The 272,181-nt window shown below is 47.0% G+C and overlaps 3 protein-coding genes across 9 annotated transcripts; 1 reads left to right on the forward strand and 2 right to left on the reverse strand.

The window, feature by feature from the left end:
* Positions 1–60,326: 60,326 nt before the first annotated feature.
* N4BP1 (NEDD4 binding protein 1) lies at positions 60,327–104,214 on the forward strand. Of its 2 annotated transcripts, none has more exons than XM_038753611.1 (7): positions 60,327–60,657; positions 80,414–82,134; positions 96,200–96,330; positions 96,933–97,029; positions 99,179–99,286; positions 101,156–101,263; positions 103,079–104,214. In XM_038753611.1, exons 1-7 carry the CDS (start codon positions 60,430–60,432, stop codon positions 103,440–103,442), a joined length of 2,757 nt encoding a protein of 918 aa, XP_038609539.1. In that variant the 5' UTR covers positions 60,327–60,429; the 3' UTR covers positions 103,443–104,214. The 2 variants fall into 2 exon arrangements, with proteins under 2 accessions (XP_038609539.1, XP_038609540.1); XM_038753612.1 differs by lacking the exon at positions 60,327–60,657 and adding an exon at positions 62,670–62,688.
* A 12,061-nt stretch (positions 104,215–116,275) lies between these two features.
* Positions 116,276–149,523, reverse strand: ST14 (ST14 transmembrane serine protease matriptase). 3 transcript variants are annotated; one of them, XM_038753942.1, is made up of 19 exons: positions 149,386–149,523; positions 126,019–126,178; positions 124,526–124,653; positions 124,022–124,092; positions 123,442–123,599; positions 123,072–123,107; positions 122,619–122,859; positions 122,351–122,490; positions 122,060–122,157; positions 121,643–121,752; positions 121,096–121,226; positions 120,598–120,702; positions 119,806–119,916; positions 119,397–119,513; positions 118,983–119,102; positions 118,683–118,875; positions 117,194–117,468; positions 116,815–116,951; positions 116,276–116,566 (listed from the first exon to the last, which is right to left on the reverse strand). In XM_038753942.1, exons 1-19 carry the CDS (start codon positions 149,482–149,484, stop codon positions 116,405–116,407), a joined length of 2,592 nt encoding a protein of 863 aa, XP_038609870.1. In that variant the 5' UTR covers positions 149,485–149,523; the 3' UTR covers positions 116,276–116,404. The 3 variants fall into 3 exon arrangements, with proteins under 3 accessions (XP_038609870.1, XP_038609869.1, XP_038609871.1); XM_038753941.1 differs by having other exon boundaries at positions 118,983–119,105; XM_038753943.1 differs by lacking the exon at positions 149,386–149,523 and having other exon boundaries at positions 118,983–119,105; positions 126,099–126,155.
* Positions 149,524–160,137: 10,614 nt separating this feature from the next.
* On the reverse strand, positions 160,138–243,570 carry APLP2 (amyloid beta precursor like protein 2). Of its 4 annotated transcripts, XM_038754588.1 has the most exons (18): positions 243,457–243,570; positions 196,330–196,503; positions 195,299–195,428; positions 188,549–188,661; positions 186,389–186,609; positions 185,568–185,779; positions 183,220–183,387; positions 179,673–179,803; positions 178,063–178,137; positions 176,080–176,238; positions 175,245–175,373; positions 170,715–170,814; positions 170,134–170,307; positions 168,917–168,952; positions 165,281–165,363; positions 164,034–164,108; positions 163,514–163,669; positions 160,138–161,650 (listed from the first exon to the last, which is right to left on the reverse strand). In XM_038754588.1, the coding sequence occupies exons 1-18, from the start codon at positions 243,550–243,552 to the stop codon at positions 161,549–161,551; spliced, it is 2,334 nt and encodes a 777-aa protein (XP_038610516.1). In that variant the 5' UTR covers positions 243,553–243,570; the 3' UTR covers positions 160,138–161,548. The 4 variants fall into 4 exon arrangements, with proteins under 4 accessions (XP_038610516.1, XP_038610518.1, XP_038610517.1 ...); XM_038754590.1 differs by lacking the exon at positions 183,220–183,387; XM_038754589.1 differs by lacking the exon at positions 168,917–168,952 and having other exon boundaries at positions 243,457–243,569.
* Between the last annotated feature and the right edge of the window lie 28,611 nt (positions 243,571–272,181).

The following is a 272,181-nucleotide window of genomic DNA, read 5'->3' on the forward strand; positions in this document are numbered from 1 at the left end:
TCAATGACGATTGTTCATGGAGTGAAATAAAGTGCCATAAAGCAGTTCTAAAATACAAAGACACTAAAATTTTAAGAGGGGCATAAAGCCTGTTTACTGGAGCCTATAAAAAAACCTGCTGAATAGAGAGTTTGGGGAGGGTGTGTATTGAGCTTTGTTTTGGTTTTTAATAAATAAAAGCTCCCTTCACCAATAGACCCCAGTCATTCAGTTAAGGTTTTCATCTGACGACAACAACCTGGAAATCCTAATGATGAAAGCTACTTGCTGAGTCTGAGTTTTCTTGGCTGGAATTTTATGTCAGCCTGACAGCTATGTAAAATGGAGTCCAAATGCACGCACACACACACACACACACCCAACTCTCAAAGGATTCTCAGCACTGTCTAATGGTAATAATGCTGCATCAATTACCCCAACAGTAAACTTTCAATGCTTTCTCTTGTAATTCCTGAGGAACATTTTCTTACCTAAGCTAAAGTCTCCTCACAGAGATGAGGTTTCTCTCCAGTCACTCTGCTTCAGAGGACTTGTTTTTGTTTCTTAGAAATCCGGGGAAGAAGTCACTTTAGAAATAGCAAGTTCACCTTACAGTATTCCTTTACGCTGTGGTATTTGTTTAGTGCTTTCTATGTCTCAGGCACTGTACTAGTTGTGGGGGTAGATAAAAATTAATCAGATTGGACACAGTCCCTGTCCCACAGGGGGCTCACAGTCTTAATCCCCATTTTATGGATGAGGTAGCTGAGGCCCAGAGAAGTGAAATGAGTGGTCCAAGGTCACAAAGCAGACAAGTGAAGGAGCTGGGATTAGAGCTCAGGTATTTCTGGCTCCCAGGTTCCAAGTACAAGCGGCTTCACCATCATCATCACCAGTGATATTTATTGAGCGCTTACTGGGTGCAGAGCTCTGCACTAAGTGCTTGGGAGAGTACAATACAAAAGAGTTGGTTGAAATATTCTCTGCTCACAGCGAGTTTATAGTCTAAAAGGGGAGATAGACAATAATATTACTAAATAATTTATAATATAGAATTTGTAGATCTGTACTTAAGTGCTGTCAAGGGGAAGTGCTGTAGGGGAAAGTAGATCTGGGTCCTGGAAAAGTGGGGCAGGAGAGGATTTCCAGGAGAGGGATGTGAGAAACAGAGTTAGGGAGCTCTGTAGGGATTTGGAATGGAGCCAGTACAAGTTAACCTCACTATTCTTTTGCTTGAGAGAATAAGGCTAGGAATCCCAGCATGAGAGCAGAATTCCCTGTATTCTGAGGTGATGTGGTCACCACAACTTATCACCTGCAGTTCCCTCTTCCCTGGGAACAAATATTCTCCTAAATCAGCCAAAGAGGAATCCAGAAGAGGCCTGAATTCATTCAATCATATTTATTGAGTGCTTACTGTGTGCAGAGCACTGTACTAAGCGCTTGGGAAGTACTCATCCCATCCAACCTAGAAGCAAAATCATCCAGAGAGGAGACCCGCCTCCAATTCTATCCTTCTATTGTGAGTAATAAACTCATTTCATTTACAGAACTTCATTCCATCCCTATGACAAAATGTACCTCAAGAACCTCAATAAATCCAAAGTTGCTACCAATTTGGGGGATGAAATTTAAAATCCAACTCACGCTTAAAATGTCATGACAACTTTTTTCAATACCTGGTCATTTAAAATTAGACCAGACAAAGCTTTTGAACAGGTCTGAGGGACAAACAGTGAGCTAACTCTGTGGGGATGGATTAAGTGCCTCTATCAGCCTTTTCTCTCTTTAATTCTTTTGATTCTCTGATTGCAGAATCCTTCTGGAAGCAAGGCTGTTATTAAGTTAAGAATCAGGTGGTTTTGAGGCAGTTTTGTCTGGTTCACGGAAAAGTCTGCACAGTGAGATGGCACGTTGGAATTGTCAGGAGAACTATAAATAAAAGCCACTTTCGCCTCTATTAAGAGGGCCACACATAGCTGTGAATCATGCACCTCGAAGTAAACCAGACCCTACGGTGACATGCCAGCTAAGTGCAGTGTAGTTCCTCAGTACTCCAAGTGAAATCTCTATATTGTAAAAATGCCAGCATGCCAGCCCATTGGAAACAGAAGGAACTTGGTATTTTAATCCATCCACCTGTTAAGAAATACAAAGCATTTGAATTTGAATCAAAGAATACTCACTAAGCATACAATTGGCCAAAGATAAATGTCCCCTGCTCTTTAGGAAATTAACAATCAAATACATGGATGGATTACTATTATTATCATTATTATTGCTGTTATTGTTGGCTGGGTATTTATTAGCTCTGTACATAGTGCTGAGTGATGCATTAACAGCACTGGGGTAGATTTAAGATAATCAGATAAGACAGAGTCCCTGTCCCAAATGAGAATCACAATCTAAAAGGGAGGAAGAACAGGTCTCATCTTATTTTACAGATGAGGAAACCAAGACTGTAAGCTCTTCGTGGGCAGGGAAAGTATCTAACAACTCTGTTGTATTGTATTCTCCCAAGTGCTGTAGAGAATAATACTTGGTCATGCAAACCTAATACTGACCCTTAGCCCTTGTGTACTTTTATTCCTGTCCTCAACACTTTATGGTATTTGTTATCATTATTATTATTATTATTATTGCCAATAATAATAATTGTGGTAGTCGTTAAACTGCTTACTATGTGCCAGGCACTGTACTAAGAACTGGGTGAATAAAAGCAAATCATGTTGATTACAGTCCCTGTCCCATATGGGACTCACAGACTTTATCCCCATTTTTTTCAGATGAGGTAACAGGCACAGAGAAGTGAAGTGACTTGCCCAAGGTGGCACAGGAGGAAGTGTGTGTGCTCAGTATATAGCATTGATTGACTGATCACCCAGGTTCACTAGAGCAGGCCAGGGATAGAGCTGGGATCAGACCAGGTTCCCGATTCCCAACCCCACCGCCTTCCTTCAAGATCATTCTCCCTTATATCAAGCATTGCCTACCATAAAATCAGCTCAGAACCTGATGATTGAACCAGTAAAAGCCACTTTTATTAGCCATAACATAATTGTATTATGTTTAACTGTGTGTGTGTGTGTGTGTGTGTGTGTGTATACACGCATGTGTTTTTAAGCATAGCCATGACAGCAAAAATACAATTCAGTACCAGCTGGTAATATTCGTGGGCTAGGAGGGAAACAGTCAAATAATGAGAAGACTGAGTTGCAACTAAACTTAAGCAGTTCAAAGGGAGAAACAAAGGAGCTTTGGGCTTTCTTGGCGAAAGCATCTGACATCTGATGAGTTCCAGGCTCTGGAATTTTAATTTTCCAGGCAGAGCATACAAATCTCTCAGCACAAGGACTCAATCTCATTTATTGAGTGTTTTCTCTATGCAGAGCACTGTACTAAATGCTTGGGAGAGTACAACAGAGTTATTAAGATAAAGAAGGATTGCTTTCTCTGACACCACCCCCATCTGATTCTGCAAGAATCTTGTCTTGGAAATGACCCCTAGAAGTGGCTCAAGGCCACTATGAGAATTGAAATGTCTGTTGCGACTCAAAGCAAAAATACCCAGATCACAGGAAGGGAGGTTGAGGTGCTGCAGACTACAAGTTCCTTGAAGGCAGAGATCAGATCCACCAACTTTATTAAATTGTACTCTCCTTAGCATGTAGTACAGTGCTCTGCACACAGTAAGTGTTTAAGACATATCACTGATTGATTGCAGGTCCTGACCAGCTTCTCTATGCAGTAAGTATATACTTTGATCAGTATATTCTTCAGAACTTTCTTCACAAGGTGCAGAATAAGATTTCATTTCTACCTCTCTCAAAGAACCTCTTCCACACACAGGGAATTAGAGACAGATTAACAGATCAATTAATAATGGAAAGGGCATGGGGCTGGGAGCCAGTGGACTTGGGTTTTCATCCCTGCTCTGCCGCTTTTCTGCTTTGCAACCTTGGGCAAGTCACTTCACTTCTCTGTGCCTCAGTTACCTCATCTGTAAAAAATGGGGATTAAGACTGTTAGTCCTAGCAACCATCACAGTCTTCCTGAGGTTTTTTAGAGGCACCAATGGTGCCAATGGTGAGGAGTCTGATGTGGAGGTGGACGGGCAACGACTGGAGTTTTTGGAGGAGTGGGGTAGCACTTTCTGAACGTTTTTGTAGAAAGATGATCCGGACAGCAGAGTGAAGTATGGACAGGTGTGGGGAGAGACAGGAAGCTGGGAGGTCAGCAAGGAGGCTGATAAGTGTCCAGGTGGAATAGGATGAGTGATTCTAATAATGTGGTAGCAGTTTGGATGGAGAGGAAAGGGTGAATTTTATTATTATTATTAATAATAATAATAATAATAATAATGGCATTTGTTAAGCATTTACTATGTGCAAAGCACTGTTCTAAGTGCTGGGGGGATACAAGGTGATCAGGTTGCCCCACGGGGGGCTCACAGTCAATCCCCATTTTCCAGATGAGGTAACTGAGGCTCAGAGAAGTTAAGTGACTTGCCCAAGGTCACACAGCAGACATGTGGCAGTCGGGATTCAAACCCATGACCTCTGAATCCCAAGCCCGGGCTCTTTCCACTGAGTCACGCTGCTTCCTATGTGCCAGGCATTTATTCATTCATTCAATCGTATTTATTGAGCACTTACTGTGTGCAGATCACTGTACTAAGTGCTTGGGAAGTCCAAGTTGGCAACATAGAGAGACGGTCCCTACCCAACAGCGGGCTCACAGTCTAGAAGGGGAGACGGACAACAAAACAAGACATTTTAACAAAATAAAATAGAATATGCACAAATAAAATAAAAGAATAGAGTAATAAATATGTACAAACATATACAGGTGCTGTGGGAGGTCATTCATTCAATCGTATTTATTGAGTGCTTACTGTGTGCAGAGCACTGTACTAAGTGCTTGGGAAGTCCAAGTTGTCAACATAGAGAGACCGTCCCTACCCAACAGCAGGCTCACAGTCCAGAAGGGGGAGACGGACAACAAAGCAAGACATATTAACAAAATAACATAAGTAGAATGAATACGTACAAGTAAAATAGAGTAATACCAAGTGCTTAGTACAGTGCTCTGCACACAGTAAGAGCTCAATAAATACGATTGATTGATTAATAAAAATGTACAAACATACATACAGGTGCTGTGGGAGGTCATTCATTCATTCAATCATATTTATTCAGCACTTACTGTGTGCAGAGCACTGTACTAAGCATTTGGGAAGTCCAAGTTGGCAACAGATAGAGACAGTCTCTACCTAACAGCGGGCTCACAGTCTAAAAGGGGGAGACAGACAACAAAACATATTAAAGTACAATAGAATAAATATGTACAAGTAAAATAGAGTAATAAATCTGTACAAACATATATACAGGCGCTGTGGGGAGGGGAAGGAGGTAAGGCGGGGAGGGGGAGAGGAAGGAGGGGGCTCAGTGTGGGAAGGCCTCCTGGAGGAGGTGAGCTCTCAGTAGGGCTTTGAAGGGAGGAAGAGAGCTAGCTTGGTGGATGTACGGAAGGAGGGCATTCTGGGCCGGGGAATAGTAATGATAATAATAATGACAATGATAACGATAATTACCTCCAGAGTGTAGCTCTGGCTCATGGCCCGGTAGCTGTCCCAGGCCTGGGCCCGCGCCGCCCCGTCCATTTTGAGGCGGCCGCACAGCTCGTCAAACCGCTGCCGCGTCTGAAGGGGCAGCGGCGTGTGGGCCGCCCCTCCGCCCCCGTCCTCTTCCTCCTCCTCCTCTTCTTCCTCATCGTTGTCCTCCTCCTCCTCCTGGTCCTCGTCGTCCTCCCTGGAGGGCTGCGGGGGCGGCTGGTCGGGCCCGGCCGGCATGGCGCTCAGCTCCCCGGCCCCTGCTCTGCCTCAGGCAACGGGCCTCAGCGGGCCGGAGCCATTTGCCACTGTACTAAGCGCTGGGGTAGATACAAGCAAATGGAGTTGGGCACAGTCCCTCTCCCCTGTGGGGCTTCCAGTCTCAATCCCCATTTTAAAGGTGAGGTCACTGAGGCCCGGAGACATAAAGTGACTTGCCCAAGGTCACAGCAGAGAAGGGGCAGAGTCGGGATTACAGCCCATGGTCTTCTGACCCCCCCAGGCCTGGGCTCTGGCCACTATGCCAGGCCGCTCATCAAATACCATTGCTGATGATGATGGCTCATTGACCTTAGTGATATTATGAAAGGGACCGACAGGATTTAGCCATGGATTGAATGAGAGAGAGGAGTCAAGGATAATGCCAAGGTTACAGGCTTGTGAGACAGGAAGGATGGTGGTGCCATCTACAGTAATGGGAATGGCACTTTCTGAAGCCAGTACTCTAGGAAGAAGTCCTCAGACACTGAATATTCAGTGAAATACATCTCTTATGCACAAGCCTGGGGTCCACTGTGGGAGAAAGCCACTTCCTGCAGGATTCGGGGAAAGACCCAATTCAGGCTGATGCTGGCCGAACTCCAAAACCCGTGCAGTGCCAATGTGCCAATTGCCCAACCAGCTTGATGGAACACCTCTTCCTTCTTGGGAAGACTAATCAGGGGATTTGAGTTCTAACCTCAACTCTGCCATTTCCCTGCTGTGTGACCTTGAGCAAGTCACTTAACTTCTCTGTCCCTCAGTTTCCTCTTCTCTAAAATGGGGATTAAATATCTGTTCTCCCTCTCCCTTATACTGTGTGGCAAGTCACTTAACTTCTCTGTTTCTCAGTTACTTCATCTGTAAAATGGGAATGGAAACTGTGAGACCAATGTGGGACAGGGACTAAGGCCAGCCCAATTACCTTGTATCTACACCAGCATTTAGTACAGAGCCTGACACATAGTAAACTCTTAACAAATACTAAAATAATAATAATAACTATTATTATTATTATGTAAACCCTGAGTGGGACAGAGACTGTATCTGATGTGACTATCTTGAAACTTCCTAAGTGCTTAATACAGTACTCAGCACATAATAAGTGCTTAAATAGTACCACAGTCCCCAAGTGGAACAGGAACTGTGTCCAGACCAATTATCTTGTACCTACCCCAGTGCCTAGTATAGTACTTGGCACATGGTAAGCACTTACCAAATACCACAATAAAAAGAACACACTCAAAGAGTTTAGAAAATCCTGGATCATAGGATCATCAAACCACTGAGCTGAAAGGGAACTCAGAGTGTCAGAAAAATGTAATTTCAGTTTGTGAGGATTGTATAACCCTGGACTTTGGGCCAAATTACATCCTTCCAAGTTTCATGGGTGTGTGTGTGGGGGGGGGGGGGGGGGGTGACAGCTACTTAGTCAATAAACTAGCTGTGGGCAGGGAATGTGTCTATTATATTGTCCTATTATACTCTTCCAGGTTCTTATTTCAGTGCTGTACAATCATGCTTAATACACACTATTGATTGATTGCTTGATTGATGTTAAGTTAGATCACACCTGGAGACAGAGCTAGACATGCTTACTATGTGCCAGGCACTGTACTAAGCACTGGGGTAGATACAAGCTAATCAGGTTGGACACAGTCTATGTCCCACATGAGGCTCACAGTCTTATTCCCCATTTTTCAGATAAGGTAACTGGAGCACAGAGAAGTTAAGTGTCTTGCCCAAAGTCACGCAGCAGACCAGTGGGAGAGCCAGGATTAGAACCTAGATCCTTCTGACTCCCAGGAATGGGCTGTATCCACTAGGCCATGCTGCATCTCTTCACTGCTTCTGGGACGGTGACTCGCTCATGAATACCCCTCCCAAAGAGAGATGGGAGAGCAGCAGGTTCAGATATAAAACTTGTTCTCCAAGGGTAAAGTGAGGAAAAGACACAGGGAGTGGGCTCAAGGATGTGGATCGTTCCAGGGAGGAAGGATTTCATCCAGGAGAATGGCCAGGAAGACCTGCCAGCATGGCATACCAAAGAGGATGGGCTGGGGGAAGTACAAAGATTTCTGGGAAAGTTACCTGGGGCTAACTTAAGGGAGAAGTGGTTTAAAACTAGAATCTGTTTGTTGCCTAATTAAGCATGGAAATGTCAAGTTTCTTTTATTATTCAAAATACCAGTTTGAATTCCCACTCAATGTCTAGAGGGCCTGAGTGAATTGACTTGAGTCAACTCTGGGCCTGGAAAAACAGGGTGGCTCCGGGGAGGTGAAGAATAGATTCTTGAGCTCCAATGACCTGCCTCAGGATAACATCAAGGATTGCCCTTCTAGCAAGCCAAGGAATGGGGCAGTCTCTTGGAGGGTTAATTTTTGGGATGACCTGAATGTGAGCCTTAAAAATAACCTGACATCTTAACACTCATCCAAGGAAACTTCCCAGTTAATTCTAGTCAGAAGAGGGACTAGAGAAGTCCCCCAGGAGTACCCAGGAGTGAACCACCCTTCCAGAAACTTCTAATTTTCTCCTCATGTCTCCAGGCACGGGTTAGCCTAATAGGGGCATCCCAGATGGGCCATTTCTCTCATGCCCATACTATCTAATGCCTCCAGTGAGTAATTACTACTCAACCAAGCACTGCTAATTGGGGTTGGAACTACTGATGCTGGTGAGAAGGGGGAAGACAATACTCTGAGTGGAGAGTGTTATTACCTCTAGAAACCAGTTATTTTCCTCTTATCTTTTAAGACAGCTTCGCTCACAATAGAGTCAATCAATCGTATTTATTGAGCACTTACTGTGTGCAGAGCACTGTACTAAGCACTTGGGAAGTACAAGTTGGCAGCATATAGAGACAGTCCCTACCCAACAGTGGGCTCACAGTCTAGAAGGGGGAAAACAGAGAACAAAACAAAATGTTAACAAAATAAAATAAATAGAATATGTACAAGTAAAATAAATAGAGTAATAAATACATAAAAACATACATATATACAGGTGCTGTGGGGAAGGGAAGGAGGTAAGGCGGCGGGTATGGAAAGGGGGAGGAGGGGGAGAGGAAAGAGGGGGCTCAGTCTGGGAAGGCCTCCCGGAGGAGGTGAGCTCTCAGTAGGGTCTTTAAGGGAGGAAGAGAGCTAGCTTGGCAGATGTATGGAGGGAGGGCATTCCAGGCCAGGGGGATGACGTGGGCCAGGGGTCGATGGCGGGACAGGTGAGAACGAAGCACAGTGAGGAGATGAGCGGCAGAGGAGCGGAGGTGTGGGCTGGGCTGTAGAAGGAGAAAAGGAAGGTGAGGTAGGAAGGGGCGAGGTGATGGAGAGCCTTGAAGCCGAGGGTGAGGAATTTCTGCCTGATGCATAGGTTGATTGGTAGCCTCTGGAGATTTTTGAGGAGGGGAGTAACATGCCCAGAGTGTTTCTGGACAAAGACAATCCAGGCAGCAGTGTGAAGTATGGATTCTAGAAGGGAGAGACAGGAGGATGGGAGATCGGAGAGAAGGCTGATACAGTAGTCCAGACGGTATAGGATGAGAGCTTGAATGAGCAGGGTAGTGGTTTGGATGGAGATGAAAGGGCGGATCTTGGCAATGTTGCAGAGGTGAGACTGGCAGGTTTTGGTGATGGCTTGGATGTGAGGGGTGAATGAGAGAGCGGAGTCGAGGATGACACCAAGGTTGCGGGCTTGTGAGATGGGAAGGATGATAGTGCCATCAACAGTGATGGGAAAGTCAGGGAGAGGGCAGGGTTTGGGAGGGAAGACAAGGAGTTCAGTCTTAGACATGTTGAGTTTTAGGTTGCGGGCTTACATCCAGACGGAGATGTCCTGAAGGCAGGAGGAGATGCAAGCCTGGAGGGAGGGAGAGAGAGCAGGGGCACAGATGTAGATTTGGGTGTCATCAGCATAGACATGACAGTTCTAAGTACTTGGGAGAGTACACTACAACAGAGTTTGTAGAGTTCTGAACTTAGTGTGTGCAAAGCACTGTGCTAAGCACTTTAGAGAGTGCAATATAACAGCGTTGGTAGACATGTTCTCTGTCCAGAAGAAGCTTACAGGCAGACCTAAGCCCTCTGAAATAGGAAGATAGAGAAAGAGAGAGATAGAGAATAGGCATTTTCTCTCTATTTTTCTCCCTGCCCACAACAAGCTTCAAGTCTAGAGGGGGAGACAGACATTAATAGAAATAAATAAATTATGGATCTGTACATAAATGCTGTGAGGCTGAGTGGGGTGAATATCAAATGATCAAAAGGGTTCAGATCCAAGTACACAGACGATGCGGAAGGGAGAGGAAGTCGAGGAAAGAGGGCTTAATCGGGAAGAATTGTGTTCCATTCCCCTCTCATTGGGGAATCAGGCATCTAAAAGCTCTTCCCCGTGATTAGAGCTGAAATTCAAAGGACACGGGTGCTAACAAGGCATGAGCATGCTGCTTGTGTTACCACATTATCTCGTCCACCTCGATAAATCACTGTCTCCTTGACAAATGGCTTTGTGGTGAGATTGGCTAGTCACTCTGGAAAACACTTGTAGAGGAGGAAGTTCAAAACAAAATCGGGTAGAATAGCTCCTCCACATGCTAATGGGAAAAGAAGCCCAGCCGCTGCGGGAAAAACACTCTCCACACTGAGTTCACTGTGATAGGCTAGAAAACAAATGAGATCATGTCTAAAAAGGGCTTAGAAAACTTCAGTGGACCTGAAACACTCTGTTGGCACATATTTAACTCCTTTCTTTTATATGTTGTAAGGGTAAACGTTTACCAGCCCTCAGACGTTTTTAACCAGTCTGCTCCTTCCGTCTCCAGGTAAATAAATGAATGGAATTAGCAATCCTTTTCTCCTCCTGGAACAAATCTTGCCCTTTTTTAAAATAATAGTATTTATTAAAACATTTACTCTATGCTAAGCATTGGAACTGATAGATATGATAATCAAATACCGTGCCAACCAATCAATAACATTTATTGAACACAGTTTGTGCAGAGCACTGTGCTAAGCGCTTGAAAGAGTGCAATAAAACAGAGTTGGTAGACATGTTCCCTGCCCATAAGAAGTTTGCAGGAAGTCCTAAACCCTATGAAATAGGAAAAGAGAGAGACAGAGAGCAGGCATTTTCTCCGTTTTTCATATATACAGAAGCAGCATGACCTAGTGGATAGAGCATGGACCTGGGAGTCAGAAGGACTGGGTTCTAATCCAGACTCCACCAATTGTCTCTTGTGTGACCTTGGGAAAGTCACTTAAATTCTCTATGCCTCAGTTCTCTCACCTGTAAAATGGGGATCAAGACTCTGAGCCCCAAATAGGACAGGGACTGTGTGTAACCTGGTTTGCTTGTATCCACCCCAGAGCTTAGTACAGTGCCTAAATTAACTGTAGGGTCACACAGCAGGCCAGGGGCAGAAGTGGGAGTAGAACCCAGGTCTTCTGACTTCCAGTTCCATGCACTTTCAGCTATGCCCCATCATCTCTCTTGGCCACGTAACTAGACAAGTGGGAGAGTGCCTATGTGCCAGGCTGCCTTCATTATTAAATGAGAGTTTTCTTGTGGGTTTCTAAAAGAGACATCAAGACCTACAGAGAGAAGAACACTTGCTAGGACAGGCCAGTTTGAGAGGGGAACAGTAGTTGTTCATATTTCACAGATATTTCACTGGCTGTGCTGAGGCAGCACAATTCAAATTCCAGGCCATAAAGATCGTAATGTTGCCACTAAAATTTCAGCATCCTATTTTCAAGTTGGGTAGCCGCCGTGCAGGCCGAACTCATTACGACAAGCGGCGTTACAAGCCTGAAGTACAGATGGGACAGGGAACCAGCTGGCATCTTGAGGGCTCCATGTCCTTCCTCTGCCCATCAGGCAGACAGTCCGTCCGTCCCCCCCCCGACAAGGTTCCCCCTTGGGGAATCCCTCTGCTTCTTCCTAATCAGGACCGGTCTGTGAAGTGGGAGATTTAACCCTGTCTCCTTCGGGAAAATGAGACCTTCTGGAAAACAGCAGGAGCCAAAGGATTTACTGAGGCTCAGGGGACCAGAACTGAAAAACAGGCTTAAATTCCCACCCTATTCCAGCTGAGTGCAAGGGAATTGAATGGATTCTTGCATCCCTCTTCCAGCTGCCCCAGTTCAGCGTGATTCCCTCTCTACCTGTACCTGTTTCTGCTGCCAGAATCCCACAACCCCTTAGGCAAACCCTCAAGAATCAGGGGAGACATTCTCCAGAATTCCCAATTAAGTTTGTTACTCTGAGAAAGAAGATTGGGACATAGCCTGAAACTGCTCTGACTTTCTCTCAGCTGAGTTAGGAACAATGCCCAGAACCCATTTTTCTAATGGTAGTTGTTAAGCCCTTGCTAGGTGCCAAGCCCTGTACTAAACACTAGGGTAGATACATGCTAATCAGGTTGGACCCAATACATGTCCCACATGCATCTCACAGTCTTACTCCCCATTTTACAGATGAGGTAACTGGGGCACAGAGAAATGACTTGCCCAAGATTACACAGTAGGCAAGTGCTAGAGCTGGGATTTGAGCCCAGTTTCTTCTGACTTCCAGGCCTATGCTCTATCCACTAGGCTATGCTGCTTCCCCCCCCCGCGCCCCCCCCCCCCCAACCTCCCCAAAGGGGAGGGCAGGGGATTGAGGAGATGTGGGATGCTGGTTAAATAGGGATGGAAGTTCTGTGACTTCAAGAAAACAATTTCAGACTCCCAAGGGACATAGCTCTTCTCCTTGCCCAATAGTGAGCCTTCTGCACAAGCAGTGATTAGGAGTTTGGGGAACTTGTTATAAAGGTTTCAAAAGCATCAGTTTTCCCAACTATGTACTCCCAAACTTGCCCTTTGTGTCTTTCTGTAAATCTGAGAATTGCTGAATAGTATTGCATGCTTCAAGTCCAGCCCTAACCTAAGGAATTTACAATTGGTTCGATGAGGAAATGAGGATTTTTTTTTTGACCTTGGTAGAAATGATTTATTAAAGAGCAGCAGCTTTGGAAAATGTGTACATTAAAAGTGACAGGCTTTAAAGAAACACTGACTGTACAAGGAGTAAATGTAAATCAGATAGGACTCTGGAAGGGAAATCACAGCTACAAATTATATGCTTGATACCACGGTGTCTGAAATACGTTAAGACACACTATATAACAGGTGTCTTAGGAAATGAAAAGATGCATGTGGCACATAAAAGATAATCATTTTTCAATTTGTAGCAATACAAACTCTCTTCTTTTTGACTTACAATTCCCCGTCAGAGAGGTTATAGATGATATTGACTTGATACATGTATGAGAATTCCCTTTTACAAATCATTTACTTTCTCATGACTTCTACCTCTATTGGACTTCCCAAGTACTTAGCACAGTGCTCTTCACACAGTAAGCCCTCAGTAACAGAGAAACAGCATGGGCTAGTGAATAGAGCACAGACCTGGGACTCAGAAGGACATGGACTCTAATCCTAACTCTGCCACTTGTCTGCTGCTTGAACTTGGGCAAGTCACTTCACTTCTCTGGGCTTCAGTTACCTCATCTGTAAAATTGGTATTAAAAGTGTGAGCCCCACGTTGGACAGGGGCTGAGTTCAATCTGACTAGCTTGTATTTACCCCAGCACTTAGTACAGTGCCTGGCACATAGAGCTTAACAAATATTATAAAAAGGGACATATTGAGTCTCAATGCCCAGGACATTTTCCCTACGATTTTCTGTTCTGAACCTTGTCTGTAATGGACAGGAATAGGTAGTAGGGCCTTCAAATTGTGCAGATTTGATTCACACCTTGGCAAAATCTGCCTCTACAAATCTTGGTTTATTCTGCCTCTCCTTCCCTCTCTTCTCCATCCCATCCAGCCTATAAATCTAATCCCTCAAAAACATTTGACTTGTTTTGTTTGTTTACCTCCTCCTCCTTCTGCTCGAGAATTTTGCTTTCCCTCTTCACTGGCCATCAAGGATCAAACTGTCCTCTCACAGGACAGTCAGATAGAGTGTATCTTCTAGGGATCCCATTAAGAAAGAAATGAAGAAAAGAATCGCAAGAGTTATTGCTTAGAGAGCAGGTCTTTTTAAAAAGTAATTTATTAGGAGGCTACTGGAAAGATTAATCCTAAAACAGAATCAAAATGTTAGAAAGGTTAAACAAAATGTCCAAGCCCAGAAAATATTACTACCTCTTAAGTGTATGAATCAAGGATTTCATTTTCAAGTGATTTCTCTTCTCATCTTTACTGTGGGGCATAAAGATAGATGCACTGTGGGGAGTGTCTTCATCACCACCTCTCCTCATCCCATGGGTGTAGGAGGCATGAGGGTTCAGGGGCTTCCCTGACATGGTCAGTGTGGCCTAGTGGATCATCTGCTGTGTGATTTCAGGAAAGTCATTTAACTTCTCTGGGCCTCAATTATCTCATCTGTAAAAAGGGGATTAAGAGTGTGAGAATCATGTGGAAGAGGTACTGTGTCCAACTTGATTAACTTGCATCTAATTTCAGTGCTTAGAACAGTGCTTGGCACACAGTAAGCCCTTAAGAAGTACCATTATCTGTATTGTTATTATTATCATCATCATTATTATTACAGGACTCCGTGCTTTTGAGAAGCAGTGTTGCTTAATGGAAAGGACACCAGACTGGTAGTCAGAGGACCTAGGTTCTAATTCCGCCTCCACCACTTGTCTGCTGTGTGACCTAGGGCAAGTCACTTCACTTCTCGGTGCTTCAGTTACCTCATCTGTAAAATAGGGAGTAAGACTGTGAACCCCACGTGGGACAGGGAATGTATCCAACTTTATTATCTTGTACCTATCCCGGTGGGTAGTACAGTGCCTGTCACATAATAAGTGCTTAATAAATGCCATAATTACTATCATCATCAGTGGTATTTACTGAGTGTTTACTGTGTTCACAGCACTGTACTAAGCACTTGGGAGAGTACAATAAACACTACTCCTTCTCCTGCTCCTTACAATAATAATATGGTGTTTGTTAAGTGCTTACTGTGTGCCAAGCACTGTTCTAAGTACTGAAGTAGATATAAGGCCATCAGGTTGTCTCTCATGGATCTCACAGTCTTCATCCTCATTTTACAGATGAGGTAACTGAGGCCCAGTGAAGTGAACTGCGCAAAGTCACACAGCAGACAAGTGGCAGAGCCAGGATTAGAACCCATGACCTCTGACTCCCAAACCCGGGATCTTGCCACTAAGCCTATCCTGACTGCTCCTTCCTGCCACTAGACCCTCCCCGACAAGAGGGCACTAGAGGAGCAGTTGCTGCTCTCCTACCCAACAAGAATCTCTCCAGGGGTTCTGGGACAGGAGCCATGAAAGGGGCCTCTGTCTGACCCCAGCCAAGCTCTCTCCCTGCTGCCTCCATGACAGTCTGTGAGCAGCAGTTTTCCTGGCATGCTCCAGGAGAAAAGAGCAGCCACTGGACAGGAACCACGAAAGGGGTCTCTGTCAGATCCCAGCTAAGCTCTCCCCCCTCACCTGCTCTCCTCCCCTACCTCCATGGCAGTTTGTGAGCAGCATTTTCAGCATGCTTCTCTACTTGACCTTTGTGCAACTGGCCTGACTTCTTGATCTTTTGTCCCTAAGATGAGCACAATTTCTCTGGGAGCAAATTACTCACCTTTGTGAGTGAAAATCAGCTCTCTTAAAGCATCTTTTAAGATAGAGAAGCATTGATTAATTAACATTTATTGAGCTCCCTGTTCTATGGTGCCTACTGTTGACAGTAAAGAGTACCAGACACCCATTTGCCGGCCTTGTAATGTAACAAAAACTATATAAGTTATGGTGTCTAAGGACACACACGAGACGGTTCTTTGTGGAAGTTCACAGAACCTAGATAATTGTTGAACTTGTCACCAGGTGGCCCCTGACTCCTCCATTAATAATAATAATAATAATAATAATAATAATAATAATAATAATAATAATAACAACAATAGTATTTGTTAAGCACTTACTACATGTCAAGCACAGCTCTAAGAACTGTGGTAGACACAAGTTCATTCATTCAATCATATTTAATGAGCAATTACAGTGTACAGAGCTCTGTACTATGCACTTGGAAAGTACAATTCAACAATAGAGACAATCCCTGCCCACAACAGGCTTACAGTCTAGAAAGTTAAACAGGAGGGATGAACTTGGATCTATGAACTTTAGGCATTTGATATTCACCCCACCCTCAAACCCAAAGTACTTATATGCAGATCTTTAAATTATAAAGTATAAATTATTTATTTATATTAATACCTGTCTCCCTCTCTAGACTGTAAGTTCATCGTGGGTAGGGAACTTGTCAGCCAACTCTGTGGTATTGTGTTCTCCCAAATGATTAGTACAGTATTCTGCACATACTAAGCACTCAATAGATACCACTGATGATGATGATGCAGTCCCTGTCCCACAGGGGACTCACAGTTTAAGGAGTAGGGAGAACATTGCTCCAGAGTTGCAGCAGAACAACAAAGTGCTTAGTGCAGTGCTCTGCACACAATAAGCGCTCAATAAATACGATTGAATGAACAGTTGAAAATTGAATGATCTGGTTCAAAATGAAATGAATGGCCACCCTTCATTTCCCCAATTCCTTTCCCTCTCATCCCAGGTGCCCAGCACTGTTCTAAAATGGCTTCCTACCCATGGATGTTATAGTAGACAGCCTGAAGATGCCAGGATTAGCATTAGATTTCTGCCACTAAGTCTCCAGAATCCCCAGAAACTTCATAATTTTTAAAGCCTTTAAAACTCAGAAACTCACAATAAAGAAGTATCACAGCTCAGAGACAAATAAAGAAACCCACAGTTTGAATTTCGGCCCCAGCTAATTCCTGGCCTCCAAAAGACATCTTCTCCCAAGTTTAAGAGATGGCTTTCAAACTTCATTATTCATTTAAAAATTGACTATTTTCATTTACAAGAAGGTTGGCCATGTCTAAGACTAGACATCTGTGGACAATATAGGAATGAAAGGAATGTAAATGTGCTAATATGATATAGTAGACCCATGAAAAAGAGATATTCTTTCACTGGGGCAGTCATAGTGGGGAAATTTTTAAACATAAAAATTAACTTCTGTACTACATCTGTGCCCAAACTTTGGCATTTATCTGGGACTATTATTAGACAATCAGGTAATGATCATGATTTATCATGCTCACAGAATGAAATCTGAGTGCAATCCACCCATCAGTCTTCTGGTGTTTGTTCTCCCTTCCGTAGCTGGAGCTTTTCTAGAAAGGGGTCCATGATTTGAGAGATTCAGTTCAACCACCACTAAGGTCACCTAAGGTCAAGACAGCCACCCGCTGTTCAAAGCTGCAAAACAATCATTCGAGAAGCAGCGTCCACATAGCGGAAGGATGGCAGGCCTGGGAGTCAGAGGACCAGAGGTCTAATCTGGGCTCTGCCAAATGCTTGATATATGACCTTGGGCAGGTCACTTAATTTCTCTGTGCCTTAGTTTCCTCAACTGTAAAATGGGGATTAAATACCCAATCTCCCTTCTACTTAGACTGTGAGACCTACATAGGACAGGGACTGTGTCTAACCCAATTAACTTTTATCAATCCCAGAGTTTAGAATGGTGTTTGTCACTTGGTAAACACTTAGCAAACATAATAATAATGATAAATGCTATTTATTGAGCCCTTACTCTGTGTGGAACATTGTACTAAGCATTTGAGACAGTACAATACAATAGAGTGTGGAGACACAAAGCAAATCAATATAAGTATTGAACACCCACTGTATGCAAAGCACTGTACTAAGCATTTGGGGGAATAGAGAAGCAATGTGGCTCAGTGGAAAGAGCGTGGGTTTTGGAGTCAGAAGTCATGGGTTCTAATCCCAGCTCCGCCACTTGTCAGCTGTGTGACTTTGGGCAAGTCACTTAACTTCTCTGTGCCTCAGTTACCTCATCTGGAAAATGGGGATTAAGATTGTGAGCCCCATGTGGGACAACCTGATTACCTTGTATCTCCTCCAGCACTTATAACAGTGCTTGGCACATAGTTAGCACTTAAATACCAAAATTATTATTACTATTACAATAAAGTGACAGGACACTGTCCCTGTCCCCAGAGTGTTTTCAACCTAGTGGTGGAGACAGACATAACACTGCAGATAAGAGAAACAAGAGAATAAAAAGATGGATATGAACTCTATCATATTGTACTCTCCCAAGTCCTTAGTACAGTGCTCTGCCTACTGTAAGTGCTCAGTACATACCACTGATTAACTGACAAGTGGTGGCTTAAGTGGTAGAGAGAAGCATCACACTTAACTTCTCTGTGCCTCAGTTACCTCATCTGTAAAATGGGGGTTAAGACTGAGCCCCGAGTGGGACAACCTGATCACCTTGTATCCCCCCCTCAGGGCTTAGAACATTGTTTTGCACATAGTAAGCCCTTAACAAATATCATTATTATTATTATTATTACACCCTAGTGGATAGAGCATGGGCAAGGGAGTCAGAAGGTTGTGGGTTCTAATTCCCGCTCTGCCACTTGACTGCTGTGTGATCTTGGGCAAGTCACTTTGCTTCTCTGGGTCTCAGTTCCTTTGTCTCTAAAATGAGGATTGAGACTGTGAGCCCCATGTGAGACAGGAACCATGCCCAACCCGATTACCTTGACTCTATCCCAGTGTTCAGAACAGTGTTTGACATATAGTAAGTGCCTAACAAACACTATCATCATTATAGAGATGCCAAGGCAGCAGGGGGGAATGGAGGTAGGGAGGTGCCAGGAGAGGTGGCGCTCAGTATAGTGCTTAGGGCACCATAAGTGCTCAATAAAGACCATTGGTTGATAGGTGTCCAGGAGAAGGCCAACCCAGGAAACCCTGTGGGAGGAGAGGCAGAAGGGGGAGAGAGAGACCCAGGTCCAGGGAAGCCGACTCTACCAATGCCCAAGGGCTGGCTTCAGATGGTAACCAGGTGTATCTGTTATTTTATTTACTTGTATTGATGTCTGTCTCCCCCTCCCTAGACTGTAAGCTCGTTGTGGGCAGGCAATGTCACTGTTTATTGTTGTATTGTACTTTCCCAAGTGCTTATTACAGTGCTCTGCACACAGTAAACGCTCAATAAACAAGATGGAATGAATGAATGTGGCAGCAGCCTCAGAGCTTATGGTGCTAAGAAAGGGCAACTTCTATTGCAAATTAAAAAGAAACCGACCTCCCTCTCCTGAAGCAGTGACAGAAACAGGGTTCAGAGACACCTGGGAGGGATGATGATGATGGTATTTGTTAAGCAGTTACTATGTGCCAAGCACTGTTCTAAGAGCTGGGAAAAAGCAACACCTCTGGATCCGTGACCTTTGAGCACTTGATAATAATAATAATAATAATAATAATAATAATAATATTTATTAAGTGCTTACTATGTGCAAAGCACTGTTCTAAGTGCTGGGGAGGTTACAAGGTGATCAGGTTGTCCCATGGCGGGCTCACAGTCTTAATTCCCATTTTACAGATGAGGTAACTGAGGCACAGAGAATAATAATAATGGCATTTATTAATCGCTTACTATGTGCAAAGCACTGTTCTAAGCACTGGGGAGGTTACAAGGTGATCAGGTTGCCCCACGGGGGGCTCACAGTCTTCATCCTATTACAGATGAGGTAGCTGAGGCACAGAGAAGTTCAGTGACTTGACCAAAGTCACACAGCTGAAAGTTTGTGGAGGCGGGGTATGAACCCATGACCTCTAACTCCAAAGCCCGTGCTCTTTCCACTAAGCCATGCTGCAGTCTCCCCACCCTCCACCCCACAGCACTTATGTGCATATAGTTAAATTAGATAGTATAAATCATGTATTTATATTAATGACTGTCCTCCCCCTCTAGAATGTAAGCTCATTATGGGCAGGGAACACTCTGCCAACTCTGTTGTAGCGAACTCTCCCAAGCGCTTAGCACAGTGCTGTGCTCATAGTAAGTGCTCAGTTTATACCATCGACTGAGCGATGCTGGGATAAGGTAGAAATGCTTTAGATTGGGGGAATTAAGGCGAACCTTGTTCCATATGGCATTACTAAGTCAGCCTGTATGCCCAGCCTACATCTCTGCCACACCTCCTGTGTGCCCCCCAATCTGTCCCTCTCCACCAGCCCTTTTGCCCCCAGCCTCTGTAGAGGGTTGGAGGGATTCAGTTGCACACATGTTGTAGGCTGACATCACAAAAAAGTCTCATAACCAACCAGCACCCTCGCCGTGTGGATACAGCAGCAAGCCTGGGCCAGGTGAGAAATGGGTAAGATGCAAGACTTATCTGTTGATTTTAATAAATGTAAATTAATTCTCTTACTTGTCAAACTGCTATCAAAACTCCAGTGAAATGTGCAACCTTTTGCGGGGGGGGGGGGGGGGGGTAAAGGAGAGAAGGAGAAAGACTAAGGGGAGAGGAAAAAAATGCCAGAGACAGATTCCTTTGATTTGAAATGAAAACAAACAACTATAAGAAAAGGGGGGAAGGGGGGGAGCTTTCATTATTTTGAAGACCTTGGCATTCTTACAGATACAGTCATGAATTAATCATTAAAATCCTGAAACGTGGAATAAATCACGCAGTTTTCAATGCCAACACACTATAAAGGAGGCCATGAATGGTTATTAAGATACAGTACTTGAAGACGTTCGTTTGTGGGATCTCTTTTTCCTTGGGACTCAAGCGACTAAAACGTGCGTGCGACAAGCCAGCTCCTGTGATCCGGCAGGCCAGAAGCTGTTGGCAAACCCAGCGTTCACCAAGTGTCTCCACATATTAGAGGTATTTAATACCTATTAATGGAAAGGCTAGATGGTTAGAGAGCCACAGGATCAAGCAGGTGTCCTGCAGCTTTTAAATTATTAGCACTAATTAGGCAAATCAAAAGGAAGAAAAAAAAGAAGACTGGGGAACATATTAGAAATAAGGCAAAGGTGCAGCTACCTGAGTAGTCTTGTCAAGATTAAGTTTCCAAACAACCAATTAGTGGAAAAGGGACCTTTCAGCACAGGGAAGTCACATGTGAGAGTGGGGATGGCTTCATTACAGTGGCTTCCTAATTAAAACGTAAAGGGTGCTGATTGTCGCATAATGAAATAACGTGACACGAGGCATTGACTGGCTTTCTCCGGCCTTCCAGTCCTCCCATCATTAAAGCCTTCGATGGTGCATAAATGAGCCCTCTGACTGCAAAAGTGCAGAGCCACGTCCTGTCAGAATCCTCAGCAACCCACGGTCATTACAAAGCTAATACCCTCCAAAGGAGCTGTTATAGACAAAATGTTAAGGGTTCCTTCCTTCAACCCCCCCCCCCCCCACACACACACACACACACTAAATGACTCTGACTTCCTTTATATCCATTTTTCCTACTAATTAGTCTGCAATGAAAGAAAAAAGGCTAGCAAGGCTAATTAATGTCCAACCACTGTCATCTAAATATAAAGTTACAGAAGGAAAGGTGGTCTCCAGTGGATAGCCATAAAGCCTTTGGTCAGGGTTTAAGCTCTTTTCCTGAGAATTCCATGGTTTGTTCGTTAACCCACAGTTTTTAAGAGAAATAAACAGTTTGTTTTATGTGGCTGGATCAGTCTGGAGGTGTTTTTTGGGGTGCTTTTCCCTCTCTTTCTCTCTCTCTCTCTCTCTCTCACACACACACACACACACACACACACACACACACACACTCTTCTGTCTTTTCCACTCACTCCCTCCTTCCCTCCCTCTTAGCTGAATATTTCTCTGCCCTCCTTGGGTTCTGAATGTAAGGAAGGATCCATACACTTTTTTTTGGTGCCTGGGATGAAGAGGACTCTTCTTGTTTAAAAGGAATGTCCTCCAAACCAGAGTTGAGTATGCTTGGATTGTTTTTGCTGCAAGACTTCAGCTGTGTCCTTAAAGAACCTCAAGTTATGGGAAAATTGTGTTAGAGTAATTATTGATTCAGTGGGAATTCATGGATTATGGGGTAAATGGTTCAAAGCTTCCACCATGATTGACATTTGTCAATACAATTTCCTCTATCATTGATATGTGAAATATATGTTGAAATGAGAATCAATGTGGCCTAGTGGAAAGAGCACTGGCCTGGGAGTGGAAAGAGCACTGGCCTGCGTGTGAGAAGACCTAGATTCTAATCCCAGCTCTGCCACTTGTCTGGTTTACAACCTAAGGTCAATCACTTGATTTTTCTGTTCCACAGTTTTCTCAGATGGGAATTAAATTAGGCCTACCTCGTCTGTGAGCCCCATGTCAGACAGGGACCATGTCCAATCTGGTTATTTTGCAACTACCTCAGTTCTTAGACCAATGCTTGGCACACAGCAAGCCCTTAAATACCATAATTATTACATGTGAAGAATCCAATAAGGCTAAGGAGCATAGGAGTATCACTTACCGACTGACGTCACATGTATGTGCACACCATTTCTCCCTACACCAAATCTACCTGTGCCATCTTGTGGATAGAGTTATACCGAGAATAGACTCCATGTGGTGAGATGAGCTTCCTTAACTCTTCCCTCAAATTATATCACAGTTGTTTAAGGAAAAACTCATGTTATAGCCGAAATGACTGCATCTCTAATACCCCAGCACACTTTTTGAAAACCTCCTACACAAAAGCCTCTTGATGTAGCTTTATTTTTTTTTGCATAAAGGATTTTAATGGACCTATTGATTCTCAGTCCAACCTTAACTTGGGTAGTCAGGTGATGGTGGTAAGATTTCTCAGTACTATTGGTCCTAGGAACCATTGCTGATTGAGGAATGAGGAAACCAAGGCACAGAGAAGTTAAGTGTCTCACCCAAGGTCACACAGCAGAGAAGTGATGAAGCTGGGATTAGAACCCACTCCTCTAAATCCCAGGCCCAGGTTCTTTCCATTAGGCCACGGTGCTTCCCTAGTAATAATAATAGTGATGGCATTTATTAAGTGCTTACTATGTGCAAAGCAATGTTCTAAGCGCCGGGGCATTTACAAGGTGATCAGATCCCACATGGGGCTCACAGTCTTCATCCCCATTTTACAGATGAGGTAACTGAGGCTCAGAGAAGTTAAGTGACTTGCCCAAAGTCACACAGCTGACAAGTGGTGGAGCTGGGATTTGAACCCATGACCTCTGACTCCAAGGCCCAGGCTCTTTCCACTGAGCCACGCTGCTAGTAGTCAGAGTATGCATTAAGTTACTTACTATGTGCAGGGCACTGTATTAAATGCTTGGAAAGAATACATAAGGGTGAATTAGACATGTTTATCCAGTTCTCCACTATTGCAGGGTTGCATTCTTGCAGAACCCTGCGTTAAGGAAAACTTGCATTGTGGTACTAAGCCTGTATCCGATATGATGCATATGCACACTACTGTTTCTTTGGACCAAGTTGGTGCAAAGTAACCATTCATTCATTCAATCGCGTTTATTGAGCACTTACTGTGTGCAGAGCACTGTAAGTGCTTGGGAAGTACAAGTTGGCAACATATAGAGACGGTCCCTACCCAACAGCAGGCTCACAGTCTAGAAGGGGGAGACAGACAGCAAAACAAGACATATTAACAAAATAAAATAAATAAAATAAATATGTATAAATAGAGTAATAAATACGTACAAACATATATACAGGTGCTGTGGGGAGGGGAAGGAGGTAAGGCGGGGGGATGGGGAGGGGGAGGAGGGGGAGAGAAAGGAGGAGGCTCAGTCTGGGAAGGCCTCCTGGAGCTCTCAGTAGGGCTTTGAAGGGAGGAGAGCCCAGTACCACAGCCATAGCAGGGGCATCTGCCCTCGGGCATCGGGCACCTTTTTTGAGTTCTGGGTTCTTTGTTTACGGCACCTGTTCAATGTTTCCTGTGTGTCAGGCTCTCCACTAAGCAGAAGGATAGATACAAGCTTCTCGGACTGTATCCAACCTGATTATCTTGTAGCTCCCCCTGAGCTTAGAACAGTGCTTGACACCTACTATTATTATTAGATCATGTCCCACATGGGACTCCCAATCTTAATCCCCTTTTACGGATGAGGTAACTGAAGCACAGAGAAGTGAATCACTTTACCCATGGTCACACAGCAGACAAGTGGTTGGTTTGGGATTAGAATACAGGCCCTTCTAACTCCCAAGCCCATGCACTACCCACTAAGCCATGCTGCTTCTCATGGATGGAGGGGACAGTGTCCCAACCCTCTTATTAGAGAAACAGCGTGGCTTAGTAGTAACAGCCCAGGCTTGGGAATCAGAGGTTGTGGGTTCTAACCCCAGCTCTGCCACCTATCAGCTGTGTGACTTTGGGCAAGTCACTTCTCTGTGCCTCAGTGACCTCACCTGTAAAATGGGGGTGAGCTCCACGTGGGACCACTTGATTACCTTGTCTCTACCCTAGTGCTTAGAACGGTGCTTGACCCATAGTAAGCGCTTCACAAATGCCATTATTATTATTATTATTATTATTATTATTATTATTACAGAGAGTGGGGCAGACAGACCAACATTCAGACACACAGAGGTGTAGACAAACCGACAAACAGACAGTGAGCATGCATCACCTGACACTCAGCCCACATGCCCCATTCGTCCATCAGCAAGGCGTCCTCTGTCCCAGCCCTTCAGGCCTTTAGACCCGAGGTCCAGCAGTCACTCCCAAACCAGGCCAGACTTTCCCCAAGACCTAGGCTATCTATCTGTCCCCAAAACTTTCCCCCAACCAACCCGCATGTGCCCCCCAAACCCCAACCAGCAAGGGCAGTTCTAAGCCCCTCCCTCCTCAGACCCTCCCTCCATCCCCAAACCAACAAAAATCATCAGAACTCCCAAGACAATCATCCCCCCACACTCCCTCCCCAGTTTCCCAAATCCTCCCCCACCCTGGACAATGTACAACATATACACATCATTGGCAATATCACAACCCATTCCCTTGCCCCCCAACATGTGTTTTTAAATCATTTCACAAACCCTGAATCAACCCCAAACCACCCACCCCTAATAGCCCTCTCCAACCTTCATTATCATCATCAATGCTATAGTCATCAGCAATCCCCACAATTTCAGTCCCACACCCACCCTAAAAAAAGGGCTGGGAGGATGTAGTTGAAACAGCCAGAGCCCCCCTCCTTACCTGGACCCACAGCGGGCCATGCTCTGTCTCCTATCCTCTTGTAAACTAAGGCAGGCCCGAATCAGGAGCCTTATATAGGGCAGGGAAAAGCCCAGCAGACACTGGGGCCATAAAGGGCCAGTGCCTCCACATCTCATTTAGAAGCACCTGGGTTGATTAGGGCTGCTCGTATCCACCCTAGTGTCTAGTACAGTGCTTGGCACATAGTAAGCACTTAACAAATACCATAATAATTATTACTATTATTATTATTCTCTGTTCCTCAATTACCTCATCTGTAAAATGGGGATTGAGACTGTGAGCCCCAGGTGGGAGATGGATTGTATCCAACTTGATTAGCTTGTATCTATCCCAGGGCTTAGTACAGTTCCTGGCACACAATAAACAAATAATGAGTGCTATTAAAAAAAATAAAGATTATGATCTTGGGCAGGAAGCCCCTTGGTGTGGGAATCTCCCTGGATGGAAGTTGTTTTCCAAAGAGGTTGGTGGGTCTCTGCTTCCTCCCCATACACATTTCCTTCTCCCCTGATCTGACTGTGGGAAAACACTGGACTCCAATGACATTGAGCTGGTGAATTAAACTTTGTGTTTTGTCTCTCACTTTCCCTTTGGTGGAAGGTGCTGGCGGGACAGAGGCACATCAGCTATGGCCACTCAGACTCTTGGCATGCCTCTCCCATGATCCTTGGCTCCATCAGGTTGGAAGCTCAGCCCTCCCAACCCTCCTCAGTCTCTCCCTGCTCTCTGTTTTCCTTCAAGAATGTCCCAGGTTTCATCTCATCCGCAGCTGTCTCGGTCTCTGCACTGATCTTTCGATGTCATATTTTTAGCCTGTTAAGTTTAATGCCTCTGAGCTTGGGAAAATCTCAGGCAAAGGTCTCTTATTGCTGCTTTGTGGGGGAATTTTCATCCTCTCGAGGGAAATGTCATTTGGATCCATCCGATCTGGCTCCCCTTTATGGCACTATTTAGGGGTGACCTGGCTCAGGTGTGGAGCCACCCCCAAAGGGTTTGGTTAATGCTTCTTGTCATCCCTTCCAGGGTAGGAGATACAAGTGGCCTGGGACACGGCTACTAGGGGACATCATAGGAAGGGGAGCGGCTCATGCCCAACCCACTCTCTGGCCCTTACTGTTCCGACAACAAAAGAAGAGCTGGAAATGGTCCTCAGTGGGAGATAAGGGGAGCCCCAGCTCCCCAAGCCTCCTCCCACCAATGTCCGTTATAGGTGGAATATATTGAGTGCTTCCTCTATACTGAGCACTGGTACTGAATGCTAACTGACCTGTCCCTCAGTTTAGTGAATATTCCTTTGCTTCGCTTTGCCTCAGATTCCTCACCTGAGAAATGGAACAGTAATACTAACTACAGAAGGCTCTGCTCCATTAATGTTCTTTGGCCCCCTTGAAGAAGCAGGGTTGCCTAGTGATAAAAGCACAGGCCTGGGAGTCAGAGGACGTGGGTACTAATCCCAACTCTGCTGTTTGCCTGCTGTGTGACCTTGGGCAAGTTACTTCACTTCTCTGTGCCTCAGTTACCTCATCTGTTAAATGGGGGTTAAGACTGTGAACCCCAGGTGGGACAACCTGATTACCATGTACCTACTCCAGCACTTGGTACAGTGCTTAGCACATAGTAAGTGCTTAATAAATATCATAGTTATTATTGTTATTACTAGAGAATAGAAGCTAGAGCTAAGAAACTCAATCCAGTTAATTCTCAATTAGCCAGACTAATGGAGAGAAGGTCCCTGGTAATAATAATGATGGCATTTGTTAAGCGCCTATTATGTGCCAAGCACTGTTCTAAGCACTGGGGGAATGCAAGGTAATCAGATTGTCCCACGTGAGGCTCACAGTCTTAATCCCCATTTTACAGATGAGGTAACTGAGGCACAGAGGAGTTCACTGACTTGCCCAAAGTCACACAGCAGACAAGGGGTGGAACCGGAATTAGAACCCATGACCTCTGACTCCCAAGCCTGTTCTCTTTCCACTGAACCACGCTGCTCCAACAGACAAATGGCAGAGTTGGGATTAAAACCCATGACCTTCTGACTCCCAGGCCTGTGCTCTATCCACTAGACCATGCTGCTTCCCTACATGGTAATGCATAATTACAGATAGTACAAAAGAAGGAAAGTAGATTTGGCCTTAGCTAAAAAAGGGAGGAGGATCTGCAATGATTCACCCCTCCCTCCGCCCCACAGGACTTTTGTACATATCTGTAATTTATTTATACCAATATCTGTTTTCCCCTCTAGACTGTAAGCTCATTATGGGCAAAGCTGTTCTCCCAACCCTTACTTTGTACACTCCCAAGTGCTTAGTGCAGTGCTCTGCACACAGTAGGTGCTCAATAAATATGATTGATCAATTGCTTGCAGATGCCACACCTGCAAGAAGGCAGTTGACATCTGATGAGACTTAAAAGATCTTTTGTGGAGAATCCACCAAGTGGATATACCATTTACAGGTAATCAAGAGTTGGCTGCCAGGGTCTTTTGCATACCTGCTGGGGTGGATACAGGATAATCAGGTTGGACACAGTCCATGTCCCACATGGGGCTCTCAGTTTTAATCCCCATTTTACAGATGAGGTGATCGAGGAACAGAGAAGTGAAGTAACTTGTCCAAGGTCACACAGCAGGCAAGTGGTGGAGCCGGGGTTAGAACCTAGGTCCTCTGATTCCCAGGGCCCGTGCTCTTTCCACTGTCCCTCTCCTTCTGAGCACAGCCCTGACGCCCAGTGCAGGCAAACTGGAGGAAAGTCCCCAAGCTCACATTTACTAGAAATCTTGTTTTATTTGAATAGAGTCCCAGATGTATCCTGGGATCCTGACTCGATAATGCAATCATTTCCTTCACACCAATTCCAAGTCTTCAAAGTTGAAAGACAAATCAAAGGGAATTTGGTAATGTCATGTAGGATGTGGGGAACTGTGCTCAAAACCTCAGGGGTTTGGGGCTCCTTAAGCAATGACTTTGTCTGAAAAGCATGGCAGAACTGAGCAAGATGGAGTACAAAGCATCAGGGCTAATTCTTTAAGCATGGTAAACCAGAGGGGCCCACATGTCCTCCATCTGGGGTATCTTATTTATGTTATGGATTTAGATGACAACTTTCATGCTGAATGTATACAGTTATCATCGTCATTCATTTCATCTTTCAGGCATATTTATTAAGCACCTGCAGAGATTAATGTTCTAGGTGTGTGGAAGAGTTCAGTAAAAGAAGGAACAACCTTTCCTGCCCCTGGGGAACTTACAATCTAGTAAGCAAGGTAGGCAGACAGACCTGGGCAGGCAGACAAATCGGTAAGCAGCATGGCATACTGTAAGAGCCTGGACCTGGGAGTCAGAAGGTCATGGGTTCTAATCCTGGCTCCGCCACTTGTCTGCTGTGTCACCTAGTCACTATTACTTCTCTGAGCCTCAGTTACCTCATCTGTAAAATGGGAATTGACACTGTGAGCCCCATGTGGGACAGGGACTGTGTGCAACCCAATTTGCTTGTATCACCCCAGTGCTTAGTACAGTGCCTGGCACATACTAGGTGCTTAACAAATACCACAGTTATTATTATTATATCGAAATTGGAATCCTGTCAATACTATACATTAACTAATTGGCTGTCCTGACTGGGGTTCATTGCCCTGTTTTGGAGACTGTGAAACTGAGGTATTGATTAAACAGCCTGCAGCTCTCTGGCAAACCTATTGCCGAAATAAAGCCCAGGTTTTTCAATCTCTAGTTCTCTTCTAAACACACACACACACACACACACACACACACACACACACACACACACACACACCCCACACCCCCCACACCCCCCACACCCCCACTCCCCCACCCTCATTGGCATTCTTGAATTCATACAAATAAAAAGAAATAATTATGACTATGTAGCATTATAATTCCACTTGAATATCAAACAAGCCATTTCACCCTTCCTTAGTGCAGGGATCTCATGTGGCTGCAATGAACATTCCTCTCTTTCCCCTCTCTTTCCAGTGGTTACCTAAAGGTAGACTGGAGTCCTTGGAAGGAAGCTGAGAGGAAGGCCTGTTGGCAGGGTAAGATGTAAGATGTCGCTCAGCCAAGTGTCCTCTGCCTAGCAGTCCTGGGGACTCTGGCAAAAGACCTGACTTATTCATTCATTCATTCAATCATATTTATTAAGCACTTACTGTGTGCAGAGCACTATACTGAGCACTTGGGTAAGTACAAAACAACAATAAACAGTGACAATCCCTGCCCACAACAAGCTCACACTCTGGGGGGAGGGGGGAGGCAGGCACCAATACAAATAAACAGGCATTGATACAAATAAATAAAATTATAGATATACACATAAGTGCTGTGAGGCTGGGGGAGGGGTGGGGCGAGAGCAAAGGGGGCAAGTCAAGGTGATGCAGAAGGGATTGGGAGATGAGGAAAAGTGGGGCTTCTTGGCTCCACTTAAAAAATGTTATGGAGGAAGAGAAAATTCCTTCCCTAAGTAAGAAGAAGGATACAGGAGAAACCCAGTCTTTCTCAGACTCTACCTTCCCCCTCCCCAAATAACAAGGAAATCCCGTATTGGGGGAGGGCGGGGGGGGAGGGGCGGGGAGGGAACTTTCCTCCACCTCAAACAGAAACTTCTTACTCTTGTTTTCCCCAAGACTTCTCCATCTTAGATATTGGCTCTCCTCAATGAATGAATGAGTCAATCAGTAGTATTCATTGAGCACTTACTGTGGACACAGCACCGTACTAAGTGCTTAGGAGAGTATAATACAGTAGTTCACTCATTACTCAGTAGTTCACTCTCTTCTCTCCTCCCAAGGTCATCTTCAAACTGGGATTGGTTTTCCCCATTGACAAACTCTCCTAACCCTCCCCACTACAAAAACAAACCTTTCCCAATTACTTCCCAAATCCCAAATCACACCAACCCACCAGCTTCTCATAAAACTATAGGTTTATACCCAGATTCTGTGTGTATGTACACAGGATATGGATAACCAATCAAACACTTAATTATCTATTCAGCTCTCTCCTGGTACTACCTGTTATATTCTTGTTTGTCCTGCTACCTCTGTTTGTAAACAAACAGACAAATGGATGTCTGTTCATTTTCCCTGTTAGATGCAAGCCCCTTCCTCACCCTGAGATGGGGCTGAGTCTTTCGCTTTGGGCAAATGCTCCCAGACACTTAGTACAGTGCTCTGAACACAGTGGGTGCTCAATAAATGCCATGGATTGGTTGAAAAAAGCCCTCAAAGTGGAGCAATCCAGGAGATGCTCTGCACACAGTAAGCACTCAATAAATAGGATTGAATGAATGAATGAATGAGTCCCTGCTATTCTTGGCTGCTGGGAAGAAATGAAGCCAAGAACTAGAGTGGAAGGAGGATGTGGGAAGGAGGAACGGTAAAATTATCTTCAGGGTATTTCCTGAGACTGAAGAAGGAAATCAGTACATAATCCTGGGGTTCCCAGGCCCCATCATGGTCATTCTTAGGAATGGCAAACTGCTCTTCTCGACTCCTTGCCAACTTCAGGGAGCTGAGGCTGAGCTAAAGAGGGCTTTGAAAGTGTGGGAAAGGGACAAGGACAATATTCACTATTGATCCCATCAGGTTGACCCCTCAAGATGGAGCTCTTTCTTTGCCAGTAGAAATTTGATAGTCCAAGGGTAGGGTTGGAAGGCATTCTGCTCAGTCCTGTATTTTCTTTGTGAAATCAGCCAATCCATCAGTGATATTGTTTGAGCACTCCCTATGTACAGAGCACTGTACTAAGCACTAGGAAGACTATGGTACAGCTGGTAGACATGATCTCTGCCTTCAAAGAGCTCACAGTCTAATTTCTTCTTTCTAATTTTACTTGTACATTTCTATCCTACTTATTTTATTTTGTTGGTATGTTTGGTTCTGTTCTCTGTCTCCCCCTTTTAGACTGTGAGCCCACTGTTGGGTAGGGACTGTCTCTATGTGATGCCAATTTGTACTTCCCAAGCGCTTAGTACAGTGCTCTGCACATAGTAAGCGCTCAATAAATACGATTGATTGATTGATTGATTGATTTCTCCTCTGCTAAACTATAAACACCTTGAGGGCAGGGATCATGTCTATTAACTCCCTTGTACACTTCAAAGCACTTAGTACAGTATCTTGCAAACAGTAAGAGCTCAATAAATAGCATTGAATGCTCTGCACACCACAAGCACTCAAAAAATACTAAGGATTGATTGATGGAAAGTAAGTAAGTGAAGCAGCATGGCTTAGTAGGGAAGCAGCAAGGCCTAGTGGCTAGAGCACAGGCCTGGGAGTCAGAAGCACTGGAGTTCTAATCCTGGCTCCTCCACTTGACTTTGTCGTGTGACCTTGGGTAAGTCACTTAACGTCTCTGTGCCTCAGTTACCTCATCTGTAAAGTGGGGATTAAGACTGTGAGCTCCATTTGGGACATGAGCTGTGTCCAAACTGATTACTTCGTACAGTGCCTGGCACACAGTAAGAACTTAACAGATACCAAAAAAAAGTATGACTTTTCAACTCATATGACAGACAGGAAGTGAAATTTCTTTCGTCCTGGTCATAAAAGTGCAGTGAGAGACTTTGGGGGCCTGTGAGATTGGGAATCTTGCCTCTCCCTCCAGGAATCCCTCAATGAACGATATTTATTGAGCACTTTCTCTGTATAGAGCACTACTAAGTGCTTAGGAAAGTCCAAAAGAGTAAATCTTCATGATCTCTGCCCTGGATACTTGGAATTGTTAAACCTAGAGGATCCTAGTGAGAGAGGAACTCCTGTTACCAACAAATGGGCAATCTGTTGCAACACGTCACTGACAGGTTGGAAATCAGAAGCCATTCACAGGTTACTGCTGGGAAAGCCCATTGAACCCCCTTTAGAGGACAAAATCGAAGAAAGCAGCATAGACTTGTGGCTACAGCACGGGCCTGGGAGTCAGAAGGATCTGGATCCTAATCCCGGCTCTGCTCTGTGTCTGCAATGTGATCTTAGGCAAAGTTCCTTCACTTCTCTGGATCTCAGTTACCTCATCTGTAAAATGGGGATGAAGACCACGTCATGTGGAACAGGGACTGGGTCCAACCCGATTAGCTTGTGTCTACCCCAGTGCCTAGTACAGTAACTGGTAAATAATAAGTGCTTATCAAATACGATAAACAAAAGAAAAGGAAAAAGAAAAAGAGTTGCCTGAATGAGCTCTGTCTTTCACTGGATTCCAGAAATAGCCACCTCCTTTAGAGTATGATGGTTTGGAGCTTCACAGATCTCATGTCAGGGCCTGTCAAGAGCTGTATACAACCCCTATTGACCAGGAGATAATAAATCCCCACAGGCAAAAGCAGGACCAGATCCCCCTTCTCCCCCACCAGGAGAGCCAGGCATTATTGCAGGCCAAAGGAAACAGCCCTAATAACAAAAGAATGTTACCTTGGAGGAAACAGCTGCTGAGCTCTCAACAGCTGCAGGTGCTGTGACCCATTGTATGACTAATAATAATTCAGGCACACGGCCCAATCCCATGGCCAACAGTCCAGGGGCATTAAAACCTGGCATCTCTTAAACAGGAAAGGCCTGGGATGTTGGAAGTTCAGACACGATGACACTGGTGTGGCATTTTGAGCTTTGGGGGAAGGAAAACCTCTCTTAATGCCATGTCTCGTTATTAGTCCATCACAAAGACATAGCTTGTTGTCATGTGTAACTGGGAGGCTATCAAAGAGTTATTATGTGTACACTAAATCAAATCCATCTAGGTTTAAAAACAAAAAGGCCAAATTGCTTACACCAAATCGTGAACTCCGGAATCGTGCTTTTGCTGGCATATTCAGTGATGGCTCTGTCGATAGCTGAGGATACATGGCTGGGAAATAACCAATGTTCTTTGCTTTAAAGGTTGAAATCACTCCTTTTCTCTCTAGGGATCTGGGTCCTGAAGTCCCACTATCGGCAGTGTGCACTGAAGTCAAAGCAGTCGATCAGAAAAATTAGCTGAAATGATAAATAATAATAGTAATTGTGATTTGTTAAGTGCTTACTGTGTGCAAGCACTGGGGTAGATCCAGATAATTCTGTCAGACACAGTCTGCCTCACATAATGATAATAATAAAATTATGGTATTTGTTAAGTGCTTACTATGTGTCCAGCACTGAACTAAGCACGGGGTAGATACAAGCAAATTGGGTTGGACACAGTCCCTGTCCCATGTGGTGCTTACAGTCTCCATCCCCATTTTACAGATGAGGTAACAGAGGCCCAGAGAAGTGAAGCAACTTGTCCGAGGTCACAGAGCAGACAAGTGGATGAGCCGGAATTAGAACTCATGACCTTCCGATTCCCAGGCCCGTGCTCTATCCACTGTGCCCAGCTGCTTTTCTTGTATGAAGTGGGGTAGGTATTGAATCCCCATTTTACAGTTGAGGAAACTGAGGCACAGATAAGCAAAGTGCCTCTCCCAGGATCACACAGCAGGTATGTGGCAAATCTGGAATTAGAACCCAGGCCCTCTAGCTCACAGGCCTATGCTTTTTCCACTAGGCCACACTACTTCCCTCTAATCTGTCAGCTCACAGCTCTCCCCATCTGCACTTGTCTAATGCTGTCAAGTTGTCTCCGATCTGGAGTGATATCAGGGTCATAGCTCTCCCAGAATGGCCCACCTCCATCTGCAATCGTTCTGATAGTGTATCCAGAGAGTTTTCCTGGTAAAAATATGGAAATGGTTTACCACCACCTCTTTCCGTGAAGTAAACTTGATTTTCCACCCTCAACACTCTCTCTTGCCACTGCTGTCCAGCACAGGTAAGTTCTGACTTGTAGCAGGCTGCCTTCCATTTGCTAGCCGCTACCCAAGCTAGGAACAGAATGGACAGGGCTCTGCCTGACTCTCCCTCCCGCAGTCGAGACTGGTAGAATATCGGAAACTCTCCAGGTGCGACCCTGAGAGGAGCCTCCTCTGCACAACCCTCCTAAAAACCCACATTCTCCAGGAAGCCATCCCTGATTAATTCACCATACGCAAGTTATCAATCAATCAACCGGTCAATAGTATTTATTGAGTGCTTACTGTGTGCAGAACATTGCACCACGCACTTGGGAGAGCACAATACAACAGAGTTGGTAGATACATTTCCTGCCCATAAGGAGCTTAGAGACAAAAGGGAGTGAGAGAATTCTTTGCACAGCAAGGAGACTAAATAAAGAGGCCCCCATTAATGATTTTGCTGGCTTTCCCCCACCAGTCCACTTTAGCTACACCCACACTGTCTTGACCCGATGTTTTTTTTTTAGAACGTCACTGTCCAACTGGGGGATGCAGTTGTGCCGTAGAGAGAGAAGGGAGGATTGGGAGGGCTGACACACTTATTATCAGGGACATCCATGGGCCCAGCTAGTACAGGTTGCTTTCTTTAGGCTAGATCTTTGTGGGGGAACTCAGATTTTCAAAAGACATCGATATTTTCCTCCATGAGTAAAAATAAAGATATCAGCTAGATCGATCCCTAGATAGGTATTTCAACAAAAACTCAGTCCATGTTTCCCTACTAAAGATCCTCCAGTAGAATTACTCTCCCACCTTCACAGCTTTACTGAAGGCATATCTCCTCCAAGAGGGCTTCCCTGACTGAACTCTCATTTCTTCTTCTCCCACTCTCTTCTGCATTACCCTAATTTGCTCCCTTTATTCACCCCTCCCTCTGCCTCAAAGTGCTTATGTCCACATCCATAATTCATTGATTTATAATGTCTGCCTCTCCCTCCAGGCTGTAGGTTCGTTGTGGGCAGGGAATGTGGTCTACAACTCTGCGGTATTGTACTCTCCTTAGTGCTTAGTACACTGCTCTGCATGCAGTAAGCACTCAATAAATATGACTGATTGAATGATTGATGAATACATAGATGGACAAACGGGTTTAAGTAGACAGAAAGATATTCACTTTAAGGAGCAACTCCCTAGGAGTATTTATTTGGCAGCAATTGGATCTGCTGCAAAATTAGAAATCAGACATACTTCAGGAAACTAAAAACTTCCCATATAATAGTAATAGTGGTATTTGTTAAGCACTTACTACATGCCAAGTACTGTACTAAGAGCTGGGCAGAGACAAGATAATCAGGACCCACATGGTGGTCACAGTCTAAATAGGAGGGAGCGGATTTAATTCCCATTTTACAGATGAGGAAACTGAGGCCCAGAGAAGGGAATTGACTCCCCCAAGGTCAAAAAGCTGACAAGTAAAGAAGCCGGAATTAGTACCAGATCCCCTGACTCCCAGGCCCAAGCTCTTTCCACTAGGCTATGCTGCTTCCCAGAAGACTGGAAGACCCAAGCCTCAGAAAACTTAAAAAAAAAAGAGGAGGAAAACAAAGAAGTAGGAATAAAGGTGCGTTGCAAAGGCAGGACCCCGGGAGGTAAACGTTCAGGGCTAACAATGAGCAAAGACAATGACTCATTTTTAACTGTAACAGTTCTTTGGAATAGGACGCTTTCCTGATTACTTGTGCAGAAATAACCATGTTATAATCAACACAGCCATTGACTGAACACCTCACATGAGGTCTTATTCTGGACTGCCATCGCTTTCACAAGGTTTTCATCATTGTTTTAATCCCTTTGAAATAAGTTGAGAAAAAAATACTGGAATTTGATTTGTCAACGGAACTTGATAACCATTCTTAGTGAAATTGCCCTTCACAGGGTACAGGCAGCAGCTAAAAACTATGAAAACAAAAGGTGGTAGGAATTTTATTGTTTGCTAATAAAGATAAGGTGAAAGAATTGTGTAACAAAATAAGGACATGAGCTCTGTGCTTTGTACCTATCCGCACATCACTAATATCAAGTGTTCTCTTGTCTCAATTTATCCTAAACAGAACAGAGGTTAACGGCACTTTACCAGAGAGACTCAAAATGATAAATTGCTTCTTATTGTGCAAAGCCAAAGGTTAAACTTATTATTGCTCACCACGGGCCAACCTTAACCTTGGGATTAATGCCATAAACAAAAAGAAAATCCAGTTAGTGCAGAGAATGAACTGGGGTAATGTCTCTGAAGAATTACAAAAGTGAAATGATGACCCCTACTGTTCTAAAAAAAAAATATATATATATATATATATATACATACATACATACATACATATATTTTAACTAAGGAGCTTGGGCCAGGGAAGGGAGAAAGGAAAATGGGCATAAAAGAACATAAAATTTCAAAGAAATCTGTGCTCCTTAGTATGACATGTGTTGAGATAATTATGGTATGTGTTAAGTGTTAGCTATGTGTCAAGCACTGCTCTAAACATTCCTATAAGCACTGCTCTAAACACTGGGGTAGGTACACATTCAACAGTGCTCTGCACACAGTAAGCACTCAATAAATACGACTGAATGAATCAGGGCAGTCCCTGTCCCTGTCTCTCAGGGGCTCATGGTCTAAATAGGAGGGAAAACATACCAAATCCTCATTTTACAATTGAGGAAACTGAGGCACAGAGAAATTAAGTGACTTGCCCAAGATCACACAGCAGGCAATATAGTAATAATAATCGCGGTATTTGTTAAGTGCTTACTATGTGCCAGGCACTGTACTAAGCGCTCGGGTAGATACAAGCTAGTCGGGCTGGATGCAGACCCTGTCAATCAATCAATCAATCAATCGTATTTATTGAACACTTACTGTGTGCACAGCACTGTACTAAGCGCTTGGGAAGTACAAGTTGGCAACATATACAGTCCCTACCCAACAGTGGGCTCACAGTCTAGAAGGGGGAGACAGAGAACAAAACCAAACATATTAACAAAATAAAATAAATAGAATAGATATGTACAAGTAAAATAAATAAATAAATAGAGTAATAAATATGTACAAACATATATACATATATACAGGTGTTGTGGGGAAGGGAAGGAGGTAAGACGGGGGGATGGAGAGGGGGACGAGGGGGAGAGGAAGGAAAAAGAGAGAAGGATTCAGTCAGGGACAGCTTCTTGGAGGAGACGTGCCTTCAATGAGGTTTTGAAGTGGGGGAGAGCAATTATCCGTCAGATATGAGAAGGAAGGACGTTCCAGGCCAGAGGTAAGATGTGGGTGAGAGGTCGGCAGTGAGGTAGAGGAGATCAAGGTACAGTGAGAAGGTTAGCGTTAGAGGAACGAAGTGGGCGGGCTGGGTTGTAGTAGGAGAGTAGCAAGGTGAGGTAGGAGGGGGCAAGGTGAGTAAGTGCTTTAAATGAGCCTCTGGCCCATTTGGCAGGGATGATTTGGCTTTAACCTCTGGGCAGCAGCTGAGAGGCATTGGTGCATGGCTGACTTTGTACTCAGAGCCATGAATTCTCATGACAGGAAAATGCTCAGCACGTCACTTATTCCTATTTAGTGCAGGCGAGTCCTATTTAGTGCTCAGGTTGTTTGGAATTCTGATCTGCAAAGTGCTCAGGTGTGGTTCATCATTCATTCATTCAATAGTATTTACTGAGCACTTACTGTGTGCAGAGTACTGTACTAAGCGCTTGGAAAGTACAATTCAGTAATAGAGACAATCCCTGCCCAAACCAGGCTTACAGTCTAGAAGGGGGAAGACAGACATCAAAACAAGTAAACAGGCATCAATATAAATAGAATTATACATATGTACATAATTGGTTGCAACTGGAATCATTTTCAGATTCAGTGAACACTGAATCACATCACCCTCTAGGACAGATAGGAAAGTACAGGTGGGCAGGAGAAGCAGCATGGCCTAATGGATAGAGCACGAACCTGGGAGTCAGAAGGTCATGGGTTCTAATTCCGGTATCTTCCACTTACCTACTGTGTGACCTTGGGCAAGTCACTTAACTTCTCTGTGCCTCGGTTCCCTCATGGCACAGGCACCTATTAAAAATGCTGCATTTGCTCGTTTCCGTTGATCAAAACTGGTGCAATGCACGATTTTCTTTCTTGATAAACTGAATGATTTTAGCTTCTTTAGCTTACAGCAATATCTGTATACCATTGCCAAGTTCAGAGGTCCAAAACCTGCATAAAAATTTTCATGCACCAGCTCCTCATCGGTGCAGAAGTAATGGGTATTTACGGTGCTTTTGGGTTTATTCCTCAGCGTGGCAAAATGCAAACGATCTTTGAGGAGGTCGGACGCCCCGACGAGGTCTTCGCCGCTGCCGTGTTGTGGGTGTCGGGGGTGGGCCCCGGCTCCCGCCGCGGATCGCTGGTGGGGGGGCGGCCCGGACGGCTCAGCGCCTCCTCCTCCTCCTCCTCTCCCCCCATTTTACAGATGAGGGAACTGAGGCAAAGAGAAGTGAAGTGACTGCCTGAGGCCACACCGCAGACAAGTGGCAAAGCCAGGATTAGAAGCCAGGTCCTTCTGACTCTGAGGCCCGTGCTCTATCAACTAGACTACGTTGCATGACAGAGCAGGGATTAGAACCCAGATTCTCTGACTCTCAGGCCCATTGTCTTTCCAGGCATTTAGTAGAGTGCTCTGCACACAACAACTATCATTGACTGATTTCCGCTAGGCCACACTGCCTCTTGGGGTATGTTAATCAATCAGTCATATTTATTGACAGCTTACTGTGTGCAGAGCACTGTACTAGGTGCTTGGGAGAGTACGTAAATGGAGTTGGTAAACACATTCTCTGCCCACACTGAACTCACAGTCTAGACAGGGAGACAGACATTAACATCAATAAATAAATTATGGATATGTCCGTACGTACTGTGGGGCTGAAGAAGGTTTTACCATGTTCAAGAGAAAGAACTGCTCCAGAAATGAAATAGCAAGGAACTGGAGTTTTGTGTAGGAAGGGAGTTTTGAGTTTCAGCTAAATTCTGATTTAAAGCAGACCATGCCGGAGAGCTGTGGGACATTCTCCGAGGGGGAAGTAGCATGGCTTAGTCGGTTGAGCACAGGCCTGGGAGTCGGGAGGTCCTGGGTTCTAATCCCAGCTCTGCCACTTACCTGCTGTGTGACCTTGGGCAAGTGATCTCACTTCTCTGTACCTCAGTTACCTCATCTATAAATTGAGGATGAAGACTGTGAGCCCAATGTGGGACAGGCACTGTGTCCAACCCAATTACCATGTATCTACTCCAGTGCTTAGTACAGTGCCTGGTACATAGTAAGCACTTAAAAAAATACCACTATTGCTATTATTATTACTATTACTAATAATAATAATCAGACTGTTCCTCAATCCCAGCTCCCTGGATACCCTGGTAATGAACAGTGGCCTGTACATTAGGGTAGCCTCTATTTCTCCAGACAGAATGTCCCACAACATCTTGGAGGCCTCCATCTAGTCCTCAGCTTAGCTGCTTCAGTCTGATCTCGGGCCCTCTAGGGGTCATGAATTTCTCAGTGGGCAGGTGGGAGAGAAGGGTATCCTCCTCTAGTATCCTCCTCCTCTAGGCCTCCAGGAGGCCTTCCCAGACTGAGCCCCTTCTTTCCTCTCCCCCTCGTCCCCCTCTCCATCCCCCCGTCTTACCTCCTTCCCTTCCCCACAGCACCTGTATATATGTATATATGGTTGTACATATTTATTACTCTATTTATTTATTCATTTATTTATTTTACTTGTACATTTCTATCCTACTTATTTTATTTTGTTGGTATGTTTGGTTCTGTTCTCTGTCTCCCCCTTTTAGACTGTGAGCCCACTGTTGGGTAGGGACTGTCTCTATGTGATGCCAATTTGTACTTCCCAAGCGCTTAGTACAGTGCTCTGCACATAGTAAGCGCTCAATAAATACGATTGATTGATTGATTGATAGTATCTTTCAGCAGAAGGGAAAGTACAGCTGGTGTTTGGTGATTGAGATGTAAGCCTTGATAAAATACAAGTCTGGAACATACCTGAGGCAGGTTTGTGGCTGGTGGACATACAATCAACCCTAACTACCCCCAGGGATCACTTGAGCGAAGCATTTACAATTTTCCATTAAGAATAGCTTCTGAAGTGACTGGAAACAAAAACAATACAAACAAAAAAATAAGACATCCCTGTTAGCGGATTAGGGAAAGCAAGCCATGGCAATGATGAGTTAATAATATAATAATAATGGTATTTGTTAAGCGCTTACTATGTGCAAAGCACTGTTCTAAGCGCTGGATCACATTTAGTGATATTTACCAGTTCTCTTTTGCTTTGAAATATATACCGGTGATGTCTGTAGAAATAATAATTATGGTATTTGTTAAACACTGATCTAAGTGCTGGGGTAGTTACAAGTTCCTATGGTCAGATGCAATCCCTGTCCCACATGAGGTTTACAATCTAGGTAGAGGGAGAACAGGTATTGAATCCTCATTATATAGCTGAGGAAACTGAGGCATGCAGAAATTAAGTGACGTGCCCATGGTCACACGGCAGGCAACTGGCAGAGCTAGGATTTTGCCTTTCCGTCGTTGACCCCCAGCCCCCGTCCTCCCCCTAGCCTGGAATGCCAACCTCCGCACATCCACCAAGCTAGCTCTCTTCCTCCCTTCAAAGCCCTACTGAGAGCTCACCTCCTCCAGGAGGCCTTCCCAGACTGAGCCCCCCTTTTCCTCTCCTCCTCCCCATCCCCCCCGCCCTATCTCCTTCCCCTCCCTGTATATATGTTTGTACAGATTTATTACTCTATTTTACTTGTACATATTTACTATTCTATTTATTTTGTTAATGCTGTGCATTTAAAATTCCATCATTATTATTTAGCTTTAATTCTATTTATTCTGACAACTTGACACCTGTCCACATGTTTTGTTTTGTTGTCTATCTCCCCCTTCTAGACTGTGAGCCTGTTGTTGGGTAAGGACCGTGTCTATCTGTTGCCAACTTGTACTTCCCAAGCGCTTAGTACAGTGCTCTGCACACAGTAAGCACTCAATAAATACGATTGATTGAATGAATGAATGATTAGAACACCTGACCTCTGAATCCTAGGCCTGTGCTCTTTCCACTAGGCCAGGCTGCTTCTCAGTGGCTCAAGTGGGAGAACAAGCTGTGGCAGAGGGAAGCTGCTAAGCCTGCCCAGCCCGCCACCTGAAGTCACCAGCCACCAGACCCACAATCCTCTAGCACTCAAGGCTTCCGAACGGCTTTAGAAATAAACTGCTCCTTAACTCCACTGTTTACTTGGCGGAACTGAGGAATGGAAAGGCGAAGAGTTTTAACCTACTGGAGTCCTTGACCTGCTTCTCCCACAGGCCCCTTAGAAGGAGTGGAGGTGTGGCCAAGTGGAAAGAGCCCGGCACTGGGGATCAGAGGTCCTGAGTTCTAATCCCAGCTCCGTCACTTGTCGGTTGTGCGACCTTGGGCAAGTCATTTCACTTCTCTATGCCTCAATCACCTCAGCCCTATGTGGGACATGGACTGTGTCCAACCTTGTGTCCACCCTGAGGCTTAGAACAGTGCATGGCACACAGTAGAGCCCGTTGTTGGGTGGGGACCATCTCTATATGTTGCCAATTTGTACTTCCCAAGTGCTTAGTACAGTGCTCTGCACACAGTAAGCTCTTAATAAATATGATTGATTGAATGAATGAATGAATGAACAAATACCACAAATTATATATACATATGTGGTTTGCACAGAGTAAGTGTTTAATAAATACCCCAGTTCTTATTGCTGGAGCATTTCCCAAGTGCCGGAGAGTGTACTAAGCCAGTGGGGAAATATCTCAGAAGCAAAACACATGTTCCCTGCCCACAAGGAAATCCCAACCTAATTGACAGGGCGAGGGAAGGAAGAGACGACAAAGAAACCAAAATGATTTGCTGACAGTGGAAGCAGGGGGATGGATGAGGATCAGATAGTCAGAAGAGCAGAAATGTCAGGGTGAAATATCAGAATAAATAAATGAATAAACAGCTGAGGGTACCCATAGTCATAAATACAGAGGGTGGATAGTGTTGGGTTGATACTTTGGTTACATATTCAATGTGTCACCAAATTCTGTTGGTTCTACCTTCACAGCATCGCTAAAATCCGTCCTTTCCTCTCCATCCAAATTGCTACCATGCTGATACAAGCACTTATTCCATCCGTCCTTAACTACTGCATCAGTCTCCTTGCTGACCTCCCTGCCTCCTGTCTCTCTCAACTCCAATCCATACTACTTCACTCTGCTGCACAGATCATTTATCAACAAAAACGTTAAGTTCATGTGTCCCTATTTCTCAAGAACCTCCAATGGTCACCCATCTACCTCCGCATCAAACAGAAACTCCTCACCGCCGGCTTGAAAACAATCAGGTCGCCCCATCCTACCTCACCTAACTAATCTACTTCACTCCAGTCCACACACCCTGCTTCTCTACTGCCAGCTTACTCACTCTGCCCCGATCTCAACCATCTCACCACTGAGCCATTCCCACATCCTCCCCCTAGCCTGAAACTCCCTCTCACTCCGTATATACCAGATCACTGCTCACTCTACCCTCAAAGCATTATTAAGGTCACATCTTCTCCAAGAGACCTTTCCCAATGAAGCCCTCTTTTCCCTTGCCTGTTCTCCCTTCCGTGTCACCTATGCACTTGAATCTTTGTGACCTTTGGCCATTTCCCACCCCCAACCCCACAACACTGAATTACATATCTTTAAATTACTTAATATAAATTATTTATTCATATTCATGTCTGTCTCCCCCCATAGACTGTGAGTTCATTATATGCAGGGAACACGTCTGTTGGCTTTGTTGTATTGTAGTCTCCCAAGAGCTCAATACAGTGCTCTGCATATTGTAAATGCTCAGTAAATACCACTGATGGATAGAAACAGGAGAAAACTCTATGCCAGTTACAGTGGCATTGGTCATAGGGGCCGAGGAAGAGGGGTTCGCTCACCTTCCAGGGGAGTAAAAACTTACCCGAGGTCTACCTTGGAGGGCATCTGGTAAAAGGAGTCTTTTACATTGACACAGACATTATCTGGGGCCCTTTCCATGCCTCCTAACGGCCAAGGCTGAAATGGAATTGGTTTATTGTGGAGGGGAGTAGATGGAGTTTTTACCTTTGTGAAAAGCAAGACCAAACACAAAGACATTCTACTTCTATAAATATGCTTCTCTAAATGTTAAAGGGTTCGAGCAATTTCCAGAGGTCCCTGCCTTGAAAGAACCCTCAGCTGATATTTAATTGAACAGCTTTGGCTTTGAGAAGTGAAGAAAAACCACAATGTAGGAAGTGTAAATGCTTCTTTGGTTTTATGTCAAAAGGGAGGCTTTTAGTTAAAATAATAGAAAAAGAGTTTTCCGTTATTAAACTGAGTAAAACGTACATTGTAGCTCGGCTGAGGGAAACAGGCTATTGGATTTTTTTTAAAAAGTTCTCAGAGGAAAACATTCTTCTTTTTAAACCTTTAGAAGAAATTCTCAGCCACTACTGAAGTGGCTTTTAGTTTGAAATATCACTGGAAATGTCTTTCCCTTTACTGCCATCCCAAACTGGAAACTAAATACAATTTAATTGCAGCATGTTTAGTGCTTAAAGTTTGGCTTCTTACACTATACCCGGTGGGGTTTCTCCAAGACATTTGAACATATATGTTTGGGTTCACTTTTATTTACACATTGAAAGCACGGGTATGTTTTATACAAATCACCACGACTCTGAAAAATATCCCTATGTGATCATTTTATCCTTTCGTTTTCAACAGTACTTTAATAAAAGTGTCTGTACATTTGACTCATGTCCCATAGAGAAACAAGTAGTTACGACTTTTTTGTTACTCTCATTCTCTATTACTCTATTGGTGGTGAATATCCTATAGACTGTAAGCTCGTTGTGGGCAGGGAACGTGTCTACAAACTCTGTTGTATTATTTAATACACTTAGTATTAGTACAGTGCTCTGCACACAGTAAGTGCTCAATAAATACTATTGATAGAAAGTTTGTCCCTAACAGCACAACCCTGGCCAGTCCGGGAAAAAAACATTCAATGGATACTATCTACTGAGCACCTATTGTGTGCAGAACATTGAACTAAGTGCTTGAGAGAGCACAATCGAAGAAAATTGGGGAGAGAAACCGGGAAACCCTGCTACAACAAAACTTGGAGGGATAAGGAAGCTGATTAAGAGAAATAACTGTAGCACTGGCAGAGAGAACCCAGAGCTTTTGAAGCCTAGAAGGATGGGGGAAAGAGATGTGTTAAGGCAAGAAACCACTGACCCCTCCATCCCCCCAAAAAAACTTTTCTGTAAATCTTTTGTAGGTTTCAGGGAGTTCATAAATATGAGCCTGATTTTCCCAGTGTCTAAATAATAACTATTGTTATTATAGTCTTTGTTAAGCATTTACTATGTGTCAAGCACTGTTCTAAGTGCAGAGGTAAACACAAGTCAATCAGGTCAGACAGTCGCCATCCCCCATGGGACTCATATTCTAAGTAGGAGGGAGAACAGGTATTGAATCCCCATTTTACCGTTGAGGAAACTGAGGCACAGAGAAGTTAGGTGACTTTCTCGTGGTCACACAGCAAGCAAGGCAGACCCAGGATTAGAACCCAGGTCCTCTGACTCCCGGGCTTTTTCCACCTGTGAAAGTTTCCCCCAGCTGCCAAGGCATGAAGGCTCACATTACCCAAATGTCTCACCTCCTGCTGCTGAATGGGATTAATGACAGAAAATTATGTCCATGACCCGTAATCCTCCATGTCTCCCCAGCCATCTTAACACTACCTGAACCTTACCTTTCCCCAGATCAATCAATCGATCATTGATTCCGTATCGACTGGATGCAAGGCACAGGACTATGTACTCAGTGTTAATAGACTTGATCCCTACCCTCGAGGAGTTTGCTCTGCCTCCTCTAGCCCAACAAGGTGGGTCCAACCATACACCATTTCAATCTGAACCATAGAAAAGGAAATCTTGCAGCACGTAGGAAAAACTGGGCCAAAATGGGCAGACATGACCATACTGCCTTCTCAACCTGAAGCATAGAAAAGGAAGCCCTTCAACGTGTAGAAAAAATGGGGGGAAAATAGGAAGATGTGACCTTAACGCCAGTGTCTGCTGAAGTCCAGGGCATGGGAAATGGTAAAGCATGTAGATCTCCTGGCATTCCTGTAGAAATCCAGAACCATGGAGATGTCCAAAGGCTCAGATGTCTTCACGAGAAATGAGAATTTGTGCTCGTGAAAGAGAGAGAAGGTCTGACCTAATGGAGAAGCAGCATGGCCTAGTGGAAAGAGCACAGGCCTGGGAGTCAGAGAACCTGGGTTCTAATCCTGGCTCTGCCACCTGCCTGCTGGGTGGCTTCAGGCAAAGCACTTAACTTTCTATGCCTCAGTTCCCTCATCTGCAAAATGGGGATTCAATACCTGTTCTCCCTCCTACTTAAACTGTGAACCCCACATGGAATTCATTATCTAATACCTACCCCAACCCTTAGTAGAGTGCTTAGTGCTTGCACACAGTAAGCACTTAACAAATACCACAATTATCATTACTATTGTTATTATTATCAAACCACCAGTACTCTAATCAATGCCTCCACACAAGTTCTCAATCAATCAATCAATGGTATTTCATGAGCACTTATGGTCCTAAGGTTTCATGACTGGACTAAGACTCTTCCATCCTTTACGATGGGAGACTTCACCATCACCAGCATCATCATCATCACTACCACTGCCACCATCAGCGTGACATGTTGAAAAATATCCCCCAGTCTAATGAACAGGTTCCCCTAGAAAATCCACCTTCATTAGTCAATGAAAGAATGTTAATTTGGTCCTTCACTTGGGCCTGCTCTCTCCACTCTAGAACAAACACTCGCTTACTCTAGAGATTCTCAAAACTCAGCCTTGAAATGCTTGTGAATGACAGCATCATATTTCAGAGCTGATGGCTCTTATTTCTCATAAACTCCAGGTGAGAAAAAAATGCAGATCATTAACCCTCTGGCACTACATCCCTGGTAAGGCAGTCTCCTTTATCTGGCAGTGTTACTGCAATGAGCCAAAGTGGGTGTCTCTTCATAACAGATATCATGCAGCAGCTTGGCTTGAGGGATTGGTGAATACTTGGGCTAAATCTGGAATTGCTTTGCCAAACATATGATAGAACTGTCTTACATAGTGAAAACCCCTTTATTCTGATTCTAGGTGAAACTGGAATATTTTACACTGAAGCTCACAGATCAAATGGGGTAGAGAACTTAAAAATAAAACTCATAATCTTACAGCTAAATATTTACATTATAGAGATTTTCTCTTTTGGAACACATCCCAGCTTTACTAATAGCCTCTGCCAGTACACCTGCAGCTTTTGTAACTAATTAAAGAACTCCAGAAAACATATTCAAAATGTCTCAGCAAACAGATGCACAATCCATTAATTAAACAAGCTGAAGCAATCACCAGGTCTGTAATTGGAAAATGTTCTTCTTGCCTCCATTTTAAAGAAATCATACGTATTTGCAAACACCTTTTGATAGCTTTTCAAATGAGAATGGCCGAGATTAAGCGGGTCTAGTTTCCTCCAGCAAATCAGCCAGATGTTTCGTACATGGTTTTTTTTTTCCATCTCTGGTCAAATCACCCCATATTCCTTTTGGGGGACCACCTGTATCATCTTCTAACTTTATCCCCTAAAATGTTGTGCACAGGAGAGGAAGTGATAAGCAGTGTGGCCTAGTGGATAAAGCATGGCCTGGGAGTTAGAGGACCTGGGATCTGATCCTGGCTCTACCAGTTGCCTGCTGCAAAACCTTGAGCAAGTCACTTAACTCCTCTGTACCTTAGTTTCCTCAATTGCTAAATGGGGATTCAATTCCTGATCACCCTCTACTTGGACTGTGAACCCTATAAGGGGCAGGGACTGTGTCTGATCTGCTTGTATTGTATTTACTCTAGCATTTAAAACAGTGCTTGACACATAGTAAGTGCCTAACAAATATCATTAAAAAAGTGCTTAACCAAACGTTAATCTTAAGTGAATGTAACTTTTAGTTTGCAGGTTTAATTACTTCTTCGTGGCCCCAGGAGTCACATGAGTCCATATTAAAAATAAAATTGTATTTGACTAGATCACACAGTGATGGTTCTCCTTTTAAACTTGGAACTTTAACATTTATAGATTTGGAGTTGTAAGGGGCTATTTGTCCATGTTCAGAAACAAGTTTCTTTATGAATTGGTTTGTTCAGCTTTCCTCCAGAGAGTTTTTCTCCTCATATTCCAGTGGTCAAATCCCTTAGCTTCACAAAGATCTCCTTTCTGCCACTCCTCGAATAAGGCCGCCATCTAGGCCAAAGCCAAACAAAAGTTCTCAGAGAAGGAAAGTCCAACAGCATCCCAAAGGTCCAGGTTTGCTCCTTCTTGTCTTTCCAAGGGTTCAGAATCCCCTGCCTCTGTGCACACACTCAGCTGCCCAATTAGGCAAGAGATAGCTTTAGCCTCCAGGGGTACCAATTTGAGAAAGAGGAGGGGGCTGTCAGGGTGGCCAAAGGGACTCTTCAGGACAATGCAACCTGAGTGACCGTCCCTCCGGCCCTGGGGTTGAAACAGACCTGGTCGCCCTGCAACAAAATGACCAAAATATTCCCTGACTGTCCTCCAGCCTCTCTCTTTCTTCCCACTAAATGTTCCCTGCTAAAATGGTCTTTTCACTTTAAACTTCCCTCCTTTAAATCCCCTACAATATCCTTTATGTAAATGATTCCTCTCCTTTGGTTTCCAATCAAAGAGGACCCGAAAACTGAACACCAAACTGGGATAGAAGAGAACCACTGTGTCTCTCTCTCTCTCTCTCTCTCTCTCTCTCTCTCTCTCTCTCTCTCTCTCTCTCGTTTGTGGGGCTGGAAGAGGGAGGCACTGGAGGCCAAGGAGGTGAGAAGCATCAAAGGAAACTGTGAGCCCCAGGAGGGACAGAGACTGTGTCCAACCTGATTTGCTCATAGTCAGCCCAGCGCATAGTACAGTGCCTGGAACATAGTAAGCACTGAACAAATACCATAATTATTATTAAAAGAGAAAAAGGAGAGAATATCTAGAAAAAGGTAGCAAGGAACCAGAGGAGAAATGGAAAGGGGAGAGGAGAAAGTGAACAGTAAAAGGAAAAGAGACAGGGGAAAGGGAAAAGGGTGAACTCCTCTAGAACACAGGACTGGGAGTCAAAAGACCTGGATTCTGATCCTGGCTCTACCATTTGCTTGTTGTGTGGCCATGGGTGAGTCACCTAACTTCTCTGGGCCTCTGTTTCCTCCCCTGTAACATGGGGATTAGAATACCTTGTTTTCTCTCTCTCTCTCAGACCGTGAGCCCCAACTGGCACAGGGACTGTGTCCTCCAATCTGATTATGCTGCATCTACCCCAGTGCTTGGCACATAGTAAGAACTTTACAAATACCACAGTTACTATTGTTGTTCTTACTATAAATCATGGCATGACTATTCCAGCAAGATGTCTCAAGAGAAGGCTTACATTTTAATTCTGATTAGTGGACTGGACCGAGGGCAAGAAGTATATGAGGGAAAGCTGCTTTGCAATATTGATCAAGACATGATTAACTTAATATTTTTGTTGGAGAGGAAAGGCCAAAAAAATCCCACAAGGCTATTAAATGATAGTAAGGACGACTGTAATCAATCTGCCCGTCAAACGTATTTATTTAGCTCCTGCTCCTTGCAGAGCATCGAACTGAGCATTTGGGAAAGTACAAGAGATGTCAAAGCCCTCAAGGAGCTTCCAGTTTAATCAGGAAGCAGACATAAGCTACCTACAAATAGAAGAAGCAGGAGAGAGAACAGAGATACGGTTGTTAATAGCAGAAGTATGGAAAGATGCACTGATGAATAAATACATAGTGGATGTAAATTGGTAACTGTAAAGTGTGGCTGATGTTCTAAGTGCTAAAGATGTTACTGGGCTCAACTCAAACTGAACTGGGGAAATTGGGGGCGGGGGGGGTATCCATCAGAGCAGGTAGCCAAAGGTAAGGTATCCCATAGGGAGAGACAGAAGGGGAAGGAGGCCCTGGAAAGGTTTATGAGGGAATCATAAAAGGCAGATCTACCTTGGGAAAAGAATGAAAAAAGAAGCTATCAGAAGTCAGAAGGCTGTTTACAAAAACCATGCTAGAGGCTCAAGCAAAATGAACAACCCAGAACAAAATAAAATGAAGCAGATGTTGAAAAAAGAAACAATGACTGAATAACTGGCAAGTAAAAAGAGGTCGAGGAAAAAAAAATTCATCCTTTAAAAAGTGGAAAGCTCCCCCAAGTGAAGAGACCAAGAAAGTCCATTAAAAAAATGGCAGATTAGGTTCAAACTAAAAGCAGTACCAAATGTATCAAAAGCAGGAAGCCACAGTAAGTTATTCTAAGATAAAGAAAATGTTTGTTAAACTCTTACTGTGTGCTAAGCACCATACTAAGCTATAAGGTAGATACAAGATTTTCAGGTCAGACACAGTTCTTGTCCCACCTGGGACCCACAGTCTAAGTATGAGAGAGAACAGGTATTGAATCCCCATTTTACAGATAAGGAAACTGAGGCACAGAAAAATAAAGTGACTTATCCAAGGTCACACAGCAGGCAAATGGCAGAGTTGAGACTAGGACTCAGGTCATCTGATCCCAAGGCCCGTCCTCTTTATACTAGGCCACACCGCTTCACCCGACCTTTTGAACTCAGAGCTTTGTTTTTTACATCGTTCTTGTGTTTATATTATTTATTGCTCCTGTTCTATTCAGTGTCACCATATTTGCATAAATTCAACATTATGTACATTGTTCCTTCCAGGGGCTCACAATCTAAGAATTTTTTATTTCATCTCTCATATTGTATTTTCCTCTAAACCCACCTGCATTTTAGTCTTATTCTTTGTCACTCTTACTCTTGGATTGTACTCTTTATTCACCACCCACTCAGCTTCACAGCGCTTACATACATAGCCATAATTTATTTCAATGTTTGTCACCTGCTATAGATCATAAGCTCCCTGTTGGGCAGGGAACACATCTACCAACTCTGTTATTGGCCTCTGCCAAGTGATTATTATTATTGTATTTGTAAAGCACTTACTATGTGTCAGGCACTGTTCTAAGCATTGGGGTAGATACAAGATACTCGGGTTGGACACAGTCCTTGTCCTACATAGGGCTCACAGCCTTAATCCCCATTTTACAGATGAGGGAACTGAGGCACAGAGAAGCAAAGTGACTTGCCCAAGGTCACACAGCAGGGAAGTGGTGGAGCAGGGATTAAAACCTAGGACCTTCTGACTCCCAGGCCCATGCTCTATCCATTAGACTGGGCTGCTCCTCTAGAACACGCTACTCCTGCACACAGTGAGCATTCAATAAATATGAGTGATTGATTATTACTAAACCTAATAATAATAAAGGTGGTATAAGTTAAGCACTTGATGATGATGATGGTATTTGTTAAGCACTTACTATGTGCCAAGCACTGTTCTAAGCACTGAGGGAGATACAAGGTTATCAGGTTGTCCCAGGTGGGGCTCACAGTCTAAATCCCCATTTTACAGATGAGGTAACTGAAGCACAGAGAAGTGAAGTGACTTGTCCAAAGTCACACAGCTGACAAGTGGCAGAGCCAGGATCAGAACCCATGATCTCTGACTCCCAAGCCTATGCTCTTTCTACTAAGCCATGCACTTATTATGTTCCAAGCACTATAGTAAGCACTGGGGTAGACACATTATAAGCAAATTGGCCACCATTCCTGTTGCGCATGAGGCTCAGATTCTAAAGAGGGAGAACAGGTATCTCATCCCCATCTTTACAGAAAATTCTAAGAATGGGAGAATGGAGGGCGAAAGACCATGTCTATTTCTCAGCTGTTTATTTTTCCCAGTACAATGCTTTGCAAAGAGTGGATATTTAATAAATACTATATGTATACACCTACCAGAACAATTGCAGAGGGAGGTGGGGCGTTCTGGGAGAGATGTGTCCGTGGATTCGGTGTGGGTCGGAGACAACTCAACGGCATAAGACAGTTACTATTTCTACCTGCCCAAAATGCCCTGTATTTTTATCTGAAAAAACATCTGGGGAATCTTTTAGCAGAGATTTAGCAGAGATTCCTGATTTTCTTGCTTGATCTAATTCAAGAAAGGCACCGATAGTTCCTTACAGCACATGAAGTAGGGACAGCTAAATTGCAGAAAACCAGTTACCTGGTTCTGAGAATCTTCTCTCACCTTCATGAGAAGCAGCGTAGCCTAGTGGCAAGAACATGGGCTTGGGAGTCAGAGGTGGTGTGTTCTAATCCCAGCTCTGCCACTTGTCAGCTGTGTGACTTTGGGCATGTTACTTCACTTCTCTGTGCCTCAGTTACATCACCTGTAAAATGGAAATTAAGACTGTGAGCCCCAGGTGGGACAACCTGATTACCTTGTATTCCCCCCCCCCCCCCAGTGCTTAGAACAGTGTTTGGCACACAGTAAGCACTTAACAAATACTATGATTATTATTATTTCAACAACAAGAACCACCTCTTCCTACTGGATATTCTGATATTGCTGAATACAATTTTTCCAGGAGGTGGCACTGCCAGAAGCCATGGCCACTCTGCAGCACCTCTAGTACTGCACAGTGAGAAACCTTGATGACAGCTACAATGTCTTTAAATTGTTATTTGAAAAAATAGCAAAGGAATGTGCTGCCTTTGGAGATGACTGCTACAGTTCAGCTCATTTTTTATAAAATAATTTTTTAGGCACCTTTGATCAAGCTGACTCAGGACCTCAATTGCATATTTAGCCCCCTCCTCAATATATTTTTTAAGTGCCTTTCGTTCATTCATTCATTCAATCGTATTTATTGAGTGCTTACTGTGTGCAGAGCACTGTACTAAGTGCTTGGGAAGTACAAGTTGGCAACATATAGAGATGGTCCCTACCCAACAATGGACTCACAGTCTAGAATCCTCTCCTCGCTAATCTCCTCACCGTACCTTGTTCTCGCCTGTCCCGCCATCGACCCCCAGCCCACGTCATCCCCCGGGCCTGGAATGCCCTCCCTCTGCCCATCCGCCAAGCTAGCTCCCTTCCTCCCTTCAAGGCCCTATTGAGAGCTCACCTCCTCCAGGAGGCCTTCCCAGACTGAGCCCCTTCCTTCCTCTCCCCCTCGCCCCCCTCCATCCCCTCTTCTTACCTCCTTCCCTTCTCCGCAGCACCTGTATATATGTATATATGTTTGTGCATATTTATTACTCCATTTATTTATTTATTTTACTCGTACATATCTATTTTATTTATTTTATTTTGTTAGTATGTTTGGTTTTGTTCTCTGTCTTCCCCTTTTAGACTGTGAGCCCACTGTTGAGTAGGGACTGTCTCTACATGTTGCCAATTTGTACTTCCCAAGCGCTTAGTACAGTGCTCTGCACATAGTAAGCCCTCAATAAATACGATTGATGATGATGATGATGATAGAAGGGGGAGACAGACAACAAAACTATGACAGAATGGCCTAGTGGAAAGAGCACAGGCCTGGGAGGCAAAGGATCTGGGTTCTAAACCTAGCTCTGTTGCTTCTCCGTTGTGATAAGTGTACAAGAGTGTACAGCACTTCTGTAAATAGCCTTATATTTGGTTACTTCCCTATAGTTAATTTTAAAGTCTGTGTCCCCCCATTACACTATAAATTAGGCCACAGGAAGCAATGTTGCCTAGTGGATGGAACACAGGCTTGGGAGTCAGAAGGACCTGGGTTCTAATCCCAGCTCTGCCACTTTTCTGCTGTGTGCCCATGGGCAAGTCACTTCACTTTTCTCTGGCTCATCTGTAAAATTGGGGATTAAGACTGTGCGCTCCATGTGGGACATGGACTGGATCCAAGCTGATTAGCTCGAATCTACCCCAGCACGCAGCGCTTAACAAATACCATAATAATACTAAAAAAATCCTAGAGGGCCAGGGTCATGTCTGCCAACTGTGTTATAATCTATCAATCAATCAATCATATTTATTGAGTGCTTACTGTGTGCAGAACACTTACTAAGCACTTGGGAGAGTACAATATAACAGAATTGGTAATAACAATTGTGGTATTTGCTAAGCATTTATTATGTGCTCTGTGCTAAGCACTAGGATAGATACTAGCTAGTCGGGTTGGACACTTGGCTCACAGTCTTAATCCCCATTTTAGGGACGAAGTAACTGAGGAACAGAGAAGTTAAGTGACTTGCCCACGGTCACACAGAAAGGAGACAAGTGGCAGAGTCAGGATTAGAACCAAGGTCCTTCTGAATACCAGACCTGTGCTCTATCCACTAGCCCACACTGCTTTTCTGAAAGTTACCAGATCCTCCTTGTTTGTAACCCAAGCAAGGAAGACTCATTCCCTGCCCATGGAAAGCTTGTGGTTATTGTACTCTCCCAGGCACTTAGTAAAACACTCTGCACAAAGTAAGCACTCAGTACATCCCTTTGACTGACTAATAGGGTAGCCAAATGTTTGGAACTGGTCCCCTGTTGACCTCATGCTGCTTATAAATTTGCCAGGAGTATTAAGCCTCCTTTCTGAGTCATTACTGCAGACTGTACTGGCTCCATTTATACAGCAGATGGCACCTCTACCATCTGTAAAGCCAACCAGGAGGAAGTATGACTTGTAGGAAAGAAAGAGGACCATCTAAATGTTCCAAGTTGGTGAAAAAAGAAATAAAAAGAGGATCATCCCAGGGGCAGGATTCTGACTGGTTCACCGAGATTTTGTCATACGGACAGCAATGGTTTGTGACAGATAACTGAAGTTTAATTTCTTAATATTTAGTAGTGCCAAGCAGCCCGGCCTAATGGAAGGAACATGGGTCCAGGAGTCAGAGGTTCTGAGGTGCTGGCTTCTAATCCTAGCTCCACCACTTTTCTACCGTGTAGCCCTGGGCAAGTCATTTAACTTCTCAGTGCCTCAGTTCTCTCATCTGCAAAATGGGGATTCAATACCTGATCCCCTCCTACTTAATCTGCGAGTCCCATGTGGGACTTGATTATCCTGGATCTACCCCAGCACTTAATACAGTGCTTGGCATATATACTTAACAAATATTATTACCATTATTATTATCATCATCATCATCTGTAAAATGCCTATTCTTTTTCCTATTTAGACTGTGAGCCCCAGGTGGCATAGGGATTGTCTCCTCAGTGCTTGGCACGTAGTAAGTGCTTAACAAGTACCATTATTATTATTACCCAGCACTTCGTTCAATGCTTGGCAGAGGTAAGAGCTTAACAAATACCACAGTTATTATCATTCCAAACTACGTGCAGTAAAATCCAAATCTTCTCACGAAAACACTTATTAAAGCAGGACTGAGTGTCCATGTAGTGGACAGAGCCAAAGGGATATTGAAATTCTTATGTGGAATCCTGATGTGAGTCCTTGTGAATGAGGGTGGTGAGAGCGGAGGGAGAGTATTTGAAGAGGAGAAATCTGTCTATTTCTATCAGCTGCCCCGCTTACCTAATACACTCCAAGCGACTCTTGCTTGTGTTACTCAGAACCAGATATGGCTAGCGTGGCCCCTCCACCAGCCTATGCTGGAATATTCCCAGTGTTATGATGGACCTGTCTGCTCTGACATTAGTAAGGCACTTATGCAAACATTGTCTCAGGCTCTCTGTCGGACTGGTTTGAATTGGAAAACACTTTAGGCAAAACAAAAGCAAATGGAGTGCCATGCTTTCCTGAGAGAGCCAAACCTCTGTTCTACTCATGATTCAGAGCAATCAGTCAATCAATCAGTGGCGTTTTACGGTCCCAGCACCAGCTTGTTGGCAAGAGCCCGGGCTTGGGAGTCAGAGGACGTGGGGTTCTAATCCCGGCTCCTCCACTTGTCTGCTGTGTGACCTTGGGCAAATCACTTCACTTCTCTGTGCCTCAGTTACCTCATCTGTAAAATAGGGACTAAGACTGAGTCCCATGTGGGACAACCTGATTACCTTGTATGTATCCCAGCTCTTAGAACAGTGCTTGGCACATAGCAGGCACTTAACAAATACCATCATTATTTGTATTATTATTACTAAGCACTTGGGAGAGCATCTCCACCCAAACTGGTTCAGATAACTAATTTGCTTTCTATTGCATTTTTTATGGTGTGGCCTTCTAAAAGCTGATTAACTTGTTTCTGACCAATGCCTAGTTACAGTGCCTGACACATAGTAAGCCCTTAGTAAACACCATAAAAAACAAATAAACAACAGCAACAAACCTTATGCCTGGCTGCAGCCCTCTCAAGCAGGGAGAATGAATAATCAGGACAAAGATCAGAAGGGAGATTTGCTACAGAAATCGTGAAGCCCGGAGTGGAGGACTAAAGGGATTTCTGGCTAGTGGCTTCTTTCTCTTAATAGTAATAATTATGGTGCTTGTTAAGCACTTACTATGTGTTAAGCACTGTGCTAAGTGCTGGGGTAGATATAAGGTAACCAGGTTGGACACAGTCCCTGTCCCACTTGGGGCTCACAGTCTTAATCCCCATTTTACGGATGAGGTAACTGAGGCACAGAGAAGTGAAATGACTTGCCCAAGGCCACACAGCAGACATGTCAGAAATCTGGGATTAGAACTCACATCCTCTGACTCCCAGGCCCATGCTCTTTTCACTAGACTATGCTACTAATTCTTCACCCACCCTTTCTCAGAAAATACTGAGATTTGTTTTTGAGAAAGATAGAGACCACGGGGATGGATCAATGGCCGGCACCCTGATATGTAACTTCCAATTTTTTTACTTGTTGGGTTAATTTACCAGGCGATTTAGCATAGGTTTCTAGAGGGAGGGCTTGCAACTTTACTTACATGTGGTTGAGAGTCACAAGAGCTGTTAGGACACTGTACTTTCAGGCAAGCGCTGTACTTTCAGGGGTTGGAGTCAGGAAGCAGCAATCATGAACTAGAAAAGGGAAATGCTCTTTCTGAACAATATGATCTCCATTCAAGGTAAATTAATTTGGGAGACAGGAAATAACATGCTTTATGTTGACTCTGCTGTCATGGGCATAGTCAACTCTTATTCATCATTTGCACTCTTATTCATCATTTGACTCTCCCCTGTTCAGTCTTGTCAGATCTTCCTGATGGTGTAAGACCAATAAGAGCAGAACACGTATCAGAGGGAAACCCCCAGTACTGCAGGGAGTGACCTTGATCATGAGAAGTTGATTCTCTTCCCTGTTCTGAGTCAGTCTTGGGGACCGAATAGGCTGATCATATAAGTGTGTCCCAGATTTGTAGATTGTCCCAGGTACTGTTAGCAAAATATGCAATGGTCCTAAACTGGTCTGGCTATTTTTGTACCAACCCCAGTGCTTTATGCTCACTTCAAATATTTGAACCTCCACGTCAGGGTAAAAATATGCTCAGAAGATGCTCAGTATAGTTCCTAAAATACATTTGGAGACTTTTATAATGAAAGTTCCAGAATGTGGGAGGATTTGAACCCCTCACCTTTTCCCTCAAACCTCCCAGATACCAGACAGAGGGATAACCATGATGTCACACACATTACCTCAGGCATGGGGCATTATTTAATGCTGTCAAAGGTGACATTTTACCTAAATATACTGATTTCCCAAAATCCTAGAGAATTTCCCTGGAGGGGTCCCCTAAACCCCCAAACTTGCTCCAAAGCCTTCACGTTCCCCTCTGAGGTCCAGATGAACTCTGCCACTGTGTTTGAGTCTGTGAAACTCGACAACAGAAGACTTGGTAGAGGAAAACAGCCCTCAAATTTTAAAAACCAGACATAAAAGCATCCAGAACCATAGCGGAAACATCAGAGGACAGGCCAGGGGAAAACTGGACATATGGTCACCCTGGTTACAAGCTTGCGATGGAGTCTGGATTTTCAAGAAAGAAAATATCATCCTAGCCTTGTCTTGCAAGTGTCTGGAAAATCCAGGTTGTCACCACCATCGATACTTAGGCTACTTCTCTGTGCAGAGAATCGTACTAGATGCGTGGGACCCATCCTCACTTATCAAAACCATTTTTCCCTGAGGACTTAAACAGCCCCTGGTCCAATTTTAGTAATCCAGTTCTACCAGAGAAATGTCCCCTTTGCCTTTCCATCTGTGTGTGATCTCCATGCCTTTCTCCTCCGTGGCCAGGAACGCAGCTCTAAGGCCTGTGAGCCCCATGTGGGACAGGGACTATATCAAACCCGATTTGCCTGCATCCACCCCAGCACTTAATACAGCACAGTAAAGTGCTTAACAACTACCACAGTTATGATTATTTTTGTAAGAAATGGTCCCGTTCATTTATAGGTTCAAAGTCAGTCCAATATGTAATGGTTTGGGGTTCTCTATACTGTGCATAATGAATTGTAGCACTTCATATCACTGAACGAAGTACTCATAGTGGAGAACTTGGGCTGGATAATAATAATAATTATAATGGTATTTGTTAAGCACTTACTATGTGCCAAGCACTTATCTAAGTACTGATAATGATGGCATTTGTTAAGCACTTACTATGTGCCAAGCATTGTTCTAAGCGCTGATAATGATGGTATTTGTCAAGTGCTTACTATGTGCCAGCACGCTTCTAAGCACTGGGGTAGATACAAGGTAATCAGGTTGTCCCCGATTTGCCTGCATCCACCCCAGCGCTTAGTACAGCATGGTAAGTACTTAACAACTACTACAATTATGATTATTCTTGTAGGAAGCGGTCCTGTTCATTTAGGGGTTCAAAGTCAGTCCAATATGTAATGGTTTGGGGTTCTCTATACTGTGTATAATCAGGTTGTCCCACGTGGGGTGCCCAGTCAGTCCCCATTTTACAGATGAGGGAACTGAGGCCCAGAGAAGTGAAGTGATTTGCCCAAGGTCACATAGCAGACAATAATAATAATGATGATGGTATTTGTTAAGCGCTTACTATTCACTCATTCAATCGTATTTATTGAGCGCTTACTGTGTGCAGAGCACTGTACTAAGTGCTTAGGAAGTACAAGTTGGCAACATTTAGAGACGGTCCCTACCCAACAGTGGGCTCACAGTCTAGAAGGGTGAGACAGACAACAAAACAAAGCATGTGGACAGGTGTCAAGTCATCAAAATAAATAGAAATAAAGCTAGATGCACATCATTAACAAAATAAATAGAATAGTAAATATGTACAAGTAAAATAAATAGAGTAATAAATCTGTACAAACATATATACAGGTGCTGTGGGGAGGGGAAGGAGGTAGGGCGGGGGGCATGGGGAGGAGGAGAGGAAAAAGGGGGATCTCGTTCTCGCCTGTCCCACCGTCGACCCCCGGCCCACGTCATCCCCCGGGCCTGGAATGCCCTCCCTCTGCCCCTCCGCCAAGCTAGCTCTCTTCCTCCCTTCAAGGCCCTGCTGAGAGCTCACCTCCTCCAGGAGGCCTTCCCAGACCGAGCCCCTTCCCTCCTCTCCCTCTCGTCCCCCTCTCCATCCCCCCATCTTACCTCCCTCCCTTCCCCACAGCACCTGTATATATGTATATATGGTTGTACATAGTTATTACTCTATTTATTTATTTATTTTACTTGTACATTTCTATCCTATTTATTTTATTTTGTTGGTATGTTTGGTTCTGTTCTCTGTCTCCCCCTTTTAGACTGTGAGCCCACTGTTGGGTAGGGACTGTCTCTATGTGTTGCCAATTTGTACTTCCCAAGCGCTTAGTACAGTGCTCTGCACATAGTAAGCGCTCAATAAATACGATTGATTGATTGATTGATCAGTCTGGGAAGGCCTCCTGGAGGAGGTGAGTTCTCAGTAGGGCTTTGAAGGGAGGAAGAGAGCTAGCCAACTGGCCCTCACTGCTTCCCAAATCAGAGCAAAATAGTGTTGATAGTCATGATCCCTGCCCTTAAGGAGCTTACGATCTAGTGAGGGAGACAGTTGTTAAAACATATTATAGCTAGGGGTAGCAGCAGAGTATACGGATATGTATATAATGTTATATTGTACTCTCCCAAGCTCTTAATACAGTACTCTGCACACGGTAAGCCCCTAATAAATGCTGCCACACTGGGATAGTAGACTCTTGGTTGCCTGTGTTAATGGATCAATTCCTCAAAGAATAACAAGGCCTTATTTTAGCCAACCCCCTTCCCCAAGAAACCTTTCACCAGAGCTGCTGACAAAATAGCAGCTCTATATGTTGCCGACTTGTACTTCCCAAGCGCTTAGTACAGCGCTCTGCACACAGTAAGCGCTCAATACGATCGATTGATTGTTTCTATATGTTGCCAACTTGTACTTCCCAAGCGCTTAGTACAGCGCTCTGTACACAGTAAGCGCTCAATAAATACGATTGATTGATTGATTGACTGTCTCTATATGTTGCCAACTTGTACTTCCCAAGTGCTTAGTACAGCGCTCTGCACACAGTAAGCGCTCAATAAATACAATTGATTGATTGATTGACTGTCTCTATATGTTGCCAACTTGTACTTCCCAAGTGCTTAGTACAGCGCTCTGCACACAGTAAGCGCTCAATAAATACGATTGATTGATTGATTGTCTCTATATGTTGCCAACTTGTACTTCCCAAGCGCTTAGTACAGCGCTCTGCACCCAGTAAGCGCTCAATACGATTGATTGATTGATTGCCTGTCTCTATATGTTGCCGACTTGTACTTCCCAAGCGCTTAGTACAGTGCTCTGCACACAGTAAGCGCTCAATAAATACGATTGATTGATTGCCTGTCTCTATATGTTGACTTGTACTTCCCAAGCGCTTAGTACAGTGCTCCGCACACAGTAAGCGCTCAATAAATACAATTGATTGATTGACTGTCTCTATATAATAATAATAATGATGGCATTTGTTAAGCGCTTACTATGTGCAAAGCACTGTTCTAAGCGCGGGGGGGGGGATACAAGGTGATCAGGTTGTCCCACGTGGGGCTTACAGTCATCATCCCCATTTTACAGATGAGGTAACTGAGGCTCCGAGAAGTTAAGTGACTTAAACCAAGGTCACACAGCAGACATGGCAGAGCTGGGACTCGAACCCATGACCTCTGACTCCAAAGGCCGGGCTCTTTCCACTGATCCACGCCGGGCCATGTTGCCGACTTGCACTTCCCAAGCGCTTAGTCCAGTGCTCTGCACACAGTAAGCGCTCAATCAATACGATTGATTGATTGATTGAATGAATGCGGGTGAAGGAGGAAGAGAAGGCCTTCCCTTTGCCCTGAGTAAAGATGGCGGCGTCCGCGCCCCGTCTCCTCCTCCCTACATCCGGGTACACCTCCCCGTCTACCCCCCCCCCCCCCCACCATGTGGGGGTTGCCTCAGGCCGCCCCAAAATGACGACGATGGTGCGCATGCGCCTGGGGTCCGGCCTCCCGGCCGGGGGCTTTCCACAGGCGACGGCCGAGGGCCGGCGGGGCGGGATGGCCGGGCGGAGTCGCCGGGGCGACGGGACTCGGCCGCCGCTTTGGGGCCGCCACAGCGAGTAGGGCGGGCCCGAGGAGGAGGAGGAGGCCATGGCGGGGTCGGGCCCGGACGTTCTGGACGAGTTCACGGCCCCCGGCGAAAAGACGGCGCTGCTGGAGCGGAGCACGGCCCGCATCGAGGGGCTGTTCGCCGTGGCCCTGGCCGTGCTGGGCGGCCCCGAGCCCGACACCGCCGCCGACGACGACGACGCCCTCGCCGGGCCCGGCCGCATCTGGCTGCAGCTGACCGGGGCCAAGGAGCCCGTCCGCAGGGCCAAGGTAACCCCACGATCCTCGGCACCGGAGCCAGCGCAGTCAATCAATCAATCAATCGTATTTATTGAGCGCTTACTGTGTGCAGAGCACTGGACTAAGCGCTTGGGAAGTACAAGCTGGCAACAAATAGAGACGGTCCCTACCCAACAGCGGGCTCACAGTCTAGAAGGGGGAGACAGACAACAAAACCAAACATACTAACAAAATAAGATAAATAGAATAGATAGGTACAAGTAAAATCAATCAATCGTATTTATTGAGCGCTTACTGTGTGCAGAGCACTGTACTAAGCGCTTGGGAAGTACAAGTTGGCAACATATAGAGACAGTCCCTACCCAACAGTGGGCTCACAGTCACGGAGGGAAGCCTCGCACCCCTACTGTGTGCTAGCCGCTGGGCTGGCTCAAAGATCGACGGTCCAAGTGGGGGGGACGGGACAGGTTTGAACCTCCCTTCCCCCCGTTTTACAGATGAGGAAACTGAGGCACGGGGCAGCTAGTAATAATTATAGTATTTGTTGAGCCGTGTCAATAATAATAATGATGGCATTAAGCGCTTACTATGTGCAAAGCGCTGTTCTAAGCGCCGGGGAGGTTACAAGGTGATCAGGTTGTCCCACGGAGGGCTCACAGCGTTTAATAATAATAGTTATGACATTTATTAAGCGCTTACTATGTGCCAAGCACTGTTCTAAGCGCCGGGGAGGTTACAAGGTGATCAGGTTGTCCCCCACTGGGGGTTCACAGTCTTAATCCCGATTTTACGGATGAGGTACCTGAGTGAGGCACAGAGAAGCTAAGTGACTTGCCCAAAGTCACACAGCTGACAATTGGCGGAGCCGGGATTTGAACCCCTGACCTCTGACTCCCAAGCCCGTGCTCTTTCCACTGAGCCACGCTGTTTAATCTTACAGATGAGGTAACTGAGTCACTGAGAAGTAAAGTGACTTGCCCAAAGTCACACAGCTGACAGTTGGTGGAGCAGGGATTTGAACCCATGACCTTCGACTCCAAAGCCCGTGCTTTTTCCACTGAGCCACACGTCAAGCACTGTTCTAAGCGACAGGGTAGATACGAGGTAATCAGGTTGTCCCACATAGGGCTCACAGTCTCCATCCTCATTTTACAGTTGAGGAAACCGAGGCACAGATAAGTGAAATCTCTTGCCCAGGGTCACACAGCAGACAACTGGTGGAGCCGGGATTAGAAGGGAGTGGCCAGGGGTCTGGAGACTCTGAGGATCGTCCTTGTCCCCGCCGTCAGGGCCTTTGGGATCTCACCTTCCACCCCTCCTCATCGTGACCCCCAGTTTTCAACGGTCGGTTGGTTTTTTGGGGGTCCCCCTGGACCCTCAGACTCCCCTGCACTTGCAAGGGTTCGGCCCCGGCCTCCCAACACCTCAGCTGTTCCCCACCCGGAGCGCAATCCCGCCTGTCATTCCCAGTTTGCTCCCGAAACTTCGGCCCCGGGCTCCCCACTTTCCCCATCTCCGAAACCCAGTGAGCCTCCCAAACCCGTTCCAGGGAACTGTTTGTTTACCTCTGGCCAGTCCTTAGAAAACGTCTCCGTTCGAAGGAGTTCACGATTATTCAGACAGCTTGTCATCTTCCAAAGCCTGCTCATGAGGTAGATAATAATAAATAACCTATTACTGTTAAGTGCTTATTAGGTGCCAGGATAATCAGATCGAACGCAGTCCCTGCCCCACGTGAAGTATCAGGAAAACAAGGTTTTACTGCCAATTTGGTTGATAAAGGAAACTGAAGCCCAGAAAAGTTAAGTGACTGGCCCCAGGTCACACAACAGACAAGTGGCAAAGCCGGGATTGCAGTAGTAATCATGGTATTGGTTAAGCGCTTACTATGTGCCAAGCACTGTTCTAAACTATATTTGATGCTGTTGCTATTGATGCCTGTCTACTTGTTTTGTTGTCTGTCTCCCCCTTCTAGACTGTGAGCCCCGTGCTGCGTAGGGATTGTCTCTATCTGTTGCCGAATTGTACTTTCCAAGCGCTTAGACCAGTGCTCTGCACACAGTAAGCATTCAATAAATACAATTGAATGAATGAATGGGTAGATATAAGGTAATCAAGTTGTCCCACGTGGGGCTCACAGTCTTAATCCCCATTTTACCGATGAGGTAACTGAGACAACCCAGGTCACCTCATTCCCCGTCCTGTCTCTTCCCGGTAGTCCATGCTTCTCTTTGATGAGTCGGTGGGTTGGGCCATCCCTGCTTTCCATTTGGAGAAACTGAGGCACAAAGGCATTTGTGACTTGACCAGGCTCCCGTAGCTGGGGTTAGAAGTGGGTGCCCCTCCCTCGGCACCTCATCACACTTGCCTGCTCTGCTCCACCTGTTGACTTGTTTCTCTCTAACCCACTGCGTCAGTACCTCTAGTCAGGGAACCCCGAAAGGCCCAGAGGACTTCCTGGGGCATACGAAACCGGCATCCTTCAGGGTGAGGGAGAAGGAGGGGGCAAACCCCTGTGATTGGCTGGTACCCGTGAGAAGACAACTACATGAATTTATGGGCCGTGTTTTGCGTTTTAGGAAGTTTGTCTCCTTCCTGAGCCAGAAGGAAAGGGGAAGAGTAAGGCTCTTATGTACTGTGTCAGAGGAGGCTTGCAAAAGCCTGGGTTAGAATCAGTCCAGAGAGGGGAAAAGCGGGTGTTCTCATCGTATACATCTACTGCTATTTTGTTCTTTTTTTGTGAGAAGTGGAAAACAGGAATTTGAGTGCTGAAATTTTAAAGGCGGGTGGGGGAGATGCATCTTTCTGCCCGGCTTTTGGATAAAGGAATATTGCTTAATCCAACCTTTTCAAAATTACATAAAGCTCAAATCTGTAGATTTATACTTTAGGGATACTGTGTATATACTACCGGGTCTCTTTGCACAGCTCATACAACATTCCTTGACCTAGCTGGGAACCTAATGGGTGGTCAGTGTCATTGTAATCTGTGTGCATTATGAGTACTACAGCACCTGGCCTTTCCTTGCATTGTGCCAAGCCTGCTGCATGTAATGATCTGGGTTTAGCATTCAAATTTGCATATGTACAATCTTCCTGCAGCTTAATGTTGGGAAGGAGCTTGACCTGGAAGTCAGAGGACCTGGGTTTTAATTCTGGCTCAGCTACTTTTCTGCTGTGTGATGTTGGGTGAGTTCATGGGCAAGGAGTGTTATATTGTACTTTCCCAAGCACTCAGTAAGCTCTCAATAAATACAATCAAATGAATGAAAGTCACTTCACCTCTTTGTGCTTATCTCAACTGGAAAATAAGGATTAAGACCATGAGCCCCTGGTGGGACAAGGACTGTGTCCAACCTGATGATCTTGTATCCACCCCAGTGCTCGGTACAGTGACAGACACACAGCTATCCCTTAGCAAATACCGTAAGAAAGCAGCGTAGTGTAGTGAATAAAGCACAGGTCTGGGAACCAGAGGACCTGGGTTCTCTGGGCTGTAAACTCATTATGGGCAGGGAGTAGATCTGCTCATTTTGTTGTATTGTGCTCTTCCAAGCACTTAGTACAGTGCTCTGCATATAGTAAGTGCTCAGTAAGTACCATTGATTGATTGATTCTCATCCCAGCTATACCACTTGCCTGCTGTGTGACCTTGGGTGAGTCACTTCACTTCTCTGTGCATCAGTTTCTTCAACTGCAAAATGGAAATTCAGTACCTTTCTCCCTCCGATTTAACTCTGAGCCTCATGTGGGACAGGTACTGTGTCCGTCATGATTAACTTGCATCTGTCCCAGCGCTTAGAGCAGTACTTGGCACATAGCAAGCTCTTAACAAATATCATTTAAAAAATAATTTTTTAAAAAAGTAGCGTTGTCAGCACACAGTACCAAATCTAACCTCTCAGACTGGCAATTTCCACATCCCCTTGCTCTTCTCACTCATGCCGGTAAAACTCTAATTGTTGCCCCACCAGTTTTCAAGTGGGTGAGTGGGTGGTTCAGAGCCATCTGCCTGTGCATCCGCAAGCCTGACCTAAAACCCAGAAGAAAGCACAACGAAAGTGGTGTTAACATGCCTTCTATTTCCCACTGCCTGTTTTCACTTTTTCTCTTGCGGCAAGAGGGAGGAATGGGAGATGGCGTCAAACTTCTCTTCACCTTTATCCCCCCAACGTGCCTGAATTGCAGGAGATTGTATTGGTCCCTTGCCTCTGTCCTTTCCAGTTTCACTTGAATACAGAATGACAAAGGCAACTCGGTGCAGGTGGGTAGGTAGTCATGTCATGGGACAGGGTACGAAGCTAGAATGTACTGACACAGGGTGAATGTGGCCTGGCTTGAGCCCTATTTGAATATCCTATCTGCAGGGTGCTTTGGGTTATTTGCCAGGCAGCAGAGCTGCAACTGTAAATGTGGGACTTTTTGTGCACCTGCAGTTGTTCTAGTGAGCTGCCAAAATTAAGTCACCGGCTCCAGTAGACATGCACAGTAGCACCACCCAAAAGTACAGCCCAGGTCTGTTCGACTGTTTTGTTTGTTTTGGGGTTTTTTTAATGGTATTTGTTAAGCACTTACTATGTGCCAGGCACTGTACTAAGCACTGGGGTAGATACAGATTACTCAAGTTGGACAAAGCCCCTGTCCCACATGGGGTTCATAGTCTTAATCCCCATTTTCCATCTGAGGTTCCTGAGGCCCAGAGAAATGAGGTGACTTGCCCAAGGCCACACAGCAGACAAGTGGCAGAGCCGGGCTTAGAACCCAGGTCCTTCTAACTCCCAGGCCCGTGCTCTACCCATTAGGCCACTCTGCTTCTTACTGTTATGGTGCTGTGGCCCAAACCTGATGCCATTGGTCCAAGATAGGAGGGAGGTGTGAAATCATGGCCCTCCCAGATACACACTGTCTACCACCTTAGTGTGACCTCTTCCTGCTGCCAGCAGAGAGCTGGTGGTGGTGGTGAGTTGGTAAAAAGGAGATAAGACTCACCTGTATAGGTGAAAATTATCAGACATTCTGGAAAGCCCCAGAACCAGGAAGTTAACTCCTCCTAGAGGGAAATCTGGTTTACAAGGGATGTCAGTCACTCACCCGGTGACATCATGAGGAACCCAACCGTCTCCCAGAGAGGAATTGGGCACCCTGGAAGGCGGGTGTCAGAAAATGCGAGAAAAGCCCCAGGCCTCCAAAGGGGAAGGTAGCCCATGGGATTGCTGTAGGCCAGAAGAGCTTGAATTTCAGCTGGGTGGACTACCATGGGAGACCCTGGGTACTGAGTACCCACACAAAGGACCTCCCAAGGGCAGCCCAGCAGGGTGCCAGGAGCTTGGGAAGCCTTGTCTTTCACTTAGGAGCAAGTGCTAAGTCAGGGATAGGTGTTTATTCCTGGCCCTCTTCGAGGGTTCTACTGTTGTTGGAGTTGAAACCTCCAAACCTAGTTAAATGATGGTTAGGGGTTAATAATTGTGGTATTTGTTAAGTGCTTACTGTGTCCCAGGCACCATGCTAAACGTCGAGGCAGATACAAGCTGTTCATAACTGAGCTGTGTGTACGAAACCCACCAGTTCCGAGAGACTCACCATCACAGTGAGGTGACCAGAGCTTTGGAGTTCCCTCCAAATCAGTCAATCAATCAGCAGTGTTTATTGAGTGCATATTTTGTTTTGAGCACTACGAAACACATAGGAGAGTTCAGTACAGTTGGTAGACATGATCCTTGCTGTCTAGGAGCTTACAGTAAAACGGAGGAATCTCATCAGGCTGAGCAGAATCTCAGTAGAATCAACAGAGGAGCGGCATGGCCCAGTGGATAGAGCACAGGCCTGGGTGTCAGAAGGACCTGGGTTCATTCATTCATTCAGTCGTATTTCTTGAGCGCTTACTATGTGCAGAGCACTGTGCTACTAAGCGCTTGGAAAGCACACTACAGCAATAAAAAGAGGCAGTCCCTGCCTTATCGGGCTTAGTTGGGGGAATTCTATTGCTGAGCACTTACTGCATGCAGAGCACAGCATAATGGAGAGTACAGCATAATGGAGTTGGTAGACACATTGCCTACCCTCAAAGAGCTTACGGTCTAGAGGGACAGACATTAATAGAAATAAATAAATTATGGATATGTACATAAGTGCTTTGGGCCTGAGGAAGGGGTGAATAAAAGGAGCAAATCCCGAGTGCAAGGGAGATACAGAAGGGAGTGGGAGAGGAGGAAATGAGAGCTTAGTTAGGGAAGGCTTTGAAGGTGGGGAGAGTATGGGAGAGTAATCCCATAGCCCTTTAGCCTAGCTCAAATCTGGATCCTCAGCCCTCCAACAGATTAGGCTCTGCCAGGCTGGAGCAATGAGTCAGGGAGGGCCGGGAGGGCCACAGTTTGTCAAGACCAAACCATTATTTGCTGTAAGTTGTATTTGTTTAAGGAACAAATGTATTGTGACATCACTCCTGGAGGGAGGTGGGCTTTTTTCGTTGTGGCAAAGCTGCAAAGGCACATGAGTTCTGATAACTGAAATAAGATAAAAAGAAAATTCTGATCAGTTACAAAGCCCAGAAACATCAGTGTACAAAGGAAACTCTTAGATAGCAGTCTTGGACTGTATTCAAGCAAGATATGTGTATATGGTTTGAATGAAAGAGATGAGCATCAGTTGTGCTTTAACGCATGTTACTTCTGCTTAGGTGTTTGTTGTGGGAGGAAGAGGAAGAAAAATGATAGGAATAAGAGCTAGGGTATTAAGACTTTATTAGGTGATAAGCTTTGAGGTTAAAAACGAAGATAAGATTGGACGTGGTCTCTGCCTCACAATCTGAGGCAGAGAGCCTACTAGAACAGGTTTTTTATCTCCACTTTACAGTTGAGGACACTGAGGCACAGCAAAATTAAATGAGTTGCCTAGGGTCACCCAGTGAATAAATGATAAGAGTTGGGATTAGAACCTCGGTCTCTTGATGCCGTCTTATGCTCTTTCCACAGGCCATGAAGTAAAACATAGACAGGAGAGTAGTTGGGTTTTTTTTAATTACATTTTGCTCTGTCTTGGAAATAGTTGTTGAGGTTGGGTTAGTTTTCTGTTTTCTTTCTGGAAGAAATAATTAAATAAAAAAATATGAATTATTCAGGAGATTAGTGGATTTGTTCCAGAGAAATCAAAAGCATAATTTGGTTAATCAGGAAAAAGTTTTGTAACCTGTTTGACGTCCAAGATGTCTTTTAGCTTTTTTTGTCAGACTATCTGATAGCAGTGTCTAAAAATAACTTATTAAATCTTTTTTGGCATCTGGATGTCAAAATGGAGACCGAGGGGTCTGCTTCACCTGTCGTTGTCTCCAACACAAAATAGGATGGCACTCAGACTAGGCGGTTTCATTTTCAGCTTCATATTCAACAGACCACCTCTCTCCCCACCTTCAAACCCTTAGCCCCCCTAAGAGGCCATCCCTCACTAAACCCTAATTTTCCCTACTCCCTCTCCCGTCTGCATCACCTCAGCACTTGAAACTGTATCCTTTAAACAAATGACATTCATTCCACCCTCAGCCCCACAGCACCTTTGTACAAATCCATAATTTATTAAATGTCTGTCTAGACTGTAGGCTTCTTGTGGGCAGGGAACCTGTCTACCCATTCTGCTGTACTGTACACTCCCAAGCACTTAGTACTTGGTACTTAGCACTTAGTGCGGTGCTCTGTATACATTAAGTGCTCAATAAATACCATTGATTGATTGATAATAGTATTTTGAGTGTGTCCAGAATGTTGTAGTAAGAATGATTCTCAGAATGTCCATGAGTATTGGTAATTATTATTCATGGGTAACAAGTGATGTGCTCTTCCCCTACACCGATTCTTAGCCAGAAGTTACATGCTTCTAGTTGAAATAACATGTTTTGTTGTCACGTGCCAACACCAAACTTGGTTTGCGCAACTTAGGCTTTTTCCAGAAAAGCCTGTCATTTCTATATAAGCACTTAGAAACTGTATAGCATTGATATCCCTTATGGTAACATAGAATGTGGAAAGTGGTGTTTTTTTGGGTTTTTTTTTAAAGAGGAAGACGTGAAACCTCTCTCCACCTTTTAGCAAATAGTGACATTCTGTTGAAATGTGTAAGATGTGTCACTTGTCCTCAGGATCACAAACTAAGTCTGCTTGGTTGTCGATGAGCTGGGGTGATGCGTTTAAGGGATAAGAGAGTGGTTTGTACCTGGCAGTTCTTTCTGAGAAAGTCAGTTGTGGTGATATGTCTCGTAATGGAGGTGTTAACCAATATCTGGATTTTGTCCGCTGAATCATTTCTTAAAAGCCGTTGCTAATGAATTTGACCTCTGCTGTACTTAAGTGTGTGCCAGGCTTCATCTCGGTCACTCTTTGTTTTTCCCTGCTTGAACTGTACCTGTTTTGTTTTATTTTTAATGACATTCAAATTCAGTCGCCTTGGCAGATGGCTTATGAGACGGTGGCCAGGACTAAACCATGTCCCATAAAAGTATACCAGCATGGTAAATGCATAAGAAATGTCTCCTGTGGGGACTTAAAACTAGACCATAAGTTCACTGTGGACAGGGAACATGCCTTCCAATTATATTGAGCCCTCCCAAGTGCCTAGTACAGTAAGCGCTCAGTAAATACCACTGATTGATTGATTAAAACTTCGGATTTTTAAGATATCTATGAACTCTTCAGCCCTCAGTGGGCCTTTTATGTGGCTTCATGAGGAGCCAGGCCTCCCATCGTCCCGACTTGTAGTTAATTTTGATAATGAACTATTCTGGTCATTTACCGAGCCCTCACTTTGTATGGAGCATTGGGAGACACCCGAAATAGGTCTATAGCCCGAATCCTGGCCTTACAGTTTGCCCTCTTCATTCCTCACAAGCTAACCTACTCACTGTGCTCTCTTGATGTCAACTTCTTGTTCCTCCTCATGCACTCCCTCCCACTTCAGGCCACTGCTGTCCCCATCTTCAAAGCCCTTCTGAAATCACACCTCCTACAGGAAGCTTTCCCTGATTAATCGCTAATCTCCCCCTCCTATACCACCTCCCTTCACTGTGATTTCAGCCATTCTGAGTCACCTAGGCACTAAGAACTCACAACCTCCCATAGCACTTAGGTACATATCTTTACATTTTATTGCTCCTTTACTGTATTTCAGTGTCTCCTTTACTAGCTTGTAAGCTCCTAGAGGGCAGGGATCATCTAAACTAATTCTGTTGTACTCTCGGAACTGCTTAGTACAAATCTCAGAACATAGTGAGTGCTCAATAAGTAATAAGGGAAGTATTCATTGAGCCCCAGCTCGATGCAGTGAACCATGTAAGATGCATGGGAAAGTAAGATAGAATTAGTAGTTGTGGGTGGGGGATGTATCTACCAACCCTGTTATATAGTACTCTCTCAGGCATTTAGTACAGTGCTCATGACACATTAAGTACTTGATAAATACCATTGTTTGATCCCTGCCCACAAGGCTCTTACATTCTAATGACAAAACAAATATATAAATATTTACAACTAGAGTGGTCAGGTAATGGTATCTGTTTTTTTAATGGCATTTGTTAAGCACCTACTATGTGACAAGCACTGTTCTAAGCCCTCGGTAGATTGAAGTACAGTGTTCTGCACACAGTAAGCACTCAATAAATACGATTGAATGAATGAATGAAGCTAATTATGCAGAATCCACATGGGGCTCACAGTTTAAGTAAGAGGGAGAACAGGTAATGAATCCTCAGTTTTGCAGTTGAGGATACTAAAACACAGAGGAAGTGAAGTGACTTGCCCAAGGTCACACAGCAGGCAAGTGGTGGAGCTGGAATGAGAACCTAGGTTCTTTGGCCCCCAGGCCCATGCTTTATTCAGTAGGCTACTATGCCTCTGTTGAATGTTTACTGTAGACAGAGCAAGCTACTAAGCACTTGGGAGACAAGATCCTTGCCTTCAAGAAGCTTACAGTCTAGCAAGGGAGATAGACATAAAATAAACTACAGCTGGGGGGAAGTAGCAGAATCTAAGGATGTTTTACTGAAGTGCAGTGAAGGTGGGAGTGGAGTGAATACTTAAGTGCTTCCAGGGAGGGAGAATAAATGACTGCATAAATATATAGACATGAGTGTTGAGAATGGGTGTGAAGTTCCTAAAAACCACAGTTTGTTGATGGGTTTCTATGACTTAGGGTACTGGGAAATTAATCGGGAAGTCTTGTTGGAAGAGGCTGAATTTTAGGAGAGCTGCAGCTTATAGGACTTGGGGGGTGGGATGTCCAGCAGGGGGAACGGCACGAGGGAGGGGCAGAAAGATGATCTGTGCAGCATGATTGATTGACTCGAGTGGAAAACTAGCTGATGGAATTTGATGAACTAATAGACTGTGAGCCCACTGTTGGGTAGGGACTGTCTTATGTTGCCAACTTGTACTTCCCAAGTGCTTAGTACAGTGCTGCACACAGTAAGTGCTCAATAAATATGATTGATTGATTGATTGATTGATTAATAGTGAAAAGAGTGGGGAGTAGCTCCAGATTATAATCACACTCCTATTTTAACTCTGTCAGTATATGAGAGTCATGCTCATTTCTGGAGCTCAGATTTGCTGGATTCCCAGAGAAAAGTTCTACTGTTGTGGGCTGTGAATGTGTCTATCAACTCTGTCATAATGTACTCTCCCAAGCGCTTAGTACAATGCTCTGCGCACATTAAGCACTCAAAAAAATACCATTGATCAATTGATTTCCTTTCCAGAGACCCCCTAGTCTTCTCACCGTTAGCATCATCATCAGTCAATCAGTGGAGTTTATCGAGTGTTTACCATGTATAGAGCCCTGTACTGAGTGCTTGGGAGAATACACTACAGTGGAGTTGGTAGAAACAATCCCTGCCCACAAGGGAGCCCACAGGCCAGAGGATGGGGAGGAAGAAGAAATAAAGCTCAGACAGGTGTCTCAAGGGAGTTTTGAACTGACAGATCTGGGAAAGCTGCCAGGACAGCTATATACCCTATTAAATACAGAGAACATTCCAGTTCTCCTAACAGAAAATTTGGTTCTGTACATACCCCCAAAAGACTGTGGGGATCTACCTGCAGGGAACTACTAATTTCTCTCTGACTAGTTCAGAAATCCTTCTGGGGAAGAATTTTACTCAATGAATGGTATTTATTGAGTGCTCACTGAGTACCAAGAACTGTACTAAGTCCTTGGAAAAGCACAGTGTGATAGTTGGTAAACACGGTCCCTGCCCACAGGGTGTTTACAGTCTGTTGGGAGAGGAAAGACAGACAATAAAATAAATTACAGATGGAGGAAGTAGAGGATAAGGATATCTACACGAATGCTAGCTAGAGAAATTTGAGAGTGAAAAGAGGAAAATAGGCCTAGGAGAGTAAATATTGGGCAGCATTGGGAAGAAAAGGATTCCCTTGGTGCCACTATCAAGAGGGTGGATCCCGCTATCAAGTCGATCATTGATATTTAATGAGCAACAACTGGGCACTGTACTAAGATCTTAGGCAGACTGTCTAGACCAAATTCAGTGTCATCTACTCAATATTTCTCGAGCACCTGCTCTAAACTGAGCTAGAGGTTTTTGCATTTGAATCAATGATTCAGTTTTAGAGGGATAACCCCCTTGCCTGCCTACCCCAGCCACGCCTCTACCCCTAGTTTCCTCCAAGTGTTCATGGACCCAAAACAATCTTGGGTTCCTTACTTGTTTGTGGCTTCAGAATGCTAAAGGGCTGGTGTATGTTTTCAAGTAAATCTGTGGCTTTTATTCTAAAACTCTGCAGTGTGACCTTGAGCAAGTCACTTCACTTCTCTGTGCCTCAGCTACCTCAACTGTAAAATGAGGATTGTGAGCCCCATATGAGACATGGACTGTGTCCAAATGGATTACCTTGTAACTACCCCACAGTTTAGAACAGTGCCTGGCACATAGTAAGCACTTAACAAATGCTATAACCACCCCCACCCCTTCCAAAAAAAAAAAGGTATAGGACTCATGGAAAGTCAGATCAGTCCCCAAACTTTCTTCCCACTAGAACATAATTAAGAAAGCCTTAATCCCAGGAACACAGAACCATTTTTCTTTCTAACGTAGCCCAAACTTGGTTCCCCAGGACCAGAACCTTTGGCTTGGATTCCCTGAGGAATTTCTTGGAGTTCCCAAGGCCCTCGCTGACCAATCAATCCAGGCATGTGGTGGAACTCCCTGCAATTTTAAAGTTGCTGCCAAGTCCCTTGGGATTCCCCCATGTACAGCAGCATCATTTGGAAATACTGCTTCTCCTCCCCACCTTTCCCAAACCCAATGTCATTCTTGTTGGACTGGGCCATATCACTCTTCCTCTACAAGGGGCCAAGGAAGCTGTCAAACCAAGATATTACTTTGTTGACTTCTTTGACTAATTGACTTCAATAATTAGAAAAGAATGAAAGAGCAGTCCAGACAACATGGCTTATGACTTAGTTTTAAAGCAGAAATACAGAAGCTCCCTATAAATACAGGCTAACTCCCCAAGAGTAGCAGTTGTAGCCAGAACTATGAATTGGAAATAGTTTCAGATGGGGTGCCCACTTATCATTTGGAGCAAGAGGATGGGGAATTTGGGAGGGTGGCTTCTGTGGAGTGGGGAGACTTCCTTGCAAACAATGTTAGGTTTATGGGTATTTGAGCATAATGAAATGCCTTTTCAATTCATCAATCAGTAGTAGTTATTGAGCACTTAGCCTATCAATCAATGGTATCTATTGAGTGCTTACTATATGTAGGGCACGGTACTAAGAGCTTGGGAGAGTACAGTACAATCAATCAATCAATCGTATTTATTGAGCGCTTACTGTGTGCAGAGCACTGTACTAAGCGCTTGGGAAGTACAAGTTGGCAACATATACAGACGGCCCCTACCCAACAGTGGGCTCACAGTCTAGAAGTACAAGAGAAGTACAAGAGAATTACTAGTACAAGAGAATTAGAGATGAGTTAAGTATAATGCCAAGGTTACGGGCTTGTGAGATGGAGGATGGTAGTGTAGAGGATGGTAGAGAAGCAGCGTGGCTCAGTGGAGAGAGCCTGGGCTTTGGAGTCAGAGGTCATGGGTTCAAATCCCGGCTCCGCCACTTGTCAGCTGTGTGACTTTGGGCAAGTCACTTAATTTCTCTGTACCTCAGTTACCTCATCTGTAAAATGGGGATGAAGACTGTGAGCCCCATGTGGGACAACCTGATCACCTTGTAACCTCCCCAGCACTTAGAACAGTGCTTTGTATGTAGTAAGCGCTTAATAAATGCCATCATTATTATTATTATTATTAATGTAAGACACACCAGCCTGTGATCTTTTTAGTCCTAAGGAACCAGAAGTACCTTGAGTCAACTACGATTATGGCCACCCTACTTCCATAGTCCAGTGTTTCCCTCAGGGCTAAGCATAATTTCTTTTCCATCTTTTCCTCCTTTCAAGTCTTCTTCTTTATGGTATTTGCTAAGCAATCATATTTGTTGAGCACTTACTGGGTTCAGAACAACATACTAAGCACTTAGTGAGAGTACAATATAACTGAGTTGATAGACATGTTCCCTGCCCACAACAAGCTTACAAGCGCTTACTGTGTGTCCTGGTACTAAGCCCTGGGTAGATACAAGCTAATCAGTTTGGACACAGCCCATGCCTCATGTGAGGCCTACAGTTTTAATCCCCATTTTACAGATGAGAGAACTGAGGCAATGAAATGAAGTGACTTGCCCGAGGTCACACAGCAGCCAAGTGGCAGAGCCGAGATTAGAACCCAGGTCCTGTCGACTCCCAGGCTCTTGCTCTAACCACTGTGCCTTGCTGCTGCTCCTCTGCCTCTCCTTCCCTCCTTCCTCACTTCTTAGTCTTCCCTTTTTGTCACCTTCTTAGTGAGGCTAGTGGTAAGTTTCACCTCAGAACAGTGCACACAACCCAGCCACTTCCAACATCTGGGAAGCCAAGAGGGCCTTGAGCCGTGAGAAACAGTATCCCGTGGAGGTGGGGCCATCAGCAGCATGGCTCAGTGGAAAGAGCCCGGGCTTTGGAGTCAGAGGTCGTGGGTTCAAATCCCGGCTCCGCCTCTTATCATCTGTGTGACCTTGGGCAAGCCACTTAACTTCTCTGGGCCCCAGTTCCCTCATCTGTAAAATGGAGATGAAGACTGTGAGCTCCACGTGGGACAATCTGATTACCTTGTATCTACCCCAGCGCTTAGAACACTGCTTGGCACATAGTAAGATCTTAACAAATACCAACATTATTATTATTATCAGGAAGTCCAGCCACTTTTTGGAAATGCTGATGAGAAAAGCCCAGGTGTCTGCCCTGAAGGAAGACATTAACAGTTGAATGCAGGGTGTTGGTGTGGTGTTCAAAAATTATTCAACCAACAGGGAACTGCCCAGGGCTTATCTCCCTTATGCAGATGAGAAGGGTGAGGCCCACAATCTAGCTTTACCTTCTCTAGACTGTAAGATCTTTGTGGGCAGGGAGCATGTCTACCAAATGTGTTATATTGTACTCTCTCTCAAGCACTTAGTAGAGTGCTTTGCACACAGTAAATGCTCAGTAAATTTGGTTGATTATTCCCCCTTAGACAGATGAGAAGACTGAGGCCCACAATCTACCTTCTTCCCTTATACAGAGGAGCCTGAGGCCCAGAGAAACTGTGACTTGTCCAAGATTATACAGCAGACCAGTTGCAGGAGGATTCAAACCAGAGTCTTCTGACTGTCAGTCCCATACTTTTTCTAGTAGGCCATACTGTCTCACCTGTCAGCCTCCAGTTTGCAGCAGAAATTGGAACACTGGGTAGCTTCCACTCACAGTAATAATAATAGTAATAATAATAATAATAAATGTGGCATTTAAGCACTTACTATTTGTCAGGCACTCTATTAAGTCCTGGAAGGGATACAAGCAAATTGGGTTGGACACAGTTCCATGTCCCACATGAGGCTCACACTCTCAATCTCCATTTTACAGATGAGGTAACTGAATCACAGAGAAGTGAAGTGACTTGCCCAAGGCCACACAGCGGATAAGTGGCAGAGCTGGGATTAGAACTCATGTTCTTCTGACTCCCAGGCCCAAGCTGTCTCCACTAGGCCATGCTGCTTCTCACCTAAGGGTACTGGGTCCCTAGGCTTTCAACATCACAACTTAATTTCATCTCACTGACAAACGCATAGCATCCTGTTTCCATTAAGCCCTCCTGGAGCTTTTTAGGGCTAGTTCTTTGTCCTTATCCATGTACATTCATTCTCACAGCAAGGTGGGGATTGAACTCTGGGACAACCTGGCTTATTGCTGTAGGCCTTTGCCCCAAGCATTTGTTTACTTCACCTGAATATTTAAGGATTTTATATCTTGGGCCAGGTCACTCAGAGCTCCTGGTGTTATCTGACAGACCTCACGTGAATTATTTCCTCATTCAGCTCCCTCCACCTGATCAAAAGTTGGAATTGCCCTTGTGTAATATACCTGGAGGGAGGCTTGTGGGCACACAGGCACACCTCAAATGCAAACACCCAGCATTGACTTCATTCCATCGGCCTCTCCAAATAGCGCTATTCACGTAATGTGAAAGGATCAGGCTTGGAATCAGAAGATGCAGCTTCTGGGAGTGAACTTTAACCTTGTGGGACTGAAAAGCCCAAGGTCCTCCGCTTTGGGGCCGCTTAGACGATACTTGCTTGGGCATCCTGCCACGATCCATTCTCCTCAAGGGCCTCACCCAACCGTGTGGTACATTTCAGAACTAATGGGATGGCAGGCAGTCTAGGACATCTTGTACCCTGTACCGCTTCAGCCCTTCTGAGCCACCTAAGCCCTTAAGAACGTAGAATCTCCCTTCACGCTTTTGTGCATATCTTACGTAATGTTTTACTTAAGTACGAACTCAAAGTGCATATCCCCTTTTTCCTTCTCCCTCCTCTCTGTAATCTAATGTATTCAGTATGGTGAGTTTTCACCCTGGGTTTTGACTGCACACTGTTGGAAGAAAGAGTTTTGCTCTTGGGTGTGAGGTCAGCCATGAGTTTTCCTTTAAGCGTGGATTTGCAAGAACATAAGCCCTCCATTATGGAAGATCTGGGTGCATAGTATGAGATTAGTATGTGAACATTTAGGAGTGGTGGTGATTTTTTGGTTTATTTAGATACTTTTAGGTATAGTAATAGAAACTGTTGTTGCAAAATAAAAGGGAAGTCATTTTGCATTGAAAACCCGCAGACTCTTTTTTTTGCTCAAGTTTGAGGAAAACTAGTAGGGGAAGAACAGTTTTTCAGCTAAACACTGCAGCTGAGATGACCAGGAGCTGGCCCTGCCTGACAGACTGATAGTCATGAAGTACCGGTCAGTAACTCAGGAACTGGGCAAGCAATCTAATATAACTGAGAAGCAGCTGTGGACTAGTGGGTAGAACACGGGCCTGGGAGTCGGAAGGACCTGGATTCTAATCCCGGCTCTACCACTTGTCTGCTGTGTGACCTTGGGCCAGTAACTCTGTGTCTCAGTTACCTCATCTGTAAAATGGGAAATAAAGACTGTGAGCCCCATGTGGGACAGGGACTGTGTCCAGCCTTATAAACTTGTATCTACCCCAGTGCTTACTACAGGGCCTGGCACATAGTAAGCACTTAACAAATGCCATAAAAGAAAAAAAAAAAACTCTAGAATGTAAAGCTCAAGGTCAGTCTCTTTGGACATTTTAAGACTTGCTTGCAACAAGTGGCCAATTAGATATTGTTGGGGTTGTGGGGAGGGGGGGTTGGTATTTGTTAAGCACTTATTATTAAGCACTTATGTGCCTGGCACTGTACTAAGCACTGAGATAGATACAAGATAATCAGGTAAAACAGTCCATATCCCTCATGAGGCTCACAGTCTTAATCCCCTGTTTATAGATGAGGTAACCTAGGCACACAGAACTGAAGTGACTTGCCCAAGGTCACACAGTAGACAAATGGCAGAGTCGGGATGCCATTCACTGATCTGATTCCAAATATTGGATGAAACTACATGAGGCAAATTTTATATAAATTCTCGTGAGTCCATTTGTCATCAACACACAAAGATGGCAACATCAATACTATCCATTTGAGGGCATAATGAAGGGTATCATGGCTGTAAGCCTAATGCCTCACCTCTGCTCATTCATTTATTCATTCAATCATATTTACTGAGCGCTTACTGTGTGCAGAGTACTATTCTAAGCACTTGGGAAGTATACGTTGCCTACATATAGAGATGGTCCCTACTCAACAATGGGCTCGCAGTCTAGAAGGGGGAGACAGACAACAAAACATAACATCTGGACAGGTGTCAAGTAGTCAGAATAAATAGAATTAAAGCTAAATGTGCATCATTAAAATAAATAGAATACTAAATATTTACAAGTAAAATAAGTAGAGTAATAAATCTGTACAAACATATATACATGTGCTGTGGGGAGGGGAAGGAGGTAGGGCAGGGGGGATGGGGAGGAGGAGAGGAAAAAGGAGGCTCAGTCCGGGAAGGCCTCTTGGAGGAGGTGAGTTCTCAGTAGGGCTTTGAAGGGAGGAAGAAAGCTAGCTTGGCAGATGTGTGGAGGGAGGGCATTCCAGGCCAGGGGGAGGATGTGGGCTGGGGGTCGACGGCGAGACAGGCGAGAACGAGGTACAGTGAGGAGGTTAGCAGCAGAGGAGTTCATTATCTTGCATAGAAATAATAATGATAAAAATAGTAATTGTGGTATTTAACGTGGCTTAGTGGAAAGAGCATGGGCTTGGGAGTCAGAGGTCGTGGGTTCTAATTCCGGCTCCGCCACTTGTCAGCTGTGTGACTTTGACCAAGTCACTTAACTTCTCTGGGCCTCAGTTACCTTCGTCTGTAAAAATGGGGATTAAGACTGTGAGCCCAACATGTATCAACCTGATAACTTTGTATCTACCCCAGCACTTAGAACAGTGCTTGGTACATAGTGAAGTGCTTAACAAAGACCATCATTATTTATTTAAGCAGTTAATATATGACAGGCACTGTACTAAGTACTGGGATAGGTCCTAGGTAATCAGGTCAGATAGAGTCCCTATCCTAAATGGGGAGGGATCATGTGCATGTTCCCCCCACCACCACGCCTCACCCTCTCTGTCTCTCCACATATACACACACGCTCTCATACTCCACTATTTCCCCTATCCCTAATCTATTTTAATGTCTGTCTCCCCCTGTAGACTGGAAGCTTCTTTGTGGGCATGGATTGTGTCTCCCAACTCTATTGTATTGTACTTTACCAAACACTTAGTACAGTGTTGTGTCCACAGTAAGTGCTCAATAAATACCATTGACTGATTATGAAGGAGGGAGAATAAGTATTTAATCCCCAGTTTACAGATGAAGAAATTGAGGCCCAGAAAAGTTGTGACTTGACCAAGACCTCACAGCAGGCAAGTAATAGGAGACAGGATTAGAACCCAGGCCCACTAGGTCTTTCCACTAGTGCTCTTTCCACTAGGCAACACTGTTCTTTTTGCAAAGGGGAGGGCCAGATCTCTCCCCAGTTTACCTCACTGATTAGTCTATATCTGCTCTTTTAATTAGCATAAGCATTTTGTTGGTTAAGTTTATTCTACTTCCTACAAGGTAGCACAAGCATTTCTTTGGCTTACTCTGTGTTTAGTAAACAAAGCAAAATTTTGCCGGACCAGGCTACTGATCTGGGAACTACACTTTTCTTTGAAGGGAAACAACGCAAGAGCGAAAGTATTCTCAATCAATCAATCGTATTTATTGAGCACTTACTTTGTGCAGAGCACTGTACTAAGCACTTGGGAAGTACAAGTTGGCAACATATACAGTCCCTACCCAACAGTGTGCTCACAGTCTAAATTCTCGATTTTGGGGCTTGAAAGGGAGCAGGAAGAAAAATGCTCAAGCTGAATTTACAACCTGGGGATTCTCCCTTGGCAGCTCCCCTTTTCATCCTGAAGTTTCACTGATGTTGAGCCAGTCAATCCATGGTGTTTATTGAGCACTTCCTGTGGGCAGAGCACTGTACTATGTGCTTGGGAGAGTACACCTAAGTAGGAACAATCCCTGCCCTAAAGGAGCTGACATGTGCATATTGAAGTCAGCGACTAGCCCAGAAGCTAACATTCCAATTAAGTTAGCGGCTTGTGGAACTCTTCTTTATTTACATTTCATAGAGTGGAACTTCTTTTTACAAATACATTCCCAGGATATATTTCAGTAGGTGCCATGCTCCCAGCTCAGCTCTTGTTTGCTCTGCCATTGTAAACTCTTAAGTTACATAGCTTGAACTCTTCAATAACACACACCAGAGAATTTTTAGCTTTGAAAAAAGAAAACGAACATGCAGTTTCAAATGCAGTGGAGGTAATACAGTGCTCAACACTCCACTTTGCCTGTGTTTTTCATCCTTAGAAGCAAATTTTCCCTTAACTCTTTTTTCTTATTCTGCCTTCTTTCCACGGTTCTTCAACCTAAAATTTCAAAGAAATCCAGTCAAGGTGTTTTTTTTATTTGAAGTGTGTTCCAGGGATCTTCCGCTCAGTCTGTGGGCATAGTCTTGGATGAGCAATATGTAAATACCCAAAGTTTATTGTTTGGTTCCCAAAATTAGCCTTCTTCTGGAATTAGTGTAGTCTTAGTCAAATGAAAGCATTTTTCCGGTTTTAGTTTAAAGCCTCAGTGGGTATTTTTGAAAGCTATATATACATACTCTGTAGCCAAATAGCGTTTTGGAGTGTCTTTATGTTTCCTGTCTTCTCATTTCAGGAATATATTAAGGGGCTCTGTGAACCTGAATTAGAAGAAAAAGAATGTTATCCGAAGGACATGCACTGTATTTTTGTTGGGGCCCAGAATCTGTTTCTTAGGAGCTTGATTCAGGATACGTGTGCCGATTTGTCAGTCTTGGAAATAGGAGTGCTCGGTGTTAAAGGTCACGCTGAGGCCGTGGTCATGGCCCAAAGTCACATTCAGCAGCTTGTGAAACTCTTCGAGGGAAATGAGAACCTCCCAAGCAGCAGCAAGGAATCCGACGTGAAAAAGGAGTTTAAGCAGTTGGTTGAAGCGCACGCAGACAAATACACCATGGACTTGTTGATTCTGCCAACCTCGCTGAAAAACGAACTCCTCAACTTGGCGCGGGGTGAGGATGCGGGTGGAGCAGAGGAGGCCTCAGGCGAGATTCTGGGCTTCAGAAGAACGGCTGAGTTTCCGTACTATGGGAGGCAGAAGTTGACCGTATCTAAAGATGCAAGAGGGTTGCCGGATGAAGCGAGAAATAAAGCCGGGACTCCAGTTTCGGAGCTCACCAAACAAATGGACACGGTATTTTCTGGAAGCTCGGAAATGCCTTTCATACCTGTCAATGGCGTGATCCTGGCAGAAGAATCCCTTTGCAGAGAGAGGGTGTGCAATAAAAGGAGGTTTTCTGATCCTGAAGAAAGACTTCCCAAGAAGCAGTTTTCTTTGGAAAATGTTCAAGAGAGCCAGCCGACACCTGAGTCTAAGACTACAGCTGGAGTGGTAGTTATCGATCTGTTTTCTGATGCTGAAGACTTAAACTCAGAGGCGAAGGATACCAGTGAGGAAATGGAATATAACATCCTCGTGAACTTTTTCAAAACCATGGGCTATTCCCAAGAAATTGTAGAGAAAGTTATCCGGGAGTTGGGTCAACTTACAGAACCCTTAATACTCTTAGAGGAAATTGAAAAGGAAAATAAAAAGTTCCAGGAAAAGAAAGAATTGTTACCTAGGACTTTTCCCCAGGGTTCTGGGACAAGTGAAATGCAAAATAAATGTGTTTCCAGCATCCAGAATACACCCAAAATGCAACGTGTGCTTAAGGAAACGATGGCTCACATAGGGCAAAATGTAGCAGAAAAGCCACCTCATCGTCCATTCGACCCAAAAGAAAAATGGCATCCGTTGAGTGGTAAAACTAACACTTTTAGTACAGTCCCACCCAAACACCAGCAAGAAGTTCAAAGTTTCAATCAGAGGGATATTTTCAGCGCAGAGCTGGAAACCGATGGATTTTCCCCGTCTGTCCACCCCCTCAACGACCCGCCCGGTGATAGAGGAACTCTCACGGATGTGGACTGTGTGGCAAGAGGAGCTCCAGACCGTCACCCTCGAGGACCTGTCACCCCTGAAAATGAAGCGCCACGGTGTTCAGCGGCCCTCAGGCAGCTCAAGAGGAATTCTAAGACTGAATGTGAGAGCCTGCTAAGATGTAGCAATCCATTGCAGTCTAAACCGGCTGGCCAACCCCTTCCTCCAAAACCTACCTGTCCATGCCAAAAGGTGGTCCCGGGCATCGCTGCTAAGCCAGCAGGGCTGTCGAGTCCCCAGAACGATCCCTCAGTTACCGGGGTTCAAAGATTTAGAGAGAATCTAAAAACGCCATACAAACTGGAGTTAAAAAATGAACCAGGGAGATCAGATTTAAAGCACATTGTTATAGACGGAAGCAATGTTGCAATCACGTAAGTACTGCTAACCTCTTCTGTTGGTCACACAAATGCTGAACCTTGTCATTTGGAGGGTTTTTTGTTTTGTTTTTGTTTTTTCCAAGGCTGGCAGGATCACTCAAACTCTTGGACAGTGAAATACACCTCTCCTGACTCTCACCGATTAACTGGCACTTTAAGCTCCCACCTCAATCTGGAAAGGCCCAGCTGCTCTGATACAGAGTTCCCTGACCTAGAGAGACTCCTCTCCAGTCATATGTGGTCATGTGTAGAGAAGCGGTGTGGCCTAATGGAAGAGAGCACAGGCCTGGGAGCCAGCTGACCTGGGTTCCAATCCTGCCTCTGCCTCGTGTCTGCTGTTTGACCTTGGGCAAGTCATTTCACTTCTCTGGACCTCAGTTACCTCATCTGCAAAATGGGAGTTAACTCGTACTCCCGCCTTACTTAGACTGCGTGCCCCATGTGGGACAGGGACTGTATTCAACCTGATTAACTCGTATCTACCGTAGTGTTTAGAACAGTGCATGGCACATGGCTAGCGCTTAACAAGTACCAATCAATCATATTTATTGAGTACCTGTTGTGTGCAGAGTACTCTAATAAGCACTGGGAGAGTACAGTATAGCAATTTAACAGTCTGTGGACACGTTCCCTGCCCACAGCAAGCTTACAGTGTAAAGGATCATTATTACCATTATTATTATTATTACGTATAGAAGCAGTGTAAGACACATCTCTACACCCTGATCTCTCCAGTACTGAGCAAAGCCTGAAGGTTGGGTCCCAGAGTGGTCATAATTATGGCAGAGGAGAATATTCCTCTTCCCTCTTTGTAGCTCCTCATTGGGCCCTCTGGGTTTTTACGTAGGTCAATGGGGTAGGACTTTAGGTTCTAGAGGGATTATTCTCAGGGTGAGCTCCATTCCAGGATTTGCTCTCTTATGGACATTGCTCTGTTCAGGAAAACATGCTGGGAAGGGGGACAGCTGAAAGCGCAGGGCACCAAAACCAAACCTACCCTGGATTCAGATGGTCGGTATAGATTCAGGCATACTCCCTTAGGCCTCTCCGACATCCCATGACATGCACCTTGGCTTCGGGAGCAGACTGTAGGAGTGGGAGGCTCCACCCAGTGACCAGCAAGGTCATGGTATCTCTGAGTCTCAGAGAGCTAAGAGGCAATGCTTTTGACCCAAGCGTTGATTCCCTTTTTTTTAATGCTATTTGTTATACGCTTACTTTGTACCAGGCACTGTATTAAGCACTCAGGTAGATACAAGCTCATCAGGTTAAACACAGTCCCTGTCCCTTGTGGAGCCCACAATCTTAACCCCCATTTGACAGATGAGGGAACTGAGGCACAGAGAAGTACAGTGACATGCTCAAGGTCATGCAGCAGAAAAGTGATGGAGCCAGGATTAGAACCCAGGTCAGCTGACTCCCAGGACTGGGCTTTATCCAGTAGGCCACACTTCTAGACTGTGAGCCCACTGTTGGGTAGGGACTGTCTCTATATGTTGCCAACTTGTACATCCCAAGCGCTTAGTACAGTGCTCTGCACACAGTAAGCGCTCAATAAATACGATTGATTGATTGATTGATTGATTCTTCAGTGCTGATTTTTTTTTTGACAGCCTGCTGTTTTGGGGATTAAAAAAATAGACCTGAAAAGCTTCATCATGGGACAGAGTAATTGGGTATTCAGAACTGCCCTGTGCAGTGCTCATCTGTGGTTAGACTGTCTTCCCTCATGACGTGTAGTCACCCACCATTTGCAAAGACACCGTGATAACTGATGGCTTCCCTGCATTTAGCTAACTTTTTAGCTCTGAATTCTGAGACAGTCACACAGTATGTTCTGCTGAAGAGTGAGAAGGTGAATCAAATGGAATGTCTTTAGAAGAATTGTTTAAAGGTTTATTTAAAACAAAACCCAGTCTGAAGTTATTTTGCAACAAAAAAAACCACAATACGTTTTCCTTTCAGTCATCTCTACTTAGGAGCAACATTTCTTTTTAGAGAAGGCTTTTAAAAGAAATGCTTCTGATAGTTTTCTTTTCGGGTAGGTCCGTAATTTATAACATATTTGAGCGTGGACTTTGTCAGCTGATGAGAACTATTCAAAGAAGTAAGCTTGAGAGCTTCCTATTTTAATAGAAAAGAATTCCTAAACCTTCTCAGCTTTGGAGGTCTTTTTTTAAAATGTACTTTTTGAGAACTGTTTTAACCTATGTAACGATGATCAGTGTCATGACTTAGAGCTGCAGCAATACAAAAACACAGTTCAATTCACAGTTCATAGTTCAATTATTATGATTATCATAACTCTGGTGGTTAAGATGGTATTGTGAGCCTAAGCAGAAAAGGTACAGTGTGAACCCAGTACCTATCCAGGCCTGTTCGCAAATAAGAAATGACAAATATGATTGTGGGATTACATTGAATTGTATGTGCTTCAATTTCTTCAGGAAACTCAGTTTTAGGGTAGGTCTTGATGTTTCAGACTCTGTTATTTAGCGATTGGGCGTACCGTTGCTAATTATTTAACCTTTCTACTTGCTTTGCTGTGTATGTGTTCCCTTCTTGCTTTCTGCGTTTCCCTAGTGAACCTGTTTTTCAGTTCTTGGTGGGACCCAGCAATAATTTAGCTATTCAAAGTGAAGATAATAGTATCTGCAGTGACACCCTTAAAGGGACTTAGCCTTGTTGGTTCCAAGAACAGTAATGATAATGGTAACAATACTTGTGATAGTTGTTAAGGATCGACTATGTGCTAAGTGCTGAGGTAGATACAGGATAAGTGGGCTGGACTCAATCCCAGTCCTACATGGGATTTACAATCTAAGGAGGAGGGAAAGTAGGTTTCTTATCCCCATTTTTCAGATGAAGAAACTGAGGCCCAGAGAAGTTGTGATTCGCCAAAGATTGTCATAGAAGCAGTGTGGCCTAGTAGATAGAGCACAGACTTGGGAGTCAGAAAGACCTGGGTTCTAATCCCAGCTCTGTCACTTGTCTGCTGTGTGACCATGAGCAAGTCACTTCACTTCCTCTTTGCCTCAGTTACCTCATCTGTAAAATGAGGAACAAGACTCTGTCCCATGTGGGACATGGGCTGTGTACAACCTGATTAGCTTGTACTTACCCCAGTGCTTAGAACAGTGTCTGACACATAGTAAGCGCTTAAATACCATTTTAAAAAAAAACAGTTGACAAGTGGCAAGAGCTGTGATGAGAACTCAACTCTCTGATTCGCAAGCCTTTGCTCCTTCCTCAATTATGATTTGGAAATGCAGGGATTTTCTCCTTTTTTAGAACCAAAGGTGCATCTTATTTTTCAATTCCACCTACCTTGGGTTCCCTTTAGGATAGTAATGTAAAAAGCCAGAGTTGAACCAGTTGAGCCTGAGATAGTTTTACGCTTAAAAATTCAGGTGGCCAAACCAAATTAGACTTGACTGTTTCAAACAGCAGGCCTAATTTTATTCAGTCTTCAGAACTTTTCCTTCCTGATTTTTGCAACCTAGCCTTGATGTGAATGGCCAGCTATTCCAGTAAGCACTGCCTGAAGCAAGAGAAGCTTGCTGTACCCCTTCCCCAGTGCTTCTCCACATCTGGTTAGAAGTGCAGTCTGGACAGGAGAGTATTCTCCAGGCCCTGAGCCAGTTTTGAAAACAGAAACTACCATGAAAGAGCAGCAAATGAAAAAGCCTGACACTTCAGTGCTATAGTAATGTAACTATTAGATTTGAATGTGTGTGGTATTTTGAAGACTTGAAGTTTGTGGCAGGTTTAGTGAGTTGACCTCAGTTTGGTCATTGTCGGAATTGCTTCAAGGCCCTAGGAGTTGGCATGTCGTAAAGTGAATTTGGCAACAGGATTCAACTGAGAATTTCCCGGTCTATGGTGAAAGTCCCCTGAAATCCATGATGAAGATGTTGTTAGATGATGTTAGATGAAGGCCAACTATGAAAAGGACAATGGAAGGAGATAATTTTATCAGGGGCTTTATTTTAAAATCTCAAATTGAATTTTTTACATTTTTTCCTGTTTAGTTTCACAGTCAAAAGCTGCCTATTGATTTGTTCACTTTGTGCTTGACAGGTAATTGATCAGTTTCATGTACCCATTAAAAAGTATGTTCTGTAAAGCTGTATATTTTTATCCGTGTGCATCAAATGTGCAGTATTTACATAAATAACATCTGGTTAACTAACATCTAAAGACTCATTTTTCCCTTTGCCTCTCCCTAAATTCAAGCACATAATAATAATTTGGTATCTGTTAAGTACTTTGTGCCAAGTGCTGGGATTGGTACAGAATAATCAGATTGGACAGAGTGCCCATGGGACTCATAGTCTAAGGGGGAGGGAGAACAGGTGTCTTATCCCCATTTTACACAGATGAGAAAACTGAGGCCCCGAGAATTGAAGTGTCTTGCCAAACATCACACAGCAGGCAAGTAGCAGGGTGGGATTAGAACCCAGTTCCCCTGACCCCCAAGCCATTGTCTTTTCCATTCAGCCACACTGCTTCTGCTCTATCCTTTGAGTCTCTTGTCTGTTACCCCCTTACCTAAATGAGGTCTTCTAGTTAGGCTAGAACCAGATAGGTAGCATTTTTTGTTGTTGTTTTTTTTCTTTTTTCTTTTTCTGGAGTTTCTCAGGAAGCACTCACACCATCCTCTCCAGGAAATCCAAAGAATAGGGGTGTGGCAAACCAAGCCACACTTGCTGTTTTATAATAGCGACAAGGGATAGCATTTCAGCAACTAAAGAAATAACTTTTGACATTAGACTAAGGATACTAGCCGAACCTTGAAAGCCCTTCCTGAAATACAGCCAAAATTTCCAGTCATTTCTGACAAAGTTGTGTTTGGTAGTGGTATATGACCAACCAAATCAAACTTCTACTTCAACATCTTGTCCAGGCGGACATGTCAAAGCACATGTCAGCCTCGTGTAAGAGAAGCTCAGGTCCAGATGTAGGACTGTAGAAGAGCTGACTTCAGGTGGGATTCGAGGTGTGATTTTTTTTTTTTTATAGGCTGTGGGGAAAATGCCATCAGTGTCAGATATTAAGTTTGAAGAGAGGAAGTTAAGCCGTACATCCCTTGCCTTCATTTTCAACTATTACTACCATTTCGGGGAAACCCAGCAAATGACCCACAGCACCCTAACACTACTTGAATAGAAGAAAAAAAAACCCCTGAGTGCAAATTCAGTCAGCCAGTCCTCTGGAGCTCAGCCTTAGTTCCTCATTGTTTGGATTTCTGTAGCCAAATGGTGCAAGTCATGATTGTGACTAATCAGGGTCTCTTTTCAGTTTTTCTGTATTCACCTTGAGTTCCCAAACGGTGCTAGAGAGAAAAGAAATGCAAATGAGTTGACAGAGTGGAAAGAACGCCCTGCAGTTTGTCTTTGACTTGCTCAGAGCTCTCGAGTGAGCTAGGAGGACAAGCTTCGGTATTTGTAAGGTAGGGTGAAGCAGACAACTGAGAGAAGCTGGGATATCGATATTACTGTCAGGTCGGTAAACCGGACTTTTTCCGAAACATTGTGGATCTTGGTAAAAATTACAGATGTGACCTAAAATGAGGTGCTCAGCCGAAGACTCCTTGAAAAGCAAACCGATTGCATGGTTTGGGTGGGGTGATTCCCAAGGAAAGCAGTAATATCAGGGTGGTGTGTCACCTTTTTCATTTCCTGAATAACTTTGAACAGAATAGTCATTAAAATGGATTCTTTTGAATGAATCTTCTTCCCATATCTGAACTGTTTGAGTAACTGCTCCTGAATTAGGAAAGATCATTGGAGCAAGTTTTCAGCTTCCTCTTTGCAACTTTATTTACAGGTGCAAACTTCCCAAGGGCTACACATAGGAATGTTGAACTGCTGGAGTGCTACTATTTCTTGTCTCTTTTCCCCAGTTATGGTGAAACGGTTCTCTCTCTGTGTTTTGGGCAATTCAAACCATTCAGTCAATCGATAAATCAGTGGTATTTAGTGAGCTCTTACTGTGAGCAGAGCGCTGCACTAAGAGCTTGGGAAAGTACAGTACAACAGTTGGTAGACACCATCCCTGGTGCTTAGGGCAGCTGCTGATTCTGCTTACTGTAGACTCCCCCTTCACTTTGAAATTTCTCTGAAACACACATTTACCCATCAAGTATGACCCCTTCATGATCATTATGACTTACAGATATGTTGTATTTGTGACAAATATCGAAATCCCCCCACTTAAAGATTCCCAAATGGGCATTATTCTACTTTCTCCTCCCCCACCACCACTCACATCATCTCACCTCATGAGTAATTGGAAACAAATTCTGGTGGGTGAGTATTTGTTCGAAACCGTGATCATAATCAATACCCAGTGGTAGTTCGCAATTTTATGTTTCTCTCTGTGTAAAGAATCAATCAATGGTATTTCTTGAGTGCTTACTGTGTGCAGAGCACTGTACTAACTGCTTAGGAGAGAACAATATGTCAAACACATTCCCTGCCTACAATGAGCTTCCAGACTAGAGGGGTGAGTGCTTTATGCCTACTTCTCCATTTCTGCATGGTTCTGTCCCTCCAGGGCTGGGATAGGGTCTTACTCAGTTGAGCATTCAAAACTTCAATTCCTGAATTGTGCAGATGGTCTTTGACCAAGTCTGTCAAACCCATTCCTGCCTGTGGAGCTTTACATTCATAGATGGATCACTCTTTATAAAAATCTGCCAGTTATTAATGAAATATTAGCCAAATGGCCCACACAGAACAAAAGTGAATTTAATGACTAGAGCTACCGCTCTGATTTTTTGAAGGGATGGCTTTATTCATTTACTCATTCAGTCATATTTATTAAGCACTTACTGTATGCTTAATACAGTAAGTATTACTTACATACATACTTATTGTATGCTTAATACACAGAGAAGCAGCGTGGGTCAGTGGAAAAGAGCACGGGCTTTGGAGTCAAAGGTCACGGGTTCAAATCCTGGCTCCGCCAATTGTCAGCTGTGTGACTTTGGGCAACACTTAACTTCTCTGTGCCTGTTCCCTCATCTGTAAAATGGGGATGTGGACTGTGAGCCGTACGTGGGACAACCTGATCACCTTGTAACCTCTCCAGTGCTTAGAACAGTGCTTTGCACATAGTAAGTGCTTAATAAATGCTATCATTATTATTATTATTGTTATGCAGAGCACTGTACTTACTGTATGCAGAGCACTGCACTAAGTGCTTGGTAAAGTACAATACAACAAAAAACAGTGACAATTCCTGCCCATAAGGAGCTTATAGTCTAGAGGTGGGGGAGACAGACATCAATACAAATAAATAAAATTACAGCTATATACATAAGTGCTGTGGGGCAGTCGATTGTGGGGGAAAGCAAAGGGAGCAAGTCAGGGTTGGGGGGAGAGCAAAGGGAGTAGGAGATGAGGAAAAGTGGGGCTTAGTCTGGGAAGTCCTCTTGGAGGAGATGTGCCTTCAGTAAGGCTTTTGGGGGGAAGGGAGGGAGTAATTGTCTGATGGACTTGAGGAGGGAGGGCATTCCAGACCAGAGGCAGGACGTGGGCCTGGGTCAGCGGTGAGACTGGTGAGATGAGGGCACAGGGAGAAAGCACCAGAAGAGCAAAGTATGTGGGCTGAGTTGAAGAAGGAGAGAAGTGAGGTGAGGTAGGAGGAGGCAAGGTGATGGAGTGTTTTAAAGCCAATGGTGAGGAGTTTTTGTTTGATACGGAGGTGGGTAGACAACCACTGGAGATTTTTGAGGAGGTGGGGTGACGTGTCGTGAACTTTTCAGTAGAAAGATGATCCATGCAGCGGAGTGAACTATGGACTGCAGTGGCGAGAGACAGGAGTTGGAAAGTCAGCAAGGAGTCTGATGAAGTAATCTAGGCGGGATAGGATGAGTGATTGTATTAACGTGGTAGTAGTATGGATGGAGAGGAAAGAGTGAATTTTGGCTATGTGAAGATGGGACTGACAGGATTGGGGATGGATTGAATATATGGGTTGAATGAGAGAGAGGAGTTAAGGATAACACCAAGGTTATGGGCTTGTGAGATGGGAAGGATGGTGGTGTCCTTGTCCTTGTCCTTGTCTTCCCTCCCAAACCCTGCCCTCTCCCTGACTTTCCAATCTCTATTGACGGCACTACCATCCTTCCCGTCTCACAAGCCCGCAACCTTGGTGTCATCCTCAACTCCGCTCTCTCATTCACCCCTCACATCCAAGCCGTCACCAAAACCTGCTGGTCTCAGCTCCGCAACATTGCCAAGATCCGCCCTTTCCTCTCCATCCAAACCGCTACCCTGCTCATTCAAGCTCTCATCCTATCCCATCTGGACTACTGCATCAGCCTTCTCTCTGGTCTTCCATCCTCGTGTCTCTCCCCACTTCAATCCATACTTCATGCTGCTGCCCGGATTGTCTTTGTCCAGAAACGCTCTGGGCATGTTACTCCCCTCCTCAAAAATCTCCAGTGGCTACCAATCAATCTGCGCATCAGGCAGAAACTCCTCACCCTGGGCTTCAAGGCTGTCCATCACCTCGCCCCCTCCTACCTCACCTCCCTTCTCTACTTCTACACCGCACCCTCCGCTCCTCTGCCGCTAATCTCCTCACCGTACCTCGTTCTCGCCTGTCCCGCCATCGACCGCCAGCCCATGTCATCCCCCGGGCCTGGAATGCCCTCCCTCTATCCATCCGCCAAGGTAGCTCTCTTCCTCCCTTCAAGGCCCTACTGAGAGCTTACCTCCTCCAGGAGGCCTTCCCAGACTGAGCCCCTTCCTTCCTCTCCCCCTCGTCCCCCCTCCATCCCCCCATCTTACCTCCTTCCCTTCCCCACAGCACCTGTATATATATATGTTTGTACTTATTTATTACTCTATTTATTTATTTATTTTACCTGTACATATCTATTCTATTTATTTTATTTTGTTAGTATGTTTGGTTTTGTTCTCTGTCTCCCCCTTTTAGACTGTGAGCCCACTGTTGGGTAGGGACTGTCTCTATATGTTGCCAACTTGTACTTCCCAAGCGCTTAGTACAGTGCTCTGCACACAGTAAGCGCTCAATAAATACGATTAATTGATTGATTAGTGCCGTCTACAGTGATGGGAAAGTCTGGGAGAGGACAGGGTTTGGGTGGGAAGATAATGAGCTGTGTTTCATACATGTTAAGTTAGAGGTGACGGGAGGACATCCAAATGGACATGTCTTTAAGGCAGGAGGAGATGCGAGCCTGTAGAGAAGGAGAGAGATCAGGAGAGGAGATGTAGAGGGCAGGGTTCTGTGGGAATGGGACAGTGTTCCTGTAAGCCACACACAGTCTCCCAGGGAGGTTTTGGCTTTGCCGTGCTCACCCTAGATGATGACTTTTGGAACAGGACGGTTCACAGCACCTGTACAGTATTGGCCCAAGTCCCTTAGTTGAACCACTTAAGCTTTTGCTTTCCTATGGGAGAATGAAATGTTTGCTGTAGTTTTGACCTTTTTTAGTGATATTTAAGTGATTACTTTGTGTCAGGCACTGTAGTAAGCTCTGTGGTAGATACGAGATAATCAGGGTATCCCACAAGGGGCTCACAGTCTAAGTAGGAGGGAATAGGATATAATCCCCATTTTACAGATGAGATAACTGAAGCAATTCTCTAAGTGAAGCAACTTGCCAGAGGTTTCATGACAGGCAAGTGGTGGAGCCGGGGTTCATTCATTCCTTCAATCATTTATTGAGCACTTACTATATGCAGAACACTGTACTAAGTGCTTGGGAGAGTACAATATAGCAATAAACAGACACATTCCCTGTCCACAATGAGCTTACAGTCTAGAGATGTAAGCTTACATAGAACCCAGGTCCTCTGACTCCCAGGCTTGTGCTCGTGCTACTAGGCCACACTGTTTCACTTCATGTACAGGGGTTGTTCGTTGCCCTTGCAAGTATGTTGGTATCCTGGTTGCTCCCCAAACAGACTTCCAAACCCACCGTGACCGATTTCAGCAGCCAAGAGACCTCAGACAGTATAGGACTGGGATCCAAAACCTCCTGAGCCGCAACCTCGTGAAAAGCTTTGATTTAGACAGGCTGACTCTCGCTGTGGTTTTGCACCAGGCTGATGATGAAGGTTGACAGGAGAGAGAGGTGAAATGAGGGTAGTCATTTAGCAAGCTAATGCTAACATTAAACATGAATTTCTAGCTTGGTCAGAGACCTGTGATTGCTCTTCCTATTTCCGGATGAACCATCTGTTCAGTGTTGGTAAACATTTACAAAAACATTTCAGGGAAACAAATTTATGTTTTAAACAATGCTCTGGGTTCTCCCCCCGCCTCCCCAACCAGCCATTTTTAACCCAAGTTCTCCCCAAGGGCAGGCCCCGCTGTAACAGTTGTTATTCAGGGTTTTGGAAATCCTTTATGCCTTTCCTGCCCTCATGAAGTCATGGCATTTGGAAAATCAGAAGGAGCCCTTATCTGGGAGGCTCCATGCCTCCAATTTGCCTCTTTTCTCAACCTTAAGAAGGAAGAAGAACATCTAGTCCCCTTTAGTATCCCCCTGCTGTTGGCTGAGGTCACAACCAAGGGGAAACAGAAATGGCAGTCATATTCTATGGCACCAGTGTGTTAAAGCAAGTGGATGGGGCAGAAAGTTTTCTTTGGTCTGGTTTTCAGGGTTAGTACGTTGTCCATTTGGCTTCTTAGGAACAAATAGCCTGTTGGGTCCTGCCTTGGTGTGCTTTGGGGATCATCACAGAAATGATTTCGGAATCTTCCTGAAGAGTATTTTAGAGGGCTTAGTTTTGTAAACCATCCCTGAACTTGTTTATCAGGAATGGGATTGCATAAGTGTGGGTGACTCGAGTCTGTGTTGTTCCTTGTTGCAGTTAGATGCAGTGAGTACCTTATTTGGTCTGGGGAAGTGGAAGATTCTGACCCCCTTTTCCAAGTCAATTAGGGACATTCAGGCAGTTGCTGGTATCTATTGAGTGCCTTCTTTGAGCTGAGCACCATATGATGCTCTTGGGAAAGTCAGTAGTTGGCAGGATCATTCAGATAGTTTTCTAGCCAGCTACCTGAAACTCTAGAATTTTTTAACTCAATTGAGTCAGATTGTGATCCGGTGTAGTTGTGGCCGTTAACTGTTGAATCCTATCAATTGTTATGATGTGGGTGGGGAAAACGTGGGATTTGTTGGACAGGCTGCAAAGATGAACACGTCCAAGAGGGGTTTGGACAAATCGCAGGGATGACTGTTCCATAAGGGGATTGGTCTTTTTTTTTTTATAGTATTTGTTAAGCATTTCCTATGTGCCAGTCACTGTACTAAGCACTGGGGTAGATAGAAGCTAATTGGGTTGGACACAGTCCATGCCCCACATGGGGCTCATAGTCTTAATCCCCATTTTACAGATTAGGTAACCGAAGCCCAGAGAAGTGAAGTAACTTGCCCAAGGTCACACAACTGACAAGTGATGGAGCCAGATTAGAACCCAGGTCCTTTTGACTTCCAGACTTGTGCTCTGTCCAATAGGCCATGCTGCTTCTCTACTAGTCTTCCCCGATTAATCCACAACACCCCAAGTGACATTGACCCAACAGCCTCTCCTTAGCCATTATGTAGTTTTTAATACTCCGCACTTAATGGGCAGGTCCTCCTTCTGGCCTGACACTCCTTCCCCCTTCATTTCTGACAGACTACCACCATCCCTATCTTTAAAACCTACTAAAAGCATATCACCTCCAAAAGGACTTCCTTGCCTAACCCCTCATTTTCCTACCCTATGCGCCCTCCCTTCTGCGTCATCTACGCACTTGGGTGTGTACCTCTTAAGCACTTTGTTACTCACCCACCTCCATAGCACTTATGTACGTATCCTTGTTCTCTCCTGCTTCCCCATGTGTAATTCATCTTATTGTCCGTCTCCCCCACTGGACCGTATACTCCTTGAGGACGAGGATCATGTCCACCACCTCTTGTTTTGCCCTCTCCCAAGCACTTAGTACAGTGCTTCGAACCCAGGAAGTGCTCAATGGATATCAGCAGTTGACTCATTCCATTATTGATTGGGCTGTTTCATCTTGACCTATTTGTGTGACTCTCTGTTTTATCCTTATCCTTCCTCCAATTCCCACCATTTTAAAATAATGTATGTCCGTCTTCCCCATTGGCAGCGACTGGGACTTGGGCCTCTGGTGAACTCTGCCCAGGTGTGTTGTCTGGTGCTTTGAACTCAGTAGACAGCAGAAGAGAAGTTAGGGAAGTAGAGAAGAAGGTTTGGCAAATTAGAAGGAACTCCCCTAAATATTAAGTTGGAGAGCATGGCAGATAACTATTACGTGGACTCTCTCCAAGCATCCTGTTGCCATGATTGGAGACCACTGATCTGACCCAGTTCTTAGGTGATTTCTTACCCTCTCAGATTTATCTATGAGCTATTTTGGAATTCTCTGGGGGTTTTTTTATAATTCTCTTCTGAGAAGTAATGTGCATTTATTCCTTCCCTAAAATTTAGGGTTGGGTTTTTTTTAATGTTTGTTCTGAGCTTCTTGATGCCACCGCCCTTTACCAAGGCAGTTGTAAATTCCCTGCTGAAAATAATGATGTGGACATCCTCTTTCTACTTGGTTCCTCTTATCCGGTCTCGTTCGAGTGGTAGATGTTTTTACTGAGTGTCAGTTTGAAGAGTTGATATAATGGTTTGGCCCCTAAAATATGATTGTTTTCTAAGCTGGGTGCTTTCCTACATTCTTGTGTCAACGTTCTCTGCTGAAGTCTTATCGTACTCTCAGTTCTTAGCATTTTAATTCTTCGGCCTCTGCAGTCTGATTTTGACACTCTCCAAATGTATTTTGAGAGAGGAAGTAACTAAGGAGGGGGATAAGAACGCCTTTTAGCTTGGTATAAATGGAAGCAGGATGAAACTTTGAACCGCATTAAGGTGATGGAAGGAATCCCACGAAACCTAGGACTTCTGAATCCCTGCAGGAGAGGAGGTGGTCTTAAGTGTTCTTTGGTTCTGTGAGAGGAACCCACAGGTGCAACGGGCCAGTTTGCAGATGCCCAAGTTGTGTCTCAGAAGGCAGGGAGGAAGGAGCAGGAATGTGGGTTTTGGAGGCTGCATTTTGGTCAAGCCTGAACCACAGGGCAGCTTTTGCAAGAGATGGGAGAATAAGAAGAATTGCCACCTGAATTGTGGCCCTTTTTCAGCAGATAAAAAAGTAAGCGCTCTGGTGCTCCTGAGACTGACTGAGTACCAAATGCCCCATGAAGCAAGTAAGGCAACCAGAAGGGATTGGACACAGACCCTAAGCAAGTAAAAGGCATGGGGCATTGTCCTTTAGCAAGCCATGCTCTCCCATCAATCAATCAATCCGTTGTATTTATTGAGCACTTTACTATGCCTTCTAGACTGTAAGCTCATTGTGAGCTGGGGATGTGTCTGCCAACTCTGTTCTATGGTACTCTCCCAAGTGCTTGGTACAGTGCTCTGCACACAGCACTCAAATATGATTAACTGATATGTGTAGAGCACTGTAGTAAGCGCTTGGGAGAGTACCATAGAACAGAGTTGGTAGGCACAGCTCCCTGCTGACAACGAGCTTACTCCATTGAAGGGATCAGGAATGGCAGTGCCTTGAAATTGTCTGCCTCACCCTAAAAGAACATCAGGCATGATGGGCAGCTCCAGAGACTCTAGGAGCAGAAAACTCAGCCCTCCGTCTCCCCCTCTAGACCGCAAGGTCATTGTAGGCTGGAAACATGTCTACCAACACTGTTACGCTGTAATCTCCCAAACGCTTAGTACAGCACTCTGGACACAGTAAACGCTCGAGAAATACCTTTGATGATGGTGATAATAAGGAGCCATCCTTTGCATGTGCATGGTGGGGTAGAGATTGCCAGTCAAGAGTTGGTCTTAGCAGCCACATCTTTGTCCCACCATCAGAAGCATCACCTTCAAGTTAAAGGAACAGAATATAATATCTGTTTTTACTCTCATTGGTTTTCAAACCATGTGAAATTGTAACCTCTGGAACAGTGTTTGGACATACTCACCTGGGACCGTTGTCATCTACTTCTTTGCAGTCATGGTCTGAACAAGTTCTTTTCTTGTCGAGGAATCGCAATTGCTGTTGAGTACTTTTGGAAACTCGGCAACAGAAACATCACCGTATTTGTTCCCCAGTGGAGAACCCGGCGTGATCCCAACATCACAGGTGAGGCAGCAGACTGATTTTTTTTCCTACTGTTTTTTGTTTCTTTTGAAGGGTTTGGTCTTTGGGCTCAGGTATTACTCGAGTCGGACACCATGGGAAGCCAGGAAGGGGAATAGAGGTTAAAGCAAAGCAGATCTTCACACCAAGTGAAACCCAGTCTCTTCTGCATCCTGGATTCTGGGGAAGAAAAGCCCTGGTTTGATGAAATTACAAATGAGGAAAGTGGATAGAAAGAAGGAAGTGAAATGAAAGACATTTCCTGAAATACTCATCAAGTTTGGGGTGGGGGGGCGGTATAAGAAAAACGTTGAGATTCCGAATTCTGGCCCCTTGATCGGAGAACTGATTCCATCCACGGGAGACTGGGGAGGAAGGAAATTGGCTGATCTTACAATGCTCTGGCAACTGAATTGTTCAGCTTCCTCCCTCCTCACTTCCCTCTCTCTCCTTGGGACAGAAACTTCTGAGTGCAGAGTCTGTTTGGGGGATCTCTGGGGCACTTAGATTAAAGCAGATCCCTGTGAGGGAACTCGAAGCACTTTGAGTTATTTGTAAGAAGTGACCAGCCCACTGAATGCATGTTTGCCTTATTCTATTAACAGAACAGCACTTCCTAACACAACTCCAGGACCTGGGAATATTATCTTTAACTCCTGCACGGGTGGTCTTTGGAGCTAGAATTGCTTCTCACGATGACAGGTAAGGGAGACATTTTTGCTTCCCTTTGCCCTGTAGAAGAAGAAAGATGAGTTGCATGTACAAGACAAGTTCATCCACGTCAGGCAGTTTTGCAAGGGCTCACATCTTCAGGGCTCCTTCTCCTCAGCTCAGAGGCACAGAACTGTGAATTTGGTTTACCTTTTAATTGTACTGACCATATTAAATGTTCCCATTGGCATTCAGAGTTAGAAAGAAATGCCTCTTCATTCAGGTAGGAGGTGTGAAAGTATAAAAGATATCGTGTTTTAAGTTCAAAATATTGGTGAAATACTCTTCTTTTATGGTATTTGTTAACAGCTTACTTTGTAGCAGGTACTGTTCTAAGTGTTGGGGTAGATACAAGATAATGAGATTGGACACAGTCTCTCCCATATGGGGCTCACAATCTGAATCCCCATTTTATAGATGAGGTAACCGAGGCATAGAGAAGCGTAGTAACTTGCCCAACGTCACTTACAGACAAGTGGCGAAGCCTGGATTAGAACCCAGGTCCTTCTGACTCCCAGGCCTGTGCTGTATCCACTAGGCCACGCTGCCTCTGGTGCTTACCCAAAGGAGCAGTTGCACTCCATTCTTTGGTGTCTAAGTTGCTGATCTTAGAGGGCAGAAGCCCCCACTGTTTCCTTTAGAGGAAAGGTGGGAAGCGATTTTGACCCCTGAGCTACTCACTGCATTTTGCAAGTGTCTGTAGCAGGCAGGCCCCGCTGCAGGCCTGGATGGTGGTTTGAAGTCCCAAAGTCCAGCCACTCATGTCCAAAACAGCTCCTTCCTGACTCTGTTGGCCCCAGGTCTCGGGGTCATGGCTGGGAAGCTGCTCCTCACATGCACTCTCCCCATCTTCAGAGCCCTCCTAAAATCTCATTTCCTCCAAGAGGCCTTCCCTAAGCCCCCACTTCCCCTATTCTCCCTACTTTTTGTGTCACCTCTGCACTTAGGTCTAAACCCCTTAAGCACTTCAGATACCCCAGTCCCACAGTGGTTAAGTACATCTCCGCCTGTGATTTATTTTCATGTCTATGCCCCCTCCAGGCTTTCCTTGTCTTGTAGTCTCCCAAGCGCTTAGTACAGTGTTTTGCACCCAGTAAGGACACGGTAGACACTACTGCCTGAGTGACTGATTTCGTTCCAGTACAGCCGTGGACCAGTGAGAGCCACTCAGGCTAGGTTTTGACCAGCCCTGCTCTGTAGGATGAAATAGTGCAGGTGTGAGGGCATCCAGAAGCATGAGAAAAATGTGTTTTAAACCCAGAAAAGGGATAGGGGGAGTACTTGAGGAATTGGAGAAGGTTTTGGAGAGGAACGGAGAGTGGTGGGAGGGAGCCAAGTGGCATGGGAAGCTGGTAACAGGCCTTGCAAAAAGGCACAGATGAGTACCAGAAGGAACGGAGGGAAGGACAAAGATGTTGGGGACAGGGTCGGAAAGAAATTAGGGGAGTCTGAGCGCGATTGAGGCAAAATGACATGATGTTTTCATTTGAACCCTTGCCCATTACCTGCTACGTGGGGAAGAAAAGCTGACTGGCTCCTGAGAAAAGCTCCACAAATAATGGTTTCCTGCAGCCATCCCTACTTGTTTTGTAGCCCTCTTGGAAGATACTAGTATTTCTGTACTTGTAACCTAAAAGTCATGGCTATTGGAAAATTGTTTCTTCACTTAAAAATCTTCCCTTCTAATAGTTCTGTGAGATGGTGTTCATTCGTCTGTGCTACAAAAGTATGCCCCCTCCCCTCTAGTATTTCTAAGAAGCAGCAATTTCTGAGAAGCACTGTACTAGGGGATGATGTAGAATCAAGATGATCAGATCAGACATAGTCCCTATCCCTCATGGGGCTCACAGTCTAAGTACTCTAGTGTACTCCTTAGTCATTAGTGAACAAATCTTAAGTGTCTTAGCTTTGAGATTATTCATGTTGATTCCTTTGGTGGTAAATTATCAATCTCCCACCCAAAAGGACATTAATTCCAGTTTACATCCTATTTTTTAAGTACAGTTTCCTGTTAATTCGCTGTTCAATCTATCTGTGGTATTTACTGAGGGCCTACTGACTGCAGAGCACTATACTAAGCTTCAAAGAGAGAACAATCAGCTGTGATTACGTATTTAAACACCTCAAAATCTTACCATAGGTTTCTGCTGCATCTTGCTACCAAAACTGGAGGCATCATTGTGACCAACGATAATTTCAGAGAATTTGTGGCTGAATCTGTGTCCTGGAGAGAAATTATTAGGAAGAAGTAAGATTCTTTTTAATGTTTCCTTCATTTCCAGAAAGTGAAAAAATCGAAAGATGCTTTGGAATTTATTTTCATTTGAATTCTTAATAGATAAAACTTTTCTCTTGCTTTCTGTAACAATGTAATCAAATATGTGGGCCAGCTAAGTTCTATACTATGGAAATATAATTAAAAGTTTCAAAAGGAGAAAAAAAATCTTCATTTAGCAGCCTCTGATGAGTAGAGTTTTGAGGAAAGGGTGATTTGGAGGTTGGCTTATTTGCCTGAGGTAAATGACCCGCAGCCTTGTCGTAAACACTCAGTGACCAGCAACCAGTTGTGTTTGTTATGGACAGTAATGAAAAGCCCAGCTATTAGGATCTTTTTCTTTTCATTTTTTTGTTAGGTTGTTTTTTTTATGGTATCTGTTAAGCACTTACTATGTGGCAGGCACTGTACTAAGCACTGGGGTAGCTACAAACTAATAAGGTCAGACACAGTCCCTGTCCCACATGGGGCTCACGATCTTAATCCCCATTGTACAAATGAGGGAACTGAGGCCCAGTGAAGTGACTTGTCTGCTGTGTGACCCTTTGCAAGTGGAGGAGCCGGGATTAGAACCCAGGTCTTCTGAATCCTAGACCCGGGCTCTACCCCCTGACCATGCTCTTTCATTATTACCACTGCCAAGTATTCTATTTTCAAGAAATCATTCAAGAATAGAAAAATAGTTCTCAGTCATACCCCAACTTGCGGGATTTTGTTTCATTGGTCAACTAGATGAGTTGAAATACAAGACTTGATCTTTGCCCCCTGGACATGGTTAAGCAAGCAATGAAAATGGTTTTTGCAAGTATTTCGACTCAATCCCTGTCCCACGTTCCCCAGACTTTAATTTTTTGGGGCCTCCTGCGGGAGCCTGAGCCTTGAGCTGTGAACAGCACACAACCCTGAATGGAATCAGGTTCTTGGCCCCAGAGGCAAATAGAGAAAACATATGTTCCCTGTCCTCGGGGAATTTACAGTATTCCTAAGTGCACACACTGAAGCCAAAAAGCACACCTACCCCATACATACACATGTGTGGCTTTGGAAAAGGCCAAACTAAAAAACACCATATTTTATCACTTAATTTGGTCTGCCTTCTCTGGAAAAGAGTGTTTTGGGTTTTTTTAAACCTCCTCCTCCTCCCCCGCCCCCAGGAGGGATTCCATTACTTTACTTGGGAAGCAGCGTGGCTCAGTGGAAAAGAGCACGGGCTTTGGAGTCAGAGGTCATGGGTTCAAATCCCAGCTCTGCCAATTGTCAGCTGTATGACTTTGGGCAAGTCACTTAACTTCTCTGTGCCTCAGTGACCTCATCTGTAAAATGGGGATGAAGACTGTGAGCCCCATGTGGGACAACCTGATCATCTTGTAACCTCCCTGGCACTTAGAACAGTGCTTTGCACATAGTAAGTGTTTAATAAATGCCATCATTATTATTATTACTTTCATGTGTCACTCATAGTCTGAAACACTGATGCCTACTTCTCATTGGTAACAGAAAGCTTTGTGGGGTCACACCACTTCCAAACCTTCTTACAATCTTCTGGTTAAGAAAGTGGTTATAAAATCCTGAAAAGGAGAGGGAGGCCGGTTCATCCAACTGCCATGGGGCCATGATATGGAGGAAGCGAATTTGACTTGAGCTTTTTCCTTCACCTGTAGGGAAAGAGCCCACAGCGGGCTGATCAGGTGACCCCTGAGGCTGGCCAGTCAGGTAACTCCTGCTGAGGGGAGGGGGTTAGGTACTGCAGTGAGCTGACCTCCCCTCCAAGAACAGAAACAATGTGGCATTTTTTCCAAGTTTCCAGAGCTAAAGGTTGCCTTTTCTCTCTTCACATTGCAGGTTGCTTCAGTATACATTTGCGGGGGACATATTTATGGTTCCTGACGATCCTCTAGGAAGAAATGGTCCTAGATTAGAGGAATTTCTTCGAAAAGATATCTCCCATGGGTATTGCCCTCTTTTTGGAATTGTCTTGAATTTCAAGCTGTTTTCTGAGGAAGCCTATGTCTTTTAAAAAATAAACCAAACAGAACAGCAAAGACAGTCAAGGGCAGCCTACACAAACGGGTTCCAGGTATTTTCTGGCTGGTCTGAGAGTTAAGGGGCTCATAGGGCATAAGAAAAGGTGAAGCTGGATGTTTGCTCACTGCTGTTTTCCTGATGGGTTTTCCAGCATGTTGGCCTTTTATCAGACATTGAAACTTGAACAGCAGTATATGACTTTTCCTTAACAGATATAGTTATAGAGAGGGTCACCTGGTTGTGAGGGCAGCCTAGGATTTTCCATTCTTTTTTCATTTCCAGGATATATGAATTTTATCATGGCCCAGGTATCTGTTGTTCAGGGATGTCAGATGTTCAGAAGTGTCCCACAGAGGCTCGATCTAAGCTCTCCTCCCCCTCGCCTTAATAAAGACCCCTGGAGCCTTTTTGACAGTCTAATATCAGTCCTCCCCCACATTGAAAATTGCAGGTTCAGGCCTAATTATGGTCCAGGGCGAGGCTACGAATACTTTTGCAGCATCTGATAGGTTTGCCCTGAGCACTTCCCTTCCAAAATACAGTTTAAAGTCTCCTAGCCTTCAGGTTAACAACTCAGAACTAAGCAGTGTAAAGTGTATTTCCCTTTTATATACGTACCCAGAGTAAAGGTCAGGGTTTTGTGCAACAGTTGCTGTTGATGGTTTAAGTGGAAAGGGAATAAAATGCAGTGATTTTTGAGTTCCTGCTGCTTTCCTTCCCCCGGAGCTGAGTGAATAAAGTCCTCTGCCCATGTTCAAAGTTTCACGGAAACAAAAGGAAGAACTTGAAAATTAGGTCAAAACTAGTGTAAGGCAAGGGTACCAAAACTATTGATTGCCTCTCGGGATTCCCCCCATTCCAGACCTGTGTTCACTGAGGTTCTAATAGGAGTAAACAAAGCTTAACATTGCTTAAAATTGAAATCAACTTGAAGAGCTGAATGACTTGACAAACAAAAGTGTCAGAGGCAGAATAAGGGTCAAGGATGGGCTTCGTCTCCTGTTTTTCCTCCCTGCTCTTCTCCCTCCCCTTGCTTTGCTGCTTCTGTCTCTGTCCATCGCTGTCTTGAACTCTCATGCCGTCTTTCTCCCAAATTATCCTTCTTTAAGCCAAGTCGAAGCAAATTCCGTCGGCGGCAGGCAAGCTCATTAAGTGTGTCATATTGTGGGTCTCATTGAGTGAGCCTCAGGGCATGGAGTCCACAGCATACCTTCCTATTTCAGATTTCTTTTAAAAGAAAAGGCCCCTTTTAGCTGCCTACTGAATCTGGACAGAATACCATCTGTCAGGAGTTACTGACAGTGAGTTACTCCTCTAGACTGTAGGCTCGTCATGGGCAGGGAATATGTCTACCAAGTCTGTTTATATTGTATTCTCCCAAGCGCTTAATATGGTGCCCTGGACATAGTAAGCACTCACAAAATACCATTGATTTGATTACTGAGACTCGAACCCCCTCATCAGTCAGTTGGCTTGCTTCTGGAGTCCAGCAGTCTGAATCCTGAGCTTCAGGCCCGCATGATGTTTGGGACTTCAGGGTGTCCACTGTCCATTTAGGATGTAAGCGCCCACTAGACTACAAATGCCTTAAGGACAGGGATCATGTCTTCCGATTCTGTTGTGTTGTACTCTCCCAAACACTCGGTGCTCTGCGCACACAGAAAGCGCTTCCTAAATATCATTGCTTGATTCTTCCCTTTTACTTGGCTAAACTTACTGAGCAGGATCATTCCATCCTAGGGAACTGCAGTCACCGCCTGGTGCCCAGCCGAAGAGAGGACTGCCCGCAGCAGGCTCTGGGCCACGGAACGCCAACGCAGCCACTGCCACCACGAGCCGCCCAGCCTCGGCCAGAGTCCAGGGACTGCTCTCAACTCCCTGGCTTCCCCAGCCCCTGAATTTGCCGGCCCTCCCAAACGTGACCAAAATCCAGCCCAACCTGACTGTGCCCCCACAGAGGTCCACCAGTGAAACCAAGCAGCTGAGAACAGCTCTGCTGAAGATATTCCCCGAGGCTGAGCAGAGGCAGAAAATAGACCAGACCTTGCTAGCCCACCCATATATGAGGGACCTCAACGCGCTCTCGGCCATGGTGTTGGATTGAGGGTGGGGTCGAGCTGATCCAGCGAAATGACAAGGAGCTCCTTTCCCTCTTGGAAATACAACCTGATGTGAAGTGGGTTTCCCTATGTAAATGGCAGTGCAACTATTGAAACTCATCACAATTGTATTTGTACAGAGATACTAAGCATTTTGTGTATAAACCCCCCCCCCTTTTTTTTAGCACTAGCTTTTTTGATAAATTAAATTATGCTGCTATTACAGACTTCTAGTCACATTTTCGGTGAAAGGAAAGGCCTGTTTCCTAACTGTCCAGAGTTCTGTGGAAAAGCAATTTGCCCATATTCATTTGTATTTTGAAATTATTTTCTTCAGGTGAAAAGGTGGACCCAGGTGAGTCCATTAACTTTGGTTCATTACAAATTAAGAACGTAACAACACTGGGAAATCTGTTACTCGATGTAAAGGTGGCCTGTCTGCCAGCATCAAGTGTCTCCTATGCAGTAAGTCTTTGGAGAGAGCTAGCTAATCAAGGTAAGTTGCTGCTCTTGGAATCCTTTAGTAAACATACTAGATAGCATCTTACGTCTGTTTGTGGTGCCAAGGAGAAATGCACCTAAAAGCCACTCTAAAACTTGCAACAAAAGTGGAGTCAGTAAACGTCTACTGACATAAGTCATGATTATTCAATTGTGAGTTATGAATGTACTGCGAAAGCTCCTTAAGTTGCTCATTTGTTGATAAATTTTTCGAGGGACAAATAATCTCATATCTCAAGATATAAACCAATAAAGGCCATCCGTTGGTTTATGGAAGGGAGTTTGCATTCTTAATTTTTGTAAATGTTTATATTTTTATCAGGAGCTAGATATCAAGGGCCACCATCTGTGAGTACACCCTTGGAGAAAGAGCACGGGCTTGGGAATCAGAGGTCATGGGTTCTAATTCCGCACCGCCACTTGTCAACTGTGTGACTTTGGGCAAGTCAGTTAACTTCTCTGTGCCTCAGTTACCTCATCTGTAAAATGGGGATTAAGACTATGAGCCCCACGTGGGGCAACCTGATTACCTTGTATTTACCCCAGCACTTAGAACAGTGTTTGGTACATAGTATGCGCTTAATAAATACCATTTTAAAAAAAAGTCTTTCTTAAGAATGAGTCAATCGAGGAAAAGAATCCAACATAAGAAAATGTCAATATCCTCCAATTTGGAGAAAAAAGATCTGGGGATTTTGTGAAGCAGATAGAAAGAGAGCGGCATTCTGAATAATCCTACCTCCACTTAGTCACGTGTTTCTCCATTGTGATCACATTTGGTAAAGCATGGAAGATTCGAGCCGGGGAGGCAGAGGAGGAGATCCACAGGATCGATCCAAAGTGTTACAGAAGGACCCGAGGAGACACAAAAAGCATATATTTGGCCCAAGGAAGAGAGAGCCAGAGTGTCAGGCTATTGGTCCTCGACTAAGGAAAAGGTGACGGCCAGAGGACTGACGGTCACTTGCTTGCCCTGCCTTAAGGGGTGTTTGGGTTAAACATTAGGGAAAGCCTCTTGTTATGTTTTTTAAGTGCTTTCTATGTGCCGGGCACTGTATTAAGCTCTGGGATAGATACGACTTATTCAGGTTGATACAGTCTCTGTCCCACAAAGTCTTCATCCCCATTTTACAGATGAGGCAACTGAGGCCCAGAAAAGTGAAGTGACATCCCCAAGGTGGCACAGCAGACATGTGCCGGAGCCAGGATCAGGACCCAGGTCCCTCTGACTCCCAGGCCCGGGCTCTATCCACTAAGCCACACAGCGTCTCTAGGTGGAGCGGAAGGGCTGAAATGGGATCTGGAGGTTAAAAGGTGGGTGGGGAGACTAGAGATTAAGCAGGGAAGGCCTCTTGCAAGGCACCTCAGGCCTCACCAAACCAACAGCCCCTCCTCGCTCAGCACAGTGGGGTCTAGTGGAAAGAGCCCAGAGTCCATAGACCTGGGTTCCAATCAATCAATCAATCAATCAATCGTATTTACTGAGCGCTTACTGTATGCAGAGCACTGTACTAAGCGCTTGGGAAGTACAAGCTGGCAACATATAGAGACAGTCCCTACCCAACAGTGGGCTCACAGTTTAGAAGGGGGAGACAGAGAACAAAACCAAACATACTAACAAAATAAAATCAATCCCAATCCCAATGCCACCAGTTGCCCACTAGGTAGGCAAGTAGTTAGTTACATGAGGGCTTCAGGCCCCAGCGGATGCTATCTCGGGTCTGGACTATCCTGGATTTGGCACAGGGTCCCTGAATGTCATGTGACCAGCACTGGGACAGGCTGCTTGCCACTGATTTTGGAAGTGGGGATAGTGATGTTTCAGGCCCCTCAAATGGAGACATGGTTGTGGAGAGTAAGTTGTAAATTGGAAACCTTAAGCTCCTTGTGGGCACGTTTATTACATTACTACAACTCTGTAGTAATGTACTCTCACAAGCTCTTAGTACAGTGCTCTGCCCTCAGTAAGAGGAGAAGCAGCATGGCCTAGTGGAAAGAACATAGTCTTGGGAGTCAGAGATCCCAGGTTCTAATCCCAGCTTCACAAATTGTCTGCTTTGTGACCTTGGGTGAGTCTCTCAATTTATCTGGGCCTCAGTTACCTCAATTTGTTTTAGGCATTTGTTATGTGATTACTATATTTCAGGCACTGTTCTAAGTGCTGAGGTAGATACAAGGTAATCAGGATGGGCACAGTCCATATCCCCATTTTACAGATGAGGTAACTGAGGCAAAGAGAAAGTGAACTGACCTGCCCTAGGTCATGCAGCAGACTAGCGGCGGAGTCAGGATTAGAACCCAGGTCCTCTGACGTCCAGGCCCAGGCTCTATCCACTAGACCATGATGCTTCTCTCAGCTGTAAAAGGGGGTTAAGACTGGGCACACCATGTGGGAAGGGACTGTATCCAACCTGATGATCTTGTGTCTACCCCACCACTTAGTACAGTGCCTGGCATGGGAATGTGTCTGTTATATTGTACACTCCCAAGCACTTAGTACGATGCTCTGCACACAGTACATGCTCAAATACGATCGACTTAACAAATGCCATTTAAATCAATCAGTCATATTTATTGAGCGCTTACTGTGTGCAGAGCACTGTACTAAGCACTTGGGAAGTACAAGTTGGCAACATATAGAGACAGTCCCTACCCAACAGTGGGCTCACAGTCTAGAAGTCTTTACTTCTTAAAGAAGTAAATACCATTGATTGATAAGGGCGATTGGTCCGGGGAGAGGAAAAAAGTTTAGAGGTGATCATTTGCAGAAGAAGACATCATTTGCAGTCTGCAAAGCTGAGGGCGACATCGCAATTGGCCACAAGAGGGCAGCGGGAAACTCGATTTGAAAATGTTCCTTCTCAATGCCGAGCCTCAAATTTTCTCCATTGGAAGAAGAAAACTCCCCCCTCCAAAAGGGAGAAGACTCAGGAGAGAGCAGGGCCGCAGCGACTGCTGAGCCCAAACAGCAGACAGCTCTGAAACAAGGACCAGGTGGGAAACCTGCCAGCAGCTGCCAAGTGAGAAGCAGCATCGTCTGGAGGATAGAGCACAGGCCTGGGAGTCTGGAGGTATTCATATTAATATCTATCTCCCCCTCTCGATTGTTATGGTCCAAATCTGCTAATTCTGTTGTAGTGAATTCTAAGCTCTTAATGCTCTAAACATCTTTCTCACAAGCCCATAACTTTGGGGTTATCCTGGACCCCTCTCTCACTCAACCCACGTATTCTATCCACTACTAAATCCTGCCAGTCTGACCTTCACAAAATCAATAAAATCCACCCTTTCCTCCCCATCCAAACTGCTACCACATTAGTCCAAGCACTTATCCTATCCTACCTTGATTACTGTATCAGCTCCTTGCTGACCTCCCTGCCTCCTGTCTCGCCCCACTCCAGTCCATACTTCACTCTGCTGCCTGGGTCATTTTTCTACAAAAACAATCAGGCCATGTTTCCCCACTCCTCAAGAACCTCCAGTGGTTGCCCATCCTCCTCTGCATCAAACAAAAATTCCTTACCATCAGCTTTAAAGTACTCAATCATCTCGCCCCTTCATACCTTACCTTGCTACTTTCCTACAACCCAGCCTCCACACTTTGCTCCTGTAACTACTCACTGTACCTCGATCTCACCTATCTCACCGCAGACCCCTCACCCACATCCTGCCTCTGGCCAAGAATACCCTCCCTCATATCTGCCAGACAATTACTCTCTCCACCTTCAAAGCCTTATTGAAGGCATATATTCTCCAAAAGGCCTTTCCTGGCTAACCACTGCTTTCCTCTTATCCCACTCGCTCTGTGCTGCCTTGACTTGCTCCCTTGATTCATTCCCCCTTCCCAGCCCCACAGCACCTATGTACATATCTGTAATTTTATTTATATTAATGTCTGTCTCCCCTTCTAGACTGCAGGGAATGTATCTGTTGTATTGTTCTCTCCCCAGTGCTTAGTATAGTGCGTCCACACTGTGAGTGCTCAATAAATACAACTGACTTGCTGACTGACCTTTCTCCTTGAGCTTGATGTTGTGGACAGCAGGTGTGTGGAGACAGACTGTCAGTTGGAAAAAAAAGAGGGAGAGGTCTGAGGATGTAGTGCTCACTCCAATTGGCTCCACACCCAGGAAGCGGGGAGTAGATTCACTCCTAGGTGGGAGGTGGGAGACAAACTTAGAGACAGGGAGGATGGGGAAATCCAATCAGGTGCCATAAAACCAAGGGTGCAGTGTTTCTTTTGGATGTGGAGCTGGCTGGGGAACCATTGAAGGCTTCAGAGGAAGGGGGAGGAGTGGGCAGAAAAATGTCTTAGAAATATAATCCAGGCAGCAAAGTATGGGCTGGAGAGCGGAGAAGCTGGAGATTGGGAGGTCAGTGAGGAGGCTAATGTTGGTAGTCTGGATGAGATATGCTTTGCATACAGTAAGTGCTCAATACATTCGATTCAGTGAATGAATGAAATAGGACTGGAGGGGGAGAGGCTGGAGGCAGGGAGGTCAGTGAGGAGGCTGATGTGGTAGTCTAGGTGAGCTATGACAAGTGCTTGAACCAATGAGACAGCAGTTTGGCTGGAAAGGAAAGGGTGGATTTCAGATGTTGCAACGGTAGAACTGACAGGATTGGCTGGCTGAATATAACGGTTAAGGAAGATATTTATTTTAGGGTATTTAAGCGCTTACTATGTGCCAGGCACTGTACTAAGCTCTGGGTTAGATGCAAACTAATCAGATTGGATACCGTCCTTGTCCCATGTCGGGGCACCCAGTCTTAACCCCCATTTTACAGATGAGATACCTGAGGCACAAAGAAGTGACTTGCCTAAAATCACACAGCAGACCAGTGGTGGAACTGGGATTAGAAACCCAGGTCCTTCTGACTCCCAGGCCCGAGCTCTATTTACTAGGCAACACTGCTTCTTAAGACAGATGTCAAGAAGGGCAAGGTTGCAGGCTTGTGAGACAGGGAGGATGGTGGTGTTATCAACAGTGACAGGAAAGTCTGGTGGGGAGGACAGCGTTTGGGTGGGAAGACGAGTTCTGTTTTGGGTACGCAATGTTAGAGGGCTCAGCAGGACAACCAAGAATGCAAAACTGGCAGAAGAGAAGTATTTTTTGCTCCTCTCCTACTACAAACCCAGTCCATCCACTTCACTTCTCTAAAATCAACCTACTCACTGTGCCTTGACTTCATCTGCCTCACGGTCAACCCTTTCTTCACCCCCACCACTCTCCCTGACTTCAAAGTCCTACCAAAATCACATTTTCTCCAGGTGGCCTTCCCTAACCTCTCACCACACTAACTAGTCTCCTTCCCCGATGTGCTTGCTCCCTAAGCACTCCCATACCCCACCCCCCACACTTGCCCCCTGAGCACTCCAATACCGCACCCCCAGGGCACTTATGGACATATCTTTATATTCTGTTACTACCCCCTACCTATAATTTATTTTATTGTCTGTCTCCCCCACAAGAATAAGTGCCTTGTGAGCAGAGAATGTGCCTATCGGCTCTATTGTAGCGTACCCTCCTAAGCGCTTAGTACAATGCTCCACAGCCAGTAAGTACTCAATACCAGTGATTGATATCACCTGTGAAGAGATGGTAATTGAAGCTGTGGGAGCGAGTGAGTTCTCCAAAGGAGTGGATGGAGATGAAGAATAGGAGGGGACCCAGAACTAAGTCATTAGAGGCTCCCACAGTTAGGGGGTGGGAGGCAGAGAAGAAGCCCAGAAAAGAAACTGAGCAACCAGAGAGATAGGAGGGGAGCCAATAGACGACACTGAGGGTGAAACCAAGGATGGGTGATGTTTCCAGAATACTCGAAAGGACCACGGTGCCAAAGGCAGCTGAGAGGTCGGGGAAGATTAGGATGGAGTAGATTCCCCTCTCAGGGTCGCACCCGGAGAGTTTCCAGTACTCTACCAGTCTCGGCTACAGGAGGGAGAGTCAAGCAGAGGCCTGCCCATTCCATTCCTAGCTTGGGCAGTGGATAGCATGTGGAAGGCAATTGGCTACAAGTCAAAACTCACCCATGCTGGGCAGAAGCGGCATGGGAGAGAGTCATGGGCGGAGACTCGAGTTTACTGTGTGGAAGGCGGCAATGGTAAACCACTTCCATATTTTTACCAAGAAAACTCCCTGGATACACTACCAGAATGATTGCAGATGGAGAGCGGGGCGTTCTGGGAGAGATGTGTCCGTGGTGTTGCTATGGGTCAGAAACGACTCGACAGCATAAGACAAGATGTCATTGGATTTAGCGAGAAGGAGGTCATTGGTGACCTTGGAGGAGGCAGTTTCAGTAAAGTGCTTTATACACAGTAAGCACTTAACACCACTGATGGACGAGTTTGTGTTTTTGACACGTTGACTTGGGGTACCAGTCGACATCCAAGCAGAGATGTCCTGGAGGCAGGAGAAGATGCGGGATTGCAGGTCAGGTAAGAGATCACAGAGGGGGATTGGGGAATCAGCTGGATAGTCGGGGGGCAGAAGCCATGAGAACGGATGAGCTCTCCGACAAGGTGAGGAGAAAGTCGGAGGAGTAGAGGGTTCAGGACCCAGTCTTCGAGGACACCCACGCTAAGAGAAGCTAGCATGGCCTAGTGGGAAAAGCACAGGCCTCGGAGACAGAGGACCTGGGTTCGAATCTAAGCTCTGCCAGTTGCTTGCTGTATGAACTTGGGCAAATCCCTTCACTTCTCTGTGCCTCAGTTTCCTCTTCGATAAAATTGGGATTAAATACCTGTTCTCCCTCCTACTTAGACTGTGAGCCCCATGTGAGACAGGGACTGTGTCTGACCTGATTAACTTGTATCTAGTCCAGTGCTTAGTACAGTGCTTGGCACCTAATAAATGCTAGGTGACAATTATTATTGTTATGTTATATTGACAATTATATTATTATACTGACAATTATATTATTATTATTAAAAGACAATTATTATTATCTTTAATTCCCTCCTGGTGCCACAGTGCAATCATTCAGTGGTATTTACTGAACATTTACTATGTACTGTACTAAGTGCCTGGGAGAGTACAGTATAACAGAGTGGTAGATAAGTTCTCTGCCCACAATGAGTTTATAGTCTAGATGCCTCCACCTTCCTCCTCTCTTGCCCTAATGACTTCTCCAGCAAAATTGAAACCATCAGCAGTGAGCGCTTCAGTGTTTGCTCTTAACATCCACAAGTCTCTCCCCGTTTTAGCCTTCTCTCCCCGCGACCTTCTCTATCTCTAGCTCTGTCTGACTCTCATATATCCATCCCAGGCATCTCCTGGGAAATCTCCCAACCTGCTTCCAAAATCCCCACATGCAATTTGTGCTTCCGAGCCCATCTCCTCCCCCCTCCAAAAGAAAACCCACTTGCACCCACTCTTCTTCCCTCCTTGATGGCCATCTTCAACTAGCCTCTCTCCAATGCTCCCTCCAAAAGTGCCCCCATATCCCCTGTACTAAAAAAACCCTCCAGCTACTGTAGCCCCATCTCCCTCGTATTCCTGTCCAAATTCCTCATGGGTTGAACTCGCCCACTGCCTCCACTTCTTCTTCCAACTCCCTACTTGTCCCGTTAGACTGATTTCTGCTCCCTCCGCAGGGACCGAGCTCTGCAAGGTCACCAATGACCTCCTCCATGCCAAATCTTACAGATGCCACCCTAATCCTCCCTGATTTCTCAGCAGATTTGGACACCAGACCACTCCCTTCTCCTGAAAAAATATCGATCCTTCCTCCTCTGGCAGGTCCTTGTCCTCTTGCACTGGCTCTTCCTGCGCCTCCCACCCACTAAACAGTGGGTTTTCTTCAAGGTTCAGTTCTAAGTTCTCTTCTCACTTCAGACTCCCTCCCTCTGCTCCCATGACCTTCCAAATCAATCACATGAGCCCCTATCTCACATTTAGCTCTTGTTTCCACAGTCTCCAACTCTCCCTCTAGACTGTAACTGTAAGCTTGTTCTGGGCAGGGAACATGTCTACCTACTCTGTTATAGTGCACTCTCCTGAGTGTTTAGTACTGTGCTCTGCACAGTCAGTACTCAAATACCATTGATTGGATGTCCCACCAGTACCTTTAACTCAATGCAATTAAAACTGTATCCCCCTTCCCTCTCAAATCCTCTCCACCACCTATTCTCCTTGTCTCTGAAGACCACATCCAACCAACAGCCTTTATGGCATGACTGTGGAAAGAGCGAGGGCTTGGGAGTCAGAGGTCATGGGTTTGAATCCCGGCTCCGCCACTTGTCAGCTGTGTGACCTTGGGCAAGCCACTTAACTTCTCTGTGCCTCAGTTACCTCATCTATAAAAAGGGGATTAAGACTGTGAGCCCCAAGTGGGACAACCTGATCACCTTGTAGCCCGCCCCAGCACTTAGAACAGTGCTTTGCACATAGTAAGCGCTGAACAAATGCCACCATCATTATTATTATTATTTACTCCTATGCAAAACACTGGCCAAGGGCTGGGGGTAGTAGAGTATTTACCTTGGCATTACCCTTGACACCTCCCTCTCGTTCAATTCTCACATTCCATCTGTTGTTAAATCTTATCTGTTCTGATCCACCTCTTCCTCTCCATCCAAACAGTTGCCACCCCAGGTGAGGCACTTGCCCCATTCTGACTCAACCACTGAAGGAGCCTCCTCACTGGTCTCCCTGCCTCCAGTCTCTCCCCTCTCCAGTTCACACTTATTTCTGCTGCCTGGATCATTTTTCCATCAGCCAGGAGCTCCTCAATGACTGTCCCTCATTTCCACAACTCTCCCCCTCTCCTTCCTTGCTCCTCCCATGGTTCTAAACAGGTCTTCCCATTCTCTATCAACCCTTCATGGTTGCCCATTCCTCGCTTCATCAAGCAGCCCGCCATCAGCTTCAAGGTACTCATTTGGCTTTCTCCTTTTTCACTCCTCTTGGTCAAATGACATTTATTATAATAATAATTATAATAATGGTATTTGTGAGCACTATGCACCAAGCACTGTTCTAAGCCCTGGGGTAGATACAAGATATTCAGGTTGGACACAGTCTCTGACCCATATGAGACTCACAGTCTAAATACAGGGAGTACGATTTAATCCCCATTTTATAGATGAGGAAACCGAGGCATAGAGAAGTTGAGTGACTTGCTTAAGGTCATGCAGCAGACAAGCAAAGCCAGGATTAGAACCCAGTCCTCTGACTCTCAGGCCTATGCTCTTGTCACCTGGCCATGTTAATTAGTGTGTGTAGAACACTGGGGAAGTATAAGTGTATGATCGCTACTCAGAGCTCACTCTCCTCCTTCCTCTCAAACTAGTCTACTCCCCAGCCCCACCTCAACATTTGCTTGTATCCACCCCAGTGCTTAGAACAGTTCCTGGCCCATAGTAAGCACTTAAATACCATTATTATTATATTATCAGCCCAAGGTATGGCTCCTTCTACATGCCCTCTCTGCAGGCTCTCACCCTAATAACTTGCCACCCACCACCTATCTGTGGGCAACGTGGCCTAGTGGAAAGAGTGTGGTACTGGTTGACAGGAGACCTGGACTCTAATCCCAGCTCTGCCCCTTACCTGCTTTGACGTTGGCCAAATCACTCATCTTCTCTGTGCCTCTCTTCTGTAAAATATGGATAAGAAACCTGTTCTCCCTCCACTATAGATGAAGTAGGAGCTGTGTCGAGCGGATTATTTTATACCTATCCCAGTCCTTACCCCAGTGAAAATGCTTAGTGAATATGATCCTTATCATTATTATGGTATTTAATCACTTACTCTGCATCAAGTACTATCCTATGCACTGGGTTAATCATAATAACATTTAATCACACACTTGCCCCACTTTTTTGCATATTTGTAACATTAAAATGGGAAGGGCACAGAAGAACTGCATCAAGAAGTAGAAGCAGGAGAACGAAGAAAAAAGGAGGGAAGGTGGTGAGGGGAAGAGAAAGCTAAGAAGATACTTGAGACTCTTAACTGCTGTTGCAGGCCCCATGTTGCATCATCATCATCATAATAATAATAATAATAATAATAATGGCATTTTTAAGCTCTTTCTACGTGTCAAGCACTGTTCTAAGCACTGGGGTAGATAAAAACTAATCAGGTTGGACACTGTCCCTGTCCTATATGGACCGGTCTTAAGTCCATTTTACAGTTAAGGTAACTGAGGCCCAGAGAAGTGAGTGATTTGCCTAAGGTCACACAGGAGACAAATGGCAGAGCTGGGATTAGAACACAGGCCCTTGTCTCCTCTCCTAGGTCTCTCCTGGAGATCATTTTTTCAAGACGAAACTCTTCTCTTCCAGTACCAGCCCATCTCTGTGTTCCAGGGTTCTGATATACGCTGTTAGCCTTGCTTACAATTATATTGCCCAAAAGCAATCTCTTATTTCCTCCTCAAAAATCAGGACTAAGGAAAATTATGTGGGAGCAGGGGGAATTATGTGAGTAAATTTGGTAACAATGCTTTTAATTTCTATACACACATACCTCTCCACTACTACATATTTATAAATCAGCAACTCCTTCAAGCCCCTGGAGGGCAGGTGTTGTGCAATTCACTGCTGTGGGCCCCCCACCAATGCCTAGTTTCCATCTCTGCCCAACTCTCTGAGAAATAGGGTAGAGGGGAGCTAGGCCACTGTTTTCAGGGTCCTGTTTCCCCCACCAGCTACTGGGGGCTTCCCTCAGCACCTCCTGGGGTGGGGTCCCCCTGAAGTGACAGGCCCCAAGCAGACCTAGTTGGGCTGGTTTCAACACCCCAAACAACCCGCCTTCCCTCTGTGTGCGCACACATACACGTGTGTGCTTCTCCAGCTGTGAACTCTTCACATCCAGTCTGCCTGGGCTCTGAATTCCAGTCCATGTCTCTGTCTCCGTCTCTGTGTGCGACACACACACACACACACACACACACACCACCTGCCCCTCCCCCAACTTCACCTCCAATCCATCTCAGCTTCAACTTCCAGTCCCCCCAACATGACCCCACCCCCAGACAAGTCACCTGTGGGCTTCCAGGCTCCAAGCATATGTGAACATGGATGCCAGGTCTCCTCCCTGCTTCCCCCTACCCACCTGGGCTCCAGATGCTTCTCCCTGAGGTGGGGGCTGGGAGCTGAGGCAGAAACCGCCCTGTCCCACCCACCCATCCCAGGAAGACAGACACAGAATGCAAATACCACAACACTGGAAAAATAAAAACAAAAAAAATGCCAGTTTAATGCAGAATTTCTCCCCCAAACTCCCCAGGCCTTCAGCTCCCTGCCACCTCACACTCCCAGCTAGAACTGGGGCAGGGGCAGGGCTAAGGGAGAGACAACAGGCACAAGTATTTACAATGTTATATACATAGCCAGGAGTTTGCACATCCAAAATCAGCTTGAAACTCACATTTCTACACTCTCTCCTCCCAAAGGAGACCCTCCCCCACCCCACCCCAACCCCTCCACAATGTCTTTCCTGCCAAGTGGGGGGTGAAGGGGACTCCAGACCCCGGTCCAGGGGCCAGGTGTCCTGGCCCGTATGTGCCCCCACCCCCCCAGCCATGTCTGTGCAGGGATGGGAGGGGTTGCTGTCTCCCCAGGGGGTCGGGGGATCCAGAGGCAGAGCAGCAGCCAGATCTCCTCTTGGAGATCCTTGGCCAGCCAGAGGCCCGCGGGGTGGGTGCTGCAGCCCCTCAACCCCTGCCAGCAGGGCCCCTTCCAGCAGGACTCCGACCGATGGGATCGAAAGAATTTTAAGTTAAAAAATATAAAAATCACATTTTCTCCCGTCGACCCCACATCCAAATCCTTCTTTGCCCAGATGCCTGGCTCTGAGAGGACAGAAGTCAGGGTGCCCAGACTCCCGGGGAATTCGAGGATCCACATGCCTTCCAGTCCTGGGCACAATCATTCCTGCCTCCTCTCTGCACTGGGCCCCGGGGTGACCCCAGCAGATGTGAAGATCTGAGGGGGCCAGCCACCCCCAGCCTGGGCCTAGCTCAGAAATGGTGCCGGCCTCTCCAGGCACTCATGTAACCAGTGCAGCCCAGGCCACAGAATGCCAGGAAGAGGGGGCGCAGCATAACAAAACTCTGGCCCTCGGTCTCTTGTGGACCCTGTGCATCCTGCCCCTCACCCAGAGTTCTGGGGGCTGGGGCAGCCCGGAGAAACACCTTTGGTCCCAAGCCTTCCGCCACATCAAACTGCTGCCAACAAAGATCCAAAATGGCCTCCGGGCTGATGCTTCCACATGGGCTCTGTCAGAGCTGGGGATCCCTGGCCGAGCACGCCAGTGACCAAGCACAGCAGCTATTTCAGTCGGGGGTGGGGGGAAGGTGGGAAAAGGGCGGGGGGGTGGGCTGGGGCAGGGGGTGGGCTTCGGCAGGGGACATGGGTCACTTGCTCTCTGGAGCTGCTGCTCCACTCCCAGAGGGCAGTGCGTGTGGAGGAGGAAGAAGAAGAGGAGGAGGAGAAGAGCAGAAAGAAAAAGTCCTATACGCCTGTTTTCTCCTTAATCCAATCCCGCAACAGGGGCACCCGCGTATAGACGCCCGGCTTGTCTCGCCTGGCACAGCCCTCGCCCCAGCTCACCACGCCAGCCAGGAACATCCGCCCGTTGTCTTCCATGCTGGATAGCGGGCCGCCCGAGTCACCCTGCGGGCACAGTACTGCCAGGCTGAGACCCTCGCTCCCTTGCCCCACTACCCGCGTCACACTGTGGGTACACCATCAGCTGGATACCCACGCTCCCACCCCTTCCACCCTGCAGGCACAGCAGCACCGACCTGAGACCCCCCCCTCAACTCTACTTTCCCTTCCTCCCTCCTACCACAACCTCCCATGCCCCCACCCACCCTCCTACCTGCCATGGCTAGGCTGGCCTCCCCCGGCCCAAGGCATACCTGGCAGGCATCCACACCCCCGTTGAGGAAGCCCACGCACACCATGCGTGGGGTGATCTGCTGGGGCAGCAAGCGGTGGCAGGTCGTTTGGTTGATGACCCGGATCTCTCCCTTCTGCAGGACCACAGCTCCAGTCCCTGTGTGCAAGATGGGCAGGCAGGACCTGTCTCGGCTGCTCTTCCCACAACGGCCCCCGCCCCCCAGGATGCTAGCAAGGGGGCAGAGGAGGGTCCTGCCTCCTGCCGACAGCCCTGGAGGAAGGGTTAGCTCAGCCAGGTCCTTAACAGGGACCCTAGGGGTGGGAGGACGCTCCCCCTAGCCAGGGCGCACCAGCCCAATGCCCGCCACACGGCGTGGTCACAGGGCCCCCGGCTCTCACCTCCTTCTGCGGTGAGGCCCCAGCCCGTGACCCAGATGGCCTTGCCCGGGGGGAGGCTGTGGGTGGCATCAGGCAGACAGATGGGGCGCACCCAGTTGCTGTAGGTGACCGGCTGGTCCAGCTCCAGCACAGCAATGTCATGGTCGAAAGTGAAGTCGTTAAAGAGCCGGTGGCTGATGACACTCTTCACCTTGCGCTCCTGGACCGTGGAGGCCTGCCGCTGGCTCTGGTCGTGCAGCCCCAGGTAGGCCGTCCACACCCTGGGGTCTGAGTACCTGGGGACGATGGGACCATGAGAGCAGCCAAGGACTCCTGGGACTCTCCCCGGCCCTGGACGACCCTGCTTCATCAGACCGACCCGAAGCCCCCGGAGAGCGCAGCCTGGGAGCACCAGCCTGGGAGTCAGTTAGCACAGTAACTGGCACATAGTAAGTGTTTATACATGATTTTTAAAAAAAAACCCTCCTCTGAGCTCCCCAGGGGGCCCCCACTTCTCTGTTGCACCCCCCTATGCCCCCAGGATCAATCAGTCAATCAATGGTTTCTACAAACCCCCTACTGTTGCAGATGGATCAATCACTAGTACTTAGTGAGAGCTTACTGTGTGCCAAGCGTAGTACCGAGCGCTTGGTGGAGGACGATGCCACAGTTAGTTATAACACTAATAATGGTATTTGTTAAGCGCTTACTATGTGCCAAGCACTGTTCTAAACACTGGGGAAGATACAAGGTGGGGCTCACAGTCTTAATCTCCACAGCTGGCATGGGGCGGAGCCTGAATTAGAACTCAGGTCCTCTGACTCCCAAGCCCAGGCCCAAGCCCACTGATCTTTGCTGTTCCTATTCATACCAAAAATCCTCCCTACTGCACCGAAGTTTTCTCCGGCTCTGCTCCCTGTGTGGAAATACTTTGATCCCGTCACTCTCCCCCATTATGGCTTTAATTCTATTTGTTCTGACAACTTTGACACCTGTCTACATGTTTTGTTTTGTTGTCTGTCTCCCCCTTCTAGACTGTGAGCCCACTGTTGGGTAGGGACCATCTCTATATGTTGCCAACTTGTACTTCCCAAGTGCTTAGTTAGTACAGCGTTCTGCACACAGTAAGCGCTCAATAAATACGACAATGAATGAATGAATTAGACTGAGTGTTTTGAGGGGAGGAAACACATGCCTGGCTTCTGATGTCCTCTCAGTCGTCAGTTGACCATATTTATCGTGTGCTGATTGGGTGCAGAGCACTGTACTAAGCACTTGGGAGAGTAAAATATAGTAATAAATAGACACATTCGCTGCTCATGATGAGCTTACAGTCCCAACCTCAGGAAACGACCCTGATGGTGAAGAGCTTGGGCCCAAGCCAGGGTGGCCATATGGACAGATGGATGAACGGCCTGCTCCTAAAGCCCAGAACCCGGGAGGATCTCTACCAGCCAGCCCAGCCCTCCCCCAACCCCCGAGGGGCCCCGGTGTCTGGACCGCCACCCACCTCATGTTGTTCCTCATGTCGTCCACGAAGCAGTGGGCGGCGGAGACCAGCCAGTTGGGGGAGATGAGTGAGGCCCCGCAGAGGTGGCCCTGGCCCTGGGCGTGCAGGCTCACCTGCCACGGCCACTCCCCAACGTCCGAGTTCTGGCCCCCCACGATCCGGGACTGCTTGTTGAAGGATCGGGTCCCACATTCTGCCGGGGTGGGGAGGATGACGAGGGGTCCAGGTGAGCCCCCCAGGGAAGAACATCCTCCACCTCCCCGGCCAGAGTCACCCCATCCGAGCCTCCCGGCCCCTCACCGCACTGCTCCTCGTCTGAGCCATCGCTGCAGTCCCGCATTCCGTCACACTCTGGGTTCGCCTTGCTCACACAGACACCGCTGCGACACTTGTAGCTGTTCTGGGGGCAGCTGGCCGCCCCTGCTAGCCGGCGAAGGGGAGGGAAGAAAGGGTCAGGGGAAACCGGGGTCCGCGGAGGTCAATGGCCGAAGGCCCCCGGGAGATTCCGGTGGCCTCACCAGCCCCCCGGCCCAACATGGCTCTGGCCCTCTAGGAATCCGGTAGGTCCAAGTCGGGCCTGGCCGTGTCTGGGTCGAGCCACCGTTTGGAAGTGGGCTTGGACTTGGACAGAGTGGCTGGGGTCACCGGTGGGGTTAAGGGTCGGATTCCCGCCCACGGTCCCTACCCAAACCCGGTCCCCGGCCCCGGCCTCACCACCATCGCCACAGTCTGCCTCGTCGCTGCCGTCCGCGCAGTCCCTGAGGTGGTCGCACTTCTTGCTCTCGGGGATGCACTTCCCGTCGCGGCATTTGAAGGTCTGACCCGAGCAACCTGGGGGCCGGCCCAGCCTCAGCCACAGGCCGGGCGACACATGCAGAATGGGGAGGGCAAGTACAGAGGGGAGGGGACCACCCTGGGCGGGAGTTTGGAGGGTCTCAGCCTCCTTGTTCCCCACCCAAGCCAGCAAAACTCCCAGGGTCTGGGGTCTCATCTAGGCAGGGTGTCCTGGGGACCCCTCGCTCCCCCAGTCCTGGGCAGGACACCCCTGATCTCTGACGGGTCCCCGGGACGACCTCAGAGCTCGGATGGGGCGGGGGCAGATGGAGTGGGCCTAGGCACTGACCGCACTGCAGCTCATCACTGTTGTCCCCACAGTCATTAACCGTGTCGCACACCCAGAAGAGCGGCTTGCAGAACTTATTTTGGCAGGTGAACTGGTGGGTGGCATTGCACACTGCAGCGGGAAAAGGAGGAAGGGAGGGAAGAAGTGAAATAATGAGTCTGGGCTTGGGAGTCAGAAGACGTGGGTTCTAATCCCGGCTCCGCCACTTGTCTGCTGTGTGACCTTGGACAAGTCACTTAACTTCTCTGTGCCTCAGTTACCTCATCTGCAAAATGGGGATTAAAAGTGTGAGCTCCACGAGGGACAACCTGATTACCTTGTATCAACCCCAGCGCTTAGAACACTGCTTGGCACATAGTAAGCATTTAACAAATACCATTATTATTATTATTATTATTAAATAGGAAGGGAGGTAGGGAGTGAAAAAGGGAGGGAGGGAGAAAGGGAAGGAAGGAGGAAGAGAGGAAGGGAGGGAGAAAGGAAGGGATGGAAAGAAGTGAAGAAGGGAGGGAAGGGAAGAAGGGAGAAAGGGAGGAAAAGAGGGAGGGAGGGCATGAGGGTTTGGCTAGGAGGGGAGGGACCTGGGTTCACTTAGGGACTCAGCTTCCTCACCCAGGAAATGGGGCTGCTGCCCTTGGCCCTGGGCCAGCCACCTGGGGACGGTTCTTCCCACCTCCCTCAGGCCAGGGCTGGGTGAGATAGGGCAGAGGTCACCCAACCACTGAGGGGACAAACCCCCATGGGGGCAGCAGGCCGGGGCTCTGCCCTGGGAGGGTCGGTCCGGAGGCTCACCACAATCCAGCTCGTCGCTAAAGTCCGTGCAGTCGGCCCAGCCGTCGCAGCGCAGCTCGCTCTTGATGCAGCGGCCAGTGTTGCAGGTGAACATGCCAGGGCAGGCTGTGGGGGAGGCCGCATCCACAGTCACAGTGACCATGGCAACCCCACCCTCCCTCCTAGTCCCCAACCCTGGCATCCTCCTAAGTCACCCAAGGCATTCCAAGGGCAATCACCGATACCCCTAGCCTCCGGGCAAGTCCCATGCTGGGGCAGCCAATGTGGAGGGCAGATGGTCAGTATAAGGGGGTAAGCAGGGCTGCATTCCAAACCTTAGAGCCCCTCCCCCCCCCCACAAATGAAACCTCCAAACCCTATGCTTCCCTCCTTCTGCCCACCCATGCCCACCACCACAAGAAGGGAGTCCAACTGCCCGCCCCCAGCCCAAGACATCGGGGCTGGTCTGGGGTCCCCCCTGGCCTGGAAGCTGAGCCCGGCCAGGTTCTGGACACTCACGGTCACTGGAGTCGTAGGACAGGTACTCGGCCAAGAAGCCACTGTCGGTGTAGGATGCATCTGAGTGGAAGCGGACGGTCATCTTGTTGCTTTTGCTGGCCACCACGAACGGGGGCTTCTCCCCACAGTACCTGGGGGATGGGGAGAGGGGAAAGGAAGAGGGCCGTGGGGCCAGGAGCCTGGGTCCCAATGAGCCTCTTTGCCCACCTCTAAAGACAAGTCCCATGTGCTGTGGCGACTCACAGTGGATGTTTCAGCCTTCCCTCCTGAAGCAGGGCATCCCCCTCCTCCCGCCCCAAGGCAGAGGGTGGCAGGGGGCCTGAGGCCCCCCTCAGTGGGAAGGGGACTCCTTTCCTCCCTCTCAACAGCCCAGCGGGGCCCTGCCCTGCCTCCCTACACCCTGGCCCTCAATCAATGATGGTGTTTATTGAGTGCTTCCTGTGGGCAGAGCACAGGGCCAAGCACTTGGGAGAGTCCAACAGAGTGAGCAGACAGGAAGAAGAGAAGGTCCCGGGCTGGTAGGGGAGGAGGAAGACGAGCTGCTCACTTCTCCCCATTGATCTCCACGTAGTCTTTGGAGCAGGAGCCGAGGGTCATGTGGGGCTCCAGCAAGTAGAACGTTTTGAAACGCACCTTGACGTTGTTGCCGCTGGGCACCTGCAGGGGGTGAAGCCGCTGAGTGCCAGGACCCAGGGGTTGGGGGCGGGGGAGGAGGGGCAGGAACGATGATCCCACCCCCACGGGGGAGCTCAGCTCGGGCGAGTGACGGGCAACGGCTGAGCTCCTCTTCCCTTCCACCCTCCGCCCAGTCATCCTCTCCAGCCTGGCCCTCCACTGTCAACAGAGGACAGCCGGGGGAAGGGACCGCCCGGCTCGTCTTTGAGGGTTCATTCCCCCAAACCGGACAGGACGGGACCACCCAACCCGGGCCCACCCTCGCGGCCACCCCCCGGAGCCGTCCCACCTCTATGTTCCAGAGGCAGTCGATGTTGGGCGGGTAGTGGCCTGGGTAGTAAGGGCTACTGAAGGTCCCTGCCACCTCGGTCAGAGCCCCGCCACACACTACGAGGAAGAGAACGGCGGTTAGCGGGGCAGAATTGAGGGAGGACCGAGGCTCATTCCCACGGAAGCCGTCTCCAGCCACGACTCCCCAAGGCTACCCGGGCCCCAGCCGAGGCCCGTCCGAGCGCCAGACTGGAGCAAGAGTCAGGGTGCCCTCTGCCTCCCACGCCTCCCAGCCAGGGGCCTCCCTTACTGCTCATCTTGGGCAGCTGGAAGAATTGGGCAGCAAAGCCGGGGTGTCGGAGCGGGGTGTTGGTGATCAGAGTGACAAGCAGGACGTTCTGGGAGGACAGGAAGGTCAGGTTGTAGGACGGGGGGTAGGTGCCGCACAGCCTGCAGAAGGCGAAGGAGGCGGGAGACGGGTGGGTGAGGTCGGGGGGCGCTCCCCCATCCACGCACATCCCCAGATCCTGGACCTTCCCTCCTCCTTAAGGCTCCCCGCCCCGAGCCAAGCCACTTACTCCACCACAGCCCGTGGCTCCAAGGGGCTCAAGGAGTCGTACACCTTGACCTGGTCGCTCTCCCTCTCGTCGCAGGGCGCCACGTCGAAGCTCCGGAAGGTGAGGCTCAGCACCTGGTCGGCGTCCCCCCGCAGCACCCACTGGCAGCGGGCACGGTTCGGGTATGGGCTGTCGGGGAAGCCCGGGGTGGTGAAGTGGGTCACCTCGCCCACCTTGGTGTGCAGGGCAAAGCTGCAGCTTTCTGGCCAAGAGAGGAAGGTGGCAGTTCAGTGGTCAGATTGGGGTCCGGGAGACTGTGCCAAACTGGGACCTGGTGCAGGGGGAGTGAGGGGGGCCACCAACTAGCCCAGCTGCAGGGCACGATGGGCAGAGTTGGGGAGGGGGCACCAGCCACAACTGGACTGTCCTGAGACACCAGGAGCCAGGGAAGGAGGGGGAAGGAGAAGTACTTACTATCCAGGGAAGTCTGGGCTGTCCTGGGGTCAACAGCTAAGGGGTGGGGTGTGAGAGAGAGAGAGAGAGACAGAGACATACACACATAATGAGTAAGAGACCAGACACTGTGAGTGTCACATTCTATTTCTGCTTCCCCAGTTACCCAGGAGAGGGCACCCGGGGCCCAAGAACAGAGTTCAGATGATGATTCCACCACTAGGACATCAGTCAATTGCACTTCTATGCCTCAGTTTCCCTCTTTAAGTTGCCCCCCCCCACCCATCACCCAGTAGGGCAGACACCTTCTCGTTCCACCCAACCAAGCTCCCCTCTCCGGTCTGGGGCCCAACTCCCACAGCCTTCTCCCCGGCCCAGTCCCGGGACTCACGGTAGGCCACAAAGGAGCCCACGCTGAGGGTCGGCAGGGCCCGGGATTTTGGGGGGATGTTGAAGATTCGCTCTCCCATCAGGGCCCATTGGGCATCTTTCACCTTGTGCTGGGGGATGCTGAACTCGGACCAGTAGTAAGCTATGACGCTGCCCTCACTGTGGGGAGAAACGGGAGGGGAGAGGGAGGGTGAGTGGGCAGCAGGGGTGTGGATGGTGGCGGTGTGGTGAGGTCTTGATTTAGGCCGCCCCCAGCCTTCAGCTCACTCCCCAAATTAGGTCCTGACCTCTTCCTCAGATCCTTTCCATCCTCTCCCAACGAGAGGCACCCTGTAGCCTGTATTCCTCCTCCTCCTCCTCCTCACACTCTGGGGGATTCCTTGCCCCTCCCTTCGGCCCCTCCATCCCCTCCTCTCGACACCCCCACCATGGCTCCCCACATTGTCCAGCAGCATCAACAGGGCCACACCAGGTTGTAGGTAGAGAGTTGAAGTCCCCCTTCCCCTGATCTGGTGGGTCGTTCCCTAAGGCCTCCCCCCGCACCTCCCCCCAGTCCCAGCCGGGCCCACCCGAGCACTGACCTGAAGGCCGTCACCACGGATGTCTTGTGATAGGGGCCGAGAGCTGGGATGCTACCGTACAATGCTGCCAGCTGCCCGGGGAGAGACACCAAGAGAGGAGATTCACCCCGGCCCCCACCCACTGCCCCTCCATTCATTCATTCATCATATTTATTGAGCGCTTGCTGTATGCATAGCACTGTACTAAGCACTAACAATAAACAGACGCACTCCCTGCCCACAACAAATTTACAGTCCAGAGACAGAGAACTCCCATTCTCCTGCCCCAGCCCATCCCCCCGACCTCACTGCCCCGGCCCCATCCTCTGGCCTCAGCCTGTACCCCCACCTCCCTGTCCCGGACCGATCGTCCAGCCCCTTCCAGTCCTCCCCACACCACTCTGGCCCCATCTCTGGTCCCAGCAGGTCCTCCCCAAACCCCCACCACCAAAGAGCTCTTCTCGAGCTGGCTTCTCCAGGGAGGCTGGGGTCAAGGGGAAGGGCTGGGCAGCCATGCCCACATACCGTGTCCTTGACCTTTCCAGCCAGCTCGGCGAACTCCGAGGAGTTGGAGTTCTCATAGGCGTCCACAAACTGCCTGTTTGTGATCCTTAAGTAGCCGTTATAAATCTTCTGAACCTTTGCGTTCCAGTCTGGGGAGGCCAGGAAGAAGTGTTGAGGGGCGGGGTGGGTGGGGTCAGAGAGGACACTCTAGCTGGGAGTGGTGGTGGAGGGGGGCAGAGAATGACAGGCCCCCCCCCCCGCCTCGGTGCCCCCTGAGAACCACCCAGGCCCTGAATGAGGCAGAAATGACAGTGCCCCTGTAAGCTCCTCGGACTTGTCAGCTCCTGGTGGGCAGGGATCGTGTCTACCATATGAGTTGTATTATACTCTCCCAAGTGTTTAGTACAGTGCTCTGCACACAGTAAGTTCTCTACAAACACTACTGATGGACTGATTTTTTTTTAATGGTATTGTTAAGTACTTACTCTGTGCCAGGCACAATATTAAGCACTGGGGTAGATACAAGCTAATCAGGTTTAACACAGTCCACATTCCACAGAAAAAGCTCTGTCTTAAACCCCATTTTACAAGATGAGGTAACTGAGGCACAGAGAAATTAAGTGACTTGTCCAAGGTCACACAGCAGACAAGTGGCAAAGCCGGGATTAGGACCCAGGTCCTCTAACCCCTAGGGCCGTGCTCTTTATTTATTTTATTGTAGTCCCCCAAGAGCTTAGTATGATGCTTTGCACACAGTAAGCATGCAATAAATACAACTGACTGACTTTCCACCAGGCCACGCAAGAGCTCCCACCTTCAGCCCATGCCCACCCACCCTCCGACCAATCGATCATAATGAAGCCCACAATAAGCTTCCAGTCGAGATGACACCCAGGAAGAAGGCCGGCCCATCCAGAGGAGCCCCAGCCAGGCCCGGGGATACACAGGAGCCAGGAGGCCGGCACCCAGAGGGTCAGCTGCTCCCCTCATCCCAGTCTGGGGGAACCCCATCCCCATTTTTTCCTACTTGTAAATCCTCTGGGGGTCTGCCTGTCTCCCCTGCTAAACTGTAAGCTCTTTGAGGGCAGGGATTGCGTCTACCAAGGCTACTGGACTCTTTCACCCAAGGAGTTTGCATTGAGGTGGCACATGCCCCCGGTGCCCATTACCATGAAAACAAAAATGCCTTTCCAGTAAGAGGGAAACTGAGGCAGAGTGAGCTTCTTCTTCCCACCTGGGGCCACCAAGGTCTCCAGACCAATCAGGACTTTCCCAGGAGCGAGGTGGCTGCTGTCCCCTCCAACTTCCCGCCAACAATTAATGAACCGCTGACCCTTTCCCCAACCTTTGAGCTCAGACCCTTTCCCCAACCTTTGAGCTCAGAAGGCCACGCAGGTTTTCCACCATACACCACCAGCCGCTGCCACACCCGCCTCCCGCTCTCCATGCCCGCCACCCATGCCCGCCCCCCAGGGGCCGGGAGCCGGTGCCCACCCAATCCTCTGTCTACTCACACTGGAAGTGCCACACCATGAAGCCCACAATGAGGGAGAGGAGCAGGGCGCTAATCACAATAACCAACAGCACCACGCACCGCTTCGGGCCCCTTTTCTCCATCTTCTTGCCATTGTTGACAGGGAGGAACTCCACGATCTCCTCCGAGCCATTCATGATCTGTAGGGGGTGATGGTGGCAACCCCACTCAGAAGGGCCTACCCAGCCCCAGACACTCACACACTGCCCCCCAGGCCCAGGTCTGGGACCCGGGGACAGGGAGCGGGTCGGACGGAGAAGGTCTTCCCAGAATCCACTCAACCATCCAGCCAACCCAGAAGGAGGAGAGCCCCACCCCATCCAGTTGGCCTATGAACCGATCATATGAGAGCCCCACCCCATCCAGTTGGCCTATGAACCTATCATATGAGCAGCACCGTGATGTGCATATAGCTATAATTCTATTTGTTCTGACGATTTTGACACCTTTCTACGTTTTATTGTCTCTCTCCCCATTCTAAACTGTGAGCCAGTTGTTGGGTAGGGACCGTCTCTATATGTTGCCGACTTGTACTTTCCAAGCGCTTAGTACAGTGCTCTGCACACAGTAAGCGCTCAATAAATACGACTGAATGAATGAATAAATGCATTAATCCTTCCTGTGCCTTTCCCGGGGATCTCAAAACACAATGGAAGCTTCCGCCCCCCCCCCCCACCCCCCCCCCCCCCGGCTGGAGTGGGGAGAATGTAGGCTGCAGATGCAGAGGCCCAGGGATCCAGACACGGTCCGGTCCATCCCTAGCGGGCCTTGGGGAATCCAGGACTCCAGGTACCCAGCTCCCACTCTAGCCAGAGTCTTTGCATGCCCCCTGGGCCCTCCCTGTGGTGAGAAAGGAGAGAGGTGCAGGGGTCAGGGGAGGGTGGCAGCAACTCTCAGGGCAAAGGGAGTTGTTGAGTGCATGTAGGTCTGAGGACTTGCAGCGGGATGGTCCCTGCCAGAGAGGCAGCTTTAGGGCAATGAAGGCCCCTCATGGGAGGCTGCTCAGAGCGAAGGAGGGGAAGGGGGAAGAAGAGGGAGAGGAGGAATTTGTGGTGGGGGGGGGAGGGGGGGGAGGAGGCGGCGACAATGTGGGGCCCACCCAGGAACTCGTGTCAGCCATCTTCCCTCTGAGGCGATGGGGCTGCTCTTCCATCCCCACCACACCTCCTCGCCAGGCACATTCCAGTGGGCAGAGACCCCTGGCCCGAGCCCTCCTTCCCAGGAACATGGCAGGCTCTCGCCCCTGCTGGGGCCAGGTTGGAAGCCAGAACCAGAGCAGGGAGTTTTTCCTTCCCTCCCCAGCTCCCCAACCCATCGGTCCCACTCCCTTAGGAGTTGGGGAGAGATGCAATTGCTGGGAGACCCCTGCCCTCAGCCCCACCCCCCAGGCCCCAGCCACCCCTGTCCTGCTTTACTCTGGGGCTGCCCAAGCATGAAGGGCTGTTTAATGGATAACCAGCCTCCCTTCTGGCCTTCTGCTCCCACCCTCCTCTCCTCAGTCCCCCCAGCCCCATCAGGCGGCCCAGGGGACCACAACAGGGACCAGCTTCCAAGAGGAGATATCGCCTTGGCCTCAGATCTGGGGATCCTGCAGGACCGGGAGATCGGCCCCACCGGAGCGCGGAGTCAGCCTCTGCAACCCCCAGATGCAGGTAATCCCCGAGGTCTCCAGGCCGGGACCCTCGGAGCCCCTTGGCATACCGCCGGACAAACCACCTCCAACCGGCACCATCTGAGCAGCTGTTGTGACCAGGGCATTGCCCCCACCCCTACTTCCCAGCAGGTGAGAAGAGGCAGGGTCTCTGTTTTCAGGGCCCCAGATCTCCCGGGGACCCTTACCCTTTCGGGGCAATACTAGGGTCCCCGACTCTGGTGTCTAGCCATGGTCTTCCCCATCAGCTGTCTGGTAATGATGAAGGAGGAGAAAAGGAGATCCAAGCCCCCTCCCCACCAACGTCTGCCAGTGCAGGAGACCACCCAGAACACAGGATGCAAGTTAGAGAGTGGCCAAGGTGAGGTGCAGTGGGAAAGGCTAACTTCCTATCACCCCGAAAAAACCTTGAGCATGGGCAACCCGCACCAGGAAATCCGGCCAGGGTGCACCGCAGGGAGGTACCAGGACAGCTGTGCCTACCGACTCCACTGTCGCCAGCTGTGCCAACCGACTGTCATCCACCAGCTGTGTCTACCGACTGTCGTCGCTGGTTGCACCTATCGACTCCGTCGTCACTAGTTGCATCTACCGACTCTATTGTATCATATTCTCCCAAGCACTTAGTACAGTGCTCTGCACATAGTAAGCCCTCAATAAATACCATTGATGACAGTGAATCACAGAAGGAAGGTGAGTCCAAACCATCCTGTGTATTTATAGGATTCAGACTTGCAGTACTTTCACCTCAGGCTGCTTATAAAGATGATGCAATTAAAAAAAAATCAAGGAAGTAAAGGTCTTCCCCTAGCTTGTCCACTAGTCCCACCCACCCTCCCTGATTGTCAGGCCACACCACAGAGCAGTAATCAGTGGTGCTTATTGAGCAGAGTTGGTAGACACGCTCCTTGCCCACTGGGGGCAAGCAGTCCGCTCACCCACTGGGCATTCCAGATAGGGAATCCATGGCGGGGCAATCGGCCGGGGCAAACTGGATGACCGGGCCACTCCGGAGACACCAGAGTGTGTGGTTCAGCAAAACCGAAACCCAGGACAACCAGAACCCCAGCGTGGACAGCCACGGGACGGGCTTGCCCCCAGGCAACCTGCACATTCAGACAGCCGGCACATTCCATCGACAGGCCTGCCGTTTCCTCCTCCTCCCTCCTGAAAGGCAGAGTGGCCTAGTGGAAAGAGCCTGGGCCTGGAAGTCACAGGACCTGGGTTCTAATTCCAGCTCCTCCATTTGTCTGTTGCGTGACCTTGGGCGAGCCACTTTGCTTATCTGTGGCTCAGTTGTCCTCACCTGTACAATGGGGATTCAATTTTCCCTCCCTTTTGGACTTTGAGCAGCATGTGTTTATTCAAATTAATATCTGTCTCCTCTTCTAGACTGTGAGCTCACAGTGGGCAGGGAAGGTGTCTGTTGGTTGTTATATTGTACTCTCCCAAGAGCATAATAGAGTGCTTTGGACACAATGAGTGCTCAATAAATACGATTAAATGAATGAATGTGTCCAACCTGATTATACTGTATCGCCCCCAATGCTTAATACAGTGCTCAGCACAAAGTGCTCAGCACAAAGTTATTAAGAAATACCACTATTATTACCCTGCTCCCTCTTTCTGTAATTGGTGTCTGTCTCCCCAGCTAGACCGAATATTTCTTCAGGGCAGAAGTGTCTTGAAACGCTTAAGCTCCCAAGAGCTTTGTACAGTGCTTTGCATTTTCTAAGTCCGCAGTAAATGCCAAAAACAAATTTACTGACTGACCAATGAAAGCTTAACAGGCACACAAAGGGACGGAGCATCTTTCCCAAGGAACAGACTGAAGAGGTCAAGCTTTTTAAGCAGGAGAGAGGGAGACCAGGTCTTAAGTTTACAAACTTCCAAAGTGTGTGGACGGGGAAACAGTATCGCTCTTCCCCAAATCCCCACGGCATCTCGGGGGGTAGTGGGGAATCAGAGCAAGAAGTACTTCAGAAGCAAGAAGAAACACTTCTTCCAGTGGGAAGCCAAGCCATGGATTCAGCTCCCACAGGAAGCCATGTGACCAAAAACATCAATAATTCAATAGATGCTTGGACAAAAAAAAAATCAAGACAGAGATCTGGTCTGTAAGATCCTTCATTCATTCAATCATTTATTGCGGACAGGTATTTACTGTCCCTTGCAGACAGAGATCATGTCTATCAATGCTATTGTATCATACTCTTCCAAGTGCTTAATACATTGTTCTGCACACAGTAAGCACTTAATAAATAACGCTGACTGATGAATCACAGGATGACCAGAACAGACAATCACATGGTTCCTCCAAGCATCCTACTGCCACTGTTGGAAAACAGAAAACTGGACACTTTCAAACTTTTTTTTAATGGTATTTGTTAAGTGCTTATTATGTGCCAGACACTGTACAAAGTGCTGGGGCGGATATAAGCTAATCAGATCGGACACACAGTCCATGTTCCACATGGGGCTCACAGCCTTAATTCCCATTTTACAGATGAGGTAAATGAGGCACAGAAAAGTGAAGTGACTTACCCAAGGTCACACATCAGACAAATGGCAGAGCTGGGATTAGAACCCAGGTCCTTCCAACTTCCACGCCCAGGTTCTATCCATTAGACCACTCTGCTTATTTTATAAAAAGCTTTAATTTTCAAAGTGCTCTCAAATTAGTTATCTCATTTTTGCCCTCACCACCATCCCTGAGAGGTAGGGAAAGGCAGTTATTATCATCCCCATTTTCCAGCTGAGGAAGCAAGGACCCAGAAAGGTTAAGTGACTCACCCCAGGTCACCCAGCAAGTCAGTGGCAGACCTGGGTCTTGAACCCGAGTCTTCCAACTCTCTTTCCACCGCATCACGTTTAGCAACCCTGTTTACTAACTTCTGTTCTTCTGACCATCGCTTCAGACCCACCACAGGGGAGAGGAGAGAGAGACAGCACAAGATCCTTGTCTGAAGATGATGACAGCACAAAGGAGAGTGCCTTGGGTCTGGGATGGTTGGTTGGGTGGGGCTCCATCTGGATGACCAGCCCTGGTCCCATCCAGCCAGACATCAGCCCGGGATAGAGATCACATGATAACAGCTAGCATGACGCCGGGGACTGTGGGAGAGGCCCAGAAGTGATGTCATTTGTCCTGGACACTGATGACTCAGAACAGGAAGGCAAGGGGGATGGTCCCTCTGCCAGGGCCAGTGGCACCTGATTACCTCACTCTTCCTCACCGTGTCCAACGGGCCCATTCATGGTCCCCCAAGAACGAGGACCAGATGGGATGGACATTGGACTCTGAACTCTTTGAGGGCAGGGACCGTGTCTACCAACTGCAAGGTCCTCTCCTCAAGTACTTAAGACAAGGCTCTGCACAAAGGAAGCCCTTGAGTGATTGACAGCGGCTTGGGCTAGTGGAAAGAGTCCGGGCCTGGAGTCCGAGGACCTGGGTTCTAATCCCAGTTCCGCCATTCACCTGCTGTGTAACCTTGAGCTAGTCACTTAACTTCCAGCGCTTAGAACAGTGCTTTGCACATAGTAAGCGCTTAACAAATGCCATTATTATTATTATTATTATTATTATTATTCTCTGTGCCTCAGTTCCCTCATCTGGATAAGGGGGATGCAATACCTACTCTCCCTCCTACTTAGACTGTGAGCTCCATGCAGAATCTGATTGTCTTGCATCTACCCCAGTGCTTATTTCAGTGCTTGGCATATATTAAGGGCTTCACAAATACCACAATTATCATCATTATAATTATTATTACGATTAAGTCTACAGAATTTTAGAGGCACCAGTGGCACTGTCTTCCTCCAGAGGAAATATGAGAAAGCCCCCTTGGCATAATTAACAGGATCTCCAGACAAACAATACATTCTGTCTCTCTTCAGGACTATCAACTGAGCTCTCAGAAAGCCACAGAGTTTTAAGCTCCTCTTCAGGCTTTGCCATGAATGGCCGACGACAACCTGAACGACCCATCACCATCCCTGATGAGGCAGTCCAGCAGGGCTGCTTAATATGTCCAGATTTTACTATCAATAATAATATTTGTTAAACATTGTACTGTGTGCAGAGCGCTGGGGTAGATACAAGATAATCAGATTCAACATAGTACCTGTCCTACATGGGGCTCACAGTCTATGAGGGGGAACAAGTATTGAATCCTCATTTTACAGATAAGAAAATTGAGGCACAGAGAAGTGAAGTGACTTACCCAAGGTCACATGGCAGGCAAGTGGCAGAACTGGAATTAGAAGCCAGGTTCTCTGGCTTCCAGGCCCTGAGCTCTTTCCACTAGGTCACGCTGATTGTCAACCTCTTTCATGGTATTTATTGAACACTTACCATTAAAAAATGTATGTTAAGGCCTTCCAATGTGTCAAACACTGTTCTAAGAGCTGGGGTAGATATAAGTCAATCAGGTTAGACACTGCCCCTGTCCCTCATGGGGCTCACAGTTTAAGGAGGAGGGAGAACACGTATTTAAACCCCTATTTTACAGTTTAGGAAATTGAGGCACAGAGAAGATATGTGACTAACTCAAGGTCCCGCAGAAAGCAATTGGCAGAGGCGGGATTAGAACCCAGATCCTCTGACTCCCAGGCATGGGGCTCTTTCCACTAGGCCACGCTGCTTCTCTAAGCAGAGCCCTCCTGGAGGATGCAACCAGTACCCTGGAATCTGGTGCCAGGTTAGACTGCTGGCTTAAGGGAAACTTTCGTTCATTCATTCAATTGTATTTACTGAGCGCTTACTGTGTTCGGAGCACTGTACTAAGCACTTTGAAAGTACAATATAGCAATAAAGAGAGACAATCCCTGCCCACGACGGGCTCAGTCTTCAATCGATAGCATTACCCGAGCACCTGCAAAGAGCTAGGCATCATACTAAGCCAATGGGATAGTACAGTCAAGCAAGAAGCATGCTCCCTGACTTCGGGGAGATTTCAATCACACAGAAAAGACAGATAAATATTACTGACAGATGGTGAAAGCCCGAGGGAGAACAAGTACAAAGCAGGAGGAAAGAGCTGAACAAAGAATTGTATAAACATTTAAATTGATGGAAATAGACATATGGAGTGCTGAGGATTGGGCAGGTTAGAAACATTATTAATAGCTTCTCAGGCCATCCTCCTTCCAGGTGCAATTGGCTCTAAAGGGAATTGTGCACATACACAAACACGGAAAAGAAACCACGGATTGCTCATCAGGGGCATAGACAGAGTCATACACCTGAAGATAAACAATGTTAGGTATCAGCCTGGCCTGGAGAAATCCCAGCCTATGTAGGCTTAGTGGAGAGAACCAGGGCCTGGGAGTTAGGAGTCCCAAGTTCTAATCTTGGTTCTACCACTTGCGTGCTGTGTGACCTTGAGTAAGTCACTTCACCTTGCCATGCTATCATTTCCTTATCTGTAAAATGGAGATTAAAATACTGCTTTCCTTCCCCCTTAGACTGAGAGCCCTAGGTGGGACAAGGACTCTGTTTGACCCAATTAGCTTGCACCTACCCCAGTCTAGCACAGTGGTTGAAACATAGTAAGCACTTAATAAATACCACAGTAGTTACCATCATCATCATTCGGCGATTAAGCCCTGAAGGCTGTCCCTGAAATCTGCCTCTTGGGCAGCAGCTGCCCAGAGCTACCCACCGCAGAAGTCGACAGCAGGTATGGCCTTCAACAAGTTAGCAAGGAGGGTTTCTGGCAACACAACCTCCGTCAGTAGCACCACGCTTTCAGGTTGCCATGAGCACGTGCGGGGCTGAGAGAGGTGACGATGAGGCTCGAAGGGGCTGCCTGTTGTGTGTCCCTGAGACCGGGCCCCTACTTCCTGCCGGGATTGAGAAGCAGTGGCCTCCGGACAGAGACACTGGCCAGGAAGCCTCAGAGAACCACACATGGCCAAGAAATGCCCCGTTCAACAACCTAGGGGCGACCCAGCCCCTACAAATCCCAGGACCTGGGTGGGTAGTAATGATAATAATAATGGTACTTGTTTGATTGCTTACTTGTGCCAAGCACTGCACTAAATGCCAGATAGAAACAAGTTAATCAGGATGGACACAGTCCCTGATATACACAGTGCTCACACTCTTAATCCCCATTTTACAAGTGAGGCAACTGAGGCCCAGAGAAGGTAAGTGACTTGCTCAGTCACACAGCAGACACTCCGGCCACCTGTGCTTCTGACCCCATTCCCTCTTATGAAATCTCTCACTCCGTCCCTCCTCCCCTCCTTAACTTCCATCTTCAACTCCTCACTGTCCACTGGTTCCTTCCCCTCTGACTTCAAACATGCCCACTTCTCCCCCATCGTAAAAAAACCCCTCTCTTGACCCCACCTCCCCTTCTAGTTATCGCCTTATCTCTCTCCTACCATTCCTTTCCAAACTCCTTGAACAAGTCGTCTACACCCGCTGACTCGAACTCCTCAATGCCAACTCTCTCCTCGACCCCCTCCCATCTGGCTTCCGTCCCCTACATTCCACAGAAACTGCCCTCTCAAAGGTCACCAATGACCTCCTGCTTGCCAAAACCAACGGCTCCTACTCTATCCTAATCCTCCTCGACCTCTCAGCTGCCTTCGACACTGTCGACCACCCCCTTCTCCTCAACATGCTATCCAACCTTGGCTTCACAGACTCCGTCCTCTCCTGGTTCTCCTCATTTCTCTGGCCATTCATTCTCAGTCTCTTTTGCGGGGTCCTCCTCCCCCTCCCATCCCCTTACTGTAAGGGTTCCTCAAGGGTCAGTTCTTCGTCCCCTTCTGTTCTCTATATACACTCACTCCCTTGGTGAACTCATTCGCTCCCACGGCTTCAACTATCATCTCTACGCTGATGACACCCAAATCTACATCTCTGCCCCTGCGCTCTCTCCCTCCCTTCAGGCTCGCGTCTCCTCCTGCCTTCAAGACATCTCCATCTGGATGTCTGCCCACCACCTAAAACTCAATATGTCCAAGCCTGAACTCCTTATCTTCCCTCCCAAACCCTGCCCTCTCCCTGACTTTCCCATCACTGTTGACGGCACTACCAACCATCCCGTCTCACCAGCCCACAACCTTGGTGTCATCCTCGACTCCACTCTCTCGTTCACCCCTCACATCCAATCCGTCACCAAATACTGCCGCTCTCACCTCCGAAACATCGCCATGGTCTGCCCTTTCCTCTCCATCCAAACCGCTACCCTACTGGTTCAATCTCTCATCCTATCCCGACTGGTTTACTGCATCAGCCTCCTCTCTGATCTCCCATCCTTCTGTCTCTCCCCACTTCAATCTATACTTCACGCTGCTGCCCGGATCATCTTTGTGCAGAAACGCTCTGGGTGTGTTACTCCCCTCCTCAAAAATCTCCAGTGGCTACCAATCAACCTACGCATCAGGCAAAAACTCCTCACTCTCGGCTTCAAGACTCTCCATCACCTCGCCCCCTCCTACCTCACCTCCCTTCTACAGCCCAGCCCGCACCCTCCACTCCTCTGCCACTAACCTCCTCACTGTGCCTTGTTCTCACCTGTCCCCCTGTCGACCCCCGGCCCACCTCCTCCCCCTGGCCTGGAATGCCCTCCCTCTGCACATCCGCCAAGCTAGCTCTCTTTCTCCCTTCAAAGCCCTACTGAGAGCTCACCTCCTCCAGGAGGTCTTCCCAGACAGAGCCCCCTCCTTCCTCTCCCCCTCCTCCCGCTCCCCACCCCCATCCTAACTCCTTCCCCTCCCCACAGCACCTGTATATACGTTTGTACAGATTTATTACTCTATTTTACTTGTACATATTTACTATTCTATTTATTTTATTTTGTTAATATGTTTTGTTTTGTTGTTTGTCTCTCCCTTCTAGACTGTGAGCCCACTGTTGGGTAGGGACCGTCTCTATATGTTGCCAACTTGTACTTCCCAGGCGCTTAGTACAGTGCTCTGCACACTGTAAGCGCTCAATAAATACAACTGAATGAATGACTGAATGAATGTGGCTGAGCTGGGATTAAAACCCAGGCCCTTCTGACTCCCAGGCCCGTGCTGTAACCACTAAGCCACGCTGCTTCTCTGGGTGTCTCGGAAGCCCCGATCCTGTATCTCAGCGAGGCTGTACAGCAGGGGACTTGGAGTTCCCAGAGGCCGGGCAGCCAGGGACCTCGCCAAGCCCCTCTCCAGCACTACCCCCTGCCCCCCAACCCCAGGTAAACAAGATGCCTTCAGGAAATGGAAACGGAAGAGCTTCCGGGCCCAACTTCGCATCCTGCCAGCACCCAACTGACTGGACACTGGGGAATCCTTGCTCCTCTCCTTCCTCCTCGTCTCCTCTTTTGGCCAGCTTCCCTACTGAGCTGGGGGTTGGGGGGGAGAGGAGTGGGAGAAGAGAGGGAGAGGGAGCACCTTTTCAGCAGTGAAAGCACTGTGGGGGAAGCTCAGCTTCAGCACGCCAAGAGTCATTCAGTGACCTATGTTCTCCCCACCCACTGGGACACCCCTGGCTGGGCCAACCCTTCACCCGGAAGGAAAGGAAAGGAAAGCCGGGGAGGTGGCCACAGGCGGAGCCACAAGCTTGAATGACTTGGGAGCTGGGGTGAACTCGATCCGAGCAGGTTTCACTGCCTCTGTCACCACAGGAACCTGACCCTTCAGGTCCCGCCCACATCAGGAACCTTGGGAACACACACTCTCTCTCTCTCTCTCTCTCTCTCTCTCTCTCTCTCTCTCTCTCTCTCTCTCTCTCTCTCTCTCTCTCGGAGAGAAAGACTTTATCTACAGAGAGAGCAGGAGCTATGCATTATTTTCCCTCTCCCCACTTGCTGGCAGAGGGGCAGAGTGGGTGGATGGGTTGTGTGCGTCCTCTCTCTCCAAGGGACACCCAGCTGTTATTCAGGTTGAAGAGTTCTTCACCCGCCCAGTGTCTCAGTCTCTCCATCTGTAAAATGGGACTAACAAGCCCTTATGGCCAGCCAGGTGGACGTGTTGCAAAGATTAATTGGTTAATTGTCCAACACTTCATAAAGGAAACCGGCTTATTATGGTTAGGATAATTGCACCTGCTGCTTTCCGTCTCTCAGCAGCCAGTCCTCCAGAGAGGAGGATTGAGCCCCAGGACCCACCCAACAGTGGGGACAGAGCCAGTGGGGGAAGGAGTGAGGGAGAGAGAAAGGAACGAGGGAGGAATGGAGAGAGAAAAAAGAAGAGGAAAGGAGAGTGGGGAAGGGAGAAAAGAAGGGAGAGGAGAGAGGAGGGAAAGAGAGAGAGAAGGGGGAGGGAAGGAGAGAGAAGAAAGGAGGGGAGAAAAGAGAAGGGGAAGAGGATAAAGGAGGAAGGGAAGAGGAGAGAGAAACGAGGGCAGGAGGGGAGAGAAAGGAGGGAGGGGAGAGGAAAAAGAGAGAAAAAGGGAGGGGAGGGAAGAGAGGGGGAGGGCCAAGAAAGGAGGAGGGAGAGGAAGAGAAAAGAAGGAGGAAAGGGAGGGGAAGAGAGACAAAAGGAGGGAGGGGAGGCGAAGATAGAGGAGGGAGGGGAAGAGAAGAGAGGGAAGGAAGGGAAGAGAGAGGGCTAGAGAGGGAGGGAAGGAGCTGGGAGTTGTAGGTGAAATCAAGGGGTTAATGCCAGACCAGTGCCAGTGATTGAGGGGAGGGGAAGAGAACAGGGAGGACAGATGGGTGGTGCTGATCCCAGTTCCTCAGCCCAGCGATGTCGGCAGGATGCCTCACCACCCTTGGAAACCAGTTGCAGGCCCAGAGGATGGGGAGGATAAAGTCAGTGCGGCAGCATTTTTCCAACATGCCCGGTGTTCAAAGCTGACTGTGTGAGGCCAGTGGCTCCTGGCCAAAGCCAGAGAGGGGGCTGGGGAAGATGGGCAGGGGACCGGGAATTGGATTCCAGTGCTCAGGAAAGGGTCTCTGGGCCGGTGGGGCAAGAGAAGCTGAGGCCTCCGACCACCTGCCCAGCCTGACCTCCTGAGCCAGGGGGCAGGAGAGGGAGAGAGGGACAGAGGGAAAGGGAGAGAGAGGGAGAGAGACACACACACACATACACTTCCCCCACCCATGACAAGAGGGAGGAACAAGGGGAAAGGGAGGAGAAGGCAACCACTGTTGCTCCAACAACCTGGTTCCAGGCCTGTCCCCACCTGCCTTCTCCTATCCGTCCCCAAGAGACCCAGGCTCCTGCTTCCAGCAAAAGTCTGATGCTGGAGCTCCGTTCTCCTCCATCTCACCTACTTCGCCTCGGACCTCTCGCCCACATCCTGCCCTGCCTCTGGCCTGGAAAGCCCTCCCTCCTCAAATCTGACAGACGATGACTCTCCCAGTCTTCAAAGCCTTGTTAAAGGCACAACTCCTCCAAGGAGCCTTCCCTTACTAAGCCCTCTATTCTTCAACTCCCTTCTGCATTGCCCTGACTTGCTCCCTTTATTCATCACCCCCTTCCAGCCCCTCAGCACTTATGTACATAACTGTAATTTACTTATTTATATTATTGTTTGTCTTCTCCCTCTAGACTAAGCTCATTGTGGGCAGGGAATATGTCTGTTATATTGTTGTACTGTACTCACCCAAGCACTTATTATTATTATTAATAATAATAATAATAACAACAATGCTAATAATAATGGTATTTCTTAAGCACTTTCTATGTCCCAAGCATGATTCTAAGGCAAGAAGGATGGACGCAATCCCTGTCTCACATGAAGCTCACAGTCTTAATCCCCATTTTACAGATGAGGTAACTGAGGCACAGAGAATTTAAATGACTTGCCCAAGGTCACACAGCAGACATGAGGTGGAGCCACGATGAGAACCCATATCCTCTGACTCCCAGGCCTGTGCTCTTTCCACTAGTCAACGCTGTGTCCCTTACAGTGCTCTGCACACAGTAAGTGCTCAATACATACCATTGACTGACTCCTTCTCACCCTTTCTCTCTCCTGACAACTTATTACAGCACTGCCAATTCCATCAAAATAATGTGTGTCTGGCCCAGGGGTGGAGGGAGAGCCCCTCCCTGCCCCCATCTCCACGGCCCCCATCCCTCTCCTCCTCAGGAAGTGGCAGGATTCTGACTTCCTGCTTCTAGCGGGACAGGTGGACCCCAGGGACTGTAACCTTGGAGCAGCAGGGCAGCTATTCACCTGGGCCCACCCTCACAGGAATCGGAGGAAGGAAAGAAGCAAAACTCCTGAAGCAAACAAGTCCAGGGCCATCTTGCTTATCCTAGTACTTCCAGATGGGCTGCCCCTGGTCAGATTCAGGCCAGGAAAGCCCTTTTTCTGCTAATGGCCCTGTTTGGGGCATTGTGTTGAAGCAAACAGGCCCCCAACAGGTTTTGGGAAAACTTAGAGAAGCAGCTTGGCCTGGCAGAAAGAGCACAGTGCTCAGAGTCGGACGACCTGGGTTCTAATCCTGGCCCCACCCCTTGTCTGCTGAGTGACCCTGGGCAAGTCACTTAACTTCTCAGGGCCTCAGTTACCTCATCTGCAAAATGGGGACTATGACTGTGAGCCCCATGTGGAACACGAACTGTCTCCAACCTGATTATCTCGTATCTAGCTTAGAAAAGTGCCTGGCACATAGTAATCATTTAAATACCATTTCAAAAAAAAAAGTATTGAAAAGATTAATCAACTTATTTGCCAATGCATGACTATGGGGTCATGCCCTAACCTTCCTGTGTCCCCCAAAACATTCCCCTTAGAGGAATACTACCCTTCTTCCAGGCTGCCATAGACAGTCCCCATTCCCACCCTCCTCGCAAAACATAACTCGGGTAAGGTGGCCAATTAATAGTATTTATTGAGTGCTTACTCTGTGCTGGAGAGAGCACAAGAGTTAGTAGACATGAACCCTGCCCTCCAGGAGTTTACAATCAAGTAGGGGAAACAGATAGTAAAATAAATTACAGGCAGAGGGAAATAAACAGTGTATAAAGATGTGTATATAAGTTCTGTGGGCGTGAGTACCTATTTAGGCAACTAGGAAGTGCTGAAGTGGCTGTTTTAGGGGGGAATATAGGGAGGGGAGATGAAAGATTAATCAGGGAAGGCCTCCTAGAGATGGGATTTCGGAAGGGAGTTGAAGATGGGGTGAGTGGTGGTCTGATGGATGTGAAGGAGGAGGAGATCCGGGCAGAAAGGAGGGTGTGAGCTGGAGGAGGGAGGCAGGAGAGCAGAGAATGAGGCAGAGTGTCTGGAGTTGCTTGGAGAGCAGCAGAGTGTGCGAACTGGGGTGTAGTGGGAGGAGAGTGAGGAGAAGTAGGAGGGAGCAAGGTTACTGAGTGCCGGCATTACAAGGCAATGGTCAGGAGTTTCTGTCTCATGTAAAGAGGACTGGGTAATCACTGAAGTTTGGAGAAACCAATGGCACTCCAGGATACCAAGCACTGAGACTTGCGACACTGCATGTGACGCCACCACACAGACATGGATTTTTACAGTAACCCACCCTATTTGCCCCAGCCTAGGGCACTTCTCCCCGTAGGGTACCCTGCCCGCAGCGCCCACTCCAGGGCTGCTGTGTGCCCCTCCCTGGTCCTCTTGAACTGGGGCTCCATGTCCAAGCTACAGGAGGTAGGCTGGGCCCTGAAAACTAACTTAAAGGCATCTGGGTTTGTAAAATTCATTCATTAGATTGCATTTATTGAGCACTTACTATGTGCAGAGTACTGTACTAAGCACTTGGGAGAGTACAATATAACGATAAACAGACCCATTCCCTGCCCAAAAGTACAGTCTAGAGGAGGAGACAGATATTAATTTACATAAATAAATCACAGATATGTACATAAGTGCTGTGGGTCTGGAAGGGGGATGAATAAAGGGAGCAAGTCAGGGCGAAGCAGAGGGAGGCTGGAGAAGAGAAAGGGGGCTTAGTCTGGAAAGGCCTCTTGGAGGAGATGTGCCTTCGATAAGCTTTGAAGTGGGGGAGAGTAATTGTCGGGTTTGAGGAGGAAGGGCATTACAGGCCAGAGGAAGGATGTGGGCGAGAGGTCGGTTGAGAGATTCACAAGATGAAGGTAGAGTGAGAAGGTTAGCAGTAGAAGAGCCAAATGTCTGTACTGGACGCAGAGTGGACCAGCTAAGAATAGCACCGTCCGATGGAAAACCGGACCCAAGACCAGCCGGGCAGCCAGCAACGAAACGAGCCCCTGTCTCCACTCCCCACTCTGATGGAGTCCCTGGAGGTTTGGGCTCTCCAGCCAGCCGCAAGAGGAAACAAGGACACGACGGGTTTTGCATCCAAATCCTTGCCGGTCCTCTGATTTGCCAGGATCCTGGGCAGGCCCAGCTCTACACTGCAACTTCCCCTCCCCATAAGGAAACATGGGTCTAAAACAAGGGGGCCTGAGGGGTGGAGGGAAGGAATGACCGAAGGAGAAGACTCTCACGGCACACCCCATGAACCCTGGGAGGACAACCCCAGCACTTAATACAGTCCCTGGCACCTAAATACCATAGTTACTATTATTATTATTATCACTGACTGGATCTTACTGAGAAACTGGAACATACTGGAATGCCCACCAGGAGCTCACAATTTAATAATAACAGTGGTATTTGTTAAGCACTTACTATGTGTCAAACACTGTTCTAAGCTCTGGGGAAGACACAAGATAACCAGGTCAGACACAGCCCCTGTCCCACACAGGACTCACAATCTAAGTACGAAGGTGAACAGGTATTAAATCTCCATTTTATAGATGAGGAAACTGAGGCACGGAGAAGTGAAGTGACTTGCCCAAGGTCACATAGTAGGCCCTTGGCGGATCCAGGGTTAGAATTCAGGTCCTCTGATTCCCAGGTCTGTGCTCTCTCCACTAGACCACACTCATCTGCTACTTCCTCCTTTAATGAGGAAGGTAAACAGAAAACACTTTTTGACAAATGGAGAGAGACAAAAGACAAGGATCTAACAGGTAGGAATAAGCTGCTAGGTTGAAATGACCAAATCAAGAGTTATTGAGGAAGGGAATTAAATACCCAAGGGTTGAGAGTTGTCACAAATTAAATAATTGTGGTATTCATTAAGTGCTTACTATACTTCAAGTACCGTACTAAACGCTGGGGTAGATACAAGGCAAGCAGGTCTCATGTGGGGGCTCACAGTCTAAGTATGAGGGAGAACAGGTATTGACTCCCTAGTCTGCAGATGAGGGAACTGAGGCACAGGTAAGTAAAATGGCTTGTCCAAGGTCACACAGCAGGCAAGGGTCAGAGTCTGGATTAAAACCCAGATGCTCCGACTCCCAGGCCCCGCTGCTTCCTGGAAGAGTCCAACGGTCGCTACTGGGTTCCCCTAACTTTAGCCACATTCCTGGGTTCCCCAGTCCGAGCCACCCAAGCTGTGAGCCACACAGCCGGTTTTCTCGGAGCGCGGGGCTCCCTCGGCAAGGAAGTGGTGGCGCGGAGGCATTGGAAAGAGAAGTGGGAAGCTGACAGCCTGGAGAATAGCAAGCCAGACACAACGCACCCAGAGAAGAACCAACCCACCGCCACCAAGTGACGAGGGACCCGTGGTCGATGGCTGCTCCACACGGCTACGCCCCATGGCCGAAAATGAAAGCAGAAAAAGGGAGTGAGGCAGGAAGGGAGAGAGGGAAGGAGGGAGACAGGGAAGGAGGGAGAGAGGGAGCACTCAGAATTGTGGTGGTGGCAGAGATGAAAAGGTAGGCAGGTGGGGGTGGATCCCGAGCAGTGCTGAAGCCCTCCATACCGCATGGGGTGACTGCACAGTCTGTGGGCAATATGGCGCCTCCAGACTCCTACAACGACTCTCCTGTTCTCCACACTCTTCTTGTCTAGCGCAGGGGAAGCTGGGTTCCCTCACCACGCCCTGCATCATCACTACCCTCCGGAGGCTTCTGAGTTCTCCAGAGAGGGAGAGGAAAGACCATCTCAGATTCCGGGGTCTCAGGGGTCGGACCCTCAGGGCACCTCACTGAACAGCCCTGCTGGGGCAGGAAGCCAGGCATCAGGGTGCAGCCAATTCGCTGCCCACCCACAACCAGGGCCAACTCCGGGTGCCTTCGCTCCAGGAACCCATGGTCCCTAACAGCGCCTGGCCTGCCCATCCGTAACTGCTCAGCAGCGGGCTTGCGAGGCTGTAAATTCGCTATGGGTAGGGAATATGTCTAGTACATTGTTCTCTCCCAAGTGCTTAGTACAGTGCTCTGCACACAATAAGCGCTCAATAATATGATTGTCCGACTGTGGTCAGGTTGCCCATGTCCAGCATCCCAGCAGGTGGTTCCAACAGGCTCCAGCTGGTAGCCCCAGTCCGCGGGCATCCCTGGGTGTGAGTGTATGTATCTGTGTGTGTGTTTGGGGGAGGGAGGAGGTCTGTGTATCTGGTCCCCCCAACACACCCACCCACCCCAACCACCACCATCAGCACCAGGACTCTCCCTGGAAGGCAGAAAGGACTCATCTGCATTCCACATTCCACCAGCAGCTCACTTCGACCCCGGGTCAGAGAGTGGAGAGCAACCCCCACGGAACACAGGCAACCCGGTGGTGGGACAGGCGCTGAGGCACACCCTAAACTGGGTAGAAGGGCAGGGCCTCTCCAACCACCATTAATGACCCTGCTAATTGGCATCCAGTCTGGTTTACATCCTGGGCTCCCACACTCTCAGACAATAACGTGTCTTTCTCTTTCTCCCTCCCTCTCTCTCTCTCTCCCCATCAGGTGTGAAAGCAAGCAGTCTCTGCCCCTTACTCCCTGGGGAGGGGAGGAGAAGAAGGGGAGGGGAGGTGCCTAGATCAATCAATAGTATGTATTGAGTGCTGTCTGGGTGCAGAGCCCTGAACTAAGCACAGGGGAGAGTCCAACAGACCAAGTAGGCAGGATCCCTGATCCAGCAGGATGAATGAGCATGGTGGGAGGGGCCGGCTATGGGGATAGGAGGTCACCTTCTGAAGACTCTGCCTCAGTCTACACACCGACCAAGGGCAAAGGCTCCCTGACCCATCCCCAGGAGGAACGAGGGAGGTACCACAAGTTGACCGCCTCCTTCATGAGGCTCCGATTTTGGCCACTGACCAAGCCAGGTCCAGCTCTGCTCAGACCAGGCCCTTCCAACCTTGCACGGTAGACTCTACCCCGTTGGCAGGCACTCGCTAAACACAATCCGGGTGGGGGGGGTGCCACCCCCTGCCCCTGCACAGGCCGGAATGACCGGCTCTCTCTTCAAGTCCACTATCACACTTTACTCGCCCATCCCCCCCCCCCAATCCTCCCACAAGTCCTCAGCAGCTTGGGGAGAAGGGGAAGGGGCTCCTTGCCGTTTGCTCACCAGCAGATGTGGGCAATCAAAGTCTGCAGTGCCTGGAAGTCCTTGGGGCCCCAGTGCTGGGTGGCCAATGGGAATGGCATTAACCCACTGGGTGTCAGTGCTTGCAATGAGGTGTAACTGTGGGAGCAGGGGTAGGGGAAAGGTGTGCCAAACCCGTGCAACCCAGGAAGGTTGAAAGTCTCCCCAGCACCTTGCAGAGGGCTATACAGTTAGTCACTCGTATTTATTGAGCACTTTGTGCAAAGCACTGTACTAAGCACTTGGGAGAGTACAACAGACACATCCCCTGCCCACGAGCTTACAGTCGAGAGGGGAAGACCGACATTAAGATAAATAAATAAAATTACACATATGTACATAAGTACTGTGGGGCTGGGAGGGGAGATAAAAGTGGGAGAGTGGGAGAAGGGGACTTAGTCAGGGAAGGCCTCCTGGAGGAGAGGTGCCTTCAACAAGACCTTGAAGCAGGGCAGAGTAATTGTCAGATATGTGGCGGGAGGGCGTACCAGAACAGAGGAAGGACGCGGGCAAAAGGTCGGCGGTGAGATAGGCAAGATCGAGGTACAGTGAATAGGTTGGCATTAGAAGAGAGAAGTGTGCGGGCTGGGTTATAATAGCAGAGCAGTGAGGAGAGGTAGGAGGGGGCAAGGTGACTGAGTGCTTTAAAGTCAGTGGTGAGGAGTTTCTGTTTGATGCAGAGGTGGATGGGCAACTGCTGGGCACCCTGATCCTCGTACCCTAGCCGGGGGCCACCCTATTTTCCTTTTTCACTCCAACAACAGGATCCCTCTGGCACTGCCTCTTCCAGGCAGGAGCTTAATTATTAATAACAGTAAGCACCTTAACAAATACCACAAGAATAATAATTATTTTTATTGTTATTGTCATTATTATTAGTATTGAGGTATTTATTAAACACTAGGTGCTAAGCACTGAACTAAGCACTGGGGAAAATACAATGCAATCAGATCAAACATAATCCCTGCAGGGATTATGGTTTAGGGAAAAGCACCACAGTACAGCCAGGTTGGAAGAAACTAGAGCAGGGTGTTCATTCATTCATTCACACGATCATATTTTTCGAGCACTTACTGTGTGAGGAGCACTGTATTGAGGGGGGTAGGGGGTTGCTGTCAGAACACTCAAGACCAATTCATCACCCTTCAGCGTCACTCACTCCCCTCCCAGAGATTCCCCCCCAACAAACCCTGCGGTTTTCCCACTGTGATTCCCAGGACTCTGCCCCAGACATGCCCTGTGCCCGGAATGGAGCCACTGGGATTTCAGCAGCCATAGGCGTCAGTCTCTGAAGAGTCTAGAAGCCCCACAGGTGCCCTTCACCATCGGGCTAGTCCTACTCTGCACTTTTGTACTATTTTGCATTTAAAATGTTTCACATTTTCCTACCGGGCCTGTCACCAAATCCTGTTTTTAGATCGTGAACCTCTGAAGGGCTAGGGGCTGTGTCTAACAATCACCTTCTAGACCGTGAGCTGGTTGTGGGCAGGGAACGTGCCTGTTTATTGTTGCATTGTATTCTCCCCAACGATTAGTACAGTGTTCTGCACACAGTAAGCATTCGATAAATACGACTGACTGACTGACGGGCATTTTTTCCCGGGACTTGTGCCCCTCACATAGTAGGCACTTAAGTGGTGTGGCCTAGTGGGAAAAACCCAGGCCTGGGAGCCAGAAGACCTGGGTTCTAATCCCTGCTCCACTACTTGTCTGCTATGTGGCCTGTGTGATCTTGGGTAAGTCATTTCACTTCTCTGTGTCTCAGTTCCTCATCTGAAAAATGGAGTTTCCACACCTGTTCTCCCATGTACTTAGACCGTGAGCCCCATGTGGGATCTGACAATATTGTGTCTACCCCAGTGCTTAGTACAGTGCTTGACTCATAAGTGCATTATTATTATTATTATACATACTACTACCGCTACTACTATGTTCCCCTCAATACAGCTCCCACATGTCTCCAGAGGAATGGTGAATTACTCACTAGACTTGAGATATTCGAAGCCAGCAATTTCCACCACGACTTTTATAAAAACATCACTGCTACCTTTCCAAAACTGAAGCTAAAGATCAACAGGCCTGGAAGCTCACCCAGCCTGAGCAAGCTCCACTACATAGATAAAACAGCCCAAATTCTTATTTTTCCTACTGAAACAACACACACACCTTCCCACTTCCTTTTTCCTGCTCTATCCCTCTCTCAAAGCATGGCGCTTGCCATGACACACCAGTTAGAAACCACTGCCTCCCACATTATCCAATCCCCAAGGCTACCCCTAACCCAGCTCCAGGCTCAGCAATGTTCAAAAATCATTTATTTAATTGGGCCATTTGCTGGGTCCCACACAAAGCTGGGGGAACAATTTGGTGCCTGCCCTCTGGGAACTTACAATCTGAGACGACTGTGTCAGTGCTGGCTCACTCTCAAAAGGGATTTTAGACACCCACCAATATTAGCAAAGTGGAAATCTGTAAGTGAGCATTAGTGGAGTGGAGTGGAGTTGCCAAGGGAACCAAAAAGTGAAGCTTTTTCAGAGATGACTACACATTCTCCCCCTCTAGACTGTGGACAGGGAATGTGTCTACCAGTGTGTTGTACCCTCCCAAGCGCATAGTACAGTGTTCTGCATGCAGTTAAGCACTCAATAAGTACGATCGATTGATTCACTGGGTTAGTCAGAGAAGGCTTCCTGGAGAAGGGTGGAGACAGAAAGCCTGGGAAGGGAGAGTGGGGAAAGGCTCAAACACCGGAGGAGGGTGAACAGTGTGGGCTAGGTGAGGTAGAGGAAGTGGGCAAGGGGAAGTGAGGGACTGTTGAGAGGCACTGGCCCCTTGCCCCCGGGAAGAAGGAAGAAGCTTAAGGAAGAGATGCCAGCACAGTGCCTTGCCAGGACGGGAGCTTGGGAAGAACACAGAACAGGAGTTTGGGAACAACACAGGACAGAAGCTTGGGAAGAAGCTCGGGAGTTGCAGAGCGGAAAAATAAAACTATCTTCAAATTCCAGCTTTAGAATCTCTGCTGAGAAGGCAGGCACCCTAGGGACCTTGCGGGCAATTAATATAAACCCCACAATTAAATAAGGAAAACAAAAGAGGTGTCCCACTGAACCTTCTCCCAGCCAGGGCCAGGTCCCTTCCCAGTCCCCAGGGGGTTGGGGGGGAAACAGACCCAGACCACTGAGCCCCACACCCAGAACCCAGGGTTGGGGGGAAACCGCAGTGCAGAGCCCTGGGGCACTCTGACCCCTCACCCAGGGGGTCCCAGGGGCAGAAGACCCCAGCTCAGGATTTAGCTGCCACTTGGGTTTCTCCTGGAACCTGGGTCCCCGACCTGTGGCGAGTGTGTTCGGGACGGGAGGTGAAACAGAGGAGTTGCAGAGTGTCCTCGCTGACCATCTCAAGAGGCAACAGACCTCCCGGGGGCTTTGCTCCAAGGTCCATGGTAGGCCCCCGCATTTTATTAATAATAGTGATAATAATAATAGTGGTTTTTGTTAAGTGCTATGTGCCAGACACTGTTCAAAGCACTGGATAGAGATAAGCTAATCCGGTTGAACGCAGTCCCTGTCCCACGTGGGGCTCACATCTTCATCCCCACTTTACAGATATGGTAACGGAGGCCCAGATAAGTGAAGTGATTTTCCCTAAGTCGCCCAGCAGACAGGAGTGGAGGCAGGCTTAGAACCCTGGTCCTTCAGACCCCGGGGCTCTATCCGCTAGGCCTCTCTAGGCCCCAGGAATGCAGAGAGCGGGTCCCCACTTCCCCGCTATCCCGGGTGGGCTCCTGGGCCCAGGCCCCCGGCCTTAGAGCCAGGATACATTCACTCGGTCGTACTGAGTGAGCGCTTACTGTGTGTAGAGCACTGTACTAAACGCTTTGGAGAGTACAATACAGCAATAAAGAGAGGCAATTCCTGTCCACAAAGAACTCATGGTCGGGGGGGGGGGGGGGGGGGGGGATCTGAGGACAGAGCCCAGCCCCCTCCCCACCCTGGGCCTTGGCTGTTGGGGGGCGGGGAGGGGCGACTCACGTACGGGAATCTGGGGAGGTTGAGGGGGCTCTGAGGTCCCTGGGTTGGGGGTGGGGGGGCAGGAAGATGGGGGTCCCTGCTGGAACCCAGGGCGCTGGGCTGGGTCCTCCCCAGGGACCCCTCCACAGAGACCCTCCGCAGCGCCACGGTCCCGGGATCACTCGGGGCCTATGCATCGAGGTGACCCCCGGCAAGGCTCAGAAGCAGCATGGCTCAGTGGAAAGAGCACGGGCTTTGGAGTCAGAGGTCATGGGTTCAAATCCCTTTCCGCCAAATTTCAGCTGTGTGACCTTGGGCAAGTCACTTAACTTCTCTGTGCCTCGATTACCTCAACTGTAAAATGGGGATTAAGATTGTGAGCCCCCCCGTGGGGCAACCTGATCACCTCGTAACCTCCCCTGCCCTTAGAACAATGCTTTGCACATAGCAAGCGCTTAATAAAATGTCATCATTATTATTATTAAGGGCAGGGGTTCCAGGGTGTGCCGGGCCCCCTCCGGGAAGTACGGACTCCGGGGTCCAGGGAGGCCGAGTGTGGGAGCTCCCCCGGCCTTATCCCGGGCCTTAGAGCCAGGATACATTCACTCGGTCGTACTGAGTGAGCGCTTACTGTGTGTAGAGCACTGTACTAAACGCTTTGGAGAGTACAATACAGCAATAAAAAGAGGCAATCCCTGTCCACAAAGAACTCATGGTCCGGGGGGCACCTGAGGACAGATCCCAGCCCCCTCCCCACCCTGGGCCTTGGCTGTTGGGGGGCGGGGAGGGGCGACCCCCGTACGGGAATCTGGGGAGGTTGAGGGGGCTCTGAGGTCTGACCCGAGGCCGGATGCGGATGGAGCTGCCCGCCCGCCCCCCACCCCGGGCCCCCAGGACCCCCGAGGACCCCGGCTGGGAGAGCCCGGGCCTCCGCCTCGTCGCTCGGCTTCCTGCAAATGCTAACGAGCCGCTCACAAATGCTAATCAAACTTCCAGGGAGGCCGGGCAGCTCGGCCCCTGGGGAAGGGGGGGGGGCACTTATTAAGAGTCCAGAGCACTGTAGTAGGCGCTGGGAGGGAATCCAAAGGGGGTCGGGGGTCCAGGACCAGGTCCGAAGGGCGGGTTGAGGAGGCTGCAGAGCTGGCCGCCCCGGAGCCTCCTTCCCTCCCCTTCCCCCTCCCCCTCCCCGGCACCTGCCCAACTGGAAATTCCACCTGTGCGGCCGCCGGCCCGGGAAGGGGGCTGGGCTGGGCCCGGGGGGCAGGGGGCTGGGGGCTGGGCCCGGGGGGCTGGGCCCGGGGGGCTGGGGGCTGAGCCGGCCCCGACCTGGGGGTTGAGGGGTCGGGGTCCGCGTGCGGGTGCCCGGCCCGGGCGGAGCGCTCACCTGCGAGTGGTGCTTGTAGCGGAGATCGGCGCTCAGCTCCCCCACGCTGCTGCCCCGCGAGGCCCGGGGGCCCCTGGTCGGCGGCTCGGGGTTCCGCATCGCGGCTGCCCGCTCCCGGGACGCCCCCGATCCCGATGATCCCGATCCCGATCCGCCTCCGCGTCCCGCGCCCACCTGCCCGCCCGCCCGCGCCAGGTAGTTTCAAGGTGCGGCCGCACGGGCGGGACACGCCCCCCTCGTGGCCACGCCCCTCTCGTGTCCCGGTCTCGGACACGCCCGCCTCGTGTTCCGACCCCCCAGGCACGCCCCTCATGGCCACGCCCCCTTCGTGTCCCACTCACGCCCCCTCGTGGCCACGCCCCTTTCGTGTCCCAGTCCCGGACACGACCCTCGTGGTCACGCCCCTCCAGTGTCCCGGCCTCGGGCACGCCCCCTCGTGGCCATGCCCCTTTCGTGTCCCAGTCCCGGTCACGCCCCTCCAGTGTCCCGGCCCCCGGACACGCCCCCTCGTGGCCACGCCCCTCGTATCCCATCCCCGGACTCGGCCCCCTTTGACCACGCCCACTCGCCGCCCTGCCCGGGCCACGCCCCTTTCCCCTTCTGGCCACGCCCCTCTCCTTCCCTGCCGCGCCCCCTGTCGGCCGCTCCCCGCAGCTGAGGGATTGGAATCGGGGCTCAGAGAGGCTCACCGGGGACCCTAGGAAAATTGGGTATTTAATAAGAAGAAGAAGAATAACTATAATGATGGTATTTGTTAAGCGCTTACTATGTGCTAGGCACTGTACTGATTGCTGGGGTGGCTACGAGCAAATCAGGTTGGACACAATCCTGGTCCCGCGTGGGTCTCCCGGTTTCGTTCCCCATTTCACAGATGAGGGAACTAAGGCCCAGAAAGGTGAAGTAATAATAATAATGGTGGCATTTGTTAAGCGCTTACTATGTGCGAAGCACTGTTCTAAGCGCTGGGGGGAGATACAAGGTGATCAGGTTGTCCCACGTGGGGCTCACAGTCTTAATCCCCATTTTACAGATGAGGTCACCGAGGCCCAGAGAAGTGAAGTGACTTGCCTTAGGTCACACAGCTGGCAAGTGGCAGAGACTGGATTAGAAGCCATGACCTTCGGACTCCCAGGCCTCTGTTCTGTCCACTAAGCCATGCTATTTGGGACCCAAGGCTGCACAGCCCTGGGGGACACGCCCAGGGCCAACCCAGAATTGCTGCTGCCCCCATAGCTGGACGCTGCCACTGTCAAAACCAACTAAAGGGTCAGGGGCACTGGGGAAACACATTTGGTTAGTCAGTCAGTCAGTGGTGTTTTCCCAAATCAGTGCTGTGCACACAGTAAGCGCTCAATAAATACAATTAAATGAACCATATTTATTAAGTGCTCACTGTGTGCAGAGCACAGTACTAAGTGCTTGGGAGAATACAATATAACAGACACATTCCCCGCCCGCAACAAGTTTACAGTCTAGAGGAGGAGGCAGACATTAATATAAATAATAAATAAATTACAGATAAGTACATAAAAGATGTGGGACTGGGAGGGGGGATGAATAAAGGGAGCAAGTCAAGGTGGTGCAGCACTGCACACAGTAAGCGCTCAATAAATACTATTGATTGATTGACTGAAAGGAGGGCTTACAGGTGCAGCCCAGCAGGTTGCATTGTGGATCATCCACAGAGGGTAACGGGGGGTGGGGAAATGGGGGTGCTAGAAGGCCTAAGGTTAAAAAGTGGATGTCCAGGATGGTCCTCATCTGTCAGAGGCTGGGTATACAATTCATGTGCTCATCTAATAATAATAATGTTGCATTTATAATAATAATAGTGGTATTTGTTAAGTGCTTACTAAATGTCCAGCACTGTACTAAGTGTTGGGGTAGTTGCAAGATAATCAGGTCTCCAATGGCATGCCCAGTCTAAGGAGGAGAGAGGACAGATATTGAATCCCCATTTTGCAGATGAGAGAACTGAGGCACACAGAAGGTAGGGGACTTGTCCAAAGGTCACACAGCAGACAGGTGGCCGAATAGGGATTAGAACCCAGGTCCTCTGACTTCCAGACCACTAGGCCACCCTGCATCAAAGAACCCAGGAGTCCCTGTCCACTGTCTTCCCCAACCACTGGACTGCACCATATGACCTTGCACACCTTGAACCTGTAGGACGGGTTGTGCCCATGGAGTGTCCCCGATAGGCATAGGCAGGGCTGCTAGGCAGCTGCCACCAGAGCAAGGGTGGGGAGGGGTCTCAAGGTTGCCCCAGAGTCCAGGCAGGCTGGCGATTGAATGAAAGAGGCAGAGACGCCCAGGACACAGGGGGCAGCCATCAATCATTCAGGTGCACAGATCAATTAATCAGTGGTATTTATTGAGTGCTTACTTTGTGCAGAGCACACTTGGGAGAGAACAATGCAATAGCGTTGGTAGACATAATCCCTGCCCTCAAGGCTTGTAGCTCCAGCTGGAGATCCACGGGAGGGAGGCATTCTTAGGGCCACCAGCCCCATGTCGTCCTATTTGACCCAGTCACTTCCAGTAACACCGGGCGGAACTGTGGCCAAAGCAGACCAAATGACCGTTTGCCCTGGTCAAAATCGAGGATGTTCAAGTTTGGGCCGTTACAAACATAGAGGATCTGGCAACTCGCAAAGAAGCAGTGTGGTCTAGTGGATAGATCACGGGCCTGGGAGTCAGAAGGACCTAGATACAGAAGGACCTGGATACTAATTCCAGCTCTGCCACTTGCCTGCTGTGTGACCCTGGGCAAGTCACTTCACTTCTCTGGGCCTCTCATCTGGAAAGTGGGGATTAAGACTGAGTCCCATGTGGGACAGGAACTGTGTTCAACCTGATTAGCTTGGATTTACCCCTGTGCTTAGTACAGTGTCTGGCGCATAGTAAGCGCTTAACAAATACCATTAAAAAAAAAATAACTTTCTCTTTCTGTTTTCCCAAATGGCCAAGAGAATCTCCTCATCCAGGGATACACATGGCTGCAGAGGCAGGGAAGGGCACTGGCCTCTCTGACTGGCAGACCAACCCACCTGGGCACCTACCTGGGCACCCTCCATAGCAGCTAGAGGAAGCAACCCCAGCACACTGGAACTTGGGCACAGACTACCACTCTTCCTTTCCCCACACTGTCCATTAGTAATAATGTCATTAATGCAAGGAGTCATCTAATTAACACACATCTTGCCTATCTGTTTCTCCTCTTCTCTCAGGAGTTCAAGACACACAGACATTGGCACCGGTGCTCACCCCCTCCTCCCTGCATTCAGCAGGGAAGCTCATTTCCCAGTCTTTCATAGTGGAGCTTGGGAAAGTCGGGGGAGAGCAGGGAGGGGGCAGGGGAGGAGGAGGAAGAGGAGGAGAAAGGAGAGTGGCTTAGCTGGGATCCTAGAGGCAGAGTCATTATCGGAAGCCATAATTTCCTCCTAAACCATAAGCTCATAAGCGCACTGTGGGCAGAGAACGTCTGCTAATTCTGTTGTACTCCCCCAAGTGCTTAGTACAGTACTCTGTACACAGTAAGTGCTCAATAATTATGATTGATTGATTGAGTTGGCATGGAAGATTTCTGTGCCCAGTACCAGGTGAAAAGTGAAAACCTGGGCTTGGTATGTAAAATGTCTTCTTTTTTGTTTTGATGTTTTTATTTGGGGGGGGGGGGGGGCAATGGTAATGGTTCTTGTTAAGTATTTTCTATGTGCTAGGTACTGTAGTAGATGTGAGATGATCAGTTTGGACACAGCCCCTCTCCCAAGATGGGGCTCAAAGAAGGGGGGGGCAGGATTTAATCCTCATTTTCCAGATAGGTAACTGAGGCACAGAGAAGTAAGTGACTTGCTCAAGATCACACAGCAGACAACACTGTGGGCAGGGAATGTGTCTACCAACTCTGGTATATGGTACTCTTCCAAGCACTTCGTACAGTGCTCTGCACATAGTAAGCACTCAATAAATACGATTGATTGAAGTGGAGCTGGGATTAGAATCCAGGTTCTCTGACTGTAAGGCCCATGCTCCTTCCATTAGGCCACACCGTCAGTCTAGATTCCATCCTCTCTCAAAACCTTTCTCCCAGAGCCCCACCCCACCTTTTCCCCCCTCAAGACGAGAAAATAGTTGTGGGCTGGGAATGTGTCCAAGAAGCAGCTTTGCCTAGTGGATAGAGCTTGGGCCTGGGAGTCAGAAGGACCTAGGTTCCAATCCCAGCCCCGCCACTTGCCTGTTCCGTGACTTTGGACAAGTCGCTTTGCTTCTCTGGGCCTCAGTTCCCTTATCTGTAAAATGGGGATTAAGACTGTGAGCCCCATGGGGGACAAGGACTGTGTCCAACCTGATTTAACTTGTATCTACCCCAGTGTTTAGAACAGTGCCTGGCCCATAATAAGCGTTAAACAAATACCATAAAAAAGTGCCCACCAACTCCGTTATATTGTACTCTCCCAAGGACTTAGTACAGTGCTCTGCACGCAGTAAGTGCTCCATAAATACGATTGACTGATTGATTGATTGATTGACTCTGCCCAAGCCTTTCTGAAGCAGCCCTACGGCCAGGTGGAAACCAAGTCAACTAATCCAGTTAGGGGGCATGAAGTAAACCAACTAGTTAAGGCTCAGGGCCTCCCTCCCTCCCTGCCTGTGGGTCTTTGCCTGACAAATATCCTTTCTATTCTGCCGCTGGTTTATTGGCCTCCAAACTGAACAGTGGCAGCCTGGTCCTCTCCTTCGCAGCTCAGCATCAGTTTGGCTCTGGGAAAGAAATCAAAGCTGTTCTTGAGTTTGTAGAGCCTAAGAAACAAGGAGGATCTGGCAACTTTCGCCCTCTGTATTCCCAAAATGGCCACAAAACTCTCATCCAGGGATGCGTGGCTGCAGAGACCCAGCCCCAGAGTGTTTATTTATTTGGTCATATTGTACCTCTCCCCCTCTAGACTGTAAGCTTGTTGTGGGCAGGGAATGTGTTCATTTATTGTTATATTGCACTCTCCCAAGTGCTTCGAACAATGCTTTGTGTACAGTAAGCACTCAATAAATGATTAAATGAATGAACGAGTGAACAAAGGAGACACAGTGGTGCACTGGTCCGTTCTGGCTAGCAAATCAACCTGCCTGGGCACCTTCCTGGGGCCCTGTGCCTCTCCAATCAATCAATCGATCCTATTTATTGAGCACTTACTGTGCACAGAACACTGTACTAAGCACTTGGTAAAAGTTCAACAGCAATAAAGAGAGACAATTCCCACCCACAACAAGCTCACAGTCAAATCTCAGCAAGGCAAAATCCAGGAAAGTGAACAAAGCGTCCCCAGCCAGAGCAATCCTTCCATGCCCCAAAGAGGGAGCTGGCTGTGAGGAGGGAGCAGGAGATTCAAACTGAAGCACAGAGAGGTAAAATGACTTACCCAAGGGAACGCAGCAGGCAAGTAGCCGAGCTGGGGTTAGAGCCCTGGACCTGGGCTCTTTCCCCTGGGCCACACTGCTTCTACTCTCTAGGTCATACTCTCCCAATTTTGTACTTTTGCACCAGGTAGATGGATTCACCACATCGAACTTCTACCCATTCATTTACAGAAGACGCTGAGCTTATGTGGGGCAGGGGCGGTATCTGCTCTGCTTATATCTGTGGACTGGAAGGGGTAAGTCACCACTGGGGTTTTTTTGAGGAGTGGGGAGATGGATTTAGAACAATGTTTTAGAAAAATGATCTGGGCAGCAGAGTATAGACTGGATTGGTGAGAGGCTGGAGGCAGGGAAACCAGGGAGGAGGGTGAGTCACTAGCCTTAAGTGGGACTTGAGGAGCCCCCAGACCAGGGCTGAGGCTGAGACCGTTGGACTGGAGAGATGGGGAGGAACCCGGAAACACTGGTTTTATGTAGTGAGCTGGGCTCACCTCAGTTTGTGACCAGTACTCTATCTTTCATCCACTCATCTCAGCGTTTTCCTCTTGGAACCCCAGGAAAGAATGATCTGCCCAGCTTCTGGCAGGAGATGGGTGGAGCAGCTGCAGGGAAATGCCCCGAGGGCGAGGGCAGGCCAGGTTTGCCCAGAACAAAGGGCTTGAGGAGCAGGAAGTTTATGGCCGGGGGACAATTCAGGCTTGATAAGGTAAAAAAACGGGAGTAAGGAACTGTGGGAATTCGAGTCCCTATAGTCAGGATTGGGGGTGACTTGGTTTGTATCTGGAAGTCACCTGTACCCCTAAAGAGGGCTAAGTGGGACCCATCCCCCAGACCTAAAACTGAGGATAGTCAGAGCCTCCGTGGCATAACCATGGTGACCAAAATCCAAATACATGGCCCAGCCTGGTATTCTTCCCCTTCTAGACTATCAGCTCCTTGGGGCAGGGAAGGTGTCTACCAACTCTACTCTATTGTACTCCCCCAAGCACTTAGTTTAGTTTTGTTGTCTGTCTCCCCATTCTAGACTGTGAGCCCGTTGTTCGGTAGGGACCGTCTCTATATATTGCCAACTTGTACTTCCCAAGCTCTTAGTACAGTGCTCTGCACACAGTAAGTGCTCAATAAATACGATTGAATTGAATGAATGAATGCTCTGCACACAGTAAGCACTCAATAAATACCATTGATTTCAGGAGAAACAGCAAGACAGAGGCAATGTTGGCCAAGTGGATAAAGCATGGGCCTGGGAGTTGGAAGGACCTGGGTTCTAATCCCACTCCAACACGAGTCTGCTGTGTGACCTCAGGCAAGTCATTTCATTTCTCTGTGCCTCAGTTACCTCATCTGTAAAATGGGGATTAAGACTGTGAGCCCCCCGTGGGACAACCTGATCACCTTGTAACCTCCCCAGCGCTTAGAACAGTGCTTTGCACATAGTAAGTGCTTAACAAATGCCATTATTATTATTATTATTATTATTCTGCATCATGCCCTAGGGACCGTCAGGCTGGAACCAAGCTAGAGCTACTTGGAGCTGACGGGCAGACCAACCCACATTCCTATCAGGTTGACGGGTGAATCATACAGAGGCAGAAACTTGATGAGTAAAACTCTCGGTGTGAGTATCATAAAGGCAATAATAATACCGGTATCTGTGTGTGAGAATCATAAAGGCAATAATAATACCGGTATCTGTTAACCGCATACTATGCTCCGACCACTGCGTCAAGCTCTGGGGAAAATACCACATATTCCAAAATACTCCTATACTATAATATACTCCAAGGAGATTACTGCTTTCTCCAACTCCTCCCCAAAACTCCAGGGAATGATAATTTGCCTATTTTTTTCCAGAGAATTTGTATTTCACATGCTCACTTAGATTGTGAGGCCCCTAATGGACAGAAACCATGTCAAGTAACCACCTGCATATTCTCTCCCAGCACTTAGTACAGAGCTCTTCACACAGTAAACATTTAATAAATACTATTAGTACTCCTAAGTGCTGGCAGTGGGAATGTGTGTGCATGTGCATGTGTGCGTGTGTAGCACAGAACGGAAAGGGCTGTGGAATTCCTTAGGAACAATCACATCAAGACCATGAAGATGCAGGGCCAGTTACAGGACCAAATATGGATTATCCTGGGGAATAGTCCGTATTTCCCAGGGAAGCTTGCGGAAGGGATCCCACTTCAGACTGGGGCCAGAATAGCATGGGGAAAGGAAGTTTTCTTTCATGTTTTTACACCCCTGAAAAGTCTCCCTCCAGAAAAAGGGTGAGAAACAGGCAAGAAGCCAAGCCACCCACTGGACCTTTTTGGTTGCTTTATGGGTAGAATGCCTGCCTTTGGGAAGTCCTCTAGACTCTAAGCTCGATGAAGGCAGGGAATGTGTCTGTTATACTATACTCTCCCAAGTGCTTAGTACAGTGCTACGCACACAGTAAGTGCTCAAGAATGAATGAATGAATCCTGCCTGCCGGACCACTGCAGGCACCCTTGGGCTGTGGGCTTCAGGGGGCCAGATGGCCTCCAGCTCCACCAAGAACTCAGACAGGAAATACCAGGATTTCCTCACATGGGCTTGAAGTTCCTGCTCAGTGCCTAGGGGTCACACTGGGCTCCAGAGACTGGTTGTCCCAGCCTAGGGGACTTGGATGGTTGCCAATGGCCTCTCGCTCTTCAGACGGAGGAGCATGGTCTCATGGACAGGGCAGGGGTCTGGAAGGCCTGGGTTCTAGTCCCAGCTCTGCCACTTTCCTGCTGTGTGACCTCAGGCAAGTCATTTCACTTCTCTGGGCATGTTACCTCATCTGTAAAATGGGGATTAAGACTGTGAGCCCCATGTGGGACAGGGACTGTGTCCAACTTAACTTGTATCTACCCCAGCCCTCTGCTTCCACCATCCTTGCCTGAGTGCACAGGCCCTGCAGGAGAATCACTGGCCCACCCCACCATCTGGATGGCCCTTCCTCCCCGATATCACATAAAACCCAGTTACAGTTGGCATAACAACTATAACTGTGGTATTTGTCAAGTACTTACTATGTGCCAACCACTGTACTAAGCGATGGACTAGATATAAAATGATTAGATCCCACATAGCACTCAGGGTCTAATAGTAGGGAGAACACGTATTGAATCCCTGTTTTGCAGATGAGGAAACTGAGGTACAGAGAAGTTGTGCAAGGTGACACGACAGACAAGTCACACCAGGCTCTAACCCTCTGCCCCATTGTCTTGAGCACTCCCTCAATCCTGGACAGCCTGAAGGCGGAATCTCTCCTTGAGCATCTGGTCTCAACCGGAGGAAGGTGGAAAAGCTGTCTAAAAGTGACTCTCATATTGGCTCCTGTACCTATCCCAGCCCCCCTTGTACTCTTTCCTAGTGCTTAGCACAGTCTTCTGCTGACAGAGAGCTTAGTAAATACTCTTAATTGTGGTATTTGTTAAGTGCTTACTATATGCCAGGCACTGTACTAACTGCTGAGATAGATATGAGATAATTAGCTCCCCTATGGGGCTCCCAGTCTAAGAACGAAGGAGGACAGGTATTGAATTCCCACTTTGCAGATAAAGGAACTGAGGCCCAGAGAAGTTAAATGACTGGCCCAAGGTCACACAGCAGACAAGCAGTGGGATCTGGACTAAAGCCCAGCTCCCCTGACTTCCAGGCCCATGCTCTTTCCACTAGGCTATGGTGCTTCTCTAATTATTAATTATACTAATAACACTAATAATTAGTTACTACTTCTGGGGCAGGTTCGGGTTAGGTCTGGAGTCTCAGGTAAGCACCCAACCTGGAAACCTTGAGCTTCCTGGGAATTGCCTTTTTGGCTGACCCACCGTTAACCCCCTTCCTTACAGGAAGCCCATAAAGTGGGTGCACTCTGTTCTGGAGAGTCATAAATCCTGGTTAGGCAGACGCCTTGGAAACCGAACAGGGCTTACGCAAATTCGAGTTCTGTGCCCTTTAGGATGGTGGGAGGGAGGGGGGGAAATGTGAAACTAGCAATAATGGTATTTGTTAAGCGCTTACTGTGTCAAGCACTACTCTACGAGCTGGGGTAGGTACAAACTAATCAGGACAGACACAGCTCCTGTTCCTGTGGGTGAACCACCCAAGCACAGCACTGAACAAGATGGAGATAACAGAGTCCATTACAGGGCTGGGCGTCCCCAAGCTCTGCTATTGGGTGCACAACTGGCGCCCCCTGGTGGTGACAAGGCCACCCCACCTGGAACGTCATTTCTTGAGGAGATTCAAGCCAAGTGGAGACTTCAAAGAAGAAACATATCGTCTTCCAAAGTCTCAATTTTTTATGGTACTAAGTGCTGGGGTAGATACAAGCTAGTCAGGTTGGACACAGGCCATGTATCACATGGGGCTCACAGTCTTAATCCCCATTCTACACGTGAGGTAACAGGCACAGAAGTGACTTGTCCAAGGTCACAGAGCAGACAAGTGGCAGAGCCAGGATTAATAATAATAATAATCATAACAACGGCATTTGTTAAGCGCTTGTTAAGCAGGGAAGCAGCGTGGCTCATTGGAAAGAGCACGGGCTTTGGAGTCAGAGGTCATGGGTTCGAGTCCCGACTCCGCCACATGTCCGCTGTGTGACCTTGGGCAAGTCACTTAACTTCTCTGAGCCTCAGTTCCCTCATCTGTAAAATGGGGATTAAGACTGTGAGCCCCATGTGGGACAACTTGATCACCTTGTATCCCCCCCAGTGCTTAGAACAGTGCTCTGCACATAGTAAGCGCTCAAACAAATGCTATTATTATTATTATTACTATGTGCAAAGCACTGTTCTAAGCACTGGGGAGGATACAAGGTGATCAGGTTGTCCCACTTGGGGCTCACAGTCTTAATCTCCATTTTACAGATGAGGCAACTGAGGCACAGAAGTCGTGATTTACCCAAAGTCACACAGCTGACAATTGGCGGAGCCAGGATTTGAATGCATGACCTCTGACTCCCAAGCCCATGCTCTTTCCACTGAGCCACGCTGCTTCTCCTGGGATTAAAAAACCCAGGTCCTTCTGACTCCCAGGTCCAAGCTCCATCCACTAGGCCACATTGCTTCTGCTTCTTAATCCCATCATTCTGCTCACCTTGCTCGACTGCCAGTGTCCTACGATAAACATACAGCCCCATGAGACTCCCAGCTACCCCTCACGGTAGCCCAGGTGAGGCGAAAGAGGCACCAACATCAGAACATGTAGTGGTACACACCATCAGCCTTTTGGAACAACTATCGGAAGTGTTTTTACTTATCATGGTAGGGAAGAGAAGGAATTGCGGTCCAGATTAAATACGAATCCAGTCAAGAGTCTCTATGGAAGTTAAAGTGTTTATTGATGTGTTTTAAACTTTGTACATTCCCCACAGACCACACTAAGGAGTTTGCAGGTTAAGTTAAATCTGTGCATAGTGGGAGAGACATGGATGGGGGAGGGGAGGAAACCAAAGTCACAAGAAAATAGAAAAAAAAATACACCACAGGTTACCAGAACCTCCAGATTTAAAAAAAAAAAAAATTAAAAGCCATGAACATCAACATCAACTATACAAGCATTACAAAGACAGGATGGCGGATGGAACAAAAAAGCTTCACTGCTCTCCATGGTGTCTACAGATCCAGTTTTCCGTAAGAGACTCAGTACCCTCTTTTCAAACAAAAGTAAAATCCCATGTTCCCTTGCTCTCCCCCATTCACTGTCCTGTTCTCTAGGTGGAACAGCTGGTGACAAGGATCAGAAGGGTAGGGTCGGAAGGGGAGAGAGAAAAAAAACAAATGCCTTTGAGGCAGGAAGACCAAAGCTTAGTCTGGGGTAAAGAAAAAAAAACAATCCACTGGACACTAGGCAGGTGGGGAGGATGAGCTGGAAAAGCCCAGTGGGCATTGGAAGAGGCTCTGCCAGTGACCCCAACATAGGCACCTCTCCAACTCCGATGGTTGGACTGGATTTAGAGGGGAAGCTGCTCTGCTCCCCCTCCCCCCACCCGCAATCCCCCCAAGGCTGGGCATATCATGCACCTAAAGGACCTTGGAGCGAGAGGCTGACTGGCCCAGCTTGGAGATGCTGAGGGGTCCGAGCAGTGGGTGCTCCAGACCTTTAAGAAAACAGGCTTTTGGAAGAGAAATGAGAAAGTAGCACAGCTTTTTGCTTCCTTGGTCAAGCGTCATAGCTCCTATTCCCACTGCATCTTGTTGCGACTACCCCTAGTTCATTTAAAAAAGGAACACTGCTTTATATAGAAAAGCCAGAATGACAGTTGAACTACAAGTGGGTTTGGTTGTTTTTTTTTATAATGCAGTCGATACAAACGACCTTCATATAATAAGCAGACTATTGGAAATGAAAAAAAAATGAAAAACAAAATCAACATCTTCCATTTAGAGGGAGCTCTTGTGAGACGATACAACAGAACTGGATTTCCAGATTAATTAAAAAAACAAAAGAAAAGCTATCACTCAAATATCTGTAATAGATCGATTTTTTTCATTTAAGAAGATTTATATATCATATATTGTTATATTATCATTTTTCACCCATTTAAAAGAATGGAAATTGCAACTCTACAGTAGTACTTATAGTCTTAATGATCCAGGAGTTCTGAATGGAAGATGAAGTCCTCTCGGAGCAACTGTTGGTCAGTAGTCAATCCAAAACACTGGACCACTCTCGGCCCGCCTCTCGCCAGCCCCTTCCCGTCGGGAGGAGGGCTACCCCTTCTCCTTCAAATCTGCATCTGCTCCAGGTATTTGTAGGTTGGGTTCTCATAACCATGGTTCTGCATCTTGTTCAGGTGGCGCTCCTCTGGGGTGAGCATCGGGTCAACCTAGGGGGCAGAGCGGGGCATCGCTGTAAGTGTTGGGGCTACCCACTGCCTAAGACCCAGCTGGGCAGGGATCTAGTAATGCCTATCAATCACTCAGTGGTATTTACTGAGCACTGTTCTCAGTGCTTGGGAGTGAGCAGTTATGACAAAGATGGTAAACATGATCCCTGCCCCACAAGGGGCTAACGGTCTGGGTTGGGGGGATACTGACATTACAGATATGTACATAAGCTGTTGTGGGGCTGAGGGTGTGGGAGGATATCAAGTGCAGTAGTTGTGCTCTTGGAATGGGCAATAATTTTTTCTGCATCATTAGGCCAGTCAGGGTGGGAGGGGGAATAGAGATAGTGTTTGCTCAGCCTTGGTGGTGTCTTAAAACTTGTCTGTGTCTTTGGCTTGTTTTTTGTTTCAAGAACCAAGAATATTTAATAGGGAGGAAAGGTTGGAAACACCACATGCCTTGCCTCTCCTGCTCTTGGCTTCACTCCTCTTGCCCTCAAGCCCATGTGTTCCTCCCCCATCTTCTTCCCCTAACTCACTCTTTCCTCTCCCAAGCTGGGGAGCACTAACTATGGCCCTGGGGTAGGCTGACGCGGGGATCGTCCCCACACTAACCTGCTCGAGACATACCCCGGCCAGCCCCTCTGCTCCGAGGGCAGGAGGCTGCAGGCCACAGGTTAGCGCCCAGGATCCAGCCCAGGCCAGCAGTCAGATTGCTCATTCACATCCCCACTTCAATCTATACTTCACGCTGCTGCCCGGATCATCTTTGTGCAGAAACGCTCTGGGCGTGTTACTCCCCTCCTCAAAAATCTCCAGTGGCTACCAATCAACCTACGCATCAGGCTTCAAGGCTCTCCATCACCTCGCCCCCTCCTACCTCACCTCCCTTCTTTCCTTCTATAGCCCAGCCCGCACCCTCCACTCTTGTGCCGCTAAACTCCTCACTGTGCCTCGTTCTCGCCTGTCCCGGCGTCGACCCCCAGCCCACGTCCTCCCCCTGGCCTGGAATGCCCTCCCTCCGCACATCCGCCAAGCTAGCTCTCTTCCTCCCTTCAAAGCCCTACTGAGAGTTCACCTCCTCCAGGAGGCCTTCCCAGACTGAGCCCCCTCCTTCCTCTCCCCATGCTCCCGCTCCCCACCCCCCACCCTACCTTCTTCCCCTCCCCCCAGCACCTGTATATATGTTTGTACAGATTACTCTATTTATTTTACTTGTACACATTTACTATTCTATTTTATTTTGTTAATATGTGTTGTTTTGTTGTCTGTCTCCCCCTTCTAGACTGTGAGCCCGCTATTGGGTAGAAACCGTCTCTATATGTTACCAACTTGTACTTCCCAAGGGCTTAGTACAGTGCTCTGAACACAGCAAGCACTCAATAAATATGACTGACAATGAATGAATGAATGAAATCCTCTCAGAGGAAGTCAGTCACTCCTGGGGAGCTGCCCTGCCTCCCCCTATACATGTTTCTCGGTTCCTTCACTTTTGGAAAAGCTTGGGCTTTTATAAGCAGAGTCGTCCTGATTACAACCTGCGCTCTCCCAATCAATATTGAAACCGCTGAGCTTTTTATTCCCCCTACCGGAGCCACTACTCCAAATTAACCTCCTATTTTCGTTTTGAGGTGGGAGGCATAAATTAGTGCCTCACTAACCAGGAGCTTGATTAACTGTTAATACAATGCTAAGTACTTAGTACAGCGCTTTGCGTATAGTAAGCGCTCAATAAATACTACCCAACAAATGAATCTGATGATCTTGTAGCTTCTCCAGCACTTAAAACAGCACTTGACACATAGTAAGTCCTTAATACCACAAATTATTATTAATGTTACAGGCGATGCCAGGCTCACTCACCTCCACGATGCCGTGGCTGATGGTGCCATACTGCCTCTTCCGCAACATCACCAGACTGATGACGATAACGGTAGCGATGGCCACGGCGATGACCAGCAGGCCGATGAGGGCGCTGCTGCTCAGGCTGAAGTCCTCCCGCATAGAAGCCTCTGACTCCTGAAAGAACCCCCCAGGGGCACGTGGGAGACAGGGGTCGTTTAGATTCTCTTAGATTTTGTGAGTTCCAAGATACTTGGTTCCCGCTGGCCGATAGCGACTCGATTTTGGACAAGAAATTCAAGTTCGTCCCTAAAGCCCCAGACAGACAATAGGGCCAGACTGAGAGAGCCGTTCTGGCCACAGCTGCCTGTCCCAAAAGCCTTAAGCTATCAGGGTTGAGCAAAGAACCGCCGCCACGCTCTACGAGACTCCAGGTACGCCTGTGCTTGGCTCAGGCACCGAGACAGGCCGCTACAGAAGCCAAAGTGGGCACAGCCTGATATCAGGGCAAGGGGCACTGTTCCCAGCGAGGTGTACGTACCGGCTCGTCCACAAGGCCCCCGACTCTCTCAGCATTGAAAATCATTTCTTTAACATCCAGGGTCTCATCGATGACCTGAAACAATACCAGGGATGGAAAAGGGGAGTGTCAGCAGCCAAGCTCCCTGCAGCTTTGCCCGCACAGCTAGGGAAGAGGCAGGGAGAGCCAGCTGGACGAGATGCAAGAAGGCGCTGCTTGTCTTCCATCCCCATTGCATTCTCCCTGCATGCCTCCTCTCTCACTGCAACACTCTGCCTTCCCCACTTCCAAGCCAGCCCTCTAGGGATACCATGTTGTTCTTCACCCTCCCGCTTCCCTCTCCTCAATCGTATTTATTGAGCACTTACTATGTGCAGAGCACTGTCCTAAGTGCTTAAAAAAGTACAGCAGAATTAGCAGACCCATTCCTGGTCCATAACAAGTTTGCTCACAACTCCCTCCTTCCTCACATTAGACCACAGGCTACTGCGCCCGCCCCCCACCACCAAAAGTTCAAATTTCACCAAAAAATCCCCCTAAATCTCCCAGCATCCCAAGCAACACCACCCCTTCAGCAAGTCTAAGGGAGGGGAGGTATCTCCTGGTTAATCTGTACTAACCAACTGCCTAATACACTGCACCAAGTAGGCACTCAATAAATGCTGCTGCTGCTACTACAACAATGGGCCCCCATCACTCAGTTCAGCCCTCCAAATCCTCAAGGAGGGGGGAAAAAAAGGGATGAAAGAATCTTGCAGCAGTCCAAGTGGCCTTTGACTAGCAGCCACTCAACTTGGGAATCAATCAGGCGATCAGCCACGTTGGGCCTACGGCCTAGATGCCAGGTCTAGATTAATCCTCAATCAACGCCTCCCGGAAATGAAATGGCTCTCCAGAAAGGTAACATGAGGCAAGCAGGTGAGGGGGTGCAAGAAGTCTGGAGCCAGAAACCAGGCCCGGCCTTGGGGGGCAGGGAAGGGCTCCAACTTCTGAATTGCCTGGCGAGTGTGCGGCCATCCTAGGCTTTTGCTCCCATCTTTCACAGGGAAGCTCCTGTGCCAGAGACAGGCCCCGACACTGCTGCTACCAGGGGCTGCTGTAACAAACTCTTCAGTCTGACTGGAGGTTCAGAGCTCACATAAACCCCCCGCTCCACACAGGTCATGCATGACTGTTCGACTGCAGAGCAGCTGGAAACCAAGTCCCTGGCTTTTATTACATTCCAGACTGAGGGGTTCTCGGGATGGGGAGGGAACGGAAAATCTCACCACATTCTCATCCACTTTGCTCTTGCTGTTGATGACCTTCTCTTCGGCACCAATCAGTCCATTCAGATCCGCCATTCCAGACCCTATGAGGTGAAAGACCGGCCATGTGTCCAGAAAGTGGGCTGGCCCAATTCCCACCCCAGGGTGGCAAACCCGGACGAGGCAGGCACCCCTGCCCCTCACAGCTGCTGCCCGGCACTCAGCAGCTGCTGCTTTCTCCGGGCACCGGAAAACAAGGCGAGGTGGTGGGTGATGGTGGTGCTTTGGGGTGGCCCAACATGGGTTTGATGGAAGGAGGGAGAGCTAATCATGTCACTGGGGGAAAAGGACAGAGGAAGACCAGACTGGGGGTGTCACTTTGGAGGGAGAAGGAGGAGGATGAGAGATGAGAAGGGAATTTCACACCACAGGTTGGGCCCAGAAGGTCCAGGACAGCCTGTTTGGAATGAGATGCTGGGGCATTTAGGCAAAGAACCCCGCCAACAACTCAGTGGGAGAAGCTCTTCCCAGGGTAGAAGACAGAAAGGCCGAAAGGCTGCAGAGCATGGTTCAACTTTGCGGCTTAGGACCTGGGGATATTAGATCACTACCTTATTATTATTCCAAACACCTGGCCTAGAAAATGCATGAGACATTAACTCATTGCACCGAGGCCAAAATAGGTGCCTTTTTTCTCAAGTTCGCCTCTGGAGGAAGGATCGCAGGAGGATTGGCTCCGGGCTGGGTTTAGCCAGGGCAGGTTTTCGCTGTCTCAGGATGCCAGGGAAACAACTTCTCCATGCTTCTTTTCGCTGGGAAACCAGCACCGGGAACCTCACTGCCTCAAGTAGGGTCCACCAATGCTGTTATATTGTTCCCTCCCAAGCACTTAGTATAGTGCTCTGCACACAGTAAATGCTCAATACCACTGATGGACACCCCAGCCCAAGGCTGCTGATGTGCTGGGGCCTGGCAGGAAAAAAAGCTGGGTGGGAAGTGTCCGAGATCCTGCTGACCTTCGAACCTCTTCCCCCTCCTCCTGCCTCAACCCCTGGAAGGCCAACGGGCGCAGTGCCGGCGGTTACAGACCGGGCACTTCTTCTGGGACAAACGGCCTGCTGTCTGAGCCTTGATGAGGTTTTAATTCTCAGTGGGGCCTTGCATCCCAAGAGGCTGCATGCCTGGGTGCTCAGGTTTAGATTAGAAAGATGATGGCCACTTCTAAGCGTACAGATGCCTCTCACCCTCTGAGTCAAGGGAAATGTACTGGGGGGTTTGTGTGTGTGCATGCATTATGTGTGTTTAGAGAGCTAGAGGACCACACACGTGGGGAGAGCCAAGAATAATAGTAGTAATAATAATAATCATAACAGTGGCATCCTTTAAGCACTTATGTTCCAGGCACTGGACTAAGCGTTGGACAAGCTTGTTCAGATGGACACAGTCCCTGTCCCACATGGCTCACAGTCTTCAAGAACTAGTTTAACCTCAACTGGTGCAGTGTGGGGTGGGAGTTAACCCCACTCTGCTCCAGAGATGTGGCTTCAGTCCACCTGAGTCCACATGAGGGGGAGAGGTGGACAAACAGCCAGTCGTCATCCACCTCACCCCCCAACCCAGGTCTGCGGCAGAGGGGAGGGGCACTGGGGCAGCGCCCTCTACAAAGGAGTTCAAGACCACATACAGATGTCTGGAACAGCTGGGACATCCACAGTACGTCTTCTTCTCTGGGAATGATGTCATTCCTGATTTTCCTCTGGTCCTCCCACCCTCCAGCCCAAGCTGGCTTCTGTCAAATGTCTGGGGATGGGGGGGGGGGGGGGGGTTGTCATGCCTCAGGAAGCTCCCACTGATCCCAGTCCGTAACTCAGAGAACGCACCATTAGAGAGAGGCTGAGGCTGGCACGGTGTTAGCAGAAAACATCCCCAACACTCCAGGTCAGAGAGAACAGGTTGGGGGGGGTGCCCTCTGGGTTAAAAATGGGGATAGGGGTCCCTTGGGCTGCTTCTCCAGGGAACTGCTGCTGGGTTCAGCTGGTGAACCACAGGACAGCCAACATCACCCCAACAAGAACTAGCTTGGCCTAGTGGAAAGAGCACAGACCTGGGAGTCAGAGGACCTGGACTCTAATCCTGGCTCTGCCATTTTTGTGATGGGTGACTTTGGACAAGTCACTTCACTGGGCCTCTGTTACCTCCTCATACCTGTTCTCCCTCCTACTTAGTGTGAGCCCCATTCCAGCACTTAGAACACTGCTTTGCACAAAGTAAGTGCTTAATAAATGCCATTATTATTATTATTATTATTTGGGACCTGATTAGCTGGTATCTACTCCAGCGCTTAGTACAGTGCTTGGCACAATGTAAGCAGTTAAACACCACAATTATTATTATTGCCTACTGGGTAACCTTAGGCAAGTCACTTTTCTGGACCTCAGTTCCCTCATCTGCAAAATGGGAATTCAATACTTGTACTCCCAACTAAACTAGAAGCCTGTGTGACCTAATAATTTTCTTGTATCTACCCCAGCACTTAGTACAGTGGTTGACACATAGTAAGTGCTTAAATACAATAATTTATCTTACACAATAATAATGATGATGGCATTTGTTAAGCACTTACTATGTGCAAAGCACTGTTCTAAGCACTAGGGGGGATACAAGGTGATCAGGTTGTCCCACACAGGGCTCACAGTCTTAATCCCCATTTTACAGATGAGGTATCTGAGGCTCAGAGAAGTTAAGTGACTTGCCCAAGGTCACACAGCAGACATGTGGCAGAACTGGGATTCGAACCCACGACCTCTGACTCCAAAGCCCATGCTCTTTCCACTGAGCCACGCTGCTTCCGTGGCTACCCCAGCACTTAGTAGGGTGCCTGACACATAGAAAACCCTTAATAAACGCCATTGGAAAAAAAAATTAAAAAACCCAATTGGATCCCCTGGCTAAGTGACTCCCTGAAGAGCCCAGAGTTGCCACAGCCAATCCATCTTCCTCAAAATCTACTTCTTTCGCCCCAGTCTCAAGACTAAACCAAGAAACCCGGGAACGTGTTTCATGTCAAATAAGGGGAGGTGGGTGGGTCGGAACCAGTGAGATGACCAAGAACAGAAACTACCAACTTTCCCTTCCACTGAAGCAGGCCATCCAGTACCTTGAGCTGGACGCTGCTATAACACGGGTTAAGACAGAACCAGGAGACAAGGCTGGAAGTTCCCCGAAGGCAGGGATCGTGTCTAACTCTGCTGCTCAGTGCTTAGTACAGTGATCTGTACACAGTAGGAGCTGAAGTACTACTACCGAAACAAGCTCAGCTTATGAACAAGTTTCCTCCTTGACTAATTTGATGCTTTGGAAAATACACCTGGCCCAGGACCACATTAGAACCATCCGCCGAGAGGTCTGGCAGAAGCCAGGCAATGTAGAGGCAGCACCCCCAAGTGCTGGTGGATTTGGGCCGGGGGGGTGAAAATCGGGTCACTTTATCCAGTACCATGGGGGTGAGCAGGGCTCATCTGGCTCAGCTCAGCAGCGGGTGAGGGAACATGAAGTGAAAATCAGGGGAGGTGATGAGGCTGAAATGACACTACCGAAACACTGAAGGACAGGACACGGGGTGGGATGCTTGCAGGCAGCAGCAGCTCAAAAACCAACCTTTTTTCATGGGGTGGTACAATTCCGGCTGCTTGTCTAGCAGAAGGGATGGGGAAGAAACATAACAAAAAGAAAAACACAAAATAGCACAAAAGGAGATTAAGAGAAAGAAAAACGACTCACTTGGAACCCCTGCCTGAGGTGTGTTCACTCTTATCTAAAGGGTTAGATTTAAAAAAAGAAAACCCAACAGCCACAGCCTTCCCAAAAGATCATTCCTGGAACTTCCCCAGCAACAAGCTGGGAATAAGACTAAGCAAGACAATCACTGAAAAGTGTAGCAGAGAGAGGGAGGTAAAGATTTGAAGTCATTCAGGAGGCAGTAACAAGATCCTGAATATAAGAGGTGAAATTTCCCCAATGCAATAGACACCTTTTCACAAAGCGAGGGTAGCTTTCAATGGTGATTCAACGTCAAGAAGGGATAGGATTACAATTGGAAGGCAGTTCAGGGAGGGGAGCAAGAAGACTGGGCTTCCAGTCCCAACTCCACCAAGGGCCTACCATGTAACTGTGGACAAGTTACTTAACCCAGAGAAGCCCCAGTTCCTGTAGACCATGAGCTCGTTGTGGGCCGGGAACCTGTCTGCCAACTCTGTTGTACTGTATTCTCCCAGGCACTTAGTACAGTGGTCTGCATATAGTAAGCGCACAGTAGTTACCACTGATTAACTTCCTCATCTATACAATGATTAAGATAGACTACAGCCTTGTATCCACTCCAACACTCTATGGATACCCTGATTCTAGTTATAGTTAGCCAAATATCTGCAATTGTCAGTCAATCGTATTTATTGAGCGCTTACTGTGTGCAGAGAACTGAACTAAGTGCTGGGGAGAGTACAATATAACAATATAAGAAACATACTGCCTGCCTCAGAGGGTGAGGGAGCCAATTCTAGGGTCCTGGAATCGCGCAACAGAGTCACCAGCAGAGAAAGGATAGGTTGCTTGGGTTTCCACGTGGCCCTCTCACCAGTTCTGTTTCAGACAGGAATCTGTCGCCGATAAGGGTGCTGCAAGCGCAGAACCGGATGGATACAACAGCCAGCCCTCCTTAGCTAGGACCCTGGGGTGGGTACCAGTAGGATCACACCTCCCCATGCTCTCCGTCATCTCCAGAAGTCCCCAAACCTTCAGGGACCCCCAGCCTTCCCTCTCTCCATCTCCCAAATAGGCCTGGCTCCCGTAGAGGTAAAAGGCCAGGCCAGACTTACCTTCATTCTCTGGGGCGGCTGGGAAGGTTTTCACCTGGAATGGGCGGAAAGGTTTGCCTTCCACCAGGGGGACCTCCTCGCTCTCCTCAGAGCTCACCCGGACATCCACCGGAGACTCCGAGATGGACGCCGTGAACTGGTCCACATCAGCCCGTTGTTCTTGGAGCAGCTCATCTGCAAGGAGAGAGAGGGACTGAGGCTGATCCGGGGGAGAGTCCAGAGGCACGGACGGGAGTCTCTCGTTTCCTCACAGATGGGATCGGGTAGCCAACCCCTCATCATGTGAACTGGAGAACCACAACTGCTTAATCAGGGTTTGCAGATGGGAAGGAGTCAGAAACAGAGGGATTCTGCACCCTCCATTATTAGGTCGACAATGCAGAAGATGCTTCCTCGCCAGCACTTGCACTGCAGGGCCGTTTGGACCCAGGCCGGGTTCCTGCTCCTTCCCCAGCTGCCTCCACTATGAGAGCTCTGGCTCCAAGCTTAAGCCTGCTCCCCTCCCAGCCACTCAATCACTGCACAGGGTCTCCCCTCCCAATGCCTCCCAGCTACCCACTCGCACATCCTGAATCACCCACCGATTTCCTCCTGGATTTCCTGGGCCACATAAGGAACTTTGTAGAGCAGAGACAGGCTTTGGTTTCTCCTCTCTTCAATCACGTGGAGGTGAGTCATCACCTGTTGGGCAAGTCTGATTAGAGGCAGGTCGATCCCTCTTCCCAAACCACCTCCAATTCATGCCACAGCCTTGCTGCTTGGGGCAAGATTAAAATGCCCACTTCCGGGACAAGTAATCCTGCCGGCCTGACCATCTTTATGATTGACACCCACACATACCTCAGCCCTGGATTATGGAAAAGGACTTGCCCGAACCACAGCTCAGGAAGCCAAGAGGCTCAGAGTAACTCTGTTGCTTGAATCATTAGGCCCAAGGCATATATATATTTGCCTGGGGGATATAAAGAAGCCAGCCCAACCTTGCTGTAGTCTCCCCTCCATCTAGACTGCAAGCTCATTGTGGGCAGGGACTGTTCCTTATATTGTACTCTCCCAAGCACTTAGTCTAGTGCTCTGCACAGAGTAAGCGCTCAATAAATATGACTGACAGTCTAAACTGTAAGCTCACTGTAGGCAGGAAACATGTCTATCAACTTTGTTGTACTGTACTCTCCCAGTAGTGCTCTGCAGATATTAAGAGCCCAATAAATACACTGAACAACTGAAGCCTGGTTTCCCCTCCCCTACACCTCCTAGATGACAGCGACAGGAGATGAGCAGTGAAAGGCCACTGTGTGCAGTGAAGCCCCCACATCAGCAGCTTCTGCCTTTTGACATGTGCTCTTTTTTTATGACATACGTTAAGCACTTATGTGTCAAACACTGCTTTAAGTGATGAGATAGATACAAGTTAATTAGGTCACAAACAGTCCCTGACCCACCGCCTGGGCCACAAAAGAATAACATAGAACCCCAAAATTCACAAAGCAAGCTTGTTGGGAACCACCAGCCTGAACAAGTCTACTCTGGAAAATTTCAGGTATGTCATCCCTTCCACCTGAGTCAACTAGAAAGCCTTTCTTTTAAAAGCATAAAATCTTATAAGCTTGCAATTAATGGGGTAATGCTTCCTGTTGGTCGCCGAAAGAAATCTTGGTGGGCCTGCGATATTTCATCGGATAACCAGAAGGTGCTGCCTTGAGCCAAGGCATCTGTAACTGTTTCCAGATCAGGCTTAATGCCCTTAACTCACCTTGAACACTTTGCGATGGTTCTAGAATTACATGGGGTTAGTGCTGCAGAACCTGAGGAAATCTACTGCGACATCAACACTGTGCAATTCTATTGGCAATGGGCCCAGAATATTAACACATTGGGGAAACCGGGGGAGGCACCAGAGGAGGAGAGGAACCGGGCAGAGGAATTTTTAAAAAAAGAACGGAGGGCCAAGGAGGGAAAGGGATCACAGTCTCATCCAGACAGGAGATCAATCTCTTTTAGTTGGACTCCTGGGGGTTTTGCAGCTATGACCTGCAGGAATAGTCAAGAAATGGTAGCCTGAATTTACTAGCTCCTATCGCCAGAGGGTACTCTAACCTAAAGAATCACAGGCCCTGAAAGTCATTAATTTGAAGGGTCCAACTGGAAAAGAAAGGCGGGCTCAATGGATGGGCTTTTATTATATAGCCTCAAATCTCTCTGACCTTTAAAAGCAAGGATGAAAGCAATTTAATTTTACATTTGCCAGTCCGTCAATCAAGTAAATAGATGGAGAAGCTCAAAGTGCCTCGAAGAAATCCTGCAAATGGAAACTGAGCCTTGCCAACCTGCGGTCTTGGCATGTTAATGTGTTGACACTGCTCTCCCCCAAATGAATTAAGGGGCTGTTTGGTATATGGTTCACACCCTTGCTGCCAACGGAGTTTGGTGGCGGAGAATTAATATCCCAGATTCTAAATGGGGATACCTGACTTCGGTCTGAAGATGACTCCCAAATCTACATCTCCAGCCCTGACCTCTCTTCTTCTCTGCAATTTCACATTTCCTCCTGCCTTCAGGGCATCGCTACTTGGATGTCCCACTGACACCTCGAATTAAACACATCTAAAACTGAACTCCTTACTTTCCCACCCAAACCCTATCCTCCCCACTTTTCCCATTATTATAGACAACACCACTATCCTGTGTCACAAGCCCGTAACCTTGGCACCGTTCGACTCATCTCTCTCATTCCCCCCACAAATTCAATGTCACCAAATCCTGTCAGTTCTACCTTGACAGCAATGTTAAAAATCCGCTCTTTCCTCTACATCCAAACTGCTACCATACTGAACCAAGTACTCATCCTATTCCGTCTTGACTCCTGCATCTACCACCTTGCTGACCTCTCTGACTCCTGATTTTCCCCACTCCAGTCCATATTTCACTCTGCTGCATGGATTATTTATCAACAAAAACGTTCAGTCCATGTCTCTCCACTGCTCAAGAACCTCTAATGGCTGCCCATCCACCTCTGCATCAAACAGAAACTCCTTACCAACAGCTTTAAAGCACTCAATTAGCTCTCCCCATCCCACCTCACTACTCTCCTACTACAGCCCAGCCCACATACTCCACTCCTCTGGCACCAGTTTATTCACTGTGCCCCGCCTGGAACTCCCTCCCCCTTTATATATTCCAGACCACCACTCTTTCCACCTTCAAAGCACAATTAAGGTCACATCTTCTTCACAAGGCCTTCCCTGATTAAGCCCTCTTTTCCCCGACTCACTCTCCCTTCTGCATCTATGCACTTGAATCTATGACCTTTGGTTTGATATTCGCCCCACCCAATTCCATAGAACTTATGAACACATCTTTAAATTATTCATATTTCTGTCTGTCTCCCCTTCTAGACTGTAAGCTTATTGTGGACAGGGAATGGGGCTGCTAATTCCCTTGAACTGTACTCTCCCAAATGCTTAGAACAATGTTCTACACATAGTAAGCACTCAATAAATACCATCGAAGGGGCACTGTGCACAAGCCTTACAGCACCATCACACTATTTGGTTTCTTCTTGAAAGCGCAGTGCAGGATTTTGCTCTAGGCAGCTTTGGCTGGCTGCTAAATTGCTGAAGATAAAGGCATCAGGTCCAGGGTCTGCCAAAGATTTTCCTCAAAATGGGAGATTTTTCTCTCCTATGTGCTTGGCTCTCTTTTCCATTCTGGCTGCCAGGTGACCCATTTTTTGATAGTGAATTTACACCACCAAGAGAAAGCTGGGAAATTCCACAGACCCAGAGGCAAGGCTGAGGCCTGAGACAGAGCCCCACAGATGCTGTGGCCTGGCATAGCAAAGAGTTTAAAGAAATGGTTGAATGAGCAGGTTCTGAGTTGGCCAACCTGCAAGGGGGATGTGGACACTCATGTGGCAACTAACTCTGTGTGTGTTCACACACGCTTTCTGAAATGGACCCCGAACCACAATTATTTGGAATTTTGGGGGATTTTTTGCAATCTTATTTCCCTTCGGACTGCTGACCAATTCCAATCTGGCCCGGCAAATGGATGGATGTTAGTTGTCAATCCTCTTGACTATGAGCTCGTTGTGGGCAGGAAATGTGTCTGTTGTTGTACTGTGCTCTCCCAAGTGCTTAGAGCAGTGCTTTGTACACAGTAAGCACTCAATAAATACCACTGAATGAATGAATGCCTTTGATAACCACTAACTCCAAAAGTGTGCCAGCTCTCACTGGGTCCGCTGTCTCGCCCCCAGCTCCCCTCAAAATGAGTAAAAGTCTATCAAGGTTTGGCCTCTCCACTGGAGCGCCTTCTGGAATGATAGGACCGATTCCCCTGAGGATGCCAGACAAGGCAGATAGATGGGTGATGCACACGAGCACAATATTTGGAAGGAGACTGGCCTTCTGGCTAAGCTGATTTCTAAGGAGGAGGGCAGGAAAATACAAACCAGTGTCCTCATCACACTGGCCCGAAGGAGAGCGGCCCAAAGTAAAACCTGATCTGCCAACCGCCGCACCCTTCGATTTCGGAGGAGCCAGCTGCCAGCCACCGGGCAGAGTGTCCAACAGAATCAGAACTCCTCCCAAACGAGGGCCAGAGACATCGGAAGGCTCCGACCCGAAAGAAACCAAGGGCGCGGCAAGCCAAATCATCTATTCTGCCGGGAGCCTTTGATTACGGAAGTGTTCCATACGTGCCGGCGAGATTCCAGGCGGCGCCCTGAGTCAGGGGAAGCTAGACACCTTGAGATTAAAGCTCTTCTAAGAGCTGAATTGGAAATTGGCCTCTCCCAGACAATCGTGAAGAGCTTAAGACTTTTAGCAAGCTTCAGGGAACCAACTGTCTGAACTGAAGGTGCTTAATATGCAAGAGGAGTCTAAGAAAGCTACGATTAGCATCCTCGCAATGAGCAACCGGCACACTAAATATGCCACTAGAAACTAAAAGCCGTTGTTGTCGACGCAAGGACGTCACTCCAAACTCAAACTCCTTGGCCCAGGCTACAGAGAGTCAACCGCTTAGCAGTCAGAAGGAAAAAGAACTGCGGTTTCTGAGAACCACTCCCGCCTTACCCTGCTTTGCTCAGTATAAAACGCCTATTGTACCTGGGATTTCATCTGGGCGGCCTTTTCTGGGTCAACAGCTAACACGTGCTGGTAGTGACGGATGGTGTGCAGGCGGTCTTTGTTCTCGGCTCGGACGTACCGCTTCAGGGCCTGGAGGATTCGGTGAGGCTGTGGGATTGAGGAGAAGCAAAGTTCCAGGGAGATTGGAGATCCAGGAAGGAAACAGGCGGGATTTGTTTGGTCACAGGGGGCATCCAAGGCTGCTTGGAAGACTATGCCATTAACCCTTCCAGTAAGGATTACAAAAGCCCCAACTTGCCGAGTTCCCATGCAATAGCTCTTTGGAACCCGACACTCCTGGGGGGACACATGTGGGGGAGAGAGGGGGGCAGGGGAGTGCCTGCCACGGAAAGGATGGAATTTCAAGCTCCGACAGCATGCCAATGGAGGAGCCCGGGAGCGGGCCCAAAGCCAGGCAGGCAGACTCTCTCACCTGACTTGAAGCTGCTCCAGCAGGTCCAGAGAGCTAGCTGTTTCGACAGGCCCTCCCCCCACCCCCAAACTTTGCCCCTCAACTCCAACTTCTCCATTTGTCTGGATGAGGTGGAAGCTTTCCTCAGAGTCTGCATCCCTGGCACACCATAAGCCCCAAGGGAAGACTGACTCCGCTCACGGCACTTACGTACACGTCTATAAAACATATATTATAAATTACTGGTTTCCATGAGTGCCTGTCTCCCCCTCTAAACCAAAAGCTCGTCGTGGGGAGGCAACATGTCTCCCAACTCTGCTGTGTTGCACTCTGCCATCCATTTAGTACAGTGCTCTGCCCGCAGTAAGCGCTCAATAAATACCCTTGAGGATGGTGACTCACCCGCGGAGGGTCCGCCTGCAGCGCAGCCAGGTAGTTCTCCAGGGCCATTCGGCGGCGATCGTTAAGCATGGCCTCCACGCGAGCCAGGTGGGTCTCCACTAGCTGCTGTTTCTCGCTGGCGGCTTCCTTCTCCAGAGACTTAACCATCGCCTGGAAATGCTGGCAGGGAGAACACGAGGCTTAGCTCACCGACGACAGTGTCAGTGGGCAGAGACGGGGAAGGGGATAGCCAGCGTGCACAGCCGAGAGGCCTGGGGTTGTTGTCTTCCTTTAAATGTGTCTCTGTACAGACCAATCAACCCACCCCAGGACTTGGGGACGAAGCAGCTTGGCCTGGAGGAACAAGCAAGTGCTCTGGAGTCCTGAGACCTAGGTTCGCAACACAGCTCTGATGCTTGTCTGCTGTGTGAACTTAAGCAAGTCACCTCACTTCCCTGCATCTGCTTTGCCATTTGTGAGATGGGGGAGATCCTGTTCCCCCTTCTATTTAGCTCGTGAGCCCAGGACTGTGTTTCCGACCTGATGATCTTGTATCTACCCCAGTGCTCAGTACAGTGCATGGCACAGAGTATGCACTCCGATATGATAATAGATATATAAATGAACCCCACTTTTCACCGCTCCAAAAAAAAAAAAAAGGAGGATAAACACCCTCTTCTCTCAAGCTGCAAAGGACCGGTGAGACATTCTGTGTGGCCCCCAAGTTTCAAGGCCTGGGAGGCCGTGTCCCGAGCTCAAGAGAGAAACTGAAGCAAAGGGCAGCTCAAATGAAAATACGCCTGTTCTCACAATGGGGGACTGAATAATTCAGCTTTTTTAAGATGAAAAGATCTATTCAAGGTGATTGTTCCATGCCAAGAAATTCTTTTTTCTCCCCCAAAAAGTGTTACAAAAGCACTCCCCTACCCAATTAGATTCTATTCTATCCTCAAAAATCTCCAGTGGCTACCAATCAACCTACGCATCAGGCAGAAACTCCTCACCCTCGGCTTCAAGACTCTCCATCACCTCGCCCCCGCCTACCTCACCACCTTTCTCTCCTTCTACAGCCCAGCCCGCACCCTCCGCTCCTCTGCCACTAATCTCCTCACGGTGCCTCGTTCTTGCCTGTCCCGCCGTCGACCCGTCCCACGTCATCCCCCTGGCCTGGAATGCCCTCCCTCCCCACATCCGCCAAGCTAGCTCTCTTCCCCGCTTCAAGGCCCTACTGAGAGCTCACCTCCTCCAGTAGGCCTTCCCAGACTAAGCCCTCTCCTTCATCTCCCCCTCCTCCCCCTCTCCATCCCCCCCACAGCACCTGTATGTTTGTATGTATTTATTACTCTATTTTACTTGTACATATTTATTTTATTTTGTTAATATGTTTTGTTTTGTTCTCTGTCTCCCCCTTCTAGACTGTGAGCCCACTGTTGGGTAGGGACCATCTCTTTATGTTGCCAACTTGTACTTCCCAAGCGCTTAGTACAGTGCTCTGCACACAGTAAGCGCTCAATAAATACGATTGAATGAATGAATATTCTGTTTTCAGTTCAGGGGGCGGTCTCACCAATGCAACTTTAAGTCTAACATTCCAACAGGCTTACCTACGGTCAGTCCTGATTTTTCCAGAAAATGCTTGATTTTTTTGGGCCTCCTGGTTTGTCAGGAGGGTTGGACAAAAGGGACTTCTACCCCGGGAGAGAATATACTTGAAGGTGTTAGGCACCACTTGCCAGTTTAAGCATTTCAAACAAATGCCAGCCACCTCAAGTTACTCCTTGGCCACGGCAGAGAGATGCTTTGGTGATGAGTTTTGTTTCTTCCTAGCAGCGGCTCAGAGTCGAAAATACAAAGCACAAGGCCCTTCGGCCCTCCTTGTAACCCAAGCCCTCCAATAAGAGACCGTCTCATGTTCCTCCCCAGTTTCTGGTGGGTTTGGCTCCAACGTTCAAGTGGAAGCACCAAATGCTCTCTCCCTCTCCCTCAACGAGGATCTTCTCTTACCTGAATAAGGGTTTGCCTCTCTGCCTTAGGGAGGTTCTTGGCTTGATGCTCAGCTTCTTCCCATTCCTTCTTCACCTGGAGAGATGGGGGAAGAGGGTGGGGAGCATCAAACTCTTTCAACTTCCTAAATATACAGATGAGGTTTCTGAGGCAACAAGTTCCTTTATAAGAGGCATGGCCCAAAGGGTGGACCACTTCTAGCTATTTGCGGTTTCAACTTTAACTGCATGGGTTAAATAGCCTGACCCCGAGCAGGTGGATCTCCCACCTAGCCAGGCTCCGGCTTTACTCCTAGGGACGGTGAGGTCATTTTATGCCAGTGGACCCACTACCCTCTGGCCCTTCTGACCACAGAAATCTTCGAGTTCTAGACTGTGAGCCCGTTGTTGGGTAGGGACCATCTCTATATGTTGCCAACTTGTACTTCCCAAGTGCTTAGTACAGTGTTCTGTACACAGTAAGTGCTCAATAAATATGACTGACTGAATGAATGGATGCCAGGGAAGGATGTTGAAAGACTGTAGAGGAGGCCTTGGAAGCCCAGGGTGTTTGGGTAGCTTCTGACACAGAGAAGGTGCTTCCAAAACACACCCAGGGCCATGCCTGATGAACACCAATTAAAAAACAGCACAGCCTACTGGACAGAGTTCAGTCCTAGGAGTCAGGAGGACCTGGGTTCTAATTCCTACTCTGCCACTTGTCTGCTGTGTGACCACGGGCAAGTTCCTTAATTTCTCTGGGCCTCAGGTACCCATCTATGAGATGGGACAGGACTGTGAGTCCCATGTGGGACATAGGCTGTGTCTAACCTTGCATCTACCCCAGCACTTAGTACAGTGCCTGGCACTGTATTTAAGTAAGGACTTAATGGTATTTACCATTAACAGAATGAGGCAGGGGAGGGTTGGAAGTGGGGGAAATGGTGGTGGTGCGAGGGGAGAGGGTGTGGAGAAACAAGAAAAGTAGCACGGCCTGGTGGAAAGAGCACAGGTCTGGAAGTCAAGACTCCTGGGTTCTAATTTCAGCTCTGCCACTTGCCTGCTATATGACCTTGAGCAAGTCACTTAACTGTTTCGTGCCTCCACTTCCTCCTCTGGACAACTCTACTGTATTGTACTCCCACAAGCGCTTACTTAGTACAGTGCTCTGCACGCAGTATATGCTCAATAAATACCATTAATTGATTAAGCACATGTTAATGCCACTACTATTATTACTGGAGTTGGAAAGAGCACAGGCCCGGGAGTCAGAGGATCCAGATTTTAATCCCAGTTCTGCCACTTATCTGCTGAATGCCCCTGGGCAAGTGACTTAGACATCTCTGTGCCTCAGTTTCCTCTGCAAAATGGGGATTAAACCCTACTCCTCCTACTTAGACTGTGAGGCCCCTATATAGGGCAGGGACTGTATACAACCTGGTTAGCATGTACCTACCCCAGTGCTTAGTACAGAGCTTGACCCAAAGTGCTTAACAAGTACCATAAAAAAAAAAAAAAGCAGACTGGCCCTACTCCCAGCTCTTTCTTCTTCCCATCGTCCCTGGAGCCAACGGCAGGCTGCAAGGCTGTTTCCATGGCCAGCCAGCGGGGACAGAGAGGCAGTAGGCTTACCCGGTCCATGCGGCTACGGTGCCGCACCTCCAGCTGCTCCTTGGCCTTCTGAAAGCGAGCATGCTCGTTGTCATCTGCCGAAGTCTCAAAATACACATCCACGTCATTGGTCGGCAACGGGGTCGGGGGGACTAAAACGAGATTAAACGGGTAAAGGGAAGGGGAGGGGAGTGTTTCTCCGGGGTCGAAGGTGCAACCTCCTACTGCTGGGAGAGAGGGAGGAACGCAACCAGAGCAGGCCGGGGGCCGGGGCCAGGCTCAAGTCTGCTCAGAGGGCCGGCTCTGCCAAGCCTGCACTTGGGAATGAGGCCACGGCAACTGGGTGAGTGTGGGTGAGAATCAGCTGATTCAGTCCAAGCTTATAGGATGACTAGCTGCTGGACCCACGACACGGGGAGTCTTTGGCCCCAGGAAGAAGGCTCCCCTTAACAGCGTGGGGGGCAGAGGGGTCACCTGCTCTCTCTGTTCTGACTTCCCACTTTTTGGAACTAATAGAAGCTAAAGAACAACTCAAAAGCTCCCCTCCTGGACCACGGCCAGGTGGCGCTGCTGAACATAAGCTCTAGACTGTAAGCTCCTTGTGGGCAGGGAACGTGTCTACCAACTCTGTTGTGCTGTACTTTTCCCAACAGCTTAGTACAGTGCTCTGCACAGAGTCAGTGCTTAATAAATAGGATTGATTGATGAATCCATACCCGCCGGGATGCCCAGACAAAGAGGATAGTGGTCCAGGAGCCGAGTGCCTGGGTTCCCCTCCCCTGGGACGCCCCCCTGCTCTTCAAGCATCTAAGGCAGGCGGACGGGAGGGGTGGGGAGAAAGGAGGAGGGAGGTGACGTTTGCTCTGAAGTCTGAAGGTGTTGGATTCACTGCGGATTTCCTGCTCTTTGTCCTCTCATTAGCACAGGAAATAGAGTTGGCAGCATTATACAGAGCCAACAGGTAATGAGTTTGGCTAGCCTCGCAGGTAGGCACAAAAATTTTATCAGTCTACAAAATTAATCATCCTCCCTTTCCTTCTAGGCTTTACCCAGGTAGTAAAAATTTGAAGAAAAATGAAAAAAATCCCAACACTTCATTGTGGGGCAAACTAACAGCCCCAGGCAAGTGAGCATCTGCAAGATGGAGGCTGAAGGCACTGAGCGGAAGAGAGCAAGCCAAATGAGACCCATCCCAGTTAAAGCAGCTCCATTCCCCAAGAACCTCCAAGTTAGGTGGGAATGGTGTATGGCTTTGGTTCATTTACCAGCATCATGCATTTTTAGAACAAAAAGAAAGGCAAAGAGGAAAACCCTACTGGCAGACGGAGAGAAGCAGAACCCCAGCTCTGTTGTGGAGGCAAGCCAGTAACGCCAGTACACTTGATGACACCACGCAGTGAAAGGATGACAAGCATAATTCAGCTCTTCTGAGCTCACCAACATAAATCAAGCTCTTTGGGCCAGTCTCTAATTGACCCTTTCCTGTTGACCGTTTCTGTTACAGCCCCCCAAGCCGAGTGACTGCATCAGCTGAAAAAGGATTGTGAGAACCAGCTTTCAGAGAGGCAAAGGGAGATGGAGAGCGGTCACGATTCCTAACCCTGTACCTCATGTACGGTGGGAACTTAAGTACATTAGGAGCTCCAGGTCAGGCTTTTGTTGGTATTCTAATGAAATGGGAAGGCCGAGGGAAGACCACACATCCTTGCCAGGGATTGGACTCTGCCAAGACTGAACCCTAAATGCAGTGAGGTTGCCCCTCCTTGGATCCTGACTGTGAGACAAAGCAGCTATTTCCCTCTCTTCTCCCCATGGGGCATTCCATCCCCCTCTCTGTGTTGATTCTGCGGGGCTGTACACAGCCCTCAGCACCCTGTTCCTCCCCCCTTAAAGAGGGAACAGATACATAGACCATTCTTTCCAGGAAGATGCCCCATGACACCACCCCTTGACAAAGGGTATCGCTGCCTCTCAAGTGCTTACTGTGTAAGGCACTCTACCAAGCGCTGGGATAGATAAAAGCTAATCAGGTTGGATAAAAGTCCAAGTCCCACGTGGGGCTCACACTCTTAATCCCCATTTTACAGTTGAGGTAACTGTCAAAGAAGCTAAGAGCCATGCCCAAGATCACACAGCAGACAAGAAGTGGAGCTGAGTTTAGAAGCCAGAGCCCTCTGACTCCAAAGCTTATGCTCTATCCATCAGGCAACACTGCTTCTCTAGGCCTTGATGTAAAGGACCCAGTGTTTCTGGCTTCTTAGAAGTCTCAAACTCACAGGCCCAGGTCTACGATTAGCAAGCATAAAAATGGACTGGAAAACACTGCTTTGCCCTCCTTTTACAGGTCTCTCCTTCCACCTGATCTAACTACTGATTGCCTGAAGCAAGTTTTATATAGTGAGGCATCAATTTCTCTCCCCAAACCCTGCAAAACAGGACAGATTTCTTTGCCTAAAGCTTCCAAGACCCACAGATCTGCCTTCCCAACTTGCAGCCACATCAGCTGCCTGAGGCTTGAGTTGAGGAGCCAGCGTGGTAAACAGGTTTAACTTGACAGAGAAACTGCCAGGCCCTAGATAATACAAAAAGCTTTTCAAAACAGCTTTAATGGTAGCTGAAGTGGAAGTACTAAGAACCCACGAATCAGATTAAGGAAATTTAAAAAAAATCTTGTTTTGGGCTAGAGACAGCAGGGCTGGGGGGAAGGGAGTTTTATTATTTGACTTAAAAAGCTATTGGAAACGGATGCCAAAACCCTGAGAGCAAAATACCGGGCTCAAGTACCGGCTCGTCTTTCTAATGGATTCCAGAACGAGGAACCAGGACAGTGGTCCCCTGCAGCATTTCCAAGTACACTGAAAAGACCACAAGAGGAGGGAGGAAGGGGTTCTAGGCAAGGTACGGAGTACGGCCCCAGCACCCAAGAAACAGAGGCTGTCGCTTTGCCCGTGTGCTTCGAAAAGACCCTATCCCCGAGCCAATGACCTAAGACTAGAGAATGTGGCCATCCCATCCCACTCCCACCCTATCCGACCGACCTATTTCCGTTGCTGCAAGTTCCGTGCCCTGCCCAAGGGCCCTGAGAGGCAAGAGGCACAGGGGGAGAGGAATGCAAGCTGGAAGTCTAGAGTCCTAGATACCCAGATTCCTGCAATTCAGAGATGCCAGACAGCAAGGCCTATGTAGATGCCCGATGGTACCCCGGTCTCCCTCGATCACTGCCGCTGCCCTGCAGCACGGGTGCCTTCTGGCCAACCCTAGACCATGGAAGGCTTCTGGCACAGCCAGCGGACCATGGCCTGTCAGGGTCCCGTGCTCACGCTGGGAAGCGCACGTCCGCGAGCTGACACCCAGGAAGGGGGAGAGAGGGTACATGGAGACACCACTCTGGATAGGGCCTAGCCTAGAATCGGGGAAGCACAGAGACAGGAGACAAAAGACAGCAGGTGTCAGAATCAGCGGCTCACATTAGACAGAGAAGGGCACAGGGACCGGCCAGAGAGGAGGAGACAGGACGCCGGACAGGACGGTGGCTTGCGGCATCGAGCCAGCGCAAGGCAGGACTTACTCATCGTCTTACACACAGCCATACAATAGTCCTCTGACTCAAAATTGTTCCTGTTTCCTCCGCAGCCGCCATATATAAAGCGCACGCACTTTCCCTTGGAGAAGTCGAAGTACCAGCGGGGCATCACGGCCCGGCAGGGCCCTGTCATCGCTTCCTGGGAGCAGACAGCTGTGTGGAGACGGGTGAGAATGTCAGCAGAGGAGAAGCAGCTTCGGTTGCTTCCAAGGGCTACGCTCAGTTTCCGCGAGGCTCCAGGACCGGACCGCGATTTGGGAAGCGATCTTCAAAGGTGTGACTTCACGACAGGTTTTGTGAGAGCGAGATGCTCTCTTAAGGGAGCAGGGGAGGTGGTGGGGGTGCTGGTAAAGAAAGGCGGGACGACGACCCTGACCCCCTGGAAGGAAGGATCTGGGAGGGGTGGGGTCTGCGGCAGCCGCTACTTTCTCATTCAGGATCTCACCGGTCAACTGGAGGACCTGCGAGTCTCACCAACAATTTAGGAGTTGAAGGTTAGAGGCTCTGTGGGCTGCAGGAGGCGAGTCCTAACTGTAAGCCCAGATGGCTTTAAACACATCTGTAGTTTGGAAGTTTGGGGCATTAAAGACTTGTGAAGGAATGGATTTGGGCCCCTCTCCCAAACCCGAGGAAGAGATGGTCTCCAGAGAGTCTAGAATTTGGTGTGACCAATCAGAAACAAAACTAGTGGTCAATCAACACATACTAATCAGCAACAGTGCTGAAAGTCATGGCTTGCCCGCCTAAACTTGATTGACAAATCCAAAACTTCACTGTCAGTAGGTTGCCAGACCAGCCGTCTCTCCTTCGCCTCAAGAGGATCCTTAATTAGGAGGAAAGTAAATCTGTCTGGCCAGAGACCATCTTTAGTTCACTGGGATCAGTCTCTAACCCCACAGCAACCCCCTTGGTGACTCGAGGGGCTGCCTGGTTAGTTCTACCCTTCCCCTCCTCCATCTCCAGGACCAGTCTTGTTGACAACTGGTGCTTGGACGACCACAGATCAGGTGTCCATTTTTGACTTAACTGTTCGGTTTTCAGTCCGGTCTCCACTGTCCCCAGAAACCATCCATCTCATTTCCAGTGAGAAAGCGTACCAGCCCGTTCTGTTTCTCCAATATAAAAAGTAACCCAGTCCTTAATCAGTACACTGACGACGGTAGCTATGATCAGCCCCTCCCCTACGCAGATGCATAACTGCTGGGCCAAACGTCCTTCTGAAAAGAGCAGGTGACGGAGTCAGAGGACCTGGGTTCTAATCCTGACTCTGTTGACTGTTGTGTGACCTGGGGAAAATCACTTCTCTGGGCCTCACTTGCCTCATCTGTAAAATGGGGATTAAATACCTGTTCTCTCTCAGACTGTGAGCCCAATTTGAGATGGGCAAGGTCTGATCTGACTGAATTATATTACTTCCAGCACTTAGTACAATGGTTGGCACACAGCAGACACTTAAATACCACCTTCAGCATTATTCTTGTTAGGTCTAACACCCAGAAAATACAGGGGTATCTGAACTTTGAACTGAGAACAAATGAGAGGGGATAATACAGCTATGAGCAGAATGTTTGTGGTGGGGTTAGGGTTTCCTTTGTGGAAGAATACGTATGTCTACCCACCAAAGGCAGAAATCTTGACCAGTTCCAGACAAAGCGGGCTCCCTGATCTCTCTGCCCCAGAACCGGGAGGAAGTCAAGACACCAAAACTCAAGTGGCTCCAAAAAGCAGGGTGAGCATGCCTTGCCCACCTACATCCTCTACCCAGACTAATAATACTACTACTAGTAATATTAATAATAGTGGTATTTAAGCGCTTACCACGTCCCAAGCACCGCACTAAGCGCCGGAGTAGTTACACAATAATCAGGTCCCACATGGAACTCACAGTCAGAGTTGAAGAGAGGACAAGTATCGAATCCCCATTTTGCAGATGAGGGGACTGAGGCCCAGAGAAGTAACTTGCCCAAGGTCACCCAGCAGGGAAATGGTGGAGCCGGGGTCAGAACCCAGATCCTTTGACTTCCAGGCCCCTACTCTTTCCACCAGGTCACACTGCTTCTCGCAGCTTATGCAAATCACGTCTTCCTGATTCAACCCCACATCTTCCTCGCAAGATATCCGCTGCCAGGCAGTTTTCCAGGGAGCCTGCCCAACGGCCAACTTACCACCACCAAATGTTCCTGAGAGTTAACCCCACCTTCCAAAGCAAACGCCATGGGCTTTACCGGATGAAATCGGTAGGTAAGGTGGAATGTGCAACGCGGAGCCGATCCACCTGGATTTAATATCTTAAACCACAGCTCACACACCAAAGGGAGCCTGGGACTAGTTACCTTTCACATCATGACTGATTTCCTTGTCAGAGATGGCCCTGTTATTGCCGGGCTCTGTCGGGGTCTCTTCGTTGTAGTCATCCACTTTATAGCTATCATAGTAGTAATCACGATCCTCCACCACTTCTTCCTCCTCCCCTTCTTCCTCCTCTTCATCCTCTTCCACGGTTGCTTCTGTAAAGTCTTCTACGTCTGCCTCGGTAGGAAATTCGCTACAGTACCACAGTGAGAAGGACAGGTCAATGCTAGCCCCCTAAGCTTCACTGCAGAAAACAATGCCCTTTTTCTTCAGTCAAAACAGAGTAGGAGAGGAAAGGAATTTTTTTCCCCCTCTCTCTAAAAAAGAGGGTGCTGTTTGTTGAACTTTTACCAGCCACACCTGCAATGTCAACAGGAGTAGTGATATTTTGGCCCGGAGCAAGGTAAATACTACACGAGCCAAGCAGGCTGAGGGACCAGCTAGAGAGGAATGCTAACTAGCTTAAACCGGGACTGCAAAGCTGCAGGAAAGGACTTGATCTCAGGAAATGACGTGCCCTCCTCAGAGATAGAGGGGCTGGCACTTCCCAAGCTCTTAGTACAGTGCTCTGCACACAGTAAGCACTCAATACATACGATTGATTGATTGATTGATTGGCATGGCACCCCCGCAGGATGTTAGCTCGTTATGGGCAGAAACACGTCTGCTAATTCTGTTATACGTACTCTCCCAACTGCTTAGTTCAGTGCTCTGCACAAAGTAAGCACTCAATAAATCTGACTGACTGCAGAGGAACAATGGTTCACGCTCAGGCAGGGCTAATGCAGGAACAGAGGTTTACCTTTTATAAAGATCGTAATCTTCGTCTTCACCCTGCTCGTCGTCATCATCGTCATCGTCGTCGTCCTCCTCCTCCTCCTCCTCCTCTTCCTCCCTCGAGAGAACGGTGTCGCCGGTCTTAGTCTGGGGACAGCACACGTACTCTGTGCCATGGAACCGATCCACCCCACAGGGCAGCAGCATGCCGTAACTATACAGGGTCAGGCCCTGGGTCAAACACGCCTGAAGGGAAGCGAGACCAAAGGAGAAGGCCCAGTGAGGTTAAGCCAGACATACCTTTTCCCCCCGAACATCTCCCCCAATCCCGCCAAAATAGTTTTTATTTCCAAATATTATGGTTCTACAAATCCCCACCCCACCACACAATAGTGCTGGCTCAAGCACAACAGAATTCCCCTATACCTTAAAACTAAACCCATCATCTTCCTTTGAATACCCCTCTTAAATGAACCAGTGACCAAACAGATGTAGAAGTAGTTTGGTCTAATGGAAGGAGAACAGGCCTGGGAGTCAGAGGACCTTGGTTCAATTCCAGCTCTGCCACTTAGCAGCTGTATGACCTTGGGCAAATCATTTAACTTCCCTGGGCCACAGTTCCCTCATCTGCAAATGGGGAATCAATACTTGTTCTCCCTCCCATTCAGAATATGAAACTCATATTGGACCTGATTATCTTGTTTCTATCCCAGTGCTTAGTTCAGTGCTTGGCACATAGCTTAAATACCACAATTATTATTATCATGGGCCAAAATATGCAGTAATCATTAAATCTGCTCTGAATGGAGGTCAGAATAGAGGGATGGGGGAGAAGGGAGAAGCATATCCAGGCTGGCCCAAACAAAAGATAATCAAGCACTGAGTACCGGGGGAGATTCATGAACTTTCCAAGAACATATCATGGGGCAGGCATGTCGACACTAATCCACTTCCTCTAGCCTGAATCAACCCGGGAGCCAAATCAGAGTTGATGAGGTGGAGTACAGGAAAAAGAGTATTTCCTTCAGCAACATAACCACCTATGAGCAGAGAGTCGGGGGTGACTTGCATTATTTACTTTGCAGAAAGTGACAAAAAAAAATGGGAGATTCTGGATTGGATTTGCTCTAGATAACCCACAACAACAGGGTTCCAGAGGGCAAGCCAAGCTTCTACCAGCCAAGGTTGAAATCAGTCAATCAATAGTATTTATTGAGCACTTTCTGTATGCAGAGCACTGTGCTTTGTGCTTGGGAGAGTACAATACAAAAGTAGATAGATATTCCCTGTCAACAATGAGCTTTCAGTCTACAGAACTATAAGAGCAGTTGAAGGGCAGCTCAGGAAACACTGGGCTCCCTTTCCCACTGCCACTTACACACGTTCCCTGACATTTGCTGACTGCTGGTGTCTTCTGCAATCAAGAAAGGATACCTTTCCTTTCAAATTTTCTACTTCATTTGAAACTTCAAGTACAAGAGTATAAGGTAAGGGTTGGGGGAACTGTATCTCCAAAAGAGTATACTGTGGAAAACTGTTAACCTATCACCTCTCTCAGAAGCCATTTTGGGAAGTAACAATGGGTTCAGATCCCTCCCTAAGGTAATTATGATGATAATAATAACGACAACAATAGTGCCATTTGTTAGGTGTTTGCTATGTACTGAGTCATGGGGTAGAATAATCAGGATGGACAGAGTTCTTGTCCCTCACAAGGCTCTCTAAGAGGCAGGGTGAACGATACTGAATCCTCATTATATAAATGAGGAAACGGAAGCCCCAAAGTGAAGTGACTTGCCCAAGGTCAATCGGCAGTCAAGTGGTAGAGCTGGGATTAGAATCCAGGTTGTCTGCCTCCCAGGCCTGTGTTCTTTCCACTAAACATGCCGATTCTCCTGGCAAGCAACAGTACTTATTGAGCGCTTACTGTGTGTAGAGCACTGCACTAAGCACTGGGGAAAGTACAATATAACAGAATTGGTAGGCATGTTCCCCACCCACCACAGTGGCAATGTGCCCATCTTGGTCAGACCTGGTTTGGCAGTTGTTTGAACTTGTCTTTACCCCTATTTTTGACAACCAGCTTCCTCCATGAATGGGTATTTCATGGAACACGGTTTACTCTTCTGGATCCCCTCTTCCCACCCTACCCTATCAATTCTTCTGGTTCTGCATCTATTCTTACCTCTGTGGCCACTGTATGCCAATGCTGATGAGACTCACACACTTCCAACCGCTCTTTGTGGAAAAACCTGCACTTCTCTGGAACCAACAGTACGTCACTTACAAACTCTCCCACTGGGGGGAAAAAAGAGAGAAAGAGAGAGAGAGAGAGAGAGAGATATGCATGATTAGAGCCAGTCTTCCTACTTAGCAGGGGCAATCGGCAGGGCACATAGTCCCCCTCACAGCCACTCTTATATTAAGGAAGAACATGCTGGTGCTGGCCTAACTCATGAAGGTTCATGGTCTGGTGGACAGAGCATCTGTCTGGGAGGGAGAGGGACTGGGTTCTCATTCTGCCTTCCACTTGTCTCCAGTAGGACTTTGGGCAAGTCACCTCACTGAGCGTCAGTTTCCTCAGCTGCAAAATGGGGATTAAATATCTGTTCTCCTTTCCCTTGAGACTGTGAACCCCCCCCACTGGGATTATGTCCAATCTGACCATCATCTACTACAGTGATTAGCACATAAGCACTTAAGTACCATTAAAAAAGGGGGGTGAAGGATGATGGCCCCCACTGTTTTATGAGTTGGTCTCCTACACTTGTTTGTTCCAAGCCTCTTATTTCCTGACAAATCAGGGCTAAAGTGACCAAAAATGGTGGTTTTCTGGCCTATTAAAGCAGGTTGGCTCAGTGGAAAGAGGCCAGGATTGGGAGTCAGAGGTCATGGGTTCTAATCCCAGCTCCATCACTTGTCAGCTGTGTGACTTTGGGCAAGTCACTTAACTTCTCTGTGCCTCGGTTACCTCATTTGTAAAATGGGGATTAAGACTGTTAGCCCCATGTGGGACAACCTGATTACCTTGTATCGCCCCCAGCACTTGGAACAGAGCTTGGCATATAGTAAGACCAAATGCCATAGTAATTACCAAATGCCAAATGCATTGGTATAGTAATTACCAAATGCCATTATCATCATTATTAGTTCATTGAAGTTCATTCCCAGAACACCTCCCCTAAATTTCTGCTCCACTCTCTCTCCCTACCCCCTGCCCCAGGCAGTCAATGAAAAGTTGGCATCTCTGGTGAGTGGCCCTCCAGCCAAAGTAACTGACCTTCCTGAGTTTGGGGGATAATCGTGAAGTAACAGATCCCAAATTATATAGATTTGCAAACTAAAATTCAGCCATCCTCAGAAACAGCTATGGCTGACCTAGGTGAGTCAGAAAAGATGGAGCGACAGAGGTTAGCGCTGAATACGCAATTTTAGAGAATATCCATTTCATGGACAGTCTGTTCTAGGCACAGAAATTCAGTTTCAAGTTTGAGACTTAAGGATGGGAATAGTTCTTAGCTGAGGACTAACACAGGTCAGGCTAATTTAAACCCTCACAAGGGAGATCATAAATTTTAGACTTTGGACTGCCATCTAACCTGTTGTCTGGTGTCTCTAGACTGGAAACTCCTAGTGGGCAGGCAACATTTCTACCAACTGTTTTGTTGTGCTTTTCCAACAACTTGATCCAGTGCTCTGCATACAATAAGCATTCAACAAATACCGATTGATTCCAAACAGAAGTAGTTTCTACTTGCTGTCATTAACTTGTGGGTGGCCCCACACCCATTCTGACCAAAACTAAAATAATAATAGTGGTATTTGTTAAGCACTTACTATATGCCAAGCACTGTTCTAAACAATGGTGTAAACACAAGATAATCAGGTTGGACACAGTCCCTTTCCCACATGGGCTCACAGTCTTGATCCCCATTTTACAGATGAGGTAACAGGCCCAGAAGTGAAGAGACTTGCCCAAGGTCATGCAGCAGACATGCAGGAGTCGAAGATGTGGGTTCTAGACCCGGCTCCACCACTTGTCTGCAGTGTGACCTTGGGCAAATCATTTCACTTCTCTGAGCCTCAATTCCCTACTGTACTCTCCCAAGAGAGTAGTACAGTGCTTTGCACACAGTAAATGCTCAGTAAATATGATTGAGTGACTGACTGGCACCTTTACTGGGAGCAGGGATACACTAGCTCCTTTCTTCTAAAGCTGTCCTGCCACCAGCACTGCTGGGAAGCTCTACGGTAGTAGTATCAATAATAGTAATAATAATAATAGCATTTATTAAATGCTTACTATATGCCAAGCACTCTAAGTGCTGGGATAGATACAGGATAATCAGGGTCCACATGGGGCTCACAGTCTAAGTAGGAGAGAGAACAGGTACTGAATCCCCATTTTGTAGGTGAGGGAACTGAGGCAGAGAAGTGAAGTGACTGGCCTGTGGTCATGCAGCAAGCAACTGACAAAACCAGGATTAGAACCCAGGTCCTCTGATTCCCAGGCTCATGCTGGGGCCAGGACTTCAACCATTCTGGACTTTGCCCATGCTCTTTCCCCTAGGCTACACTGCTCCCCTACCCAACTGAACAGACTGGAAAGCACACTTTTTTCCAACCTGGACTTTTACGCTTTACAGCTGACTCCAGGAGGAAGGTGGAGGTGGTCTTAGCCCAAAGCAGGAAACCACAGGGAAGCAGCCTTGGATGGCTGTGGCAGCAGCTGGGAGGGCAGGAGAAAGGGACACCGCCTGACTGCTGCCCATCCACCCACCCACGGGAGGGGCCAGTACACAGCCCGGAGGAGCAGCTACTCTAGCTCCCTGCCCAACCACTTCGAGTAAAGACACACCCTCCAGGGAAGTTCCCACCAGGTGGAACGTTCACCCTCTACAGGTACGACCAAGCCCTCGGGCAGCGGTTTTCTGAGCAAGAGACGGCCGGGATTTTTTTTTCCCAACTGCCCTCATGACAAGGGCCCTTGCTCATGAACAGGCAAGCTTGACGGCATCAGGGGCGGTGTGTACAGGTGCTGAAACTTATGCTGCAGCCACCTGGGGGTCGGTTCTGACTTGGCTGACAAGAAGTCGGGATATCTTACACAGCCCCAGGAGGCAGGATGCCAAACTGGCCCTGAAGCCACTTGAGCTATTATCGTTTTGAAGCAGCTTTTGGATAAGTCCTTGAAAATATTGCTGGCTGGTGCTTGCTACCGCCCTGTCCCCGCCACATGACCCTCTCCCCACAGATCACTCCTTTCTCAGGGTATGAGCAATCAGTAGCTTGCCTTTTCACACTTCACCACGCTTTGATCATTCCCTTGTTTACTTTATAATTCACTAGCAGGCAATTACTAGCACCTTAGGAGGAAGTGAGGGCAATTTGGGAGGGGGAGAGTGTGCAGAGGGGAAGAGGAGGATTCAATTTCCACTTTATTATTTCCCTTATCTGTAATTTTAACGGCTATCTCCCCCTGAAGACTGCAAACATCTTATTAACGTCTATCTCCCCCTGAAGACTGAAAGCATCTTATGGGCAGGGGTCACATCTGCGAACTATATGACAGTACCTTCCCAAGCGCTCAGTGCGGTGCAGTAAGCACTCAAAAGGCACTCAATAAATACCACTGATTGACAATTTCAGCTGCTACCAAATTCCAGTCTGAATCTGCCAATACTTCTGATCAGGACTTCGACCACTTGCAATGAACAATTCAGAGGCGAGCCAATCAATGGTACCTATGGAATCCCGATGAAAATGCTATTATGGCAGCAGAAACTAGACTAATGGCTGGCCCAAGGTTTTGGAAGGTGAATGCACAATGCACGGTAACCAGATCAACACAGTTCCTGATTCACGATCAAAGAGACGGGGGTGAATAGGCATCTTATGCCCATTTGACAGATGGAGACGTGGAGGCCCAGAGTACTTAAGTGTCCGGGATCCAGAGGCAGAGCTGGGGCTTGAACCCAATTCTCCCACTTCCTGGCCTATGGCTTGGGAAGGAAGTGAAGGAACAAAGCCCTAAAACCAAGTCCTCAAATCCTCCCATTTGAAAAAAAGAAAAAAAAAATTCAACACAATATATCCACAGTATTGATAAAAGCAGCACTAAAGCTAGCCACATGATGAAATGCTCATTTCTCAAACAAGGCACTTTTTTTTTTTAAACCAATCTCACGGATCATCAATAATGATGAATTGGTTTACCCACCAGATCTATAATTTGTAATTCTGAAAAGTCACACATTTGGCAGAAACGGCTGTTAAAACGTTTCTGTGGTCAGGTGGCTCTTAACTGCAAGCGCAGAGTTACTGTGGGAGCGTCATTGTTCTGGTGTGGCGTCAAGGACGAAGAGTTGTCTTATTAAAAGGGTGTTAACTGTACAAGTCCCTGGCCCTCTTCAGGCTGAGGGTTCACAGTCCTCAAAGCCATCCTCTGCCTACTTCAGCCTAGACAAGTCTCTCCAGGTGCAGCTTCTGAAGCCAATCGCAAAGCTGCAAGAGGCGAAATGGCTCTTAGGTGATTATATCCCCTCTACAGATGTTGGCACAAATTTGTTGGAGGAAAGCAGGAGGAGTGGGAAGCGCCTGATGATCTGCCACGGACTCGATGAAAGGTGTGGCTGCGGGGTGGGGGAGCTGTGACCGCCCGGAGAGAAAACTGCTCTGATCAAACACAATTTCGGTTCTACTGATTTCAAACAAACTCCCCTGCCTCGAGTCAGAGTTTGTCAAGTGTTGGCATTGGAAGAATTAGCCCAGAGCTCCTTTTCTTCCCAAAGTAGCTCAGCTCTGGATAAACTTTCTTTTTTAGGGGGGGAAGGGGGAGATGAGGAGCCTAGTAGAAATAGCAGGGGCCTGGGAGTCAGAGGACCTGGGTTCTCCCAAGTACTTTGTACAATGCTCTGAACAAGGTAAGTACTTAAATTCGGCTAATTGACTGACTGATCATCGCAGCTCCCCCATTTACTTGCTGTGTGATCTTAAGCAAGATTTGACTTCAGTACTCCAGAGTACTCTGTAAAACAGATGAAATACCCGTGCTCCCTCCTACTAAGACTGTAAACCCTGTGTGGGACAGGGACTGTGTCTGACCTGATTGTCTTGTATCCACCCCAGTGCTTAGTATAGTGTTGGGTACAGAGTAAACACTTGATACCACAGTTATTATTATCCAGAGCTTAGAACAGTGCTCGGCACATAGTAAGCCCTTAACAAATATCACCATCATCATCATTATTATTACTAGTACAGGGTAGGTCCTTAATTTTACTACTTCATGGTGGAGTGTGAGGAGTAGTGAGTTGAGCTGCATAAAAACTTCGTACGGCACTCTGCACACAGTAAATGCTCAATAAACACCACTGACTGCACAATAGAAGTCAAACCTAGGATGGATGGTCTAGGCTAGACTATTAATCAAAAATGTAGACAAACACATTCCTCCTGCTTTTCCAAACCAGGGAGGGCGGGAAACTAAGGGCGTGTCAGGGACTTGGGCAGACGATGGGGTTGGTGCCTCAGCAATGCATAGGTGGCAGCAGACCTGGCAGTCTAGCTAGTGCCAGTGGGAAGCCAGAAAGGACAGGAAGTCCAAGAGCACTGTTGGAGTGGATGGTTAAAGGACAAATCAGGAGAAACTGGGGGCAGAGGAAGGGGTGTTCTTGGACACACTGAGCTGGGATAACTGGCTTCCATGTTGAGTCTTGGGAGAAAACAGTTTTTCCTCTAGATTGTTGGCTTGGTGTGAGCAGGGAACGTGTCTACCATCTTTGTTGTACTGTACTCTCCCAAGTGCTTAGTACAGTGCTCTGCACAGAGTAAATGCTCAATAAATACCACTGATTGATTAAAATGTATTTGTTAAATGCTTACGATGTGTCAAGCACTGTTCCAAGCACTGGAGTAGATACAAATCAATCAGGTTGGAAAGAGTCCCTGTCACAGAGGACTGAATTCCCATTTTACAGTTGAGGAAACAGGCACAGGGAAGTTAAGTGACTTGCCCAAGGTCACAGAGTAGACAAGTGGAGGAGTCAGGATTAGAACTCAGGTTCTTTGACTCCTGTGCCCATGCTCTTGCCACTAGGCCCCTCTGTTTCTGCTTACTATTTGTAAATCACAGTATTAAATGCTAGGGAAGAATACATGGGTGGGAATTAGACAGTGCCTGGTCCTTGGGGAGGGGGCTCACAATCTAAAAATATTAAGGGCTACATCATATCTTTAGGGCTAACCATCCTCTGCGCTTTCCCTGCCTGGCACAGATAATTCAGTCGTTCATACACTATTGTACCATCCCATACTTCCACGGTCAAAGCTTTTTCTGAAATATTCTAAGCTTGTTGCATGTGATGACTCAATCAAGACGGGCTGCGCACAGTTTGACAATGAAAGAGCAGTGGCCTGGGAGTCAGCGGACCTGGGGCTAGTCGCTAACTTATCTATGCCTCAGTTTCCTCATTTGAAAAATGGGGATGAAATCCTACTCCCACCCTTCTTAGACTGTGAGCCCCAACTGGAACAGGGACTATATCCAACCTGATTACCTTGAATCTACCACAGCAGTTAGTACAGGGTTGGGCATGTAATAAATGCATAACATATTTTATTACTATTGTCATTATTATTATTCAGCCTTAACACTATTCAGCTGTGCCCTACCAAGCCTCTCAAGCAACGAATTTTGGGATTGCTATGACGGCAGCAAAAAACTGCAGGGCTACGGGTGGTGCCCGAAAAAAGCCAGAAGGCAGTTAGTTGAATTGGTGAACAAAAACGGCTCCCCATAACCCACGCAGTCTATGTCTTGCCAAAGAATGGGGCTGCTCTGACCCTACCAAGATAACCAGGACTTCAGTACCAGGTTGGGGGGAGTCAGGGGGTGCTCAAATGGGAGCCAGCTGTGGAGTTCAAGTGTCCTTACCCAGGCACTTGAAGGGCATGACGATAAGAGAGTGGCCCTTGCACTGCTTCTTGCCCTTCTTGCACCAGTTGTCAATGCTGACTGGCTGGTTGGCTTCCACCACATTGGTGATCTGAAGCTCTGGATACATCTGCCAACAGAAACAAAAGCAAACACAAGGGCCAATGGCACAAAGTCCAACAGGCCTGTACCAAGCCTATCCAGAAGCACCTCAGTTGAAAGAACAGGAGACAGGGAAACAGACAGGGAGACAGACCAAAGAACTGCAGGAAAAGCACAAAGGCAAACAGTCTTTTTATTGGAGGGCTTGAATAAAAATACAACAGTCTTGTAGCTCAAAACAAATCCATTAAATTTTTGTTCCACTTCAACCTCTGACAGGCAGGCCTATAATTTCCTGAACTAAAAGGTTTCTGAGACAGCAACTGTTCTGAAATAACCACACCCACGACAGTGGTCTGGCTTTCTCATTTTCTCCTCCTTCCCTACCCCAGTACACAGGTTTTGGTGAGAAGTCCGAACACCTAAGGAGTCTTTTTTTCTAGACCAGGTCCTGAACTGAACAGCAGGGTTTTCCTAAGTTCACAGTTGGTTCTGATCTCGACTAAGCAGAACTGAGTTGAGGGGCTGGGACAACTAACCCCATTCCCTTTGTCAGTTAGCCCACTCCCACATCAACCAGGAGAACCCTTATGGCAGTAGTGGTCCCAGCCTGGGCTCACACTCAGGGTCGCCAGGCTCCTAGCCAAACTCTCGGAGGGTCCAGGAAACTCCCGACTCCCCAAATGGAATTCCCTGCCCCCAGCAGGTGGATCCTGCTAGCCCTTAGGGATGGCAGACAGGGGACTGAGGAACCATCACCAGAGCTTGATAAAGGGTGAGAGAGAGGGGCATCGTTAGCCATACTAACAGTTTCTGCAGTGAAACCATTTGGGCCCCCTAGCCACATACACGTCACAAGAGAAAAGGTAGCAAGAAACCTCAGGGGAACTTCCATGTCCAAATCAAAACCAACCCACTGATGACCTTACCTCCTGACAATACTGGAGAACTTCTTCTTTCGTTCTAAAGCAACTCTTGGTTCCAGAAGTGTCTGGTTCCCATTTCCCGGTCTGGATGTTCACATGCATATTCAACCTACCACAGAACATGGCAACCTGAGGCTCGGCCACGGCAAATCCCGTTCCAGCATTAGCTGCGAGGGCCTGCAAGGAAGAGAAAAGTAGAGGGGCAAGCTTGTTTATTATTATTGCTTGTTACAATATTTGTTAAATGCTTACTCTATCAAGCACCGGTCTAAATGCTGGGGTAGCTACAAGTTAATCAGGTCAGACACAGTCCCTGTCCCACATGGGGCACGCAGGCTAACTTCTTAACCTGGATCAATTCCAGAGTCTGCCAAGTACCGACTCTCTAAAACTAGGAAAATTCAAGTGACTTGAGGTTTAGAATTCAACCACTGCCCTGCTGGCAAACAATCAATGGCATTTATTGAGCTCTTACTGTGCGAAGAGCACTGTATTAAGTACTTGGAAAAGTACAATACAACAGAGTTAGCAGACACATTCCCTGCCCAAAAGGAGCTGGAGAGACTCCCAGGATCAAAAAAACAATAAAATAAATTACGATAGGGGAAGTAATAGAATATACGTGTACTTACATAAGTACCTTGGGGTTGGGGTGAGGGTTCAAGTGCTTGAAACATGTCCTCTCCCTGACTTTTCCATCACTGTTGACAGCACTACCATCCTTCCCGTCTCACAAGACCGCAACCTTGGTGTCATCCTCAACTCCGCTCTCTCGTTCACCCCCACATCCAATCCGTCACCAAAACCTGCTGGTCTCACCTCCGCAACATCGCCAAGATCCACCCTTTCCTCTCCATTCAAACCGCTACCCTGCTCGTTCAATCTCTCATCCTATCCCGACTGGATTACTGCATCAGCCTCCTCTCTGATCTCCCATCCTCCTGTCTCTCCCCACTTCAATCTGTACTTCACGCTGCTGCCCGGATCGTCTTTGTGCAGAAAGACTCTGGGCATGTTACTCCCCTACTCAAAAATCTCCAGTGGCTACCAGTCAACCTACGCATCAGGCAAAGACTCCTCACTCTCGGTTTCAAGGCTCTCCATCACCTCGTCCCCTCCTACCTCACCTCCCTTCTTTCCTTCTACAGCCCAGCCTGCACCCTCCGCTCCTCTGCCGCTAACCTCCTCACTGTGCCTTGTTCTTGCCTGTCCCGCTGTCTATCCCCGGCCCACGACCTCCCCCTGGCCTGGAATGCCCTCCCTCCGCACATCCGCCAAGCTAGCTCTCTCACAGCACCTGTATGTTTGTACAGATTTATTACTCTATTTTACTTGTACATATTTACTATTCTATTTATTTTGTTAATGATGTGCATCTAGCTTTACTTCTATTTATTCTGATGACTTGACACCTGTCCACGTTTTGTTTTGTTGTCTGTCTCCCACCTCTAGACTGTGAGCCAGTTGTTGCGTAGGTACCATCTCCATATGTTGCCACCTTGTACTTCCCAAGCGCTTAGTACAGTGCTCTGCACACAGTAAGCACTCAATAAATACGACTGAATGAATAAATGAATGAATGAAGTGCTTAAGGGGTACACAGCCAAATGCATAGTCCACATAGAAGGGAGGCCACATAGGGGAAATAAAGGGCTTAGTCCTCTTGGAGGAGATAGGATTTTAGAAAGGTTTTGAAGGTGGGGAGAATGGTGGACTGCCAGATATGAAGGGGGAAGGGCGGGGGGGGTCCAAGAAATCACATCAGGGGATGTGTCTACCAACCCTATTATACTGTCATTCATTCATTCATTTATTGAGCACTTACTGTGTGCAGAGCACTGTACTAAGCGCTTGGAAAGTACAATTCAGAAATAAAGAAAATCCCTGCCCACACCGGGTTTAGAGTCTAGAAGGGGGGAAACAGACATCAAAACAAACAGGCATCAATAAAAACAGAATTATAGATATGTACATATATACTGAAGTGCTGTGGGGCGGGGTGGGGGGTGAGAGCAAAAGGAGTGGAAGGGATGGGGAGCTGAGGAAAAGGGGGACTTATCTTGTCCTCTCCCAAGCGCTTAGTAAAGAGCTCCAAACACAATAAGCACTCAATCAATACAATTGATCGATTCCCAGCCCCTTAGTACCCTGGACTTCCTGCCTTTTCCCACTCTCAAAAGTTACCCAGACCACAAAACAGGTAACACAGCCTTCCTAATTCCCCAATTTATTTCCCAGTTAGCTCCTCAATTCAGTACTCAGAGTCCCCAGTGACCAACTGGAGACACTAATTAAGGCAGCCTTAACGAAGCAACCTTGGTTGGAATTTTAGATCCAAACCTTCCTGTTCTGCCATCTAAATGGAAGAAAGTATGGTATCTTACACTGAACATCTGGAGCTTGATATTCAAGTCACAAAAATCTAAACCCCACTTCAAACCATTCCAGAGAAACAAATTAACAGACTTATGGCTATCGAAACAAGAAGCCTACACTGAACTTGGCCATACAAAAAAATTGGAGAGCACCAAAAACTTATCAGTGGGCATTTGTCTTTCTCCCAAGGTACTAACCAGACTATAGATAGCATTTACTAAGTGCTTACTGTGTGCAGAGCACTGTATTAAGTGCCTGTTGTTACTGTACTACACAAGCCACCTGGAGAAACAGTGAGAGGTAACAAGCAAGCTGGTTAAGATTCAACTGGAAGCCCTTTAAGGGCAGGGACCATGTCTTTAGCTTCTAGAATGGTGCCTGGCAATCATCAAGTACTCCAATGTGTGAATGCAGATTGAAAGGAAGTGCTCAGGAATTTACTGAGGCTGTCATTCATATTTGAGCACTTACTGTGAGCACGGCACCATACTAAGTTCTTGGCAGACTACAATACAATCATAAACGGACATGTTCCCTGTCCACAACGAGCTTACAGTCTAGAGGAGGAGACAGACATTAATATAAATTACAGATACGTACATAAATGCTGTGGGGCTGGAAGGAGGAATGAAGCAGAGAAGCAGAGAAGCAGTGAGGCTCAGTGGAAAGAGCACGGGCTTTGGAGTCAAAGGTCATGGGTTCAAATCCCAGCTCTGCCAATTGCCAGCTGTATGACACTGGGCAAGTCACTTCACTTTTCTGTGCCTCAGTTACCTCATCTGTAAAAATGGGGATGAAGACTGTGCGCCCACCGTGGGACAACCTGATCACCTTGTAACCTCCCCAATACTTAGGACAGTGCTTTGCACATATTAAGTGCTTAATAAATGCCATCATCATTATTATTATTATTAATGAATAAAGGGAGCACATCAGGATGATGCAGAAGGCAGTGGGAGATGAGGAAAGGAGGCCTTAGTAAGGGAAGGCCTCTTGCAGGAGATGTGCCTTCAATAAGGTTTTGAAGTAGGGGAGAGTGAGAAACAGAGCAAACAATGTTCTCTCCTAACCCTGTTAAGGGGGTGGATTGCCACAGTTTCCCAGCCACTAAAAGGCCCTAAAAGTGTCTTACTCACTCTGTTGTATTGTCATCTCCCAAGTGCTTGGTATAATAATGACAGCATTTATTAAGCGCTTACTATACTGTTCTAGTGCTTGACACATAGTTAAGTGCTCAACAAATAGCACTGATTGATTGAGGGGATCCTCCCTGTGGAGCTTCAGGCCCTTGACAGCAATAAGGGTCTTCATTCACAGGTTTCAGCAAGGTGAATGTTTTTGGGGTGCCTCTTTTCCTCCCAGGGGGCCCAGGGGAGGAGGAAAGTCTTTCCTTGGGGGAGGAGACGTTCCCTCAGGATTCCTAGGTCATATGCTTGTTTCTCTCAATGGTCCATTCATTCATTCATATTTATTGAGCGCTTACTGTGTGCAGAACACTTCACTCTTCTGATTGAAATATCACCAAAGTGCCACTGCCTTGCATTTTAAATCTTCAAGTCCTGACTGGGAGCCAAAGCCCTTCCTCAAACTGCTATTCCTAGCTCAAATAGCCATTCTTCCCTCAGGTTTGATAACGGGTAGGGAATGGATCCGCTTATTCTATACCCTCCCAAGCGCTTAGTACAGGGCTCCGCACATAGTAAACACTCAATAAATACCCCTGGATGATTAATATTTCAACTGTGGTACTTGTTAAGTGTCTACTGTGTGTCCAATACTGTTCTAAGCACTGGGGTAGATACAAAGTAATCATGTCAGACACAGTCTCCACCCCACGAGGCTCACAATCTAAGCAGGAGAGAGACAGGGATTGAAACCTCACTTTAAAGTTGAGAAAAATGATAATAACATTAATAATAATAATTGTGGTATTTGTCAGGCATTTACTATGTGCCAGGCACTAAGTGCTGGGGTAGAAACAAGATCATCAGGTTGGACACAGTCCCTGTCCCACATGGGACTTATGGTCTTAATCCCTATTTTACAGATGAGGAAACTGAGGCACGGAGAAGTTAAGTGACTTGCCCATGGTCACACAAGACAAGTGGCAGATCTGGGATTAGAACCCAAGTCTCTAACTCCCAGGCCTGTGCTCTTGTCATTAAGCCATGCAGCATTCTTTCCCACCATATCTCTCCCTGTCTCTTCTCTTTCACTGCGACTCAGATCTGAGTCTCGCAGGCTCTTCTATGCCAATCTGTGACAACACATGACCTCACTTGAGATTTATTTTCAGAGATCTGCACGGCCCATTTCTGTCGAATGCCTTAAGGCAGAAACCAGTTCAAATTTAATGATGAGAATTAGTGCCGGGGACAAATGGTGGAAAACTGTATTCACTGAGAGAAAAATGGGACCGTGAATAAATGAAATTGGGGAAGGCATGTTTAGAAAGTCCAGTGTGCCCAACGGGCCAAGTCAAAGAAGAAATGAAGGGGAAGTGGCACCATCTGTAACATCTGGATGGTCACAAATTGAAAAGGAAAAATTAGGCCTATTGACAATGGTGGGGGGTGTATGGACCAGTAGATAGCCAAACAAAGGCTTTCTGCCCCTCTAGACTGTAAGCTCCTTGTGGGCAGGGAACATGTCTATCCAACTCTGTTATACTGTACTCTCCCGACCACTTAGTGCAGTGCTCTGCCCTCTATAAGTGCTCCGTAAATATGACTGATTGACTGATTTCTGCATGTGTGGCTATATGCAGATCAATCAACACTCAAACAGTAAAACTTCACTCAGCATATTTTTTTAATGATATTTGAGAAGCACTTTTATGTGCCAGGCACTGTACTAAATGCTGAGGTAGTTACAAACTAATCGGGTTGGACATGGGCCATGTCCCACATGGGGCTCACAGTCTTAAATCCCCATTTTACAGATGACGTAGTTGAGGCACAAAGAAGACAAGTAACTTGCCCACGGTCACACAGCAGTCAAGTGGTGGAGCCAGGATCAGAACTTGAGTCCTTCTGACTCCCAGGCCTGCCCTCAACCCACTAGTCTATAATGTTTCCCATTTGAGTTCCTCAGGGTTATGTATCTGCTAGATGACCAACCCAGGCCTAACCAGGGCACTATAATGAAGGGAAAGGGGTGTGTTTCCTGAAACCTTGTGAAAGATGAAGACGCGGGCCTGGAAGTGTAGAAGACCAGAGGAACGTTTCCAAATGAGCACCTCGCTGTTAAATGGACAAACAAGTAAATCCAGACACAAAAGGGACGGGGATGGCGTCTCGTACATGTATCAACGAGATCAGAAATCACGCGCCAAACAGCCAGGGTGCTGGCAAGAGTCGCAGACCACTGAGTCTCAGGCATGTTATAAAAAATAATGTCCATCCTGAGGGGAACGACTCCTGCTGCACAAGGTGACTGATGCTTTCACGTTGTGGTTTTTATGATTACGCTATGCAGCAATGAGAGTTGGGTTCGCTAAACAGAGAGGAAAAGGCTCTACTCTTGCTTTTATCACTGGACTCCAATGTACTGGGGGAAGGGACAAATATGAGGGGGAACAAAAAAAAAAAAATACAAGGTCATGGCCCTAGCAACAGTGACTGCACTTTTACAGTCCTGAACCGAGATATCATCGACACCCTCAGGACACACTACTGGCCTGAGGTGCCGAATTTGGAAAGTCATTCCTTTTCCTAAAAGTGAATATAGGAATGTGGAATCATCACTGGTTTAATCTGGAGAAATTCAGACTCTATGACATCAGAGGACTTTGAAAACCTATTGTGCCTGCCCTACGCTTAGATGCCCCCAAAGATGACAATCTGTTGGAGGAAAGCTTGTTAGTGGAGACCGTTTCCCCAAATGAATATTTCTCAGGGCTTGCATAAGGCTGTCCCCTCCTTTCCTACTTATAGCTGTTATTTATGGGATAAGGGGAAATCAACACAGGCTTGGTGTCTCTCTAACCCCTCTCTCACTCTTCTCTCCTCTCCAGCACACCCTCCCACACCTGGTCCTCCCTGTCCAGGGGAACAGGGCATGGTGGGGGAAGGGAGAGGAGGCTGAAGTGGCCGGCTCACTGGTCCCTTTGGCAGATTCAGAGGAAGGTCATCCCCAGGCTGGCTCCACACAGGAGCCACTGCTTCCATGATGGGGCGTTTCAGTTTGCCCCATGATAGTGGCCTCTGGGTGGCCTGAGGCGGGAGAACACAGCCCCCAGAATCAAGTTAGAGAACCAGCATGGTCATCTTGATAGAACGCGGGCCTCGGAGTCAAAAGGCCCTGGATTCTAATCTGCCACTTGTCTACAGTGTCACCTTGAGCAAATCACTTCACTTCTGTGTCCCAATTTCCTCATGTGAAAAACAAGGATGAAGATTGTGAACCCCATGTGTCCAACCTGATTAGCTTGCATCTAACCCAGGCAGGATGGATGGGGGACCCTGAGAATCCATCTCCCTCATCCTTCCTGTTCACCTGGACCAAGCTGAGGCCCGTACTGAGGAGAAGCAGTGTGGTCTAGTGGAAACAACATGAGCCAGGGAGTCAGAGGCCATGGGTTCTAATCCCAGCTCTGCCGTCTGCCTGCTATGTGATCCCGGGCAAGTCGATTAACTTCTCTGGGCCCCCGTTTATTCATCTATAAAAGGGGGGTAAGGGGTAATACCTTTTTCCCCCTCCTACTTAGACTGAGAGTCCCAATCAATTGCATTTATTGGGTGCTTACTTTGTGCACAGCATTGTACTAAGCTCTTGGTAAAGTACTATATAACAGAGTTGGTAAATATGTTCCCTGCCCACAAGTCCCTTGAAAGATGGAGACTGTGTCCAACCTTATTACCTTGTACATACCCCAGAGCTTAGCACAGTAAGCTCAGTACATAATAAGCGCTTACTAAATACTAATATTATGATTCTGGATCGGAAACACCTTTTGAATAACTCTTACTACAGCATCTAGTAAATTTTGTACTTGCACACAAAATGCCCAATGGTTCCTGATGCCCTTTAATTTCCTCACTCCCTGCCAACCGAGACACGCTCATTTCGAGACACACTCATTTCACATTTCGGGGCGGCCACATTTCCTCTCCCCATGCCTGCATCTCCCCTCCTGCGGAAACAGTCTTTCCTTTGGAGGTGGCTGTTGAGGGAGATCAGGAAAGGACAACACAAAGCCCCAGGACCCCCATCCCCTTCCTTCCGCCAGCCACCCTGCCTTTCACATGGAGCCACAGGGTGGGAATTAGAGGAAGGAGGGGAGGAAGCAGGTGCTGCAGAGAAGAAAGACTTAGAGTTGCTATCAGGAAGCAAGAGAAAAATCCCAGTCCTACAACTGCTGGGTTTTCCACTCCCCCTCCCCACCAAGTCCTGATTTCACATAAAATCAGGAGACCTAAATTCATACTTGAGGAAATTTCAGCTGCTTATAATGCACTAGACCAATACCAAAGACCTCCATTGCTTTTTTTGAATCAAAAAACAGACAGTGGTGCAGGCTAGACCAGAGAAATTTGACAAGACAAGGATTGCAGAAGTCTCCCGGACCTAGATGAAATGCCTGGAAGGACACACTGAACGTGTTCACCTCTGGCATCTAACAGGAGAGCTGTATTGTGTAAAATGTGGTCTGTCAGCAGGAGTCGGCCAGGCAGTGATGTGTAAGGCAAGTCCTATTTTCCTGACCTGGCTTCTTCTCTCCCTCCACAGCTCACACTCCCCTCTCAGCCCTCTTTCAGAGAAAAAATGTGAAGTCCCAACTTTCCAGCACTTTGTACAGTGCCTGACATATAGTGAGCATTTAAGACCATAAAAAAACCCCACCAACTCTCCCCACCCCACTCCCCCTAAACCAACACTCCTACAGTCATACTTATTGAGTGCAGAGCATGTACTAAGAGCTTGGGAGACGGCTGTATGATGCTTTCTAGGGCTCAAATTCCCAGCATCCTATCATAGGACCAACATCAAGGAGCTGCAACGTGGCCTAGTGGAGAGAGAGCACGGGCCTGGGAGTCAGAAGTACCTGGGTTCTAATCTGTCACATTTCCTGTGTGACCTTGGGCAGGTCGCTTCACTTATCTGTGCCTCAGTTGCCTCATCTGTAAAATGGGGATTAAGACTGGGAGCCCCATGTGGGACAGGGACTGTGTCCAACCTAGTTAGCTTGTACCTACTTCAGTAACTGGCACACTGTAAGGGCTTAAATACCATGTTTTAAAAAGAAAAAAGGCTGTTTAACTGTTCAGGTAGTGTTGGCATGCTGGCACTGGGCATTTTCACACCATATATTAATTAGTACAACCAGTCAGCCAAAGAGCCGATGGGGATGCCCCCGCTGCGATGGGGATGCCCCGGCTGCGGAAGAGGAGAGAAGTCAAAGGAATGTGAATCACTAAAGGAAGTTAGTGGGCATCAGGACAACCTCTGATGGCAAGCAGGGTGTAACAGAAAACAGTGGACTGGGGGAATCAGGTGACTGGGTTTCTAACCCGTTCTTCCACTCAACTGGCTGACCAGCCCTCTCTGCCAAAGCTGCTCCATCTGTGCAACAGGAAAAATCCCAACTGCCCCACCCCCTCTCACTGCTCCCTCCCAGGGGCCCTGAGGATAAACAAGATCTGGCTTGTGAAGTGCTCAGAGCTCCACAGGAGGACTGCTCTGGAAATCTGAAGGCATGATGTAAGAGACAAACCCTCACCTTCAGCCTCAATCAATTGTATTTATTAAGCATTCATTCAACTGTATTTACTGAGCGCTTACTGTGTGCAGAGCACTGTACCAAGCACTTGGGAAGTACAAGTTGGCAACATAAAGAGATGATCCCTACCCAACAACAGGCTCAATCAATCGTATTTATTGAGCGCTTACTGTGTGCAGAGCACTATACTAAGCGCTTGGGAAGTACAAGTTGGCAACACATAGAGACGGTCCCTACCCAACAGTGGGCTCACAGTCTAGAAGGGGGAGACAGAGAACAAAACCAAACATAATAACAAAATAAAATAGAATAGATATGTACAAGTAAAATAGAGTAATAAATATGTACAAACATATATACATATATACAGGTGCTGTGGGGAAGGGAAGGAGGTAAGGCAGGGGGGATGGAGAGGGGGAGGAAGGGGGGAGGAAGGAGGGGGCTCAGTCTGGGAAGGCCTCCTGGAGGAGGTGAACTCTCAGTAGGGCCTTGAAGGGAGGAAGAGAGCTAGCTTGGAGGATGTGGGGAGGAAGGGCATTCCAGGCCAGGGGGATGACATGGGCCGGGGGTCAACGGTGGGACAGGCAAGAACGAGGCACGGTGAGGAGATTAGCGGCAGAGGAGCGGAGGGTGCGGGCTGGGCTGCAGAAGGAGAGAAGGGTGGTGAGGTAGGAGGGGATGAGGTGATGGAGAGCCTTGAAGCAGAGGGTGAGGAGTTTCTGCCTGATGCATAGGTTGATTGGTAGCCACTGGAGATTTTTGAGGAGGGGAGTAACATGCCCAGAGCGTTTCTGGACAAAGACAATCCGGACAGCAGTGTGAAGTATGGGCTGAAGTGGGGAGACACGAGGATGGGGGATCAGAGAGGAGGCTGATGCAGCAGTCCAGACGGGATAGGATGAGAGCTTGAACAAGCAGGGTAGCGGTTTGGATGGAGAGGAAAGGGCGGATCTTGGCAATGTTGCGGAGCTGAGACTGGCAGGTTTTGGTGACGGCTTGGATGTGAGGGGTGAACGAGAGAGAGGAGTCGAGGGTGACACCAAGGTTGCAGGCTTGTGAGACGGGAAGGATGGTAGTGCCGTCAACAGTGATGGGAAAGTCAGGGAGAGGGCAGGGTTTGGGAGGGAAGACAAAGACAAGGGAAGACAAGACAAAGACAAGGAACATAAGGCTCACAGTCTACACTTACTGTGTGCAGAGCACTGGACTAAACACTTGGGAGTTTGCAATGTAACCGAGTTGGCAGACCAATTCCCTGCCCACAATCAGTTTACAGCCTAAAGAGGGAGACAGACATTAAATGAAAAAAAAAAGCACATGTTCACATGGGACAGAGGAAGAGTTGGGGAAAAAAGGGAGCAAATCCAAGAGCACCAAGTTTACTGTAGGCATGTTTCGATCATTTCAAGGAACGAGACAGAGGTGGGAAAATATGGGTACCGAGACAGACTTGAGTAGGCTGGGAGGGGAAAAGGGCTTGACTGGGGGTCGGGGGGATGGGGCCAGAAGGGCACTGAAAAGTCTGTTCCTGTACTTCACCACTTCCATCTATAGTGGAACTCAGGCCTCTGCCCATCTTCCTGCGTATCAGCTCACCCTGCATAGCAGGAATTGACAAGAAGCAGCGTGGCCTAGTGGAGAGAGCACAGGTCCTGAGAGTCAGAAGGACATGGGTTCTAGTCCCAGCTCTGCCAACTGCTTGCTGTGTGACCTTGGGCAAGTCATTTCATTTCTCTGGGCCTCAGTTTCCTCAGCTGTAAAATGGAGATACTTAGACTGTGAGCCCCACGTGGAATGTGTCCGACCTAATTAACTTGTACCTACCTCACTGCTTAGAACAGTGTTTGACACACAGTAAGCATTTAAATACTATAAAAAAAAATGTGTGACAAGTGAGAGAGCAAAGCCAGTTAGTCGGTGTATTGCCACCCAGTTGCTTGTCAGAGTAAACTCTCAATTCTAGCTGGAAAGACTCCCAAACAGCCTTGGTTTCCTACCCAGAACCTTACATGTTTTTGATGTTCAGAGCAGGAACAGCTTTATTAATAGTGGTATTTATCGAGCTGTCGCTCTGTGCTAATCTGAGCCAAGCACCAAGGTAAAAATTCTGGATACTTAGATTGGATTCAGTCCCCGCCCAACGTGGGGCTTTTCATTCTTGTTTCCACAGGTTCAAGATAGAGGTGAATGTTTACCACCTTTTTTTTTTTTTTAAAGGTATCCGTTAAGCCCTTAGTACAGTGCCTGACCCATAGTAAGTGCTGGGGTGGATACAAGTTAATCAGGCTGTACACAGTCCATGTCCCACATGGGGCTCACAGTCTTAATCCCCATTTTACTAAGGAGGGAACCGAGGCGGAGAGAAGTAAAGTGACTTGTCTAAGGTCACACAGCAGACAAGTGGCAGAACTGGGATTTAAAACCCAGGTCCTTCTGACTCCCAGGTTAAGCTCTACCCACTGCTGCTTCTCTTTTTCTTGTTGACCAAAAAAAAAAAAAAAAAAAAAAAAAAAAAAGGAGCGTGGCCTAGTGGAAAGAGCACAGGTCAGAGAGCCAAAGGACCTGGGTTCTAATCCCAGCTCCACCACTTGCCTGCTAAATGACCTTGGGCAAGTCACCATTTATCTAGGCCTCAGTTTCCTCATCTGTAAAATGGGACTTCAACAACTGTTTTCCTTCCTACTAAAACTGGAGATTGTAAGTTCATAGCAGGCAGGGAGCATGCCCCACCACTCTGTTGTACTCTCCAAAACGCTTAATACATTGCTCAGCACACGAAAAGGGCTCAAGAAATACCACAGATTGATTAGACTCTGAACCTCATGTGAGACAGGGCCTGAGTCCAACCTGGTTATCCTCTATCTCCCCCCCCACCCCCCGCGCATTATTAGTACAGTGTTTACATATAGTAAGTACTTAATACCATAATTATTAGTAGTAGTAGTACTTGTCTTCTCTGCAGGCATAAACTCACTGACCGTTTCAGGGAAGGCCGGCTATAGAGGAGAGCCAATGGCAGTGTCACGCGTTCCACATTCTGGTTGCTGGCTTAATGACCACAGAGTGTTCCAATAATATAAATGTTCAGTTTGTGGGCCAACCACTGAGGTCAATGCAGCACTAGTAAGTGCATTTGATCTTTGTGCTGAGATGGTCAGCAATTATCCCCCCACCCCCACGCCCACCCAAAGAGAAGCTAAAATACCAGGGGGTGGAGAGGCAGGAAGAAGCAGCTTATCTACATATCGGTTACCACGGAGGAAAAGTCTACCATTTGGAACCAGTCCAGACAGCAAATCCACTGCAGTGATTCACTTTGGAGTTCAGAGAGATTAATCTCTGTGGTCATGAGAGGCTCTCAAGTAGCTATCGTCTGAAGCATCAAAAGTCTCTATGGGCCATGTCGAGGAATCATCTGATCAAAACATCTCCCCACTTCCCTTCCCCACCCCAGACCTAGTTGGTTTTGGCCCCGGGGCGGGGCGGGGGGGGGGGGGGGGGGGGCATTCTCTGCATTGCTTCCATCCCCTAACTTTGGAAATTCTCTAATGAATCTCTGACCCTTATCCTAGCTAGGGGGTGGTGTGACCCATTACATCAATACACAAATCAATCTGTACCCGGATCTAACGCATTTCAAATGGGATTTCAGTGTGAAGTCAGCACTTCTGATGTCATGTGAACCTGGAAGCCTCCATGAAAGAAAATTAATGCTTGAGCTTTTGGCACTTAAACGGGTCCTCTTGTGATCTATGGAGATTGCAGTCGTTTCAGAGCTTTGAAGACAAATTGCTGTTAGTTGCTCTCCTAGCCCGGCACCTCCTATATGCCACAACAATTCAGCCTGTTCAATTGAGACTTTCCACCATACTTTCCTGCTCTACATAAGCTAAGTTCAGCAGCTGAAGGACAATAGCCCAAGTTGGTAAAAAATATGCTTCAGGTCAATTTGAATCCCGCCAACCATAACAGCAATCTGGGTGTCGACAAACAAGACCAATGCAGAAAGACCAAAATTGAGTCTAACGCCTTGTGACAGCTCTTCACTCTCCACTATCAATAGTTGCCATTTGAAAGGAGGCTGATGGCAGCTTTAGAAGTGCTAGAAGAGAAGAAGCGTGGCCTAGTGGATAAAGCACGGACCTGGGAGCCAGAAGGACCTGAGTTCTAATCCCAGCTCTGCCACTTGTCTGCTGTGTGACCTTCGGCAAATCATTTCACTTCTCTGTGCCTCAGTAACCTCATCTGTAAAATGGGGATTAAGACTGTGCACCCAATGAGGGGACATGCACTGTGTCCAACCTCACCCACGCCAGAGGTTAGTACAGTGCCTGGCACATGGTAGCACTTAATAAATGCCATTAAAAAATGCAGCCTTTTCTTCATGCTCACCTTCTATTATGGGAAGAGTAGGAGATGGAAATCTACATTTAAACCCTCCTCTCACCATAAAAAAAAAACGAGACCCCTCAGGTGCAGATTTTTTTTAATGGTATTTGTTAAGCACTTTTTATGGTATTTATGGGCAGAGTTTGGTCCACTATTTTCCTCAATTTGAAGCCAGTTTGCAAAGAAAGGTGGCAATCTAGTTGGGAACTACTGCCTATCCTACCTGGCTGAGCGTTAAACAATAAAGGTGTAAATAAGCTCTACGCAGAGAAATGGGTAGACGGAGCAGATCAGGGGACTAAAGGCTCTAAGTGTGGAGAAACGAAGTGGTGAATTTCATTTCTTAAGCAGGGCTATCCACAACTGCTGGGACTAAACACTTAGGATTGGGTTTGGCGACCGCTTCGATCCCCAAGTGCCACCAGCAGAGCTGACCGATGCAACCACAGTGGAATAGAGAAGGCATCTAGCTAAAAGAACAAGAGGCATATTAGAGGGCATCCAGCAGCCACAGAGAGTGAGGGTGAGGTCTCCTTTGGTTCTGCCTTCCTTCACAATGCCAATCACCACTGCACCTGACTCTCAAGGCCTGGCCTCCTGAGCAGGATAGCAACCTGCCGGAGGGGTGACAGTGGAGCTACCACAATGCTTAGCATCCAGTGGATGGAGTCTCCTGCCAGTAAATAATAATAATAATAATTGTGTTTTTTGTTAAACGCTTACTATGTACCAAGCGCTACTAAGCACTGGGGTGGATATGAGCAAGTCAGATTGGTCAGTCTCCGTCCCACATGGTGCTCACAGTCTCAATCCCTATTTTACAGACGAGGTAACAGACCCAAGAGAGTGAAGTAATTTGCCCAAGGTCACACAGCAGACAAGTGGGGGAGCTGGGATTAGAACCCATGGAAAGACAAGCTAAACCTTGGTTTTGAGACTTTGTGAGCAAGAACCACAGGAAAGGAACTGATTCTAGTGGCAGTGCATGACACCAACCACTGCATGACACCAACCACCCACTCTTCTCCTAGTCTGCTGGAGTCCTCTAGACTGTAAGCTTGTTGTGGGCAGGGAATGTGTCTACCAACTCTGCTATACTGTACTTTCCCCAAGCACTTAGTACAGTGCTCTGCAAATGGTAAGCGCTCATCAATATGACTGACTGATTGGAGTCGATGTGTCCCCAGGGAGCTGGTGGGCAGGGGTGGGCAGGCTGGGGGTGTACAGTCTTGGGCCAAGTCAGACAGCTTGCAGGCAGAATTGAAGTTAGAAACCAGCTCTCCTGAACCCCAAAGCAGTGGTCTTTCCGCCAGACCAATAACAGGGTTCCAGCACACCACAGACCCTACAAAAACACCATAATCACCTGTGCTAGAGCTGCATGATCCTATGAATTTGGCAATAATTTGTTCGAGAAGCAGTAATTGATAAATTAACTGTCGACCACCCTTGCTACTAGTATATTCAAGCTGATAATCATGAAGCAGCACCAAAATTCCATGACAATCACATCCAAAGCACATACAAGCAACTGAAAGGAAGGCAGTGACCAGAAGCTCTGGCCTGCCTTATACAGCTAATGATGATGATTATGGTTACTTGTTCAGCGCTTTCTATGCACCGAGAACTGTTCTAAGCGCCGGAGTAGATACAGGTCAATCAGGTCAGATGCAGCCCGTGTCCCATATGAATGGGAATACTATGTGCTTTGCACATAGTAAGCGCTTAATAAATGCCATCATCATCATTATCATGAATACCCATTTTACAGATGAAGAAACAGAGGCACAGAGAAGTTAAGTGAGTTGCTCAGGCTCACACAGCAGGCTAGTGGCAAAGCTGGGATCAGAATTCCATCTTCTAACTCCCAAGCCCAGGCTCTTCCCACTGGGTCATCTCTACCCCTTCTCTCAAACAAGATGCTAACAATGGGAGTTTCATGGTTTATGTGAAAGAGCAAGGGCCTGAAAATCAGAGGACCTAGGTCCTAATCCCAGCTCCACCAGCTGTCTGCTGCATAGCCTTAGGCAATTCACTTCACTGTGCCTCAGTTCCCTCACCTACAAAATGGGGATTCAATACCTGTGCTTCCCCCTATTTAGGCTGTTACATTTGGGACCTGATTATCTTGTATTCTAGACTGTGAGCCCATTGTGGGGTAGGGACCATCTCTATATGTTGCCAACTTGTACTTCCCAAGCGCTTAGTACAGTGCTCTGCACACAGTAAGCGCTCAATAAATACGACTGAATGAATGAATGAATCTAACCCAGAGCTTAGTATAGTGCTTGGCACAGAGTAAGCATTTAAGCACCACAATTCTTAGGAATGACTGAGGGGCCATTTCAAGGAGTCTATCGGAAAATGGCTGCTGGCTGGCTCTTGCATGGAGCATCCTGCCCTCTGCCCCGCCTCCACTGCGGACCTGTTCTAAGAGACAGTGGCCCAGCTGATAATGGTTCCCAGCTTTCAGCCAAAATGAGTTTGACATGAAGCTGCTCTGAAAGTTTGAGTAAATTGTACCCTAGCCTGACACTGGTCTGCCTAACAATTGTGCTCTTCAGCCTTACTCAGTTCCTTCCTGCACTACATAAATGATTTAATTAGATGTCTTTCCCCCACTCCTGTTGATGTAATTAGCAGTTAAGCTTAATGATTCTAAAGCCGAGCTTTAACTTGCATCACCAGCTACTCTAGAGCATTCACATTTCACAATGGGCCTCTACTGGGTTTTCAAAATTGCCAGCCTCTAATGGCAAATGTCAGGAATTGGAAGTCCTCAGAGTAGAAATAGTTTGGGTTGATCCATGAAAAAGTTTCTGGGACTGGGCTAGTAACTTTCTCTTTAACAACTGAGACAAAGGTGAAGAAGCGTGGCCTAATGAAAGGAGCACAGGCCTGGAAGTCACGGAACCAGGGTTCTAATCCAGCTTCTGCCATTTGTCTGCTGTGACACCTTAGGCAAGTCACTTAAATTCTCTGTACCTCAGTTTCCTCATCTGTAAAATGGGAGTTCAATACCTCTTCTCCCTCCTACTTAAACTGTGGTCCCACGTGGGACAGTATCTGTGTCTAACCTACTTCTCTTCTATATACCCCAGGGCTTTGTACAATGCTTGGAACATATTAAGCACTTAAACACCATTTTAAAAAAATAAAAATAAAAGGCCATCTTCTGGATCATGCTGGGGGAGGACCTGAGGATGGAGATTTAATAGATGGGCAAAAATGACTTCATGCTTATAAAAAGCCTCAGAGACGGGTATTGCCACTTCCAGTCTTGGAAATGGTATTTTGCTTATGCTTCAATATTTGAAGCTCTATTAAAAGCAGAGGTTAATTGTATAAATTACAGGCCCTTGAAAATAGCTAGCAGCTGGTAGATGTCAGTGGGAGAGTGATGGCCTTTTACAAATTTAGTGCTTTTTTTTCCAGACCAAATTTAGAGATGCTTATAATCAGAATAAAGCTGAAATGTGAAAAGAAAAATACTTAAGTATTTTCATGATGGTATGTTGCACACTGCTGCTTTAAGAAATACGTTTGTCATTTGCTACTGAAATGGCAAACTGTTAAGACAGACAGTTCTATACTGTATTGAAATATCCTCGGCATTAATTATTGGAGATTGAATTCCAATCAATTAGATTTATCCAGCACTTGCTGTGTGCACAGCAATGACTTAGGCCCTTGGGAGGGTACAATAAAATAGAGTTGTTCGGCAAGATCCCTGCCCTCAAGGAACTTATAATCTAGAGGGGAAGACAGGCATTAAAATTAGTTACAATCAACAATGGTACTTATTAAGCGTTTACTGTGTGCACAGCACTGTACTACGGCACTTGGAAGAGTACAAATCAACTGAGTTGGTAGACATACTCCCTGCCCGCAATGAGCTTACAGTCTAGAGGAGATGAGAGAGCAGTCGGGAAAGGCTTCTTGGAAGAGCTGTGATTTCAGCAGGACTTTGAAGATGGGAGAGTGGTGGTCTGTCAGACAAGAACGGGGAGGGAATTCCAGGCAGGAGGGAGGACGTGAGCATGGGATCGATGATGGGAAGGACGAGATAAGGTATGGTGAGTGCTAGAGGAACAAAGTATGCAGGCAGGGTTGTAGTGGGAGAGGAGTGATGTTAGGGAGGAGTGCTGAAAGGGCTCAGAGACCTTCGACACTTTTGACCTTGTGGCACGGGGATGTTTTCCCTCGTGGCCACCTATGCATCTCCTTAATGAGCTCGAATGGCATACTGCAGGGGGGCGGCCCCTTCCACAGCAGGCAGTGAGCGCAGTTCGTCTTTTATCTTCTAGCCCGGCAAAGAGATGGATGTCTTCTCACAAGCACCTCCTTGGGCTTCCCAATGCCTAACCCCTCCTGATGGCAGTTTCCCTATGGTGTGTGCGGATAAGCAATCCCATCTCTTGCTGATGTGAGAGAGGCTGTAAATCTAAATGTGCCAAAATAACGATGATAGTCGAACTTGGCGTTAGCAAATATTCAAAGACAAAGTAGCCCACTTATTGGGCCTTGGGGCTGGGCAGATTCACTCTGTTCTTGACGGCGAGTGATCCTTAATCGTGTGAAGATGCATCACAGAATCCAACTGCAATTGGGCGTAACTCTTGACTGGATGGTCAGAATACATAACGCAGTCAATCATATTTATTGTGCACTTACTGCGGGTACTAAGCGCTTGGGAGAGTACAACAGTCAACTGACACATTCCCTGCCCACAACAAGCTTACAGTCTAGAGGGGGAGATAGTCATTAATGTAAATAAGAAAATACACATACAATAAATAAATTACAGATATAACAAATAAATTACGGACATAGAAAAAACTCTACCTCAAAACCCTTCTGAAATCCCAACCCTAGGTAAGCTTTTTGTAACCTCCCCATACTATAGCCCCCCAGCAACTGCCGCTTTGGTGCCATCAAAGCATTTATGTACTCAATTTCCGATCATCTGATGACTAACTACTGTACTCTCCCAATAGAGAATACAGTGCTCTACTCTTGGTAGGCACTCAATACCATTGATTGATAGTACTCACCCTGTGCCCGATGCCACCCTCACAAGCGCAACCATTTCTCCTGATACCACGTCACACAATCCAGAAAGGATACCCAAGGAACACGCCCAAACTCCGATGCTGTGTCCTAGTGGAAATGTGCGGTAAACTAACATTTTAGGGAAGAACAGAATGTCACTCCTGTTCTGACAACACAAGTGAAACTCACCACCTTCTCCAGGCTTTAACCTTTCCCTGTAGATGTGATCATTAAAATGAATTACTAATGATCCCTGCCATTTCTTGATTTATCTCTATCTACTTCTCACCCACCTACTTCAAGTGACTCAATCTCTCCAACACTTTCCTTTCCAGAATGACATCTCTTCCATGCAGAATTTTCAGGCAGGAAATAAACTGGGTTTTGGCCAAACATATACAGGACCCCACTCAGTGTTAAGGGGGATTTTCCAGTGAGTGCAAAATGACTGCTTCTAGAACAACGGAAGACTAGCCCATCTTGCAGTCTGTCATTCATTCATTCACTCAATCGTATTTATTGAGCACTTACTGTGTGCAGAGCACTGTACTAAGGGGATTGGAAAGTACAATTCAGCAAAAAATAGAGACAATCCCTACCCAACAACAGGCTCACAGTCCCATCCACAGGTAACAGTTCTAGCATTTCTGGCAGGAACATGACCTGTCCATACTCTTCCCCTCCTCCGGGCACCTCAGAGCACCGACAGTGTTGGATGGAGTGTGTGACTGTGTGTCTGTGAGATCTGAGGGGATTCTTCAGCAGCCAGAACTCCCAAACAGCCACTGTCAAATGAAATGGATTCCTGGGCCTGTGAAGACACCGCCCCCAGATGAACATGCAGTCAAAACCGGCTATAAGGATCTTTGCATCCTTAAAGATTGTCCAACTCAGATCCTCTCAACATCAGCTGCCTAATGTATGAGATGTGGTCAGCTCCACTACGATGCCCAAGGAGCCTGTGAAATTCTCCCCTACTTGCTGTTAAGCTTGGTCGGGTGGCACGGAGCCAGGAGAAAACAAAGAGGGGGAGGAATAAAGAGGGCCATCAAAATCTCTCCTGAGCTCTTAATAGCTCATGGTTCACATCTTAGATAACTTTGCATTAGAAAAAAAAAAGTTTAGTGGTCCTCAGGCACTGATATTTTAAATCCATAAGGATTTAAAAATCATTTAATTTCATATCCAAATAAATGTAGTTTACATATTGCATTTCAAGAAGTCAGCCACAGTTACCCATTGGTGCTTTAAAAGAAAAATAACCTCTTAAAGCCTACACACTTGGGAACCCATTCCAGCCACCAAAATCTTCTCTCTGAGCTATCTGACCAATGAAAGGAGACATCTGAGCAATGGAGCCTTTCTCCATCTTGGGGAAGCATCCTGGCCATTCTTCATTGGATTCTCCACTGTCTAATGTGTAAGAGCAAAGTTAAAACAGAGAATGGTTCAGGAACCAAGAGAGCTTTCTCACCAGATTAAACAATGGTACTGCCAGAAGGGATCAATGTGTCACCCTTTGTAAGACAGAAAGGCAAAAGGAGCATGGGTATCATTTGAAGCTGAGCCACAGGGTAACCTTGGGCAAGTCATTTAACTTTGTGCCTTAGTCATCCTGGCTATAAAATTTGATCTTTCATCCAGATGTTGCTGTTAATTTTCCCCTCCAGTAAAATTCCATGCCCCCTCCCCTGAAAAAAGAGAACCCAAGAGACTGTCAAAGCAAACAGCCACAATTGGACAATGATAATTGTTGGATCAATTCAAAGCAGAAAATAAAAAACAACAGGTGGCTTCAACTGGTTGAACATAAGCCACTTCTTAAAATAGCTAAGATGACAAACCACCCAGATTGCCCCAACTTCAATTATTAAAACAAATATGAATAGCCAATTACATTAGTTTGAGATATTTGAAGTTTTCCTGAAGATGAACTGAAGTAGAAAGAAATACGTGGGAGACAAAGCTTTGACAAAGCGCATAATGCCCATTCCAGACAGTACGTTTCCCCTATGAGTTTTCAGATAGTACAGGACAGAGGAATTAGGGGACTCTCTTCGGCTGAGACATGATATAACGTGGCATCAGAGGAAAAAGTTGTGGGCACACACGTAGAACTGGCCTTTTTTGTGGCATATGCCAAGCACTGTATTAAACACTAGGGTAGGCAACAAACAGGTCAGACACAGTCCCAGTCCCACACAACACTCACAGCCTAAGGATGGCTGGGGACAAAGTTCTACAAGGAAAGTTCTCCTTAAAGCCCCACAGGGGCAAAAAAAGCCCTAGAAAACTACCTAACTGGAATGGTGAGAAGCAGGATGACCTAATGGAAAGAGCACGGGCCTAGAAATCAGAGGACCGAGGTTCTAATTCTGGCTCCACTACTTGTCTGCAATGGAAACTTGGGCAAGTCATTTAACTTCTCTGTGCCTCAGTTACCTCATCTGTAAAATGGGGATTAAGACAGTGAGCTCTATGTGGGACAGAGACTAAGTCCAACCTGATTAACTGGACTCTACGCAGTGCTTAGTATAGTGCCTAGCACACAGTAGGCCCTTAAATAGTTTTTTTAAAAAATTGTGTAATGCAGAAAGGCCTGGAAAGGCAAAACACAAAACCCAAAAACTCAAATGTAATTAAGGTCCTACTCCGTTATGAGAAAAGCATCCCCCAAAACTGAAGCTCCACTTTCTTGCCAAAGATGCATCAAAAATCAACTGGTTATTGCCACTTACTGACTTAGCACAACTGCCATTTTTACCAAAATTTTAGTTGTCGTTCATTCCATGCAATGGTATAAGGTTAGAAGTACATTGCTCTTTCACACCAAGCTACTTTTTGTTTCTCTATCCCATTGAGGAAGATGACGGGTCAATATCCTCACCTCCTCTCCTCAGTTCCATGCAAGCCAGAGAGGCATCTTTGCTCTGATTTATGTGCCATTTAAATTCAAAAGCAAATACAGGACTGGTATTATCAGCTCACACCAGATCTGCTTGCAGACAATAATTCTTCCTGTCTTGGACCCCTGCCCATGTGCATTATTGTAATTATCAGCAATTTGAAAAAATAAAGCAATAAGGCTGGGATGAGCTGCTAGTTGGAGATTTACTGCCTGCTGCGTCAGCCATTAATTAGCTTTCCTGGGTCCAAGCCACCCAGCTACTAAATGTAGAAAGAGGAAACTAAAAAAAAGTGGGGGGGGGGGGGGGGCCACACGGACAAGCACAAGTGGAAAGTTACACTCACCCTTGTAAAAACTAATCAGTATTGTGTCAGGTAGAATTTAGAACAACTTCAGTGCCAGGCAAAAATACATCTGAAACATCACCCTACAATCTAACAGAGAGACAACAATGGTGCCCAGAAAGTCTAAACATGCATTTTCTATCAGAGGCACAGGAAGGGGTTTTTTAGTGCTTATTTTGCTCTCTTCCAAAGTTATATAATTGCACTATGATGGGAGCAGAGTGAGCATAGGCTAAGGAGAAAGAAAGAGAAAGTTGAGATGTCACAGGTACCCTCAAAACACAGAGTTGATTTACAATTGAAAAAAACTCACAGTAAGAAATTTGATCACAGTAAGTTCTGATAGAGACCTCCCAGACAAATTTTCCCCCACCCTAGGCCATAGCATCTACCCAAAACCCAAGAAATACTCCATCTCCTTTCAACCCCTCCCCATCTTTTATCTCTGCTTGCTGCCAAAATTAAAATTGGCTTCAACCCGACTTCACGGGTCTGCAGAGCTGTCTCATCAAGCTTGTTTTAACTCTTGCTTGGGGCCAGATAACCAAGAACACAAATAGTGTTTTGTTCTTTTGAACTCTGGAGTTCACCACAAATCACAGTAAAACAGCACCACCGGGCAGATGTTGCCCAATTGGCGGCAATCTTATCAAGTACTGTCCTATCGAGAACTATCCTATCAAGAAAGACTTGTGTTTCAGCCAGATAAAAGGCACTGGGAAAAAACAAAACAAAAACACAACTATATGGACAGCCCGAGCCGCAAAAAAACAGGGGTAAGAGATAAATACTCTATTTGGTCTAGCTGCAAAATACAGGACCCTTCATATTCCTGACAGTACTTAAGGAAACTCTTCAAAAAAGTTCTTTCCTGACACTAGCAAGATATGGCAGCTAGAATCCTTCAGAAGATCATTTGGGAGGTTCATTAATTCCCAGATGCTACCAGCCATGAAAATATGACATCACTAACACTGAGCAATGATGAGACCACTAAATGTTTTTCCAAACTTGTCCATTAATTCATTCAAGAAATTAACTATTCTGACATTTGGTTCAAGCTGTGTTTAACGTGCAATATGATTTTTAGAAATATTTCCAGAATTATGTTCTTGTCAACAGTAATTGCCCTAAAACCTATAAAAATTAGAGTGAGATTTAAGCGAGTCCCTTGTTCCTGTTGTAACATCTGCCGGAGTAAAATGGCAGTTTTTATCAGCTGGGCAGTGGCTCTCAATTGTGGCAATACAACTATGGGCCCCCACCCTGTAACCACAGAGCAATGGGATTTTCCCAACAGAAAGTGTGGGGAGGGTGGGGGGGGAGGGTAACAGAGTCATAAAGCTTAAAAGACTGTCACTAAATCCTAGGAGGCACCTTAAAAGATGCCAAGACAAACTGGCAATCTTCTAGAGAAATGCATCCCAAGCAAGTGGTTTCAAGTTGCAAGAATCATTTCTGTCCTAATAATAATGGTATTTAAGTGCTAACTAATGTCCCAAACACTGCACTAAGCACTGGGGTAGATACAGGATATTTAAGTCCCACAGTCTAAGGAGGAGGGAAGGTAGGTATTGTATCCTCATTCTGCAGATAAGGAAAATGAGGCACAGAGAAGTGAAGTGACTTACCCAAGGTCACACAGTAGGTATGTGGCAGAGCCAGGATTAGAACCCAGGTCATCTGATTCCCAAGCTTATGCTCTTATCACTCAGCCATACTGCTTCTCTAAGAAGCTAATCGTCCCCATTTAGTGTTGGGCTTAAGAGATGAACTCCATTTTGGGGATGACAATAAGGAAGGGACCATCTATGGCTTTAGAGAGAAAGAGTATAAGTAGTTTATCTTCATGTGTATACTTGCCACTAAGCAAACATGCAATCATGCCTGCAGGTCAGAAGTGGGCTTCCAGTAGAAAAACACAGCATTCAAAAGCTGAATATTATACAATCTGTGGCTCATTTATTTCCCCCAGCTCTTAGTACAGAACTCTGCAAACAGTAAGCTCCCAATAAATATCGCTGATGGACTAATTATCTAGACCTCTTCTTTTCTTCTTTGGTCTGCCTCATAGTGATTTTATAAGCTTAACAACACCTCACGGAGAGAGGGAGAAGTCAGACAGGAGGTGGAATGTGGAGCCCATTTTACAACTTCCTGGTGTTTCTGATAAAAATTGTGAGTGGAGGGTTTGAGAAATTTAACTAAAAATGGTATGTTTTGGCTTTTTTTCCCCCAGCACTTGTCTATTAACTCCACATTTTGGCTAGAGCGCTGAGAATTAGGAAACATTCTTCTAGAAACAGCAGCCCATAAGGGTTCATTACGGCTGAGTAGTGTTACCGGAAGGAACAGCTGGCACACGGTCAGATGTGGACACGGTGAGGACAGGCTTTTTTCCAGAATGCCATCCTCACATTTCAGGATACCTGGGAGTCCTGGGTGTGGGATACCAGATGTTTGGGTAACCAAGTGCTTCAGTTTCTTCAATTTGTTCTCCTAGCCAGGCACTGTCTGGAAACCAATGGGGACCTAAGGTCATTCAAAAAAATAAAAAAATAGCCTAATTTTTTCTGGCTTCCCCGATGGCCCACTGAGGGGGCAAGTGGGACCACTGAGTACCTTGCCTGTTCATTAAGTAACCAAATATTACATGCGAATTTCAAAGTGCAATTTTGCTATAGGGAAAACCAAACCTGGAGAGTTCCTGGCCAAGAGCCACCTTTCGATGATACGCAGACTCAAAGCTGAAATGAGTGCTACCGCTGCCTCTGGGGGAGGAGACTGGTTAGAAAGATGTCTATTGATCAGTGCTGGCAAGCCACCGGGAAGGGAAAACCAGACAGAAAAGTGAGCCCTTGAGATCTTAATAAAAAAAAAAGTGGAGATGTGATGGTGTGACCCCTAGAAGAGGGTTAAACTCCAAAATCCGTGTTTCCCAGTTTTCATCTGCCACTGGGGCCATTTTGTACACTAATTACACCCAATGCTGATGAAAAAAAAAAACCACACTTTTTTCCCCTTTAACCCTCCAAGGGTTCAAAGTCCATTTAGTGGGACTTGGAAACTAAACTATTCCAACCTTCTTGTAAAAACAACTCATGACAGATGGCCTGAAGCACTCAGAACCGGAACTACGGCAACAAACTCTCAGGGCCAGGACAATTGAGAGCCCTCAGCTGACCACCCAGTGTCCACTTCTACCACCCTCACTGTGCTTCCCTGGATGACTCTTGGGCCTTCAACCTGTCAGCTCAACAACTGAATCAAAAGCCAAAGACAGCAAAGTAACAAAACGATGGGGATATGACCTCGATCTTGTCGACCTCTCGCCCATGTCCTGCCTCTGGTCTGGAATTCCTCTGCCTTCATATCCGGCAGACTACTCACATCATTTTCAAAGCCTGTCAGTTTGTCTCCCCCTCTAGACTGTAAAATCATTATGGATAGGGAATGTGCCTGCTTATTCTATTATACTGTACTCTCCCAAGCACTTAGTACAGTGCTCTGCATATAGTAAGTGCTCAATAAATACAACTGATTGTTAAAATCACATCTCCAAAAAGCTTTCTCCAACTAGCCCTCATTTATTCTAGTCCCTCTCCCTTCTGTGTCACTCTTACACTTGAATTTGCATGCTGTATTCACCCCACCTTCAACCCTGCAGTACTTACATACATACCCATAATTTCTTTATATTAATGCCTGTCTTCCTCTCAACTGTAATATCTTTGTGGGCAGGAAACATGTCTACCAACACTGTTATACTGCATTCTCCAAAGCTCTTAGTTCAGGGCTCTGCATATAGTAAGCCTTCAATAAATATGATTGGTAGGATTCAAGGAGAATCCATATATTCAATGCAGAAAATCAAGACAAATAATAATAGTGATATTTGTTAAGTCCTTTTTATGTGTCAAACGATGTAATAAGAGCTGGGGTAGATACAAGAAAACCAGGTCTCACATGGGGTTCACAGTTTAAGCAGGAGGGAGAAAAGGTATTAAATCCCCATTTGGGGGATGAGGGAACTGAGGCACAGAGAAATTAAGAGACTTGGCCAAGGTCACACAGCAAACATGTGGCACAGCGGGGATTAGAACCCAGGTCCTCTTTCCATTAGGACATGCTGCTTCTTTGCATAACTTTATTCATCATTTCAGTCTAAGTGCATAAGAGTACAAAACTTTTTAAGTGATAACGGGGCAAAAAGCGCTTTTAGAGTGTGAGTCAAGAGTGGCAGGGATTGTGATTAATTCCAACCTATATATTTTCCCCCAGTACTTAGTACACTGCTCTGCACACAGTAAGTACATAAATACTTAAATTCAATCGTATTTATTGAGTGCTTACTGTATGCAGAGCACTGTACTTAAATTCTAGAGATCAATCATGGCCTAGGGGACAGCATATAGGTCTGGGAGTCAAAAGGACCTGGATTCTAATCCCAGCTCCACCACTCACCACTTGGGCAAGTCACAACTTCTGCACCTCAGTTCCTTCATCTGTAAAATGGGGATCAAATCTGTGAGCCCTATGTGGGACAGGGACTGTCTCCAACCTGATTATCTTGTACATCTACCTCATCACTAGAACAGTGCCTGGCAAACAGTAAACTCAAATACCGAAGAGGGAAAAAAGTACTATTACTACTACACTTTGATCAGGAAGGCTACTGAACTAATCACTTTGGTAAAAGACTGAAAATCCCTGGATTATAAGGTTATGAAAGCAGCACTCCACAGGCTGGTTTGTTCAGCTGAGGGTGAATGTTCAAAATGTTCTCAGTAGCTATAGCAACAGCCCTCTCCTGATATGCCAGCAATTTGAACAATCCAAAAGGGAAGAGATTTCTACTACTGAGCCAATGGCTGAAGAGATGGCAAAAATAAGCCCTTTTTCTATTAATACTTATAAAGGTCTTGGTTCACGTTTACATAAGAATGGCTTAAACTAATTGTGGGCAGGGAGTGTGTCTGTTACAATGTTGTGTTGTACTACTCTCCCAAGTGCTTAGCACAGTGCTCTACACAGAGTAAGCACTCAATATGATTGATTGATGGCTTCCTAACCACCTTTAAGGACTCCACCCAACCTGAAATTCCTGCAATTTCAGAGCAAGTACAGGACTCCACAGTTCATATGTAAGAGGTGACACCCCCTATTTTAAACACTTGGTCTAGACCTGTACATCATTCAAAACCCCCAAAATCACAGATACAAACCCCATATTCTATTTTCGTGCAATATGGTATTTTATTCCCAAACAATGTTTGAACCAAGTGACACTCAGGATGATGGAATCAACTGAAATATCTTTATTTGGTCTGAGCTAAGCCACACTTCATAATCACATGTTTGGACTAAAAGAGCAGAGAAGCTCTTCTCTGTGTGACCTTGGGCAAGTCACTTAACTGCTTAGGGCCTCAGTTATATCATCTGTAAAATGGGGGTGAAGACCGTGAGCTCTATGTGGGACATGAGCTTCGTCCAACCTGATTACCTTGTATCTACCCCAGTGCCTGGCACACAGTAAGCACTTAAGTATCATAAGAAAATACAGCTAGAAGTCATCTGTGTTCAGTAGATTTAAAAAATAAGACACTATATTTCTATCTATCTAGATAGATAGATGGATGGATGTATGCATGTGTGTACGTACACACACACTCTTGAACAAGGGATTGGGGATCAAGGATGCTCAAAGATACCATTTAAGCATTACCTTCTGCATATTAATTTTTTGGGGGGGCAGGGGAGGGGAAGATGGGGGGAAGCAGGAAGGGACAGCCAATCCAAGAGATATTTGCATGTTTTAAACCCTACATGGCTGAGCTTCCTTGAGTTAGTCTATTCTGGGCTTAACCTGGTTTTAGGTTCTGATGAGCCAGAACAAAAAACACCTAAATTTGGTGTCTCCCCCCTACTTATTCTGTGAGCCCCCAGTGGGACGGGGACTGTGTCCAACCTGATTAATTTCTATCTGCCATAGAGCTTAGTACAGTGTTGTGGCATTGACTGCTTACGGTGAGCCAAACTATTACGATTAATTTTGGGGTGCTCAAGAGCTAAAAGAAAACTGGGCATCTCCCTCCTCCCAGCAACAGGGAAAGGAGCTGGGGTATTAAGCAGCCACACACACCAAGGGCCAACACAGGCTCTCTTCCCACGGCCTTGTGGCAAGAGCACAGGCTTGGGAGTCCGAGGTTTTGGGTTCTAATCCTAGTTCTGCCAATGTCTGCTGTGTGCCCCTGGGCAAATCACTTAACTTCTTTGGGCCTGTCACCTGTAAAATGGGGATTAAAAGTGTGAGCATTGTGTGGAACAGGGGCCTGTATCCAACCTGATTATCTTGTAACTACTCTAGTGCTTATAACAGTGCTTGGCACATAGGAAGTGCTTACCAAATACCATAATTATCCTTATCAATTATTATTATTATTATTAGTCTTCTTACTTGCCTAGCCAAGCAGCCAGTCACTCGCAACTGGGGACAACCTTAATCAAAAGCTGGCTGCATTGTGGCTTACAGAATCCACCTGGCCACATCAGAAATCTAGCGGGTGGATTGCTAAAGCAGTGATAAATTCTTGGGCATTTTGGATTGCTAAAGCGGTGATAAATTTTTGGGCATTTTGCCACCAACTGCAACTCATCTAACCCGGGTGCTGCTTTCATATCTGGGCAATATGAATAGCAGCTTCAATTCCATCCAGAAGGGATCCAGTAAGTAGCAGGACAGTGCTCGATTCCTGTGTCATCAGCCAACAGCCCAGAAGAACTGAGAATTCAGGGAATGCTTTCGATACACTAGACAAAACAATGTGAAGGTGAGATTAAGGCTAAAAGCTTAAGCATCCAGGATAGGCACCTGCAGTAGAACGAATGCTGGAAATATCTTTTTGTTTCCAGTGAAGGCTAGAGCGGTCACAGCTGGGGAATTGTGCCATTTCCCAATTTGTAACTTTGAAATTGCTGAGCTTAGCATATGCCAGAAAAGGGAGAGGGGGTCCTGGACCCTCCAAACATCTGACCTCCTCCAACTAAGTACATATATAGAAGCATTTTGAAATTTCTAGGTCTGTCTCCTTGGAGTGTAAGCTCCTTGTGGGCAGGCAATATGTCTTGTGCCTTTGTTATATTTTCCAATGCACAGTTCAAGGCCCTGTAGTCAGGCATGCAAATATACTATTATTACTACTAACAATGTTAGTAAGCTGTAAGCTCATTATAGGTAGGGAATGTGGCTGTTTACTGTTATAGTGAACTCTCCCAAGTGCTTACTACAACGCTCTGCAAACAGTAAGCACTAAATACATTTAACTGACATAATATCTTTATGATATTTAAGCATTTAGTATGTGTCAAGCACTGTTCTAAGTGCTGGGGAAAGATGTAACAAGTCAGTTCTCATCCCACATAGGGCTCCTAGTTTAAGTTGAGGGAGAACAGGTATTGGACCCCCATTCTACTGACGTGGAAACAAGCACAGAGAAGTTGAGCAGTTTTTAATTCAATGAAAAGTCTGGCAGGATTAAGCTCACATCTTCGCACCTATTCAACTAGAAAACAGAGTCTATGAAATTAAAAGGATTTCATCATGACACGAGTAAAATAGACCTGTACAATGAGGAGAATGGGAGAAAAATCAAAGCAGAGATGTGCAGAAAGCAGAAAATAGCTGCAATTCCAGCAAACTCCAAGCCCACTGCATTTTGAGGCCTCTGCTTTCTTTCATCATTCAGGCAGTTTGGAAGTTGATTTTGCCATGAGAAGATACACTGCCGTTGCCTCAGTTTTTCACTTTACTATCGGTTGTTCCATACTGACCTCCTACAGCATCTTAAGAATTTGCCTCTAAGAAACAGAAAGAAGACAGCTTGCCTGACAAAAGGATCCTTAGAACTCAGGGAGTTTAGATTATCCCTGTAAGACCATGACTTCATAAACACCAAGCCACAGAAACCAGCATTGAAATCTTATCATCAGGCTTACCTAGAGACGCTTACGGGTTCAGGTCATGCCCCCACCAACACTACTCCCCCCAACATACATCCTTCAGCTCTTCCATCCAACAGAAGATTAACAGTATACATGCTTCGCGTACAAATGTCTCATCAAATCCATTCCCACAAAAAAAGAGGGGGAACCTCTAACCCCCTAGACTATAAGGTTGTTATGAGGCAGGGAAGAAGTCTACCAACTGTTAAACTGTACTCGCCCAAGCACTTAGTACAGTGTTCTGGACACAGTAAGTGCTCAATAAATGCCACTGACTGATTGAGACCAGAACACGGAGTCACAAAACCAATCACTCGTGATCTGATAATCCTTAGGCTGGCTAGTGTCTTTTAGGCTCTGGGGCTAGGCATATCATTGGAACAGTTTCTCCAACAACATTACCCACCAATTTGTGAGGAGATCTACCCTTGTGAAAAGAACTAAAAATGGTGGTGCTACTGCAAAGGACCATTTGACGATAGTCTGATGGAGGAAATCGCCTCAGAACCTAGACTTATCAGTCCAGGGTCAAGTCGGAGTTGAACCTGCCCAGTGTGCCGTCTCCGGTGCTGTTTCAGTTGTTCAGTTCACTTGTTTTTTATGGTATTTGTTAAGAGCTTACTATGCGCGAGGCATTGTACTAAGTGCTACAATAAGATACAAGTTAATCAGGTTGGAAACAGTCCAAGTCCCCTATTAGACTCAGTCTTAATCCTCATTTTCCACGACAAAACTGACGCAGAGAAGTGACTTGCCAAAGAGCGCGCGCGCACACACGCACACACATTCACTCTGGTGGAACTAGGATTAGAACTCAGGTCCTTCAACTTCCAGGCCCATGCTCTACCCACTAGGCCACTTTTTATGGTATTTGTTAATAACTTACTATGTGCCAGGCACTGTACTAAGCACTGGGGTGGATGCAAGGCTGGATACAGTTCATGTCCCATATGGGGCTCACAGTCTTAATCCCCATTTTACAGATGAGGTAACTGAGGCCCAGAGAAGTAAAGTGACTTGCTCAAGGTCACACAGCAGACAAGTGGCAGAGACAGAATTAGAACCCAGATCCTTCTGACTCCCAGACCCATGCTCTATTCACTTGGCCTCCGTCCGCCAGGGAGGGATGGTGGTTTTTCAAGTCATGCAGTAAAAACAACCTGTCCTATCTCTTAAAAACAGAAAACAAAACAAAACAAAAACCATGGTGCAAGCCTCCTCTAGGTTTTTCAAGCAGGCATTAATAGGGAATGAAAACAAGACAGCTCATGACTAAAAAGGCCATCATCTGTTTTTCTAAACTAGGGAGAGCTATTGTTGCTTACTGCCTAATGACCCCACCCTAACCTCAAGCACCAAACTTTCCCCATGCCCAAGGATCAATTATGCCCCCTCTTCTGCACGGCTCCCTGACCCAGGCACCCATGCTATTTCTGCTTGTGTCCCATGCAATTTTACACTAGGCCTTGAGCCCTGTGGTTCAGGACTGGTCTCTATTCCTCCAAAACCTTCAAAGGATACCTGCTCTCCTCCCCTGGAGCAGGAATTCTTGACCATAGCCTTTTAGGCAAACAACTCTCTCCACTTTATCAGCTGTTTCCGTATCAGTTCTCTTCTCATTCCTCCCAAAGACACCTCCCTAAGCCTCTGCCCCTTGCTCACAGGCTTCTTCCTTCAAATCTCACAGACCAAAGCTTTCCCCAGCTTCAAAGTCCTCCTGAAATCTCACCTCCAAAGTGATTTCCCATCGCAAGACTCTTTTTACAAATGACAAGGAACTTCTCTTTTACCCCTCTGTAAATTCTGTATCTGTTGATGAGGTAGCTCAAAAGCTTTCTGGGGGCAGGGATAATGGCTTCTACCTTTATTACACTCTCCCAAGTGTTTAATTTGTTAAGTGCTTACTATGTGCAAAGCACTGTTCTAAGCGCTGGGGAGGTTACAAGGTGATCAGGTTGTCCCTCATGGGGCTCAAAGTCTTCATCCCCATTTTACAGATGAGGTAACTGAGGCACAGAGAAGTTAAGTGACTTGCCCAAAGTCACACAGCTGACAAGTGGCAGAGCCGGGATTTGAACCCATGACCTCTGACTCCAAAGCCCATGCTTTTTCCACTGAGCCACGATGCTTCTCCGTCATGCATAAGACTCGGGTGCATACTTGTGCCACGGGTAGGTCTTACCACATTTTCAAATTTCTGAGTTGAACACACGCTTCATAGGGTGGCACTCATCCAGCTTTATAACTGTCAGGTTTTTTACCTGCTCTGTCCTGCCTATTACCGGTACGGCACTGAACACCTTTACTTTCAGTTTTTATTTTCATTTTTTAAAAAATCACCCAGTGACTAGATTCTACATATTACTGAATGGAACTTTGCATTTCACCTTGCTTGCACTGCAACAAATGTAAGAACTTCATGCTGTCACCAGAAATGGCCCCAAAGATCTTACTCAGGCAGGGGTGACTCATTTTGATAATTTTCCCTCCTACTTATACTGTGAGCCCCATGCTAGTCAGGGACTGTGCCCAACCTAAATCACTTGTATTTACTTCAGCACTTAGAAGAGTGCTTAACACATAAACGCTAAAATACCACTAAAAAAATGGACAGAAAAGAAATCATCAGTCACCCCCACAAGTAAATAAGTTGTTTTTTAAAAAATATAGCAAGGGGAGGGGGCAGAAGAGGTGGCAAAGGTGAGTCTGCAGTAGCTATCCTGGCCAGCTCCACCACTTGTCTAGGAGTACCATGGCCTAGTGGCAAGAGCACAGACTTGGGAGTCAGAGGTCGTGGGTTCTAATCCTGGTTTCGCCACTTGTCTGCTGTGTGACCTTGGGCAAGTCACTTAACTTCTCTGTGCCTCAGTTACCTCATCTGTAAAATGGGGCTTGAGACTGTGAGCCACTCGTGGGACAATCTGATTGCCTTGTATTTACCCCAGCACTTAGAACAGTGCTTGCACATAGTAAGCGCTTGACAAATACCATAATAATATTTATAATGTCACTTCTCTGTGCCTGAGTTACCTCATCTGTAACGAGCACCATGTGGGACATGGACTGTGCCCAACCTGATTACCTTGAATCTACTCCAGTGCTTAGCACAATGCCTGGCACATAGTAAGCTCTTAAACACCATTAATAGTAAAATAATAATAATTATATATAGCCCAGCGCTTAGAACAGTGCTTTGCACATAAGTGCTTAACAAATGCCATTATTATTATTATTATTATTATAACCCTGCATGGCTTGTATGTCTCACATGGGAGGAGAATATGGGACTGGGAGTCAGGGATCTGGGATCTACTCCCAGCTCGCCAATTACCTGCTGTGTGACCTTGGGCAAGTCACAACCTCTCTGGGCCTCAGTTTCAATAGCTGCTTTCCCTACCTCAGACTGACTGATCTGATTAATTTACCTCTAACCGCAGGCTTAGCACAGTGCTTGGCCCTTAGTAAGCTTTTAATAAACACTGTAATTTATATTATGACCCAGCATCCTATCTTTTCTACCTAACTTCTTTAATAATGATGGCAGTTGTTAAGCGCTTACTATGTGCCAAGCACTGTTCTAAGAGCTGACCTTCCCTTCGATGACCTCTTCCTTATGAATTTATCCAAAAATCTTCTGAGCTTCCAAAACTTAGGAAGGAGCACCTCTAAGTTCACCTTGTACCCACCTGAGAAGCAACAAGGCCTATGGAAAGAGCAAAAGCCGGGGAACCAAATGGCCGGGGTTCTAATTCCAGCTCTGCCAATGGCCTGGGTAAGTCTCTCAACTTCTGCCTCTGCTTCCTCATCTTTTAAAATGGAGATTAAATACCTGCTCTCCCCTCTATACTGTGAGCCTCATGTGGGACAGCAATCATGTCCAAACTGCTTACCTTGTACCTAACCCAGCGGTTAGTACAATTCTTTCTTTTATGATATTTATTAAGTGTTTACTATATGCTAGGCACTGTACTAGGCACTGGATAGATACAAACAAATCAGGTTGGATACAGTCCATATCTCACATGGGGCTCAGTCTTAATCCCCATTTTTAATTATGAGGTAACGAAGGCCCAGAGAAGTGACTTTCCCAAGATCACAAAATACACCAAGTACAGAGCCAGGGTTAAAACTGATGTACTCCAACTCCCATGCTCGCTGTTCCTCTTCTACTTAGCACCTAGTAAGTGATTAATAAATCCACAACTACTTGTATGTAGGACCTTGCAGACTTCAACCACATCACCTGTCAGACTAAAGAGTCTTGACAACTCCTGTTTAACTTCCTAGGAAAACCACAGTACCCACCTGATCCGGGCTGCCCTGTTCTGTCCCATCTTTAGCTCTACCGATCCGTAGCACTGAGTGCCTACAGCATACAGAGCACAGTACTAAGCACTTGGGAGAAATGTATAGGGCCTAGTGGATAAAGCATGAGCCTGGCAGTCAAAAGATCCTATTTCCTAATACCAGCTGTGCCACTTGTCTGCTGTGTGACCTTGGGCAAGTTACTTTGCAACTCAGGGCCTCAGTTACCTCATCTGTAAAATGGTGATTTAAGACTGTGAGCCCCATGTTGGACAAGGACTGTATCCAACCCAATTTCCTCCCCTCTAAACTGTAAACTTGGTGTGTGCAGGGAATGCCTGTTTATTGTTGTATTGTACTCTTCCAAGCGTTTAGTACCGTGCTCTGCACACACTAAGCGCTCAAATACAACTGAATCAATGATTGAGAATGAGAAGACATGATTCTTGCCCTCAAGGAGCTTACAATCTAAAATGCAATTGCTGAAACTTGAAGCAGTAGTCCAGGGATGGGTGTTCTGTGGTTTGGTATTGTGTCTGTGCCTCTTTGTTTCCTCTGTCCTTCCTAAAAAATATATCATATCTGGTTGGTTATCAATAAGTGATATTTATGGAGCACTTACTGTGGGTAGAACACTCTACTAAATGCTTCAGAGCGCGCAGTACAATAGAGTAGGTATAGATGATCTCTGCCTACAAGGAATTTAGAGACTAGGTTAGCTCTAATTTGTAAGTGCAAGGGAGAGATGGTGACATATGTCTGTTATACTGTACTCTCCCAAGTGCTTACTGTGCTCTGCACACACAGTAAGTGCTCAATACTTTTGACTGTGAGAAACAGAGATGCATTTGAAAGTTCGGGAAAAAAATCCATAATCCAAGAATAAATTAGGATATACATAAACCTGCTTACCTGGCTCGCTCAAACACTAATCGAGGGTATCTATTGAGCACTTCCTGTGTAGAGTACTACTAAGCATTTGAGAGAGCACAATAGAGTTGGTAGACCTAATCTGCCCTGAAAGAGCTTACAGTCTGGGGGAGGAGGGGAGAACTGACATTAAAATAAATAATAGATAGGGAAAATGGCAGAGAATAAAGATTTGGACACAAGTGCTGTAGAGTGAAATCACTAAATCTCCAGGTTTAAGTGGAAAACAAACATCAGTTAGTCTAGGAAAAAGGCAGAGAAGTGGAATGAATGCTGGTTCACTATTTACCGCACAATGAGATACAGGTATGTCCAGATAATTCAATCTTAGAGCTTCATTCTCTGAATTTTCTCAAATGAGAGCTCTTGAGAGCTCTCAGGGTTTGAACAAGTTAAGCTTCTTCAAAAACTGCCTCAAAAAAATTCTACAAAGCCACTCATGCTCAAATAGCTGATACACTTACTAGACGGTTAAAAATTACATTTGAATTAATGTTTTTGCATTTAATTTTTGGAAAGCCACACTTCTATGATCTGACAGTGTGGCTCGATTTCAAAGGATTCAGCTACAATCAACACCCCCTTTCACAATCTTGGATTAATTCATCAGATTAACACCCCCTTCCTCCAGAGTGTCTTAAAAAAGATAACACATTCTATTAATTTGGACCTTGAGAAAAAGGCTGTTAGCCTCCAAAAATCTGGATTTTGGCCCTCACAGCTCTCCCAGAGGACACTGATGAATCCTCTCCCACAAAAAAAAAAAACCTTCACAAATGTAATGTTATGAAATGTGGTTTCCCACCATCCTAAAGTCTTAAATGGATGCACATTTATGGCAACAGATGGTATCTGCAAGGTTTGTCTTGTCACTGCTGACACTAGAATAATAGTCACCAACTTCATAATTAGTAGGATTCATCAGCCTCAAGAGATCATCATGCAATCTGGTAAATTCAAAATTGAAAAATACCAAACACCCACGAGAGGTCGAGCTTCAAATGCTGAAAAGATGAATCCAAAGATCTTACTCAGGTACTTGGAGTGACATTTTAAGAACCCCCACCCCCTCCCACACCTTGAACCCGACAACTTACAAACTCCAGAAAAACTTCAGAAATCCAAACCCATCTGAAAAGGGGGCAACTGCTCAAGAGTCTTTACTGACACCCATTTGTTTGCTTCTGCAGGGTCTACTACTGGGGACTGCTGGAAGTTACTGAGGTTGGACAAAAGGCTTGCAGAGCTAGCAAAACTCAACGGGGGCAATCTGGTCAACATCCAAAAAAAGGAGACACAATGGAAGCTTCAAACCCACAAGTACAAAGGGAAGAACTCCACAAATGAAGAGGAGAACTCCAGAACCGGCAGACTCCTCTCTCTCTCTCTCTTTCTCTCACTGCCCACAAAAGCCAGGCCCACAGGCACAGGCTGCCTTGCAGTAGCCATCTTAGGAAATGCAGTGTGGCCTAATGGAAAGGGCACAGGCCTGGGAGTCGAAGGACCTGGGTTCTAATCCTGGCTCTGCCACTTGTCTCCTGTGTGACCTCAGGCAAGTCACTTCACCTCTCCGCACTTCAGTTCAACTGTAAAATGGGGAACACCTGCTATGCTTCCTCCTTAGACTGTGAGCCCTATGTGGGACAGGGACTGGTTCCGACCTGATTAACTTCTGTCTACCCCAACGCTTGACAATATAATGAGCACTTAAATACTATCATTAATAGGTCCAAGTACAAAATGGCAAGTTTGGTTTGTTGCCTATTTTTAAAAAGAAAATGGTATTTGTTTTGCATTGGGGTGGATACAAGCTAATCAGGTTGGACTCAGTCCATGTCCCACATGTGGCTCCCAGTCTTAATCCCCATTTTACAGAAGAGGTACCTGAGGCACAGAGAAGTTGAGCGACGGCCGGAAACTGGAAGTCTTTCAGACTGGGTGAGGGAAACGACGGCTGACTGGTTCGGCTGGAGCCCCGGGGTGCAGCATAAGATGGAAGCAGACAGGTAAGAAGCGTATGCCATTTGGCAGGCTTCAAAGCACTTGACTGAATTAGAAGTTTTAATCTGATGAGAGCAGCAACTAGGAATCACTGAGGGTTTCTGAGAAGGAAAGGACACGACCAGAATACCTCAGGAAATTTAGAGATCTTGTCATTTCCTTTCATTCAACATGGGATAAACCCCGCTGACCAGCTGAAGAACCACAAGTTCAGGCTGCTGAATGTGCCAATTTACCTAGCAGCACCTTAGATTTTGGATGGAAATTTTTGAAAAATTTGAAGGAAAAAAATACATACATGGCAGGTTGGAGCGGTCCCAGGTAAACCAATCAGCCCCGCACCAAGTCGCCCCTGCTCTAACTCACTTCCAAGGCCTGGATTTCTCATCTGAGGGGGAGCCTGCTCGACATGTTTAGTGTTCTGGCAGCCTTCAACTCCCTCACTCTCCCACCCAACTCGGCTCTCTGAGCAACAGGGGGGAGGGAGCTGCCGAAGTTGAGGAGGGTGCCCTGTTGGTCAGCCTTCACATTCTGCCACAATCTCTTCTTTTTCTTTTTTTTTTAAATGGTATTTGTGAAGCAATTCCTAAGTGCCAGGCACTGTTCTAAGCACTGGATAGATAAAAGGTAATCGGTTGGACAGTCCATGTTCCATAGGGAGCTCACAATCTTAATCCCCATTTTGCAGATGAGGTAACAGGCATAGAGTAAGTAAAGTGTCTTGCCCAAGGTCACACAGCAGACAAGTGGCAGAGCCGGTATTAGAACCCAGGTCCTTCTGACTTCCAGGTGGCTTCTCCTAGACAGAGCATGAGGATCCACTCACTTCTCGTAAAGTGGGGCGGGGGACGAGGGGGGGGTTTCATTTTTGAAACAAACCCCACATGGCTGAAAACTCACTTTTCCATATGTGCCTTTTGGCCAACACACTGCACATGTGCACGGCTGTTCATCCCCCACACCACACTGCATTCTAGCCAGATTAGATGGGAAGACCATTTCCCAACTCCCTAATGGCATTCAAAAGGCAGAGTGAAAACATGTGTCATGGGGAGAACTGGGTGCATTGGCACTTAAAAAAAAAAAAAATCACAGCCCATACAAGGATTTCACCTACTGAAATTTTATCACCAAACTTAACCCCTGTTCTATGTTCAAAGTCACAGGAAGACAGCATTTCTGCCTTTAAATTTGGAACAGTCTTTACAGGCAGGAGCTAGGACCTTTAATTCCTAGTTTATGTTTCCAAGCATCTAATAGAGCAGGAGGTCAGGGATTATGGGAGGATGGAGGTGAGCTGAAATTAAGCAGACTGCAGATAGAGAAGTAGGGACCAGTAGTAATCCCGGGACAACGTTTAGAAGTCTGAGGCCACTTATAAAAACAAAGGAGTTCCACAAGTTGCATGTCAATAGGGACAGGTTCTAGTCTACAGGCCCTTCCTTCTCTGGCAGTGAGGATTGCTGGTTACCAGCCCCACATAAGACCCCAATCAGAAAATCGACCAACTTCCAGCCAGTGTAAGCCCATCAACGGCTCCAGCTGGCAGAGAGGCCGGAAATGATCAAAGCCAGGACACAGGAAGGGCTCACCGCACAAACTGACCTGACAGTTCTTTGGACTAAACCCTCTGCCTAGTGTAGTTTCCTATCTTCTTATCCATGGTATTTATTTAGCGCTATGTGCATTTCCTCCTGTGCCTAGGTGAATGAGATCTGCCACCATGGGAGCATTCATATTCGCCATCCAGCTGCTCTTTACATCACCCCAGAATGCCCCAATTCCTTCACTTAAAAGCTTGGGAAAATTTTCCCATCAAGCTCTGAAACGTGTGGACCCGAGGTCAAAATTAAGACATTCTTCAAACACTCTCATATGACTGATGGGACAAAAATATAGGAACAGGAAGAAGGGGAGGGTGGTTTCTGGAACATCCTCATGATAACCTTGTTTAAAACATAAACCCTTTCACCTATGTGGTTTCTTCAGGGCCAATGCCCACTTAAGTACTCAATGACTTTATGATAACAAAGACCCCTCAACAAAATAAGGTTTTCTTCAAAAAACACCCAACAAGACACTCAAAGACACAGGGCTCTTCCAAGGATTTGGCAGTTAAGCAGTCGCTTTCCAGAGCTCACTGTCTCTGAAGGAAAGACGATTCAACGTTATGACCTGGCAGCCATTTCAGGGTTTAGTTTGCCGCAACGGTTCCGTTCTTTGGCCGTGTTTCCTCTTTCAGCCTCAGCAAGGTGTATCTCTTTCCCTGGTGAACACATTCCTTTCAGATGATTCAATTACTTAACAGTTTGAAGCAGTGAACTCTCCCCACAACAACATCCTTATGGGCATAGTCTTTCCACTTTTTCTGGTTTGTTTTTAATGGCATTTGTTAGGTACTTACTACATACCAGGCACTGTACTGACGTACTGACTGCTGGGGTAGATACACACTAATCAAGCTGGACACAGTCCCTGTCCCACATAGGGCCCACAGTCTTAATCCCCATTTTCCAGATGAGGTAACAAGCACAGAAATGACTTGGCCAAGATCACACAGGAGACAAATGGTGGAGACAGGATTAGAACCCAGGTGCTTCTGACTTCCAAGCCTCGACTCTAGCCATGAGGCCACAGGGGTCTCTTCTCTTCACCCACCAAACTACTAGGTGGTTTCTTCCTTGGTTGCCTGGTACGTCAAGATGGCACCAAAGTCTTGGATCCCAGGTGCAGCAATAAAAGTCCTAGGAGAAGTCTATTCATCGGTCTGTCCCAAGTGCTTAGGACAGTGCTCTGCACATAGGAAGTGCTCAATAAATACCACTGATTGATTATTGGAAATGAGTAGATGAACACCACCCCCCACCCCCATTTAGGTCCATTTGGTTCTGAATCTCACAGGAAGTAACCTCCTTGCTCAAAAAGAGAACAGAGCAATCTGTAGAATGATGAGATCTGCACAGAAATGTGATCATTTCTTCCTTCAGAACATTTCCAAGATTCAACCATTTCTCCCCCATCCTGAGTCTCCACTAATCTATATACATAACTTGTGGGCCAGGAATGTAGCTACCTAATCTGTTAGATCATCCTCTCCCAAGCGCTCATCACAGTGCTCAGCACACAGTAAGAGCTCAAATATGACTGATACCTGTTAGTCTATAAACATACCTTGTGGGCGTGGATTGTGTCTATGAAACCTACTACACTGTCATTTCCCAAGCACTTAATACAGTGCTCTAGTCACAGTAAGCACTCAAAATATGATTGATAGCTACCAGCTAAAGCCTTGCACTGGTCTCCTCGCAGGTCTCCTTGCCTCAGTCTCTCCCCTCTGCCCACATCTTTGCAAAATGTCATCTACACACATCTCACCCCACACCTCAAAAAATCTCCAATGGCAGCCCATTTGTCCCTACATCAAGCAGAAACTACAGACAATTGACTTCAAAGCAATCGACTCTCCCCCACTACTTATCCACTCTTCTGCCACTCCAACCCAACTGGCAATTTTCACTCAAGATAACTTAGTTACTGTACCCCATTCTATTCTGTCACACCTCCAACCCCTGGCTCACACCCTCCCCATTGCCTGGAACTCTCTTTCCCTTCGTAAAGAACAGACCAAAGCTCATTCCATCTTCAAAGCCCTTCTGAAATCACATATCCTCCAAGAGGCCTTCCCTGATTAATTCCTGTTCTTAATCAATCATATTTATTGAGCATTTACTGTGTGCAGAGCACTGTACTAACTGCTTATTCTTCCCAGGTTAATCCCACTAAACTTCACATGTATGTACTCAACCACCTATGAGGCTTCTGTACATGTTACATACCCTATTACTTTGGCACTAACTCATACCTATGCCTTTCTCCTTTCACTTATCTGAAAATGATTTTAGTGTCAATCTCCTCTGCTAGACTGTAAGCCTCTGGAGGTCAGAGATCATGTCTAATTCTCTGGTACCCTCCCAAGTGCTTAACTGAGGGAAGCAGCATAGCCCAGTTGAAAAAGCACTGTTCTGGGAGTCAGAGAACCTGGGTTCTAATCCCCGCTCTGCCAATTATTTGCTGTGTGACCTTGGGCAAGTCACTTCTCTGGGCCTCAGGTCCCTCATCTGCAAAATGGGATTCATTATCTGTTGTCCCACCTACTGAGACTGTGAGCCCCATGTGGGACCTGATTAACTTCGATCTGCCCCAGTGTTTGGTATATAGTAAGCATTTAAATACCATTTTTTAAATTATTATTCAGTGCCTTGCACCCAATAGGTGCAAATAAATACGATTGATAATAGGTGCCCAATCAGTACTACTGACTGATAAATCACTGGGCTAAAGCTTCAAAGCTCAGCCTGGATATTCAAACATTAGAAAAAAAATGAGTTACCAAATTTTCACAAGTGGAAGAAGCCCTTAACCAAGTAGACACCCTCCTAACTTAAGGGAATATATCCAGGCCATTCTGTATGCTGACTCCAAAATGTTGCCTTCCAATTTATCCCAAAAGAACCAATTAACCCCTCAGCTGGAGAAGAAGATACACAAACATTTTTTCCTTCACACTGGAGCTATTACAGGATGAACCTAAGCACTAAGTACTCACCAGTCCCTATAGGACTTCTATCTCTATTATTAGTGCTTTTTACCTCAAGTTTATCTTAACGTCCATGTTCCCCGCTAAACTAAGACCCTTATGGGCAGGGACTATATCTACTCTACTCTACCAAGGTGTTCAGCACACAGCAGGTGCTCAATAGTGTAATAAATTCCTCTCGAGTGACCCCTCCACTTGAACCACATCTATGATTAGCTAGTATGCAGTTTATCTGAGAAGGAAGTTAGAACCTTGAAGACCAGTCCAACAATAAACTTGAAGATAAGTATAATGTTCTACTGTGGCCTAATGAAAAACACTCAAGGAGGGGTCTTTAAAGCTTTCCATTCTGCCCTGACCCAGAAAGGTGTTGGGGGTGGGGTCGCTTCTGCGTAGGAGAAATATAACTGTAGAAGAGAGTCATTTAACAAAAAAAAACCTGCATTCACATTAGATCCTTGATAGAGAATTAGAGTCAGATGAGGATGAAGGCCCTACCAACAATTATCCTAGCTAGCTTTCTATTTAAATAAGCTTTCCACTCTTTACATTTAAAAGGCACACTTTCAGTTTGCAGTTAGGTGAAATTCGGTTTGTGATGAGATAATGTAGAACAAAAATAAAATTCCCAAGAGAAGTGAATGTTTGGTGTGCTACATCTGATACAAATCACTGAGGGCCTCGGGACTGATAAAAGCCATTTCTATTTTGAAAATGAACATGTAGGCGTGTTCAATCTACGCCATAAATCAAGACATGCTGTTCTAGATACAATTAGGCCTTGAGGTGATCTGTTTAATCTCAATTTTTAAAAAATCACAAGCCTTGTATATCAAATGCCGCCAAAATTGTTTTTATGCAGCCATCCTAAGTGATTGCAAATACAGAAACATCCCCAGATTTAGGCCATAGGAATTTTCTATGTCACTGCAAGAGCTCTACGTGACTATGATAAAGCCAACTCAAAAGCAGAAATTTAAAGAATGAGAAAATAGAATGGAGTACTCGTTGAATGAGCAGAAGATTGACGCAAGTCATAAAGGTGTCAATCACTTGAAGATCCGATTTTATATCAGTTTATCCTTGGGGGGCGGGGAGAAGAGACAATGAGATTTATTGCCAGGAATTGATCAGTTATCTAACAATGAAGGCAAGCTTTTTCATAAGCTGAACTGATCACCACACTTCTGCAGCCATAGTTCACACAGCTCAGGGATCACCCCCATGCAGGCTTTGGGTGGGAGAGAATCACTGTTATAATGGGAAGATGTGCAAGGCAATGCCCTGCTTGGGGAATATTAATTAACAAAGTACCTCCTCCTGAAAAGGACGCTCTTACATGTCTTATGATCAATTAAGAACATTTCCCTAACTAGTACATGGGTTTCCCTCTAAATCCACCACTTTACACCACTAATTTAGCCATCTCCCATCTGGGGCTTCTTGGCCCTCTGCTTTCCGCCAAATGCATCATTTGTTTCCAAAATATTTAAAAGGAACTGAACTGCTTGCTCTCTGAGTCCAGGGCAGCTTCAGCCCTGGACTCAGCTCCCCAAATAGGAGCCATCTGGGAACAGGATGCACTGGGATATAGAAGAGGAAGTGGCCAAGATTTTAACAGGTGTAAGAGATTAATTCAGTCATCGCCATGCAGCCCCAGGGAATCTCCATACCAAGCAACCCGATCTCTACTTCAGCTGAAAAACCTCATGCTCATCTCGGGGAAAATCTTCCTCACCTTCAGCAAGGCGGCCTAAAATAAATTATCCGAATTAAATGGCTTAAACCTTATTAGTTGACAGGGATTAGTGGAGTGGTACCCAACAGAAAAAAAAAATTTCAATGTAAAAAAATTCTTCACTCATTACTAGTTTGACAAAGGGAAAGCATCTTATTAGACATTTTAAAAAATCAGTTCTGTAGAGAGGCTTGTAAGAAAAGAATTCAAAGCAATAAAGGTTCTCTTGGGAGCTGCCTGTTTTAATTAATTTTGCTGCTAAATTCACGTGAGATATAAAAATTGTCAAATGAAAGTAACTCACCCTGATAACTGCTGTGAAAATAGTAGTAAAATTTCCCTTTAAATACGGCTAGGTGAGTGTGAGCTGGTGAAAAGGGATGTAGTGCTAAATTAGGGTCTTGATTTTGAAATCATCAGGTTCCTAAACGTGAAGGACCAGATTTAAATGAAAGCAAAAAGGCGAGGAAAATAATGAATTTGCTTCTACTGGCGGCCGACTTCTCACTTGTTCAATCTGGTTCTTCATTAAACCGTAGCAGCTGATGAAGGCTGAAAACCAACTCCCAAATTTAGGTGGATTTCCTCTCAAAAAAAAAAAAAAAAAAAGGTCTGGCTTGCTCTCCTGCAATCATTTCAGACCTCCAGGCTTCTAATACATTACATTCGGGTACAATCTTAAATTTTAATATCATGAAGATGGTAATGTTGATGCCTATCCCTGCATAACTCCGGTTATGAAACACAAATATTTGGCTAACGCTTCGCCTGGGACACAACTCCATTCCATTTAAAAAAACAACTAAAAAAAAAAAGACAGGCAGGAAAATGCCATCTTGTCCAGAAGAATGCATTCATCTGGGGCTTTTCCCATAGGAAGTTGTCATCTACTACCAAGTTTCCAGGCCAATTCAAGACTCACATTCCTTGGTTACAAGCCAGGAATGCAGGGGTCAATTCTAATTCTTAAAAAAAATAAATAAATAAAGAGAAGGAACAATGCTACAAAATCATACTGGAATTAGCAGCTACACAAAGCCCAGCAGGCAAGTACTATCTCTGAAACCTGTCTCCTTCCAGGCAAGAAACATTTCTGCAAAGGAGGCCAGGCTACAGGAGCCAAAAAGAGTCTCGCCTCTGCCCTGAATTTCCTTGAATATGGTGGGGTAAGGGCGATTTCGTCTCATTTCATTCACTCATTCAATCATATTTATTGAGCACTCACTGTGTGCAGAGCACTGTACTAAGCGCTTGGGAAAGTACAATACAACTGGGAGCTCATGGTGGGCAGGGGACATGTCTGATGTTATGGTGTACTCTCCCAAGAGCTTAATACAGTGTTTTGCACACAGTGAGTGCTCAATAAATACGATTATTATTAATAATGATAAACAGTGACATTCTTTGTAAGTGTTCAAAAAATATGATCATTAATAATAAACAATAAGAGCTAGACAGTGACATTCCCTGCCCACCAGGAGCTCCCAGTCCGGGAGGCGCGGGAGAAAGACATCAATACAAGTAAATAAAAAGGCACTCATCGTTGGCTTTACAAGTGATCTAGACGGTGCTGGAAACATTTTTCCCCCTGGCAGTGGCGGGTCTGAGAGATGACCTCTAGGCCATAAGCTCGCTGCGGGCAGGGCACGCGGCTACCAGCTGTGTGGCAGGGGTGGTGGACTCTCCCAGGCGCTTAGTGCAGTGCTCTGCACCCACTAAAAGCCCAATCTATAGGACTGATGGACTATAGCTCGATGCGCTGCTGGGGGGATGCGACGGTCGAACAGATCTTTGGGGAAGGGAGGGCTGGGAGTCCCATTCCCGGGGAGAGGAGCCGAAGCCCCATTCCTGGGAGGAGGGGAGGAGGAGCCCCATTCCCGGGGGAAGCGGGGGAGGACCCCCATTCCCGGGGAGGGGGGAAGCCGCCCCACTCCCGGGGAGGGAAGGAGGAGCCCCATTCCCTGGGGGGGGGGGGACGAAGGAGGAGCCCCATTCCCGGGGGGGGGGGGGCGGGAAGAAGGAGCCCCATTCCCGGGGGGGGGAGGAAGGAGGAGCCCCATTCCCGGGGTGGGGGGGAGGAAGGAGGAGCCCCATTCCCGGGGTGGGGGGGAGGAAGGAGGAGCCCCATTCCCGGGGTGGGGGGGAGGAAGGAGGAGCCCCATTCCCGGGGGGGGGGGAGGAAGGAGGAGCCCCAATCCCGGGGGGGGGAGGAAGGAGGAGCCCCATTCCCGGGAGGGGGGAGGAGGAGCCCCATTCCCGTGGGGGTGGGGAGGAAGGAGGAGCCCCATTCCCGGGGGGGTGGGGAGGAAGGAGGAGCCCCATTCCCGGGGGGGGGAGAAGGAGGAGCCCCATTCCCGGGGGGGGGAGAAGGAGGAGCCCCATTCCCGGGGGGGGGAGAAGGAGGAGCCCCATTCCCGGGGGGGGGGAGAAGGAGGAGCCCCATTCCCGGGGGGGGGGGGGAGAAGGAGGAGCCCCATTCCCGGGGGGGGAGAGAAGAAGGAGCCCCATTCCCGGGGGGGGAGAGAAGAAGGAGCCCCATTCCCGAGGGGGAGGAGGAGCCCCATTCCCGGGGGGAGGAGGAGGAGGGGCCCCATTCCCGGGGAGGGCATCATCATCAGGCCGCCTCCCCCAGGCTCGCCAGGGATAATTTCAGGAGGCGGGGGGCGGGGGGAGACAAGCCCAGCTGCGCCCCAAATCGGGCTTGATCCGCCCAGTACTGAAAGGCCTTTCCCGAGGGGGGCGAGGGAGGGGGCAGGAGGACAGAGACAGACGCAGGCAGGCAGGCAGGCAGACAAAGTCCCCATCCCTGCACAAGACCTGTCACCCTCCTGACTCTGCTGCCCCCCCGGCACCGTCCCTCAACGCTCAGCACAGCGCTCCGCGCCCAACAGCCTCTGGCCCAACCCCGCTGAGGCCGACTGAGGGTGCAGGGCGCTGAGCCCCGGCAGGGACCCGGGTCACCTCCGACGGGGAAAAAAAACCCGGCCCGGCCCGGCCCGGCCCTGCCCACGGGCACCCACCCTGCAACCCGGCCCCGGGGAGTAGCGGCGGCGGCGGCGGCGGCGGGGGTGTACATGCGTGAGTGTACATGTGCATGCGTGTGCATGTGTATGCACGCATACGTATGGCTGCTTGCGCCTCTCGGCCGGGAACCTGCAACCCCAGGTAAACAGCAACCACCTTAGCCGGCGACTAAGCCGCAAAAACACCCGAACACACCCACAGAGGTCGGGAGAGGCGCGTGTTTCCCCGGAGGGGCTGCAGCCTGGGCGGCATCGCCCCCCCGCTTTCCGCCCCCGAGGCGGCTCGGGGGATTTGGCAACGGGGCAGGGGTCGGAAGGTGCGGAGGTGAGCGGGAGCGGGGCGGAGGGAAGAGGCAGGAGGTCCCCGGTTGGCAGGGTCGGGGGCAGAGGCTGACCCGCGTCTCCCTCTCCCCTTTCCAAAAACGCCGCCCTCGTTTTCAACCCCCGGCGCCCTTCGTTCGGCCTCTGCAGCCCTGGGCACCGCTGGGCACCGCTGGGCATTGGGGAGCCCCCGCTGAGCACTGCGCCAAGGAGGGGGCGGCGGGGGGCGGGTCCGCTCTGCAGCAGCAGCAGCAGCAGCAGCAGCAGCAGCGGGGGAGGGGGGACGGACGGACCCCGGACCGGACGCGACCTGGCGGCGCAAGCCCCCCCCCCTCCTCCCCGCGCCCCGCGATCCGTGCCCGCGCCCCGGAGGGTCTATGCCCCCCGTTCCCCCAGCGGAGCCCCCCGAGCGGGGAGAAGGTACCTCGATGTATCCGGCCAGCGCGCCCGCGGGCACCGTGAGCCCCAGCAGCCACAGAGCCAGAAGCCTGCCCATCCCGGCGGTGGTGGTCGCCGCCATCCGCCCGCGCACTCCACCTTACCCGACGCAACCCAAGAGCAACTGAGCCCGTCCCGCCGCCAACCGGGGGCTTTTAACCCGACCGGAACTGACCTCACAAACCCCGCCCCTTCCCCGAGCGCCAATAGCCGGGCGCCGAGCCTCCAAGGCCCCGCCCCTTCACCGGGCTTCCAGCCAATCGGGGAGCCCGGGGGACCTCGCCACGCCCCCGAGCAAAGCCCCGCCCACCCCGGGCCCCGCCCCCGGCCGCCTGCGGTCAGGGCCGAGGTGAGAACGGCTGCGAAGCGCTCTGCGGCCTAACCGCAACCGGCGGACGGCCTCCGCCTTGCCCTTGTCATTCATTCATTCAATCGTATTTATTGAGCGCTTACTGTGTGCAGAGCGCTGTACTAAGCGCTTGGGAAGTAGAAGTTGGCAACATCTAGAGACGGTCCCTACCCAACAGCAGGCTCACAGTCTAGAAGGGGGAGACAGACAACAAAACATATTAACAAAATAAATAGAATAGTAAATATGTACAAATAAAATAGAGTAATGAATCTGTGCAAATATATATTCATTCTTTCATTCAATTGTCTTTATTGAGCACTTACTGTGTGCAGAGCACTGTACTAAGCGTTTGGGAAGTGCAAGTTGGCAGCATCTAGAGACTGGTCCCTACCCAACAGCGGGCTCACAGTCTAGAAGGGGGAGACAGACAACAAAACATATTAACAAAATAAAATAGAATAGTAAATATGTACAAGTAAAAGAGAGTAATAAATCTGTGCAAATATATATTCATTCATTCATTCATTCAATCGTATTTATTGAGCGCTTACTGTGTGCAGAGCACTGTACTAAGCATTTGGGAAGTACAAGTTGGCAGCATCTAGAGACTGGTCCCTACCCAACAGCGGGCTCACAGTCTAGAAGCGGGAGACAGACAACAAAACATATTAACAAAATAAAATAAATAGAATAGTAAATATGTACAAGTAAAAGAGAGTAATAAATCTGTGCAAATATATATTCATTCATTCATTCATTCAATCGTATTTATTGAGAGTTTACTGTGAGCAGAGCACTGTACTAAGCGTTTGGGAAGTACAAGTTGGCAGCATCTAGAGACGGTCCCTACCCAACAGCGGGCTCACAGTCTAGAAGGGGGAGACAGACAACAAAACATATTAACAAAATAAAATAAATAGAATAGTAAATATGTACAAGTAAAATACAGTAATAAATCTGTGCAAATATATATTCATTCATTCATTCATTCAGTCGTATTTATTGAGTGCTTACTGTGAGCAGAGCACCGTACTAAGCGTTTGGGAAGTACAAGTTGGCAACATCTAGAGACGGTCCCTACCCAACAGCGGGCTCACAGTCTAGAAGGGGGAAACAGACATCAAAACAAAACATATTAACAAAATAAAATGAATAGAATAGCAAATATGTACAAGTAAAATAAATAGAGCAATAAATCTGTACAAACATATACTCATTCATTCATTCATTCAATCGTATTTATTGAGCACTTACTGTGTGCAGGGCACTGTACTAAGCACTTGGGAAGTACAAGTTGGCAACATATACAGACGGTCCCTACCCAACAGCGGGCTCACAGTCTAGAAGGGGGAGACAGACAACGAAACAAAACATATTAACAAAATAAAATAATAGAATAGTAAATATGTACAAGTAAAATAGAGTAATAAATCTGTACAAACATATATACAGGTGCTGTGGGGAGGTGAAGGAGGTAGAGTGGGGGGGATGGGGGGGAGATCATTCAGTCGGATTTATTGAGCGCTTACTGTGCGCAGAGTGCTGGATTGAGTGCTTGGAGATGGTCCCTACCCAACAATGGGCTCACAGGCTAGAAGGGGGAGACAGGCAACAAAACAAAATGTGGAGACAGGCGTCTATACCATCAGAATAGATAAATAGAATTACAGATCTAGACACATCATTAATAGAGTAATAAATATGTACAAATAGACACAGGTGCTGTGGGGAGGGGAAGGGAGTAGGGCAGAGGGAGGGAGGGGAAGAGGAGCAGAGGAAAAGGGCCGTCCCCTGGCCCCCACCACCATCTTTTCCAGAGCTTAGAACAGTGCTTTGCACATAGTAAGCACTTAATAAATGCCATTATTATTTTAGGGTTATCACGCCACTGCCACGGGGAGCTGCCTGCTCTAGTCATCATCATCATCATCATCATAATAATAATGGCATTTGCTAAGTGCTTACTATGTGTAAAGCACTGTTTTAAGCTCTGGAGTGGTTATAAGGTGATGATCAGGTTGTCCCTCGGGAAGCTCACTGTCTTCTTAATCCCCATTTTACAGATGAGGTAACTGAGGCCCAGAGAAGTTAAGTGACTTGCCCAAAGCCACACAGCTGACAATAATGATGATGATGATGATGGTATTTGTTAAGCGCTTACTATCATTTGTATTACTGTAGCATTTGTTAGGCACTCACCATGTGTCGATCACTGTTCTAAGCGCTGAGGTAGTTAATCAGGTTGTCCCATGTGGGGCTCACAGTCTCAATCCCAATTTTACAGATGAGGGAACTAAGGCACAGAGAAGTTAAGTGGCTTGCCCAAGGTCACACAGCAGACAAGTAACAGATCTGGGATTAGAACCCATGTCCACTGACTCCCAAGCCCGTGCTCTTTCCACTGAGCGCACAGCTTCTCTACGAGCCAAGCACATCCCCTTCTAGTCTGTGAGCCCTTTGTGGGCAGGGAAGGTCTCTATTTGTTGCTGAATTGTACTTTCCAAGCGCTTAGTGCAGCGCTCTGCGTACAGTAAGAACTCAATAAATAGGATTGAATGAATGAATAAAAGCATTGTTCTAAGCTCTGGGGTAGATACAGGGTAATCAGGTTGTCCGTGGGGCTCGGTTTTCATTCCCATTTTACAGATGAGTGAACAGGCACAGAGATGTTAAGTGGCTTGCCCAAAGTCACATTGCAGACAAGAGGCAGAGCAGGGATTAGAACCCACTTCCTCTGACTCCCAAGCCTCTTTCCTCTAAGGCACGCTGCTTTTGGGGCTTCTAGTCCTGCAGAGTCCTCTCCCTCCAGCTCAGGGCAGTGGAGGGCACACCTTACCTCAACAGCTTCTTCCCCATAGATGGGAAACCATCAGTGATACCATTCCGGCCCAGTTCAGGGATCCAATTAGTAGTTTATTGCATTCTGACAAACAGCAGTCTGAGAGAGCTTGATGGCTGCCCTCCTAGCCATCAGTTTTTTTCTTTATGGCATTTGTTAGTACTGCGTGCTAGGCACTGTCCTAAGTGTTGGGGTAGATTCAAGTTAATCAGGATGGACACAGTCCACGTCCCACATGGAGCTCCCAGTCTTTGACCCCATTTTCCAGATGAGGGAACTGAGGCACGGAGAAGTTAAGTGACTTGCCCAGGGTCACCATTCATTCATTCAATCATATTTATTGAGCACTTACTGTGTGCAGAGCACTGTACTAAGCTCTTGGGAGAGTACAATAAAACGATACACAGTCACATTCCCTGACCACAAGGAGCTTACAGTCTGGAGCAGGTGGGGAGATAGACAACAATACAAATAAATAAAAGTACAGATATATACATAAGTGCTGTGGGATTGGGAGAGGGGACGAGCAAAGGGAGAGAGTCAGAGCGATGCAGAGGGAAGAAGGAGATGAGGAAAAGTGGGGCTTAGTCTGGAAAGACCTCTTAGAGGAGATGTGACTTCAATAAGGCTTTGAAGTGTGGAGTCTGTTGGATTTGAGGAGGGAGGGCGTTCCAGACCAGAGCCAGGATGTGGGCTAAGGATGAGCAGCGAGACAGGTGAGAACAAGGCACAGTGAGAAGGATAGCACTAGAGGAGCAAAGTGTGCAGGCTGGGTTGTAGAAGGAGAGAAGCAAATTGAGGTAGGAGGGAGCAAGGTGGTAGAGTGCTTTAAAGCCAATGGTGAGGCATTTTTGTTTGATGCAGAGATGGATGCGCAACCACTGGAGTTTTTTGAGGAGCGGTGTGACACGTCCTGAATGTTTTTGTAGAAAAATGATCTGGGCAGCCAAGTGAAGTGTAGATTAGAGAGGGGAGAGACAGGAGGCTGGGAAGTCAGCAAAAAGGCCGATGCAGTAATGCAGGCGGGATAGAATGAGTGAGAGCAGTTTGGATGGAGAGGAAAGGGCAGATTTTAGTGATGATGTGAAGGTGGGACAGATCAGCAGATGAGTGACAGAGCAGAGATTAGAACTCAGGTCCTTCTGACTCCCAGGCCCCTGCTCTGTAAGGCCACACATTATGCACCTACTATGTGCGCAGCATTGTACTAAGTGCTTGGTAGAATACAATAGGAGACATGACCTTTGAGTTTGAGAAGTGGTGTGGCCTAGTGGATAGAGCACAGGCCTGGGAGTCAAAGGACCTGAGTTCTAATTCCAACTCTACCACATACCTTGCTGTGTGACCTTGGGCAAGTCACTTAACCTCTCTGGACCTCAGTTCTCTCATCTGCAAAATGGGGATTCAATACTTGTGCTCCCTCCTACTTAGACTGTGAGCCCCATGTGGGACCTGATAAACTCTCATAATAATAATAATAATAATAAATTGTGCCTGGTACATAGTAAGCACTTAACAAATACCATTAAAAAGGTTTGCAATCTAGCAAAGGAGTCTGCCAGTAAAATAGTTTACATGATGATTTTGGTATGTATTAAGCACTCACCTTGTACCAAACACTTACTAAGCAGAGGTATAGAAACAAGATAACCAGATGGGACACAGTCCGTATCCCACAGACGGGGAGGAGAGTAGACACCGCTAGACTGTAATCTCACTGTGGGGAGGGAACATGTCTACCAACACTGTTGCATTGTACTCTCCTAAGCGCTCTGCACACAGTAATTGCTCAATAAATAACATTGATTGATTGGTCTCATCCCATTTTACTGATGAAGAAACTGAGGTCCCGAGAAGTTGAGTGATTTGCCCAAGGAATTAAAGGTGGTTAATGGCATAATTGAACTAAAATATTGGACTCTTGACTCCTTCTCTTCCACTAGGCCATGCTACCTCCCCCAAGGACCCTTAGAGTTTATCCTAATCATTAAAGACTTACCTACTAAGATCCCTAATTTTTTTTAATAACCCAACCAGAGATAAACCTCTCTTGAGCCTCCCAGACTCCCTAGCTTTTCCTCTAATAACTTATTAAGAGGTTGTTGCATATCTCTCCTCCAAGAATTTACCTAAACCCTTTTAATAATTGTCTGTCTGCACAGCTTCCTGCAGCAATTATCACTGGCTGGTTGAAAAACTGTTGCCTTTTAATCGTTGGTATTTTAAAATGAGGATTGTTTTAGACGGTTTGGAACATTTGGAAAGACATGGTCTAAGTGTGAGCCTAGAGGTAAGGACGTGAACTCCATGACTTTCTAAAATTGTTTCTGGGACAATTTCTTTCCTTTTGCTTTGACACATTTACTTTCAACTGGGTTCTAATTCCAGCTCTGCCACTTACCTGCTGTGGGACCTTGGGAAAGTCACTTAACATCTGCAAAATGGAGATTTGATACCAGTTCTACCTTCCACTTCAACTCTGAGCCTCATGAGAAACTTGATTATTTTGGATCTACCCCAGCATTTGGAACAGTGATTGACATATAAGGTTTAACAAACCCAATTATTAATGTTGGTATTATCACTATTCTTATTATTCAACCCCCAAGGTTCAGATTCTTCCTATTCCTTGCTTTGGAATTTGCCACTGAGTCCTGCCCCTTCAAAGTGAAATCTTGACATTGATAGCCACACCTGTTTATGACTGGAGAAAAGCACACTAATCACAGTAGACTGGAGGCAATGTGGCCTAGAGTAAAGGGTATGGGTTTGTGAGTTAGGAGACCTGGGTTCCAATTCCAGTTTGGTTCCTGGACACCTGGGTGACCTTAGGCTGATCGCTTTACTTCTCTGTGCCTCAGTTTCCTCATCTGTAAAATAGGGATAAGACACCCATTCTCCTTTCATCTTAGGTTCATTCATTCATTCATTCAATTGTATTTATTAAGCACTTACTGTGAGCAGAGCACTGTACTAAGTTCTTGGGAAAGTGCAATACAACAATAAATAGTGATATTCCCTGCCCACAACAAGCTTGCAGTCTAGTTGTTGTGAGCCCCACTATGAGGCAGGGACCATTTCTGATTCTGATGTGACTAATTCCGTATCTACCCCAGAGATTAGCACAGTGCTTGGCATATAGTAAATCCTAAATGCCATCATTACCATCTGGAATTCAAGCCCTTATCTTGAAGCAGTGAGGCTTAGTGGAAAGAGCATGGGCTTGGGAATCAGAGGACGTGGGTTCTAATCTCAGCTCCGCCACTTGTCTGCTGTGTCACCTTGGGCAAGTCACTTCACTTCTCTGAACCTCAGTTACCTCATATGTAAAATGGAGATTAACACAGTAAACCCCATGTGGGACAACCTGATCACCCTGTATCTACCCCAACACTTAGAGCCCAACAGTGCTTAGCAAATAGTAAGCGCTTAACAAATACCACAATCATTATTATTATTATTATTACTATCTTGGAAACAGATCAAAATGTCCAAATATTTCAAAAATCTTGCTTTATCCTGGCTTTGTGGAAAAGTGTATTACAAGAGGTACAGTAATGAAGAGGTTTAAATACCTTTCCAGCATTTCCAGAGTAGCCCCTGTTCTGTGTGTAGGGAATGACGGAAGAAAAGGTGCAGTCTTTGTTTCCGTCCAAAAGGCCAAATAAATATGAAGGAACACAGAGACCTAGAAAAGTCAAGTGATAGAATCTTAGAGACAAGATGCATAAGAAAAGGAGCCTGTGGAATTGCAACTGAATTTTCTTCCAGGCTCTCTGATTAGCAAGCCTCTTGTCTAAAGTTAGTGCAAGTCATATGGGAAGCCTCCAGGATGAATCAAACCACTCTTACTATGTGCAGAGCACTGTTCATTTCAGGATGATTTCACCAGTAAACCCCAAACATTACAATATATACTGGGACAGGCACCGTGTCCAATCTTAGCTTGCATCGACCCCAAAACTTAGAACAGTGCTTGGCACACAGTAAGAGCTTAACAAATACCAGAATCATCATACATTCCAGAAATATTAATATTAAAGATAAATGGGAGATTGAATCCCCAAAAGGCCTGGTCCATTAGTCATGTAGGAAATGAGGTCAGTGAGGTGGGGCTGGGGGAGGAGGGAGAAGGAAGGGGATTAAATCTTCAGTCTACAATCTCTCCAGAGAATAGTAGGGTAGAAATTTATGCTGAGTACCATTAAAAGTGCTAATAATAGGGGGAGGGGAGTTGGTGCGTTTTTCGGGGCCTGAGAACAGTGCTTGGCAAATAGTGAGTGCTTAACAAATACCACCATTATTATTTTAAGTTTGTCATCATCCATTCATCTCCTGCTCACTTTACTTTCACAGCCCCTTATTCGAACAATCTTGTAGAATTTCCAACATTGCCAAACTTTTCTTTGCTTTATGAACACTTACAAAAGATCCATAATGGAGGCAGGGACAGCTGGTGGATTGTTTTAAATGCCGGATGCTAGAGCAGATCAATAAGCAGAGCAGTTTTTAATTAAAATGGTCAAGTGGTCCACTAGTTCTTTATTAAAATCTCATTTTTTTTCCTAAAATTTGAAAGGAATTAAATCTCTTTTATTGCTACCTTCTGACATTTGTAATTTTCTTTTCGGTTACCCAAACTCAGTCCTTAAAAGACTCTGGCTTAAATAAAATTATTTTCCTAATTTAAACGTATTAAAGGACAATATATAATGTCATATTTTGAATTGAGTGTATCTTTTCTTTACAAAGATTCCCAATAATGTATTTAAGTTACCACCCCCACCCCCCCAGGTAGTAAAGTAATTTTTTTTTGCCAAGAATAAATAACCTCCTTGAGTAGTAGTGAAAGTTTTTGTTAATCGTTCGATTGTATTTACTTAGTGTGTGTACAATACATCAGAGTTAGCAGATACCTTAAGCACTTACTGTAAGCACAGAATAGTGTTAAGCCCTAGGAGGGAATACAAAGGTGGGAATGAGACAAGATCCTTGCCCCTGGGGGTTCACAGTCTAGGAGTATAATTGGAGAGAAGAGATTGGAGACAGATACATCAGAAACGGTGAAACATTAAGCCACAACACCGACAAATACACAAAATAAAAACAAAATTGGTAGGTTGTTATGGCTAGAGAGTTTGATTTGACAGCTGCAAAATTCGTTCAATGACTCACGTGAAAAAGAACTTAATGAATTAAAAAGAAAGTGTTGTGTGCAACTCTGCCTTTCACCCTGCACTGCTTTGATCCGGTCGTTCTTGTTCTTTATTTTTCTTACAGATTGACAGGGTCGAGGGGGTCATGTCTACTAACCCTATTGTATTCCCAGACTAAGCCACCCTCTTCCTCTTCTCCCAGTCCCTTCCGTGTCGCCCTGACTTGCTCCCTTTGCTCTTCCCCCTCTCCCAGACCCACAGCACTTACATTCATATCTGTGATTTTATTTATTTGTATTAATGTCTGTCTCACCCCGACCCCCGAGACTGTCAGCAGATTGTAGGCAGGGAATGGGACTGTTCATTGTTGTATCGTACCGTCCCCAGCGCTTAGAACAGTGCTCTGCACATAGTAAGTGCTCAATCAATACTACTGAACGAATGAAAATACTTTCCCAAGCCCCTGTGAGCCCTGTATGGGACAGGGACGGTGTCCAAACTGATAAACCTGTATCTACCCCAAGGGCTAAGAACAGTCCTTGACACATAATAAGTGCTTAACAGATACCATAAAAAAAGAAGAAAATATACCTAGGCCACATCTGCTTGGGGAGTCATTTTTTTAATGGTATTTGTTAAATGCTTACTCTCTGCCATTCACTTTAGCCCCTCCTACTTTACTTCTCTGATTCAGTACTGCAACCCAGACCAGGCATTTCACTCCTCTGAACAACAATCTACTCACCCTACCTCGATCTCATCTATATCACCTCAAACCCCTTGTTCACATCCTGCCTCTGGCCTTGAACTCCCTCCCCGTTAATAGCCCACAAACGATCACTCTCCCTCCCTTCAAAGCCTTATTAAAGCACATCTCCTCCAAGAGGCCTTCCCTGATTAAGGCCTCTTTCCTTTCAGTCATTGTTAGTCGTATTTATTGAGTGCTTACTGTGTGCAGAGCACTATACTAAGCTCTTGGAAAGTACAATTTGGCAATAATAGAGACAATCCCTACCCAACAATGGGCTCACAGTCTAGAAGGAGGAGACAGACAACAAAACAAGTAGACAGGTTTCAGCATCAAAATAGATAAATAGAATTATAGATATATACACATCATTAATAAAACAGAATAATAAATAGGTACAAATATACACAAGTGCTGTGGCGGGCTCGATTTCCACTCCCTTCTGCATCATCTACTAATGAATAAATGAATCTATGCACTTGGATCTGTACCCTTTGGGCACTTATACTAATGGTGGTATTTATTTAGAGCTTACCACTTACCAGGCACTGTACTAAGCACTGGTATTCACCCCACCCTCAGTCTCCCAGGACTTAATGTAGCGTGGCTTAGTGGACAGAGCACAGACCTGAGAGTCAGAAGGAATTGGGTTCTAATCCCGGCTCTGCCACATGTCTGCTGTGTGACCTTGGGCAAGTCACTTCACTTCTCTGAGCCTCAGTTACCTCATCTGTAAAATGGGGATTAAGACTGTGAGCCCTACGTGGGACAGGGACTGTGAACAACCTGATTAAGTTGTATCTACCCCAGCACTTAGAACAGTGCTTCGTTCATTCATTCAATCATATTTACTGAGCACTTTCTGTGTTCAGTGCACTGAACTAAGTGCTTGGAAAGTACTGTTCAGCAATAAAGAGAGACGATCCCTGCCCATTCCAGGCTTACAATCTAGAAGGGGGGAGTCCGACATCAAAACAAGTAAACAGGCATTAATATAAACAGAATTATAGATATGTACATATATACACACATGCTGTTGGGGGGAGGGTAGAGAAAAGGGAGTGAGTCAGGGTGACACGGAGGGGAGGGGAAGCTGAGGAAAATTGTGGGGGACATAAAAATAATTATGGCACACAAAAAGTACCATAATTATTACTTCTGTACATATCAATAAAATATTTCTTTATATTAATATCTGTCTCCCCTTCTAGACCGTTCTTTGTGGGGAGGGAACAGGACTAGCAACTATGTTGTGTTGTACTCTCCCAAGCACTTAGTGCAGTGCTCTGCACACAGTGAGTGCTCCATGAATACCATCAATTGATTGATCGATTCCTGAGGAGGGACCATCTGGCTCAGGGCTTCTTAATCCTGGAAGAACTTGTCACCACCCAAGAGCCCAAAGCATTGTCTGTGACAGGCATTCATACTCAAGAGTCTGGCCCAGAGGGAGTCCTCTCTCTCAACACCACCTGAGCCCGTTCTCTTCAGCCTTGCTCTCAGAGTCGTCGAGTCACTCAGCCTAGGCTTGAGCGAAGCTGGAGAAGTAAGTGCTTGGCATTCACTGGTAGCAAAGAGTCTGGTGTTTCTGCCTCTTCCATTCTGCTAGCAAGCAAAGAAATGACTCTCTTTGACTCCAGGGCCCTTGTCCCCTTCCAACCCAAGAAAAATTTCCACCCAGATTTTGGAGGAATGCCCTGTAGATCCAGATTGCTAAACCCGGTATTTGGTTTGCTTCATAAGAAAGGCTGAAATCAGCGAACAGTCCTGCAGCCTAAATGAGCAACGTGGTCTAATTAAAAGGACACTGGGGTAGGAGTCAGAAGTCTAGGCACTAGTCCCAGCTCTGTCACTGTCCTCTGTTTGTGACCTTGGGCAAGGTACTTAATAATTATGATAATATTTATTGTACTTGTTAAGTGCTTACTATATGCCATGCATTGTTCTAAGCACTGGGGTAGGTACAAGTCAGTCAGGTTGGACACAGCCCCTGTTCCACGTGGGGCTCATCTTCTTAATCCCCATTTTACAGATGAGGTAACTGAGGCCCAGAGAAGTTAAGTGACTTGCCCAGGGTCACACAGCAGACACGTGGTGGAGCCAGGATTAGAACCCAGGTCCTTCCAGTCCTTAGTTTCCTCAACTGTAAAATAGGAATCGGATATCTGCGTGGCTCAGTGGAAAGAGCCTGGCCTTTGGAGTCAGAGGTCATGGGTTCAAAGTCCGGCTCTGCCACTTGTCAGCTGTGTGACTTTAGGCAAGTCACTTAACTTCTCTGTGCCTCCGTTACCTCATCTGTAAAAGGGGGATTAAGACTGTGAGCCCCACGTGGGACAACCTGATTACCTTGTATTTACCCCAGCGCTTAGAACAGTGCTTGACAAATAGTAAGCCCTTAACAAATGCCATCATTATTATTATTATTATCTGCTCTTCCTAATTCTTAGATTTGGGGTCCTGTGTAGGACCAGGACTATGTCTGCCCTTATCGTCCTGTGTCTACTCCAGCATTTAGCACTGAGCAAGCATTCATTGTGTACAGGGAATACTTCTGTTTATTGTCATAGTGTACTCTATATAGCACTTAGTTCAGTGCTCTGCACAGAGTAAGTGCTTTGCTCTTCCTCCCTCCCAGCTCCACAGCACTTAGGTACATATCTGTAATTTTATTTATTTGTATTGATGTCTGTCTACCCCCCCACTAGACTGTAAGGTCTTTGTGGGCAGGGAATATCATTGTTTATTGTTGTTTTGTACTTTCCCAAGCTCTTAGTACAGTGCTCTGCATACAGTAAGCATTCAATAAATACAATTGAATGAATAAATGAATGTATAAATACAACTGACTGGCCAACTGACTTAATAGATGTCATAATTATTCTATTATTCTTCTGAGAAAAATAAAGCCTAGACAGGCAATCTACATTTTCCTCCAGACTGTAAGCTTGTTGTGGGCAGAGAACGGACTTCCAACCCTGTTGTATTGTATCGATCAATTGATCAGTGGCATTATTGAGGGCTTACTGCATGCAGAGCACTGTGCTAAGCATTTGGGTGAGTACACTATATCAGGGTTGGTAGACACATTCCCTGCCCATAAGAGAATTCAGGTCCAAATAGACCTTATAGATCAGGGGCCTGGGAGTCAGAAGGACCTGAGTTCTAATCAGTAATCTAATCACTTGTCTGCTGTATGACCTTGGGCAAATCATTTAAGTTCTCTATGCCTCAGTTACCTCATCTGTAAAAAGGGGATTAAGATTGTGAGCCCCATCTGGGACATGGATTGTGTCCAACTTGATTAGCTTGTACTACCCCAGTTGGATTGTGCCATTAAAAAACAAAACAAAACAAAGAAACCTTACACCTGGGGGAAGAGAAAGGGAGTAGCTGGTCAAAGCTGAGGTGTTTCTCTTTTGATGGAAGCCATACTGCTGAAACATAATGCACTGTAAGTATATTAGATACTGACATGGCCCTCTTTTAGTTATGATTAATTGATACTTGAGTCACAAGATCAGGTAAGCTGCCGTTCTCCTCCCTAAGTAATAACAGAGTAACATTTTAAAAATGTAAAGCAAGATGGACGAGCCAATAACCTTTTCTTCCATCAAGAGAAGGGAATTCTTTTTTTTAAAAAATCTATTACCCCCTAAGTGGCTAAGCCACAGAGATTTATGAGGGGAAATGTTCATGACCTGGTGACAGAACTGGGGAGGGCCTGAATAGTACCCCCCTCGCCTCCTATCAATGGGCATTGGTCATGTATTTTCCCCCATTCCCTCTCCTGCCATGGGTCCCCTAAGACATGTGTCTGCCATTTGCTAGTTTTCTGAGGCTACCAGATGCTCTGGTTTCCTCCATTCCCTAGGAGCCCTGGCACTTCTAGATACTCATTTAGTTATAATTTCAGCAAATCCATTCATTTATTTTTGGCCTAGTTCTCTGTATCTGCTGTTCCCTCTCGGCCACATTTCAGTCTGAGTGGCAAATATTTCATCAGGCAGCTTCTGATGGAAAACCTAATACAATCATCTTGATTAGCAGTGGATGAATCTCCAGCTTGCACATTACCGTATTTTTTAAAAATGGTATTTGTTAAGCGCTTCCTACGTAACAATAATAATAATAATTCTGGTTTTTATTAAGCACGTACTATGCACAGACCCTGTATTAAGCACTGGGGTTGATACAACCTAATCAGATTGGACACAGTCCCTGCCCCACATGGGGCTCCCAGTCTTAATCCCCACTTTACAGATGAGGCAACTGAGGTACAGAGAAGTGAAGTACCTTGCCCTAGGTCCTACAGTGGACAAATAGCAGAGCTGGGATTAGAACCCAGGTCCTTCTCACTCCCAGGCCCATGCTCTATCCACTAGACCGCGCTGCTTCTCTACAGCAATGGGGTCCTTTTTCTCCCCCAGCCTTCTCCCTCAGGATCACAAGTTTCCAATAGGACTGGGAAAGGGACAGCAAGCAAGGGCCAGGAAGGTTTATATAATCTGAGCCCTCAGCCCCACAGTACTTAAGTACATATCCATAATTTATTTATTTATATTACTGTCTGTTACCCCATCTAGGCTGTAAGCTTATTGTGGGCAGGGAATGTGTCTACCAACTCCACAGGCCAGGGAGTCAGGGGACTTATCAGATTTCTAATCTTGGCTCCACCACATGCCTGCTGTTTGACCTTGGGCAAGTCGCTTCACTTCTCTGGGCCTCAGTTATCTTTCAATGCCTGCCTCCCTTTCTACTTAGATTGTGAGCCCCATGTGAGGCAGGGACTATCTGACCTGATTATCTTATATCTTGCCCAGTGCTAAGAATAGTACTTGACACACAAGAAGCACTTAGCATCTACCACTGTTATTAATTATTGTTCTCCCAAGTGCTTAGTACCGTGCTCTGCACACAGTAAGTGCTTAATAAATACCACTGACCAATTGATTGATAATCTGTAGTCAGTACAGGGCAAACCTGTGTTAAGAGGACAGAGTCAGATTTTGGCCTCCACATCAGTCAACCGAATCACATTATTGAGCACTAACTGTGTGCAGAGCACCATACACATTGGATGAAAGGTATGGCCAATTGGGAAGGAATACAAAGATGAGACTGGGAGAATGGGACAAAACTATTTGGAAATTTGAACCTGTGAGGAAACCTTAAAGAAGTAAAGGCAATTGAACCAGGAGATGTAGTAGCAGAAAAGTGACTAAATAACCATCTTCAAGTGTGGTTTTAGCACATTGGCACTTATGGAGGGCTTACTGTGTGCTAAGCACTTAGGAGAATATGATAGAGTAAGTGGTAAATAGGATGCTCCCCAATTATTTTCAATTTCCACAGAGAACAGAAGAAAAAAAATGATGGGAGCATGGCTTAGAGGAAAGAGCAACAGATTGAGAGTCAGCAGATCTGGGTTCTCTTCCCAACTCTGTCACTTGTCTGCTGAGTGACCTTGGATAGGTCACTTAACCTTTCTGGGCCTCAGTTCCTAATCTCATCCTCATCTGTAAAGTGGGGATAAATTAGATTGAGCCCAGTGTGAGACGGACTGTATCTGATCCAATAACTTTGCATTTACCCCAGCACTTAGCAAATACTTAACAAATGAGTAATTATTATTACATTGCAGCAAGAAAGATTTGGGCTAGATGTAAAGCAGAACATTTTTATTTTTTGGCCAGGCAGGGTTGTTAATCACTGAAATAAATTATGAGGGAGAGTAGAACTGTCATTTCCAGAAAGAGTAAAGAATGGAATTGACAAGCATCTGGAACCTCAGACATCTGACTCTTTTTTTACGGCATTCATTAAGCTCTTACTATTGAACAGGCACTGTACTAAATTCTGGGGTAGATACAAGCTACTTAAATTGGACATCGCCTATGTCCCACGAGGGGCTCACAGTCTTAATCCCCATTTTATAGTTGAAGAAACTGAGACCCAGAGAAGTTAAGTGACTTGCCCAAGATCAGACAGCAGACAAGTGGCGGAGCTAGGATTAGAACCCAGGTCCTTCTGACTACTCGACTTCTGCTTGGTGTAGGTATCATCCTGCTCAGGAATCAGACCAGATCATCTCCCAAAGTTCCTGCAAATAGCTGTTTTCTGCCACTTTTCTCCAATCTTTCCTCAGTTTGTAGTTCCCCAGCTAAGATGTGGGCCCAATCTAATCTTCCCCTTGTTGGTTCTGTGGCAAAAAGCCCATAGACTTTTTGCTCTTCTATCTTTGAAAATCACACATGGAACAACAGGTGAGTTTATTTATAACCCACCACTCTGTATTGCTGATTAAAACGAAAGAGGCAACTCCGATCCTCTTCCTGAGCTCATTAACACTAATGGGAAGTGGCAAAGATCAGCAGCAGAACTGATGATGAGCCTCGAGTGGTTTCAGATGAAGCCAGGGCTGAAACGCCAGTTGAATCACTCAGTAGTCTTTATTGAGTTCCTACTGGGTATGGAGAGGCATTCAGTTTAATCCATCAGTGGGATTCATAGAGCACTTAACTGTGTGCAGAGCACTATGCTAAGCACTTGGGAGAATTGGTACACAGGATCCCTTGCCCTCAAAGAACTTACAGTCAAGCTGGAGGAGCTTGGGAGAGTACAATAGAGACTTTCAGTTTAATTGGTCAATGGCATTTATCTAAGCCCCCCCTTTCCTCTTCTCCCACTCCCTTCTGCGTCGTCCTGACTTGCTCCCTTTTTCCTTCCCCCATTCCAGCCCCACAGCACTTATGTACAGATCTGTAATTTATATTAATATCTGCCTCCACCACTCTAGATGGTAAGCTCATTGTGTGCAGGGAATGTGTCTATTTCTGTGCTGTACTCTCCCAAGCACTTAGTAGAGTGCTATGCACACAGTAAATGCTCAATAAATTGAATGAATGAATGGATGAGCACTTAACTGAGTTCAAACCACTGTACTAAGTGCTTGGAAGAGCTGCTAGTCACAATCCCTGCCCTCAAGGAACTTACACTTCAGTTGGGATAGCTTAGTGACCCTTAGGGCTCATTCTATGACTTGCCAGAGTGAAAGCTCCTCTTGGGCAAAGAGTTCATCTCATGCTCCCACTGTTCTTTCCCAACCACTTATCACAGTACCCTGTACTCAGTGGGTGCTCATGAAATACCCATTACAATTTCTACTACCTGAATTTCCCTTGAGGATGGGCATTTTTTCAGGAAGTCCTTTAAAATGTTTTCCCTCAGGATTTGTCATACCATTAATTACTTTCACAGTTTTATGACCTTATGGAATGTCTTCCAACTTTTCCCACGTGCCTGGTGTCAATGGTTTCCAATGACATCATCTTGTAAATGGAAATAATAAATACATATTTGAGAGGTGTTTTCATGAAACTTGTGATTTAAGGTTGGAAGAGTGGGTTGGGTCATTTCGATATTAGCCATTGATCAGTAAACTCTAGGTTGAAAATTTACAGAGATTCAAGCCAAACTAAAATGAAAATGAGAAAAAAAATGAAGCGGGACCCCAGAGACTTTGTAAAAATTAGACTGTTGCTGCAGTAGCTCTTTCTCACCAGCTTTATGAAAACACTACTAACCTGAAAGTCACAGTTTTCCCCTTAATTGGCATTATGACAACTTTGATCACACCTATCATGACCCCAGTGGCACAGGGGAGGATATCGGATACCCCTTTACCAACAACATGGAAACAGCAGGTGAATGTTACATTATGTGAATTAAGCAGGTTGCACAATATAAAGGCATCAGCATAATAATGGCGCTTATTAAGTGCTTACTATGTGCAAAGCACTTGCATAGAAGCAAGGTTATCAGCTCAGACACAATTCCTGTCCTTCACAGGGCTTAACAATCTATTTTATCCCCATTGTACAGAAGAGGAAGCTGAAGCCCAGAGAGGTTAAGCGATTTGCCCAGGGTCACCCAGCAGATCAGTAGCAGATCTGGGACAAGACCCTGGGGTCTCTTGACTCCCAGCCCCAAGCTCTTTCCAGAAGGGTAAGGAATCATTTGCCGAAGCAGCATGGACTAGTGGATAGAGAAGTGGCATGGTTCAGTGGAAAGAACACGGGCTCTGGAGTCAGAGGTCATGGGTTCAAATCCCGGCTCTGCCAACGCTCAGCTGTGTGACTTTGGGCAAGTCACTAAACTTCTCTGTGCTTTAGTTACCTCATCTGTAAAATGGGGATTAAGACTGTGAGCTCCCTGTGGGACAACCTGATCACCCTGTAACCTCCCCAGCACTTAGAACAGTGCTTTGCACATAGTAAGTGCTTAATAAATGCAATCATTATTATTATTATTATTATAGAGCACAGGCCTGGGAGTCAGAAGGACATGGCTTCTAATCCCTGCTCTGCCACATGTCTGCTGTGTGACCTTGGGCAAGTCACTTCACTTTGCACTTAGAACAGTGCTTTGCACATAGCACTTAATAAATGTCATTAATATTACTATTATTATTCTCTGGGCTTCAGTTACCTCATCTGTTAAATGGGGATTAAGACTGTGAGCTCCAAGCACTTAGTACAGTGCTCTGCACAGTAAGCACTCAATAAATACAATTAAATGAATGTGGGACATGGACTGGGTCTAACCTAATTAGCTTGTATCCACCCAAGTGCTTAGTACTGTGCCTGGCACATGATAAGTGCTTAACAAATGCCATAAAAAAAAAGAAAAAGAAGCCCACAGGGTCAGGAGTTTTTTTCTCTAGCAGAAATCCTGGCACCTCTTTTTCTCCCCAGCGGCTCAGTCTTTGGGTTCCTCTCCCAGGACCTTCCCAACAGGAATTCTGCTTCCAAGTCATGGAACTCGGCAGCAGAAGCTGAGGCTGGTGTGGAAATTAAAAATGCTGGAGTCCTCTCTGTTATCAGGAAGCCTTCCCTGATGACTCTTCTTGTCTCACACCCTCTTCCTCTCCCATCTGCCACTCCAGCACTTCCGTGTTACTTATATGCTTGGGTACACAAAACTGCCTACTCCTCCAGCCATGGCACTTATGTGTATTTATCTTTATACTCCATTACTTCTTCTAATCTGTAATTTAGTTTAGGATCTGTCTGTCCTGCCAGACTGTGAGATTTTCAAAGGTGGGGATCACATCTACTAATTCTATCAGACTCTTCCAAGCACTTACTACAAAGTAAGTTCTCAATAAGTAGTTGTAGTAGCAGTAGTAGTTGCACTTGGAATTGTACCCTTTAGGCACTTGATAGTCACCCCACCCTCAGCCCTACAGTACTTAGGTTCATATCCGTAAGGTATTCATTTATATTAATGTCTGTCTCCCCTCTAGATTGTAAGCTTGTTTTATTTTACTCTCCCAAATTTCTTAATACAGTGCTCTACACACAGCAAGCCCTGAAATAGCATTGATTGCCTGAATACAATTGACTGATAGTAGTAGCGCTTAGTACAGTGCTCTGCACACAGTAAGCACTCAATAAATACAATTGAATGAATGTATTGAGTGTTTACTATATGCAAAATGCACCTGCAAAGCAACTCTCCAGTATAAAGTCAGACAAATAGTCACCCTAATCAAGCCATGGTGTTAGTGATAAAACCTGGAGGAAACTGCTAGGCTGTTTTGTAGCTCATTGACCTAAATATTCCAAGAGAGAGTAGTTTTCCAATCAGGGCACTGAAAGGACTGGTAAAGACCAGCAGGCCTTGAATAGCAATAATAATTTTGGTTTTATGTAAGTGTTTACTAAGTATCAAGCACTGTACTAAGTGCTGGGGTAGGTACAAGATAATCTGGTCCCACATGGGGCTCACAGTCTAAGTAAAAGGGAGAACAGGTATTGAATTCCCATTTTTCAGATGAGGGAAAGGAGGCACAGACAAGTTAAGTGACTTTTCCAAGGTCATGGGGAAAGTAAAGAGTGTTAATCCAAGCACATAGCCTAACCCGCCTTGATTACTGCATCAGCCTCCTTGCAGACCTCCCTGCCTCCTGTCTCTCCCTACTCTAATCCTTACTTCACTCTGCTGCCAGATCGCTTTTCTACAAAAACATTCAGTCCATGTTTCCCCACTCTTCGAGAACCACCAGGGGTTGCCCATCCACCTCCTCATCAAACTCCTTCCCATCGGCTTTAAAACACTCAATCAACTTGTTCCCTACTACCTTACCTCCTTACTTTCCTACCGCAACCCAGCCTGCACACTTGGCTCCTCTCATGGCCACCTACTCACTGTACTTTGATCTCATCTATCTGGACACTGACCTCTCACCCGAGTCCCACCTCTGGCCTGAAACACCCTCCCTCTTCATATCTGACAGACGATCACTCTCCCCACCTTCTTAAAAGCACATCTTCTCAGTCAGTGGTATTTAGTGAATCCTTACTATGGTCAAAGCCCTGTACTTAGTGCTTGGAGGAAGCAGCATGGCTCAGTGGAAAGAGCATGGACTTTGGAGTCAGAGGTCATGGGTTCAAATCCCAGCTCCACCAATTGTCAGTTGTGTGACTTTGGTCAAGTCACTTAAATTCTCTGGGCCTCAGTTACCTCATCTGTAAAATGGGGATTAAGACTGTGAACCCAGTGGGACAACCTGATCACCTGTAACCTCCCCAGCACTTAGAACAGTGCTTTGCACATAGTAAGCGCTTAATAAATGCCATTATTATTATTATTATTACAATATAGCAATAAACAGACAAATTCCCTGCCCAAAACAAGCCCCATCCCTGAGGTCTTCTCTGACAAAGCCTTCATTTCCTTTCCTCTCACTCCCTAATGTATCGCCCTTGCCCTGGGATTTTCACCCTTTATTCTTCCCTCCCTCAGCCCCACAGCACTTACGCATATATCTGTCATTTATGTATTTCTATTAATGTCTGTCTCCCCCTCTAGACTGTTAGCTCTTCGTGAGCAGGAATGTGTCCACCAACTCTGTTACATTGTACTCTCCCAAGCATTTAATATAGCACTCTGCACACAGTAAGCACTCAATAAATGTGACTGACTGATTGGTGGTACCACAGTTAAAACCAACTTGTTGCCAACTTGTACTTCCCAAGCGCTTAGTACAGTGCTCTGCACACAGTAAGCGCTCAATAATTACGATTGAATGAATGAATGAATCAGGTCCTCTGACTTCCAGGCCCAGACTCTTTCCACTAGGCCATGCTGCTTCCAGCCATTTCCCTAGAATGTTTTTAAAGAGGCCTATCAGGGAGGAAGATGGAAGGCAAGAGGAAGAAGAGTTGAAAGCTCGAGTGGCAGAATTACAGTCAGAAACCCCTAGGGAAGAGGGAGGACTAGAAATGGGTTTCATTGCTGCTACTCTATTTACAATCTCCATCTCGGATCTGCTGCCACTAGTGGACTCGAGATTTTATTAGGAAGGGTGTGGGGAACAATGTGAAGTCATTACATAATTTATACATTACATAATTCATAAGTTATTGATTTATGTTTAATGTTCACCCCTCCCTCAGCCCCACAAACTTAGGTACTATCCATAATTTATTTATATTAATGTCAGTCTCCCCGTCTAGACTGTAAGCTCATTGTGAGCAGAGAACCTGTCTACCAACTCTTTCACATTATACTCTCCCAAGCATTTAGTACAGTGCTCTGCACACGGTTTGTGCTCAATAAATACAGTTGATGATGGTGATTGATGATTGATTTCCCTAGTGATAAGTATACAGGACTGGAAGGCAGAAGACCTGGGTTCTAAATCTGGCTCACCCATTTACCTACTGTGTGTCTTTGGATGAGTTCTTTCACATCCCTATGCCTCAGTTTCCTCATCTGTAAAATGGGGACAAAATACCTGTTCTTCCCTCTTAGGCTGTGAGCCCCATGTGGGACAGGGACTGTGTCTAATATGATTATAATGTATCCCCTCCAGCACTTTATCAATATCACAGTTATTATCAGCTCAGCTCCTCAGTGTTTTATTTTGGGCCTCTGGAGGTGTCGAGGTCATGTGGATATGGGTGGTTGGGATTTTTCAGGAATTAAAAGAAATATTTTCCATATCATTACTTGTGCATTTCATCATAGTATTTGCCACCTGGGTACAGTGTCCTGCACCAAGTGGGCACTAAGTAATAATAATAACAATAATTGTGGTACTTGTTAAGTGCTTACCCTGTGCCAAGCATTGTTCTATGTGCTGAGGTAGATACAAGGTAATCAGGTTAGGCACAGTCCCTCTCCCACATGGAGCTCACAGTCTTAATTCCCATTTTGCAGATGAGGTAACGGAGGCTCAGAGAAGTGAAGAGATTTGCCCAAGGTCACACGGAAGACATGGGACAGAGCCAGGATTAGAACCCATGTCTCTGACTCCCAGGCCTGTGATCTTTCCACTAGACCATGCTGCTTCACTAAGTAAATACTAATATTCCTACAGCAGTCTTGCCCTCTAGGAAATCAAACACCCAGCAGTCTCACATAGAAGATGCGCAGGCAGCTGAACCACCAACCCCACAAATACATGAATAAAATAAACATATTCATTATGTACAAGTTATACAGAAGAAAAATAATTCCTCCCAATTCCTTTAAAGATAGTAAAATTACTTCATTAATTTTGAAAGCGCTTCTGGGTTTTACAAACTGTTGTACAAATTAATGAGACCCATAGGGGCCGGGCAATGGTAATATTCCCAAAGCATTATTTGTGTCTGTCGAGTGCTCTTCACTGAAAAAAGACTGAGCAGAAGTGACTGAGCAGAGCTATAGACAGACTCACCACTGCCATCACCACCACCACCAATAATATTCACCAACTGTTTGCTATGTATAGGGCACTGTTCCATTTCAAAGAAGACAAAGACAAGATCTCTTCCCTCACTGGGCTGTACCAATCAATCAATGGTACTTACTGAGCACTTATTGTGTGTAGAGCACTGTACTAAAATGCTTGGGAAAGTATACTACAACAGAGTCGGTAGACATGTTCCCTGCCCACAAGGAGCTTACAGCCTAGAGGGAGAGACAGACATTATATGAAGAACTAATTTACAGATACGTACATAAGAGCTTGCAGACTAGAAGGGGAGACAGACATTATTATGAAGAAATAAATTTCAGATATTCAATTGTAGTTATTGAACACTTACTGTGTACAAAGTGCTGTACTAAGCGCTTGGATTGTATTCCTACTAAAGAATCAGACAAATCACCATATATCATGAAACTGCATAAATAACAGAATTATCTAAGCAACAGCCTGCACTAGTGGAGAGAACACAGGACAGGTGCCAATCCTCGTTTTGCCACTTACCCGCTACGTGACTGATGGCAAGTCACCTGAATTCTCTGTGCCTCAGTTTTCTCATGTGTAATATGGAGATTAAATACCTGCTTTCCCTCCCTCTTAAACTTGAGTCCCAAGTGGGACAGGGAGTAGGTCCAACCGGATGATCTTGTATCTGCCCACGGGTTACCACAGAGCTTGTTGTGGGCAGGGAATGTGATTGTTTATTGTTGTATTGTACTCTCCCAAGAGCTTAGTACCACGTTCTGCAACAGTAAGAACTCAATAAATATGATTGAATGAAGAGAAAGCACTTAACAAATACCACTGCTCTTATGATTAGGTTGGGGATGGTTGGAATTGTGATCAACTTTTTCCCTGGGTGAGGATTTGGGGGCAAACATTGCTTGTGAGTCAGAATGTGGGCCAAGAATGTGGGCCTTGGGAAACAGTGTGGTCTAGTGGATAAAGCCTGGTGCCTGGGAGTCAGAAGACCTGTGTTCTAATACCAGTCTGCTTCGTGTCTGCTGTGTGACCTTGGGCAAGTGACTTTACTTCTCTGGGCCTCAGTTTCCTCATCTGTAAAATGGGGATTAAATCCTACTCTTCCTACTTAAACTGTGAGCCCCGTGTGGGACAAGGACTGTGTCTAGCTGAATATCTTGTATCTACCCCAGTGCTTAATACAGTGCTAGGCACACAGTAAGTGCTTAACAAATTCCACTATTATTACTCAGATGATTGATGACCAAACTGAGGTAGGGTTTGGACTTTCCTAGCTAACATTTTCAAGAGAACCAAGCCCTGATGACTTCCAGTTGAGTGTTTTGGAAATCTAACAGCCACACTGCCCTCTGACATTACGGATACACCCTGTCCTTCCTCCAGCCCCACACTGTAATAATAATAATAATAAATAGTACTTGTTAAGAGACTTCTGTGTGTCAACAACTGTTCTAAGCACTGGACTAGATGCAAGTTAATCAGATTGAACATAGTCCCTTTCCTACATGAGGCTCACAGTTGGAGGGAGGATTCAATTCTCATTTGACAGATGAGGTAACTGAGGCCCAGAGAAATGAAGTGGCTTGCCCAAGGTCACACAGCAGACAAGTGGTAGAGCCGGAATTAGAACTCTGGTCCTCTGATTCCCAGGCCCGTGATCTGTCTGCTAAACCACTTGCATCTACAAGTCCTCCCGTTCACTGATTTACTCTCCCATAGCCCTCTCCTACTATCCCAGACGTTGAAAACTTTTCCGAAGCTCCCAGAGCTCCCTCCTCCATCCTCTCTAAACCCTAATGACTTCATTATATTGTTGACAATGGAGGCCTGTCAGGCTGCACTTCCCCCAAGGGTCCCCTTCCACGGTCTCCATGTTCTCCTGCTTCTATGCCTGTACATTTCCTCCTGCCTAGCTGCCTCCCAAGAAGAATTCCCCTGCCCTCCATTCCTCTTCACTACTTCAAAATACTCACTTCCATCTTCATTCCTCTAACCGTTGGGTCCAAACTCCGGCTCCCCTCTGGCTCCTTTTCCCAGGCATCCAATTAAGCCCAAGTCTCTTAGATACTGAAAAAGCCATCTCTCCACCCCAGTGTATCCTTCTGACATTGCCTCATCTCTCCCTTCCTCTAGACTGTAAGCTCCTCGTGGGCAGGCAACCTGACTACTAACTCTGGTATAATGCACTCTCCCTCGTTCACAGTACAGTGCTCTGCACATAGTGAGCACTCACTAAGTAGCACTGATTGATCGACTGATTACAGCTCCAGTCTAAACTCCTTAGTTTCTGCAGCGTGGAGTAGGGGAAAGAGTCCCGGACCGGGAGTCAGAGAACCTTGGTTTTAATCCCGGCTCTACGATTCAACTGCTGTGTGACCTTGAGCAAGTCACTTAACTTCTCTGGGCCTCGGTTCCCTCATCTTCAAGATGGGGATTCAATACCTGTTCTCCCTCCTATTGATACTGCATCAATCATCTGAGTAATAATAATGGAACTTACCCCATGTGGAATCTGATTATCTCATATCTGCCCCAGCACTTAGTACATGCTTGGCACAGAGTAATTGCTTAACAAATACCATAATCATTATTATTATCATTTTACTACTCTACTATGCCAACTTTCTACCCTACAATTTTCTCCCCTTTCATTTTGTTTTTCACTTAACTTCTCTGTGCCTCAGTTACTTCATCTGCAAAATGGGTATTAAGACTATAAGCCCTGTGTGGGACAGGGACTGTGTCCAACCCAACTATCTTGTATCTACCCCAGCGCTTAGTATAATGCCTGGCACTATAATGCCTCTCTCCCCCTCTCTCCAGGCTCGCATCTCCTCCTGCCTTCAGGACATCTCCATCTGGATGTCTGCCCACCACCTAAAGCTCAACATGTCGAAGACTGAACTCCTTGTCTTCCCTCCCAAACCTTGTCCTCTCCCTGACTTTCCCATCTCTGTTGACGGCACTACCATCCTTTCCGTCTCACAAGCCCGCAACCTTGGTGTCATCCTCGACTCCGCTCTCTCATTCACCCCTCACATTAAGCCGTCACCAAAACCTGCCAGTCTCAGCTCTGCAACATTGCCAAGATCTGCCCTTTCCTCTCCATCCAAACTGCTACCCTGCTCATTCAAGCTCTCATCCTATCCCGTCTGGACTACTGCACCAGCCTTCTCTCTGATCTCCCATCCTCGTGTCTCTCTCCACTTCAATCCATACTTCATGCTGCTGCCCAGATTATCTTTGTCCAGAAACGCTCTGGGCATATTACTCCCCTCCTCAAAAATCTCCGGTGGCTACCAATCAATCTGCGCATCAGGCAGAAACTCCTCACCCTAGGCTTCAAGGCTGTCCATCACCTCATCCCCTCCTACCTCACCTCCCTTCTCTCCTTCTGCAGCCCAGCCTGCACCCTCCACTCCTCTGCCGCTAATCTCCTCACCGTACCTCGTTCTCGCCTGTCCCGCCAATGACCCCCGGCCCACGTCATCCCCCGGGCCTGGAATACCCTCCCTCTGCCCATCCGCCAAGCTAGCTCTCTTCCTCCCTTCAAGGCCCTGCTGAGAGCTCACCTCCTCCAGGAGGCATTCCCAGTCTGAGCCCCTTCCTTCCTCTCCCCCTCGTCCCCCTCTCCATCCCCTCCATCTTACCTCCTTCCCTTCCCCACAGCACCTGTATATATGTATATATGTTTGTACATATTTATTACTCTATTTATTTATTTATTTATTTTACTTGTACATTTCTATCCTATTTATTTTATTTTGTTAGTATGTTTGGTTTTGTTCTCTGTCTCCCCCTTTTAGACTGTGAGCCCACTGTTGGGTAGGGACTGTCTCTATATGTTGCCAATTTATACTTCCCAAGCGCTTAGTACAGTGCTCTGCACATAGTAAGCGCTCAATAAATACGATTGATGATGATGATGATGATGATGGCACAGAGTAAGCATTTAACAAATACAACTATCATTATTATTGTTATTATTTTATGGTATTTGTTAAGTGCTTACTGTGTGCTAAGCACTTCTAAGCACTGGGGTACGTACAGGCTGATCAGGTTGGATACAGTCTTAATTCCCATTTTACAGGTGAAGTAACTGAGGCACATTCATTCTCACTCAGTTATTCCATGCTGTACTCCTAATCAAATCAATGCATCTTAATCCTTCTTGATCTCTTGGCTGCCTTGGCCACTGTTGGCCTCTCCTTTCTAGAAACCCTTGCTGGCCTTGGTTTTTGCTGAAATGTCCTCTGCAATCAATCAGTGGTATCTACTGAGTGCTTACTAAATGTCAAACGCTTGGGTGAGAATGATACAAGAGTGTTGGCAGACACATTTCCTACCCACACTGAGCTTGTGAAGCAGTATGGCCTAATGGAGAGAGCACAGGCCTGGGAGTCAGAATGACCTGAGTTCTAATCCTAACTCTGCCAATTGCTTACTGTGTGACCTCGGATAAATCACTTCACTTCTCTATGCCTCAGTTTCCTCAACTGTAAAGTGGGGATACCAGGTCTCCCTCCTATTTAGACTGTGAGCCCCAGGTGGAACAGGAACCATATCCACCCTAATTAAATTGTACCTACCCCAGCACTTAGAACAGTGTTTGATACAAAGTGCTAAACAAATACCATTTAAAAACAGAAACAAAACAACCAAAAAAAAGAGTTTATAGTCTAGAGGGAGAGACAGACATTAATATAAATAAGTAATTTATAATATATAATTTAAAGATACGCTCATAAGTGCTGTGGGGTTGAGGGTGGGGTGAATGTCGAATGTTCAAAGGTCACATATCCAAGTGCCTAGACGACACAGAAGGGATAGCAAGTCAGGGAAAATAAGGCTTAATCCGGGAAGACCTCTTGGAGGAAATGTGACCTTTATAATGATTTGAAGGTGGGGAAAGTGTTAATCTAGCATATATGGAGGGGAAGGAGTTCCAGCCTAGGGAAGGACGTGGGAAAGGGGTCAGCGGTGAGATAGACGAGATCAAGACACAGTGAGTAAGAAGGTGATAGAGGGGTGAAGTGTGTGGGCTGGGCTGTAGTAGGAGATTAGTGGGGTGAGGTAGAATGGGGGGAACTGATTGAGTGCTTGCGGTAAGGATTTTGTGTTTGAAATGGAGGTGGGTGGGTAGCCATTGGAGGTTCATGCAGCAGGTACATGGAGGAACCGGAATTAGAACCCAGGTCCTCTGACTCCCAGATCTGTGTTCTTTCCACTAGGTCACGCTACTTCCCTATCTGCTCCCTTCCTTTCCACCCTGGAGACTCTCACTCAGGCCTTCAAACACCTGCCATCTGGACCACTGTGACAGTCTTTTTACTCATCTCCCTGTCTCAAGCCTCTTCCAATTAACAATGATATCTATTGAGCGCTTACTGTGTGCAGAGCTCTGTACTAAGTACTTGAAAGAGATAACATATTTGGCAGACATTTTCCCCACCCACAAGGAGTTTACAGTCTAGAAGGGGAAACAGATGTTATATTAAATAAATAAATTATGGATATGTACATAAATTCTGTAAACTGATTATGGGCAGGGGCCATGTCAGCTAATTCTGCTATACAGTGTCTCCCAAGAGCTTAGTACAATGGTCTGCTCATAGTAAGCCCTCGGCATGGCATAAAAAAGTGACAGAGCCGGGATTGGTACTCAGGTCCTCTGACTCCCAGGCCTGTGCTCTTTCCACTAGGCTGCATATGTTGCCTAGGAGGACTGATTGAATGAGTACTCTTTCACCCATTGTATGAGAGGCAATTTATATCTGCAGGTCTTCCTCATTAGATTGTAAACTCTTTGAGGGCAGGGATTATTATTATTACAAATAATAATAAAAATTATAATTGCGGTGTTTGTTTAGCTCTGTGCAAGGCATTGTACAGCAGCATGGCTTAGTGGAAAGAGCAGGGGCTTGGGAGTCAGAGAATGTGGGTTCTAATCCCAGCTCCACCACTTGTCTGCTGTGTGACCTTGGGCAAGCCACTTAACTTCTCTGTGCCTTAGTTGCTTCATCTGTAAAATGGGGATGAAGACTGTGAGACCCACATAGGACAACCTGATTACCTTGTATCTCCCCCAGTGCTTAGAACAGTGCTTGGCACATAGTGAACACTTAACAAATACCATCATTATTATTATAGTGCTGGGTAGATACAACCAAAACAGGTTGGACACAGTCCCTGTCCCTCACGGGGATCACAATCTTAATCCCCATTTTACAGGTGAGGTAAATGAGGCTCAGAGAACTGGAGTGACTTGCCCAAGATCACACAGCAGACAAGTGGTGGAGCCAGGATTAGACTCCAGGTCCTTCTGACTCCCAGGCCCGGGTACTATCCACTAGGCCAAGTTGCTTCTGTTGTCTTTCTTCTTTTGTAGACTGGCAAGTGGCAGGGCATTATTGACACTCAATCAGGGTTGCTGCCACACCTACTGCTGCCTCCTAATCTGTGCTCTGCCTCACCACTCTGAGTAAGAAGCAGATGTTCTTCAGAGAGCTGATGGAAGAAAGCACCAGAAAGATGACTCATCCGTATGGGTCACACTGAACAAAGTCCTCGCTTTTCTCCCAGATGGACTCTCCCATAGGGTGGTTACGCCTTTAGGTATTATCTTTCCCCAGAACTTTTAGAATTATGTACTCGGGGCTTAACTGGAAATTTAGAGTATCCCTAGGCAGGTCGAATGACCTACTCAGAGAGAACCAAGACATTTTTCTTTCATCCAAGATGCCAAGGAGGCATCTTGAGGACATCAAGGGGGAAATAAACCGGAGAAATGTAAAACTGCTTTCTGGATGAAATGAGCTGAAAAATGGAAGGATGGAGGGTAGCAGGAACAGAGACCATGAAATCATGAGGCAGAGGA

Source organism: Tachyglossus aculeatus, chromosome 11, assembly GCF_015852505.1.
Source record: "Tachyglossus aculeatus isolate mTacAcu1 chromosome 11, mTacAcu1.pri, whole genome shotgun sequence".
NCBI lineage: Eukaryota > Metazoa > Chordata > Mammalia > Monotremata > Tachyglossidae > Tachyglossus > Tachyglossus aculeatus.

What these genes read in the sequence shown, in the direction of transcription:
- N4BP1 (XM_038753611.1), top strand. Translation starts at nt 60,430, where the DNA reads ATGGCGGGGTCGGGCCCGGACGTTCTGGACGAGTTCACGGCCCCCGGC. An exon ending in ATTGCTTCTCACGATGACAG is followed by an intron (nt 97,030 to 99,178) that starts GTAAGGGAGACA and finishes ATCTTACCATAG; the next exon opens with GTTTCTGCTGCATCTTGCTA. An exon ending in CGAAAAGATATCTCCCATGG is followed by an intron (nt 101,264 to 103,078) that starts GTATTGCCCTCT and finishes ATTCCATCCTAG; the next exon opens with GGAACTGCAGTCACCGCCTG.
- APLP2 (XM_038754588.1), bottom strand. Translation starts at nt 243,552, where the DNA reads ATGGCGGCGACCACCACCGCCGGGATGGGCAGGCTTCTGGCTCTGTGG. An exon ending in GATTACGATCTTTATAAAAG is followed by an intron (nt 185,780 to 186,388) that starts GTAAACCTCTGT and finishes GTGGTACTGTAG; the next exon opens with CGAATTTCCTACCGAGGCAG. An exon ending in GGAAATCCAGGAGGAAATCG is followed by an intron (nt 170,308 to 170,714) that starts GTGGGTGATTCA and finishes CTCTCCTTGCAG; the next exon opens with ATGAGCTGCTCCAAGAACAA.
- ST14 (XM_038753941.1), bottom strand. Translation starts at nt 149,484, where the DNA reads ATGCGGAACCCCGAGCCGCCGACCAGGGGCCCCCGGGCCTCGCGGGGC. An exon ending in ACTGCCTCTGGAACATAGAG is followed by an intron (nt 121,753 to 122,059) that starts GTGGGACGGCTC and finishes CACCCCCTGCAG; the next exon opens with GTGCCCAGCGGCAACAACGT. An exon ending in GGGGTGTGGATGCCTGCCAG is followed by an intron (nt 116,567 to 116,814) that starts GTATGCCTTGGG and finishes CTGTGCCCGCAG; the next exon opens with GGTGACTCGGGCGGCCCGCT.